This window comes from Marmota monax, unplaced genomic scaffold (assembly GCF_021218885.2).
Source record: "Marmota monax isolate L192 unplaced genomic scaffold, Marmota_monax_Labrador192_F-V1.1 WCK01_AAM20220418_F8-fsc00078, whole genome shotgun sequence".
Lineage (NCBI taxonomy): Eukaryota > Metazoa > Chordata > Mammalia > Rodentia > Sciuridae > Marmota > Marmota monax.
The window spans coordinates 3,441,301-3,666,737 of NW_026694865.1; the positions used below are offsets into that span (position 1 = coordinate 3,441,301).

The 225,437-nt window shown below is 39.3% G+C and overlaps 4 protein-coding genes across 11 annotated transcripts; 2 read left to right on the forward strand and 2 right to left on the reverse strand.

Annotated features, from left to right (window-relative positions):
• Nucleotides 1-5,491: 5,491 nt before the first annotated feature.
• Fem1b (fem-1 homolog B) lies at nt 5,492-25,567 on the reverse strand. Its single transcript, XM_046426617.2, has 2 exons — nt 24,679-25,567; nt 5,492-11,772 (listed from the first exon to the last, which is right to left on the reverse strand). Exons 1-2 carry the CDS (start codon nt 24,924-24,926, stop codon nt 10,137-10,139), a joined length of 1,884 nt encoding a protein of 627 aa, XP_046282573.1. The 5' UTR covers nt 24,927-25,567; the 3' UTR covers nt 5,492-10,136.
• Nucleotides 25,568-58,330: 32,763 nt separating this feature from the next.
• On the forward strand, nt 58,331-72,698 carry Cln6 (CLN6 transmembrane ER protein). Of its 2 annotated transcripts, XM_046426651.2 has the most exons (7): nt 58,333-58,540; nt 64,331-64,445; nt 65,342-65,440; nt 67,092-67,280; nt 67,602-67,657; nt 69,052-69,174; nt 70,846-72,698. In XM_046426651.2, the coding sequence occupies exons 1-7, from the start codon at nt 58,449-58,451 to the stop codon at nt 71,114-71,116; spliced, it is 945 nt and encodes a 314-aa protein (XP_046282607.1). In that variant the 5' UTR covers nt 58,333-58,448; the 3' UTR covers nt 71,117-72,698. The 2 variants fall into 2 exon arrangements, with proteins under 2 accessions (XP_058429300.1, XP_046282607.1); XM_058573317.1 differs by lacking the exon at nt 69,052-69,174 and having other exon boundaries at nt 58,331-58,540.
• A 1,385-nt stretch (nt 72,699-74,083) lies between these two features.
• Nucleotides 74,084-85,629, forward strand: Calml4 (calmodulin like 4). 5 transcript variants are annotated; one of them, XM_046426652.2, is made up of 6 exons: nt 74,087-74,258; nt 75,460-75,749; nt 75,833-75,863; nt 80,362-80,502; nt 82,125-82,313; nt 85,143-85,629. In XM_046426652.2, the coding sequence occupies exons 2-6, from the start codon at nt 75,747-75,749 to the stop codon at nt 85,238-85,240; spliced, it is 462 nt and encodes a 153-aa protein (XP_046282608.1). In that variant the 5' UTR covers nt 74,087-74,258; nt 75,460-75,746; the 3' UTR covers nt 85,241-85,629. The 5 variants fall into 5 exon arrangements, with proteins under 5 accessions (XP_046282614.1, XP_046282608.1, XP_046282611.1 ...); XM_046426655.2 differs by having other exon boundaries at nt 75,672-75,749; XM_046426656.2 differs by having other exon boundaries at nt 74,088-74,245; nt 75,672-75,749.
• Nucleotides 85,630-87,973: 2,344 nt separating this feature from the next.
• On the reverse strand, nt 87,974-218,685 carry Pias1 (protein inhibitor of activated STAT 1). Of its 3 annotated transcripts, XM_058573315.1 has the most exons (15): nt 218,595-218,626; nt 206,984-207,058; nt 185,738-186,182; nt 135,508-135,592; nt 135,213-135,260; nt 128,751-128,841; nt 127,973-128,107; nt 120,616-120,721; nt 108,861-108,934; nt 103,366-103,526; nt 101,640-101,770; nt 100,433-100,613; nt 96,522-96,664; nt 94,921-94,958; nt 87,974-91,904 (listed from the first exon to the last, which is right to left on the reverse strand). In XM_058573315.1, the coding sequence occupies exons 1-15, from the start codon at nt 218,616-218,618 to the stop codon at nt 91,611-91,613; spliced, it is 2,031 nt and encodes a 676-aa protein (XP_058429298.1). In that variant the 5' UTR covers nt 218,619-218,626; the 3' UTR covers nt 87,974-91,610. The 3 variants fall into 3 exon arrangements, with proteins under 3 accessions (XP_058429298.1, XP_046282492.1, XP_058429299.1); XM_046426536.2 differs by lacking the exon at nt 206,984-207,058 and having other exon boundaries at nt 218,595-218,685; XM_058573316.1 differs by lacking the exons at nt 206,984-207,058; nt 218,595-218,626 and adding an exon at nt 202,522-202,583.
• Nucleotides 218,686-225,437: the final 6,752 nt, after the last annotated feature.

Below are 225,437 nucleotides of genomic sequence, written 5' to 3' on the forward strand. Positions count from 1 at the left end.
CCTTACTTCCTCATTACTGAGGACACTCAGAACCAGAGAAGAGACACCCTAGATTCCAGAGCAGAAGCAAGATGGAATCTGGGAGGACTACCTGCCTGGCCACTCACCTTAGCCCAGCCACTCGCCCTAGTCCAGCCTCAGAGGGCCAGATGAGCAACAAGTGGTGAAAATAAAACCTGAATAGCAAACCCCATTTTTCCTTCCAGAATAAAAGAAACATTAAATCATACTCCCTGTCACTCATCACTCTTATGGGGTAACCTGACAAAAAGGAACTGATGAACCCACACTCAAAAGAGCCCCATTTGATTTAGCAGCGGGTCTTCTTTCAAACATCACGTGCGACCACACTGCAGGCCAAACAAAACTACTCTGCAAGTCAGCTGTAGCCCAAAGGCCATCAGAGAGGGAGGCCGGGTCTCTCCCTCCATACTTCCCAGGCCTCACGACAGCCAGATGGCCAAAGGCTGCAGGGCCTGGGAGGCTTGCACCTTGAAGGCCTTTAGCCCCTGCACTGTGGCTCCTTTTTCTCCTTTCTCTTATCAGTTCTCCCTCTCTACACCTATTCGCTCTGACGTAGAAATGTCCAAGGCTGTCCCTGGGAGTGCATGGCAGGGCAGGCAAAAATGTGTAAGAAGGGGCAAGGCCTTGTGCTCTTCCATGGCTGGACACTGCAATTCCCTGGGGTGGGGGGGGGGGCTCTCCAGCCCCTCAGGATTCAGATTTAACTGGCTGGGAGGGGGCCGAAGCATCACGCCTATTTGTTTCAAACTTCAAGTAACTTTGTGCAGAAAGTTGGGCCCAACAGGCAAGTGAACATACAGGCTAGCAAATGAAGAAGTGTGCCGCAGTCTGGCTGGGCACAAATGCCGCAGTCTGGCTGGGCACACAATCACGAGCCACCACACAGCTTGTAGATTCAAACAGCAACTCTTTATTCCCGAACTCACACCAGCCGTCTACAATCACGTTCTGGGGAAATCCACATTCTCTGCCCAAATTCACGTTCTCTGGGCTTCTAACTCCAAAATATACTGTCTGAATCCCATGAGAACTCAAGGGGAACTCAGGCAGCAGGATACGCCCTATTCCCAGCAGGAATAATCTTAAACCTTAAACCTGGAACCTAAACCGGGAACGCCCTAAACACGATTATCTTAAAACCGGGAACACCCTAATCTGCCTTGGTCCTTGAGCAAGGTCACTTACATTCTAATGTCACTGCAACATGGGGTACGCTGGCAAGGAAATTGTCATACCTACTTGGCTAATGGCTCCCAGCAGAAGTGAGAGGTGGAAGCCAGGCGCAGTGGCGCACATCTGTAATTCCGGCAGTTTAGGAGGCTGGGACAGGAGTTCAAAGCCAGCCTCAGCAACGATGAGGTGCTAAGCAACTCTGTGAGAACCTGTCTCTAAATAAAGAATAGGGCTGGGAATATGACTCAGTAATTGAGTGCCCCCGAGTTCAATCTCTCACCACCACTCCTCAAAAAACTGAGAGATTGATGTGCACAAGTGAATTTCTATGTGCAACAAATACTGGGAACCACACTGTCATTGTCAAGGTCCTTCAGGTTAACCTGGCTCTAGTCTGGAATCAGAAAGACCCTCCAGTTACATCAAGTCTCCAGGGTGGGATTTGTTGCAGATTTTACCATTTCCCAATGTCCTTGTAGCCCCAGTGGCTCTGGCAGGATTTGGACACATTTGCTATTGACAAAAGGAGTTGAACAGAAGTCCCTGAAGACAATTTTGGCATTTAGAGGCGAGAAGCCCCAAGTACAACCTCAGAGTACCACTAAAATTCATATTTCAGCTCACAGATGGGTGTTTTCTACCATGTTTTATGTGCTAGTTAATAATTATTTAGAAGGAGCTGCGGGTTAACCCTTGTGCTACCATGAAATATAGCCAAAAGTAGTTCAGTCATGGAAGGGCATTATTGGCCCAACCTGGACACCACTTTGAACAAGCTACTTTGCGCTCCTGTGGCTATAGGACAAGCTAGTTGTAGCAAACTGAAGTGCAAAGAACAAAAAAAAAAAAAAAAAAAAAAATTGGTTTACTCCAGGATTCAGAACTTGTCCCAAGACTTGTAAACCAAATTACCGAGGGGTGGTTTTGGAATTTGGCCCATAGATCATCAGGATTTCCAAGTTCTAGTCTGGTTGTCTGGTAGAAACAGACCTCCAAGTTGGGAAATGAGGTGGGAAAGATGTCCCTGATGATGTCAAGGTAAGACTCTGACCTGGAGCACCTGTAGGACCCTGCCCAGAGACAGCCACATAGACAGGGCCAGTTCTCTGAGAAGACATAGAAACTGAAGGGCAGGCCTTGGTAGATCCAAGAGGCCTCTCCACAGGCTCCAAGGGAAGTGCGTGTCTATTAGGAAATCCCTCAGTTCTGGCCCACTGAGCTGGCGAGGAGAAATGCAGCCAAGTGTTTCTTCTCTGTGGCATTAGGTGGGATGGGCATGCAGGCTGAGGGCTGTCTCAGAAAGCAGATTAGTCAGAGCTGAGCTTCTCCAAGGGTGGCCCCAGAGCCACCTCAATCAGGACCACAGACTAGCATTTCCCCCCAGACCTCACAATTCCCATTTCTGAGGCAAATCTAAGCATGTTAAACTTAAGAGCCAATGATGTAGAGCCATAATATTGTTATCCCTTGTTCTTCAATGTCATTTCTTACATAGCCTATCTCAGCTGATGTTCAGCTGTGCTTGGACCTATCTTGGTGGCATCATAACAGCAAAAATCCAACCAGTGCAAACAGTAGTTTCTTGTGTTTTACTGCTGTTAAAGAAGGTGGCATTTCCTCACAAGGCTGGTACAAGGTAGAAGGGGCAAAATGCTAATAGCATAAAGGTGCAAGGTATCTCACCCTGGGACATGAGAGCTGCTGGGAGATAGTGTGGATCTCTCCTTCCCTAGACCTTTATGGGATAAATGGCTTCCTCCTTTGACATTCAAGAGCAATTAGCCGCCACACTCTCCCAGAATAAAACACAAGACTAGGGTCAAGCCCCTGGCTTCATGCCCCAGGATGCCAAACAATCTGCAACAGAAACAGGGGGCTTAATCACACTCCTTTCTGGCATGATGACTCACTGCACCCAGATTGGAGGTACTCAGGTCTCCCTGCAGGCAGATATGCCTGGGGTGAATTATTACAGCCATTAGCAGTGAAGGATCCTGTTTCATTCCACACACACTTGCCTTGGTCTTTGCTTCAGTTAATGTGGTGCCAGTTCTTTATTTTGCACTGCTTCTTACCATTAAAAAACATCCCCAGGGGCTGGGGCTGTAGCTCAGTGGTGTAACACTTGCCTCACATGTACCAGGCACTGGGTTCGATCCTCAGCACCACATAAAAATAAATAAATAAAGGTATTGTGTACATTTATATCTAAAAATATATTTTAAAAAAAATTCCCAAATTACATCAGCATCTTGTCACGGGGTGGTCAACTCTAGCCAACCACAATATAATCTGCACAGTGCTTCTGTGTCAGGTTATTCTATTAGGTTTGACATCATGCTAAAGTAGGACAGCATGTTCCAAAACAGAAACTGAAACAGGAGCGGAGGAGCTTTGCTGGTATAGTGAAGGTCAGGAGCCATGCACCTGGGCGCTGAAACTTCTCAGTAAGATATGGGATAAACTGTACCTAGCAAACTCATGAGGATCAAAGTAGGGTAGGAGCAGAAAATTATTAGAAAAGGAGGGCACCATTCCTTGACAGACTCATCCATCCTAATCAGTCTCATGTGTTCCTTGCTTTTATCACCCTGGAACGACATCAAAGAACATGTGGCAACTCAATGTGTTCTAAAGGTGGCCCACGCCAGAATAAAATACACTGTAAATTTTTATTTATAAAAATTGAGGAAAAATTGAAAATCAAATTTCAAAAAGGGTCACCTAGCTGACAACAAACCTACATTACATGTATTTAAGTGTAAATAAAGCCACGTTAAAGTGGCTTTGTAAAAACATTAAAATTTCTAAGTATATGTAACAATATAAAAAAACAAACCCAATGGTAATAAATGGAAGGCATTTGTAAGACTTTCATTAAAAATAAAACTTTAAAATTTCTGGACAGAGTGACACATTAAAAAATACTTGACCAAATGGACATATCTTTATTTTTAATGAAAAGACTCAGAACTAGGGCTGGGGATGTGGCTCAAGTGGTAGCACACTTGCCTAGCATGCGTGAGGCACTGGGTTCGATTCTCAGTACCACATAAAAATAAAGATATTGTGTCCACCTAAAACTAAAAAAAAATATTTTAAAAAAAGAAAAAACTCAGAACTATGGAGATGTCCAGTCTCCCTAATCTACTGAGTCCAATCTATTGATTCAATGCTAAACAAAATCATCTCATAATATGATCATATGACACCAATGTTTATCTGGAGAAATAAACATACCCTAGTGGAAAAAAAATTATCCCCACTCAAAAAAAAAAAAAGACAAATGAATACTAGTCCATCTAAGAATACTTAACATTTACTAGACACCTGAATATGGCAAGCACCATATTAAATATTTTAATTACATCCATTTGCTCATCAAAGTCCAAGCTAGATGATATTATCCCAATTGACAAGCAGGATACAAAACTCAGAATCCATAAAACAAATGATAAATTTGACTACATAAAAATATAAATTTCTAATACAAAAACTATCATGTTAAAAAGCAAAACTAAAAACTGTTCAATGACAAAAAATTTTCCTTAAACCTCCAGAGAATTTCTAAAAAAATAGTAAGAAAAAGATCACAATCCAAATATAAGCAAAGGAAATGTAAATGGTCAGTAATTTAAAAAGTGTCCAGCCTCATTAATAATAAAAGAACACAAATCAAAATCACAAAATACTATTTTTGGTAAGTTTCCCTGGCAAAAATAGATAAGCTAATATCTTATGTCAATAAAGGACACGAAGATGGAAGGCAATTTGATAATCTCTTGTCAAGACTTTAAACACTCAGTCATTAAACCAGAAGTTCCAGGGCTAGGAATGAATTTGTTGAATTAATATTACATACAAGGATGTCCACTACAGCATTATTTAAAATACCCAAAACTGAAAACCTAAAAAGTCCATCAGTAAAGATCTGGTTAAATAAATGTTAAGTCCATCCACAGAATTAAATGCAATGAACTTGTTTTTACAAAAAAAAAAAAAAAACATTTATGTTTAGAAATGGAAAAATGCTGGATACATGAAACCAAAAAGAATTTCATCTGCATTTTCAAATGTAAAGAAGTATTACATATATGCACAGAGAAATTCTGGGAAGCTACTCAAAAAATATGATTGCCTCGGTAGAGTCCAAACGGGAACAGGGAAGAGTTGAGAAGGGAACTTTAATATCTGAATTTTTTCCATACACACGTATACCTTCAACAACTTTTTTTTTAATGAACTGCACGAAAAGATCACCTCACATTGAACAATAAAGACACAAACTTCAAGGTAGTTTTTTCAAACATTTACTGAACACAAATACCATTTTTCCTTTTACACAACAAGATTGTTAGTTTCAAATTAGCTGAGCTATTAGGACTGCCAATTGCCATGAAATTAAAAATGATTCTACATGTCACAAACTCAAATAGAAAATGTCATGCAATATATAAATTACTAATAGACTTCTGGTGCAGTCAGCAAGTTTACTATGTTTATTAAAGTCACGTAAGTGTTTTGACAAAAGTGCACAATAGAATGACATCACTGGGTTGTTATAAATCACAGTGAATTACTAGAGTACAACAATGTAGTTCCTCTAGATGGAGGATTGCAGGAAGGGGTGAATATTATGAAGGACAGGGTCTTTTCAATAGGTTCAGCCAGTCAAATTTTTACTCCAAACTATGCACCTCTGAAAAGACTGGATAGGAAAGCTGAGTTGTTTTTCCCCCCTCATCTTTTCTCCTCTACTAAGCAACAACAAAAAAAGCCATGCACAAATTTTACAACACCTGATTAAAAAATAGATACAAAACCTGTGCACTTCATCACTTGACAAAGCTTGCATCTTCGTTCCTTCGTTGTTTTGATTAGGCCATCCATCACATGACTCACCCCTAAATGAAAAGCTGTTAATAATTTAGCAATATTCACCCCTGCACACACATCAAGACACACTCCCCATAACCATCAAATCACTGTCCCTTCCCTGCACATGGACACACAGGTACACACCACAAATCTAGGACTAGAGACCACATTTACTTTACAGCTTTAAAAATGAATATATCACCATTATCAGTGTGGTATTTGTTTCAGAACCCATATCTGGGGAGGGGATACTGTACAAATCAGCCCATCTGAAGGAAGGTTTGGGCAAATCTGCCAGAAATGTCTAAGAAAGCCCTGAAATGTGATACACATATCAAAGAGCTTTCTATTTTCAAAAGATGATACCCAGAACAATGCTGCACATTTTCAGAGTAGGAATGAACACAGCTTAAAACCTTGTGGACTAAAATCTTTTCGTAGAGCAAAAAGGCAGAGTTTTGTTTTCTTTACCCACCTCTCAATGTTACAGGTCAGTGAGAAAATCAAAACACTCATTTGTACATTGATACATATGGTTAGCCTGAAAACGAACATTTCAGGTTTTTCTAGAAATCTACCATAAAAACAAGGACTCTATACTTTCATCCAACTACTCACTAGTTCAACCACTGGCTGCTTCTAAACCAGCAAATCATAATCCCAGATCCAGCAACTCACTCCTCACAATGTCCCATTCCAGAACAAGGAAATTATTCTGCTTGAATCATCCCAAGTAGTCTTATTCAGAGAGTAGCTGCCTCAACTATGGTGAAAACTATTAACAGGGTATCATTCCCTAAAATTTTAATTTTCAAAAACACTTGTCAAATATAGTTGGCATTTAGGGAGCTGCTGACCCCAAATCATATTTTTACTTCAAACAATGTTATCATAACTAAGTCTTCACAATTATCAATTATTAACCAACTATTAAAATAATGAAATAAAACCCTTCTCAGAAACAAACAAGACCAAAGCTTACAGATGGCCCATTTTTTTGATTTGTTTGTTTGTTTGCTTACAGTTCCCACAGCAAAGAACCTTAAAGTAGCTAGGCTGTGGCCTCCCAGAGCAATCCAGGGTGTCAACTGAAAAAAGCCATATTGTCAGATTCAGTTCTTAACGCAAAAATGTGACCCCTTCTTTATCAACTGAGGGGATACATCTGCTGCACATTCCTTGAGTTAAATAGTTAATTTAAATTCAAGAGTTCAATTTCACCAACACAGTTAAAAGCAGAAGACCCACCAAAATTTCACATGATTTGCAAACAAAAGCATCCTCCTGGGCTTCTAGTTCACCCAGATTTATATGAAAATTCACAAGCAGGACAGAGAAATTTTGAGAAAGTCTGTAAAGCTATCAAACAAGAGTTACAATTCAAAGCATAATTCTACCAATAACAAACATCAAATGACAAAGATGGCTGCAAAATGAAGACAGCCTAGAGTTCTCAGTGAGCTGATACAGAACTATTACCTTTCTTACCTATTTATTTTCTTTAAAAAAAAATTAAGTTCACAAAGGATTTGGCTAAACATATATTAAAATAATCCTACCAAAAGCAAATGTAAGAAACAGGCATGTAGTTCACTTGTTTCAAGAAAAGTTTTATACAGGTGGTTCACAATTCATATTGAATTGGTATTACAAGACAGAATTAGATCCTCAGCAAGATAACGCACAATGTACTACTATACTATAGTTTTTAAAAAAGTCTAGTTACCACTAGTACAGTTCATAGTTTATTCCGCTATCTTCAAATTCTTTCTCCAAGTTTGTCAGCATTTCAATGAGCATGATTTACATTATCCAGCATTCAGTCTCCCTTCTTAAAAACTCATTAAATTTTGATGTCTGTCTGAATATGTACATATAATCATTATTCTCATTTTATAAATAAGTAATGTCTAAAATAGTGCTGGTCCTGGGTAGCCAATGGGATGAAATGTTTTTAAAACATGCAATATTATTTGATATTTTAAGTTTTGGTATTAATAATCATATACATTTAAAATGGAACCAAATAAATACTAAGTATCACAGCCATTCCTCAGACTGTCCAATATGCAGGCCTTGTAGACTGAAAAACAAAAGGTCTGATCTGAGCAATGTAAAAGGCATGATTCACTCACCTTGAGGAAGTACATTTTCTCTTTCCGGCCACTGAGAATTGCCAAAAGCAAGGTACAGTATTCCCTCGATTCACACCAGAAGATCAAGGACAGTAATTTCCAAATTAGGGCTTATTTCAATTCCTCCCTTTAAGCCATCCTATAAACCTTCCTTGCAAAATGTCAGGTTAGGAAAATAGAAATCTATTACCATGACAGGATTTACCATCAAAAGATTCCTAACTGAAGCAAGAAGACACACAAAGTAGAAATATAGCAACAGTATCTTACAACTTTGGGGGGGAAAAGCTTTTAAAGTCTCCCCTCCCACCATTCAAAGTATTTCATTTTGTGGGGTATCTCTATTTAAGGCCCTAGGTGCTGATTTTGGCTTGGCCACTGTTTCATACTGATCCAACCGCAATCTCTTTAATAGTTTATAAAACAATATCCACACATAAAATGTTAACTTAAATCTCATAGTTTTTTAAGTTTATATCTGATATTGTGACATCATTATAATGCTTTTCATTAAGGAAAAAAAAAAAAAAGCTGTAGGTCTTCATTTACAGTACCATGCACTATGAGTAGCTAAGGCATTCATTTGGCACTAGAGAGAAAATTACAGATACAGCTAATTTTAATCTCATATCATTTTTAGCATCAATAGAAATAGGTATGTACCTTTTGTTTAATTTCTGTGATGCATAAAAGATAATCACAGAATACTCTTTAGTTTGATAGTTAAAATGCTGCTGATAAATGAAATAAAAAACAAAAGACCTCTGTACAGCCTGTTGGAATAAGTGACATTTTGTGGTGGAAAATTTTGTAGCTCTGACAGAAATACCTTTAAAGTGGTATTGAGAATGATTTCAGCATCAAAAACACTCAATTTCCTACACCACATTAGTGACTTTTCTATTTCTTTAAACAGACTAAGAAAGTGAGATAAATCAAAAATATCCTGGTTCCTTTTCATTTGTCATAAACACCTTACCAGGGAAGCACAAATATATGTCCTCAGGAAAAGTAGCTTCCAAATTTTAAGATACAAGAGGAAAGAAAGAGGGGACAAAAATAGAATGTATAACTACATTGTGACAATTTGTTTCATAAGAAAACAGCATTCATAATTTTTACATGTCTGAGAACTGAATCAAATGCAGATGGCTGCAATTTAGATAAATTACATTAAAACAAAGACTTCAAATAATTCAAGCCTAAAGGCAAAGAGTCCATCAGTATTCTCTGAAAAGTTGGTTTAAGATTATCACTTTGAATATATACTACCCAGCATAATTCAACAATTTCAATGTATTTAATTTTATAAATCTGTAGCTATTATTAGCACTTTTGTTTTCAGATTAATCTGAAGCTATACTTTTTTTAAGTCCTTCTGATGTTAAAATGTGTTGTATCACTTCACATACATTATGGAAGAGTGAAAACTATCTACAGCAGTTTGGCATATGCAGAACACCTGGATCTCCCATTACTTTTAATGTTCCTTTGTAGTTGTTTTTCCTCCATGAAATCCTCGAAACCGCTGCATGGATAACACACTGACATAGGCTAAACAGAAATACTTTTTGTAGGCAGCTGTTTAAAACATTATCAACTTGAAATAATAAATGTCCCTCATTTGTTACACAAACAGAATATTTTATATTCATTCCTTAAAAAAAAAAAAAAAAGACAAATAGTTAAGTGACCAATATCCAAACACCTTAATTATAGTTACACCTAAACAATGTGGCTTTGCTTAAAGTGTTTGAAATCAATTACCATATGAGGCTAGAAGACCAAAGACAGAACTAAGGAAGGGTGGGTTGAAAGGAAAAGTGGTGGAAAGAAAAGTAAAATTTATGAACACATAATTCTATTGTCTGTGATTAAAGTCCTTTACTTTAGCACCACATTAAACGATTTTACATATCCAGTCACTTAATGAAATCCAACAAATTCTTCAAGAGTTCTGGGGATCTGGTCTTGATAGTTAATGTCATTAGCCCGAACTGCTCGGGCAGCCAGGCACTTGAGACTCATCTTCATTTGAGTTTTGAGTAGTATTTCAGATACCCCAGTTGTACTTTTGTCTAGTGGAGTCTTATTCTGCTTATTTGTCATGTCGGTGTGAGCGCCAGCTTCAACCAGGCTAATGATGATAGAGTGTAAGGTCAAAAAATCACTGATGGGCCTGTTGTACTGAACGATAATATGAAGGGCACTGTTTCCCTCATTGTCCACAGCATTCACCTCAGCACCACAGTCCAGCAGGAGCTTTGTGACAAGTGCGTTTGGAAAACTGCAGACATCATTGGTGTGGAAATCATCGACTGGGGTATTCGAGTTGACAGCTAGATGCAGCAGGGTGAAACCTTCACGAGTTCTGGGGTCAAGGTGAATCAGGTTGTAGATCTGCTTGTTAATTTTGCGCTGATCTTCTTCACTGCAATGTGTTTTGGTGGAGATGCACACTAAATACAGAAAGGTATAGAGATTACATTCGTAATTGTCCATAGCATTGTGGACATCAGCATCTGGGATATTTTTTACTCTGTTCATACTTTGTTCTATTTCCAAAACACTACATCTCAAAACACATTCTATGTCTGGGGCCTTCACGGTTTCATTCAAATGTATCATCTGTGAGAAAACTTGGGCAAATCGAAGAAGATCTTTGTGGGTATTCCTGTTTCCTTTCTGTCTGAGGTGGAGCGCATGAAGCCACAGCTTGATACACTGTTCAAATTCCATATTATCTGCATAAACAGCCCCCCTGTAAATGATGGGGTGGGAAACATCAATGTTGTCAGCACCTAAAATCCGTTCCCGAACTATAAGGCCTTCCATGTGAAGAGCATCTCTGTCTTGTCGAATGGATTCCAGTTCCTGAGGGTTTCTACATTCAGTTCTATTCCCATAAGCATGGATTGGTGGCAGAACCTCTTTTTCAAGAATGTTATCACCATCTTGAAACCTCTCCAACATAGCTAAATATAAATAGTGGTATGTCTTCATGATGTCATAGTTCTCACGGTCATTGGCAAAGGAGGCACCCAAGAGTTCCAAAGCTTCGATCCGACTTCTTCGGTCACAATCAGCATGAGACAGCAATAGTTCAACAACATCAGCTTTACAGCTTTCAGCAGCTACTTTCAATGGTGTCATCCCATGGCCATTCACGACTATAGCAGCTCGCCATTTTATCAGCTCTTTCACAATATCTATGTGCCCAGCTTCAGCTGCAAAGTGCAATGCTGTGGCTCCACAATGTGCTTTAGCGTTGGGGTCAGCGCGTTGCTCTAACAGATATCTGACCACATCAGTGTGTCCCTTATATGCTGCGATCATTAGGCAGGTGTTGTCATACTTGTTGGCAATGCTGATGTTGGCATTATTTTCAACCAAATATTTCACAATGTCCAGTCTGCCATCAAAGCATGCTGCCCGCAGCGGGGTTGAGTTGGTTACTGTGGTATGGTTCACGTTGGCTCCATGGCTGACTAGAAGTTTAACGACTTCAAAATGTCCTGCTCCTGCAGCACACCAAAGAGCAGTGGCACCATCAATGACATACCTGAATATAAAAAGAATAAACAATTAGGTAATAGAAATCAGATGCCCTAACATAAGTTTAAAAGATGTATTCATCTGCACTGATAAGGCATCCCTCTCCAGAACAATAATAAAATATTATTTCTGGTGAACACAAAAACAGGCAATTTTGGGCTGGGGTTGTGATTCAGCAGTAGAGTGCTTGCCCAGTATATGCAGGGACCTGGGTTCAATCCTTAGCACCACATAAAAATGAATGAATGGAAAAAAGGTATTGTGTTCAACTTCAACTGAACATATTTAAAAAAAAAAAAAAAAGGAAATTTCAATAAATGTATTACTATCACTGTTATTTTTAAAGCTCCTGTGTGTGTGTGTGTGTATGTGTGTGTGTGTGTGTGTTGCTGAGAACTGAACCCAGGTCCTAATGCATGCAAAGCAAGCACTCTACCACTGACTTACATCCCCAGCCACCTAAAGCATATTTTTTAAAAAATATTTATTTAGAAGTAGTTGGACAATACCTTTATTTTGTTTATTTATTTTTATGTGGTGCTGAGGACTGAACCCAGGGCCTCGCCCATGCTAGATGAGAGCTCTACCACTGAGCCACAATCCCAGCCTGGCTAAAGCATATTTTTAAAATAAACTGAAGAATTGCCCACTTGCTATTAGCAATAAGCAAAATAAATTTCAGAAAAAAACTAAAATTGTAGGAAGGTTTGTAAGATCTTTTCCACCAAGTTGATATTGTAGCTCTTAAAAACACAGCAGTCTCCCTTCATTAGGAAAACCCTACTCCCTACAATAACAATGTATTAGATACTGCTTTCAGGTGTGTGGGGGAAAAGCAGATAATATGTTCACTTTGTGAAATTATTATGTACTTATAATTAACGGGGGTTTTTTTTGTGAATAGTATGCCCCAATTTGAAACATTTTAAATGTCTGTGTGTATAAATGTATATATTATGTTTCTACTTGTGTTCCTCAAACAAACTATTATTGGGGATTTGAAAGGGAGAATACTAACAGCAAAAAACAACTAGTACTTCCAGAGAACCAAACAGGTTACCCTATATGATGGGACTTTGTGACTCCGTATTCACCACCTACTCAACTTACTGAACCTCATACGTGCTAAGGTTGCTACCTAACATATAAAATTAGACTCTTGCCAGAAGTACAATCTTTCCCACTTTTCCACTTTAAATTTTTTCCCAATTTTTGTTTTGTTTTGTTGTTATTGTTTGTTTGGGGGATTAAACCTAATAGCACTTGACCACTGAGCTACATCCCAGTTCCTTTTCATTTATTTTGAGACTGGCCTGGAACTTAAGATTCTCCTGCCTGAACCTCCCAAATCACTGGGATTACAGATGTTTACCATTACACCCAGCTCATTTTCTCAATTTTTAATCCTACTACTGATCATAAGTCCTAAAAAGTAGATATTTTCCAGAGCAATTCAGATCTACTATGCTATAAAACTAATAAGTACACATGCAAGTGTTAAGGAAAAAAGTCAAAGAATTATTCACAAAGGAATTAAGTCTACATAACAAAAATCTCACTAATGAGCTTCCCACTGCACAATCTTATGTTTTAAGGTTTTACGTCAAATTTATTTGCCATGAAGTGAAGAAAGAATAAGCTCCCCTTGGTGCTATGCTTTGAATGTGTCAGTTCGAAAATCCAGGTGTTGCCAATGTGAGGTAGAGCTTTTAAGAGATAAGTAGGTGATTGAGGGCTCCTCCCTTCCCAAATGAATTAAGACAAGTAGAAAAGAGCTTCATGCAGTGGTTGGTTGGTTGGTTGGTGACTGGCCTTCTGCCTTCTACCTTGTAAAGACAATATTTCATTCCTCCTCTCTGAAGAATTCCAGCCCTCACTCACAACCAAACCTACCAGTACCTCAATCTTGACTTTCCAGCTTCCGGAGAAATGAATTTCCATTCTTAATAAATTACCCGACTTGGGTTCTTGTTATAGCAGCATAAAATTGACTAAGATGTATAAAATAGTTTAACCTTGGTTAACACCACCACAAAAAACATCACCCAATATCACTTTTGCTAGAAACAAAACACCCATTCATAATTCAAGCAATTATTTTTTTCAGTTTCAAATTATTACACAAAATGGAGCGGGCATGGTGGTGCACACCTATGATCCCATTGGCTTAGGAGGCTGAGTCAGGAGGATTGCAAGTTCACAGCCAGCCTCAACACTGGTAAGACCCTAAGCAACTCAGTGAGACACTGTCTCTAAATAAAATTTAAAACAGGGCTAAGGATGTGTCTCAGTGGTTGAGTGCCTGCCCCTGAGTTCAATCCCTAGTACCCTCCTCTCAAAAAAAAAAAAAAAAAAAAAAATTATTACACAAAATGTCTATAAGTACAAGTCTTCTCAGCTGGCAATGTTTATCTATAAGGAGGAGAGTAGCACTAACTAGAAAGTCTTGAAGGTGTAAAAAATGTCCTCGTATGTTGATCTGGGTGGTAGCTACCTGGATGAATATTTACAGAAAAATATTCAGCAAACTGGACACTTAAGATATGTGCATTTTACTATATGATAATACTCAAAAATTAGAAGAATTCTGAAATTTCTTTTTAAATTTTTATTTTTAAAAATGTTATTTGGGGACTGGGGATGTGGCTCAGCAGTAGAGTGTTCGCCTCGCACGCGCAAGACCCTGGTTCGATCTTCAGCACCACATAAAAATAAATAAGAGAAATAAAGGTATTGTGCCCAACTACAACTAAAAGATAAATCTTTTTTAAAAAATGTTATTTGGTCTGCACTTGCCTAGCACTTGCAAAGCCCTGGGTTTAAACCCAATCTCTTTTGAAACAAAGAGAGAAAGTCCATCTAATTATTAACTGATTTTTAAGAAATAAAGAATCAGTAAATTAAGATATACCAGTGGTGTGTTTTATTAATAGTTGCCAACTGTACCTACGGCCAAGAGTTCAGTTCAATAAAAACTCATTTACTATAATTATAAATACAAATTTCAATAAAACATTTTCACCGTCAACAAAAAATGCCATTTGCAACATCAAAAATATCAATACCTAGTCATAAACCAAATGAAAAACGTGCAAAACATCTACACTTGAAACTATAAAACACTCCAGAGGCTAACAGAAGAAAACCCAAAATAAATAGAGAAATGATTCATGTTCATGGTACTGAAGACACCATAGTGTTCAGATGTGAATTTTCCACCAAAAAAATCTACACATCTGATAAGATCAAAATCTTAGCAGATGGGCTGGGGATGTGGCTCAAGTCGCACTCACCTGGCATGCGCGGAGCGCTGGGTTTGATCCTCAGCACCACATAAAAATAAAGACGTGTCCACAGAAAAACTGAAAAATAAATATTTAAAAATTCTCTCTCCTCTCTCTCTCTTTAAAAAAAAAAAATCTCAGCAGATTGTGTGTGTGTGTGTGTGTGCATGCATGGGCACATTCACATGTATAGAGAAATAAACAGGCCAATTCTAAAAAGTATACAGAAATGCAACCAAGGCAATCATGAAGAAAAATAAGGTTGGAGGACTAACTACAGTAATTAAGAAAAGCATGTCACTGGCACAAAGACAGAGAAAACATATCAATAGAACAAAAAATTCTAGAAATGGACTCACACGTGTAAGAATCACTTGGTTTATGACAAAGGCTCCAGGGAAATTCAGATAGAAAGTATGACCTTTTTAATAAATAGTTCTGGTGCAACTAAATAACCTCTGTGGCAAAAAAAAAAAAAAAAAAATTAGCCTTGACTTCTATCTCACGCTATATACAAAATAACAGTAATATAAACCTTTAGACAAAATACAGTACCCCTTCATGTTCAAAACACTAGAAAAAACCAGGGACAGTAGGAACATACCTCAACATCACAAAAGCTATATATGCTAAACCCAAAGCAAACATCATTCTAAAATGGAGAAAAATTGAAAGCATTCCCTCTAAAAACTAGAACAAGACAAGGATGCCCTCTTTCACCACTTCTATTCAACATCATCCTTGAAACTCTAGCCACAGCAATTAGACAGGAAAAACAAATTAAAGGAAAATGAATAGAAAAAGAAAAACTCAAAGTATCTCTATCTGCCAATGACATAATTCTACATTTAGAAGAGCCAAAAAATTCCACCAGAAAACTTCTAAAACTCATAAATTAATACAGCAAAGTACAGGATATAAAGTCAACACCCATAAATCAAACATGTTCCTATACATGTTACAAATCTACTTAGAAAAATTAGGAAAACTACCCACTCACAATAGCTTCAAAAAAATAAAATACTTGGGAATCGATGTAACAAAAGGGGTAAAAGACCTCTACAATGAAAACTACGGAACACTAAAGAAAGAAATTAAAGAAGATCTTAAAAGATGGAAAGACCCCCCCCGTCCCCATGCTCCTGGATAAGCAAAAATTAATATTGTCAAAATGGCCATATTACCAAAAGTATTATACAGATTTAATGCAATTCCTATTAAAATCCCAATGATATTCTTCATAGAACTAGAAAAAGCAATTCTGAAATTCATTTGAAAAAAATAAAAAACCCAGAATAGCCAAAGCAATCCTCAGCAAGAAGTGTAAAGCAGGAAGTATCACACTACCAGACCTTAAACTATATACTACAGAACCATACCAAAAACAGCATATTGACACCAAACAGACATATAGACCAATGATATAAAATAGAAGACACATAGACAAACCCACACACACACAAAAAAATACAGCTATCTCATACTAGACAAAGGCACCAAAAACATTCACTGGAGAAAAGACAACCTATTCAATAAATGGTGCTGAGAAAACTAGAAATCCACATGTAACAAAATGAAATTAAACCCCTTTTCTTACCCTGCACAAAACTCAAAGTAGATCCAAGACTTAAGCACTAGATCAGAGACCCTGCCTCTAAGAAAAGAAAAAGTAGGCCCAAATCTTCATCATGTCAGCTTAGGACCTGACTTACTGACTTCCTTACCAAGACTCCTAAAGTATAAGAAGTAAAATCAAGAATCAATAAATTGAACAGATTCAAACTAAAAAGCTTCTTCTCAGCAAACAAATCAATAAGAAGAGAGAGCCTACAGAATGGGAGAAAAATCTTTGTCACATGCACCTGAGACAGAGCATTAATCTCCAGGATATTTAAAGAACTCAAAAAATTTAAAATAACCTAATCAATAAATGGACTAAGGAACTGAACAGACACTTCACAGAAGAAACAATCGATCAACAAATATATGAAAAATTGTTAACATCTTTAGCAATTAGAGAAATACAAATCAAACTACTCTAAGATTTCATCTCACCTCAATCAGAATGGCAATTATAAAGAATACAAACAATAAATGTGGGCAAATATGTTGGGGAAAAGGTACACTCATACGCTGCTGGTGGGAATACAAATTGGTGCAACCATTAGGGAAGGTGGTTTGGAGATTCCTCAGAAAACATGAAACAGAACCACCATTTGACCTAGCTATTCCATTTCTCAGTTTATACCCAAAGGACTTAAAATCTGCACATTACAGTGATGCATCTCAATTCACAATAGCTAAACTATGGAACCAACCTAGGTGCCCTTCAACAGATGAATGGATTAAAAAAATGATACACACACACAATGGATTATTACTCAGCTGTAAAGAAGAATGAAATTATAGCATTTGCAGGTAAATGGATGGATGGAAGGAGCTGGAGAATATGATGATAAGCAAAATAAGCCAATCCCAAAAAAACAAAAGCCAAATGTTTTCTGATTAGTGGATGCTAATTCACAATGGGGTTGCAAGGAAGGGTGCTAGGGAAGAATAAAATTATTTTAGGTAGAGGGGAGTAAAGGGAAGGCAGGGGGTATGAAGTAGCAAAGATAATAGAATAAATCAGACATGATTACCTTATGTACATATGTAACTATACAACTGGTGGAATTCTACATCATGAATAACCAGAAGAATGAAAAATTATCCAATACATATAATGCATCAAAGTGCATTCTACTGTCATGTATAACTAATTAAAACAAATTGTAAAAAAAATTAAAAATATTAAAAAAATATAAACCTTTAATGTGAAAAGCAAACAGTAAGGGCTTTTTTAAAAGAATAGACACTTTGATAGGGACAGCATCACACGCCTATAATTCCAGCTACTTGGGGGGTTGAGGCAGGACAATAGTAAATTTGTGGCTAACCTCAGCAACTTAGCAAGAACGTGTCTCAAAATAAAAAATAAAAAGAAGTGCAGATGTAGGGTAGAGTACCACTAAATTCAATCTCTAGTATCCCCAACCGCATCCCTCTTCACACAAAGAATAGACTTAGTGACCTTGGGAATTGATCATTAATTTCTTAAACAATTCACAAAATTATTATTAATCATAAATGACAAAGTGATTTACTGCACTTCAGTGGGAAAAAAAAGGAATTTCTTTCTTTTTAAATATTTGTTTTTTAGTTGTAGTTGGACACAATACCTTTATTTTTATTTATTTATTTTTATTTGGTGCTGAGGATAGAACCCAGGGCCTCGCACGTCCTAGGCAAGCGCTCTACCGCTGAGCCACAATCCCAGCCCAAAAAAAAGGAATTTCCATTGATCAAAAGACTTTAAAAAGTGAATAAGCAATCCATCCATTGTGAGACGATATCTGCAATAGACATATTTGCCAAATCAATAAGAAAAAGGCAAACAACCTATTTTTTAAAAAAAATGAGATATAGGACTTAACAAGTAGGCTTCACAGAAGATTTCCAAATGACCACTACGAAAAGATACTCAAGATAATTCCTCACCAGAGAAATGCAAACTAAAACTAGTACTGTCCAACACATACCCACCAGAAATGCTAGAATTAACAAGACTGATAGGACAATACTAAGTGTAGACCAGGATGCGGAGCAACTGAAACTCTTGATACTGGCAGAAACTGCTGGTACAAATGTAATTTGGTTCAATCTCTCTGGAAAAACTGGCACTATCCATTAGTTAAACATCTACCTATTTTATGCCCAGCATTTCTTCTTACTTCTCCTTAATATGTACCAAAGAAAAATGAATGCAAATGTCTACCAAAAGACAAATATAAAAATATTCGTAAACGCTTTATTCATAAAAGTGAAATATTGAAAATAACCAAAATATCCATTAAGTAGAAAATGGATAAACTGAAGTATTTTCATGTAGCATTAAAGAAATTAAGTCACATGCTACTGTTACATGGACGCATCTCATAGATACTGTATTAGCACAAAAAGCTAAAAACATAAGAGCATACTGAATGATTTCATTTACAGAAGCTCAAGTACAAACAAAACTAACCTACAATAATAGAAGTCAGAATAATCATTACTTCTGGGAGGGGAAAAGGGAGAAATTGAGAAGGGGCATAAAGGAAATCGTTAGGGTGATTAAAATATTAATTAACATTAATATTAGCTTTAATCAAGAAAGTGATTAAATGCATTTAAGGTTCATGTACTTCGCTAGATGTTATACTTTAATTCGTGTGTGTATGTGTATGTGTATGTGTGTGTGTGTGTGTGTGTGTAAACAGGAGGCACAAATGGCTTTAAATAGTTTCAATGACTACAAATGTTTTATATCAAAGATTTTCAATATACCAAGCACTGTATTAACCACTTAATAATGCAATAGATCTCATTTAATCTTTACAGTTACAATGACCCAATGAGGTAGATACTATCATTATGTCCATTTTACAAATATAACTGACAGGTTTACTTGAGATTGAATATACAAAAGTACTTTGAGTATCATAAAATGCACCCAATGGAAGGAAACATAGTACATGTTACTGTTCAAACACTTGTTTCAATTTAAAAAGCAAATTTTCCAAACTGATTATTAATATAATCTACCAAAAACCAAATACATAGTTATGTATGGTTATATTTAGATGGTTAGTTACAATATTTCCTTGCTCTGGTTTTTAAAATATAAAGTTACTCACATTATATAATATGAATCTAAACTACTTAAAACTCAAAAAAATGTTACATTAAAATAGGCACTCAGGGGCTGGGGTTGTGGCTCAGAGGTAGAATGCTTGCCTAGCATGCATGAGGCACTGAGTTCGATTCTCAGCACCACATAAATATAAAATAAAGATATTGTATCCACCTATAACTAAAAACAAATACTAAAAAAAAAAAAAAGGCACTCACACTGTCTTTAACTCTAGTAAATAAAGTATTACCCTTTTAAAGAGAAAGAGAAAAAGTGATTAGAATATTTTTTACCTCAAACTTCCCAGAATCTATGATAAAGTAAAATACTAAACTACAAGTATGTACTTCCCTTGGTTTTCATAATGGAAACTATTTGGTCAGTTTAATCTTTTTGTTGGAATAGTCTAATCAGTTCCATTTTTTCCTTTTAATTCTATACAGTAATGTCACAGAAACCTCAAAAAAGTTCCAATTAACTTTTTAGCAACATTCACTAAGTTACTATGAAAGAAACCATAGAAAACAATCTTTCCAGTCACAGTCCAAAACTATAGTGCAAATTCTCTATTATGCTTCATCTTATAATAAAAAAACTATAATCTTATATTCACCTTTTCAAACAAAAAGTAAATAAAGTATTTCTTACTTCTTAAGACCACAGAAAGTTTTCACAGTAAGAGATAACTTTTTTTTAATATTTTTAGTTGTCAATGGACCTTTTATTTATTTATATGCAGTGCTGAGAATCGAACTCAGTGCCTCACACATGCTAGGTAAGTGCTCTATCCCAGCCTAAGAGATAACATTTCTAATCACAAGGCTAAGCACACCAATCTCCAGATTCAATGTGAACTACAAATGCCTAGTTCAAGCATTTGAAATGCAAATAAAAATTCATTAAATGTATATGGTCAGCACTTTATTTTAGCTAAAGTCCTTAATATCACTTATTACATCAAACGTAGTTCCTTCAAACATATATTGGCAAGGACTTTCTAAATGTAGTCAGATGATGGTGTGCCACAAGCCTATCCTACACCTGGACATTTATGAATAGTATTAGTACTAACACTGACTTTAAATGTAAGGGCACTCAATAAAAAGCTTCAGCATTCTCACAGGTCCTGTTCTCCCCATCCATGTCAGCAATCCTCCTCAATGACAGGTGGTCCCCACAAATACTGGCAGAGAGCAGTCAGACCTCAGTCCAGCACAATATTCCATGGTCACATGACACTATTCCTTTAATCTGTTCCACACCTACAACATTCTTAGCAGCTTCCCATTCTCCAACTACAGGTTCTTCTTTCATTCTCACTCATGACTTTTCTTCTTGCCCAGTCACTTATGTCAACTTTGGTACTCATGTGTTAAGTCATAAGTAAAATAATATCAAATATTGTTCCTAAGAAAAAGCAAACAAGAACTGAAATTATCAATATGGGGCTTAATACAGGTGGTGTTCCCCTCCCCCCCTTAAGTCTCAATTGAATCCAGTTTGGTTTCCTAAGGTATTACAAAATAAGGTATTATAAAAAAAAGTTTTAGGCAGAATACATACTTTAAAAAAATATATATATATATATGTATATATATATATATATATATATATATATATATATATATACTTTTATACAATAGTTATTTAATTTTGTCCCTCCCTTTCACACACATACATACAAAACACAGCAAACAAACTCATAACTAAAGATACTGTTGCAGGAGCTGGGGTTGTGGCTCAGGGGTAGAGCACTCATCTAGCACATGCAAGGCCCTGTGTTTGATCCTCAGCACCACATAAAAAATAAAGGTATTATGTCCAACTACAACTAAAATAAAATAAAAGGTACTACTGCATGGGCTGAAGCTAAGAAATGAGTCATTCTAAAGACAAATACCAAGTGAATAACAGAAATCATAAAAAAAAAAATATTAAGAGCAGGAGAGATGGTGAATAATTTGGCCAAAACTCGTGCAGATGGTATGCAAATAACTAAAAATTAGAAAGTTATCTATTTCACACATAAAGAGAATATGTTTGTTAGTGTCCATTGTCTATGGGTCTCAACTGCCAAGAGAAGATAAAGTAGAGGAATTGGCAAAGTACTTTCAATAAGCCAGCACTAGGACAGGGGGTTCAGCTCAGAAGTAAAGCCCTTGCCTGGCTTGCACAAGGCCCTGAGTTCCATCCGCAACACACCTCAAAACACAAAACAAAAGCCAGACCCAAAGGACTGAGTGAGCTTCATACTGTTAACACCACTCAGGCTAACATTTTCACAGTATCTGAGAAAGTGCAAAGACAAATTATCACATTTACAAATAATCTTTTCTGGTTCTGAAATGCAAAAATCATTTTGGGATAAACTCCAAAATAATCCCACTAACTGGCATGAGGGCTTGAAAGGTGGCCATAAACTTCGATTCTTCTCTTTTATCAATTAATTGATAAGTTCCTCAAAAGTAGAAACCTTATAATTTCCTCTTTATACTCAAAAGAAAGTGATTCAGGGTTAGGCCTACCACGGCATTTAGTAAATAAAATAAATACTAGACTACTTCAACATAGCAGCTAATAAATTCACAGTTGTAATAATCTATAAGCTAGATTATAGTTTACAGAGTCAAGAAACCTCCGAGAAAATGGCAAATGGTGGAAATGTTTGAAACTGCAGTTTTGCCAGTTTTATTCTTTATATTTTACACAAGGATCATTAAAATCTGGTCCCCACCTCTTTCCAGTCTCCCACAATCTCTTTTGTAATTGCCCCATCTTAAATTTTTTCTTGCAATAGCAATGAAACATTTGTCACTGCCAGTGCACCAAGCAGCTGTCCCTCTTCTACATGTCTACTCTCTTTAAAGCCCAGCTCATAATCACCTCTTCAGTGAAGCCTTCCATGATCCCCACCCCCACTGCAAAGCTGCGCACTCTCCCTGTTTTCCCTCAGTAATCCAAAGATTTCTAAGTCTAAATGGCAAAGCATCTGATATTACTCATTCATATATCTATTTCTCCCCCTATACATACTGTCATCCTCCACAGTGGGAACACTATGTCATTTGTCTCTATATACCAATACCTAGCTACTACAGAGTCTGGCACACAGTAGGTGTCCAATATATGTTTGCTTGCTACACCCCTTAATTTCACTGGCCAGTGCAGAATACTGGACAAGGTAAGCCACTAAACACACTCAATGCTATATTTCTAGTCATTTCAGGTTATTTTAATTGCCTCCTCAAAATAGCTTTGATGATCCAAGAAGATACCAATAAGCAAAGCCTTTCTAACTTCTTTAGAAAACTATTTTCTCTCCTGACTGTTCTCTCTTATCCACATTAGCAAGCTCATTAGCAGTAGTGTTCCCTGTAGCTGTTATTGCAGAGAATCATATCTTAATGGATACATGTGCCTATATAGCTGGAATGATGCTGGAAGTTCATTCTGCTTTACTCCTGCTCTAGGAGTAGGTAAAGCTATGAGAACGCAAGAAGTTACAAAAAAAAAAAAAAAAAAAAAAAAAAACAGAGAAGCTAGTAAGGGGAAGCACGCATGAAACAGGCTGCCATCTTTAGTCAACACCATCTTCTTAATGGTCCCAGAGATAAGCCACCACCCATGGGCTATCATGGGTTAAGATGTTAACACTCTAAAACATTTCCTCTTATCTAAAACAGAATAAAAAGCTTTTATTAATTAAACCTAAAACAGAATCAACCAAGGGCTGGGGTCATAGTTCAGTGATGGTAGGCTTGCCTGGAACATGTGAGGCACTGGGTTGGATCCTCAGCACCACATAAAGATAAATAAATAAAATGAAAGTATTGTGTCCATCTACAATTAAAAAATATTTTTTTAAAAAAGTCAACCAAAATTAACATGTCCTGGTCATCTTGAAAAAGCAATGTTTTTTCAATGGGGTTTTAAGCAGGTAATTTTTTATCACCAAAACTAAGCATGCATCATTTTTTATGCTTAGACGTCATCTACTTCAAAAGAAGAAAATGCTAAAAAAGCCTACCCACTGGTATGAGTCAATAAAAACCAATGCAATCAATGATGCAAAACCTTTATGCAGTTGTAATCTATAAAAAAAATTTTAAATCCTCCAGCACAGAAAAGAGGATAACATAAAACCTGACAATTCTGTTATTATCATATCCCAAAGTATGTTCAATTAAACTCAAAGAACAAATTTTTAACAGTGACAATATAAATTTCTGAACTCCCCACCTCAAATTTCAACAGTAACTAATCAAGCTTCCCCACATCATCACATGTACTTTAACAATGGCACCATCTTCTACATCAGGTCCAGTGCCACTTTTTAGCCAACATATCAATCCCAGCAATGTGGAAGACTCGAAAGTCATGTCTTGAGATGTCTGGCTGCGTGACAATCCCTCAAGAGACTGCAGCTGCTTCTGGTTCTAGAGACTCATTTTGACATAAAAGCCTCAGCAATCTGCTGGGGGCTTTATCGGCCCACTCACATGAAGGGGAGAAACTGGGTGGCCAAATAATCCATTAGAGGTCTTCAGTTTTAATTGCTGACCTCGTTAATTTCTGATCTCCATTACAACGCCAGTACTGATAAAGGTAAAACCTGGAATCGCAGCTACCCCTCCACACCGCTTGTTCACGGACTACCTAGTAGAGAAGACCATTAGATCAAGACTGAGGGTGTGGCTCTCCATCTACAGAGGGAATAGGGTAGAGACAGATGAAGATAGGCAGCAAAATATGGGATGCAGTGTTAACCCTAGGAGATGAATTGGGCACTTAGTAGGACTGGAGGAGGTACAAGAAAGGAGAAGTGAGTACCCACATGAAGGAGGGTGAGGGAGGGCAGGGTCCATGAACTGGGTCCGCGGGCATCAGAGGGGAGGCTGTAGTTTGGTATACCTACCCGTCGAAGCGGACGGTGCCAGTCTGCTGGGTCTGCACACGGTAATGTTCTAACAGCAAGCGCACCACCTTGGCGTGCCCATTGCGGGCTGCGATGATGAGGGGCGTGGATCGCTGCCCTCCCTGCTGGCTGACATAGCCGAGCAGATAGCGGATATCGCTTTCAGACCGGTTGAGAAGCAAGGCGGCCAGAGTCAACACCTTGCCCTCGCTGGCCGCCTTGTATACATAGCCAGCCAGGCCCTCCATGGCCGCCGCCAACTCCAACACCCGTTTGGTCGCCACCGCTGCTGCTGCCTTGCGCCCCCGGAGGCCGCGTTCGCCAGCACTTCAGACCCGGGCCCTCACAGCCCATTCAACAGGGCGCCGTCGCCGCCGCCGCGCCCAGGCAGCAGCGCGGCCCGGGGAGGGCGGAGACGCAGGGGTGGCCGAGTGCCGCAGGGGCACGTCTGCGACCCGGCCCCGGCAGGGAGGAGGGCGGTCAGGGCCGCCCCCAAGGCCCCAGGCGCCGGCCCTGGGCCGAGGAGATCTCCATGGCGGCCGCCGCCCCGGGCCTCAGGCCGGACCCCTCCTTCCTGCGGGATGCGACAGGCGCGTGCCCGAGCTACGGGTCGCCAGCGGAGCCCCGAGAGGGCCGCGCGCGCCCTGGATGGCGAAGGATGGGCGCGCCTCACCCGACCCGGCCCACCCAGCCTAAGGCCGAAAACTGCCTCCGCCTCTGCTCTCCGCCGTCCCTGGCTGGAAGAAACCCGCAAGCGCTCGCCCACCGGAGCTCAGAAGTGCTGGGCACAGTGCAGGGTTTGCTGACCCACGCGTGGGTGGCCCCGGAGAGACGCTGAACGCTTCCGAAGGATCAGCGCCGGAACTTGGGGCGGGAGGCGGGCGAGCCTCCGCAGACAGGGCCGGGAGGGGGGGGGGAGGGAGGAACGGTTAAGTGGGGTGTCTCTTCCAAAGCCGACCGGCCAGCAAACGAGGCCTTGATGAAGAAAGGTTCTGCTACGCGGAGTTGGCGCATCCCGGATTCCGGCGTGTGTGTCCTCATTGCCCTTGAAGCGTGGGGTTTCCTCCTCGCCCCCTCACGAGACTGGGACTTCCTGGCTAGGGAGGGGGTCGGAGTGAAGGCGCTGAACTAGTGGGTTAGGGATTCTACTCCCACTTTATTATAGACATTGCTGGACCCCTCTCTGTCCCTGATCCAGGAGTCTGGGGAGGAGGTAGCAAGCTCCCCGAGGATCCATTTTAGGAAAAGGGCAGCTATCCGAACCCCCAACATGTAGGAGGGCCTGAGAACCGCAACTGCACCAGACTCTGAGAAGGGACAGGAAGTCCAGCATGCCCTCCAAGGAGAGGCAGATTAAGTGGGTGAGGAAGGTGGGGAGAGAAGGGAAACTGCTCCCTGATGAAGAGGGGCAGGTATCCTAAGACGGAAGGCGAGTTCAATGGTCAGATAGAGCAGGTCTCTAATTCTGAGCCTTTAGAAACTCTGCTTTCTCACAGTCTTCACAAGATTGTTGTTAGGAGGTTTATCGAACACTAGAAATCTATATGTGCTAAACTTTGCTTAACATTAAGTATTCAGTGGTAGGCCAGCCCTCTCTCTCTCTCCAGGGTGTTGTTGAGGGTGGGGGACAGACAAGTAACCAAATGATAACAAGACTACTTGAATTAGTGTCAATACCATTTGCTACGAAGCAAATAAGAGGAGTGTGGAGGTTGAGCAGATGACTAGTTTGGGTGGTCAGACAAGACCTTAGTGACAGGTGACAGCTAGGCAGAGGAGTAACTAATACAAAAGCCCTGAGTAGGGAACTGACTTAGTGAAGTCAGGAAGAAAGGTTAGTGTGGCTACAGTAGAGTGGACCAAAGAAAGAATCTTAAGACAGCAAGATGCAAGTCACATTAGGGCCCAGCAACCCATGGCAGAGGGTTTAAGTTCTACTCTGTAATGGGGCATTTGAAGAGTTTTGAACAGGGAAATGACAAGATACTGTTGCTTTTTAAAAAAAAGAAAGAAAGAAAATCCCCCTGGCTTCTGTACTGAAAGTAAACTCAGAAGACAAGAGTAGAAGCAGCAAATCCAGTTAAGAGGAAAAACTCGGATTAGGATGGTAGGAGTGGACGTCATGAAGCACTTGGGGCAGTCATGGAAAGTATTGGCTCAATATGGAGGTGACTTCTTCCCAGGCTCCCTCAAAAGACAGTATCTCCCTATTGAAAGAACACCCACATTTATTTTGCTCCAAGGGACAGGGACAGGCTCAAAAAGTTCATATAAGTTGTTTTATTTCAACCCCACCATTAAAATCCTAGGAGAGGGCTGGGGATGTGGCTCAAGCGGTAGAGTGCTCGCCTGGCATGCGTGCGGCCCGGGTTCGATCCTCAGCTCCACATACAAACAGAGATGTTGTGTCTGCCAAAAACTGAAAAATAAATATTGAAATTCTCTCTAAAAAAAAAAAAAAAAAAAAAAATCCTAGGAGATAAAGACCTCATCTCAGTTGCAGAGCTACTGATGAAGTGTTAGGCCACTTCTCAAATTCTCTCCCGTTTTGTAGCACAACTTTACCTGTTTGCAGATCCCTATGCAAACACTGGGGGTTTCCCCCGCTTACCATATTAAACAAAAACAGTGTTGCAAATAAAGATTAAAGATGAGATTTAGTGATAACTTCTGAAATAACTGGTGGAAAACAGGAGAAGCTGGCTGGTTTCATCCTGGGGCTTCAGCATTGTAAGAAAATCCAGGTTTGGACAGGCTAACACAGCTTTTTGACCTCTGGGGACTTATCAGTGACACCTTCAACTGTGTGAGCCAAGGCTGTCTTCCAACTTCCTTCTGTGGCTCTATAAAGCAGCCAGGCTTCTGGTCTTCCACCTCTCTCTCCTTTCTGCATCTCTGCCTCTCTCCATCCCACCCTCCCACCCCAAAACACACACACACGTTTTGATTACGTAGGCACAAGCTTCCATTCATGGAAGAGTGCTTCCTCTCTATAACCTAGAAAAGAACTCCTCACAGCCTTTTGCTGTGTTTTATCCCCAGATCATTCTTTTCCCACCTGACTTTTTTTGAAGAAGTGGACTTAAAAGCCCAGACACAGGCCCCTTGTTCCAGCTTTGTCTTCCAAAGATGGCATAACTCATCCAGACATTCACTCCTCTTGCCCTCCTTGCCCCATTTGTAGTATAACTGCAGGTTAACCAAGACAAGAGTCTGGACCAAGGGTCATATTTGAGAGGGGCTCAGAACTTGCATTGCATGGCTTTCTTCCCCAGGCAAAAATATGTCTCTGCTCCAGCAGCCCAAGGGTACTGACCTTGGGCTGCTGTTTTCTTCTATATTTATCACAGTTGCTTAGTATAGGGGTCTGGATGCTCTTGATTGCTCAATAACTATTGGCTGACTAGAGCCTATTAGGTTGGCTCTATTTACCTGAGCTTGGTGGGTGACATTTCTGTGGTCAGACTGTGCAAATCTGAGGGAGGATGTGTAAACAGGACAAGACTGCTTTTCCAAAGGCCAGAGTCCAGAAATAGTTCCTTGGACTTCTGACCTATTACCTGGACAGAAAGCTCCTGAGCAAATGACAAATTGTGAAATATAATGACAAGTAGTTCTATCCCGATAAGTTTGCTGATGACAATAAACTGCCGACTTCCACCTGGAAAAAATACAGGAGGGGGCTGGGGTTGTGGCTCAGAGGTAGAGCGCTCACCTATCATGCATGAGGCACTGGGTTTGATCCTCAGCACCATATAAGTAAAATAAACATTGTGTCCACCTATAACTAAAAAATAAATATTAAAAAAAAAAACAGAATGGCCAGCCTTTTCTAACACTTTGCTTCCTGGAGATTATAGTGGCTCTTCAACAGAATTGACTGTACCTTCCAAGGATCATTTCTTCTTCCAGTTTGAGCCAGGCTTACAGTTCTGAGGCGATGGAGATTCTCAGATTTTACAGAAAAGATATGCAAGGGCTGGGGTTGTAGCTCAGTGGTAGAGCACTTGCCTCACATGCATGAGTCCCAGGGTTTAATCCTCAGCACCACATACAAATAAATAAATAAAAATAAAGATATTGTATCCATCTACAACTCAAAAGAGAGAGAAGACATGCAAAATGTCATTTTTCAAGCACCAATAAAGACACCTTGTTTTAGTCCTAGAGTGCTCCCACATACTAAAAAAGTAAGAGAGAGACTAGCATTGAATAGATCCGGGTTAGATCCCCATATCTATAGGCTAGCTGTGCGGCTTTGGGCAAGTTCCTTCACTTGTGTTATGGAGTTAACTATTTTGCGTACAGGGCTGTATGATGGTGATTTAGAAGCTGCTTGGCCAAACCTGGGTCCTATGAAAGAGTCTCCATCAGTGCATACTAGTTTCCCTCTCCCTCACTCCACCAGACAGTTCCCCATCTGTTGTGCCATTAATCTGCGCAACAGAGAACTTCCCACCCCCTCTGCTTTTTCCCTGCAGAAATGTGCCTGCCTCTGAGAATGGAGAGTAATTTCACAATACACAAGAGCTGGGGAGGCTAACGAAGAAGAGTTCAGAAATTTCAGCAAAGCTACAGGGAAGGAAAAGGTCAAAAATCAGGGTGATAACCAAGTAACCACTGATGACTTGTTTTAGAGAATGGGTAGCCTGTTGGCTTCATTCTCTGCCTCCCACTCTCCCACCATTCCCTGAAAAGCAGATCTAGTGACTGGTGAAAACAAAATCAAGAAGGGTGGCAAGGGACAACTGGTTAGGCCCTGCCAGGGTTAGCTTGGTCAGGAAAGCAGATTGAAGCAGCACATCTACTGTGTTCTAACTCATTCTTCCTTGTGATACCACCGGAACAGTGAAGAGTTCGGCTTCCCTGCAGGTTGAAGTTTGAACATGAGAGAAGCACGCCAAGGCAAGCATATGAAGCAGGGTTTATTTAAAAAGAGGAAACATAGACTTCTCCCACGAGGGAGAAGGGGACCACAGCTGGTATCATGGTATCCCAAGAAGCGAGGTGTTCTGCCCTTTTTATATGGCTTAGGCTTCCTTTGTTCTCCTGCTTTACCCCCTTATCTTTCTTCTTCCTGCCTACCTGACTAGGCCCAGGAATGCTCAGTGGGAAGGCCAAAGGTGGGAAACAGGTGGGCTAAAGGGGGAAGGGCTGGATGGAGTAGACAGGACACATTAACAACCTTATTGCTCCCTGTGAGGAGGGAAAATTCCTGGGACAGGTTATCTGGGCCACAGCTTGAAGCAGGGGCAGGTTCTTGATAAGATCCCTCAGGGGACAGTCTGCAACTTCCCGGACTCACTCAAATTGGCCTCCAAGATCCGACCTGACTCGATTTACCTATCTACACTGCCTGTCTAATTCTGGCTTCAATTGGACAGAAGTACCAATAGGGAATCCTGGCATGGGGGGGGGATTTTTTTTTCAGTACTGGGGAGTGCACTTAGGTGTGCTCTACCACTAAACCACATCCCCAACCCTTTTTATTTTTTATTTTAAGGCAGGGTCTCACTAAATTGCCAGGCCTTGAACTTGCCATCCTCCTGCTTCAGCCTCCAGAATCCTTAGGATTACGGGACTATACCACTGCATCTGGCTATCCCAAGATTATAATGAGGGAAATAACAATAGCTAGCTCTTATCGAGTGTTTGACTGTGTCAGGCATTAAAATAGACACTTTAGACTGATTAGCATGTTGAATTTACACCAGCCATTATCATTGCCATCTTTCAGAAGAGGCACAAAGAGTGGCTGAACAGCCTGTCCATGGCCTTATTACCAGAGTGAAAATAATAAGCCAGGCATGGCACACACCTCTAATCCCAAAAGCTCAGGAGGCTAAGGCAGGAGGAGTGCAAGTTCCCAGACCAACTTCAGCAACTTAGTGAGCCCCTGTCTCAGAAAATTTTAAAAGAGCTGAGAAGGCTGGGGATATAGTTTAGTGACATAGTGCTTAGCTAGCATGCATGAGGCCCTGGGCTCATCCTCAGCACTGCAAAAAAGAAAAAGAGCTGAGGATGTGGCTCAGTGGTAGAATACTCCTGGGTTCAGTCCCCAGTGCTGCAATAAACAAGGATAAGCATAATTTATAATAAATATAAATAATAATGATAAATACATTTATAATAATAATAAGAGTGATGGAAATTCAGGATTTGAACTCAAGCTGTCTGACCCCTCCCTGGCTCTGGCTATGTCCTCTTTTTATCATCTCAGTTGCCTGCCCAGCCTGCTCTCTGCAGTTAGGATGCCAGCCTCATGCATCCAAGTCTTCCTGTGATCCTGATCACTTCACCTGGGCCAAGATACCCATTAACTAATTAGCCATCCTGTGCTACCAGGGAAGGGCTGAGGAAATCTCCACCTCCACCCTACCTTCCAACACACACACACTGCACATTCTTCATCCCCACCCCAGGAACACAGGTCCAAATCCAAACAAATGCCATCTCCTCCTGAAGATCTTCCTTGCTTTTTCCCTGAGTTCTATACCACTTTATGCCTTTCTTGGGGTCCGTACCTCTTCCTAATAAAAACTCATGTCTGTATAATACCTTATAGTCTTCAAAACACTTGCCAGGCACAGTGGTGCAGGCCTGTAATCCCAGCAGCTCAGGAGGCTGAGGCAGGAAGATCACAAGTTCAAAGCCAGCTTCAGCAACTTAGCGATGCCCTAAGCAACTCAGCAAGACCCTCTCTCTAAATAAAATATTTTTTAGAAGGGCTGGGGATGTGGCTCAGTGGTTAAGCACCCCTGGGTTCAATCCCTGATACAAAACACACACACACACACACACACACACACACACACTTGCCCATCCACCTAATGGAACCCTTTTTGCCAAGCCTCTTAACCACTTTCCGTGGCTGGGTGGCACAGGGCATGATGGTTCAGCAAAAAGAACTGAGCTCCAGAATCCACTCGGTCATCACCCTAGCTCCACCACTTGGCTCACTGTTTTATCACTGAGAAAGTTACTTATTGGCCGCCTCAGTTTTCCTGTCTGCCCCATGTTGCTGGAGGGTTGAGTGAGGTAAAGAGAAAGTGCTTGCGCTCCCAAACTCAATTAGTGATGGCTAATGTTATCATCATCACACTGAATCTTCCCTCCAGACCCCGTAGGAATAAACAACGTCAGTCAGTTCTTGACATCAGGAAGGATGAGTTTAGACCACACGACCTCTAAGCTCTCTTCCAGCTCCATCAAGCTGTGATTCTATCATGAGTCACTGTTGTTTACGCACACGTCTTAGCTCTTCCTGCTATAGCCCTTAACATAGGGCCTTGTAAACTACTGGCTGTGCTTCCAGATCAATGTTAGCACATAACAATAGCCCCTGCCTCATCCAGGCACTTGGATAAGCAAATTTCTGTATAGCATTTAGCACAGTTCCTGGCATTTTTGTAAGAACCTAATAAATCATGATTACTATTATTATCCCATCTAACAATAAGACTCCCAAATATGATCATTAAAAGGATTGACAAGCCAAGCAACTTGGCCCACACCTGTAATCCCAGCAACTCAGGAGGCTGAGGCAGGAGGATGGAAGGTTTGAAGCCAATCTGGGCAATTTTAGCAAGACCCTGGCTCAAAATAAAAAAATAAAAAGTGCTAGGGATGTAGCTCCGTGGTAGAGTGGCCTTTGGTTAATCCCCAGTATGGGGGGTGGAGTGGTAAGAGTGGAAGGTGTTCTACTGGTAGCACCCTACCTGAGTTCATTCTGGTAGCCACCCTGTGACACCTGGAGCAAATTGATTAACCATCCTATGCCTCTGTCTTCTCATCTGTAAAGTGGACATGATGATCACAGTAACCACCAAATAAGGTTGCTGTGTAGATCAAGTGAATTAATATTTTTAAAAAGGCACGTATAGCTGTGCCTGGCACAAGCTTGATGTATGTGCGGGCTTTGCAGAGGAGGAGACACATCAAGTAAGTGTCCAAGCTGTAGTGGAGTTGGGATCCAAACCTAGGACTGACTGATTCTGGAGTCTCATATTAGGACATGTTTCTGCTCCAAACGATCCATGTCCATTTTCTCAGGAGTTTTCTGCGTCCACTCCTTTCCTCCCTTTTCCCTCACAAAGAAGTCTCTCTAATAGTGGTGATTTGGGAAGGGGAGGAAAGAAATCAACGCAGAGGCTTCTGGTGAGGGCGACACAGGATGCCCTCGGGTCACAGTGAAGGAGAAGGGGTCTTTTGCTCACACTGTCTGGCCACATCTCTTAAGCACTCCAGCAGGGGCGTGGTCCAGAAGCCCAGAAACATGGCAACACCCACGCCTTCCTGCTAGCCTGGAACCTGTAGTGAAACGCTCCTCAGCACATTACTGTCGCCCTAGAAGCTGGGCCCCAGCTCTTCAACAGAGACAGTCCCTGACCTGGGGGCTTGTTCCATTTCTGAAGCATGATTCACCCAGCAGACAAGACCAGACAGACTGGTACCAGAGGAAGGAGGGCTGGGCGCTCCAGGGAAAGAAGAAAACAAATGCGGGTTAGAGGTGGGCGGGACCGCAGCTGCGGGGCTGCAGGGGCGGGGAGCAGCCAGCTGCGGGTGCCCGCAGATCGCGCGCCCCCGACGGAGCCGTCTCCGCAGCCGCTTGTGGATTCAAGGTGAAGCCCACCGCGCTTCCAACGCCCCGGGAAAATGCTGACGGCATTGCACGCTGGTGTCGCCCATTATGATTTTCAAAGCCCTTTCACACAAATAATTTTAATTGGGAGGGTTTTTTAAGATAATTTGCTTCTCTTATTACAAAGCAACACATGCTCATTGAGGACCACTGGGAAATGTTTTCAAATGTAAATTTCGAAATTTCAAGTGTGTATTTAGAATTATACCATGAGCAATAAGGTTTTCAGTCAATTCCCAACTAGTCTTTTTCTAAGCCTCTATACATTAAACAAAATGGGAGCCATCCATCATAAAGGTCTTTCTTTTTCTTCTTCTTCTTTTTTTTTTTTTTTTTTTGGTGGGGGAGGTACCAGAGATTGAACTCAGGGGCACTCGATCACTGAGCCACATCCCCAGCCCATCCCCAGCCGTATTTTGTATTTAGACACAGGGTCTCACTGAGTTGCTTAGCGCCTTGCTTTTGCTAAGGCTGGCTTTGAACTCGTGATCCTCCTGCCTCAGCCTCCACAGCCATTGGGATTACAGAAGTGTGCCACCGCACCCGTCTGGTTTGTTGTTGTTGTTTTGTTTTGTTTTTACTTAACATAAAGTCTTAAGCATTTTCCAATGTTACCAAACATTTTGCTATAACAATTTGTAATGGCTGCATTTATCACCATAGATTTTCTGTAGCCAGGCCTGATTGTTAAATTTTTAATGTTTACAAAAACTTTACTATTATAAATAATACTGCCATGAACATCTTTGTACTTACCTTTTTTTGTCTGTAGACCTTTTTATATCCCAACAATAAATTTCTAGTATAGCAATCCCTAGCGTGAAGGATTTGAACTTTTTTAAGAGACAGGGTCTTAACCATGTTACCCAGTTTGTCCCCAAACTCCTGGATTCAAGAGCTCCGCCTGCCTCAGCCTCCTGAGTAGTTGGGATTGCAGGTGCCTGATACCATGCCAGCTCCAATATTTTTTAATATAGCCCCCCCCTTGCTTATCTGTGGTTTTGCTTTCCGTGATATCAGTTACCCATGGTCAATGGTGGTCTGAGAATATTAATTTGTCTTGACTCTTTTAAGAGAGACTACATTCACATAACTTTTATCATGGTATATCATTATAATTATTCTATTTTTATTAATAGTTACTTTTTGTCTCCTCTTGTCCCTGATTTACAAATTAAACTTTATGGTAGGTATGTAAGTATATGAAAACCTGATTATTTAGGATTCAGTACTCTCTGCAGTTTGGGGCACGCACTGACTAGGGTCTTGAAACACATCCTCTCTGGGAAGGGAGGATTTCTACATTTATAGCTGAATTATCACCCAGACAATATGTTCAGTTTACACACCTGCCAGTACTGTGTGAGAATGTGCCCCTCACTCTCTGTTGTGAGCCCAGGAGCACTGGTTTGTGGCAAGTGTCTCATGCTATATGAGAACTGGGCACAGTGCTAGGCAATCAGCTCAGGCTCACACACACAAGTGAGACCAAACTCTGGCCTCCTGCAGTTGGTGTCAGGACCTTTCCCATTCTGCTTTCCAGACAGAACTCTGAAGAAGTTTTCCTGAGTAACATGATTTTATTAACTTTCTTTTTATGCCAGGCACAGTGGCACACACCTGTAATCCCAGTGGCTTGAAAGGCTGAGGCAGGAGGATTGCGAATTCAAAGCCAGCCTCAGCAATTTAACGAGGCGCTTGGCAATTCAGCAAGACTCTGTCTCTGAATAAAATATAAAAAAGGGCTGGAGATGTGGCTCAGTGGTTAAGCACCCCTGGATTCAATCCCCAGTAACACCCCCCCCCCAAAAATTTATCTTTATGTCAATATCTGTAGGTGAAAAAATACTCTTAATCTTCCATTTCTTGACCTTGTTTTTGCCAGGGACACCTGTGGCAGTCTGAGTAAGCCAATCGACCTCTTCTCAGAATAATGTACTTGTGATTGCATTAATATTTGAGATCAGCCTGGGCAACTCATTTCACCCTATGGTTAGCCAGTGGTATTTTGAGATAGTCATGTGTCATGGATTTGTTCTGAGAAGTGCATAAATAGGCAATTTTGTCACTGTGCAAACATAGAGTACACTTACCTGCACACAAGCTGTCTGAGGCTTCAGCCTCAGGAACATGATATATTACAGCAAACTTTTTGTTTAAGTAGAAGGAGTACACTCTAACAATAAAAAAGATAGCATAATAAATAGATGAACTAGTAACAAGTCATTTGTTGTCGTTATCAAGTGTTAGGTGCTGTACATAATTGTGTGCGCTATTTTTTAATACGAAGGCAGCACAATGTTTGTTTACACTGTCATCACCATAAACATGTGAGCAATGCACTGATGTCACTAGATGAGGTGAAATTTTCAGCTCCCTTTTAATCTTGTGGGACCACTGTCATCCGTACATCCTGTTGTTGCCCTCATATGCAATGACTGTGATTTTTACAGGTGACAGTCATTGTGGTTTGTTGCTTACATTCACAATGAAGTGAAATGGTGAATTTAATTTATGAAATAGTGACTTTTTTTTCTCAATGGGGTCTGTAGAATTTGTAAGAACTCTGTATGGCCATTTCTCCAAAGAACACCAGAAAAACCTGTTGATCAACCTGTTATTTTAGTGCTTACTTTTTTCCCCCATTTTTTTTTTATTGGTGCAATTAGTGCTAGGTGCTTACTATTAAAGTAAGTGGGTGAGGTATAAATCTAGACTAGCCAAGTGAGGTGGTGCATACCTATATAAAACCTGTGTAACTCAGGAAGCTGAAACAGAAGGATCACAACTTCAAGACCAGCCTGGGCAACTTGGCAAGACCCTGTAGGGTCTCAAAATAAAATAAAAAGGGCTGGAAATATAGCTCAGTGGTAGAGTGCCTCTGGGTTCTATTGCCAGTACTGAAATAAATCAATTTACTAGACTAGCTGCAGTGAGAGAGAGATCACCACCTGGGGGGAAAATTGGTAGGGAGAACTTTTATTTCTATGTACTTGCAACAAAATACACAGACAATTGGCTAGGGATGTAGTTTATTGGTAGAGTACGTGCCTAGCACATGTGAAGCCCTGGGTTCAATCCTCAGAATCATACATTCATATATATATAATGATATATGGTTATATATGGTTTTTTATGCTGCTAATATTCTCTCTATATATGTGTGTGTGTATATATAGAGAGAGAATATTAGCAGCATAAAAAAACAAGATTTCTTTTTTTAATTGAACAATACCTTTTTAAATTTTTTTATAAATAACAAGATTTTTACACAGAAAAGTAAATGAGCATTTTGACATTAAATTTATAAGACCTAAGTAAATGCAGGGATACACCACTAGTGTAAAGATGTCACTTCTCCCCTAGTAGTCTTTAAGTTCAATGTAATCCTACTCAGTGTTCCAGTTTTCCTTTTTTGTAGAAATGGAAAGGCTCAGTGGAAATTATGTGAAAATATGGAGGATTTAGGGTAGCAAATATAATCTTGAGGAGGAAGAATAGAGTTAGAGGACATATACTATTGTGTATCAAAATGTATTACAAAGCTACAATAATTAAAGCAGTGTGTATTTGTGCATGGACAGAAATGTAAGCTGATGGAAAAGACTAGAAAGTCCAGAAACAGACCACATATATGGTCCACCGACTGATGACAAAAGGCCCATTGAAATGCAGTGGAGAAAGGATGGTCTTTCAATGGACAGTGCTGAATCGATTGAATAAAATGAACATTGATCCTCTACCTCACATGATACAGAAAAATAAGTTTCACACAGAGCACAGATCAAAAGATGAAATGTAAAAGCATAAAGCTTCCATAACAGAAAATACCTTTATTACCCTGGGGCGGGCAAAGATTTTTTGAAAAGGACACATTTTTTTTAACATACTAGATCTCATTTTAAATTTAAAATGTCTATTCATTAAAAAAAAAAAAAACACTCCTTTAAAACAGCCAAGAGATTAATGTTTCTCAGCCTACCCTAAATTGTGGAACCAACTTAGATGCCCTTCAGTAGATGAATGGATAAAGAAATGGTAGTATATACAGAATGGAATATCATTCAGCATTAAAATATAATAAAATCATGGCATTTGCAGGTAAATGGATGGAGTTGGAGAATATAATGCTAAGTGAAGTTTGCCAATCCCAAACAAAACAAATGCCAAATGTTTTCTCTGATATAAGGAGGCTGATTCACAATGGGGATGAGGGGAGGAGCAAGGGAGGAATGGAAGAACTTTAGATAGGACAAAGGGGAGGGGGGGAGGGAGGGAGCATGGGGGTAGGAAAGACGATAGAATGAGATGACATCATTACCCTAGGTACATGTATGAAATGGAAAGGCTCACGAATGGTGTGACTCTACTTTGTGTACAACCAGAGACATGAAAAATTGTGCTCTATATGTGTACTATGAATTGAATCGCATTCTGCTGTCATATATAACAAATTAGAATAAATAAATTTTTTAAAGAAATAGTTGCACCTTGCTTTGTGGTCTGATATGTGGTCAGTAAGCTCATGGGTTAATACCTACTTTATAGTCATAGATGTCCATTGACTTAAGCATGTCAACTGTGCCCTTCAAATCTATATCCTGATTATTTTTTTGCTAAGCTAAAATGATCAGTTACTGAATGAGATATGTTCACATCTACCACTGCGATGTTTGGTAGATTTATTTATTTTATTGTTTGCATTTCTAATAATTTGAATTCTAATTTTAAGATATATTTACACAAACACAATAGATGGATACATGTTTAAAATTGATCTAGCTTCCAAGTGAGCTGAGTCTTTTATCATTATGTATAAAATGATATTATACTGTTAATGCTATTTGCCTTAAATCTTTTTTATCTAATATTAATGTAGCTACAACAAATTGTTTTAGGGCTTGTGTAGAAAATCTACCCAATAGAAACACCTGTCAACCTCTTTAAAAAAAATAGCCAAGAGAAAGCCCACATAAGGGAAAAAATATTTATATTACATATATCCAATAAAGGATTTAGATCTAAAATCTTCAAAGAACCAGTAAGAAAATGACTCCGGAGGAAGAAATGAAACAAAAACTTGTGAAAGACTTTTCAAAAGGTATTTTCACTTAGGTGCGCTAGTAAATGCATATAATTCCAGTGACTTGGGAGGTTAAGGCAGGCAGATCACAAATTCAAGTCCAGCCTGAGCAACTTAGTGAGACCCTGTCTCAAAATAAGATAAAAAGAACTGGGGATGTGGCTCAGTGGTAGAACATCTCTGGTTCAATCCCCAGCATTGGCAGGGGGAGCAATATTCAATTGATACTATATTCAATGAACATATATTTTTTAAAAGTTCAGTATCATCAGGCATCGGGGAAATACACATTAAAATGATTGTGAAGCTGGGCATGGTGGTGCACGCCTTAATCCCAACTGCTTGGGAGGCTGAGACAGAAGGATGGTAAGTTCAAAGCCAGCCTCAACATCAGTGAGGTGCTAAGCAACTCAGTGAGACCCTCTCTCTAAATAAAATACAAAATAGGGCTGGGGATGTGGATCAGTGGTCCAGTGCCCCTGAGTTCAATCTCCAGTATCCACCCCACCCCTAAAAAAAAGGGTTGAGGATATGGCTCAGTGGTAAAGCATTTCTGAGTTCAATTCCCAGGAGTGAGCCACCATGTTCGGCTAATAGGTGATGCCTGTACTCATTGTTTCCAAATACTCTCCTCTTATTCACTTCTTTTTTTTAAATGAAATTTTTTAATTTCAAAAATTTCACTGGGTGTGGTGGAGCGTGCCTATAACCCCAGCAATTTGGGAGGCTGATACAGGAAGATCACAGGCTGAAGCAGGAGGATCGCAAGTTCAAGGCTAGCCTCAGTAATTTAGCAAAAATATTTTTTATTTGTCTCAAAATAAAAAAAAAAAAGTATTGGGAATGTAGCTCAATGGTAAAGCAGCTCTAGGTTCAATACCAGTACAAAAAAAATCAAACATATACAAAAATAAATCAAATTATATAATATATATTACCCAAATTCAAAAATCATAAACTCGTGGTCAATTGTGATTGATCCATACCCCATCCCACACTCTTTTTTTTTTTTTTGGTTGTTCAAAACATTACAAAGCTCATGATATATCATCTTTCATACATTTGACTCAATTGGGTTATGAACTCCCATTTTTACCCCAAATACAAATTGCAGAATCACATCATTTACACACTCACATTTTTACATAATGGCATATTAGTGACTGTTGTATTCTGCTACCTTTCCTATCCCCTACTATCCCCCCTCCCCTCCCCTCCCATCTTCCCTCTCTACCTCATCTGCTGTTGTTCAATTCTCTCCCTTGTTTCCCCCCCCCATCCCACACTCTTATTACATTGTTTTGAAGCAAATACCAAACATTGCATCATTTCATCAATAATTATTTCAGTTTATAGCTTTCAAAGATATATAAGCAAGGGGTTGGGGATATAGCTCAGTTGGTAGATTGCTTGCCTCCTATGCACAAAGCCCTGGGATCAATCCCCAGCATCACACACACAAAAAAAAAAAAAAAAACCCAAAAGATATATAAGCAAAACACCATCATTGTATCTAAGCAAAATGTCTTTTTTAAGGACTGTGGAATGAGACAGACATTATTACCCTATGTACATGTATGAATACACTACTGGAGTGACTCTGCACCATGTACAGCCAAAGGAATGAGAAGATGTGCTCCATTTGTGTACAATTGCATTCCACTGTAAAATAAATACATTTAATTTTTTTTTAATTTAAAAATGCCTTCCTAATGGCCTAGCCAAAATAACATCATTATATCTTTAAAATTAACAATAACTTATTAATATCATTAAATATCCAATCAGGGCTGGGAATGGTGGCTCATGCCTGTAATCCCAGCAGTTCGGGAGGCTGAGGGAGGGGGATCCCTAGTTCAAAGACAGCCTTAGTAGTGAGGTCCTAAGCAACTCATTGAGACCCTGATGAGTTTTATATTTTATTTATAAAATATTTTTAAAAGTTCTGGGGATATGGCTTGGTAGTTAATCACCCCTGGATTCAATCCCCAGTACCCATCCTCCAAAATCCAAATCCAATCAGGGTTTAAATTTCCCACTTCTCACACATTATAGTTCATGTATTTTATTTGAATCCCAATCTAATTATCATCTATGTATTGCATTTGACTGCTGTGGACCCTAAATTTGTTTTAATTTAGAGATTCCCTCTTCCTTTTCTTCTTCATTTTTTTTTCTTTTAACTTGTTTATTAAAGAAACTAGGTCACTTTTCCAGTAGTTTCCTACAGTCTGGATTTGCTGACGGTGTCCCTGTGGTATGTCGTTTAACCTGTTGTTGGCATCCCTGTGTTTTCTGTATGCTGGTAATTGGTGGCTGGTGATGTGATCAGGTTCGAGTGTTTAGGCAGCTAGAGCAAAAGGTGGCACTGTGTTCTGTTAGCAAGCATAGAGTTGTGGCTTTCTCTTTCTTCCCACCTCTCTTGTAACCATTGATGACTGTGGTCTACACACGCGTGATAACATAAATACTTATTTAAAAGAATGTTGTATTGGTGGTGATATGGAGCCATCTGTATACTGGCAAAGAGCAAAAGAATAAAAACACAAAACAAGAGGTATATTATGCTTCAATGTTTTACAATTATGTAAAAATGTTATTACACATATAAATATATGTCCTAGTAGAGGCATAGAATTTGTTGATACACTTATAGAAGAAATGAGTAACAATGATGCCTTCTGGGGAAATAAATGGGGTGTTGGGAGGCAGGGATGTAAAGAAGACTTAGTTTTCACTCTGTATTCTTGTGTGCCCTTGGGGACTTTTTAAATGATGAAAATATATAATATGAAATTTGCCATTGTAATCATTTTAGATCATATAATTCAGAGGCATTAAGTTCATTCATAATGTGCAACTATCACTACTCTATAGTTCCAAAACTTTTCATCAACCCAAACAGAAACCCTATACCCATAAAGCAGCCACTCCCCTATTCTCACCTGTTGCCAGTCACTGATCTGTTTTATTCTCTAAGGATTTGTCTCTTCTGGATATTGCACATAAAAGGAATCATACTATATGTGGTCCTTTATGTCTAGCTTCTTAGCTTGACAAATAGAAAGAACGGTCAGAGCCTGGAACGTCTGAAATGTAGAAGCTTGAAGTAGGTCTGGCTGTGTAATTCATGAGCCCAGTTAAAATGAAGATGCAGGGCCCCTTGCCCAAAAGGCAAGAAAAAGCATTTTCCTTCCTCCAGCCATTTCTCTCTTGATTTGATGTTGTGCATTTTGTTACTTAATGCCTAAGAAAAAAAATTAAAATTTTAGATTACTAGAATGAATTCACCATTCATCACATCGCACCATGCCAGTTTTATATGCAAACATAGTATTTAATTCACTTGTGGAATCGCCAAAATGACAGTCTGTTGCGGCTTGTCCCCAGAGGGTGTCTTAAACTGACCAGAAAGAAACAAATGGGAGAAAGACTAAGGAAAGTTGGAAGGAGGAAGGCAGGATCCCCAGCCTTGGCGCCCAAGCCTGGGGCCAGCGGCAGGCGCGCTCGCCAGCAGTTCCAGAGGCTGAGTTAGGGGGATCCCTAGTTCAAAGATAGCCTTAGTAGTGAGGTCCTAAGCAACTCATCGAGACCCTGATGAGTTATATATTTTATTTATAAAATAGACCCTCCACAAACCCCCGCCCCAGCCCTCAACGCAGGGTGCGTGCATTCGTGTTCTCGAGCGCACCCTGGCGGCGCAGGGTCTGAAGAAGTCAAGCCAAGTGTCGGCCCACGGGTCTGCAGCCCAAACCCACTACGACAGACAACCCCCAGCGGTACTGCGACCTCCGTGCCCGTGGTGCTCCGTGCCTGGATGGGGTGGGCGAAAGACCCCGCTGCCAGCAGAGGAAAGGGATGGCCACCACCACACCCCAGGCTCTTCTCGTGGCCGCACCCGGGACTCTACTGGAGGCGGAAAATAGCAGTAGTTACCTGGCAGCAGTTGCAAGGTCAGGGACACAAAAGTGCAGGGAAGCCATCCTCTGGAGGCAGCCTGAGGAGGCCGATAGTGCAAGAGCCTGGACTGCAAGCCCTGGCGCATGCTCCATTGTCCTTTGAGAATTCACTATAAAACTCAAATTCAAAGATAAAGAATTTCAAGACAATGACAGCAGAATTAAACCAAGTACTAGAACCCTCTGGACACTGGACCCTGTGTAACCTTGTGCTATGGTGACAGCCTATGAAGCTGACATCACAAGAAAAAATAATGTCTGTCTGCAAAAATGAAAAGTGAGTCAGATATGCGAGCTGCCTATGTGATTTTAAATTGTCTAGTACCCACATTTTTTAAAAAAATGTCTTTATGGATACAATACCTTTATTTTATTTATTTTTATGTGATGCTGAGGATCGAATCCAATGCCTCACACATGCTAAGCAAGTGCTCTACCACTGAGCTGCAACCGCAGGCCCTGGCACACACATTTTTTAAAAGGGGTGTAGGGGGCTGGGGTTGTTGCGCAGTGGTAGAGCACTTGCCTAGAATGCTTAAGGCCCTGGGTTCCATCGACAGCGCCAAAAATAAATTTTAAAAACTAAAAAAGAATATTCAAATAAACAGGTGATATTAATTTTCATAAAATATTTTTAACCCAATGTATAAAAATGTCATTCCAACATGTGATCAATATTAAAAATTATTAAGAGACATTTGACTTTTTTCTTCCACACCAAGTCTTCAAAATCTAGTGTGTATTTTACACTCATTTCAAGTGCTCAGTGGCCACAAGGTGGTTAGAGCTCTGGTGGTGGACAGGTCAGACTTGTAGAATAAAAAATGAAAATGGTTAGCCCTGGTACTCTTTGTATAAATTCTACTTGGTGATCTAATACTGACTGATAAAACAGAAATATTTACCAATATTTGTCAATATCATTTCTATCACATCAATCACATCATGTGAACAAGCTATATGGCACTCCGGAATTTCTGTGAGCAATTTTGATGACTATTGCAATAACTTTCTCTCCCTTTCTTTCCCCCTCAGAACTGGAGATTGAACCCAGGGGGCTGTCTACCACTGAGCTTCATCTCCAGCCATATTTATTTATTTAATTTTTCTTTTTTTTTTTTTTTTTTAATTTTTCTGGTTCCAGGGAATGAACCCAGAGGTACTTAACCACCGAGCCACATCCCATGCCTTTTTTGTATTTTATTTAGAGACAGGGTCTTAGGATCTCGTTAAGGCTAAGGCTGGCTTTAAACTCACAATCCTAGTGCCTCAGCCTCTCTAGCCACTGGGATTAAGGTGTTCACCACCAGGCCTGACTATTTATTTTTAATTTTGAGACAGGATCTTGCTAAGCTGCCAAGGCTGTCCTCAAAATTGTGATCCTCCTGCTTCAGCCTCCTAAGTAGCTGGGATCACAGCCATGTATCACTGCACCTGGCTGCATTTATATATTAATATCATTATTAAATTTAAAATATTTCTTCAAATACTATAATAGTGTCATATAGACAGTCATGAAACAGTGATTCTAATGCTAGTGCTGAAAAACATAACCCCAATTCTATAAACATAAAAAGGGGAAGTTAGATGTTTCAGTTACCATGAGGGAAGCCAAGTAACCACCCTCATGCTCCATGTCATTAATTTAATAGTGAACAGCCTGAGAAACATTGGAAAGTTCTGAGAAATAAAAGTCAACATTTAAGCAGATAGATAACACTTCTAAGTTTAAAAAAAAAAATTGCATAACCAACAAAAAGAAGGAAGAAAAAAAACAAACCCAGCCACATAATCAGATACAAAACTCAAATTGCAGTTATGTACACCTGAGCTGCCTTGGTTGTGAATTTTAGTACTCTAAGAATATAAACATATATGGATATTCATATATATTCATATAAACATATATATGGAAATAGGAAAAACTATTAGACTACTGCTCTCAGGTTCGTTTTCCCCAGCCTTCTCAGGACTTATTTTACTGATGTACTGGCCTGCCACATAGTGGTAAGAAAAAGAAACTACAAGCCCCTTAAAAAAATGTTCAATACATAGTATTTGATATATCCAAAGGAAAAAAATGCAACATAAAATGAACACTTGGAAACCCATCATCCAACTTAAGGACTAGAACATTACCTAATGGTGCATCCACCTGTTTGTCCTTTTCCTGTCTCACCCTATCACCAAAAGTACAATGCCGGATCCAGCAAGTAAAGCCCCTATTGCCCCCTACTGAAAAGACATAAATCATACTCATTGTAAATTTGCCCATTATCACAGTACAGGTGTTGAAAAGTGAATTGCAGCTAAGAGGCACGAATTTGGTTACTGGCACATCAAGTACCTAAGTATTGGATACAGGAAAGTCAAGGTTTATGTAACCCATTGGAGGGAACAGAGGTAGCGCTTCAACTGAATCTTCAGTCTGTAGCAACCATGTGGGTGGATCCCAAGTGCTTCTCCTGTGGCCATACTAATCTCAAGAGCTCCTGGGAAGCTCCCACGCAGAAGCTCAGGCTGCAGGTGATTGATTATTTAGAAGCACACCGGGAAGCTGCAGAGAATGTTCATCTGCCTCCATGTCTGCCTGCTATACTTCTGGAAAAGCATGCCTTATACCTGCACTCCAGACCGCTCACAAGGGCCTCTTGCTTGCAGTCTCTGCAGGTGTTCCACATAGTAGAGGATTCTGAGAGATAGAGTTCCTGGCTTCTCTGCTACAGATGGGACTTCTGAAGGGGTCAGCAATAACAGGACACAATGCTGAGAGAGAGACAGACAGACTAATGTAGAGTCTTGGTCACTGTGGTCACTTGTGGTCACTGGCACTGAGGGAAGCTTCCCATCAGCAGCTGACAGGGGCATTTGACTTCAGGACAGGTCAGACTTTCCTTTGCTCCCAATTTCAGTCTCAGCTTCATGATCTCTTTCTTTTTTCCTTTATGTTTGTGTGATTTTAGCGGTGGGAAGTCTAGGTGATTTCCCTTACTTCCTGCATACCCAACAATGCATTAAAAATATTCTCCCCCCAAATACAGTTGTTTTATAAAGAAGATCTAGGGCTGGGGACATAGCTCAGTCGGTAGAGTGCTTGCCTTGCATGCACAAGGCCCTTGATTCAATCCCCAGCACCACAAAAAAAAAAAAAAAAAAAAAAAAAAGATCTAGGCTTTTCTCCTCCTCCTCCTCCTCCTGCTGCTACTGATGCAGCAGCACAAGCTCTGAAAGTACTCTACCACCAAGCCGCACTCCCAATCCCTAGGATAGTTTTTAAAAGAATGATTCAAACTTGAACACTCCTCTAATCCAGAGGAATAACTTTGATCCCATAGCTTGTAACAAAAAAAAAAAAAAAAAAAACCTGAAGAAATAAATGATTCAAGCTTATGTAGCCTTATCAAGAGGTCCTTCAGGATCTGATGAAAGCTAGGGATTTCAGAAAAAAATGATACAAGGTGAGCGTCCCTAATCCAAAAATCCCAAACCCCAAATGCTCTAAAATCTGACATGATAGCACTAATGGGAAATTCTACATTTGACTTCCATAATGGATTGCAGTCAAAACATAGGTGCAATGAAAAATTTTTGTAAAATAATCTTCAGGCTATAAAGGCATATGAAACAAATAAATTTTGTGTTCAGTCTTGGATCCCATCCTCAAAATATCTCATTATATATTTGTAAACGTTCCAAAATCCCCCCACCTCAAAAAAAAACAAAAACAAAAAAAAACCCTGAAATCCAAAACATTTCTGGTCCCAGGCATTTTAGACAAGGGATATTTGATCTGTATGTCCTGAAAACATGCATGCAATTTTGGGTGGCTCAAAAGTCCCTGATGTCCACCCTAGACCCAACCTATGAAAAATAAAAACCTGATCAAAAAGAAATAAGGAGTCACATGCTAAATCCCAGTCCAACCTTTTTTGTTGTTGTTGTTCTAATTAGTTATACCTGACAGTAGAATGCATTTGGACATATCATATATAAATGGAGTCCAGTCTAGCTTTTATAAACAGGCCAAAATCATCAGAATTTTTCTCCCCATGCTTTTCTAAACATACTTAAAAGCATTGCTGGTTAAATGTTCACTATTCACCACTGTTAGCATGTTAGTTTTAAATTATATTATAGATATAGCAAATTTTCTTGTGTTGCACAAAAACTTTACAGTAGAATGGACCCCTTGTGTAATTAACATCTATAGAGCCTTCATGTCTGTCTCATAAAGACTGATCATAGTTGTACTAACATATTATTACAAGGGTTTCTACTTACAATAACTTTGCTTCTGGGATATTTCATCACTTATATCAAGACTTTAATGAGGAACAAATTCCCAACTTTCACAATGTTCTTATGAAGAAAGCAGTTTTATGCAATGGTCAGTTTTTTCAACTGTTTTCCAGGAATCCTCTGGGCAAAAAATTAGATTGCCCTTTTACTTATGTGTTTTCTGTTCTTCTAGGAAGGAACAACTTTGCAAAAGATGAGGAACCTGGGAGCCTTCTGCTAGGCAGTCTTGGACAGGCTAGTTCACATTTCCAAATTCCCATTTAATCATCTGTTAAGGAATCATGACAATATCCCTGAGCCTCAGGGGAGCACAGTGAGACATATTAGTTCAGTGTGTGCCTAATCTGGTACAGATCAACAAATGCCTGTTGACTGACAGGTAACTGAGAACTGCCTCTGGTTAATTGTCTAGCTGGTGAAAGAGATCCAGCTTTGTCTGCTGGGTCCATTAAGAATTATGACTTGCTCATTGTTCATAGGGGGATCCTGTAGCCAAACAAATGAATAGTTAATTTAAAGATAGACAACTAGGTTTTTTTTTTGCTTTGGTTGGAAATTTAATTCCCAGACAATTCATACATTATGTATAGATTGCCTTGACCTGATTCTGCTTTTGGCACTCAAGATAGGGCCCAGCTCAGAAAGACCAGGAAGGACAAAAAAAAGCATGAGAGATAGAAAGCAGGAGTGAATGGCCCAGTTTAGAACTTCCCTCTGGAATTGCAAGGATGAGGAACCTCTAGGTTAAAGAAGTTGAACTCTCATCTTGATTCACCATCAGGACAGTATTACTATGGTTATCTACTTCTGTAAGCCCAGAACATAACTTTTTTTGATTCCCACTATGAGGCAAAGCATATGAAGTTTTTAAGATGACAGACCACTATCAGGCCTGAAGGCACACAGCTATAATCCCAACTAATCCAGAGACTGAAGTAGGAGAATCACAAGTTCAAGGCCAGACTAGGCAATTTAGCAATATCTTACCTCTAAAAGGGGGAGAGGGTGGCTGGGATGTAACTAAATGGTAGAGCACTTGCCTAGCTTGTGTGAGGCCATTGGTTCAATCCCTAGTACTGAGAAAAAAAATCAGTTAAAATGATACAACCATTTATTTATTTAGTACTGGAGATTGAACCCAGGGGCATTTACCACTGAACCATATCCGCAGCTAAATTGCTGAGACTGGCTTTGAATTTGCAATTCTCCTGCCTCAGCCTCCTGAGTTGCTGAGATTACAGGCAAGCGCCATCACACCTGGCTTAGTACAGCTGTTTTGGAAAACAGTTTGCAGTTTCTTATAAAGTTAAACATACACTTACCATATAACCCCAGCAACCCCATTTCTAGGTGTTTACCCAAGAGACATGAAACATCTGTCCACACAAAGACTTGAGTGTGGTATGTTCCTAGAAACTTTATCATAACAGCCTTGAACTGGAAGCAACCCAAATGTGCTTCCCTGGAGCATGGATTAACAAACTGAGATATCCAAACCACAGACTTCTACAGTAATATAAATAACCAAGCTCTTGGTATAAAACTATATGAGTGAATCTCAAAACCATAATGCCAAGGGGGGAAAAAGCGGTGTGATTCCATGTATATGAAATTCATGAAAAGAGAAAACTGTAAAGACAGAAAGATTGATTGGTGGTGGTGAGAAGCTGGGGGTGGTTGAAGGGAGTGATTGCAGAGAGGCATGAGGGGATATGTTGAGGTGATGGAATTATTCTGCATCATGACTGCAATGGTGATTTTGTGAGATTGTTTTTGTCAAAACTCAAATGGAAGCCAGGCACATTGGTACATGCCTGTAATCCCAGCAGCTCAGGAGGCTGAGGAAGGAGGATCGAGAGTTCAAAGCCAACTCAGCAACTTAGCAAAGCCCTAAGCAACTCAGCAAGACCCTGTCTCTAAATAAACCCCTGGGTTCAACCCCCAATAACCCTCCCCGCAAAAAGAAGTCAAATTGGGGCACACCAATGCACACCTGTAAATCCAGTGACTCAGGAGGTTGAGGTAGGAGGATCACATTTGAGGCCAGTCTCAGCAACTTAGCAAGACCTTGGAAAGAAAGAAAGAAGGAAGGAAGGAAGGAAGGAAGGAAAGAGAGAGAGAGAGGGCGGGCAGGCTGGGATATAGCTCAGGGGCATAGCGTCCCTGGGCTCAGACCTTAGTACCCCAAAAGCAAACAAAATAAAAAACTCTTATTGAGATGGATTTAAAATTAAAGAATTTTTGAAGCCAAACATGGTGGCACACACCTATAATCCCAGCTTCTCAGTAGGCTGAGGCTGGGGGATCCCAAGTTCAAGGCCAGCCTCAGCAATTTAGCAAGAACTTGTCTCAAAATAAAAAGGGCTGGTAGAACTTCCATTGGTTCAATCCCCAATACCATAAAAATCAAATTAAATTCAAGAAGTTTATTCTATGCAAATTATACCTCAATAAAGCATTTTGTTTTGTTTTAATGATGCAACTTGAAGCTCTCCTGTTTATCTCTCAGTAAATCTGAGATCAGCTAAATTCTTGATCTGAGATTCCTGTTCAGGCTGGTCGGTGGTCCTCAAAAGAATTCCCAAGGACCCGCTACTGAGCCTGTGGTAGACAGGGCTGATGTGAGGCTTCTGAGGCCAGAAATTTATGTGCTTTTTGGTTCAGGGGCCCACAGACTCAAAGCCCAGAGGGTTATGCAGGGCCGCTCCTGTGATGTGGAGAGGAATGCTGAGCACATCAGCATGGGGGACAGAGGGGACCCAGGGAGTCTCCTACAGATGCCCCACATTGGTGCTGACTTGGAAGCTTAATGTGGCTTCCAGGATAAGCAGTGATTCCCTAGGGCCTCCCACATTTCTTGCCACCAGAATGAGTCAACAGGTTTCCACCACCCTCTTGGAGCTGTCTGATTATTTTGAAGAGAGCTGTTCTGATCATCCCCATTTTCTAGGCAAAGAAACTAAGACTCAGAGAGTTTGAGTGGCTTTTCCAGGATCACACAGCCTTTAGTTGACTTCCATGGGACCAGAGTCTAAGACTTCTGTCTTCAAAGCCTGGGCTTTCTCCACTTGGCTGGGCCAATCACTAAGTTGGGACTCCAGGCAGTGTGGCTGTGTACCAAAGAATGGCTCTCCAATTTTTAAAGGCCTGGGGCTATGAAGAGGCCTCCTGGAAAAGCCAAGGTTGTCTATAGACCAACAGCTCTGGGGCGTCTGTAATACTGCAACGGATGATTAAATCCCCCAATCTGATCACACAGTGAAACAGTTTTCAAAGTGGATAGTCCTCATTGCTTCCCATGGCCATGGCAGACTGTCCCTGTAACCTTCATACCCTGGCTTTTCAGGCAAGTGGTGGGGTGGTTTTTGGAGAATGCAGAACCCAGAGGCAGGTGGCCCAGATTCACCTAAGCTGTACCAAGACAGTTTCTCTTTGCCTGAGTTTCCTCATCTGTAAGCAAGGACCAAAGTTATTCCTATGAAGATTGAGATAACACACAAAAGCACTGAGACCGGGGCTGAGTACACAGGAAATATGCCATAAATGTTAGTTGCTAAGAAAAGAAAAATAAAAAGGAAAACATTAGCACAGTGTAGACCCTGGGACTCTCTCAACATCTCCCAGCAGCAAATGGGAGTGGGAGGGGCTACTTGAGAGAACTCAGCTCAGGGCTGTCATGGGAAGGCAGGCTTCTGGAAAGGGCCTGAATTTATACCCACATGTAAAAGGCAACGATGTCTTCCATTACAGGGCTGGGAAAGACAACAGAATCTCTTACCTTAGGGCTTGTTCAACTATGCAAGCCCCGGGTGGTGAGCTCTCCTCTTCTCCCCTTGGCTGTCTGGCTAGAAAGGGAGCAGCCATGTTTGTACACCACCTAGTGCAGGGTGAACACAGAATTCAAGCCAGGCCAGTCAGGATCCCATCATGGGATTCAGAATGGTGGTGCAGACCTGAAGGCCCAGCTATCTAGGAGGCTGGGGCAGGAGGATCACTTGATCTCCTGAGTTCAAGGTAAGCCTGGTCGACAGAGTGAAACCCCATCTCAAAAAAAAAAAAAAAAAAAATGGAAAGAGAAGAGAAGGAGTAAGAGGAGGAAGTGAAAAATAATCCTTTCTTAGGAATTTAGAATTGATCCCAGAAGAGTCTGGGCTTATTCTGCTGATCTCTCAGCTCTACGGTTTAGATATGGTTTGCGTGTGTCCCCCGAAAGGGAAGCTTGGTCCTTGATGTGGTGATGTTGGGAGATGGTGGAACCTAGTGGGAGGTCCTTAGCTCATGGGGGAGCTGCCCTCAGAAGAGATTAAGGTAGCTCTTGGGAGACCCCTGTTCTCTCACAAGAGCCTCTTGTTACAAGAATGAGCCTGGCGTTGAATTGCTCTCTGGCTTCCTGTTTGCTCTCCTAGGCACTCCATCTTTAGGTCCTCCCCAGATGCAAAAACCAACCAGGGCCACCTGATATTGAACGTGCAGCTTCTGAAACTGTGAGATAAACAAACACAATCATCCTGTCTTGAGAATCTGATGTGACTCCATTTTTGAGAAACCAGCTTCTACCTCAAGGCCTGTCCTAAGGAAGCGTGCGTGCGTGACCCTTGTCCTGGGAAAAACCCACACCGAGCACTCCTAAGCACATACCCACCCTGCTGAGTTGTTTGTCTGTAAATAACAGGAGAGATCTGCGGTGTCAGGTGTCCCTGACTCAGTCAGGCTAGGTGAAGACCCACAGCAACCCCCTAGCAACCACCAATCAGCACGAGACAGGGAAAATACCTGGGATGCCAGATGGCCCCCAAGTAGTTTATGGTGGTTGATAACATGTTGGGAAAGCATGTAGTTTAGCACATACACCCCTCATGGCCTAAACCAATCAGTTCAAATGAATCCCCCTCTTATACTAACCAATCACCCCTATCCAACTTGTTCCCACCAGTGAATGTGCTAATCAACGTTAAGAGTTGTTTGATTTTCCCGCAGTATGGAATGATTTGCTGTGTGATGTTGTGACGCATAGAGTATCCCCCCAAAACCTATAAAATCTCACTGAACAAAGGACAGGGACTCACTCCCTGGGACCGCTGCATCGGGAACAGTTGTGAGTCCAGGCTCGAGCTTGCAATAAAGACTCTTGTATGATTGCATTGGATTCGGCTCCTGGAGGTCTACTGGGGGTCCCACGGATCTGGCATTACAGTCTCAGGTATTTTATTACAGTCACAAAAAAACAAAACCAATATACTCAGAGATGGGAGAGAAATTAACCTGGGAGTTGCAGGCTGATGCCAATTGTTGCCACATTTCTTAGGAAGCAAGGAAAGTCAGTCTTTAGGGAGATAGGACAAAACAGAAACTAAGTTGGGCAAAGTGCCTTTCTGGGACCCCTGAAGGCTGGGCCCTCGTTATCTATGCCCAGCTGCACCCTCATGCTCAGATCCCTTAAGACTCTTCCATCTCCTTATTCTATAGAATCCCCTTTTGTCATCAACCTATCCTCAGTTTCTGGCAGTCACAACCACAAGAATCTCAAAGGCGAACACCTCCTTCTCCTTTTTTTTTCCTTTTAGTTGTAGATGGACACAATACCTTTATTTTACTTATTTATGTGGTGCTGAGGATCAAACTCAGTGATCCATGCATGCGAGGCAAACACTCTACCACTGAGCCACAACCCCAGTCCTCCTTCTCTTTTTACACAGTATACCTTCTGTTCACCCACACAGCTTTCTTGAGGGGGACTTCAGCCTGAAGAAGGGTATCCTACAGGCAGTTGATACTAGTTGACAGAGTCTCCATCTCCTTCTATGGTTCCTCATTCCTCTTCCAGTGCCCCAACCCCTGGGGTCTGCATAATCCCACCTCCCACATGCAGAGGTTCCCTAAGTCAGGCCCCTCCTGGCTGCCTTCTGCCTGGCATAACTGACCCTCCTCTGACCCATTTCCTTGGTCAGCCTTGTAAGTCCCAGTTTCTGGGATCTGTATGTTGCATCTCTCAGGTGGCAGCTGTAGTCTAACAGGAGTCTTCAAAACCTTCTGTGGCAGGCCATTGTGGGAAGATGTTTGGGAGAAAAAAATTTTCAAAAGATCATAGATAACTGGCCAGAAAGAGCACTGGCAGAGGGACAGAGACTGGATTCTGGCCCTAGCTTTGCTTTTAACTTCCTGTGTGACTTCGGGCTTTTGTTTCTTCAGCTGTAGAATGATAGAACAAGACAAGGTCAAAGACTTTCCAGGGAGCTCTGAGGAGATGCTTGGGACATAGTTTTGGAAACTGCAAAGCAAGAAGAGATGGCACATAGGGATGTTTCTCTTTACTTAAGGTAGCCCCCCTGGGTATGCACTGTCCACTGAGTGCCGCAGTCTGGCTAGGCACAATTCAGGAGCCACTTGTCAAAAGAAACTAACTTTATTTTTAGAACCACACACGCCAAACAAAACAGCCTCTCAGGAAAAACCTTCAGAGCCCAATTGCCACCACCGGCTTCCCACAAGCCTCTCCACCTCCCCCACTCCTCCTGCTCTTGAGGCCGATTGGCTGGGTCTTGTGGGCGGAGCCAAAAAAGTCCCCCAATGAGCAGCTCCGTAGTATGAAAGGGAGGGGAAACAGCCCAATGAGCATCACGCAGAGGAGCCAATCAGCTAGAAGTTGCTGGGGCCGCTGTGAGCCAATCATCAGCTGGAAGTCTGAACGTTTGCTGGGGCCCCTTCGGCTGTGGCTCTCAACAACTGAGCATCTTCAAAACAGCCTCATCTCAGCCTCAGCTCCCTAAGAAGCAGATCTTGAGGCTGCAGCACAGGTTTAATGCTTTAGGAGGGCTGCAGTGGCTGCAAAGCTGAGGGGGCGGGGTGAGATAAAGTATAAAGAGCACAGCCAAGTGTGCACTGCTGATGGCTTCCATCTACTGATGCTAGATCTCGTGGGATCTTATTTAAAGAGGCTGTGTGAAAACTTTGTAAGCACAGGCCAGTCTGTCCAGAAAGTAGAAGGGAGGAGAATTCACCCTCCAGCCCCCACCTCTTAATGATCAAAGGCTTACCCCATGGGCTGTCAAACACTCCTGCACTTCTGCAACTAAAGGTGTGGAGTCACAGGGGGAGGTGATAGAGGGAGCTGCTGACTCCTCCTTGTGAAGTCAGCTGTAGTAGGAGCTGGAAGCAAACAAGGACCAGGGGGCTGGCAATATGGCTCAGTTGGAAGAGTGCTTGCCTCGGATGCACAAGGCCCTGCGTTCAATCCCCAGCACCACAAAACAAAACAAAAAACAAATGGCAAGGATCTAGACAAAAGGCATAGCTGGGAGTATCTTTGATGGTGTATTAAAAAGTACCAGATATATATCTAGAATTGAAAAGAAGTGAGCTGGGTATGGTGTGGTGCACACCTATAATCCCAGTAGTTTGGAAGGCTGAGTTTGAGACCAGTCTTAGCATGTTAGCAAGATACTTAGTGACACTCCGTGATACCCAGTCTCAAAATAAAATAAAAAAAGAGCCAGGGGCAGTAACGCATGCCTGTAATCCCAGTGGCGAGGGAGTCTGAGACAGAGAATTGCAAGTTCAAAGCCAGCCTCAGCAACAGCAAGGTGCTAAGCAACTCAGTGAGACCTTGTCTAAATAAAGTACAAAATAGGACTGGGGATGTGGCTCAGTAGTTGAGTATCCCTGAGTTCAATCCCCTGTACTCTGCCCTCCACCAAAAAAAAGGGCTAGGGAGGGAGCTAAGTGGTAAAGTGTCTCAGTTCAATCCCCAGTAGAAAGAAAGAGAAGAAAAGAAGGAAAGGGAAAGGAAAGAAGAAGAAAGAAGGAAGAGGAGTAAAGGGCTGGGGTGTAGCACCCCAGGTGAGCACCCCTGGGCTCAATCTGCAGTACAATAAATAAATAAGAAAAAGAACTTCTGCTAAACCAAAAGTCAAAACCACTGGGCTGGATAATCCCAAAGGACTTCTCAGGAAAAGGATTACTTATTCATATTACTGAAATTGCCTTTTTTTTTTTTTAGAGAGAGAGAGGGAGAACTTTTAATATTTATTTTTTTAGTTTTCGGCGGACACAACATCTTTGTTTGTATGTGGTGCTGAGGATCGAACCCGGGCCGCACGCATGCCAGGCGAGCGCGCTACCACTTGAGCCACATCCCCAGCCCTGAAATTGCCTTTTTGATGTACAGGAACCATGTCTCCACAGAGTCACAAGCAAGATCCTGAAAATGTGTACACCCCAGTGCCCAAGAATTAGTACCAACTTTACCCTAGGCACTCAAATTTCCATGAAATTTAAGAGATAATAGAGATGGTGCTTTTAAACGAGTCCTGGCTGCTAACCCTATCAGGATGGAGTTCTTTTGTTCTGGAAGGCCTGGGGCCCCTTCTTTTTAGCTTGGACTCCCTTCTACTCAGAGCAGCTGCCAGCACCAGGCAGAGTCAGATTTGTCAGTATTTAAGGGATTGGAGGAGTAAATGGGTCAGAGAGGCTCCCTCCACACAGCCTGGTCCTCCGATGGCTGGAAGCCCACCCCTAAGGATTATTAAATCCATGATCAAATCATGGGTACTTCAAGCCCCTCCTTCTGCAGCCAGCAAAACCCACAGAGAATGAGAGATTGGGGTCAGAACAGGAAGCCTCAATCCTCTGATTTATGCTGCAATCAATCTGTATATTAGACTCACCAGAATTAAACCTGGGACCCAGTTTGAGAGTTGTCATTGGCTGACTTCAGCTCAGAACACTGGCTTTCTCTGCTGCAAAACTGGTTCATCACTTGCTTTTCTTACAACATAGTAAAAACCAAATAAGAGAAAGTAAGCTATGGAGCAAATGTGTCACCCAGTGGCACATGAGTGGGGACTGAAGTATGACCTCTGGGCTCCTGGAGTCCAGAATAGAAAATGACCTTGAGGCAGACAGTTCCAGCCTCCCATGGCCAAGTAGGACATGCAGACCAGACCAAAGTGGAAAGGAAGAAGCTCAATAAAAATATCCCAAGGAAAAAGACAGAAAAGAGAAAAGAATGGAAATAGGCAGAGCTGAAACCCCTTACTGCATGGCGGGAAATGACAGGTGCAGAGAGACTACTATAAATGCCCAGTTCACCAGTGCCAGGCTGCCTGCCAGGTGCCTCACAAGCACTGCAGCATTTAATCATCACAATGCCAATGTGGCAGACAGAGGAGTAAACCGAGGCTGAGAGAAGACAGTTTATTTGTGACACAACTAGTTTACAGTGGCACCAGGACTGAAGTCCAGGCAGCCTGCCCTCAGGTCTGGCTCTGTTCTCTTTTCTCATCGTGACAGGTAGCAGATAGACAGGAGCATAGGAACATGAAGTTCAGGGGCTAACGCCACAGACTGGGCCTACATACTAGCATAGCACTCCACATGTTTGCTCTTAAAAAGCAATTTACCCAAAAAGCAATTTACCTAAGGCCATTCTGGCCCTGTTCTGGCTTAAGTCAATAAGATACATTACATTACTCAGCAAACAGGCCTGTCATCTGTAAAGCTATTCAAAGCTCAATGATCATAAAATCTGAAAAACAAATTTGAATTAGAACCGGTATAATAGTAAAATCCACTCCTCATGGTTTTTGTCTGGGTACCCATGGGTAAGGACTTAAAAACTGGAGGCTATTCTGTTCTGTCAGTCAAGGTAAGAGGTGGTACCTGGGCAGGACTCTAAAAACTTCCCTACAACTCCCAACAAAACTAGGGAATAAAGGGTGCCACTTGGCTCTCCTCTGAGGAGAACTTTCTCTTCTTCTCTAATAAACTTTGCTATATTTCTATGACATTTTCTCCTGTGAGGACACAAAAGCTGAGAGAAACAATGGGACCCTCTGGACCACCTGGTTACAACAGGGATGCTGTCTCCTAGGTTTGGGGTGTCATCTATATTACTATGACTCACCAGTCTGTCTGCCAGGCTCCCAGATATTGCCTGAGGTTCAGATCCACAAGTCCAGCAGCCTCCTGACCCACCTTAAGCTTAGTGTGTCCAAAGATGAATCACATTTATTGCTCCAACCCACTTCTGGGAGGTGACTCCACCACCCATACAGATGTGGAACCTGTCCACCACTAAGCTCCTCCCCTCAGCCCCAGCCATGCACCAGGTCATAGCCATGGTACCACCCACACAACCCTACTTCACCACCTCTCTTCCCACTGTCACTGTTTGCAGTCCAGGACTCTCACTAGTGAACAGGGCCCCTCTTCATGCTTTAATATAACCTTGCTACCACTAGCAGCTTATTTTAAAACTGACATTTGTTCCCCTTCGTCTTTCCCTCCCTAACCATGAGGGAAGCAAGATTATTAATCTTCTTCCTGTTCTAGGCAAAATTATTTGTTCTTCAGCTCACTGACTATGGGAATGGAGGAATCCAGACTTTGGGGCTGGCACCTGTGGATCTAAGAAACCAATGTCTCTCAACTCTACCAATCAATTATGACTGCTGATAGGGCACACCTGGAGTTCAGCTTTTGCATCCCCTTTTTAAATGCCCATGATTCCCCCTGGCAGTCAAAACCGCAGCCTCTGAGACAGAGGCTCTTGTGGGTTCTCCTTTGCTAGCAAAATTTTTTTCTTTTTTCCTCAATACATTGTCCTTGTTCTTGGATGGTGTCAAGGACAAAGACCAAAGTTTCAGCATCATTAGAACATGGTATAGCTTATCCCTGTACTTCCCTGTCTCCAGTTCTGCTTATCATTCACCTGGACACTAGGAAAGCAATGTGCCTAAAACGCAAATACATGTCACTCCCCTGCCCAGTGTCCTTGAGCTGCTTCCCATTGTTCTGAGGATAGACTTCTGGTCCACTCCTGTAGCTCTTCCACCTTGCACCCTGCAGCTCTCACTGAACTTTCCATTCTTCCAAACCCCAGCCACTCTCTGAACACTGGACCCCTGCCTGACTAGTCCCTCTACCTGAAACGCTCTCCCCAACTCCGTGGTTTTGGCCAGTCCTGTTCACATTTCACTATCACCTTGGAAGTCCAAAGCCACAGCTAATATGCCTTCCTCCAAAGCCTCCTCCCACCTCCTCTGTTATTTCTGACCTCAGTACTTTCTTCCTCACGTCATTTACCAATAACCCCAAAAGCAAGCTCCACTAGAGCAGGGTTTATCTGTCCTTCCCTGCACAATGCACAATCACAGTAAGACTTTAACACCTGTCTGAATGAGGTGGAGGGAAAGGGACTGAATTTTCCAAAGCCACAAAGCCCAAGAGTGACAAAGCCATGAATGGACTCTGGAACACTCCCACCCCACCCCAATTTGGAAAGAGTTCCCTGCTCCTAATCCACCGATTATTTAGTTCCTGTCTTCAGGGGCTACAGTGTTTATATTTTAATAAGAAACACCTTTCATTCAAGGAATGAAGGCGTCCAGTATAACTTGGAAGGACACGAAACCCCCAGGCCGTTCCGTCCCCCGAACAAGGGAAATCAGGCCTTGCCTCCTCCCCAGGGGCGCACGTGAGTCGGCCTGGTCTTTTCCCGAGGTCCTCACTCCGTTCCAGCCCAACACTCGGGCCTCAGTCAGCCTCCCGGGAAAACGGAGGATACCCCAGCAAATCCCAGCCCTCACGTGGTCCCCCGCCCTGCGCGCGCGCGACACCACCCCAGCACCGCCACAGCCGCGTGCCCTCCTCCGCGGGCGGAAGCTCGCCCCGCCCCCGCTCCCCCTCCAGCCTCCCTGGCCGCGCTCAACCTCCCGACCCCGCGCTCGCTGCAGTCCTTGCACCGGTTTCGGAGCCGGTTTCTAGCTCCGCAGGCTGGGCCGAGGGGCGCATGGTTATGGAGGCAGCGGCGCGGAAGCGGCAGCACCCGGGAGCGGCGGGCGGCCCGGGCTCGCAGCCCGGCGCCTCCTTCCTGCAGGCCAGGTGGGCGCGCGCTGGCGGTGGAGCGGGCGGGCGGTCTCAGCCCCGGGCCGACCCCGCAACCCGGCCCGAGACCGGGAGCGCGGCGGGCAGGCCTTTCTGTGGGGCGGGCCAGGGCGGAGCGGAGCCCGGCGTGGGCGGAGGCTGCCCTGCCACAGCCCCTTCGCCCCCTGACCCGCGGGACCCGCCGCCGAGGCTGGGCGGCCTCACCCCGCGGTGGCTCGAGTAGGGGCAGCCCCCTCCGAAAGTTTGGGATCCTCCTCCTCTTCACCCTTTCCCCCGTGACTGGGCCGGCATTAGGACAACAGACGGGATGGGATGGCGAGACTCTTAAAGGGCCAAGAAAACTCCGGCGAGAGCGGGGGACCCACAGGACGCCGCCGCACGCACACAGGCGCTCCCAGCTCTTTTGCAAGTTCCGGGTGCTGCCTCCGAGTTCTCAGCGTCTCTCCGCCCTGAATAAGACTTGGATTCTGCTGTTAATCGGGAGACTCACTTTTTGCCCTGGGGAGCCCAAGAAAGTGGGAAGGGACAGCTGAGAAGCGAGGGAGCTCCCAGCGAGAGTATGCAGAGCCCTTCTCCAACCGAAGGGGAGACCCGTTTGGGTGTATCTAATTGGGCGGGGCAGAAGTATGGCACCACCTTTTAATCTTTCCCTCCGTTCTGCCTTCATCCTGTGTTACTGTCAGATACATGCTTTGTGTTCAGCAAGTATACATTAAGCACCTCTGTTATGCCCAGCGCTGCTAGGCACCTAGGGGGTGGACAGGATGAAGCTGGGAGGGTTTTACCGTCCTGTAGGAGCCCGGAAGGTCAGAGTCCAAGTAACCGTGGTAGGTAATGTTGGAAGCTCATGGAGTCCCAGAGGACTCCTCAGGGCACCCAAGGAAGAAGGGCTGTTCCAGCCAGGGAATGAGTATGGAGAAAGGGATGCAGTGGGGCTGGAACTTTCCCTATGTAAAAGGAAGCGAAAGGAGGACTGATATTTGAAGTGCCTTTAATATCAAGGCTGGGACTGGAGTGCAGAATTTGAGGCCCTTCCTGCTCTGGGGCAGGGTACAACCCTGAACCTAGCTAGACTCACAGGTTAAGAATGCAGCCCTATTCCCCAAGCTCTGAGGAGCCATGGAAGGTTTTTGAGCATCATTGTATTTAGTCACTTTGGGGAAGCTTGTGATTTGGGTTGATGGGAGATGTTTGGCATACTGGGCGAGGCCAGGTCTTTCTTTTGCAACTGAGGAATATGTGGACTGAGGAACTGTAGACTGCTTTTTTCGCTTGGAAATAATTTCCTGAAGATATGTTGTCATGTGGCACATACATTTTGGTCAACAACTACATCTATGTTGGCCACCCCGTAAGAGAATATCACTTAGCTGGGCTGGTAGCACATGTCTGTAATCCCAGCAACTCAGGAGACTGAGGCAGGAGGATTAGAGTTCAAAGCCAGCCTCAGCAACATAGCAAGGCTCTAGGCAACTCAGCAAGACCCTGTCTCAAAGTAAAATATAAAAATGGGCTGGGGATGTGGCTCCGTAGTTAAATGCCCCTGGGTTCAATCCCCAGAACAACAACAACAAAAAAGATCATATCATTTAGTGGTATTGTAGCCATCATTGTGTAAATAACACTCACTCTGTGATGTTTACATAAGGGCAAAATCACTGAGGATACATTTCTCAAAACTTAGTCCCATCTTTAAGTGACACTGCCTCCACTTTATGACCCATTTGGCCATCTAAGTCTCACCTCAGCCTATGAACTGCTCATTTTATTGATGAGAAAATAGGCTCCGATGACCAGACCGAGGCTCATACCATTTCAGTGACCAGAAACATTGATTGGGTTCTGCCGACATTCATTAAGCATCTCTGGTGTGCCCAGCATTTGCCAGGCACCAGGGGGTCATAATTATCTTTTACATTTTGTCTGTGGATTGATTGTAAACACTGAAAATCAATATACAGTGTTGACATTATTTAAGCTGTTTAAGCTATTGTTCCCATTGGACCCAAGTAATGGTTAACAATTACATTTGTTTTCTTATATTTTTCCTGAAATTTCTAATTGCTTCCCCCCATTTTTTTGCGTTTGTTTCTTCAATTATTTTTGCACAAACTGTTCATATCTGCTGTCTTACCATTTTTTATATAGAATCAAAATCAGCCTTTCTGTGTCTCCATTCATAGGACCCTACTTGTCCAGGACAAGCCCCTTTCTTTTCTGCCATCCAGCCTTGCAGGTGCTGCTGATGGCCTTGAGTATTCCCACTGTACCGTTCGCGCTCCCCAGCTGTCATGGTGTCAGTTTCTCCATAAAGTAGATCTGGAGAGCTGTGGAGGAAAGCAGAGGCCAAGTTTGTCTCAGGTTATCTGCCACTGTGCTCCCACCATTGTTCTAAGCAGTAGGTACTGGTGATTGAGACCTAGGGCTAGCATGGGCCTGGGCTTGGCATGTGGGGTCTGTGGAGTCAGGAGCTTGGGGCAGCCTTGAGGTTGCCCATCCTCAGGATAGGGCCAGCAGAGGGGATGCCATTGGCCTCCATGAATCTGCCTTCTGTGGTCAGATGTTTAGAGTCCCAACAGAAGAAACCAGTAAGAGGCTTATCAATCTTTATATATATATATATATATATATAGAGAGAGAGAGAGAGAGAGAGCACGCTCATGGACCTTTATTTTATTTACTAATTTATATGCAGTGCTGAGATTCAAACCCAGTGCCTTGCACATGCTAGACAAGTGCTCTACCACTGAGCCACAACTCCAGCCCAGGCCGGTCAATCTTGATGTCCGGGCTGAGAGTCCCTGTGACTACTTTCTCTTTCTTCCCTTCCTGCTAAGCTGGGTTGAACAAATGACAGAAGTTCTGACTCCCCGAGGTGCTTCCCAAGAGAGAGGAGGAAATAGTTCCTGAGCTCCTAGTACGTACAAGGTGGGGATGGGTGCCTTGGTCCAGACAGAAGGCACCCACAACCTCCACAGGCTTTCAAAATTTCTGTCCCCAGTGTCCCACTTTTTGCCCAGTTTGGAGGTTTCAAAGCAAAACACTGAGGGTTCTTACTCTCCTTCATCCTGGCCCTTTGAGCTTGGAGGCCATTACTGGCTACATTTTGAGGTCCTGCCCTGATGGGCACTAAGAAGAAGGAGCAAGGTGGTACCTCTATGCTGGCACTGTCTCAGAGCCCTGAACTGTCCTCCCGATTATTCTCTACCCACTCTGAAGGTTCACTGCCCCTTCTTTCTCTTCCTCTGTCCCCAGTGAGTATCTCAGCTACCTTCAGGGCCATTTCCAGGCCTTTCCTCTTGCTCCCTGCTTTTCTGTCTGGATCAAGGCACCCATCCCCACCTCAAGGCTCCCTTCCTTCCCAAAGGCTTTGCATACCACCCCAGGCCACACTGATCCCTTTCTAATTTGATCTCCTAATATGCCACCTGACTTTTATACTAACCAAAGAGAGAATAGTAACCTGTTAAGAGTACAGGTCTTGAATTCATGGAAACCCAGGTGTGAATTCTGTGTTATTCAGGACTCCTGAGTTGCAAGTAACAGAAAGCCAGGGTGAACTGCAGCGAGAGGGAATGCATTCTCTCAGATAGCCAACCCACTGGCCCGGGGATGCCAAGCCACTGCACATTCTTTGCTCCCCTCCCCATCTTTTCTGTGGGGCTGCTTCATTCACACCTGGCAGCACCTGGAGGGTGGAACCTTGGTTACAAGCAACCTTGAGCTTGCTCATCCTCAGGATAGGGCCAGCAGAGGGGATGCCATGGGCCTCTTGCATCCTTAGGGCCCCAGAACCAGAAAGGGGCATTAAGGGGTCTCTTTTCTGCCCTTCAGTTAGAAATATCCCACTGGGCCAGCCTGGTCGATGGTCATCCCTGTAGCCAAGGAAACACCATTCATCCCAGAGAAAGAAAAGGATGGGAAAAGATGGCAGAAGGAATGGTTGCAGCAGCTCCTTACTTCGTGGGTGACAATGGTTAAGCACATAACCCTTCTAAGCCCCAGCATCTGCACCTGTGAAACAGCAGGGCAACAGCTCCTACCTCCAACTGCTGCTCTGAGGATTAGATTAGGTGGCACAGCTAAAGCTCCTAGCAGAGCACACAGGTGGTGTTCATCAGTAGGGGTGGGCACTGACTAGGAGAGACTGGAAGACTTAGTTGACCTAGGCAGGGTCCACTGCACCTGTCTTGCCTGCTACCAGAGGACAGTGAGATCCCCAAGGGCTTGCCTCCCTGGTCTCTGGTTGCTCCACCAGCCCAGTGTGGATTGTCCTTGGAACTGGCTGAAAAGGATCCTGGAAAATTATGGAAGAAATAGCATTGACAGAGGAAAGTCTTCAAGATGCTTCTAAGCCAACATTTGCAATTAGGGAATGAGTAACTGGTAATTGTGATTGTTTTAAATCAGCCATTGGTTACTGGGCCTGACCCAGGTACTGAGCTGAGAACTCTGGAGAACATGGATCCATGTCACACAGAACCCATTCTGGACACAAATAGGACAGTGATACTTGGATCAGTCATCTTAGGAGGTAGTGGGCTGCTTGTCTCTAGGGGCATGCAAGTAATGGTGGAGATGCCTGAAGGAGGATTTGGACTGATGGGGAGGTGGATGAGTTGAGAACCTCAGAGTTCAGCTCTGTGCTCGAAGGCCCAGGTGGGGAGCACAATTCCAGCCCCATGATGTCAGAGCTGTTCTGAATGAGCAAAAGGTGCTTCCTGTAGAGGCTGGTGGGGTTTTGGGAAAAGCTTCATCAGAGAAACCTCCCCAGAGGCCTTGGAGCTGGCCCTTGAACCTCAGTGCATCTGTGAACCATCTTCTTTGCTAGAGGGATAGGCATCCAAAGATGTGTTGTCAGGTGGTATTCCACTTCTTGCTACATCTCTCACATCAGCTTGACCCTGCCAGTTTCCTTCTAGGTTTCACTGTGGATTGGTGAGAAGAGGAATTCCAGCAGCCCCAGGCTTACCTCCTCCTAGTCCCACAGTCAAGGGGGAGGAGGCCCTTTCCCTCCTGGCACCTGTAAGGCAAATCTCATTGGAGAGCTCTGTTTGGCCCAGCTCAGGTCCTATGTCCATTCCATGAACCAATCACTATGGATACAACTTTGGGCTGGAGACTGAAAGGGTAAACCCTGCAGCGTAATCATTTAGTTTTTAGGGCGCAGTTGTGTGATGATGGTCAAGTTACTTCAACTCTTGGGCCTGTTTTTCACTTGTAAGATGGGGTAACATGCTAACCTCGAAGGGTTTCTATGAGGATTAAAGGAATGAAATGAGGGGCTGGGTTTGTAGCTCAGTGGTAGAGAGCATGCTTAATGTGTGTGACCCCCTGGGTTCAATCCCCAGCACCAAAAAAAAATTTAAAAAAAAGAGATGAGATCACACATGTAAACAGCTCATGATAACAATGCCTGGGGTGAAGTAACTGCCCAATACAGGTTCCTGCTGGTGTTCATCATGGTGTTCCGTGTTCTACAGCCATGTTTGCTTCCTCTACCTCATTTTATTTCCCCACCATTTTACAGGGCAGAGTCAACAGTGGTTACACCGGTTTGACAGCTCCCTTCCTGAATCCCAGGGAGTCTATATTCAGGGCAACTGAAATCTACCTTCCCCTTGAGTATACAACTGGACCCCAATATTTCCATCAAAAGCCTTCCCCTAGACCTCGGTCATGTGTATCTTCCCACCTTTAAATCCCCACACCTCTTTGTGGCTCATCTTGGGGGAATATTCTCACAGGAGGACAAGAGCTGACCTGTCTCGTCTTGTTCCTACCCAGGCACAGCTCCATCAAGGCTGAGGAGGCTGACCACACGGCTCCCTTCCACCTCGACCTCTGGTTCTACTTTACACTGCAAAACTGGATTCTAGATTTTGGCCGCCCCATTGCCATGGTGAGTGTGAAGCTGGGGATGGAGCCCTGCCTAGCATTGAGGAGACTTGAATTTGTGGAATGGCCTGAGATGAGTCGCCTCCCCTACCAGGAAACAGAGGAGCACTTTAGCTCTATGCCTATGGACCACCAGGCAGCTGCAGCAAGTGAGGGGCTCTGAGGAGTCCTTACATGTATTTTCAATTTATTGATCCTATGCATATAGTCCGGACGTTGTGAAATGTTTTGACCATGCATATGGGTTTTCCTCCTGACCCCAACAAGGCCAGGACTTGGGATAGACAAGAGGAGGACAGGGCATTCCAGATGGAGTAGCTGCCCCCTGCCCACCTTCCTCCTTCAGGAATGAAGAAGTGTAGTTCCTTTGTAGAGCACATCTATTTTCTACTTTGTTGCCTGATGTCTACTGTGGTTTGATTTGGAAGCTGTCCGCCGCTAAGTGGATAGAGCAGTTTTCACATGTGGGCCAGCGAGGTCTCTGTCGTCATCACAAGACCTGGACTGCCAGAGCTCTGTGTGTCAAAGTAGACTACTTGGGCCATCTCTCCTGTGTTACAGATGGGAAAGCTGAGGTGCAGAAAGGGGAAGAACTTGCCAGGGTCATTCAGCAAAATGGTGGCATGGCCAAGTCCCAAAGGAGACTCCTGGAATTCAGGGACATTTATTTTGTACTCACTGGGAGAAAGGTCAGATTCAGGCCCTGGGTTTATATCTACTATATGACTAGGAACATGGCCATTTACCTTCTGTGGGACTCAGTTTCCCTGTGTAGAAGTCCTTCCATCCTGAGGTTGCTAAGAGGGCAGTTTGCACAGCAAAGAGACAGCAGAGAATTAAGGGGGGCAGGGAGGCCTTGCAGGCCAGCCTTGTGGGTACATTCCTCCCCTCGTTCCCCAGCTGGTGTTCCCTCTCCAGTGGTTTCCTCTCAACAAGCCCAGCGTGGGGGACTACTTCCACATGGCCTACAATGTGATCACACCCTTCCTCTTGCTCAAGGTAAGTCCTTTGTTCTGCCCTCCCCTCATGCCCAGCAGGGAGCTGGTGCCCGGCCCTGGGTGCTGAATCCAGTTTCCCCAGCCTGCATCAAGGGATGAAGACTGTGACAAAGGAAGAGTCCAGGGCCTGGGCCATCAGAAGTGGGGCTGCTGTTGGCTGCAGGGATGGAGATAGGCCCCTCCCTGGGCTTAGTGTTCCAGCAGATGAAGAGGGAGAAGTGATTGGGCAAAAGGACCTGCAGATAGGCTGGGAGACGAGGCAGAAGAGGTGATTGGGTGTGTTGGGAAAGACTGGGGTCTGTTGCAGAGGCAGGTGTGAACCACGTGGCAGAAGAGGCAGCAACAGAAGCTGAACCCTGCCCCTGCTCTGGAGAGCCCTGGCTTTGAGATGGCAGTGGGAGCACTCGGTAGAGGCTGTGATTTTGCCCTCTGGGAGACAAGGGCTCTTGAACTACTTGTCCCTTAGCCTCCACAGGGAATTGGTTTCAGGAATCCTCTGGATAATAAAATCTGCAGAGGGCTTAAATTCCTTACATAAAATGACATAGTGTTTACTTTTTTTTTTTTCAGTACTAAGGATTGAATCTAGAGTAAGGCACCACTGAGCTATGCCCCCAGCTATTTATTTATTTATTTATGTATTTTAAAAATATTTTTTTAGTTGTAGATGGACACAAAACCTTTATTCTATTTATTTATTTTTATGTGGTGCCAGGGATCCAACCCAGTGCCTCACGCATGCCAGGCAAACATTCTACTGAGCCACAACTCTGGCCTTTATTTTTTATTTTGAAACATGGAATTACTGAGTTGCCCAGGCTGGGCTCAAACTTGTCCTGCCTCAGACTCCCAAATTGTTAGGATTATAGGTGTGTACCACTGTGCCCAGCCTCCAATACACTTTAAATCACCTTTAGATTGCTTATTATGAATAAATAGGGTTGGGAATATAGCTCAGTGGTGGAGTGCTAAAAAAAAAAAAAAAAAAAAAAAGAAAGGCTGTGTCAGTTATCAGTTACACTGTATTATTTAGGCAATAGTGACAAGAAAAAGTGCATGTTCAATACAGACACAGTTTTTTTTTCAAATGTTTTGGTCCTGGGTTTGGTTGGATCTATGGACTCTGGCGCCCCTGGGGGTGGTGGATGTGGAGGGCCAGCCATAGTACCATCACCTACTATGCTTGTCATTTTGTTTAAAAAGTTTTTTTTTCAAATCTCCAAAAGAAGAGGGGCATGATCTGAAAGTGTAGTTTTTTAGTTTCGGAAGACCCAGCCCTGTACCCAACTCCTAATGTTTTCTTCCTGTTTGCTGTGAACCAACCACTTAGAAATCAGGTCCCTTCAGCAGACCAGCCAGCCACCCAGGCACAGCTGGGGCCTTGGAGGGCTGGGCATCAAAGGCCTAGTGTCATCTGTGGCATGCGGCTTGTGTGTGACCATGAGCAGTGAGCTTGTCCCCAAGTGATTCTTCCCTGAAGAAGACGGTGATATTCCACAGCCCCTGCTGGGTTCCTGGGGTCATGTGACAGCCTGGAGCCAGACTGGCCCCCTGAGGGACTCACCCCACCCCTGTTTGAGGGAGAGAGGCAGAGGGTGTCACATGTTGTGACAGAAACGGGGACATGCCGTGGACCTCACTTTGACCCTTAGCTCATCGAGCGGTCTCCTCGCACCCTGCCCCGCTCCATGGTCTACATCAGCATCATCACCTTCATCATGGGTGCCAGCATCCACCTGGTGGGCGACTCTGTCAATCACCGCCTGCTTTTCAGTGGCTACCAGCACCACCTGTCGGTCCGGGAGAACCCCATCATCAAGAATCTCAAGCCTGAGACGCTGGTGAGGCCGCCTGACTCCGTGTGGAAGCCCCCGGGGCAGGCCCTCCTGGGAGGCTCCAGGCCTCAGCCTGGCCTGACCTGTGCTAAATGCATTCAGCACCGTGAGGGCACTGTGACTCTTGCCAAGCCAGGATGAAGTGTCCCATCAATTGGCTCCCAACTGGGCCACCTCTGATAGAGGCCACCTTTGATAGAGGGCTGGACCCTGTGCAGGGAATGGGGGCAGGAAGGGGAGATCCTTGGTGGGAAGCAGGGCCTGGAGGTGCTGCCCACCCTCTGAAGCACTCCCCCCTCTAACTCTGCCATGCCTGCGCCTCCTCAGATCGACTCCTTTGAGCTGCTCTACTACTATGACGAGTACCTGGGCCATTGCATGTGGTAAGTGAAGGGCCAGTCTGTCCATTCCAGGGCCCAGGACGCAGGACTTGGGCCCTGGATCTCCATGTGTTGGGTGGAGCGGCTGGATGATATTCTCTTCCCCTGTGAGGGTGCTGTGAGTGGGACACTGAGTGAGCCTACCAGAGACCCCACCTGCTGCCCTGTGGCCATGGTCCTGCTTCCTTCTTCCTGCCTGCAGTGCCCATGGAGGCCACGAGAGGGCAGCGAGAGGATGTTGTCCAGCTTTGACCCAGCCTGGCTCCCGCGGGTGGGGAGGAAGGAGGTGGCAGCCTTGATAAACAACACCCGCATCCTCAACCATAATGGGGTGGGCTGGAGAAGGGACCCCTACCTGGATCAGGCAGTGCACTTTGAGAATGGGAAGCTGAGAAGCAGCAGGACTAGGTTGTGGGGACGGAGTGGAGGTGGGGGGTACCATTTGTGCCCCAACTCCCAGGGGAACTCCTTTTCCCCATCCCCCCTCACTGCAGTCAGGGGGAAACCTCAAAAATGTGGCTCAGCCTCAGGAGATTCAGGGCTCAAGCTGGGCAGTGCCATCTGCCACCCTGTGCCCTGCAAAAGATAAAAAGGCCAGAGAGAGGAGACCAGCCCTGGGCCTGGGGACTCACACTTGAGCCTCGTGGGCTCACCCAGGCCACGTGTGTTATGGGTCTGTTTTCGGGGCATGAAGTGAACCCTTCTGGCTCAGGGGGCCTTGGGGGTCCCTGGACAGGCCTCTTTCCTGCTTTCCCTGGCCTTGCCTGAAGATCCTTCTCATGGAAGGTTTGGAAAGGGTGGAGGGGCAAAGAAAGAGGCCTAGGGAACCAGCTAGAAATGGGCCATGTCGGGAAGGGGAGAGAAGAAATGGAACAGAAAAAATATGGTGTGTGTGTGTGTGTGTGTGTGTGTGTGTACAGGTGAAGAGTATGAGAGATGAGATTGCGAGCTGGGCGTGAGTGGGTGAAGAGCTTCATAGAGGACCTTGGAGGCCCCAGCAGTGTGTTCTTCATCCTCAGCCTTCCTGAGTACCAGCATTTCCAGGCCAGTGTAGAACTGGGGCTGCTGGTGTCTGGGCATGTGCATAAGACAGACCCACAGGCCCATCCCCTCTCTGCCACAGAGTAGATGAGGTGGCCAGGGCAGCGTGGAGCCTGTGGGCCTCTGACTGGCATGAGCCTCGCCATCTTGTTTCTGTTCCTGCCCCACCCGTGACCCTTGACTCCCAGTGCTGGGAAGGCCGGGTGCAGAGGCGCATCCCTCACCCAAGCCAGGTGTTTTGGAAACCTGGGACAATGCAAGGAACCAGTGAAAGGATGGTGGGGAAGGAGACCTGGATGGAAGCTGGTGGCCAGGGCCACTGGGCAGGCCTCTAAGACACAGCCTCTCTGTCACAGGTACATCCCCTTCTTCCTCATCCTCTTCATGTACTTCAGTGGCTGTTTCACTGCCTCCAAAGCTGGGAACTCCATGCCAGGGCCTGCCCTGCTCCTGGTGGCACCCAGTGGCCTATACTACTGGTGAGTGCTCATTACGATCTGGGGGCAGAGACAGGGCAGGGCCAAGTGAGCCACCACAGTAAAAATCCACACCTGACCACAGACCTGTGGTGGCTCCAGCTGAGAATGGCCCTTTCTGGGTCCCTGCTCCCTTCTAGGTCTAGTAGGGGCTATGGAAGTGCCTTGGTGGCGCCCGCTCCCAGGAAGCCCAGGCCTGAGTATGACAGGTCGGGAGAATGAGTTGCACAATCTCTCTATCCTCTGCCCCTCTCCTCCCCACCTCCCAGAACCTCATGCCAACTTTGAGGCCAGTAGAGCCACCTCAAACCCCAGGCCCTGCAGAGCCCACTGGGCCCCAGTGTCCACCTCTGTGAAATGGAGGTGATACCTGCCTGTCTCCCTCAGAAGATCGTGAGGATGTGGGGAGGGGAGGGAAAGGGGCTTTGCAAACTATGAAGCGCCACAGACATGACAAGGATAGACTAGGAGAAAGACCAGGACCTCAGGATACTTTGCCTGGTTTCCTGTTTCCCTTAAAGAGGACCCAGATCTCAACCAGGCTCTTTTTTTTTTTTAATATTCGTTTATTTTTTAGTTGTTGTTGGACACAATATCTTTACTTATTTGTATGTGGTGCTGAGGATCGAACCCAGGGCCTCACTTGTGCTAGGCAAACACTCTACCGCTGAGCCACAACTCCAGCCCTCAACCAGGCTCTTACCCTCTTGCCCTGGAGACTGGTACCTCTTGCTGCCTGGGCTGTGGTATTGCAAAGGACCCAGGGGCCCCCTCTGATTGAAGCCCATCTAAACATGAAGAGGGTCCCTACCTCTCTGGGCCAGCTCCAGCCACTTCCAGGGCCTACTCAGGTCCCACCAGGGCTGATCTGTATGCTCCCTGAGGCCAGGATTGAAAGAAACAGTGGCATTTACAGCAAGAGGGAAGGAGGCAAGACCCCTGCCTGCTCCTTACCTCTGGTGAGTTGGTGCAGCGGTGGCTGTGGAGGGAGCAGCAGCTGTTTGTTGAACAGTGTGCTCTTCTTGTAAGAGATGCCTGTAGCACTTGAAAACAGAGATGCCAAGGTGTCACATAAATTCCCCGAAGTCAGCAGTGTGACTCTCTCTAGAGAGAATAAGCGGGTAATCTTGCAGAAGCCCTCAACAAGTGCCACTGAGCTGGCCATGGGCTCCATACTGCCATGGGGTGCCGCAGCATCTCTGGGAGATCTGAGACCATGCCCCAGCCTTCAGGGAGACAGTAATGACAGCTGCCACAAATTGCAACTGCATTCCCAAACCCAAGTCCCCAAGAAACTACGCAGGTGATGGACAGGCAGCCAACAGGCCGCAGGTGGGGCTGTAGAGACTGGCAGGGACTGTGACAGAGCGTACAGTCCTCTCTAAAAGGGACAGCTGATTTCTGCTCTAGTCAGTTATTGTCACGTGGAAATATTCTGATGTGACCAGAGAAGCCATTTGTAGATGTTCTCTCATTTAAACATAAGCAATGAACTCAAAGCTTTTATAAGTGGTGAGTACAGGCCAAACCAGCACACCACGGCGGGCTGCAGCCTCTCACCTCATGAGCTGTTCCGACTTCCTGGGAGGGCAGCCTGGCACCAGGGAGGGAGGCCGGGCAGGGTGGGGTTGCCGCAGCACCCGTTCTAACTTAACCCCTGGTCTGTCTCTCCAGGTACCTAGTCACTGAAGGCCAGATCTTCATCCTCTTCATCTTCACCTTCTTTGCCATGCTGGCCCTCGTCCTGCACCAGAAGCGCAGGTGCCTCTTCCTGGACAGCAACGGCCTCTTCCTCTTCTACTCATTCACCCTCACCCTCTCACTGGTGGCGCTCTGGGTCGCTTGGCTGTGGAATGACCCCGTACTCAGGAAGAAGTACCCAGGCGTCATCTATGTCCCTGAGCCCTGGGCCTTCTACACCCTCCACGTCAGCAGTCAGCACTGAATCTGGGGCAAAAGCCATGGCTGTGTCACTGGGAGACATGGGCCGTGGAGGGTAATGCAGCAAGGACGCACCGCTTGCCACCTGCTCGTCCTCAGGCCTGCGCTGACCCTGGACACTAGGTCATGCCAACTTTCTCTATATTGTTGAGCAAAGCACCTCTCATTTGTGCTAGACAGGCCCATGGTCCCAAAGTGACTCAGTGCTCTGGATTTGCTGACCTCTTTATAGTAGCCTTGTCATGGGTGGGTGCTTCCATCCTATCGTCACCCTCTTCCAGCCTGGGAGGGGTGTGTGTACCCCAAATCCTTATCTGACCTCAGTCCCCACATGGTACAGAGCCACCCTCACCCCAGGGAGCCAGAGGCCCAGCCTGAAATTTGGGCCTGGCAATGCAGGCCCACCTGCAGGTCCAGCCTCCCACCCCAGGACAGTCACGGCACCTGCGGGGTACAGCTGGCTATGGGGTTTTGAGCTGCCGTGGAAGGAGATCTGAAACCCTGGCTCTGTTCCCTGAGTCGCATTGTAGGGTCAGGGCTCCTCATGGCTTTCCACACTCAGCCCTGTTTCCGCCCGAGTCACTGGCCTTCTGCCAGTGGCCCTGCTCCCAGAAAAAGGAGGCCTCCTTCCCAGCATGGTGAGCCCTGCCTCAGCCCCCTTCCCCCAGGGCTCCAGGTACCCTCGCAGCACAGAGCACCGAAGCCTCATTTCCCAGCTCCACTGGCCCATGCGGACTGTGGTCTCAGGGGTCTGCCCTGCCTCACCCCAGGCCTGAGATTCTTTTCTCACATTGGGGCCCACACCCCCGACCAAGGGTCCCTCAGACCCTGGGCCAATCCCTACCTGCTGGCAGCCCTGAGAAGAGGATGAATAGAGGCTGGTGTGGTATCCAGCCTGGCTGGTGGCTATTTCTGAGGTGTGAAGTGGGGGAGAGGGGGTTCTAGAGTGTTCTAGAGGTTGGCTGGCCTGGGGCCCAGGCTAGAGCTCACAGTTCCCTCTAGCAGCTGTCCTGGGCTACTCGACCTGGTTTGGTCACTGCCCACCGTTTCTGTACACCACTTGGTAGGCTCCTGGGGTGAGGGGCAAGAAGAGCCTCTTCATCCTGACCAGTCCAGCTCTTTTAGGAGGAATGGGATGGGGCATTTCCTGACCTGCCCCTCTGGGATGGCCCATTGGGCCTCCCAGCTGTGCTGCCTTTTGGGAGATGATGGGAGGCTGGCTTGCTGGAGGTGTCCCTTAGCCTTGGGTAAGTCATTTGACCTCTACAGGCCTCAGCCCTTAATATTCAAAGGTCTCAGCCTCCCATACAGCCACCGTGGGCTGATGTCAGACAGCACTGAAAAGGCCACCAGGCAGGAGATGGCTCCATCCATGTGTCCTGTGTCCCCACCTGTCCAGCACACTCCTTTGCTTCCTTCCCTACCTCGAGGACACTGGACTTCATGGACCTCTCATAAGCAGAGGCGGGCCTCGTGGTGGGGGCCCGTGTAATCTTATTCAAATTGGGAAGCCACTGCTAAGGAAAAAGAAAAGCATGAAAGTGGATGTTCAGAAAGGGAAAGCAATAAATCACTGGAGCCTTGAAGATTTCTGTCCCTCTTGAGATCTCTTGGGCACTTTGCTGGGGATGTTTTCCTGGAAAGATGACTTGATTCGTTGCCTAGAAAAGCCACAGGCCAGTGATTCTCAGAGTACATTAGGACGCACAGGAGAATGCACAGCTTTGCCCACACTGCTGAATCAGAACCGGGAGACAAGGCTGCAAGGTGATTCTGATGTGGGCTTCCGTTGGGGAACTGCCAATCCAGGTCCTGGCTACTCTCAAAGTGTGGTCCCCAGACCTGCAGCCTCCACTTCACCAGAGAACTGGGGAGGAGCAAGGCAGCCTACCCCATGGAGACTTTCTGAGTCTGTCTTGTGGCATCTAAGTGATCCAACCACAGGGTGGAGGGGGCAGGGGCCAGCGTGCCCAGGTGCAAACATGTGGCCTTTGTGAACTTTTTTGTGTGTGGTGGTGGTGCTGGGAATTGAAACCAGGACCTTGTGCATGTAAGGCAAGCACTCTACCAACTGAGCTACGTACAGCCCAGCCCACAAGCTTAATAGCCTCAAAACAGTTTATCCTCAGTTCTGGAGGCTAGAGGTCCAGAATCCAGGTGTTGGCAAGGCTGTCTTCAGCAGGAGGATCCTTCACCTCTTCTGGCTTCTGGTGGGACACAGACAATCCTTGTGTTCCTTGGCTTGTGAAACCACCCAGCTCTGCTTCTGTGGTTCTGCAGCCCTTCCCTGCATGTCTCTGAGATCCCTCCCCTTGGGTTATGATCCACCTTAATCCAGGATGACCTCATCTAAATTCTATTGGCAAAGACTTCCAAATAAGTTCTGTCACAGGTTCCAGGTGGATATGAATTCTGGGACACTGTTCAATCAAGTAGAGGCCTGAAGTTTAGACTTCATGAGCCCTCCACTCTGGGGCACACAGGACAGGGGAAAGCAAAAGCCAGTGGGTCTTTGAGGGCCATCTCTGTCCTTTTCCCAGCAGGTGTGCACAAAGCCTGCCAACACTTGTGTGCCCCGGGTCCCTGGGGCTAGCTACTCTGTTGGCCCCTGGGTGTGGAGTGGGAAGCCCTCATGGGGAGAGCTTGGCTCAGGAACAGTGCAAGATGGAGAGGAGACTCCTGCATTCCTGGGAAGGATAGGAGTGGGGGCTGTGGGCAGGAGCCTAGAGCTTTTTCCAGCGACACCTGTGTTAGACGTTGGGACCCAGGGGTCCTGCTTGGGAACCTCTTGGACAAAGTATCCTGGGCCAGGGGGTGTAGGGAAGAGGAGCTTCCCCTGGCCTGGAACCCTTCCTGTGAGGGTCCAGAGAATGAAGGGCAGGGAGAAGGGACCCAGAGGAAGCCATGGTATGCAGGGGAGGTGCCAGGCTCCCAAGAGGGGCCAAGGTTCAACAATAAAGTGAACAAACTCAGGCCTCAGGTGGTACCGGAGGTGTGTGCTGTTGATTCGACTTGCTGCGTCTTGCACCCGCTGCTCTGGGCAGCTTGAGTTTGTGTGTGGTGAACCCTCTTGAGACCACGGCCCCAAAGCAGGTTCTTCATCATCTGTGAGACCCCTTGGAGACCTACAGGGGTAAGGGGAGTTGGTAAGAATGGCAGGGAGCTCTGGGGCACATAGCTCACCAGAACACACGCCAACCTAAACCCCAGGGAATGGCCCCCTGCTCCCAGCCCCTCCCAAAGGCAGGTGATCTGGGGAGAACATCTCAGCCTGGTTGTCCCAGGCCCCACAGCCCAGGTCTAGCCTGCCTTTCCAAGCCCTGCTGACTTCCCCTCTCGTCCTCCTCCGGAAGCTCCTCTGAGCAGGCCTCTCACCTTCTGTACTCCACCCACCATGGGCCCATCCTAGGCTACAGGGAGGAACCAGAACCTTCTAGCCAAATTCTCTGGGTCCCACAGAGGTTTGAAGAGGTGACTCAGGAGGCAATTTGGGAGAAAGGAGAACTCTTCACATGGAGGTGGTCAGAACAGGAAGGAGGGAGAAGAATGGACCAAAGCCAGGCTCTTGTACAAATTAACAAGAGGTCCCTCTTCTTTGGCACCGGCAGTCCCTCACCCCCCACTGTGTAGGGTACAACCTGATGGCCCTGACAGCATGGGCAAAGCTTGGATTTAGAACCCGCAGCCAACCCAGGGAAAGGGGACAAGACAAGGCTGAGAACCCAGTTCTGCCCAGCACCCAGTGGCTCTAGGGCACCCACCTGCCCCTGTCCTTTGTGGGTGATGGGAGCACTTGGGAGTCAGCAGGCTATGGCAGGTGGCTAGGAAGAGAAGGGGAAGGAAGAGTGGAGGAGCCTTCCCAGCCAGGGGAGGGTCACCTGAGAGGACGCACTGAGTAGGTAGATGCAGGGCTGGACAGCAGCCTGGCCACCCACAGACACTCCCAGGGACCTGAAAGGCGGGAGAGCTGGCAAAGGATGGGAGTCAGCTGGGCGCTGGCTACTTGATTCTCCCAGCAACCCGTAATGCGGCCTGGCAAGGGGGGGACTGAGGCACAGAGAGGCAGTGACTGGGAACTGCAGGCCGGAGGATTGGACCCCAGCCCCAGTGTACTGAGGCCTGTGTTCCTGCAATCCATCCCCCAAGGCTGAGATCCAGACTCTGAGCTGGCCCATCCGGGACAGGCTCCATTCCTCTGCAGGGTTGTGGGTGACAAGTCTTCAGGGAGAGTGTGTGCAGTGCCCGATTCCAAGAGGGAGCTTGTCAGAGGGAGCAAGTTCCCTGAGGCAGGCCCAGACTCAGCCCTACCCCAGGGCCGCCTTTCTGTTCTCTAATGTCCCCTCTCAGAGTCTGGGGATGGTTCACTTGCTGCAGAGCATCAACCTCCAGAGACAGGGGCCCTGAGTCTCACAAGAGCCCTTCTGCGGCCGTTTCCTCAAAATCAACCTGCCTGGGTTGGCCAGACATCTGCCATGCACGGGAAGCTGGAATCTGACCCTGGTGGCGTAGGGCCCGGTCTCCATGGCAGCAGAGGATTTATTACTGTGGCCTCCACCCAGCTTGGCGGACTTTCAACTCAAAGCCAGAGGAAAAGGAAATGAGAAGCTGGTTCTGAGAACAGCGGGAGCCCCACGATGGTAAAGTGGGGACCCATGGCCAGCCGGGTGGGGAGGGCCTCTCACAGAACCCTGCCCTGACTGTCTCCCTCTCTCTGCTGCAGGCCAAGTTTCTTTCCCAGGACCAAATTAATGGTAGGTTGGTTTGCTCTTTAGTTAGCAGCTCCCAGCACAATCTAGACCTCTTTATTTTCTCTACTCCTTTTCTGCTCAAGGGAAGGAGGGCCCCAGCCACACCCACGGCAGGGGTCCAGCCGCTGCAGGGATACCCTTGGTGGTGGTGGGGGGGACCTCAAGTGGTGGTGGTGGGACTGCTGGCTTTATGTTTGTCTGGGTGGTTTACAAGCCAGGTCCTGGAGTTCCCGCCAGAGCCAGATGGTCAGATTTGGGGAGGAAAAGGTCAGGGAGGAAGAGAGAGACCATTAACAGACTGAAAGGCAGGAAAAGAAAGGGGCTTTGTGATTGGCAGAGAGAGAGAGCCCAGGTCTGCGCCCTTGGGTAGGATGGTCTCCTGGGCCTCAGTTTCCCCATCGTAAAACAGGGTCAGCCGGGGCCCTTCTGCCTAGTCTGAGCATGAACACTCTCCTCTCTGGGTCCTTCAGTTTCATGTGGCTGGGTTGTTTCCACAAGGCCAAGAGGAGAGGGTTGAGTTACACAGAACTGGGGCCAGACTTGGGCTGCGGGGGCTGATCCGGAGCACTGGGCAGAAGAGGTCTCCCCACGGCGAATGTAGCAGCTGCTCCTGAGGCCGTGCCCCTGAATCTGCCCCAACAGTGACAGCCCTGGGACTGGTAGTCGGCCCCTGTGCATCCCACCCCCAAATCTCTCTGCCGAACTGTCCCATTGTCAGCTAGACCTTCCTGACCGCTAGAGATAAAACGGCAGGCACCCTGGGCCCATGATGCCCTTGCTTCTGTAGAATCTGGACATGGCTCCATGTTAACTGTGATTCTAGAGTTCTGGGTCCCCGAGCTTGGTCTAGAAGGGACGGGTGGGGTTGTGGGCTCCAGGTGGGTACCTAACCACAGACCCCTGTCTTGACTCCTTACCCCTAAACTAGGCCAAGACCAGAAAGAGCACGCCAGGGGGCTTTTAAAGTGCCAGGCCCAGGGCAGGGCCCCTCCTCCCCAGCTCTATAGGTGACACTGAATGGCAGGTCAGGGCTGGAGTCCAGCTCTCAGCCTGTGTCCTCCACCCACGCGTGGACATGAGGCTCGCTGGCTCCCCCTCCTGGGGCCTCTGGAACTCACCAAGGGAAAGAAGATAATTTCTGTTGGTATCCGAGTCTCTGGCACCAAGAAAGCGACCACTAATGTTTAATGAATGAAAGACTAAACAGGGATAGTGGGAAGAACAGGAGCTTTGGAGGCAGCGGGCCTAGAATCCAACCACCTGAGCTTCAGTTTTCTCACCTGTGAGGTAGGAAGAGGGATGCCGCCTCATCTGGCCTCTGTGTGCTAGGGACAAAGAAGCTTGCCAGCATATGAGAGCTACATATTTAGGAATTTCACAAGCCAGTTGTCAGAGCCAGAGACTGTTAAATAACATAGGCTCAAACAATGTGCCAAGCCCTACAGAGAGCTAAGAAGACAGCCCTGCTGCCCCCGGATTTGAAAGAAGTTTCAGCTTAATGAATATAATTTGTACTAGGGCGAGAATTAGTTTAACAGTAGATCGCTTATCAGATTGAATGACAACACAATTTCAATTCATTGGAAAAAGAATTGCCTTCTTTTGTCATGATTTGACAAGTGAAGCTGGCAGGTAACCTCCCTTGTCAAATCATGGTTGAACCCAAACTGTAGGTTAGCAGTGAACCTGAGTATTGGTGAAACTCACTTGTGATAATCAATCAACTAGACTGACTTTTTTAGAGTTGACTCTTTTGCTGTGTGTAAGTCGTGTGTTTCCCATCCTCTGTCGAGTGCGTAGGAAACACGTACATATATGTCAGAGCTGTTGCTAAACGTTCTCCAGCACGTCACTAGCGTTCTCCTAGGCCTTTTCTGGGACTTTTGCATTTTCCAAGAGAAAACCTAAAGGGGACTTTTAATCCAATTCATCTAACCCTGTTCATTCTTTCATTCAACAAATTTTTGAGTCCTTTCCTGGTGCCAGCCCAGCTCCCTGCATTAGAGATAGAGCAATGAACAATAGAAGACCTCTCCCCTCTCAGGGGCCCCAGGGGAGGACAGAAGGAGAGTGAAGGATGGAGTGTGGGGATGGCTGGACAGTGAGGGGGAACCCCAGGGAGAGGGGAGAGGTGCGGAGGGAGTGCTGGGGCCAGCCCTGCCAGGGCTGCTCTCCAGGTGGCCCTGTTCTCTTGTTCCAGTGTAGGAACTCCAAGTTCAGATCTGGCCTTGCAGGTTTTAAAAGGTATATTTGTTTCAGTAGGAAGACAGAATGCACTCGAGCTATCTGTTTGTTAGGAGGTGGGTCTCCATTTGAGCCCTGCTTGCTGATCACATAGGGGATTCAGTGTGCCCATCTGAAGAGCCAGACGATTGTCCCTGCCTTCCAGCTCTGACCAGTTAGAGACAACAGCCAGGAGAGCCAGGGCACATGAGAAACCCAGACAGAAAAGGAATGCAGGGTACGGTGGTGCATGCTGGTTGAAAGGAAAGTGACCACAACACTCAGAGCAACCAAAAGATCTTTATTGCAGCAGTGCAACAAAGAGAAAGGAAAGAAGGAAAGAGAGAGAAAAGAGAAGAGATGAACAGGGAGAGAGCAAGAGCAAGAGAGAGACAGAGAGCGCGCGTAAGAAAGATAAAGAGCAAGAGGGAGAGAGAGAGCAAGAGAGAAAGAGCAAGAGAGAGGGGGCCTGGCAGGAGGGAGTTTTTATAGCCCAAATCTAATGGGGCCTCTGGGTCTGCAAGCTGCCTTGTTGGCCCAAGGGGGGGTTAAGTGTTCAGCCTTGAGCAGGACTTGACACAAACAGGTGATAAAGGACTAGATAGAGGGGGATTTGAGTGTGTGGGCTATCTTGCAGCCAACATCTGTTCAGCCTGCCCTGCAGACAACACAGTTCAGCCTGCTCTGCACCCAACACTGGTAATTCCTGCAACTTGGGAGGCTGAGGCAGGAGGATAACAAATTCAAGCCTCAGCAACTTAGCTAGACCCTGTCTCAAAATAAAAAATAAAAGGGAGTGTGGGTGGCTCACTAGTAGCACACCCCTGGGTTCAATCCTCAGTACCACACACACACACACACACACACACAAAAGCAGGGTAGCCGTGAGGACACCAGGAACCACACCAGGAAGAGGACTGAGGGTCTTTATTAAGGAACACAAAGCCACCCTAGGCCTGGGCGACGGGGTTGAGGGATGTACTCTGCCTAGTCTCCACCCCACCCTGCTGTCCCGGGTCGGAGGCAGTGTTGCCTGTTGGACAGAGCTCCACTTCAGGGGTCACGCTGCTTAGGTGAGGTTTGAGGCCACTCTAGGATGGCCTCACACCTGCCCAGCAGGAATAGACAGTGCCCGTCAGAGGGTGAGGATTAAACAAGGGCTGGGGTGATGTGCTCAGCAATGGGAACTGCCCTTGTTATTTCTGTTACTAGTTAGCAAGTCCCTAGTCCAGGCCTCTGAGGATCCACCCAGGTGTGAAGGCAGTAGAGGAACAGATCGTGGAGCCCAGGCTGGAAGGCCAGGGCCAGGGTCCCAGAGCACCTCCAGAGGGCAGCCCACCCTCACCAGAGTCAGGATCCCAGTCTGCCAGCCTGGGACCTTTCCCAAGCTCCTGACTGGCTTTCTTCAGCTTCCAGGGCTTGGGAACCACAGGATAGTCTTGTTGGATTGTGGAATACTGTAACTAGCGCAGCCTGAGCTCTGGCAGCTACTTCATCTTGCTAAGTATCAAGAAAGAAAGGGCCGCGGGGCAGAGTCACCAGCCACCTAGGTTCAGAGCCTGGGGCGCCTCCGGGCAGTTCCCCTTGAAGGCTTTGAAACCAGGCCCAGGCTGTGTCAGAGGGCAAACAGCTTCAGGGGCCAGCAGCCTGGAGGCCCAGGGCTGGGCCAGGCACTCAGAAATGCCCTCAGCTGCCGTGGTAGTAGCAGTAGTAATAATAATAATGATAGTAAATCGTTAAACATGAGAGCCACTTGTTGCCAGGCTCCCTGGAGGGATTTCCTCTGAGTCTGGCTGCCCGGCTGTGGGCGCTAGCCCTCCCTGGGAAGCCCGGGAGGTATTTCAGTTAGCTGTGGGAAGGGAGAGAAAGGGACTGAGGAAGGAAAAGGAGGAGTGAGGCAGGGTTGCCACATAAAATGCTGGACACCCTCTTAAATTTGAACTTCAAATAAACACAAATATTTTCTTAGTGTGAGTATATTCCATGCAAAACTTGGGACATACTTACACTAAAAATTCACCATTTCTCTGAATTCAAATTGAACTTGGAAGTTTTGTGTTTTCCTTTGCTGTATCTGGAAACATTAGTTGGGGATAAGTGTGAGGAGGGGGCCAAAGGAAGGGGAAAAGAAGTGTGAAGGAGGGCTGGGGTGCAGCTAGGACCTGGGTTCCATCCCCAGTACTGCAAAAAAAGGGGGCCCTGGGTCCCAGGGAAGAGGGCAGAGGAGGGGTGGGTGGAGAGTGAGTGAACACAGCTGGTCCTCCCTCCTGCTGTGCAGAATACAAGGAATGCTTCTCCCTGTACGACAAGCAGCAGAGGGGCAAGATAAAAGCCACTGATCTCCTGGTGGCCATGAGGTGCCTGGGAGCCAGCCCGACGCCTGGGGAGGTGCAGCGGCACCTGCAGACCCACGGGATAGGTGAGTGGGCTGAGTGGGCTCCAGGAGGGGCGAGCGGGTGGCGCAGAGGGTGGGGTGTGTAGGGCTCACAGGTTAGAGAGGCAGGGGGCAGTGAACCTCCCAGGAGGCAGCTGGCCAAGTGCACTCTGCCTCATCCTCAAGGCAACGGTGACACCCCACCTTGCAGGGGCCCTGGGTCTGGCCATTCCACCAGGTTTATCACAGACCTAGAGAGCAACAGTGCTGCCGGTGATCCCAATGTTGTTTTTATAGAAAAATGTCCCTTTGGTGAACATCTACCAAACGCTTAGCTCAAATCACCCCAAGAGGGTAGCTGTCCTGATTCTACTCTGCAGGCAAAGATCAAGACTCACAGCCATAGGTAACTTGCCCAAGTACTTAAGCCAATGGTAGAATCAGGATTGGAACTCAGTTCTTTTGATTTCAAAGACTTTCCTGAAAACCATGCATGACTGCTAGGAAACTGGAAGAAAACCCTTTTGAAAAGTGGTTCTCTCTGGTGATAGGATTAAGGCTGGTTTTCATTCCTTTTATTGTTCCCTGTATTTTCAACAATGGGAACAGATAGGTCTCTTATCAGAAACAAGTTTTGTGGTTTCTTTTTTTTTTTTTTTAAGTTTTAGTTATCAATGAACCTTTATTTTATTTATTTCTATGCAGTGCTGAGAATCTAACCCAGTGACTCACATGTGCTAGGCAAGTGCTCTACCACTGAGCTACAACCCCAGCCCCTTTGTGATTTCTTTGGGAGATTTGTTTTTAACTTTATTTTTAAAGTCTGGGGTGTCTATTTACATTGGGAGCTGGATGCCCAGGAAGGAGGGACTGGCCTAGAGGAAGAAGTGGCCAGCTTCCAGCATTTAACTGGAGCCCCCAGGTCACCTCTCAGTCTCTGGTTCTCAGCATCTGTTGGGGCACTAGAGGTCACATTAGCACACCTGCAGCAACGAGCCCTGGGAGCCATCCTGGGGCAGGTTTTGGAGGGCCAGAGCCTGGTGATAGGGCACTCAGTGGTCTCATTTTCAGCTCTGAAGGAGTGGTGGTTTTTGTCTCCTCTAAACAGGAAGTTGTGGTCAGGGGAAGTTCTGACTTCCTGCTGTTGTGGCCAAGCCAGTGTGTGGGCGGAGGCTTCCGGACATGCCTGGAGGGGGCTGCAGGGAGGGAAAGGCACGAGAGCAGGTGGGGAAGGACCTGAGGCTTGAGCTGGGGGTGGGGTACTTATCCCTCCTCAGGGACCTGCTCTGGTGGCAGAAGTGTGTGTGTGGGGGACACATGGACCCAGTTCCTTCCAGTTCAGGGGAGGAGGGAAGCACCAGAGGGAAGGGGAGCAGTTGGTGATGACTGTGACTACACACTACAAACTTCTGTCCCCTGAGGGGGCAAAACGAGGGGATGATAACCATGGTCACCAAGGGTCACTGGGTGGATGAAATGAAGACTATCCAGTCCAGGAGCTGGTCCATGGTGGGAACTCAGTAGTGGCGGCTGTGTCTTCTTCACCATGACCACTGTCACCATTGTGAACCAGGTGGAGCTGGCGGTGACAAGGGTGCAAGGAGGTAGGTTGACTTCCCCAAGAGCCTTTCCCTCCCTGCTCACTCTGCTATTTGGGGGTTTCTTAGACAGAAATGGAGAGCTGGATTTCTCCACTTTCCTGACTATTATGCACACGCAAATAAAACAAGAGGATCCAAAGAAAGAAATTCTTCTGGCCATGTTGATGGCAGACAAGGAGAAAAAAGGGTACATCATGGCATCCGAGCTGCGAGCGAAACTCACGAGACTCGGAGAGAAGCTCACCCAGAAGGAAGGTAATTAATTGCCTGACCAGGCTCCCAACGTCAGCAGAGGGTTAGGGAGTTGGGGGAGTTCACCAAAGTACCATCAATGCCACCATGGTTGTACAGGCTTCTGTAGTTGATATACAGCTGCAAAGCCCAAGAGCAGTCACACTAGCCGGGGACTGGTCTGGGCCCAGTGGTCAGGGTGGAGGGTTAGCCTGGGGAAAGCCCAGCTTGGATCCACTTGGGCAGCAGGATAGTGGGACATCTGCCCCGCCTCATGCTGTGCCTAAGCTCACTGGATCTTCATTTAGTGCACAGGACACCTGGGGAACATGAGTGTCCCTTTACCTGATCAAGAAACTGATGAGGCTGGGCGTGACCACATACGCCTCTAATCCCAGCAGTTCAGGAGGCTGAGGCAGGAGGATCGAGAGTTCAAAGCCAGCCTGAGCAAAAGCAAGTTGCCAAGCAACTCAGTGAGACTCAGTGGCTCAGTAGTCGAATGCCCCTGAGTTCAGTCCCCAGTACACCACTCCACCCCCCCAAAAAAGGAGCTGACAGGGGCTGGGATTGTGGCTCAGCGGTCGAGGGCTTGCCTAGCACGTGGGAGGCCCTGGGTTCGATCCTCAGCACCACATAAAAATAAATAAATAAAACAAAGATATTGTGTCCAGTTACAACAACAAAAAATAAATAAATATTAAAAAAAAAGAAGCTGATAAGTGAGTGGTTGTGGGTCAGCGGAGCTGGGAGCTGGATGGAGGTTGAGTGCTGTCCCCATATCACAGCCAGCTGAACAGGGCTGCAGCGTGCTTTCCAAATGGAAATGCTACTTTGCTACTGACTGGAAGATTTAGAGTTCAAGAAGGGGCCTTTGCAGGGTCAGGTGGAGAATAGACCTTGCCTCACACCTCCCAGCGGCCCGTGTGCCTTCCTGCCTTGGAGCAGGACCAGAGGCCTGGGCCTTGGGCCTTCTGGGAAAGCCCTTTGTACATGGTAATGAAAAACCCCATACTGATCCATCTGTGGGTATTCTTCCTGCCTCTCAGCACTAGTTGGTAGTCCCTGGGTCCTGCCTCAGCTGGCATCCCTGGGAGGCCAGGGTTTCTACTTAGGCAGCTCAATTGTCAGCGACCATCTGGATAGGAAGGCTAGGCTTGGCCACAGTGGGTGTAGGAAAAGGGCTTCAGTAACAACCGACCATCAGCCTTTGGCCAAATCCCAACAAACACTGCAGGGGGTTCGGTTCCCCCTCCTCTCTGGGGACCTCCCATAGGTTCCTTACTCCCTGGAAATGAGGTAGTAACCATCCCTCAGGGCCCTCCAAGAGCTCACATTCTATAAACCCTTCTGCTCAGATTTCATCTGCCTTCACAAAGGCACAGAGCAAAGCATTTAAAAATAGCGCTCGGGCAGGCAGATTCCTCTTCCCCCGCATTCTCAGGCTGGCAGCTATCACAGTCTCATCTTTCATTGTGGCTGTTTTCAAGTGAACAGGGGGAATCGTGGGCTGTCCTCAACCTCCCAGGCTCTGAGGACACTGCTGGCCCTCCATGTGCCAGGTGGAGTGTCAGCAGAGAGAGCAGGGGGTCCTGATTCTGTGGTTAATGATCTCTGGTCAAAGCAACACCATGGCCCCCAAACACACATCTCTTATTTGTTTAACCTGCAAAGAACATTTCAAAGAAAGTGGTGGAGACCAATTTCCTTCCCACTTGCTGTGGGAGAAAGGATGATAACAGAAGTAGGAATCCTTTTTTTTTTTAGTTGTAGTTGGATACAATACCTTTATTTTATTTATTTATTTTTATGTGGTGCTGAGGATTAAACCCAGCGCCTCGCACGTGCTTAGGCGAGCGTTCTACCGCTGAGTCACAACCCAGCCCCAAAGAAGTAGGAATCTCTTATCCTTGGTGATTGAAAAAAAATATTCAGTTTTATTGAAGAGAGGCCACAGTGGAAAAGGATAAACTGAATGGCTCTTCTTGCCAGTGCCTGGGACAAGCTACTATTTTATCTCAGAAGTCTAAAGCCAGAGGGGAGAGATGCAAATGAAGTTTTTAATTTTATTTTTTAAGCAAGGCAGAATTAACAGCAGTTTTGCAAGATTTGAGCCTTACACACTGTTAGATTTATTTTCCCAGGCCCAAAATACATATCTTTTCTTTATTGGTGTAAGGCACGTGCTCTACCCATGAGCTGCACCCCTGCCCTACGCTTTTCTTTAGAGGTGGTGGTAGCAGAAGCGCTTATCACTAGGCCCTCCTGGCATGGAGGTATCTTGGGGAGGAACATTGACATGGAGGAGTGGGGAGGTGAGGGGCAGCTGAAGCCTGGGTGGCTCTGTCCAGAAAGGAGCTGCAGAAAATACCTATGGTGGCGGGCAGAGGGGTGGGTGATAGCAGACAAAATGTCTGGGCCAACTCTCTCTCTAAACCAAGGCTCAGAGGTCTGAGATCTTCTTCACAAGAAAACAAGAGGTGGGGGCTGGGGCTGGGACTCAGGAGCAGAGCACTTGCCTGGCATGTGTGAGGCACTGGGTTCGATTCTTAGCACCACATATAAATAAATGAATAAAAATAAAGGTCCATCAACAACTAACGAAAGAATATAAACACGAGGTGGCTTCAGTGACTGGATTTTCGCCAGGATTCCTGCCCAGCCCCTGGCAAAGCCTGAAAACCAAACCAGTGGATTCCCAGATGGGAGTGGGCAGGTTGTCTTATGTTCTGGTTTACTCCCTGATGTACAAGAAGTTCCCTGGACGCTCAGGGAAGACCTTTGGGGAGCCCCAACCTCCAAAGAAGTGTCTTATAACCCCAAATCCAAACAAAAATTTCATGTGATTTATTGCAGTGGAGGATCTTTTCAAGGAAGCAAATATTGAACCAAATGGCAAAGTGAAGTATGACGAGTTTATCCAGAAGATCACCCTTCCTGTGCAGGACTACTGAATGAGCAGAGTACAAGAGAGGATCCCTGGGTCTGAAAACCTGGACTGGTTGATTTTTTAAAAGGAAAATGTTCCTTTAATTCTAGGGTGATGGCAAACACCGTGCAAAGACAACATTAGCAGGGCATAAGCAGCAATAAGTAATTCCAGCCATGGTATCAGCATGTCTTTAATAAAAAAGATTTGTATTACCAGGTTCGGTGGCACACGCCTGTAATCCCAGTGGCTCAGGAGGCTGAGGCAGGAGGATCGAAAGTTCAAAGCCAGCCTCAGCAAAAGCGGGGAGCTAAGCAACTCAGTGAGACCCTGTGTCTAAATAAAATGTGAAATAGGGCTGGAATGGGGCTCAGTGGTCCTGAGTTCAATCCCTAGTGCCTCCTTTCCCACGAAGATTTGTGTTGATTTCAGTAGCTCTCATGAGTCCAGCCCTTCCTGTTGGTTTAGTCAGGCCTACATTCCAGTCCTGGGTCTGCCACTTACCAGCTCTATGATTTCATCCCTGAGGGCCTTAGGGTTCAGACAAAGCCTGGATCTCTAGTCTTACCTCACTGAGCCCATTGAGGAAGGATGGAGATAGATAGGGCCTTGAAAATGCACACAGCCTGAAGGGCATGTGGAATCCGAGTTCCCATTACAGCGTTTCTCCTGAAGAGGGCAGGCTACCCAGAAGCGCGCTCTGTATTTGGGTGCTGGAACCACTTTCCACATTTTCAAGATAGAGCCAGTGCTAGCTGAGAAATGGCAACAAGCAGAGTGAAAACACACACACACACACACACACACACTCTTCTTGAAGCACCATAGACCCACTCAAATTCTCCTCTCCTTTTCGACAGAGTGACATGGTTCAGGACACTCATTTATCAACAGAGAACAGGGTAGCAACACTCTCAGAATGTTGAGCTGTGCACTGGGCTCTGTTTGCAGGCACAGAAGTTCCAGAAAGTAGGATGATGTGCTCAAGTGACCTAAACTGATCATAATCTTAAGCTGGGACTAACATGGAGGATGTCACTAAGAGGTGTCTTCCGGGTCATGGCCATGGTTGGAAAGATGGCTGGAAACAGTTGTGGGGCAACAGTCCTTCTGGGAGCACTTCCAGCTCAAGTAACTTTGAGTTACACAGTCATGAGTGGCAGGCGGGGCTGCCTGGGACTCAGAGATGTCCATGCATTTGTCAAATTGAGGGCCTAGGGATACTGTTGGCACAGTCCTAAAAAGGGCAGGAGTAACACAGCAGCATGGGTGGGGGACAGACCCCCTAGCAGGAATATTTTTATCTATTTGTTAAAATTAGGCTGTGGCTGAAACATCAGAAAACCAGATTATGAAGGGGGAATGTCTTTTGGAAGGTTATATATGACACTGATCTTTTACTAAAGGTGAGGCACAGGTTAAGTGCAACCATCTCATCCATGTTGCATGGCATCAGACCCAACTGAGGTTCTGAGAAAAGAGGCTATCATTTCCCCAATAGTATAATTGCCAAGGGGAGTTGAGCAGAAATGTCCTAGCTGTAAATAAGTGTTTTTAGGGTACCGGGGAGGCAAGAAATGGCCCAAATACCAACTAAATGAATTTGTGATCATCCAGCTGGGGAGTTGGGACCACCCATTCAGGAGCAGATGTAGGTTTTAAGGGATTTGAGGTTTTTATGACTTGGTGGTTGTCTTTAATAAAACAGAAATAGTCAGGTGCAGTGGCACACTCCTATAATCCCAGCAACTTGGGAGGCTGAGACAGGAGGACCAAAAGTTTGAGGCCAGCCTCAGCAAGAACTTCATCAATTTAGCAAGACCCTATCTCAAAATAAAGAGGGCTGGAGAGAGGGAGAGGGGGCCAGAGAAAAAAAGAGAGGGAGGGAGGGAGAAAGAATACAATACACAATTTCTGGAGCAGCACTCAGGACCCTGGAAGAGGTAAGAGCAAGTCAGGGTACTGAACACTTAAAACTTCATTATCTAAACAGTAAATCCACTTGAAGGCACACTGAAACTTGGCCTCCAAGAAAGATCTGCTATATTTCACTGTTAGGCAAGGGTCCCAAACAAACGCTTCTTTTAAACTCTAGTCACCAACATTAGGAAGCAAAACCAATCTGGAATACCAAATCTAGCCAGGTGATAAATACTGATGGAACAGGAAAAGGAAATTCTGAACTATAATAATAAAGCTCTGTTCTATTTATCACTGGCCAGAATATGGTTTTAAAGCAAGTTCTAGGAATCTCCTTTGCCTAACAGAAACATGAAGTATAGCTTGCCAAAAGCACGCGGTGGGCAGGGTGATCATCAGAACCCCTGCCTCATGGTCCTTATCAAGGGTCGGGGTGGCTGGCAGTCAAGTTCCTATGAAATTACCTCAGCCCCAGGAGAGGCTTTTAGCTCCCTCAGTCCTGGGTTTCATGCTCATTCCTGAAATTCCGATTGGCTTACCTGGCACCTGGTGCTTTTAGAAAAACAGTCACAGTGTTCTCAGCAAACTGCAGGTATTAAACAGATTTAAAACTAAAGAAATGCTGTGGTTCATTACAAAGCTTGCCATATTTCAATAAGAAAGGGAAACGGTGGCCATGTATTAATTACTTACCTCAAAGCAGCTGCAAGCCTATTAGGTGCTCATCATGCTTTGAAATCTCGGGATGAAAGGGGCTTTGGAATCACAAAGCACTGTCACTTTTCTCATTGGGACTGTCCCCTGGTCCACCCAGTAATATTATTTTACAGAAGACAAATTAACTGAAGGCTTTTCTTTTATTACGTCTAAAGAGCTCTACATAAACAGGTAACATTCAATAGGTAAACAATTTTTTTCCAATGCATGTAATAAATATTTTCACTTGGTACTTTTATACAAACTGACATTGGTCTACTATACATTTTTAAAAGCCATTTTACTGGTTTGGCATGCGGTATGGAAATCCTAAGAGAGAAAGTCTTAAGGCAATGAATCACAGATTTAAGTTCATGGAATTTATGGTAACTTTTATATCTGTTTATATACATTTTCCCCTTTGTTAATTAAACAACAGCAGCACACTTTGGGACCACCAGCTAGTCTCCCTCCCTCTTTCTGAAATCTAAGTTTTGTGTTTAATTAAAAAACAGAATTCAACATGTACTTACAAAAAGAAATTCTTACTAAAATAAATGCAAACGTGCTTTAAAAAGTCCTGAAGATCCTGAAAGTTTTATGTACTTGAAATTGTTTTAGAAACAATGCCTTTTCCATATTTATTAATTTACAGCTGGGATATATTTTCAATTTCACACACTTGTTTCAAAGGAAAATCTACCCAAGAAATCACATCTTTCAGAAGCATAAATGAATCTTAAGTCAGTAATGATATAGAATTGTGATACTCTAAATCAATAATAGAAAAAATTTAATGCTCAAAACAGTCAACCAAGTGTGGCATGGTTAAGTATCAGACTTTTTTAAAAAAGAGATGTGTCCAACAATGCCCACATAGCAATTAAAAGCCACTTCAACCCTGCCAAACAGCTATTTTCTGTGTGTATAGAGCTCTCTCCAGATGTGTACACACATGCAGCATTGCACAGAAGCAAGGATATGTGCACCTATCATGAAAGACCAAGGCAAAGGGGCTGTAACAACTGGCTTCAAGATTTGAGAAACTCTATTTGTCCACAGACAGCATAGCAATGTTGGCATGGGTTGGGGAGTGAGTGTGGGCTGAGGCAAAGAGAAAAGTGGCTTAACTTCTTTTAAAAAATTAGGAAAAGGGTGTAGTGCATGACTCAATAATTTTTACAAATCATGAAAGTCTGATTGACTTATAACGAACATGAAACCAACAAGTGATAACTATTACTTAATGGAACATCTTAAAAAGTTAACAACTGAAGGAAACGAACTCTTCAGAGTGGAATGAACTATAAAGACAACTGAATTGTTGGTTCTCCTGTGGGGACATGACCAAAGCCACTGGACAGACATCTATTTCTCCCTATTACCTATTCTTCCCCTAGATTGGTATAATAAAGGGCATGGAGGGAAATTAACCCCTTCCAAAATTGGGCCAAGGAAAGCAGAGGTACGGGTTTTCAACTAGATCATTCAAAGAGTTTATAATTCAGCATCGTACACAAAGTTATTGATCGGAATTTTGAGACCACTAACAACAACAAAAAAAGGAGAGAAAACAGAAACAAAACCCCAAAACAGGAATAAAGAAAACGGAATAAAGAAAACTATTCACTTAACCTATGGTAGTTGAATAGAAATGTTTTCTATTCACAACGTAAAATCAGAAACAGTGCTCTACAATTTTAGTAATTTCTACCCTAATCCAAATTTAGACACAAATTATGATACTATCCAAAATTAGTCTAAATTAATATGGTAATGAAAGTTCTTAAAGTGTTCACTCACCACAACTCCAGATTCATTTAAAAACTTAACTATTTCTTGTTTTAACTGACAATAAATTTTTTTTTATTGCAAATTGTTTTGTGACTATAACTCAGCCATTTATGTGTGGAATACACATGCGTAGGGGAAGACTATGTAACTCACTTGTTACTCACACATACTTGTTTATAAATACATATATACACACACACACACATATACATATCAACACCAACTTTTTTTCAAAATTCAAGTCAACAATTTAGTAAGAGAGATGCTGTAAAAACATATCATTTTTAGATGCCACACAGTCATGTGAACCATTAATTTTATCATACAGCCAAAAGACATAGCCATCTTGAATTCTACCTGGATTGAAGTAGGTCAGAGTTACCAATGCAAGGTTGAAATTGACAAGTTTATACACAAAAGTGGTCCTTCATCAACTCTGAGAATATTAACAGCTGTGATATAAAAACCCAGTCTGGAAAACTGGCAATCATTATCTTTTCTGTTAAACCTGTACTCTCAATCAACTGAAATACATTTTCCATATCTGAGAACATAATACCTTCTCTGATGAGGATTTTGGAACACAAGTAAAACCACTTTTCCTTCCCTTCAACATTTACTTATCTCCTGAAAAACAGTTTTCAATATATTTACATGTTCCACTATTTAGAGCAGATCAGATCCATTCATGAATTAAAAAAAAAAAATGACTTTCCTATGTCATGCTTGTCATTAAAAGATGAAGACAAAATAAACTAGGTAGATAGGTTAAGAACATAAGTACACTCACAGAGAATAAAAATGACTAAGGTTCAAATGTATTTTGAACCTTGTTTATCAAGACAGTAGATTTCTATAGATCCACATGTGTGGTGCATTGCATTTTCCAAACAAAATTTACTTTTAGGGTAATTGACTCATCTATCTTCTTTTTGAGGTGATGTAACCCTTCTGTCAGCTGCACAAAATACCCAGCAGGACTTTCTAAGCTATTATCACTTCCTACTTTGGTATGAAGATCTTACATGAAAACTTGTTACCCTGTGGCCAAAAAAGCAGTTATTCACAGACTTGGCTTAAATACACAACACTGGCAGTCCAGATTTAGAATTGAGAACTAGACTAAAGTGTATTATTCACAGGTCTAGTAAGCCTACTCCTTACCCAGACAGCTTTCTCCAGTATTTCTACAGCATATTCTCAGGGGGGTATAGAGCAAGTCAGAATATATGATGGAGAACATGCAACTGGGATAGTCGATAAAGATACTCACACGTGAGTTCAAGACCTTTAAAGCACTTTAAAAGAAGCAGGCAACTAATATATTAACTGAATGCAAACTCCAGAAGAGAGGGAACAGTAATGACAGAAAAATACATACAGACACACACACACTGAACACACACGCCCATGAGCTATGACCTGAAAATACATAGGGAATGAAAGTGTGACAGATGAGATTTATAACTTAAGGCTGGATAAAATATGCGCGCACACACACACACAAACAGAACCCAAGTCTGTCATTTTTAAAAAATGGTAATCAAACTATCCCCCCAAACCCCTCCCCACAACAAAGCCCACAATTTAAAACTTCATACATGCAATTCCTTTTCTGCTTACTGCAAATAAAATAATGCCATTGAAGTAAAATAAAACCAAAACCATAGGACAGATGATGAAAAATCTTCAGAATCCAGAAAAAAAATGAACTAAAGGTGGCTTGTGGTGCTTTTTTCTTTTCTTTCCTTTTTTTTTTTTTTAAACAAGTGTTTTATCAGGCAGTCTTAGATTTATATACAAAAGTAAAACTGAAAATATAGTTTTGTTCTCTGTACATTTCTTTTAATTTTTTCCCTAAAAAAAGGAAAAAAAAAACACGCTGTACTTTTCTAAACAGAATAAGATAAGACAGAGCACAAAGTTCTCTTCTTTCTGCCAAGTTCATTTAATCTAGGATGGGTAGGAGCAGCAGGGGCAAGGGATCAGTCCAATGAGATAATGTCTGGTATGATGCCAAAGATGGACGCTGTGTCCGTGCTGCTCCTGTTTGTGACAGTGTGGCTATGGCTCTCCCTCAGGCTGTTGGAAGACACAAGGCTGCTGTTGCTGCCACTACTGCTTCCATTGGTGGTTGGCAGGGAAGTGCTGCCTCCTGCACTTAACTGATCGAGGAACATCTGTGAGGAGGTATATGGGAAAAATCTCGACGAGTGCAGGAGGTCTTGATCATCTGAGACTGCTGCTGCTGCAGCGGCAAGCAGGGAGGTGCTGTAATGCTAGGGAGGAGACCAAAGACAAAACACGCTCGTTATACTTATAAAGTAGACATCTTCTCTCAGCAAAACAACGAACCATATCCTTAGTATCTGTTTCTGAAACATAACATTTGCAAAATCAAATGGCTTTATGTAAAATAACTGGATCATTGGTCTTGAGAGACATTTTTGTATCTGAAACTGGCAAAGTTACTTGATTGCTTTTGCTTTAATCTGTACTGCAAGAGAGTCTCAAGATTCTATTCCCAATATGTTTAGAAGCAGCAGGAAAGTGGACAGTTTACCCTCTGCTCTTGAGATACAATCATGCATCGCCTAAGGACAGGAATCCATTCTAAGAACCATGACACTAGGTGATTTCATCATTGTGCGAAAAATCATTTGGAGCACACTTACACAAACCTAGTTGCCAGAGCTTAGTACTTGTAGGTAACTGGAACACAATGGTCTTTGTATACTTGTATGTATCTAAACACAGCAAAGGCACAGTAAAAACACAGAAGATGTAAAATGGTACACCTGCATAGGGTATTATGAATGGAGTGTGCAAGACTAGACATTGCTCCAGGTCAGTGAGTGAGTGGCAAGTGGATATGAAGGTCAAGGGCACTATAACTGAAGATTAGAAATATTATAGTTAGGCTACACTAAGTTTATTAAAAAAAAACTTTTTTCTTCAATAATAAATAAACCTTAATGTACTATAACTTTTTTACTTTGTAAGTTTTTACACTTTTGAAAAATATACACCCTTTTCCTTTTTTGGTACTGAAGATTGAACCCAGGGCCTCACACATGCTAGGCAAGTGCTTCAACACAGAGCTTCATTCCCAGCCATTATATTTTGAGACAGGGTCCTGCTAAGGTGCCCAGGCCTCAAACTTGCAGTCTTCCTACCTCACCCTCCCAAGTAATGGGATTACGGGTGCATGCCACTGAACCTGGCTTTTTTTTTTTTTTTTTAAACTGATTCTTTGTAACGATACTTAGCTTAAAACATAAACACACTGAATAGTTATACAAAAATATTTTCTTTCTTTATATCCTTATTCTATAAGCTTTAAAAATTTTTACCTTTTTGCATATTTAATTGTTTTGTTAAAAACCAAGACACAAAAACACACATTAGCTTGGGCTTACATAGGGTCATCATTACCACTGTCTTCTACCTCTACATTCTGTCCCCACTGAAAGGTCTTCAGGGAAAATGACAAGCATAAAGCTGTCATCTTCTGTAACAATATTGTCTTCTGTAGTTTCTTGTGAGCTCTTCCTGAGGAGGTGGCATTGTCCACAATGAATTGCTTTGTTTGTTTTCCTTTTTCATTATAGATTTGTTTATAAGCAGATAATGCACCACAGACATTCCTCTCTCTTAATAAAAACCTTCTGATGTTGGGTTTCATGTTTTCAAAAAATTTAAGGCCCTTGTTAAGGTCTGCAAAATCTTCCATACCCTTTACTTTGAATTTTCTTAGGGATTCTTCTTTTTCTTTTCCCACAATTTCCTTTTCTTTTGCTTCTTCTTCAGCTATGCATTCCTGTTCCAATTTCCACAACTTCTGAATAGTCAATTCCTCAGGAGTCACCTCTAGGAGTTCCTCAGTGTCATCCTCTTCCACACACAACCATCTCCACCACAACCTGTTGATTTTTGCAACTTCCTCATCCTTGGCAAATCCTTTGAAGTCATGGACAAACCTCCTGAGTGTCTTCTTTTAGATGTTATTCATACACTCCTTGGTGACCTCAGCCCAAACCATGTTTTTCATTCATAAATGCAATCCTTCCAGAACTACATCAGCATCTTCTGCATCCTCCTCAGCTGCAGCCCTAGTCTGAGCAGAGGACCTCCTTAGGTAATAGGCCTTGAAAGCCGCTGTAACTCCTTGATCCATTGGTTGGATCAAAGAAGTGGTGTTTGGAGGGAGAAACACCATTCTGATACTAAGATACAGATCATTAATAGAGAGGTATTATAAACAATATAATGTGGAAGTATTATAAACAACAAGCAAAACTTGAAAGGTATGTTATAGTACTTCACTGCACTGGCACAACAATTCAGGAAGGCATCTTGGGAGAGAAGTGACTTCTTATGGCTCCTGTAGAACACTGCAATGGGTGCTTTCAAGTCTTATTGTCTTCAATGAAGCAGATCCTTTAATAGCTTCCCCCTCACTTTGTTCTTGTCTTTCAAGTTCAGAGCTACGGTGGAATGGGACATGCCCGACTGGCAAGCAATAACCATCACTAATGTTCCACAATTATAGTCCTTAATCACTTTGTATGTGTGTATGTGTGGTGTTGAGTATTAATCTTGAACACACTAGACAAGTGTTTTACCACTGAACTATACTCCTAGCTCCCTAATGACTTTTAATTTTGATTCCAGGACATCACTTGATGCCCTCTGACTGGCAACACCAGCAGTGAATTTTGTATGGTTAGGGGCCAGAATGAACAAAGGAACACAAGAGAAAATGATGCAATCAAGAGATGCAGTAAATGAGGCATACGAGGCTGCTGCCATTTATCATGTGTTATCATTATCAAGTATTATGCACTTTACATAATTGTATGTGCTACACTTTTATACCACTAGCAGCAGAGATTTGTCTATACCAGAATCATCACAAACATGAATAATGTGTTGTGCTATGACATAACAATGGCTACAATGTCATGAAGCAATAGGAATTTTTCAGCTCCACTGTAATCTCATAAGATCACTGTCATACATGTAGTTTGTCCTTGATCAAAACATTGCGGTGCATGACTGTATTTGGCCAAGAAATCTATCAGCCAATATGAACTTCCCTGTTTCTTTAACCAACAAACCAACACTGTTCTTATTACCTGCTCAGACAATACTGAAACCAGGAACTTTTATTTAAATTACTAATGCCATAGCAATAATTTATTTTCCAAGATAAATTATTATTTCTCCTGGCTACATTTTATACTTCTGAATATACAATTAAAATAACAGTAATTTCGTTTTCATATAACATACCTGATTGTCTCCTGATAAGAAAGGAAAGAAATCTAATCCTGTGGGAGAAAAAATTATTTTAGTTTTGGAAAAAAAAAAAAAAAACCCAAAATAAAAAGAAAACAAAAAACAAAAACAAAAAACCCTTCCCAAATGCCCCAATACTCCAAAAACAAATAGAAATCTTAATTCTGTCACTTAGAATTTTATCTAAACATGAAGAGTTACGCTGAATGTTTTCTCTCTCCCATCTCTAAATTATGAAGGTTTAAGTCCAAGTCTTAGCAATGATTTGCTTTCCCTGTCACTCCATTTGAGGGACATGGACCATCACTAACTTATTAAATCTAACACTGATCCCTTGCTCTGATTCCCCTTAAATAACCAACCTTTCAATCTACTCTAACTTTCCACAAGTACCTCAGGAGGAATGGGATTATTTTGGCCCTGATTTTATAGATGAGAAGGTTGAAATTTGAAACAGGTCAAGCAAATTGTAACACAGATTTTCCTTCTCTTTCCCAAATTCACTCATTTACTATCACATGTACATTCCAGGACCAACTCTGCAGTGGCATGAGGGGAAAGAAAGACTTGAGAGGGAGTGTGCCTGAGGGCTGGAGTAGTGTACATTCAAGGCCCAGCCCTGATCCCTGATTGTTGGGATTCACTGCAAATTGACCCCATCCATCACATTCTTGCCTACATCGCCCAATGTGTAATGTGAAAAGCAAGTAATTAACACAAATGAAATGCTTCATTATATATAAACTAGTGGAAAAGGTCAACAAGCAGATGTAGATAAAAATATGACAGAAAGTACTCTGGGGATCACTGTCTATACTAGAACAGATTATAATATGGTGATCTACAAAATGTGTAGCACCATGGTTAGTGTCATCTATGTGGTAAAATGGTATGGAAAGATACTTAGCAAGCTGTTAAGAACAGCTATTACTTCTGGAGAGTGGGCTTGGGAGAAGGGTAGAGAGAAAATTTCACTGTATATTTCTATATTGAATTTTGTACAAAGAGCGTATATGGCTTTTTGTAATACAAGAAAAATGTTTTTAATATGTTATTAAATTACAGATACATGAAAACAAGCTGCAATTCTTTGATAATGTAAATGATTATTATGAACTCAAAATACTGTACACAAATAAGTAAACTAACATTTCAAACTGCTTTTGAAAAGAAGGATCAGGTTCAGGAGAACCAAAATTAAGACTTTCAAAATATCTCAATTCAGCACTATCTAAAAGACAATTGCATGGTTACACATAATCCCTACTCATTATGACTAGAATCAGGGAACAAAATGTAATGCCCATCGATATCAAAATACAAAGTCACAAGTTTGAAGTTGTTAAAAAACAACTTGTAAAATATTTTGAAGCTCATAAAACCTAGTCATCATTGCACTAGTTAAACACTGATAGCGAAACACTGGCTACCGATGATGGAACCATCAAGGAAATCCGTCAGTTTTTATAACCACAGTACATTATTTCTCTCAATTCCCTGAGTCCAAGACCCTATTCTCACAATCTTCCAATTCTTCCTTAGACTACATAGATCAAAGACATTCATGTGATAATACAGAAAAACCAGTGACTCACCTTGTAAGTCATAAGGCATGGGTGTCATGTGAAAAGGATGCCTGTAGTCTTGGATGAGGGAGGGGTTAATGTAGCTTGTGTCTACAGCAGGAAGGCTGGGGGTGCGGGATACTGGAGATGCTTGATGTGGAAGACTTAAAATGCTGTAAGAAGGAAATGTTTACATAATTTTCACAAGTCAGTTTAATTTTTAAGTTTTACAAAGAAATGGCTGCAAATCAGTGTGCCCTAGCTTTTATGCTGGAAATAAAACAAGCAAGCAACATATAGATGATCCAAAATTATTAAGAAATAGTTTGTATGGAATAATAGCATTTTGCAGAGGTTATAGGGAGAACCAAGTGGAGCAATGGTATCCAACATTCACAAACCAACACTGTCTTTGGAATATCATCACATTCTCAGAGGGCAGGGAAAAGCACAACTAAGCCACTGAAATAGTACACAAGTGAGAGGTATTTACAACAGAGAAAATCCTGAAACCTTTCAAAATAAGTGCTAGAGGACTGGCTAGTGAGAAGCATAGGTATATTCTAGCAAAGAAAACAAGACTAGGAGAAATCTGAGGAATCTGAACTGTTAGGAACAAACAGCTGGACCCCAAATTTTAAGCCTGATAAGAATGAAAACTGGGTAGTTTATCTTGGCATCCCTAATGCCCAGCAAGTCATCAGCACATTGTTTGCATAAAAGACCTGCTGAAGCCAATGATGGTAGCAACACCAGGCAAGGTCACGCTCTAAAATTAACAGGGCTGGGGATGTGGTTAGGTGGTAGAGTGCTTGCCTAGCATACGTTAGGCCTTTGGGTTCAATGTCCAGAACCACAAAAACGAAATAAACAAACAACCAGAAAGCAGTGGAGAGTTTTTAAAGGGAGAAGAGTAAGACTGAAGAAAGAAAAAAAGGGCTCAAGAAAAAAAAAAAAAAGTGAAATATATTTAAAGAGCTGGAAAATTAAATCATTTTCTTTCTTTACCCAAAATTAAGAAATAGAAGAAAAGAGAGAAAAGGGTGATAAAAAAGGAATATATAGCTGATTTTCAGTCCTGAAAATAAGTAAAATAAATAAATAAATAAAGGTCATATGTTAATCTGTTCTATAAGAAGCTAATAAACATATAAGATGGGAGAAAATAACGAAGAATGAAGGAATAAAACAACTATCTTTCACTTTTGATATTTCATATAAAGTACCTGGGATGAAGGGATGCAATTTTAATGGTACAGAATAATCCAAAAGACACCAAAGCTGGACTTCCCAGGAAAGAGTTCTAGTTATGAAAATATCTACCACATTTTTATGAATGGAATAGGAAGCATAAAACACTTATCTACCTCATGAAAGTGTTCCATCTAATGGAAACTTAAACCTCTTACATCTACAAAAAGTACCATGTTCCATTAGCTGTGTCCTCTGACAATGCCTACAAGAGTACAAGAGAGAAAAAAGCAGTTGAAATGCTAGTCTTTGCAAACATATTGGTATACTAAATTGTATAAGAAATTTCTTCATGAACCAAACAGTTGTTGAAGACAACAAAATATTTTACATTTTAGTGAGGTTTGCCTCTTTCTAATTCCTGAAAGAAAAAGTGCTTTTTCTTTCAATTCTGTGATAATATTTTGAAATACATTTCTACCTTTACATTGCACAGTAACAAATATGCTGTGCTTAGGTTTCTAGTTATGGGCTACCCTTTATTGGAAATGGTATAAGTATCGGCTATGGGGTTATTCTCCTAAAGATATAAATTTTAGATTCTTGTTTTTATCTGGAAATAGAGAAAGGTCTGGTGTTTGCAATACTGTATCTGGGTTCAATTAGTCTCTGGGAAACTCAGGAAGCAGTCAATGCATCTAATGTAATTTCCCAAACATAATAAACAGAGCTATTTTTTTAAAAAAACAGCAAAGTAAATATCCAAAGGAAAAACATTAGATTTCTAAACAATTATGTTTTTCTTAAAGAAACAATGTATAGTCAGAAAGTAAAGCTACTGCATAGTTTACAGGTATACAAAACTTATTAATATTCTAAAGAGTAGAAAATAATGATACAATTAAACAAAAATAATTTATATATTGGAGAGTTTTATAAAATATTTTAATGCTACAATTATGGCATTAAAACAGAAATCATATGTCAATACAGATGTCCCTCCGTATCTAGGGGACTAGTTCTAGGACCTCCTACAGCCTACAGATAAAAAATCCAAGAATGCTTAAGAACCTTATTAAAAAAAAAAAAAAAAAAAAGGTCTTTTTTTTTTTTTTTTTGCATATAACCTAAACATACCCTCCTGAAGATGTTAAATCATCTCTAGATTACTCATAATATCTAACACAATGTAAATAGCTGTTGGGAATGAAAAAGGAAGAAGTTCTGTGTGTTTGGTACAAATACAGCTTTTTCCCCAAAAATTTCAATTTGAGATTGGTGGAATTCATGGACATGGAACCTGAGGATATGGACCAACTACATATTTGGTCAGACTGTGGATTGATATTTTTAAAATATCTTGAGACTCCAATCACAGAAATGCTTGCTGTTTGGTCTGGTGGCAATTTTATAAAATTTTCTTCTTGAACTTTGAAATCTTAACAACGATAACCATTTATGGAAGTTCATTCGCTCTCTTGCATTCTCTCTTCAGGTGCTATTGTTTCTTAGAAAATTTTCTGAAGAGTTCCTATTCAATTACAAAATGCCACATATTTTTCTTGATATACTCCTCTAAAAGGAACGTATTGATTTCAAGATTCACTATTGGTGTGCTTACAATTATGTCTCGGCAACACATGAAATTTTTTTGCCAAGAATCATCTATGTGCTTACGGGACTAACAGCCGTTTAAAAGTACAGCTAGAGTTTGCTACTTGTTTTACTATCCCTTAGAAATGTTACCCTCTTTTTTTTTTTTTAAACAGTCTTCTTCTTCTTTTTAAAAAAATAATTTTAAATACCTTTATTTACTTATCTTTACGTGGTGCTGAGGATTGAACCCAGGGCCTCACACATGCTAGGCGAGTGCTCTACCACGGAGCCACAACCCCAGCCCTAAATGTTACCCTCTTTTAGGTTAGGACTGTACTTACTCATTTTATTATCATCCATGACCAGAAAGAGGGTGTTTTACATAGGTAAATAACAGTGTTTCATGAACTGAACTGAAGTATAACTAAGGTTCATTATTACTAATGTGACTAACGGGAAATATGGCAAACAAGTCTGCAAAACAGAAAATACTGTGTACTCAAACCTAAGTCATCCTTAACTTCTTTCCTTGCTAGCCTCATAAAAACATTCAATTTGGGGTTAATTTTACAGCATATATTTTCTTGTTTTTAGCAAATGTGCACTATCAGAAGAAGCTGGGAACTACAAATATATTTTCTCAGTCCCTACTCCTGACTCAGACATGGGAGCATATTTTGATAAATTCTCAATGATTCTGATGTACACCAATGTTTAGAGCATTTAAATACTAGAAAAATCATCTTTTATTATGATAAATTCTATACTCAAGTGACCCTTTTAACGTTAATCCCTTAAGAATATCACACACCTGGGGAAAATTAAAGCTAAGGGTGTTTTTGGTGTGTGCGGGGAGGGGTAATGAGGATTGAATGAAGGGTATTCTACTACTGAGTTACACCCCCATCTATCTTTTTTTTTTTTTTTTTTAATTACTTTTAACTTCTTGAGACATGGTTTTACTAAGTTGCCAAGGCTGGCCTCAGACTTGTGATCCTCCTGCCTTAGCTTTCTAAATTGCTGGGATTACAAGTATGCAACACTGTGTCTGGTTTCAGCCTCAGTTCTATAATCAAGCATTATCATTGTATTTGGTAGGTCTTTAATCCCTATTAACTTTCACAATGATTGTATTTTAAAGTCTCAGCACTTACCCTTTATTATTTAGTGGTGATGTGGGAGACAGGGAAGGACAGGTCCTCTTGGCAGATGGCTCTTCCTCCTCTTCATCAGAGGAACTGTCTATGGTTAAATCAATCACCTCTACTTTCTTGTTTTTATTGGAGGACTGGTTGTGAGAAGTTACCTGATGTTCCAATGTGGAGCTCAAGCATCCTGCATGGGAATGATGAAATACAAGGCAAAGAAGACCTATGACATCTCATTTCTTTCCTCAGTGTCCCTATGGTTTAATATATCAATATATACTGACTACATTGTTGGGGTCAGAAAGCAGAAAACCAACAGAGGCTCTTGAAGTTTAAAACTACTATTTATTATTTGGGTTTTCTAAAGGATTATTTTGAAAAACCAGTTCTAAAAGAGAAGAAACATTCGAACGATTTATATAAAATATTTTGTGGTACTAGGAACTGAATCCAGGGGCAATTTACCATTGAGCTACATCCCCAGCCCTTTATTATTATTATTTATTAAAAATTTTGAGAGAGGGTCTTGTTAAGTTGCTAAGTCTGGCCTCAAAGTTGGGATTCTCTTGCCTCAGCCTCCTGAGCTGCTGGGATTACAAGTATGTGCCATAGTGCCTAGCTTCAAACTATATGTATTACATGTTTAGCTATATAGTACCTGACATTCTTAGGAAGTATTAACATTAATAACTCATAACCTCCTTCCAGCAAAAACATTAATAGTATATTTTTGTTTCATTTGGGTGTATACATACAGATATATTTGTGTATATATATATATATATATATATATACACACACAAATGAAAAAGGAATGTTTACTACTCTATTAGAAGTCTTAAAAAATTTTAAAGGATTCTATTTCACAAGTTTGACTTTACAAATGGCTTATTAGATTAAATTACTTTAAGGGCTGGGGATATAGCTCAGTTGGTAGAGTGCTTGTCTTGCATGCATAAGGCCCTGGGTTCAATCCCCAGCACCATACATACACACACACACACACACACACAAAGATTACATTACTTTGAAATCTAATATCAGAAAAATTTTAAAGGAATTCATCCACTTCTGAACATTAAATCAATTTAGTAATTATTGAGCTATCCCTAAAATGCTCAGGGTTTTAAAAAATGTATTCATTTTAACATTGAACACCATGGTTTATAGCAGCAAGGAAACTACCCTTCCCTTGTGAATAACTACCACTCACCATCAACTCCATTGTATGAGGCAGAAACTTCCTGTACTTCCTTTTTCGATCTCATTGGTGCCCAAGAGCCATCCTCTTTAAACTGTATTTCATCACAGTCTGTACAGTACTTTAGGATTTCCATAAACAAGCTATAAAAAACAGTTTGTCCTTAGGATAACACATTCAATTGAAGATAGATTTGAAATATTACTGTTCTAATATTCAGAATGTCTATATTTATACAAGTATAAATGAGGAAAAAGAAAATAGAACAGGTAAATTATATTTGTTTTCAAAATATAATGCTGAATAAAAAAATAGCTATCTGAATTGTGGTATATTTATATAAGGATATATCATGTAACCATAAAAAATTACATTGTCAAAGATTATTAATAACATGGATTAAAAAGTGAAAAAAGGCCAAGAAAAAATTTACATTTTATAAACAAAATTCTGTAAAGTAGTATATCTTTTAACACATTCCAAATCGCCTACAATAGGCATGTATTACTTGATAAACCAAAGCAATACATATAAAAATATGTAACTGAATATTGTCCTTAATAATATATGTGGACATTTAAAATGATATTTACAGGGAATGTACAAAATTAATCATGATCAAATTCTTAGGTTACAATGCTAAATTATTAATAGCATATAATCACAATTATGTAAAAACAAACCAGAAAATTATATACCAAAAAAAAGTTTTTGATTTCTTGTGTTTTTCAATTTTTCTTTAAAAGAGAGAGAGAGAGAGAGAGAGAGTGAGTGTGTGTGTGTGTGTGTGTCTCCTTTATTACAAGAAAGGGGAACCTAAAACTATACAACATATAGAGTTGGTAAAATATTACGATTCAACTCATATTTACTAGTTATTGATCATTGCCAATTCTGACAAATTAAACATAAAACATTTATGTTACATATTTTTTCCAATGACTAACACCTTCTAAATTACAACTGCATTGATAAATATATTCCATTTCTATTATCACCTTTAGACTCCTGTGTTTTCTTAAATACTATAAATAAGCTGTTTCAAGTTTTGCTGGAGAGTACAGAAAATATTTGTTTTAAAGGAAGCTGTACAATCATACTAAGATGTCCGATACAACAGACAAAAACAGGAGTGTTAAAGAAAATTATTATTGTGATGCAATAGGTGGACAAGACAAAAAAGAAAACTGAAAGAAGGAAAAGACAAGAACAGAAATACAAATAGAAAAACAAAGGAAGTTGTTATTTGGGGTGTTGATCAGTTGTAGGAGCCTTTACAGCGGGAGAATAGGTATGATGGACCATGATTGAAGTTCGAAGTTCGACCTAATCTCCAGAAACAGGCTTTTGTACTAAAAAGCACAGTTTTCGATGAGCTTGAGTGTGCCAGAATTTCACAATTCTTTCATGCTTTCTCCAATATGGTCTGCATGTTCTGGAGATAGATGAGCTCATGTTAGGAAAAGGTATATGCATTCCCTGCTTAGAACCACAGGTGCTTTAAATGGTAAACATCAGGAGGCACTGACAAGTATGTGTTTTCAAAACAAGCAGACATCAAGTTAAAAATACTTAATTAAAATACTGATCTCTAAAATCATGGGTATTCTACAAACTTATAACTTAGAAAACACTACTTTCAGAATTTTAGATTTTTTTATCCCAAACTGACAAGTAATGAATCTAGGTAACAGATGATTATTTCAAGGTACCAAAAAACCCCTTAAAAGTGACATACCCATCAATGATGAGGTGTTCATATGGAGCCTTCTTATCACAGACAGGACAAACCCAGGTTGGTTTTTTCTCATTCATTTGAATATAAAGAGTTGCATCAAAACATTGCAGATGAGAACATGTAAGGGCTCGACATGGAATTGTTAGCCTCATTTTACCAAGCTTTAAGAGAGAAGAAAAAGTATTAGACAACTGTTGTTCAAAATTTAAGCTCTAATTAAAAAATTTTCTAAAACAAACTGTATTTGTGTTCTGACCTAAAGCATACTGTGTTTATTTTGTTTTTTGTGCCAGGAATTGAACCCAGGGGCACTTAGACACTGAGCCACATCCCCAGCCCCTTTTTATAAATTTTAATTAGTGACAGGGTCTCACTGAGTTGCTTGGGCCCGCACTAAGTTGCTGAGGCTGGCTTTGAACTTGCCACCCTGCTGCCTCAGCCTCCCAAGCCGCTGGCTTTATTTATTTTTTATCGAGGTAAAAGAACATTAATAACCACATTTTCTGTGAAACTTATCTGCAGGTCAAAAAATTACAATTTCTTTGAATACCAAATACAATGACTAAGGAAACTACAACAAATTTTGTTGCTGTTGTATTATTACTGAATTTGTTGGATCTCACTAAATTGCCCAAGCTGGACTCAAATTTGTGAACCTACTGCCTCAGGCTTCTCAGTAGCTGGGATTATGGGATTGGACACCACACACATCTCAAATTCTTAAAGCAATCCCTAATTTAAGAAAAAGTTAACCACATAACTAGGGGTTAGAAAAAGGAAAAAAGAATGTGTTATTAGATACTGCATGTCACCATATGATGTAATTAGATGCAATATTTACTATCAACCTCAACTCTGAATGAGAGTACTTCAAAGGACAAAACTCAAATCAGTATCACCCACTCTCCTCCATGGCAACTCTGAGGAGGAAGTTATGTGTGTATTCTGTATTTCTCCCTTCAGTGAGCATATTACCAGCAATTCAGATGTGTCTCCAGCACCTCCAGCAGGTTAGGAGACTTTTCTTCCTGCCCTGCAACTGTTGCCTGAGTTCATAGGCTGAATCTATGCCATGTACAAAGAAATCTACTTCATCTGTTCCTGAGCTGCTAGCTGTAGAGATGTGGTCCAGAAACCTGTACAGAGAGCTGGCATATCACAACTTTCTTCACTGGAGGCCACCTTGTAGCACTTGGGGTCCACAAAGCCCACAATGACCACACAGTATAGAAGTTATCTTCTTTCACTGATAACATTATTTGCCAAGTAACTAGAAAAGATTTTCCATATATTTGTGAGCTTGAAAATATAAAGGCTTGAGAATAAATGAGGAATATGAGTTATTCCTGGCTTAGAAAAATTTCAGGAAAATGTGCAATTTCCTAGTCTACCAAGGAAATTAACTGTCATTTGGGGCACTAACTATTGTTCTGGTACTAATGATTTACTGGGCCTCTAGGAAAGGCACTTAACCTTTCTGGGCCTCCTCCTCTATCTCTAAAGTAACACTGTTTCCTCCTTACTTCAAATGGATGTAGTGATGAAGGACTAAAAAGGGCCTTTGAACAAGCTATAAACTTATGACACAGGAGTAATACCAGTTACACAGTATTAGGAGTATACAAGTAGCTGTGCTTCCCTGAGAGAACCTCCAATCTAGCTCACAAATGCCTTGCTTCAAAGAAACATAAAATAAGCACTATGTGATAATTCTCATATTCCTGATTTTTTAAAAGTCACTAAACTTTAAATATTTATCTGATAAATAGGCACCTGTTTTCTCAAACTTGATATAAGGGGAGATGCTGAGGTTTGACTACCTTCACCTTGTGATTACAGATTTCCTTTTTCCCTTTATAGAACACCGAATATTTGCATTGTTTGCAAATAAAAAATTTTGTAAACAATTTCCATATGTTTTCTTGTGCCATTTACCTTACTCCCAATAGTGCTACACTACAACTGATGCTATTCCAAGAGAAAACACTCTAGATAAAAGTCCTAACCAGCTTTTCTCAAAAGGAGCCTAGGGCCAGGCTTGGTGGCACACACCTGTAATTCCGGCTACTCAGGTGGTTGAAGCAGGAGGATGTCAAAGCTGAGGCCAGTCTGGGCAGTTTAGTGAGATGGTATCTTTAAAAAAAAAAAAAAAAAAAAAGTGTGTGTGGGGAGAGTCGGCAATGTAGCTCAGTGGTAAAGCACTGGCTCAATCCCCAGTACCGTGCACATATACATGTGCACGTTCACACACAGTCTAGAAATATCAGTATTTTTTTCTTACAATAAGAAAGCTATTAAGGAAAACTTTCCACCTTTTTCGGAATAATAAATACTTCATAAATAAATGTTCAGAGTTTTTGTTTCTTTGTTTTCCTTCTATCAACTGTGTCATTTATATTTGAGATTACAGGTCTGGTTAAGGTCCCCCAAAATAGGTGATTTGTCCAGCTCTATTGCTAATAAATCAGAACCAAAATATTCTCAAAGAGCAAAAACATTTTTATTTATTTTCATTGCCTTTAGTACACCAAAAAGGGAAGCTCATTTATTTGGGGCTCTGCATATCACAACAAGGGCCATTCAAATGAATAGTGAGCCACAGATTTCCATACTTCAAAGGGAACAAATCACCATTTTTATTCTATAAATCTGAATTATAAATGAGTTGTCTTTGCTGTTTTATTTTTGGGTAAAAACATCTAAAACATATGGCCTTACAGTTCTTGAACAACTGTAAAGAGATTATCCCTTTAACTAAATAGAAACTCATGAAAGTATAATAATTACAGACTATATATATAGTTCTTTTTTCTATAATCTGAATTTTTAAAAAACTACTAAAGCTTTTGGAACTAAAGAGAGAAGAGTGGGGGCATATAGGAAGAAAAATTAAAAGCTGGCCCACTAAATTATCATTAACATTCTCTAATAATATGGGAAAAGAACGTGAATTATAAAATTCCCAAGTAATTCCACAAATAAAACTTCCAAGGTTTATACTGGAGTGCTTTATATGAATAAGTGATTTATGTAAGTGTTAAATGTTATAAATATCACATATATTAGCATAACTGTAAATACTTTTAAAGTGAGAATGCAGAAAAACAAGACTTTCTCCAGGGATTTAAATGGAAAATAAAAATTACCTTCTTTTTTAAATTTATCTATTCTCTAAAGCACTCCAGTATAAACCTTGGAAGTTTTATTTGTGGAATTACTTGGGAATTTTTTATAGTTCATGTTCTTTTCCCATATTACTAGAGAATGTTAATGATAATTTAGTGGGCCAGCTTTACAATGCAATGAGGTGGCAAGGAACTATGGAAGCAGGAATGGATGAATCAGGATTTGGAGAAAAGAGAAGAGAATAAATATATAGGTAAAGATGTATATAAAATCTTCAAAACTTTCATTTTCCCATCTCTACTCCTCTCGTCTGTGAATCAATTTTTTACTTTTTCTTTAAATATTTATTTTTAGTTGTAGCCGGACACAATACCTTTCTTTTTATTTACTTACTTATATGTGGTGCTGAGGATCGAACCCAGGGCCTCCCACTTGCTAGGCCAGAGCTCTACTGCTTAGCTACAACCCCAGCCCTCAATTTTCTAAATGTTAAAAAAAATACTAGTTTCCTTTACAACATAGATTGCTACAACATTTATATTGTTATTTAATTATATAATTTTAAACAATAATATTAAAAACTTGGAGGCAATATAGCTTTCCTAAGACTGGTTATTAAGAGGAATAAGAAGAAAAGTTATAGAAAGAAGAATATACTCAAGATGATTGGTGTTTTTTGTTTGTTTACTGAACCAGAGGTGCTACCACTGAGCTACATTCCCAGCCCTTTTTAATTTTGAGACAGGGTCTTGCTAAACTGCTGAGGCTGGCCTTGAACTTGTAGTCCTCCTGTCTTGGCCTCCACTGGGATTACAGGTGTGCACCAAGAATTTGACAGCTTTTACTATCTTCATTGTATTTTTCTTCCTCTGTACTATTATGTGCTAATCACATTTCTGATCTTTAAAAACGATCACAACTTTAAATACACCTATTTTCTCAAACTTGATATCAGGGGAGAGGCTGAGTTTCAAATATCTTCATCTTGTGATTACTAACTTTCCCTTTTTAGAATATGATGGATATTTGCAAATAAACTTACAAAAGTTTATAACAAGGAGGAATTCCCTTAGCAATTTACCCTCCCTCCAAAAGGTTTTTTTTTTTTTTTTAAAAAAAAGCTATGTACAGTATCATAAACTAATTCATGAGCTAATGACTTTTTTATATTGTTTAAGCTTTTATAAATCATAAAAGACTGAGACATAGGACAAATATCATTTAATTTCTCTTTAAGTTCTTTGTTCCTTTAGGAATTCAGTGGACTGGGGATATGGCTCAATTGGTGGGGTGCTTTCCTCGCATGCACAAGACCCAGGTTCAATCCCCAGCACAACAACAACAAAAAGAGTAGAAAGGAAATCAGTAACTTCATCATCTTAAGTTAGCAGGATGTCATTATCAAAAGCTTTCAATATCAGCCCTGCCTGAACAATTCAGGGAATTCAAAAAACATTCAAATGTAGATATGACTAATTTGATTAATTATAGAATAAAAGGTAATCAAAATGTCAAATTAATTTACTATTAATTTTTCAAATATTTTCATATGAAGCCATATTCAACAGTTATCATCTCTACTGTTGGTAGACCTAACAAATTAGTTCAGAAATAAACATCAACAACACATTTTCTTAAGACTTGTCCTCCATGGGTTTAATAGCTTGTTTATATCTTAGGACCATACATTTATTTCATACAAATGATTCATTCTGACCTCATATTCCTAGGTTTTTCTTTTTTTAAATATATAAATAAAACTTCAATTATTTAGGCTGAGTAGAATAGTGAGGCAAAATGGCTAAGTTGGATGCGTGGGTAACCATGGCTAGGTTTTTATTCAGAAGAGTACTATTAAAGTACAAGTTTTAATAAATACCCTAATATAATAAACTTCCTTATTTTGAGATTTTACACGTGAGCTTGAGGGACAGTCATTAATCACAAGCAATATTTAGACAAGTCTTACTAAGGGTAGAGAGAATTTTTTAGACTTGTTTAGATTCCAAATCCTATGCCTTGATAGCTTTCCAGTTTTTATAAACTATAACAAAGGTGGCCAGATTTTAAAAGTAAAAAATTTCTCAGATATAGGAAGCACCTAATTAAAAAGAAGAAATGTGCTAGGCATGGTGATGCATGCCCCAAATCCCAACAACTGGGGAGGCTGAGGCAAGAGAATTCCAAGTTAAAGGCAGACTAAGCAACTTAGAGAAACATTGGCTAAAGATAAAAAATAAAAAAGGCTAGGGATGTAGCTCAGTGGTATAGTGCCCCTGGGTTCAATCCCCAGTACCACCATTTAAAAAAAAAAAGGTACATGTATGTATGTTAAATCTTCCTGAAAACAAGTATCAGTTAACACTTACTGGACATAGAAGAGAAACCCTTAGGCTGGTAGTAGCTATTTCACTGTCTGGATCCGCAGTCAATTTCTCTTTAACTGAAATTCATTGACGAGAAAACAAAGAGAATTAAGTTTATTAAAAATATATTATTGACGTAACATTAAAAAAGAAGAAACTTGAAACAAGAAACTTTTTAAGAAAAAAATAAAAAAATAAAGTCTGCTTAATTATATCCCAGGATTTTTTTTTACATTTTTAATTGGTTCACTTATAATTAATTATATAAAAGAGTGGGATTCGTTATTACATTTGGCACATGCACATGTTACCAATATAATTTGGTCAGTATCATTCCCCAGTACTTTCTCATTCAATTGAATGGAAAAACCTAAAACATTTCTACAATAAGCAAAAAAAGGAAGCCAAAGAATTGTATATCTTTATACTGACTACATTTCCTGTATGACTCATGGAACAAAAACCTGTACTACATTATCATAAAGGAAATTTCTATAGCATGTTGACAAAAATCAACTGATGGCAGACTTATTTTTTTAAAAAAGATTTTTATACTAATTTGTTATATATGACAGCAGAATGCATTACAATTCATATTACACATATAGAGCACAATTTTTCATATCTCTGGTTGTATACAAAGTATATTCACCATTTGTATCTTCATACATGTACCTAGGGTAATGGTGCCCATCTCATTCCACCCTCTTTTCTACCCTCATGCCCCCTCCCTTCCCCTCTGCCCTATCTAGAATTCTTCTAATCCTCCCATGCTCCCACTCCCAACCCACTATGAATCAGCCTCCTTATATCAGAGAAAACATTCAGCATTTGGGTTGAGCTTGGCTAACTTCACTTAGCATTATATTCTCCAACACCATCCATTTACCTGCAAATGCAATGATTTTATTCTCTTTTATTGCTGATTAATATTCTATTGTGTATGTATGCGTGTGTATATATGTATGTGTGTGTGTGTGCGTGCATATACATACACACACACACACACCCACCCCACATTTTCTTTATCCACTCATCTACTGAAGGGCATCTAAGTTGGTTCTACAGTTTAGCTACTGTGAATTGTGCTGCAATAAACATTGATGTGGCTGTGTCCCTGTAGTATGACGTTTCTAAAACCTTTGGATATAGACCAAGGAGTGGGATAGCTGGGTCAAAAGGTGGTTCCATTCCCAGCTATCCAAGCAATCTCCATATTGCTTTCCATACTGGCTGCACCATTTTGCCTTTTTCCCCCACATCCTTGCCAACACTTATTGTTGTTTGTGTTCTTAATCGCTGCCATTCTGACTGGAGTGAGATGAAATCTTAGTTTTGATTTGCATTTCTCTAATGCTAGAGATGTTGAACATGTTTTCATATATTTGTTGAGAAATGTCTGTTCAGTTCCTTGGCCCATATATTGATTAGATTATTGTGTGTGTGTGTGTGTGTGTGTGTTTAGCTTTTTGAGTTCTTTATATACCCTAAAGATTAGTGCTCTATTTGATGTGCAAGGGATAAAAGGCAGACTCCTTTTTAATTCTAAGATATAGCACCAAGATTTTCTTAACTGTGGACCAATATTATTTGGGTTCTTCTATTTTAAAGGAAATTAAGAAACAGCAAAAGATACTTTATTGAAATATCAGATAATACAATATTATAAAACATAAATTCTAAATAATTCAGATTACATGAAAAAACTGCTTTTTAACAATATAATCGTTTGGGCTCTAAATTTATTTACCTATAAATTGGTTGTACTATTTTGGGCAAATCAAATCCTCCTCCATGAACTTAATTTTACTTAGAATACAACTGGAACCAACACTAGATGATAGTTCTAACGTTCATCTTAGTTGAGATCCCCCTAAATTGTCCTTCTTGTCTGAAAGCTTCAGGCATCTGTTATTCAACCAATGACAAATAACATAATAGGTGAGACAGAAAATGCCAAAATATCCAAATAATTTTAAAAATTGTCCCATTACCTTTAAAGTCCTTTGAGGAGGACAGAGGTAGAGTGGTTCTGTATTCAGTGAACCACAGACTTTTAGAGCTATCGTACAACTAAGTTTGACCCAATAACACAGTGAAGAAAATAAAGAGAGGGGAAAGTACTCACATAAGCAAGAATGACTGCACAGCAGATATCTGTTATGCTCATCATTTATGAGAACTAAGAATCCTATCTAATCTTGGTGATCATATAGAGTCAACTTTTTAAGATGGTCCAAAATCTGTTTCTATAAATTAGGGGCTCTCAACTAAGATGAACACAGAGCTATCTTTAGAGCCCTCTGATTTATAACTGCTCATTAAATGAGAACGGGGAAGAGGGACATGAGTGAGTAGTTTTTAAAAAGCTCCAGAGGTGATTTTGATGCTAGGCTAAAAAGTTATTTTGTAGCATGGAAATTCCAAATTTCAAAGTCTTTATGTATTTCATGGACTGATTTTTCACATCCAAAAAGGAATAACATTTCTGATTTTTAATTTGGAAAGTAAGCCACTATAACACTATGTTAATTAATGCCATATATAAATTATAAAAATATGTATTTACCATTATATACCCAATCTTAGTCAACTCTTTCTTATATTTTTAAAGAACAGCAACTTATAAAAGACAACAAATAATTGTCACACAAAATCAACATACAAATGAAACTGAATTCCAAGGTGAAACAAGGCACAGTGGAGTGTGCCTATAATTCCAGTGACTCGGGAGCCTGAGAAAGGAGACTGTTAAAATTTGAGGCTAGCCTTGGTGACCTAGTGAGATCTTGTCTCAAAATAAAAAATAAAAAGGGCTGGGAATGTAGCTTAGTGATACAACACCCCTGGGTTTAATCCTTAGTACCACTTAAAAAAAAAAAAAATTAAAAAAAATGTAATGTGAATACTAACTGTGATGGTTAATTTTAGATGTAAATTTGACCAGATTGAGAAATACCTACTGAGCTAATAAGGCATTATTTATGGGTGTATGTGTGAGGAAGTATCTGGAGAAAACTGCATGTGAGTCCACGGATCAAGCAGTGGTTAGATCTGCCCTCAATATGGGTGGAAACAATCTAATCAGCTGTGCAAAGGGAAGGGTTCAGAATAGGAGCAAAAAGACAGAGGAAAGGCAACTTTCCACCCCCAACCTTCCCTCATCAGAACTCCAGGTTCTCCAGTCTTTGAACTCCAGGGCTTATACCAGCAATGCCCAGGGTTCTCAGGCCTTCAGCCTTGGGTTCTTTGGCCTTAGATTCAGCCATGCTATTGGTTTCCCTAATTCTCCAGCTTGCAGACCCATATTGTGGGGCTTCTTAAACTGCATTATTGTCAGTGCCAATCCCCTTAATAAATCCCTTCTCACTTACCTTTCTCTATATATTGGTTCTCTCTCTAGAGAATCCTAATACACTAACCATCATGCATGCATGTCTTCACCAACTACCTCACCATTACCCTTCTTCCACACATCAGTGGAAACAGTAGCTGACTTTGAGTCTTGCATATCTAAACTTCCACTTAAATGAAATAATATCATAGATTATAACATCAGCTTTATGTGAAACAAAGTGGTCAGTAATTAGAAAAAAAAACTGAAATAGAGAGGCAATAGCCACCCTATGTTAGAATTCAGCCTTAGTTAAGCCATTCAACCTCACATTATTCATAATCTGGCAAATGGGATTAATAGTATCTCACGGCACTGTTTTTAAGATTAAATGAGTTAATACATACAAAATGTTTTTAAACACCTAATATTATACTTAATCTGTATTAACTTTTGTGACTAAAGGTGGGAGAATTTTCTGAAATTATTTTAGAATGTTTGCCAATTTATATTTTAAAACAAAACTTTGCCTTTTTCTTTCCCATTATAGATCCAACTTTAGTCAATCCTTTTTTCTAAAGATACTTTTAAAGATACTACTAGGATCCTGAATGGATTGAATCTACAGATAAATTTAGAGAACTGACATAATAATATTTAGTCTTCTCACCCATTAATATGACATCTTTCGCTATTTATTCAGGTCTTCTTTTAGTATTTCTCAGCAGTGTTCCATAGTTTTCAGCATAAAAATCTTGCACACATTTTATGCAGTGCATGCCTAAATATCTCATAATTCTGGACATTATTCTAAATTCCATTTTTTTTTGAAATCTAATTTCCAATTATTCATCACCATCAGAAACAATTCGTTTTTGTATATCAACCATGTATTCCCCAACCTTACTAAACTCATGTATTAGTTCTAGCAGCTTTTTTGGAGATACTTTTGAAATTATTTTTTTTCTATATAGACAAATAAAGGTGATAATTAGTTGAAACAGGCAATAATTAGCTCATCATTTCTAATCTGTATTTTCTTTTTCTTGCGTCATTGTGCTAGCTGGGATCTCCAAGGCAATGCTGAGAGCTGACATCCTTGCCTTGTTACTCATCTTAGGGGTGAAGCACTCATGTTTTTCACCATTACTATTATCTGTAAGCTTTTGTAAATACTCTTACACCATTCTGCTGAGTTTTACCATGAATGGATGTTGAGTTTAGCCAACTAGCTTCTCTACAGAGGTGACTACATGATTTTTCTTTTTTAATTTATTGAGAAGGTAATGTATATTGATAGACTTTCAAATGCTGATTAATATAGTACTCCTGAAATAAACTGCATCTGATCACTGTTTATGATCATTTTACATATTAAGACTTACAGTAGTCAAAACATTTATGAAAAAGATCAAGTTGGAGGACTTTACCTGATTTCAAGGCTTAACATTATGCTACAGGAACTAAGATTATGGTTTGCCATAAGGATAGACACACAGGTCAATGGAAAAGAGGAGACTGAAAATAGATTCATATATTTGTGGTCAGTTTTTGACAAATGTGTCAAAGTAATTAAATGAGGGGAACACTAATATGGCATTATGTAAAAATGTGAATGTGTAACCGATGTGATTCTGCAATTTGTATTTGGGGTAAAAATGGGAGTTCATAACCCACTTGAATCAAATGTATGAAAGATGATATGTCATGAGCTTTGTAATGTTTTTGAACAACCAATTAAAAAAAAAAAGAATAATTCCTTTGGTATGGCACATTTTGAGTGAAAACCTGTTTTAATTCATTTGAAAGAGCTTTATAAACTTTAAGCTATATTTGAGAGAAATGTGATAGAAACGAAAACAATTTAACATTGACTATAAAAAGACCAAATACTATTTTCCATATTGACATTGTCCTGCATTTCTACGCTGCATTTCAAGGGGAAGATGGACAGCCCGCCATGCTCACAACCCATGATGCCCAGGGTTGCCTCAGCTATTGATCCAAACAGATGGAGAAGAATTAATGGGATTCTCCAAGCTGGGGTCACAACTATAGGTGTCACCAGGAAATTCTGTGCTGCTGCCTAAAGACAGGGACAAAGATGATAAAATAGGAGGAGATAAACAGTCAATCCTCTAAGGTCGCCTCCAGGGACCAGAGAACCTAACGGGAATGGACACTGTAAATTACATCCCCTAGGTAGCACAGCTGAATTGGGGGTTGGGTAACAAGGATGTTAAAATGGAAGCCTTCCCCCAACCTTAAGTTTGATAACAATAAAAAATAGTGTCTGTGAAAAAAAAAATAAATAAATAAATGGGGGGGGGGCTGGGGATGTGGCTCAAGCGGTAGCGCGCTTGCCTGGCATGCGTGCGGCCCGGGTTCGATCCTCAGCACCACATACAAACAAAGATGTTGTGTCCGCCGATAAATAAAAAATAAATATTAAAAATTCTCTCTCTCTCCCTCTCTCTTTAAAAAATAAAAAAAAAATAAATGGGGGGAAAATAGTCTTTTCAATAAATATTGTTGGAACAACTGGATACATATATATTATTGGAATAACTGGATATGTATGGGGAAGGGGGAATGACCTTACCTTGCACAATATACAAAAATTAACTCAAATGAATCATGGGAAATCAAAACATGGGAAACCATTTGGGAGTTAAGGTTTTGTTATGTTATGCTTTGCAGTGATAATGGTGTTTTATTATGTGACCTATAATAAAGCTATACCTTAGCTATATTTAAAAGTAATCTTGTTTTTAATCCCTGTTGTTACGAGCTACCAGAATTATCATATGAGACTGTATTTAAATTTATACTAAATAATTTTTTGAGAGAGAGAGAGAGAATTTTTTAAAAAATATTTATTGCTTAGTTTTCGGTGAACACAACATCTCTATTTTATTTGTATGTGATGCTGAGGATTGAACCCAGCGCCGCACGCATGACATGGCAAGCGCACTATTGCTTGAGCCACATCCCCAGCCCCTAAATAATTTTAAATACAATTTAAAATTCAGTTCCTCACTTGTACCAGTCACATTTTAGGTGCTTAATAGTCACATATTACTGGTGATTACCATACAGAATGGTACAGATGTGGAACATTTCCATCACCACAGATTTTTCTATTAAATAGTACTACTGATATTAGATATCTATTAGATGGAGTCATTATAGTTTAAAAATAATTTCTATCCTTCATTAATATCTGAGTATTTTAATTCAGACTTTCAGAATTTTAAGGTTGTAATCAACCAAACATATTAAGCTCAATACTCATTTTATGGACAAGGAAAGAGATACCTGGACCTGGTTTTTACTCTAGCTCTAGTTTCACTAGTTAATGTCAACAAAAATTTGAAAATCTACTATGTGCCAGGTACTGTGCTAAGCAACAGAAATTAAAACAACAATGATAATAATATGGTGATGATGATTAAATTCCTGCCCAAATGAACTCATAGCAGAGTATGAAGGAACTGATAATTTAGATTCAAAGTGAGATCATCTTTAATATGCTCTAATGGAAGCTGTTCAGGAAGCTAACTGAAAGTTAGCTCTCTAGAGGTTTCTTCTAGGATGCCTCCTGGAAAAAGCGAAACATGAAAGATAACGGTAGCTAGACAAAGGGGGTAGTCGGGACACAAACCTTCGAATTTTTCAAAAATGTCAATTTATATTTCTATCATTACTACCTTAGTTCAAAACTAAAGCACTGGGGGGGGGGGGGAAGAATTACATATTTGGAATGTAAAGTATGAGAAGGATGCACACAGATGACAATTCGAGTGCCAGATCATGGAAAACTGAATGTTATGCTATGAAGTTGGAGTTTTTATTCTGTTGGTGTTAACAAGCCATGGAATGGAAGAGAATGGTAAGATCAGATCTATTTAAATCAAGTTAGGCTGCTACCAGGGGAGAGCTATGAAGAGTCAAGAAAAGAGAAGGACATATTATTTAAGAATAGTTTTTTAAAAAATAGAGGCAGTATTTAAGGGATTATTAAATTATGGCAATTATAAGATTACACAGATTTGAGAAATATTTCAGGTGTCAGTTTGACAGGATTAGGTGAAGGCAGTTAGCTATACAAATAAGATATTCAAAGCAAAGGTCTGAGATGAAAATTCGTTATTTGGGAGCTAGTGCCAGTTTAAGCAATGTGATTGTCTATAGAAATGTTCACAGAAAAGTGGGCCAAAGATGGATCTCAGGGAACACTAACATTTAGGACACCACTCTTAAAAGAATCAACTAAAGGCAAGTGATTAAAAAGAAATGGTCAGAGAAGGACAAGGAGAGAATCCCAAGGAGAAAATGGCTAGTACCAAATGCAACAGAAACATCCAAGATAAAAATCACACTTGGCAATCAGACTAGCACTTGTAACATCTCCAAGATCAGTTTCAGTGGAATCATGCAGGTTAGAAGACCTTAATAAGTTGCAGAAAGGAGGTACAAAGACCAAGTGCAGTCTACCTTTTGAAGAAATTAGGATGAGAACAACAGGAGGAACACAGAGCTCTAACTAGAGAGGAGCTTGTTTTCCTATATTTAAAAGATGAAAGAGACTTGACAGTGTGGAGTGTCAGGAAGAGACTACAGAGAGGGAGAACTGGAAACAGGGCAAAGGGCAGATAAGTGAGAAAGCCAGGTCTTATAATTTCTATCCTTCAATACTTCTCAAAACTGTCAACTTGTATTTCCATCATTACTACCATAATTCGAGGTATCGTCATCACTATGTATACTAATTGCTATAGGTTACTAACTGACCTCACGACATCAGCTTTGCCTCCCATTGATTCAGCTCTCAAAGTAAGGATCAAATTCTTCAAATCTGAACATGTTTCTGTTTAAAATTATTCCTCTGTTTAGAAAACTTTTCATCGTGGCTAGGCATGTAGGTCAGTAGTTAGAGCACTTGCCTGGCACACATAAGGTCCTAGGTTTGAGCCTCAGTACAACAAAAAAGAAAATCCTTCAATGGTTTTCTATTATCTATCTTTTATCATCTAAATTAATTAACACTTGTCCATTTCTCTGGCCATTCCCCTCTTTTTCTCTATTTCAGCTCCACTGGCCTTTTCTCTTGGCATCTACCTTTTTCATCTCCGTCCTAACTCTCCCTCATCCATACAGTTTTGTTTTAAGCATCACAACACCAGAGAGAAGACTACATTCCCCTGTTGTACCTTTACCTTCTTCCAAGGCACATGTCACAACTGTAATTCATTAATGACATGTGTAATCATTTAATGTCTTTCTCACTAGACTGTAAACTTCTAGAGGATACAGATGGTGTTCATCTTGTTTAATGGTATATTATACTGTGCTTGGAACATAGTGGACCATTGCGTTATTTCCTTTTCTTTCTTTCTTTATTTTTTAACATGGTGGTCTCACCATGTTGCCCAGGCTGGCCCTGAACTCACAATCATTCTGCCTCAACCTTCCAGAGAGCTGGAATTACAGGCACGTACACTGTGCCTGCTTCTTATAATTTCTGAATTGAGAAGAATAAATGAATAAAAGATTAACTTAGGCAGGAAAAGGGACATTTCCTCCTGACACTGAAGAATAAAGTGAGAATGGGTACAAATGTAGATAACTTAAAAAGTAATTATGGTGGCACTAAGATTAAGGAGAAAGGAGCAATTTAGAGAATTAGAATTCACTTCTTTCAGCCCCAATGTTCTTACATTGACAATGTGCTTGGAGAGGGACAATAGTGTTTGAGCAGAATATAGGTAGTGCTTGAAGTAACTGCTAAAGGTGGAGGGGAAGAGAGAGGAACTTGACCAAGAGCTAGTAAAAAGCTGGCTTTGTGATAGGTGGGAAGGAGGCTACATAAAAGTAGAAACCAGAAGACAAAAACTTATTAAACGAAATGAACCCTAAAATGGATTTCTCTGTGAAAATTCTAAATACTATCATGTTCATTTTTTTTAAATACATAATAGCTCCTGACTTAACAAATAAAACTGTTTCCAGTAGAATTTTTTTAAATATTTTAGTTGTAGATGGATACAATACTTTTATTTTTAATGTGGTACTGAGGATCAAACCCAATGCCTCACATGTACTAGGCAAGCATTCTACCACTGAGCCACAGCTCCAGGCCCCAGTAGAATTTATTTATAAGGTATAGTGAACTTATCTATAAATAATCTGATTCTTCAAAAATATCTGAGATACCTGAAAATATTTTCTTTTTTGGGTGGGATAACTGGTAATTGAACCCAGGGGTGCTTTACCACTGAGCTACATACCTGGAACTTTTCTGATTTTTAAATTTTGAGACAGGGTCTCACAAAGTTGCTGAGGCTAGCCTCAAACTTGCAATCCTCCTACCTTAGCCTCCTGAGTTGCAACCACGCCCAGCCTGATATTTTCTTTCTTTCTTCTTCTTTTTTTTTGATACCAGGGATTAAACCCAAAGGTGCTTAACCACTGAGCCACATTTCCAGCCATTTTTATGTTTTGAGACAGGGTCTTGCTGAGGCTGGCTTTGAACTCTCAAGCCTCCTATATTAGCCTCCTGAGCTGCTGGGATTACAGGGATGTTCCACTGTGCCCTGCTCCAGCCCGACATTTTTATCTGTCAAATTGCTTTAAGCAATATTTTAAGTACATAATTAATTTGTTGGGAAAGTTATTTCTTCAATTTGTTGTCAATTACAATGAATTTTTTACTGTTGGGATATAAATTAATGTTCCATGTCTTCCCCTGGCCAGTATATAAGATAATATGTAAACAGTCACAAAAAGCTCACTGAATGTGCGAATACTTTCCACATCCAGCAGCATATTCGAGTTGAAAATACAGTTTTTGAATTAAGCAGGTTTTGCTGCTTAATAGTGCTAACAGTGGTTCCTTGCAGAAAATAAAATCCCAGGCTCACCTTATCACTCTCCCTCCAGGTGGTGCTATAGCTACAAGTGGAGAAGGGTTAACAGTCTGTGCAAAGACACTTGCCTTATTTTTATTATTATTATTATTAAATACAACAGTTTTATCTGTCATCTTTCTAGGAATTCTCTTTTCCCCACAGGCTCACAGAATTCCATAATGTTTTTCACTAGTTGACAATCTAGCACTGTGAGGCAAGTATGAAGATTGTCAGTGGAATGACCAGTAATAACTTCAGTAAGATTGGGGGTTAGGGAATTCCTCTCTCGCACTTTCCTTCAGCAGAGATATCTATCCCTTTTCTACTTTCAGGATCCCTACTATCTCCTTGTCTCTGCCAAAGGACATCCCCCAGATTCCAAAACAGCACTATTATTCTAGATCTCCATCATCTGCCAATAAATATTCCCCTTTGACTCGGGATTATGTCTGACAAGGTCTCACTACAAAACTCCTAGGCTCAAGTGATCCTCTTGCCTCAGCATCCCAAGTAGCTGTGGCTACAGGTGCCAGCATACCTGGATAACTGCATTTTTAAAAGGGCCCTTTCAAAATAGAAAAATTCTTCAGCAAACTAAAGGGTATATTGTTATTCAGGGGTAGTGCAATCATTTACTCTGGTATTAAAAAAAGGTTAGAGAAAAAAATAAAAGTTATTGTACAAAAGGAGAGGAATGTGGCCTTACCACATTAAGGTAAGTTGTTCTTAAGTACCAAACTGATAGTGAGCTCCATTACTCAACTCACATCAAGAATCCTTAGATGACAGTTATCTAACCCTACCTGTAAGCACTGAGTCTTCACTCCTAAATTCATCCATGAAGAACCTACTTCACAGAGACTAAAGGAAGAACTTAGTTCACCTCATTGGAAAGGCCATCACCTCAAAAATTAAAGCCAGTAAATCCATTCACAGACCTTGCTTACATTCCAAAATTAACATGTCAAAATGATCCATCCAGTAACATACACCTATGAGCCCAGAGTTTGGAAAGGTTTTAAAATATTACAAACCTCTTGTTACACATGAGGAACAAGAAACTCAAGAACAGAGTGACTTGTCCAAAGCCACATAATTGATTACTAGCAGAACCCACTTCACTATTATTGCCATCACCTCACTGTTTCCTTTTACTTCAGTAATACAGGCATACAGTCTTCGTATAACTCTGTATATATTTCCTAAACCTAAAATAATTTTATTGAAACTTATGCAGAGATTGTCTTCCCATCTCCTAAAATTCTTTAAACATTTATTTTATGAAGTTGTAGTAAAATATAGATTATAAAATATAATTTGTGATACAAACATTAAAACTACTCTTAGGTCTGGTTTTATAAGCTCACAAAAAAGGTTCTCAAGTGTTTTTAATCCTTTTCAATAGGCTCTAGTAAAGGAATAAGTGTTAATATTTCTTAACTTGAGAAAACACTACTCTAACCTTTAACAAAATAGTTTGACTGCATAAATGAAATAAGTTTATCATACGTACTTAAAGCTCTAGAATGATCCGGATTCCTTATTCCCTTTGCTCGTAACCTCTGAAGAAGAACTGTTGAGGACAACTGTTTTACAAGATATACTGCCATGGAATAGGTCTGGAAAAAAAAAAAGATGTAGAAAACAACATATAAGTTAAATAATACATCTATTTTAATCCCACAGCAAAAGGGAAAGAAAACTAACACTTCTTAAAATACCTACTATGTGTCAAGCACTGTCTTAGGTGTTTTCAGGAGTAATGATTCATTTAATCCTGATCCAGAAAGCTCAGAGGTGGTCATAAACCTTTCCTTATGGATAAGGAAACTAAAGTATGGAGAAGTAAAGAATCTGCTCTAATTTTATAACTGTCAAGTAACAAACTATAAATTCTAAGTAACAAACCTAGAATTCAAACCCAAGATCTGTCACGCTTCTATATTACCTGAATACCTATACTCAAAGCCAATGACAGAACACTATTAAGGCTAAACACAAACTAAGGCCATTAAAATGTCCAAGATATCATAAATCCCATGTAGTAGGTAATAGGCATATCTAAAATAGTAGCTATTAAAAATTATAAATGAGATTGGCTTTCTATTCTATACTTTTTAACCTCTCTCTATGCCTTCAACTAGCTCTTGAAAAGATTCCACTTGGGCCAAAAAGCACAGAGACTAAAGAAGGTTTGCAAATAGGAGCTGCTGGTATGGTAAATTACCACCAGAGATGGTAGCTGGAGAAGGGGACAAAGAATACAGAAGAGCCAAGGCTGAATGAAGGGCACATGGTTAGATAAGAGGAAGAAAAAGAGGACAGAGACTTATGGAATGGAGGAGAGAGATCTAAATAAGAACGATCATATTCCATTTGGTGCTAGGATTAAGAGGAAGATCAAGAGACTTGAAATGAAGCAAAAGAGAATAATAACTGCTACCATCTCTATTTTATAGCTATACAGTTTTCAAAGCATCTTAACATATACCATGTACTTAATTTAAACTGTGCAGAAGGCTATGAGAAATAGGTAGGATAGGGACTATTCTGGTAAAGGGTTGATGAAACTGCTGAGGCACAAAAAGATTATATAATCTGCTTATGATCATGTAACAGCTTGGTGACAGAGCAGGTACTTGAAACAGAAGAAAAGTTAGGGACCAAACAAGAGACTTAATGATCAAGGGAAATGTCATTCTCTTAATTCTTGGTTTCATACATCCTACTTGCTTTCAACCTCCTAAACTAGTCCAATACATATGCTAGCTTTCATCTCTTAGAAACTAGAGAAAATATTCTATAGTATCCTCTGGAAGGTCAATATTTTATTTAGAATTCAGAAACCTATCTGAGTTCACATACTGCATATTTCCTGGGATGGGGGGGAAATCAAGTGTAAAAAAGCAAATTTGCTTTCATTAGTAAATTTCACAGTATTAATATTGTGAGGAACAAGTAACCTTAAAACTTCTCTAATTTCACAGCATGTAACATACCAATCTAATACAGTACAGATAAGCTTCCTTTTTAGCAAAAACCCTTTATTCAGCACTGCGATTTATTTGCTTAATGCTTCAAATACAATAGAAACTGAAAAAATGCTAATTAACACTGTGAAATTCTGTACTGACAGCTTGAATCTTCAGAACTTGGAATTACCCTAAGGCTTCATATAAATATTTAAGAAGAGATCAAATAAAAACCACAATAAGAAGTTCAGTGAAAAGGTATGTTCACTCTAGTTGAAACATGTAACCAAATGGAGAAGAATTAGAAAGAAAAGCTGAAAAAATAATGTTAGTTGTTAGGAAATGTCACTTGTACTGACAGTAGGGAATTAAATTTTATATCATATAAAGAGGTTCAGAAGCAACCCCCCCCCCCCGAACTTAACAGTAGCACAGTACCTCTTCTAAGTAGATATTGTACTGGCCTGTCAACTCCTCCAAGTACTACCTAATTCCAACTATTGATATATAACTGCATTACTCTATTGTTTATCCATTGCTTTTTCAAGTTTCTGAAATTGTACAAATTCAAAAGATATTTACTCTATAATTAAAACATAATCTATTCATTACATGCCTATCAGCATATAAGTAATTTCTCTACAAATAATGAAAATTTAATAAACGTTACAGGCAGTGGTTACTCTGAGGTAGATTAACAAGTTACAATATAGTTCACTTATTTCCTTCAGGCATCATGCTAGTTCTCCCACTTACTTTCTTTGGAAAGACCTATTTATAACATTTCTCAATGGCAACCAATCAAGACAAAATTATCTGCAAAACGGTGTCTACATGAACTGTTAAGAGTTATCTTTACAGGTTATTAAAATAGGGATCTAAAAACAATCTAGTCGGTTATCTTCTAGGTTATAGAAAAGATTTAATTTTTCTCGATATTTTATTTCAAAAGAAAGGTTTCAAACTTGTAGACCTCCCAGGCTCTGAGGTTCCAGAGCATTCCATGGCCAGGTAAAGCATCTTCCCCTCTCTAGTGCTGTACCTCAGCAACCATAGTCTCTCGTCTCCTAAAGTTTCAGACCTCTTTAGAGTTCACTACAAGCACCCCCTTTCTTCCTCTATGGGCTATATTTTTCACACAAAACAACATTTTCAACACTCTCTTCAAAAAGGGACAGGGAAGCAACTCTTTTAAGATACACTAAAAATAGAACATTTATAAGGATTTAAACACCTATTGGTGACATGTAAATTAATCAATGGAAATAATATTACCCTGATGTCAAAAAGATTTTTATAAAATTCAAGATCTATTTCTAACAAAGAAATTCAGTCAAAGAGGAATACAGAAATATATTATTGATAATAAATAAGTTCCATCAAACCCTAATAGCCATTATGATACTTAATTTTGTAATGGTAGTTAATATTCCTATTAACATAAGGAACAAGTCAAATATGTTCACTATCACCTGTGTTATTTATTTGTTTATTCATTATTTATTTGTTTGTTCAGTACTGGGGACTGAACTCAGGAACATTCAACCACTGAGCCACATCCTCAGACCTATTTTGCATTTTATTTAGAGACAGGGTCTCACTGAGTTGCACAGTGCCTCGCCATTGTTGAGGCTGACTTTGAACTTGAGATCCTCCTGCCTTATCCTCCCAAGCTGCTGGGATTACAGGTGTGTGCCACCATGCCTGGCTCACCTGTGTTATTTAATACTGTTCAAAAAGTTCTAGCCAGTAGAACAAGAAATAATGGTGTTGTATTAGGATTACCACTACTTATGTAATGGTATATCTCAAATTCAAAACTGTCTACCTGGAAATACTAAGAAAGCATCTAAAAATCTAATGGAACTAATATATGAATTTAGGTATAAGTAAATATTAAAAAATAACTAGCTTTAAAAACAAACAAACAAATAGCCAGGGACACTGGCACATCCCTGTAATCCCCGCAACTTGGAAGGTTATGATAGGAGAAAGTTTGAGGTCAGCTGAGCAACTTAGTGAGATCTGTTTGAAAACGAAAAATAACAGCAACCAGGGAGATTGCTCAGTGGTACAGTACCCCCAGGTTCAATCCCAGTATCATAAAACAAACAAACAAACAAACAAACAATGAATACTTTAGAAAATGTGATAGGAAAAAAGATCTGTTGACAATAGCAGTAGTAATAACGACTAACAAAGGAATTAACAAAAATATGCAAGACTTATTAACTGAGGAACATAAAAGAGGATTTGAGTAAATGGAAAATAACACAGTTCCTAGAGTGACTATATTACTCACTGTTGTAAATAAAAATTCTCCCTAATTTGATCCATAACTTTAAAGAAATCTCACTCAAATTCTCAGAAAGATTGAGGTTGAGGTGGAGAAGAGGAAATGTGATAAAAATAATTCACAGTTCATGAGGGGGGGAAAAATGTGGGGAAAAAAGAGAGTAACACACGGGAACTTGTCTCATTATCTCTAATAACCTTTCCCACCTTTTCACTCTCTTTAAAGCCCTTATTTTTCTTATTTCAGCTAACTCACACGCACACTTCCTGTCTTACATATATAAGGGAAGTCATCAATCAGAACTCACCTCTCCTACACTCTACCTGATCTTCCCATTGCCATTAAAGAAGCTCTTTCCAAGCTATTAAGAGCTTTTCCAGTCAAGCAATTCAGTATTGACTATCCCTGTTTCCTCTTGTACACCAAATGTCTTCTCAGAAGAAGTTCCCTACCATCATCTTCTAAACACATTAAAGACTCTCCCATTAAGACAAATAACGCAACCTTACACTTCCCTCCATCTTACCTTCATTTCTTTCCAAAAATCACACTTCTCCACTGCCTCACCTCCAGCTTATCACAATCTGATTTATAGCTCACACTAAGGTTATCTTCACATTCCTAATTCAGAGTATTTTTTTTTCACTTCAATATATTTGACCTCTTCACACTTTCTCAGAAATATCAACCATCTCCTTTGTTTCTGGAACTCTTTTGACTTCTCATACCTACCCTCTACCCTGCACCATTCTCTGTCACTGTTTCCCCACATCCTCTGTAGGCTCATTCTCTTTACTCAGTATTAAATGTTATAGTTCCTCAAGGATAGGTCTTAGGCACTCCTCTCTTCCTTCTTGATATATTCATTTAAGCAATATCAATTATCTGTGTACCTCTAATAACCACTAATATGCAGATGAGTCACATATTTTTTCCCTCTCTAGCCCAAACTTATGCCCTTAGTGTATCTGCTCAATTGCCTATTTAGGATATCTTAAAGGCAACTCAAATTCAAAAGCTTCAAAACTGAACTCATTGTTTTCTCTATCTAGTCCTCCAATGCTCCCTCTCCCAAAGCAAAACAAAACAAAATATACCTAAACTCAGTCCTTCTCCTGTGTTTCCTCTTCCTCAATGTGTTATCATTCACCTAGTTACCCAAGCCAATAACCAAGAAGTCATCTGCCCTTTCTCTTCACCCATATTTCCAATCTATCACATAGTCCTGCAGATTCTGAAGAAACTTTTCTAGACAGAAATATGGTCATATAAACATTCTGATTAAAAAGAAAATCCTTGGGTGGGGGTTGTAGCTCAGTGGCAGAGTTCTTGCCTAGCTTGAAGTGAAGATTGGCTTTGATCCTTAGCACCACATAAAAATAAACAAAATAAAGGCATGTTGTCCATCTACAGCTACAAAAGAAAACAACAAAAACAAATTATATCTTAAAAAAGAGAGAAAATCCTTAACTTTAACATTACCTATAAGGTCCTGCATAGTTTAGCCCTCTTCCGGCTCCAGAACCATCTATTATATTGCTCTTTCCTATTCTCTCTGCTTTAGTCACAGTGGATCCTCTTGAGCTTCTTAGAAAAAAATAGGTTCACCCCTGCTACTGGGCTGTTGTAAGGGTGGTTTCCTCTGAACCTTTCACCTAACCGATTGCTACCTTTTTCTTAGCTCTTAGTTTGGTCACCACTTCTTCAGAGAAGCCCTCTCTGACCTCTCTCTGGTTTTTGTTTGTTTGTTTGTTTGGTGGGGCTAGGGATTGAACCCAGGGCCTTGTGCATGCGAGGCAAGAACTCTACCATCTGAACTATATCCCCAGCCCTGACCTCTCTCTAGTTCTAAGAACCCTGAAATAAACCATAAAATAACCAGAGTTAACATTTGATAAATTTTAAATAGAACTGATTTAATGTTATGAATTTTAATACAATAATTTAAAAACTGCAATTTTCTGAATTGTCCCAGAAAATGAATGCTAGACTAAGAAATAATATACACGTTGTTCAGAAACATACCCAGGATATATAAAAAATTAAATATACAACAATGGTGACTTTAGAATCTGCATTTATTTAGTGTTAGAACTGGAAAACTAAAAAATAAAAATTTTTATCACATGGCATATGAATTTAAGATGGATTAAATATTTAAAGGCAAAACATGAAAGCTTAGGAGTCTAGAAGTTTAGCTTGTTTACATGAGCTTAGAAAAGGCACACAGACTAAGCATCATGGGGAGGGGAAAAGACCACAAAGAGAAAAACTGGTTAAGATTTAGTTTTATGATAATGTCAATCTCCTACACATTAAATAACTATATAAATTAAAACATAAGGCTAAGAAACTGGAAACAAATATTTGCAAGATGAAAAAAAAAAACAGGTTAATTTGAAATTATATTTTAAATGATATTGTAAAATTTGAAATTTTACAATATCATTTATAAGTAATCTCAGGCACACTGAATCACTGAGCCACATCCCCAGCCCTATTTTATATTTTATTTAGAAACAGGGTCTCACTGAGTTGTTCAGAGTCTTAGTCTTTGCTGAGGCTGGCTTTGAACTCGTGACCCTCCTGTCTCAGCCTCCCAAGTTGCTGGGATTACAGGTGTGTATCACAGCGCCCACCAGGCAGGTTAATTCTTAATATATGTAAAACTCACAAAACAGTAAGAAAAAGAATATTAGAGAAACAGGCATGGATACAATTTTAAATGTAAATAGTTACAAACTTAAAACGTGTTCAATCTCAATAATAAAGGAGGATTATCAGGTATACTGCACACCTAAAATCCCAGGGACATGGGAGGCTAAGGTGAGAGGATTTCAAATTTGAGGGCAGTCTCAGCCACTTGGTGGCTCCAAATGAGAAAAAAAGGACTGAAGATATAGTTTAGTGGTAAAGAGACCCTGGGTTCAATTCCTATTGCCTCCAGGAAAAAAAAGAAAAAAGGAAACTAATTAGAATGGTAATGATGGTAAAGATTTTTTAAAAGATAATAAGTGTTGACAGGTACGCAAATAAATACTAATGGAGAGTAAATTTACATATTTTTGGACAATCTGTCAATGTACACAAAATTTTCTAAAAATTCTGCATGCTGACTTACCAATTTCACTTCTGATAATTTACTATAAGAAAACTGTCACGTGTTTGCATGTGATAATTATGAAGTAGCTATTATAGATACACTAGATAATAGCTATAGATACTAGGATGGTCTTCGAAATGTTTTTTTTTTTTACTTGACAGACAATGAATAAATCAATGAATGAAGTGTTCAATAATAGAAACTATGCTAAATAATGGCATATTATACTGAAATAAGATGTAGAAATTTAAAATACAAAAGAAAATGTAATTATACAGGAAAACAATTTTGATAAATTGCTGAATGAAAGATCAGGTGATAAAACATTTGGTTCTGCAGGATCCCACTTTTCAAATGGGAATACATTGAAAATTCATTGTTAGACAAAAATCTTTTTGCAACTCATTTTACAATATCATTTATAAGTAATCTCAGGGAGCCATGGTGATCTACACTTTCTTAAAATACAAAAATCTGGTAAAAACAATTATTCACTTACTCTTCCAATTTCTGCAGTCCATGAAACAACAATGGTGTTTGGTACTGTTGTGGACAATCGGACAAGTGAGGTAATATTAATTGGTCGGCTGGGTCGCTTTGGTTCTACACCATTTTTAGTAGGTGGAAGGTAACCCTAAGAAAGAAATATAGTTTATTTATACTTATTATTCCCACAACCATTTCAACTTTCATTTCTTAAAAACAAAAAGCAAATACCACCAACCAAAAAAAAATCCTACAAATCATATACTCGAAAATATGAATGTTTTCATTACAAACAGTGAACGTTTTTATGAGTTTATTACTATTTCTCTAAACCACCTCAGTTAGCCTAAGAAAAACATTAGTGATAAAAATTCAAAATTTCTCAAATTTACGAATCAGCTTATATCAGTATATAATGAGTATTTTCAAGTGACCAAACAGTTCCCATCCTCCTCCCCTAAGTAAGGAACAGCATTGTTCAAATCTCCATTCTACCACAGATTTACAGTTTAACATAAACATTGTTGAGATTTTATTGAAACAAATTCTCCCTGTCCTCCAACATAACACCAAAGGTACCATGTCCAACTTCAAATCCTAAACTTTATCTCCATAGCTGTCATAGCTGCTAAGTGTACATAATTGGTACAAGTGTTGCAGCCAGTTGTAAAAATAAATATACAAAATAAAAATATTTTCCTAATGAAAAACTAATTAACAGCTGTCATTACTTATTTGATAGTTATATTGATAATGTATATTAAAAATAACATTAAGGTTTTAGGACTTACTGGAAGGCTGCATGGTTTTGTATTCACTTTCACACAAAGATTGGGCGGGAAGTGATCTTCTTGTGGACAACTGGTTTCAGATAAACAAAACCTAAACAATAAAGGTTAAGTTTAACTTCCTTTATTAAGGGATAACCTAACTAATATTTTTGTTCAAGTCCTAACTTAAAAGATGATCAACTTAAAAACAACAAAAAGGGGAAAACTAAAAACTGGACATTTCACACAATGAAAAAGCACATTTGAACAGCATTAGAATACAGTTGGTGCTAGAACAACAAGACTGAACTGCAGGGGTCTACTTATAAGCAGATTCTTATTTTTTTACTTTTGTTGTTGTTGGAGATTTTTGACAATTTGAACAAACTCAAAAACTAAGCAGCCTGAAAATGTAAAAATAAATAAATAAATAAATAGTTAGGCATAAGGTATACATGGATAGCTGAGTATGGTGGCACACTTCTGTAATCCCAGCTATTTGGGAGGCTGAGGCAGAAGATTGCAAGTACAAAGCCAGCCTCAGCAATTTAGAGAGGTCCTAAGCAACTCAGTGAGACCCTGTCCCCGCCCCCCCCAAAAAAGGGCTGGGGATATGGCTCAGAGGTTAAGTGCCCCTGGTTCAATCCCTGTCCCCCGCCCCCCCCCCCCCAATTAAAGGGGCCATTTAAATAATTACATGTAAATATTTCATTCTGGGAAACATAGCAAGAGCCTATCTTAAAATAAAATGAAATAATAAGGGCTGGAGATATAGCTCAATGGCAGTGTGCTTATACAGCATGTGCAAGGCCCTCCTGGTTCAATCCTCAGTACTATCCCAAAATTTAAAAGTTAAAAAAAAAAAATGTAGGTAATTATCTATTTTATCATTTACTACAATGAAATACAAAGTTAAAATTTATGCACATAAACAGACTTTATACATGGTACCACACTTAGTCAAAGGATAAACACACATGAAGATGCTTAACTACAAATTAACTCTAGTACATTCTATACTACTGTAATAATTTTGTAGGCACTTCCTGTTGCTACTGCAGTGAGCTTAAGTATCTGTTTAAAAGGCACTGTGATTAAAAAAAAAAAAAAAAAAAAAAAAAAGGCCCTGCAATGCTAATCTCTGTCCCTGGAGTAAATTATCTATGATAGTAAAAGGTGTTAATTGACTGTTTGAGGTTATCAGTAAGGCCCATCACTAATGTCAACAATTATTAAGTAGTTCAGTTTTCAGGGAGTCAAGTTATATAATTTTTTTTTTTGGTATTGGGGATGGAATCCAGAGGTGCTAAACTACTGACTGATCCACACCAAAGCCCTTTTTTATGTTTTATTTAGAGACATGGCCTCACTAAGTTGCTGAGGCTGGCTCTGAACTTACAATCTTCCTGTCTCAGCCTCCCAAGCTGCTGGGAGGCTTACATGTGTGCACCACCACGCTCAGCTATACAAAGATTCTTGATGTGGGGGCGAGGGAAGGCTGGAAGATTGGCTCCATTAGGCTCCCAACCCTAATTATTTATGAGTTAATTAAAAATAATTGTCAACTATCAGATTGAGCAATCACAACTATCACGCTGTAGCTGTCTTCATGATAACTGTTGTTTATTTAAGTATGTTCTACGAGTGCTAGCTGTTCAGGTATTAACAGATGTTAAAAAGAAAAAAGTTCTGTACTCAAATAAAACTAAGAAATTCTGATTCAAAACAATTAAAATTATGTAATATGGAACTTCTTGGTTTTAAATAGGCTCATGTACATTATGGATCTCTAAGAAGATGACAGAAAACATAGTATTTCTGAAATCTGTCCATGAAATGCTTTTTGGTTCTCAGCTGAAAACACTAAAAACGTTGTACCTAGGACCAAGGTCTTATCCTTAGCAATAAGTTCTGTCTACCAAGCCAAAGTATTCCTTTATTTTTTGAGAACTGAAGAAGTTGAATAATAACGTCATTTATGTTATAGCTACATGAATTTAGAATAATATTTCAGGAACTTACTAAAATATTTATATCTAAATTAAATGCATAAGATTTTGGGGAAACCAAGGATAGCTATATAATTTATAAATCCCCACTCTATTCATTCATAGATATAAAAATAAATTATTTCTTTGCTATTAAAGACATCTATTAATTATTAATTCCTATTCCCAACATACACCTGAGACTCATTCCACTTTTATACAATGCTCACAGCACCTTTGATATATGGTAGGGGGAATCCTATCTCTGAAGTCTGAAATATTCATCATTTGCAAACATATTCTATAAATACCTTTGGTATAAATACCTTTGGTATAAAACCTGCCAATCATGGAATCTGGGTGTGGGGATGGTTCAAAAAATTGGAGAAAGTTTTCTATGTAAAATTTTATGAGCACGTATATATGTTCATTTTTAGGGAAGACAATCCATAGCTTCTAACAGATTCTCAAAGTCATTACAGAGCATAAAAAAAGTGAAGAATTACTGATATCTACATGATTTTTTAGAAATATACTTAGCAAACAGACATCAAAGCTCACAGAACCATCTCTAACTCTAGCAGGACCTTCCATTACAGGCTAAATTTTTATACTTCAACAGTAAGAGGATGTTAGAGTTTCCAATTACTTCAAAGCATGGTCAATTTAAAACATGAACACTGGCTGTCTGAAGCTATAGGAAAAGAATAATTTATATGAGAACTTGACTCCTATTCCATGAGGTAAAAAGTGAAATCTAAACCACTTCAACAATCTGAAAGGGAAAAAGATAAAAAGGGAATAATAACAGAAAGTTTCAGCTGGGTGTGGGGTATACGCCTGTAATCCCAGTGAACTGGGAGGCTGAAGCAAGAGGATTATAAATTCAAGGGGAGGCTCTGTAACTTAATGAGAGCCTGTCTCAAAAAACAAAAAATAGCCAGGAGCAGTGGTGTATGCCTGAAATCCCAGCAGCTTGGGAAGCTGAGGCAGGAAGATTTCAAGTTCAAAGCCATCCTCAGCAACTTAGGGGGGGCCCTAAGCAACTTGGCGAGACCCTGTCTCTAAATACAAAATAGGGCGGGGAATGTGGCTCAGTGAGTGCCCCAGAGTTCAATCCCCAGTACTCAACCCCCAAAATAAATAAATAAAATTGTAAGAGGCTGGGCATGAGGCTTAGTGGTTTGGTACCCCTGGGTTCAATCCTTGGTATGCCCCACCCCAAAAAATATACAAATTAAAATAGACTAGGTGTCTAATAGAGAAAATGTTGACCTTAATTCTGATAAAATTATTTATGTTTTAGACAAACATTTATAATGAGAACAAATAACTTAAATAATACACTGGGGTTACTGGCCTAGCCATAGAGGGAGGGGATGAGATGAAGACTATTTTATTAAAACACAACGAATCAAACATACACACACACACACACACACACACACACGGCTGGGTTTGTGGCTCAGTAGTAGTGCAACTGTCTAGCATGTGTGAGGCACTGAGTTCAAGTCTTAGCACCCCATATAAGCAAATAAATAAATAAAGATCCATCAATAGCTAATAAAAATATTTTAAAAACACACACAAAATCACATAACAGATACCAAATAAAACAAAAAAAAATTTATCAAGTTCTGGAGATAAATCTGAATTATCCATTTTTAACTAACATGATTCCCTTGGAGAGGACGTGGAGAAAAGGGAACATTTCTACACCGTTGATGGGATTAATTAAGACAACCACTTTGGAAATCAGTATAGAAAAAAAAAAAAAAAGGAAATCAGTATAGAGGTTCCTCAAAAGATTAGGAATGGAACCACTATATGACCATTAAATCACTCCTCAGTATTTGTCCTAAAGAATTGAAGTCATCATGCCACAGTCATATATGCATACCCATATTTATAGCAGCACAACGCACAACAGCCAAACTATAGAACCAGCCTAGGTAACCATCAACAAATGTATGAATAAAGAAAATGTGGTGGTGGTGGTAGTGGTGATGGTGTGTGTGTGTGTGTGTGTGTGTATAGGCAATGGAGTTTTGTTCGGCCATAAAGAAAAATGAAATTATGCCATTTGCAGAAAAATGGATGAAACCTAAGAAAATTATGTTAAGCAAACTAAGTCAAGTTCAGAAGGTCAAGGGTCATGCGTTTTCTCTCATACATGGAAGTTAGAGAGGAAAAAGGAAAAGAAAGGTGAAGGTGGAGCTCATGAAAATCAAAGATGAGTAGGAAAAAGAAACCAAAGAGTGGGTGGCAGGGAGGGAGAAGGAAGTGCTGGGGGGTGATATTGGCCAAATTATACTGCTATATTATGAGTATGTAACAACAAATACCATTAAAATCAGCAACTATACAATGCACCCAAAAATGTGGAAAGAAATAAAATAATAATAGGGGAAAAAAGATTCCCTTGGACTCTGAATTTGACTGCTGATCTATTTTAGAAAGATGACAGTGTTTCAAAACATGAACATATGTTGCTGCTTTAAAGAAGGCATGCATATTAATGTAAAATAAGAACTAGGTCTTTTATTCTAGAACTATAGTTTTCAAGGTTTACTTTGGTCTTAGAAGGCTTTCTTCAGGAGAAAGGGAACCCACACTTCAATTATGCAAACATAAAAGAAAGAAAAGGTAGCACTACTTGGTTCCAAGTATGTATGTATTTGGAGTAGTAGGTAGTAAAAGGGAAGGGATAATGGCAGTCAGAGTGTGGGACCCAAAGGGTGGCTCCATGCAACAATTTGAGAACTACTTTTTTAAAGGATAATGCCACATAACATTATGTCCGAACTGCAAAGTTAATGGCTGAGACAGATAATATAGAAGATTGCAGCAATTCCTAATTTATTATGAAGACATGAGAATTTTGTACTTTATTCAGTCTTTATCATAGTCTTTCTTGAGAGAGGATACAGTATACCTTTTATATAGAATAATTTTTGAAAGTGCCTTCTAAAACTAAGATTATCCACTAGTTTACTTGGGTAAGGTTCTGTTGTATATTACTTTTATTTTCACATACCCTCTACCCCATACTGCAGATTGAATCAAGGCAAGCAGCACTCCACCAGGGAACTACACCACCAGACCTTCCTAAAAACTTTGAGACAGGATCTTGCTAAGTTGCTCAGATTGGCCTTGAATTTGTGATCCTCCTGCCTCAGCCTCCCAGCAGTTGGGATTATAGGCCTGTAACCACCACACCCAGCTGTCAAATTGTTTTATAACATAAATTTTTAAATTTTTTTTAAATTTAAAGCTAATAACCATAGTCATATCCCTTTTAGAATCTTCAACTCAAATCTCTGTTTTTCACTCACCATTTTAAAGACTAGATCAGATCAGACATAGTGGGGCGAGGGGATAGAGAAGACTGAAAGAACACTGGTTTGTGTAGAGGGGAGTGAGGGAAGGGAGGGGCTATGGGGATGGGAAGGAAGGTAGAATAAGACAGACATTATTACCCTATATACATGTATAATTACACTATAGGAGTGACTCTGCACCATGTACAACCAGAGGAATGAGAAGTTGTGCTCCATTTGTGTACAATATGTCAAAATGCATTCTACTGTTGAGAGAGAGAGAGAGAGAGAGACAGAGAGACAGACAGACAGACAGACAGACTAGATCAGAGGTTTTCACAGTGCTCCATGAGATACAGAACAGGAATTTAGATCTCTTTCCTAACTTACTACTAAATTAATAATTTGTACATTTGATTTAGCATCTGATTATTGAGACTAAGCTGTTTATTTTCCCCATGATATAGGGTAAATAACTTACTGAGGAAAATAAACTATTTCCTCTCTACCTCCTATTTCAGTAAGAACAATGTAGAATAGCTGGGTTTGTACACTGAATAATCAGAGCAGCATAAAATTGGTTTATATAAGTAAGAGAGATTATTATAAAAGTTTCTTGTTAATTCTAGAACGAAATGATTGGGCTATTAAAAAAAAGAAACTAAATAAGGAGCAACTGTGAACTCAATGGTGGAAAATTTTCTGATCGCCACTGAAAACTTTCAAGAGATTTAAATGTTTGATTTAAAATATATAGTACAAAGCAAATTAGAATACTTGGTGTTTGTAAGTCCATGGGATACTACAAACTTAAGTACTAGTTCCTTATCTACAATTTTGCCTCTTATGCAGTAAGATCCTTCCTCTTAAGACTGAATATTTCTAAGAGCTGACCACTATGATATTTTAAAATATCATTAGCTAGAACTTCTTAACCAACTGAAGGCAACCAAGGTGGAGAAATGTAGTTAAATATGCAACACACTACTTGTTAAACTAAATCTAAAATTAGATAAACATTAGGACATCTCTTAACAGGAGAATGTTTTCCTTACCCAAATACCTATGCCCAATATTTCTAATATATTTATTTAAAAAACGGGTAATTTTTAAAATAAATCTTTAGGGAATATTATCTTTTAAACTCTGAATGTGTACTATAGTCAACACTGTACCTTAATTGGACCTGCACTGTGAAGTCACATTTGGTCCCAGAAATATCCCTAAAATAGAATAAGAATTACAGTTATTTTCAAAATATGTACGTGGAAGCTGATTCAAAGATACATTCTAGAGAAGTTTTTCAAATTATCAGAGATGTAACTATTCTTAAAGTAAGTAACAGACTATAATAATATTTTCAACACTATTATTAGTATGACAACTAACATTAACTTACTCAACACATTGTTTTTAAAAAAATCACTTTATCAAAGGCCAAACTGCAAATTATATCTGAGGACAACTTACATGGAACTACTGATTTGTTGCACTTGTTGTGGTGTCAATGCAAATGCAAAACAGGTTTCTCGAAAGCGCTGACTGTTGTCTGATGCTAAAGAAGACAAGAATTATAATTTTAATTGTTAGGTATCAATACAGAAGACAATAGCAAAAAGCACAGGTCTTTAATTCACTGAAGCATATTCTAGAATTTAGATACCAAGATAATTAAAGCACTGAAAAACAAGAAGTATGCTATTATAATATAATAAACACAAAGATACAAAATGACTAACATCAAAAATTAGTGCATTGATTAGAATTCAGAAAATAAGATGAATTAATAAAAAATGATCACATAATGTATGCACACATTAAGAACATGTATAAAAACATATTGATGTTTAATTTTATTTAAAATAGAAGAAACTTATTTAAAGATTCATGGTTTATGAGTTCGTAACAATATCTGCCTTGAGACCTACCATGACAAGATGGCATTCAATATTAAAGGCAAATGAAGAGTTTCATCGTCTCCTATTTAACTATTATCATACAAGTTTTATACAATAAATATCATATATAGCTTCTCTTATTCTTTGATGACTTCACTTCAATGTTTGCTTGTTATTATCTCGAAGAAGGAAAGAATTATAAGAAGGGAAGGAAAGAGAGAGAGAGGAAGTGATGGAAGGGCATAGCAAAGGGAAAGATAAAAAAACATCAAGTGAACACAGGCTGGAGCAGGGACTCTTAAGCTATGCTGGCTCTTTCTGTACTGCGGATGGAAGGAAGGGGTGATCTATCCCTGAGCTACATCCAGATTCATTTATTTATTTACTTATTTATTCATTCATTCATCCCTTTATGGGTATGAGGATGACTGAACCCAGGGATGCTTAAACTCTGAGTCATATCCCCAGCCCCCTTTTTCTTTTTAATTTTTATTTTGAGATCAGTTCTCATTAAGTTGCTGAGGGTGACTGAATTCTGGCTCATCCTGCCTCAGCCTCCCAAACTGCTGGGATGACAGGAATGTACCACCATGCAGGGCTAATCTTTTTATTTGGGAACAGGGTATTGCTTTGATCACCCCAAGCTGACCTTGAACTTTATGCTGGTTCTTTCTATGATATGAGAACATAAGGAGAAGGTGTCAGTTTGAGGCCAAGAAGAGGCCTCTCCCCAGACATCCTGATCTTGGACTTCCAGCCTCTAGATCCTGAGAAACAAATTTCTGTTTATAAGCAAAAAATAAAATAAACCATGCTGTGTGATCAACAATAGTTCTACTGGCTTTCCCTGTATATACATGTGTGCATCTATACAGGTGCACATGTATGTATATATTTATATACACACGTGTATATATATGTATAAATGTACAAACACAAATGTACAGAATATAACCTCAGTTCTTGGCACAAAGAAGCATTGGAGGACTATTATTTGAGTAAAGGAATACAAAATCTAAGAAATATCAGATTAAACTACTTAAACAGTCCTTTTCCAGGGCAATTTCCTAGAATAAAGGCACCACTGAGAATAAAGGGCCAAGGAGTTCCTGGCCTGTGAGTCCCTTAAGACATGCTAGAAAAGCAAATGAGGTTGGCTACTTCAGTCTCTTGCTTAAACTGGGTTTGATACTATTTGCAAAGCAGAACTTCCTTTACAACTGCCACCCAAATTATAGTATGTCATATCTAAAAATCTGTACAAACTGGGCATGGTGGCGCATGCTTGTAATCCTAGTGGCTCAAGAGGCTGAAGCATGAGAATGGTGAGTTCAAAGACGGCCTCAGCAACTTAATAAGACCTTGTCTCTAAATAAATATAAAAAGGCCTAGTGATGTAGCTCAGTGGTTAAGTATCCTTAGGCTCAATCCCTAGTACCAAACAAACCCTGTATAAAATATATCACTTATAAAACAAATGAAAAGGTGCCCTGATATAAAATTTCATCTCAATGTGTGTGTGTGTTTGTTTGCTTTCCCCTTGATACTGAGGTGTGAACCCAGGGGTTCTCTACCACTGAGGTACAGCTCCAGCTCTTTTAAATCTTTCTATTTTAGATAGGGTCTCATTAAATTACTGAAGCTGTCCTTGAACTTGTAGTCCTCCTGCCTCAGCCTGCTTAGTTGTTGTTAGGATTATAGGTGTGTACTTCCTGCACCCCGTTACCAGTATCTCTTAAAGGTCATATTTGTGTTTCTGCTTTATGTGCTATGAGAAGGCTTTTTCCTGAAAGAATCTATCACCAAGATCAGCTGCTAATCAGAAAAGGTTATCTTAATTGTGAAGTGTCAATCTGGCAATGGCCAATAACTAAGGGCCACAATGTAGAAAAGCAAACATTTCCCTGACAGCAATGTGACTAGCTCCTTTGCTTTTCTGAGAATATAGCCCCATAAAGATTCTAGTCCAATAAGCTTAGACTAATTTAAATCTTTGGCTCCATTATAAAACAGTGCTAAAGTAATTTCCCATGTACAAAAATTTACATTCTCTATAGAGGCAAAATTTCAGATTCATTTTAGAATATATAACTATAGTGTTTGTTACAAACTGATTTAGAAAGAGATTATGGCTAAAATAATGAGAATAGTTTTCGTGCCGCACATAGAAATCAGGTTTATTACTTAATAATGTCTTATTTCTCTTTATATAGAGATTGTAATGCTCATGGGCTTGCAATTATGTATTTGGAAAACTGCTTCTCACACTGTGGTTTTCAGGCTTAATTCTACTATGAATGACAGTGAGGACTTCATAGTTTTGGTTTAAGATAGTTATCTAGGAATCTTTCAGGGACTAGCAAAAAGCTAGTAGCTCAGTGGTACAGTGCTTACATAGCATGAATGAGACCCTGGGATCAATTCCCAAGCACTGCAAAAATAAAATTAAATGCTTTTCTAAAGTGAGTTAAGCTACCACTAACCCTTCCAGAAAAATTCACACCAAAAAAAAAAAAAAAAAAAATCACATCATCCAAAACAACCAACAATATTTGTGGCATGCGTTTCAGAAGGTACAAGAGACAATTCATAGGGATACAGGGAAAATATCTGTAAAATATTGAAACATAAATATGTAAATGTTAGATTTTTACATAGATCTAATTTATAAAAAATTTAAAATTTTATGCAAAACCTTACTTACCCTTTTTAAACTTCTATTTTTTCTGTTTTTAACATACATGATATTAGTGCAATGGTAACTCCTATGAACCTCAATTTTGTCATCTGAAAATCAGGCTAATGTCTTTTCATATATGGCATATGCCCAAGAATTTTGCTGAGGGGTACATCTGATCAGTAAGTTTGCAGATGACTGATTTGGAGTCCAACCTTCCCTTCAACATTTCTATTTATTTTTCATTAGAGATGATAGAGGAGGAGGAGCCATTACTTTGTCAGGAAGAAGATGGCTGGTGATGATTAATAGTAAGAAAGCTTACAGCCAAATAGAGAATAGCAAAATATATTAGAAAGAAGAGACTACATAAACCTGGTTTTCCACTTATTGGCCATGTAACCTTAAGTACTTACATACTGTGAATCTATTTCCTCTGATATTTTAACACCCCCATGGGGTTATTTTGAAGATAATAAGTAATATATTTAAAACAACCAACAATTTCCTGTCTGCTCATTTTTCTACTTATGTCCCTGATTAAATCAAAATATATAGTGTTGTACATTGTACAATGGGTACATTGATGCGGTACAGAACTGGCCTAAACTCACTATCCAGTAATACCCATTCTTCAAATATCTGAAGACAGCATTAATGTGCCCCTTCCTTTCTATCCCCTCTTCCTACTACATTTCAGATGATCACTAGCCTGATCTTCTCTAGAAATACCCCTGGTTGTCACATGATTTTTAAAGTGATAGCTAAAACTGAACATACTTTGTTAAAACCTGTATTATTTATTCAAAATATAGGCTGTCCTTCTATATTGGTCCACCCCCACACCTCCAGTGCAACTAACATCTTCCTTCCATTCAATGAAATATGAGTGGAAGCGTACAACTTGCAGCAGACAAAGCTTTAAGAGCCATCCTGTGTTTTGTCTTACTTTTCCTTCTTCCTTGATCCCAGAGGAAAGAACACAGCAAAGTCATAGTGCAACTGTAAGTAATATATAAGTGAGAAATGAACTTTAGTTGCAAGCCACTGAGATTTCCAGCTGCTTGAAAGTGACTGATAAATTATTCCAGGTGTGATATGCATATTAACTGTTATCATCTGGTATTGCTAATCTATCCAACAATCATAAAGAAAAGATGTAAGTCCCCTTTTGAGATGATGAGGTTCAGACTCAAGTACTAACAGGTCAGCTGGGTGTGGTGGGGTATGCCTGAAATCCCAGCAGCTCAGGAGGCTGAGGCAGGAGGATCGAGAGTTCAAAGCCACTCTCAGCAAAAGTGAGGTGCTAAGCAACTCAGTGAGAGATCCTGTCTCTAAATAAAATACAAAATAGGGCTGGAGATGTGGCTCAGTGTTCAAGTGCCCAAGTTCAATCCCTTATACCAAAAATAAAAATAAAAATAAACAAGTACTAACAGGTCAACGTTATACACTTGTAAGTATAAGAACTAAAACTAGAATTCATATCTACATGCCTCCCATTTCCAAAGCCCATGCTTTCTTTACAAAAAGTCTATTAGCACCAGGCACATTGGCACAAGCCTGTAACCCCAGAGGCTCGGGAGGCTGAAGCAGGAGGATCTTGAGTTCAAAGTCAGCCTCAGCAAAAGCAAGGCACTAAACAACTCAGTGAGAGACCCTGTCTCTAAATTAAATACAAAATAGGAATGGGCTGTGGCTCAGTAGTAAAGTGCAATCTTTATTATTATGTTTGAAATACTGTATTGTATTCTAACAGGGACACGTGAAATTTTCAATTAATTCCCTGATTAATCATTTAGGCTGATCCTAAATTTTCACCATTTGAAACAACTCTGTGAACATCTTTGGGTTCATGGGTTTGTTTTTAGAAAACTGGGGGGATAGTTCTTTTCTTTTGGTCAATTCTTAGTTACCAAGATTTTAAGATCAAAAAGTACGGTTATTTTTATGAAATCTCCTATATCACATTTCTGGTTTTTGTTTTGTATTTGCAGTACTGAAACTAAACTCAGGGCCTTCAGCATACTAGGCAAGATCTTTACCAATAAATTACATCCTCAGCCCACAAATGTGCTTTTCAAATGGTTGTTTTAGATATAAGATCATTAGCAATTTATGCATCTAATAATTGCACTAAGTCTGTCCAGTATGGGAGTGGTCACTAATTTAATGATTGATCAAGATCCTGGTAGAAGTTCAATTTGCATGTAAACATTTTCCATTTATTTTTGTTGAACGTCCTATTTAATTATCCAATCTTGTTCTGTATCTGTATATATGCTTCCATAGGGTATCATATATAAGAATATTAAAACCCTTGGAAATTTGCAACAAATACTTCTCCCAGACTACTTTTAAAATTTTTCATTTTGGCTATGTTTATGGATGACCAAAAGTTAAATTTTTATATAGTCTATGCACTCTGTTGACCATCTTCTTTTAAAATTCTTTCTACGAGGGCTGGGGATGTGGCTCAAGCGGTAGCGCACTCGCCTGGCATGCAAGCGGCCCAGGTTCGATCCTCAGCACCACATACAAAAACAAAGATGTTGTGTCCGCCGAAAACTAAAAAATAAATATTAAAAAGTTCTCTCTCTCTTAAAAAAATAAATTAAAAATAAATAAAAATAAGTAAAAAAAATAAAATAAAATTCTTTCTACTAATTCTAAGCTTATTTGATTCTTTTCTTATATTCAATCAGCACACAATTAAATAACCCTCCCTTCCCTATAGAAATGTTTACTTCTTTGATCATATATTAGATCTTTATTCCCAACGTGTTTCATTTCTGGGTTATCTTCCCATTGATCTTTTTTTTCATAGTGTTAGTATGGCTGTTATAAATCCATTAGGTTTTAATCTCTTATCATTATGTTTCACAATATTAATTTTTTTCAGAACTTTTAGATGGAGTTGAGACATATAATCATTTAGATAAATTTTCAAATATATTTTGATTTTTAAAGCCCAATGGAATTTTAAGTAGAAATACAATAAACCTATGAATTATTGTCAGAACTGATATCTTCACAACATTAATCTTTCTTGTCTTGGAATACTGTACCTGTGTCCATTTATTGATATCCTTAAGGATTTATTAACATTACATAAATTAGTTACATAGTTTCCATTAATATCATTCTTAGCAAAAAAAAAAAAAAAAGAAAACCAGGAAAAATAATTCATATAATGGAATACTCTGCAATCAAAAAAGAATCAAGATGATTTCTATGTATTATATAGGAATGACTTCTTCAAAACACACATTAAAGTGGCAAAGACAAGATTTTTTGTCTTTGTGTGAGAGAAAAGACAAAAATATATAAAGCCATTGGCATTTGAGAAAAATGAAAGGATAAATAAAAAATTAATTAAAAATGGTAACCTATGGGAGTCAGGGAATGGGACAGGGAACAGGGAGAAAAATGAGACTTTTGCATATACTCCCCCATCCACCCAGTACTGGGGATTGAACCCAGGACCTTATGATGCTGGGTTGGCACTGTACCACTGAGCTATATCCCCAGTCCTTGAACTCCAAATTTTAAAATGGTTTTATAGTTTTACTTTCAAATCAAGTTCAAAAGATAAAATTAAGGTAAAATGAGTATTTAAAATGTTTTAAACATTTATGATGTTTTTAAATAGAATTCATTTTGGTTGTTATTCAAAGTGCTTTATTATATAATACTGACTTGTTTTTCTAAGTTCTATTCTCCACTCAAATTGAACTTAAAATGACTCTTTTAAGTTTTATATAGCTAATTCCTTAGGATTTGTAGATAGGCCAGCCTTCCCTTAACTACAAGGTAGGAAAACTTCTCTAACATTTACACTTTTCTTATTCATGTCTTAATCACATAGGCTAGAACTTCAAAAAGAATGTTTATAGGTGTAGTGCTCTAGACATACTTGTTTTGCCCTAAAATTTGACATACCTTTAAATACTGTAGTTCTTAAAAAAATCACCTGATTTTTAAATTTAAAATTTACACACCTGCGAATTTATTCCCAGTAAGAATGTTTCTAAAGCACATCCACTACTAAGACCATGCCTAGGGCTGGGGATGGAGCTCAGTGGTGGAATGCATGTTTCCATTTAAACCCCCAAAAGCCAATGCATTCTCAAAGAGTGAGACTTCAGGGTTCTCACCTCAGTTCCGTAATTTAATAATTGTGTGACCTCAGGAGATATGTTAGACCTCTCCACTCCTCAGTTTATTTATCTATGTCACCCTAGAATCACCTGATTATTTCTTCGATGATAAAACAGTAACATGTAGAACAGTGCATACCCAATAATAAGCACTCAATAAATGTTAGCTCTTAATAAATCTAGTGAATTAATATATTTCCTAATATTGAACCACTTAGAAATTCTGAGAATAAACTTGTTCCTTCAATATTCTGATAAATTCTATTTGTTAATATTTTAAAGAACAGAACTGTCTTCAAAAGTGAAACTGAAAACTGAATGATAGGGAGGGACTAGGAGAGAGAGAGGGAGGGGGGGAGGGGGGGAAGAGAGGAAGAGAGCCTCATGCACATATGTATAAAATGTTGCATTTCTTTGTTTTTGTTTTTGGCTTGTTTGCTTACTTCCTTTATAATTGAGAACACTTTGTAGTTTACAGAAATTACCTGCTCCTGAAAAAATTTTTCAATAATTTACCAACAAATATATCAAACCAGAGTAGTTCTTTACTAACAGTCTCAAGCTATTTACCAGTATATTCAGTTTTTTATTATGCTTACATAATATCCCATGTAGAAAAAAAGCCTGGAATTTGGAAACTTCATGAGGATTCTGAAATATATTAGCACAAAATTGTGCTAATATTTCTTCCCTAATGTTTGTATATATATTTCCCTTTTATGTGATTTATATCCATTTTTTTGGTGGTTATCTAAGGTTGGGGATTGGAGGGGAAGACTGAGAGAGATTGATCAATGAGTACTGAGTTACTAAAGTAAGATCGGAGTAAAAAATTCTGGTGTACTACTGCAATGAATTGACTGTAGATAACAATATTGTACTGTATATTTCAAAAAGCCAGAGGATGAAGCAGGAGAATCACAAATTCAAAGCCAGAGTTAAAAACTTAGCAAGACCCTGTTTCAAGGTGGGGGGAGGGGATATGTGGCTCAGTGGTAAAGCACACCTGGGTTCAATCCAGGCACCAAAAATAGGAACGATTTGGGCGAGGGAGGGTGCAGGTAACCAGGGTTTAAACCCAGGGCCACTTTATCACTGAGCCACATCCCCAGCCCTTTTTATTTTGAGACAGGGTCTCACTAAGATGCTTAGGACCTCACTAATTTACTAATGCTAGCTTTGAATTTGTGGTCCTCCTGCTTTAGTCACTAGGATTATACAAATATGCCACCAAACCCTGCTTGAATGTTTTCATCATGAGATGAAATGAAAAAAGATATGTTAAGCCTGATTTTACCATTATACAACATATACATGTATCAAAATATCATCTGCATTCTGTAAATATGTATAATTTTATGTTTTATGTATCAATTAAAAATATTTGGGGGGGGGGAGGGTGCTGGGGATTGAATCCAGGCCTTGTGCATGGGAGGCAAGCATTCTACCAACTGAGCTATAACCCTGGCCCTAAATTTTTTTAAAAGATTAAATTTTGAGAATATCTTTTCAGGGGCTGGAGTTGTGGCTCAGTGGTAGAGCACTTGCCTGGCATGTGTGAGGCCCTGGGTTTGAACCTCAGCACCGTATAAAAATGAATTAAAAAATCCATTGACAACTAAAAAATATTTTAAAAAAGAGAGAACATTTTTTCATTTCAACACACACAAATTCTCTAATCTACCTCTATGACTACAAAGTGTCCATTATATATACACAACTTTAAATTTTTTTTACTTTTATGATTATATTCTTCCTATTTCTATTTTTATTAAATTTAAAACTAAATTCTTGGTTCTTCACCTTTTGAAATGAAAATGCATATAGTACACTTCTTCCTTTTCATGTAGTGCCTTGTTTTTATAATCCAGCTTTTTAACTTCATGTTTTAACTCTTTTAACACACTCAGCAATAACTTCAAATTTGTGCTGTTTTGAACTAGATATTATCTTTATAGTTAAGTGCATATAGTTCTATCACAATATTTCAGACAACTAGGTTTAATCATATTCTCTAAATATTTATAAGATATAAAACTCAGCAAATATATGTTATATATTCAAAGGTTTTAGTCTGTTTTCACCATTGGTTAATGTTATTTATTCTTGCGTTTAGTTTTCTGTGAGGAAAAAAAAATCTGTATTTAAGATTTTCTTATATAAATTTTTTTCTTATCTAACTATACCTATCATACATTTTCTGGGACTATTTCTAAAGTTTGTCCTCTACACCAATGATTTTCTACATTATCTATTTTCCACGTTCAAAAGAGATTTAATTTTGGCTACTATGTTCCTTTTCTTTTTTTATTAGACTCCTAAAGGGCAAGACATAAAATCAAGAATCAATAAATGGGATGGATTCGAACTAAAAAGCTTCTTTTCAGTAAAAGAAACAATCACTAAGATGAAGAGAGAGCCTAGAGTATGGGAGCAAATTTTTACCACACACATATCAGAGCATTTATCTCCAGGATATATAAAGAACTCAAAAAACTTATTACCAAAAAAAAAAAACCCCAAACAACTCAATCAATAAATGGGCTAATGAACTGAACAAACACTTCTCAGAAGACACACATGTGATCAACAAATATATAAAAAATGTTCAACATCTTTAGTAATTAGAGAAATGCAGATCAAAACTACTCTTATGATTTAATCTCACCCCAGTCAGAATGGCAGTTATCAAGAATACAAACAATAATAAATACTGGAGAGAATGTGCTGGTGGGCTTGCAAATTGGTGCAACCACTTTGGAAAGCTGTGTGGAGATTCCTCAGAAAAGTTGGAATGGAACCACCATTTGACCCAGCTATCCCACTCCTCCGTTTATACCCAAAGGACTTAAAATCAGCATAGTATAGTGACATGACCACACCAATGTTGATAGCAGCTGAATTCACAATAGCTAAACTGTGGAACCAACCTAGATGCCCATCAATAGATGAGTGGATAAAGAAACTGTGGTATATATTCACAATGGATTATTACTCCACATTAAGAGAGAATAAAATTGTGGCATTTGCAGGTAAATGGATGGAGTTGGAGAATATTATGCTAAGCAAAGTTAGCCAATCCCCAAAATCTAAGGGCAGAATGTTTTCTAACTGGCGGGTGCTGATCTATGATGGGGTGGGGGTGTCCCATGGGAAGAATGGAGGATCTTTGAATTTGGGCAAAGGGGAGGGTGGGGAGGGGTTATGAGGGTAGGAAAGACGGTGAAATGAGATGGACATCATTACTCTAGGTGTATATATGATCGCATGAATGGTGTGTCTCTACACCACATACAGAGAATTGAAATGTTGTACTCTATTTGTGTACAATGAATTGAAATGCATTCTATCATGTACAACTAAGTAGAATAAAAATATAATAAATTTTTTAAAATTTTTTTTCTTCTATTCTACTGATCTCCCTTCTACTTTCATGAGATCTACCATCCCTACACACACACCTTTTTCTTTCTTTTCTCTCTAGCTTCCACACACGAGAGATAATATATGACTTTCTGAGTTTGGCTTATTTTGCTTAACATAATGCTCTCAAGTTCCATCCATTTCCTGCATATGATAAATTCATTATTCTTTATGGCTGAATAAAACATCATTATATATATATAGCACATTTTCTTTATCCAATCATCTGTTGATGAACACCCAGGCTGGTTCCATAATTTGACTATTGTAAAATGTACTGCTATAAACATGGGTATGTATGTATGACTACAGTGTGCTTACTTTTTTTTTTCTTTTTAAATTCCAGGGATTGATCCCCAGGGTGCTTAAACACTTGAGCCACATCCCCAGACCTTTTTTTAAAAGATTTTATTTAGAGACAGGGTCTCTCTAAGTTGCTTAGGGCTTTGCTAAATTGCTGAGGCTGGCTTTGAGCTTGTGATCCTCTTGCCTCAGCCTCCTGGGCCACTAGGATTATAGGCGTGCACCACTGCACCCAGCCTGACCTTTAATTCTTTAGGATACAAACCAAAGAGTGGTATACCTAGGTGTTAAGATGGTTCCATTCCTAGTATTTTGAGGAACCTCCATAATGATTTCAATAGTACCTGTACTAATTTACAACCCCACCAAAAATGTAAATGTGTTTACTTTCCCCGACATCTGTTCCAATATTTTATTATTATTTGTATTCTTGACAGCTTTGGCTACTAAGTTCTTGTATACTGGGATACAAGAAGGATCAGATACCCCAAGAAAAATTCCTTCTCAATTCCTAATAATCTTAAATATGGAATATTTTAATGGATGAAAATATTACTTTTTAAATCTCCAACCTTTTCTCAGTTGTTCTACAAGTTTTTTCCAGGTCAGGATTCTCAAATCTAGGTACATACTAGAATAACCTGAAGAACAAAAGGAAACAAACAAAAACCAGACTATACCCTAAAATACAACCAAAACCACTAATTACAAGATTCAGGTCCTTCTTAAAAACTTTCCAAGTGATTCTAAATGTACAATGATAGTTGAAAAATCTCATCCGAAACTGATGAATTGAATTGCCTAACAAAAGATCTAAAAGGAGTGAGGTAGGGATCAGTTCTGGTTAAAATGCTGGTGTAGTAAATATATCTATTTATGCTTTCTCCTAAAATTCCAGTAAAAGATTAGTAAAGGGTTTTGTTTGCTAGTTTTGACTTTGTTTCAAAAGAAAAACCCAATCAGGATAGGGCAAACTAGACAAGAGAGCAACAAAAATTTAGAAAGTGGACAGGAGGTACGTGGATGGTAAAAAAAAGTGATCATGATCAAAGAAAAACTCACTCTGAACCATTAATGAAGCTGAGTGAAATAGGTAAACCAACCAATATACAACCCAAAATACCTCTAGAAGTCGGACTAAAAGGCAGATGGCTAAAGTAAGAATTCTTTAATCTATGAAGTAACCAGATCCCCAGGTCCCTTTCAAGCAGCTGGAAAACTGCCTCCCTTCATCCCGCAAGTCTGATAGAAATACACAAAAAAGGAAACTCAAAACTAAAACTCAAAACTAGGTCCATGGAGGGAGGGAGGAAGGAACGCCGCTCAGAGGATAAATGCTTGCCCTCAATCCATTTCCCAGCCCGACAAAAAAAAAACACATCAAAAAAAAAAAAAAAATGCCCCCTGGACTGGGTGGTGCATGCCTGAAATCCCAGCAGCTTGGGAGGCTGAGGCAGGAGGATCAAGCCAGCCTCAGCAACAGGGAGGCACTAAGCAACTCAGTGAGACCCTGTCTCTAAATAAAATACACAATAAGGCTCCGGATGTGGCTCAATGGTCAAGTACCCCTGAGTTCAATCCCTGGTAAAAGGCTGGAAAATACATTTGAGGAACTTTCTCACAAAGTAAAGCAAAAAGACACGGAGCAAGAAAATACATAAAATTAGAGGTTTATTCTGAGAACAAAAACTCCGAGGAGAAAGAAAAAGTAAAATACTTAAAAAAAAAAATTCTGAACCATAAAGAAGAACAAGTTTCCAGATTATCATTATATTCCCAGTACAATGTCTAAAATGGACCTCACCAACAAAAAACTTCAGAATATTCAGAATTTTAAAAATCCCACGTTTCTGGACAGACGTGAGAAAGAACAAAAATCAGAAATTAGTAACTCTTCAAACTTTTCAATAGCAACATTACAAATAGAAGGCAATGGGGCTGAGGGTTGAAGCTCAGCGGTAGAACACTTGCCTAGTATGTACGAAGCCCTGGATTCGCTCCTCAGCACCACATAAAAATAAATAAGCAAAATAAAGGTATTGTGTCCAACTACAACTAAAGAATAAATATTAAAAAAATAAATAAACAAGGGCTAGAGTTGAGGCTCAGTGGTAGAGCTCTAACCTAGCACATGTGAGGCACTGGGTTCAATCCTCAGCACAACATAGAAATAAATAAAATGAAGCTATTGTGTCCATCTACAACTAAAGAAAAATATCTGAATAAATAAATAAATGGCAATGGAAAAAAATCACTGCCTTCTAAGTTCTAAAGAAAAAATTATTTCATCCTGAATTCTACACCCTACCAAACTATCAAATATGAAAACAGAATAAGACTTTCTCAGACATGCAAAGTCTCAAAAAATTTATCTTCCATGCAGCCTTTCTCTGAGAGATACTAGTGGATATATTACATCAAAGGGAGGGAGAAAACAAAGAACAAGATAAAAGCATAGGGAATAGGAAATTAACCTAGATAAGTGACAAATGAATATTTAAGATGACAGTGAAAGAAGGTAGGCAGATGCATGCCCATAGTCCCAACATTCAGGAGGCTGAGGTAGGAGGATCCTTTGAATGCAGGCCTTTGAGACCAGCCTGAGCAACACGGTGAAATTCTGTCTCAACACACACACACACACACACACACACACACACACACAGCAGACAATGAAAAGAAAACCTTAGAATGCTGCTTCCTTCAACAGCACATATACTAAAATTGGAATCATACAAATATTACCATGGCTCTTATGGAAGGATGACATGGAAATCTGTAAAGTCTTTCAAGAGGGAGGCAGAATGGGCGTGGGCAGGGAGGAGAGAGAAAGCCTGAGAATTACAGCTATGAAACAGATTTAGCAAAAATATCAATTCAGAAGGGCAAGGGAGAGAATTCTTATAGAAGATGAAACTGATACATATAGAAATTAAACCCTACACAGATGAATTTAGACATCTGTCTTGTGAGCAAGTTACACAGATGACAAAGTCTGGAAATGAAAGAAAAATGAGTACATGGAAGAGGGTAAGAATATTACCAAAAAAAAAGGAAAATGAAAGGTATTCAAAAAGAAAAAAATAGCAGTAAACTACAGATAATTTACATATGTAGTCATAGAAAATAATGAAATGACAAACAAAATAACCAAGAGAAGAAGACAGAAATGGTTTATATGGCAGGGGAGAAATATGAATTAAATCCTTATATTCCATGCAGGGAAATCAATATTTAATGCCTTAAAAGCACAAGAATTTGTAATGCAAGCATATTATTTCTAGATTAAAAAAAAAAAAAAAGCCAAAAGAGGTCAAAATGGCTGCCCCTAGAAAAAGGGAAATAAGAAAACATAAGGTTTTTTTTTTTTTTTTAATACTGGGGATTGAATCCAAGGGTGTTCAACCACTGAACCACATCCCAGGCTATTTTTAATTTTTTTTTTAATTATTTTGAAATAGGGTCCTGTTAAGGCTGGCTTTGAACTTGTGATCCCCCTCTCTCAGCTTCCTAAGCCAATGGGATTACAGGTGTGTGCCACGGCACCCAGCTATTTTCTTTTTTTTTTTTTTAAATTCTATTTGAGGGGCTGAGGTTGTGGCTCAGCGGTAAAGCGCTCGCCTCACACCTGCGAGACCCTGGGCTTGATCCTCAGCACCACATTAAAAATAAATAAATTTAAAAAAAGGTATTGTGTCCAACAACTAAAAAATAAATATATATTAAAAAAATGAAGACATTGTGTCCAACTAGAACTAAAAAATACATTTAAAAAATCTATTTGACCCCTTAAGTTATATTCATTTATAACTCTGAACAGCACCACCACCCTAAGAAATAGCAAAAGTTATAACTCTGGACATGGACCAAAAAAAATCAAAAAGAGTCCGGGCATGTACACAAGACAAAGATGGGCTCCTTCTAACTTTGGGCATGCCTTTAAGGGAAATGTTTCACTTCTTTAAAAATAAATAAATAAATAAATATTATAAATATTATATTTATTTTTAATTGTAGTTGAACACAATACCTTTATTTTATTTATTTTTATGTGGTGCTGAGGATCGAACCCAGGGCCCATGTGCTAGGCAAGTGCTCTACCGCTGAGCCACAACCCCAGCCCCTTGCAATTTTTTTAATATTTATTTTTTAGTTGAGTTGGACACAATATCTTTTATTTTCATGTGGTGCTAGGGATCAAACCCAGGGCCTCGCATGTGCTAGGTGAATGCTCCACCACTGAGCCATAATCCCAACAGCTGCAATTTTATCACCAAAAATCTCCCCCATAAAACTAATAGCAATGTTTTTATAGAATTAGAATACTACATATGTGAAAATTTTACATGTTCAAAAGCATGTTAGAAATGCATTTTTCTCCCAGTACTGAATTGAACCCAGGAATGAGTTACCACTAAGCTACGTTCCCAGTTGGTACCAGGGCTTGAACCACTAAGCAACATTCCCAACCCTTTTTATTTTATTTTTGAGACAGGGTCTCATGATAGGTTGCTTAGGACCTTGCTAAATTGCAGGGGCTGGCTTTGAACTTATGATCATCCTGCCTCAGGTTCCTTATCCTATGGGATTACAGGTGTGTTCTACCATGCCCAGCTCCTTTTTATTTTGAATTCTGTGACAGGATCTTATTAAGTAGCCCAGGCTGGCCTTGAACTTGTGGTCCTTCAGCCTCAGCCTCCCAAGTCCTGGGACTACAGGTGTGCATCACTGCTCCCAGCTAGAAATGCAATTTTTAAAATATATCATTTAACTTTAAAAATATAAAAAAAAACTTTAAATACATCATTAAACTTTCAAATTATAAAAAAAGTTTTTGGAGCTGTAGCTCAGTGGGAGAGCACTTGCCTACACATGTGAGACACTGAGTTTGATCCTCAACACCACATGAAAATAAACATATTGTGTCCATCTACAACTTAAAAAAAATTTTTTAATTAAAAAAAAAAGGTTTTTGCTTTTCCATCCTCAAAGATTCTTCCCAAGAATGAAAATAAAATTATATTTTCTTAGGATACCTTTAGTTGGGTGAGAAACTAAATAAAAGAGAACCAGTAGAGATAGCATATTGCTGGGTTCTTAAAAAATAGTGACTATTACTTTTCCAAGAGTATTTTTGGTATAATAAGCACAGTACTAATTATACCACTCCTGCCTCAAAGATTTTCATTTGGTGTGGCATTCAAATTAAAACTAGTGGCATTATCATTTTAGAAAATTTTAATTATAATTTTTAATTTAATTTTTATAGAAAACCAACCAATATAATTAAAAAATTAAAAGCAGCAGGACTTATAAAATGAAAGTGAAAGGATGTTTTTTTCTTTCATTCTTAGCAGCAGTTCACTGGCCTCTAAGATTGAGTTTCCCTGCAGAGTTCAGGTAAATCACAATAATCATTTAACTTAGCACAGTTCTACTCTATATACTAGTTGCCATTTGGGACTCCCTTATCCTCATTCCTCTTTTCTGCCTCACAAGTCATTTCTGTACTGTCCACATCTTTTGGGGGTTAGTTTTTCTTGGTAGTGCATCAAAGAACTGATAGTTATTTTGCTTATGAGCGCAAGATATAAGGGTTTTGTTTTGTTTACTTGTCTGGTAAACCTATAGTGAAGTCAACAACCATACCATTTGGCCATTTTCCCCTTTGATCCTTTCCCTAAGAATCCTCTTTTCTACCAAGTTTCCTGTGTACTTGAGTTTATCTTTTGCTTGTACAGTTCTTTCAGCAGCTGTCTTCCAGAACTGTCAGTACATTAGAGCTTCTTTTCACTTACTCAGGGAGCGACAGCTATAAGGAAACACAAATCTGGAACTTAGTAAGAGGTCTGAGCAGATATAACCAATCAGGAAATCTCATGTAGACAGCAAAGTTACTGGACTAGAGAGAACACTTGACAATTTTCCATGAGTCAAAAAACAGCAGAATTTCTGGTAACATCAACATTTAAGGGTTAACTAAAATAAGAATGACCAGAAATACAAAATAAAAAACAGAAGAAGCCTGTTTTCAGGTCTAACTAAGTTGCTTAGGGGCCTTACTTGCTGAGGCTAGCCTAAACGTTTGTTCCTCCTGCCTCAGCCTCCTGAGTTGCCAGGATTACAGGTTTGTGCCACCGCAACTCAACTGTGAATTCTTAACTCCACAAAATATCTTATACCAACAAAGGCAAGATAAAAGGTGTCTGAGAAATACAAAGGTATAAGAACTCACCAGTCATCTTCACATTTAAAGAAATAGCAAAGAAAGTCATTTAAATAAAAGGAAAATGATACCAGATTGAAATCTGCATGCACACAAAGAAATGAGGAACATCAGAAACGGAAACAACACAGATAAATATGATAAACTGTTTTGTTACTTAAGTATCTGTAGAAGATAATTAATTGTTTAAAGCAAAAACAATACATACTATTAACTTTAAAACTTAAATACAAGTAAAATGTTTGACAAGAAAAGCACAAAGGCCAGGAGAGCAAAAATTGAAATTTGCTGGGGCAGGGGTTGTGGCTTAGTGGTAGAGCACTTGTCTACCACGCGCAAAGCACTGGGTTCAATCCTCAATTCCACACAAAAATAAATAAAGGTCCAACTACAACTTAAAAAAAAAAAGGAATTAAAAAATTGAAATATACTATTTTAAGTATATATGTGAAGTGGTAAAATGTCACTTGAAGGTAGACTGTGATGAATTAGAGACATATACTACAAATGTGAAGGCATCTTCTCAAATAACACAACCATTAACCAATAAAGGAAATACTAATAGAATCACAAAAAAATAATCCAAGAGGGGGCACATGAATAAAAGGGAAACAGATATGAAGAAAAGACTCAAGAGGATGAGGCAAAATGATCACAAGTTCAAGGTCAGTCTCAGCAGATTAGTGAGACCCAGTCTAAAAATTTTTATCCATGAGTGTAGATCAGTAGTAAAGTCCCCTCGCCCCCTAAAAAATAACAGAAATAAATAAATGCCAAGATGGTGGATTTAAAACCAACCACATTAATAACAACATTAAATAACATAATTAAAAGGCTAATGTCATTAGATTGAAAGATATTATAAAATCAGGTTATAACCTCTTTATAGGAAACTCACTTTAGATATAAAAACACAAGTAAGTTAAAAGTAAAGGATGGGGGGGCTAGGGTTGTGGCTCAGTAATAGAGCGCTCACCTAGCACATGAGAAGCCCTGGGTTTGATCCTCAGCACCACATAAAAATAAATAAATAAGAGGCTGAGGATATAGCTCAGTTGGTAGAGGGCTTCCCTCGCATGCACAAGGCCCTGGGTTCAATCCCCAACATCAAAGTAAGTAAGTAAGTAAGTAATAAATACAAATAAAGGTGTTGTGTCCATCTACAACTAAAAAAATATTTTTTAAAAAATTCACCCAAATTTTACATTTTATGTGCAGTGTACAGTGTATCAAGAACATTTTGCTAAAGTTATTTTAATAAAAACAGTGGTTGCCAGGCATGGTGGTGTATGACTATAATTCCAGCAACTTGGGAGGTTGAGACAGTAGAATCTCAAATTCAAGGCCAGCATCTGCAACTTAGTGAGGCCCTAAGCAACTCAGTGAGATCTTATCTCAGAAAAAAAGAAAAGGTGAAGGAAGATATAGCTCATAAAGCACCCCTGGGTTAAATCCCCAGTACCCACCCCCCCCCAAAAAAAAACAGTGGCTAAGGGCCAGGGGTATAACACTCAGTAAAGTCCTTGCTTGGCATGTACTAAGTCCCAGTACTTCAAAAAAATATACGTGTATATATATACATGTGTATATATACATGGCTAAGGCCAAGTGGCAAAAAGGAACATGTGCAAAGGAGCAGGCAACAAAATCCTGAGGAACTAGTACCAATAATTAAGCTAACTAATATCAACGAAATAATAGCCAGAAATACAAAAGGAAAAGCATGGGGAAATGGGGTCCTTGATACCAAGGGAGGAGATGATTTTAAAGCAGGTTGCAGAGGTCAGTTAGGATAAGAATTGCATTTAATAATGAATGAGTCCTAAGTTCCTTTATCTTGGCTGGAGGAAGAAATAAAACAAAAAAAAAAAAAGAACAGTTCTTGAGATAATGGGATGGTAGATTCAGAAGCCAGACTGCAACAGGTTTGGTATGAATTATTAAGCCACTGATTTTAACAAAAATATCAAATCTTTGTTTTCATAACTGAAATAGGAAATTATATTACCATCTCAGGTTTATAAATTAATAACCACAGTGTTCTGAATAAAGATTCTAAAGATCTTTAAAGTCCTATAATACTCAGTACTTTGAAATTTTTGCTAAGACAGAAGTTTCATCAGTAACTCTAATTAAGGATGAAAACAAGAGTCACTGAAATATCCTGTGTATTTTCAGGGAAAGATGAAATGATCTTTTGGTGTTCATAATTAAGGTATTTACAATGAATGCAGGGATATTCTTTGTGAATATTAAGGGTCTATTACAGTTTTGGGGAGCAAGTGTTAAATCTCCCCCCAGTATAAATCACCCAAGTTTCACCTTTAAGAAAGAAAAACACTGCCCAAAATATCCAAAAAATAAAATTCAAATACATAAAATATACAAATAAAAAGTTAAGATTTTAGAAATTTCATCTTATTTCTTCTTCACCCTATTGTTCCAGAGGTGAATTAGACCAAAAAGAAAAAGGAGGAATCATGTTGCAATTTATACAAATTCAAAACATTGGAAGGTAAAACCTAAGTACATAAAATAAACAAGGTTACTGAGAGTCTGATGATAGAAACATTGAGCTAATCTAAGTAGCTGTACTTTCAACTGCTCTAAAAATATTCGCTATTCCACCTCACCAGCAGAAAGAAAAGCTAAAAATAGTCATCTTTCTGTTATAAAATATTTCTTGCTGTCTTAGGGCATGTGAAACTACAAATGCCAGCCTTAAAACTCTCTGGTTTACTCAAACAAAAACCTGACAACTATGTAATTTTAAAAAATGTAGCTAGACGATCTATAGTCGGTGGGGTCGGGCTCCAAATTCCTCAATAGGACACCCATAGCACAAAAGTTAATAACTAGAATCAACAAATGGGACTTACTCAAACTAAAAAGTTTTTTCTCAGCAAAAGAAACAATAAGAGAGGTAAATAGGGAGCCTACACCCTGGGAACAAATCTTTACTCCTCACACTTCAGATAGAGCCCTAATATCCAGAGTATACAAAGAACTCAAAAAATTAGACAATAAGAGAATAAACAACCCAATCAACAAATGGGCCAAGGACCTGAACAGACACTTCTCAGAGGAGGACATACAGTCAATCAACAAGTACATGAAAAAATGCTCAACATCTCTAGCTGTCAGAGAAATGCAAATCAAAACCACCCTAAGATACCATCTCACTCCAGTAAGATTGGCAGCCATTAGGAAGTCAAACAACAACAAGTGCTGGCGAGGATGTGGGGAAAAGGGTACACTTGTACATTGCTGGTGGGACTGCAGATTGGTGCAGCCAATTTGGAAAGCAGTATGGAGATTTCTTGGAAAGCTGGGAATGGAGCCACCATTTGACCCAGCTATTCCCCTTCTTGGTCTATTCCCTAAAGACCTAAAAAGAGCATGCTACAGGGACACTGCTACATCGATGTTCATAGCAGCACAGTTCACAATAGCAAGACTGTGGAACCAACCTAGATGCCCTTCAATAGACGAATGGATAAAAAAAATGTGGCATTTATACACAATGGAGTATTACTCTGCATTAAAAAATGACAAAATCATAGAATTTACAGGGAAATGGATGGCATTAGAGCAGATTATGCTAAGTGAAGCTAGCCAATCCCTAAAAAACAAATGCCAAATGTCTTCTTTGATATAAGGAGAGTAACTAAGAACAGAGTAGGGACGAAGAGCAGGAGAAGAAGATTAACATTTAACAGGGATGAGAGGTGGGAGGGAAAGGGAGAGAGAAGGGAAATTGCATGGTAATGGAAGGAGACCCTCAGGGTTATACAGTGGAGGAGGTAGAGAGAGAGGAGGGGAGGGGAGGGGAGAGGTGGGGAGGGGGGAGGGGGAGGATGGGAAAGGCAGCGGAGCACAACAGACACTAGTATGGCAATTTGTAAATCAATGGATGTGTAACTGATGTGATTCTGCAATCTGTGTATGGGGTGAAGGTGGGAGTTCATAACCACTTGAATCAAAGTGTGGAATATGATATGTCAAGAAATTTGTAATGTTTTGAACAACCCACAATAAAAAATTAAAAAAAAAAATGTAGCTAGCTGGAATAATACAGTTTTATCATTAAGTTCCCAAATACATTTAAAACATGAGTACAGAAAATTTGTTTCCTTCAATTAAATACATTAAATCATTAATAAATTCACTCTGCCTTGACCAAGTACTTTCTTAAAAATAGGAATTTTTCTAGGAAGAATATTTAATGACAAGAACACAGTTAAAATATTCAATGAGCTGGGCGAGGTGGCACACGCCTGTAATCCCAGTGGCTCTGGAGGCTGAGGGAGGAGGATTGAGAGTTTAAAGCCAGCCTCAACAATATCGAGGCACTAAGCAACTCAGTGAGATCCTGTCTCTAAATAAAAATACAAAATAGGGCTGGCATGTGGCTCAGTGGTTGAGTGCCCCTGAGTTCAATCCTCAGTACCAAAAAAAAAAAAAAAAAATCAGTGAAAAAAGGAAAGATAAAAACTTGAAATGTAAATCGTAAGCCAATTTACATATTATGCATTGAAAAATCAAAGAATTAAAAATCAATTTCTTTGTAATTTCTATTTCTAAAATTCTTCACAATGAGTATTGTTTTTATAATAATTTTAATCACTTCTTGTACAAAACCAATGTAATACTATATATGTATATGTGATTGTTATCTACCTACCTATCTAGACATATAAAAACACATAACCCTGAAATCTAATTACTAAATTTTTGAATTTTCATGATGGTAAATATTTTATAATAAAACCTGGTTAATTCTTTGGGGTACAACCAAAATTACACATAAAATTTTCCACTCATACAAAACAGGTATCACTAAGAAACAGGACACAACTGCAATATGAAATACTATTTGACTTTAGTAAGCAAGAGAGAGGACTCTAATGCACAAGGATAGGACCTGGCCTTCAGAGTTCACCCACAGTCCCATAAGAAAACATATATAGCATTATGAGCAGAGGTGAAAATAACATATATATGTGATGGGAGCCTTTAGAAGTTATTTTCTAATTCACTCCATTTTCTTAGTGAGGAAGAAATAAAAAAAAGAAATAACAGTTCTTGGGAGGCTGTGGTTAGAGAATAGAATAATATATAAAATGTCACCTGGGAAAACAGGAAAATATAAAAACTAAAGTAATATCATATGGTGGCTGGGTGGGATTAAGCACATCGATCCATACAGGTTATTTCCAATAACTTTTCATATGTTTATAATATGTAATATGGTTATACATTGCAAAAAAGTTGCCCTTAGTTTATCATTTTTTATAATAATTTTTTAGTTCCCTGAATTAAAATATTAATGATTTATCTGTGATTTTACCTAGGGAAAATTCTTTCCTCATTCCAATATTTTTTAATTATTATGTATGAATTTATTTAAACTCAATCTATATTTTTCCAACATTTAATTTCATTGTTTAGCTTTCAAATCTTTAAAAAACTTCAATATGGGGCTGGTGTTGTGGCTCAGTAGTAGAGTGCACACCTCACATGTGTGAGGCACTGGGTTCAATTCTCAGCACCATATATAGAAAAATGAATAGAATAAAGGGTCCATCAACAACAACAAAAATTTTAAAAACTTCAATATTTGGTTAAATTGCAAAGTAAGTATGTTAATTTTTTTTAAAGGTATGGGATTGAACCCAGGGGTACTCCATCACTGAGCTATATTTCCAGCCCTTTTTATATTGAGACAGGTTCTCACTAAGTTGCCCAGGCTGGCCTCAAACCTGCAAACTTGGAATTCTCCTGCCTCAGCCACCAGGTAGCTAAGATTACAGGTACTGCCACTTCTGGCTAGGAATTTTGAATGATCAATTAGATACTCTTGAACAATTTCTAATTCATGCCACTAGTTAGAAGTTTAACTTTTTATAAAATTATATTTCTACTTTATTTACTATTTATGCAGGTACTAGTTCCACATTTTCAATTCCTATACCTCTGCCATATATTGTACATGTAAGGCCCACATCTCTTTTTTCAGAATTCCTTCTTTTTCCCCTTCTCTTGATTACACTGGACATTTTAGTCATGGTGCCCAATACACCCAGCTTCCTCTTCTGGTGAATATTCCTAGTCTTCACCACCTACCACAGAAGTACCTCTAACCCATTATATCCTCTGCATTTAGTATCCACTGATAGGACCAGGAAGTTTAACTTTCCAAGGGGTGGCTCAACTTTTGAATAAGCAATAAAATGACAAAGCCTGAAAGGATCCATCCATCAGATAAATAAAACAAAATTTAATGAAAATCAGCTTCTCTCAGGAATTAAAAAAAAAGACTATAGAACATGGAGGGTCTCTGAGAGCTGGTAATGAGAAGAAAACAGATGCTTACAAAGATACAGAGGAAGAGAAAGCACATAACTAGACAAAGAACATAATAATATTTTTTTCTGGTTTTAACCCCTACATATCTCACAATAAATTTTTCTTACGTAACCTGATGTAGTATTCTTTCTTGCAACTAAAAAAGCACACCTGTAATCCCAGTGATTTGGGAGGGTGAGGCAGGATGATTGAAAAATTTGAGGCCAGCTAGCCAACTGAGCAAGAACTTCTCTCAAAATAAAAAAAGGGCTGGGGATGTGGCTTAGTGGTAGAGTGCCCCTGGGTTCAATCATCAAAACTGTCCCTCCCCAAAGTTGTAGATGGTATCTGACAGGTAATAAGAGGGTACACTCATAAAAACTTTGGATTTCACTGAGTCTGATGGGAAGACAATGGAGAGTTATCAACAGAGGAGTAACATTAGTTTATATCTAAAAGTCACTGTGAGCAGGGTCCAGTGGTACACACCTATAATCCCAGCTATTCTGGAGGCTAAGGCAGGAGCTTACAAAATTGAAGCCAGCAATAACAATTCAGTAAGACTCTGTCTCAAAATAAAAACTAAAACTATGGCCAGGCCAAGCAGTGCACATCTGTAATCCCAGTGGTTTGGGAGGCTGAGATAGGAGGATTCTAAGTTTGAGACCAGCCTCGGGAACTTGGTGAGATTTTAAGCAACTTAGCGAGACCGGATCTCTAAATGAATGAATGAATGAATGAATGAATGAATGAATAAGATCTGGGGGTGTGGCTCAGTGACAATGTGCCTCTGGGATCAATCTCTAGCACCAATAATAATAATAAATAAATAAATAAATAAACAAACAAACAAATAAATAAATAAACGTAAGGGGCTAGGTTTGTGGCTCAGTGGTAGAGTGCTTGTCTAACGTGTGAAGCACTGGGTTTGGTCATCAGCACCACATAAAAATAAATGTAAATAAAATTAAAATAAAGGTATTGTATCCATCTGCAACTAAAAATATATATATTTAAAAAAATAACAATGAACTTAAAATATGGTTGGGGACTAAGTGTAGTGTTACACACCTGTAATCCCAGTGACCTAGGAGGATGAGGCCAGCCTGAGCAACTTGGTGAGGCTCTAAGCAACTTTTCGAGACTAAATAAATAAATAGGGCTGAGAATATAGCTCAAAGGTTAAGTGCTCCTGAGTTAAATTCAAAACTATCCCCCCAACCCCCCCAAAAGTGTAGGGATGTAGCTCAGAAGTAGGGTGCTTATGTAACACCTCTCTCTCTCTCTCACACACACATATATACACACACACACACACACACACACACACACAAAATCACTCTGGATGCAAAGTTGATAACAGTATAAAGTGAGTAAAGATATAAGTAGAGATCAATTTAATAACCAGGTAAGAGATGATGTTGGCTCACACAGGGTTGTACCAATAAAGGTCATGAGTCTGATTCTGCGTATGTTTCAAAGATAAAGCCAAGAAGATTTTCTAACTAATTAGATTTAGGACATAACCAAAGAGAATAGTTAAGAATAACATTAAAATTTTTGACCTGGGCAATAAAAAGGATGAAGATAGGTGCTGGGGAATAGCTCAGAGGTAGAATGTTTGTCTAGCATGAGTAAAGCCCTAGATTTGATTAAAGGAAGGAAGTGAGAGAAGAGAAGAAAAGGAGAGAATGCCTTTAATCCAGAGGGTAAAGACCTGGAGGTAGAAAAGTCTTGGCTAGACTTATAAATTTAGAGTCATCAGTGCTTTTTTATTTCATTTTTATTTTTGGTTTTTGTTTTATTTATTTATTTATTTATTTACTTACTTATTTATTTTTTGCAGCACTGGGGGCGCACTTCCACTGAACTAGACCTTTCTATTTTTTATTTTGAGAAAGGGTCTCACTAAACTGCTAAGGCTGGCCTCTAACTCCTATCTCATTCTCCTGAGTAGATGAGATTACAGTTCTACCACACCTGGCTTCAATGTTGATTTTCCAGTAGTTTTTTTGTGCAACAATTCTTGTATAAGTGTATCGTAGTTGGTAGTTTCTACCTATACTACAATTCTAGATTAGAGAGAAAAGTTGTTCAAAATAATATTTCACTACCTTCTTGGCAATACAGATGGAAACAAATTGAATTTTCTTTTCCTTAAATGTGTATTGTCTCTAGGATACATTTTTATCATAAGGATACATTTTTATCATCACCTTTTTCCCTGTTCATAAATGTTGGCCACCTTTATCTTTCATGATAAATTATTATCAGTTGTACAACTGTGTTTAGGTATAGTTTAATAGCCATTTTCAAATACATTCTACCCTTTCTTAAATGAAATATAAGGGTAAAAGTATTAAAAATTATGTAGCACCCAAAATTTATGAACCCAGGAAAGACTCCAAAGACTAAAAATTATAAATATCTAGTATTGATGTTAGATATCTAACATTTGCCCAGAACTGATTTTATATTTACAAGAGATGAACCAGAAATCCCAGACATTTGGATAAATATTGATTTATACTCCTGAAAGAGAACTTAATCTTATAAACTATAAGGTTAACTCCCCTCCAGGAAGAAAAAGAATTTTCTTCGGATAAGGATTAAGAAAATTCCTTTAAGGGCTGGGGATATAGTTCAATTGGTAGAGTGCTTCCCTCATATGCACAAGGCCCTGGGTTCAAGCCCCAGCATTACAAAAAAAAAAAAAAAAAGAAAATTCCTTAAAGTGGAGGCCCCCATATCCAAGTACACTTGCTATGAACAATGATCAGAGGGAAAACAACTAAAAATTAGTGGATAACCCATGACAAACACCTAAATTTCAAATCAGTAAATAACTAATACTATCCTGAACTCTCACCCCAAGTAGAAAATCTGCAAGTTCAGAAGTAGAAACACAAACGAAAGCATTAGTTTACTATAGCTGATCTATAAAAATGTGTAGGCAAGTGTGGTTCTTAGGTTTAGCTACTTGTCCAAAACTATCTTTCCAGTGTGGCACCAAACAACCCAAAGTAATATCAGCCATCTTGCATGACCAAGAAAAGCAGCATGGAAAAGAAAGTATGGATCCCCCATCACTTTTTTTGTCTATACTTCTCATGGTAAGATCATCTCATTATGCTGAATAATGATAGTCTTAAACATCCAGTAATGATATTCCACATGTGGACCTGAAATGTAAACCAACTTCATTTGTGTTTAACAAAAGAAACAGCAATCTGACCTGAATCTGGAGGAAAGTTTACTGTGTGGTATCTATTTAAATAAGGTACACAATTTTAACTGATGGAAAATTTCAGGAATTTTATAGAGATAAATAAGATAACTCTAGGGACTGAAGTATGTAGCTCATTGGTAGAATGCTTACACAAAGCCCTGGGTTTGGTCCCCAGCACACACACACAAAAATAATAATAATAATTACAAAATCTGTATAGAAAGGCAAAGGCATTACAAGAATATTTAAACATAAAGAGAAAATGCCCTATCAATTTTATAATTACATAGCTATAGGAATCAAGCATGCGACAGTGAAACATACAGCAAAAAATCAGAGGACCCAGAATCAGAGGACCCAGAAAAAGATGCACATACGTATGAATAATTGTTTTCATATAAAGGTGTGAAAGCAATACAATGTAGGAAAGACAGTCTTTTTAAGAAATGGTATTAGAGCAGATAGATCTCCATAAATCAACCTCAACGTAAATTTCATACCTTATGAAAAAAATTAACAACAAATGGATCACAGATTTAAGCATAAAATATAAAAATACAAACTTTCTTTTTAAAGCATAAGAGAAAATATCTGATATCTAGAGTTAGGCAAAGAGTTCCCAGACTTGACATGAAAAATACTGCTATAAAAGAAAAAAAGGTCATTAAAGTAGACTTCATTAATGAGCCCGGCACAGTGGTATACACCTGTAGTCCCAGCCACTTAGGAGGCTGATGCAGGAAAATTGCTTCAGCCCAGGAGTTCAAGGCAGCCTGAGCAACACAGCTGAGATCCTATGTCAAACATAAACACTTTGCTTTGCACAAGACCCTATTTAAGAAGATAAAAAGACTAGCTACAGAATGGAGGAAATTTTGCAAGTCATAAACCTGACAAATGACCAGAATCTAGAAAATAGAGCTGGGCATAGTGGCATATGCCAGTGATCTCAGCAACTCAGGAGACTGAGGCAAGTGGGTCACAAATTCAAGAACAACTCTGGCAACATAGCAAGACCCTGTCTCAAAAGAAAAAGGGCTGGAATTATACTCTAGGTTCAATCCCCTATACCACAATGAATAGAAAAGAACAGAGCAAAAATAGAAATAATAGATTCAAAATTCAAAAGCAGGGCTCTAGAGCTAGGATTGTGGCTCAAGGCCCTGGGATAGATCCTCAGCACAACATAATAAATAAATAAAATAAAGGTATTGTGTCCAACTACAAATAAAAAATTAAAAAATAATAATTAAAAAAAAGAGAGAGCAGGGCTCCAAGTATTGCTCAGTGGTAGAGTCCCTGCCTGGCAGGTGTGAGACAATGGTAGAAAAGAAACCAAACCAAACCAAACTCAACCCTCCAATTAGAAAATGGACAAAAGCTGGTAATATGACTCGATGGCAGAGCACTTTTCTAACATGTGCAAGGCCCTGGGTTGACACCCAGTGGAAGGAAGAAAGGAAAGGAGGACGAGAGGGAGGAAGGAAGGAGGAAAATAAATGAAATTAGACTAAGACATGAAGAAAATTCACTAAAAAATATTCAGGTAGCAAATAAAAAGATATTCAACATGGATAGCTATTAGGCAAATGCATATTGAAACCATTCACTAACACATAACACTACACACCTATATGAAAGGCCAAAAAAAAATAGTGATGACACCAAATGCTGGGAGAATGCAGAGAAACACTCATACGTGGCGGGTAGGAATATAAAATATCATCTGGAAGAAAATTTTGCAGCTCCTTTTAAAACTAGAACTTACCATATGGCCCAACAATTAGTAATTCTTGGGCATTTATCCCAGAAATAAAAAGAACTTATTTCCACATAGAAACCTGCATATGAATATTCATAGCAACTTTATCTAATTAACAGACAAACAGAAAACTATCCAAATGTATTTCAGTGTATAATAAATGGTGGTACATCATATAATGGAATACTTCTCAGCAATAAAAAAGAACAAATTACTGATATGCACGACATTTTAGATGAACCAAGGAGTTTAAGAATGGAGAAGGAAAGTGGGTAGGATATCAAAAGGCCAAAAGGGGAAAGGGTTGTGGTATTAGTACAGATAAAGACCTTGATTGTGGTAAAAACTACACAGAGCTACACATACACAAATGAGTGCATATGTAGCACAAGCTGTGAATTGTACCCTAGTTGATTTCCTAGTTTTGACACTGAATTATACACTATACATAGGAAAGAAGTTAATGGAGGTTTGGTAAAAAATACACAGGGTGTTCCTATAAACTTCTCTGCAAATTCCTGTGGATCTATAATTATATCAAAATCAAAGTTTAAAAAAGTTAGAGCCAGATGTAGTGATGCATGCCTATAATCCCAGCTACTCAAGAGGCTGAGGCAGGAGGTTTGCAAGTTCAAAGCCGGCCTATGCAACAAGGTGAGACCCTATGGCCAAAATAAAAAAGTTAAAAAATATAAAGAAAAACAAGCTACAGACTGAAAGAAAATACTTGCAAACTACATATTTTACTAAGGACTAGTATCTACAATTTCTAAAAGAACTCTTGAAACAAATAATCCAATTAAAAAATGTGAAAGGCATCCCTACCACTGGGGGGAAAAAAATGAACCCCAAACAAAACAAAGTGTGAGACATGCATAGACATTTCACCCAAGTATATACAGATGGAAAAGAAGCAGAAGGAGTGATACGCAACGCCATTATCCATTAGAGAAACACAAATTAAGACCAAATGAGGTATCACTACATATCCATTGAAACACCTAAAATTTAAAAATTAGTGACAATAACAAATATACTGGTAAGGATACAGAAAAACTAAATTTCTCATACATTGCCAGTAGAAATGGAAAATGATCAAATCACTCTGGAAAATGGTTTGGTATTTTCTCAAGAAATGAGCATATTTATACATGTGACCCAGCAATTCCACTTCTGAGCACGTATTTAGAGAAAACATATATCCATGTAAATACCTGTGCATAAATGCTCATGACAACTTTACTTGTAATAGCCCAAAACTGCAAACAATCAAAATGCTCTTAGAAAAACTGTGAGCCATCCAAACCATTAAATATTTCTTAGATAAATTAAACAAACTAAAAGCAAATCTGAGTCACTCATCATAAAATCAAAAGACAATGACAAACCAAAGTAGCTGTAGGGACTAGGGCTCAGTGGTAGAGCACTCACCTAGCATGTGTGAGGCACTGGATCTGATCCTCCGTACCACATAAAAATAAAATAAAAGTACTGTGTCCATCTATAACTTAAAAAAAAAAAAAAGAAAGAAAGAAAGTGTAGTTCCAATCTGTCTACCACCAAATACTAAATTTCGGGGTTTTATTCTTTAGTTGTAGGTGGACACAATATCTTTATTTAATTTTTATGTGGTGCTGAGGATCAAACTCAGTGCCTTACACATGCTAGGCAAGCACTTTTCCTCTGAGCCACAACCCCAGCCCCTAAATTTCTTGATTTTATAGAGGAAAAATTCCAATAGCCCAAATCAAAACTACACAAATTTCAAAAGAAAAAGAAATACAATCATTTTAATCATACAAGAAAAAACAAACAAACAAAAAACCACTTAACCCTCACCTTTAAGAGATATTCAAGTTAAAAAAGTACAAGTTAGCCAGGTGCAGTGGCACATACCAGTAACCCCAGCTACCTGGAAGGCCAAGGAATGAGAATCCCAAATTTGAGGCAGGCCTGGGCAATTTAGCAAGACCCTGCTTAAAACAACAGAGAAGAGAGTGCAATGTTGGGGATATAGCTCAGAGGTAGAAGTCCTGAGTACAGTCCCCAAAAACAAAAAAAGACAAATATGTTTGGAAAAGAGACATTATAAGGTTAACAGAACTTTCTTTTAATTATAAACTCTTATGTCCCTTCTGATTTTAATACCTATTTTTTAAAAAATAGTTTTCTCCTAGTTCTGGGGATCAAACCCAAAGCCTTGTACACAACAGGCAAGTGTTCTACATTGAGCTACATCCCCAGCCCAAAAACTTATGTTTAAATACCAGGGACTAATTTCAGGCACTCAATCACTGAGCTACATCGCCAGCCCTTTTTATCTTTTATTTTGCTAAGTTACTTAGGATCTCACTTGGGATCCTCCTGCCTCAGCCTCCAGAGTCACTGGGATTATAGGCATGCATCACCACGCTCAGTTACTTTAAATAATGATGATATTAATAATAATTCAATAAATCTGTTAGTGGATAAGCATACAAATAGATCAGTAGAACAGAATGAAATCTAGAAAAGTATTAATTCAAACAATAGTTTTGGCAGAAATAAAATCAAAGACTTAGGTATATATGTTTAAAAAAAAAAAGTGAAGTTCAGAATTGATCAAAAAACCCATGACTATCAGAACTGAAAGATATTTTAATGTTTTCATCTAGAAAACAGGACAGATTATCTAAAATCAGACAAAATCCAAAAGCTACTGGTTTAATATATGAAAAATGACCAATGTAATAGAGCATATTAATAACATTATGAACAAAAATATCAACAGATGCAGAAAAAGTATTTAATAAATTCGAACTTTCATGACCAAAAATTCAACCAAAAAAAGAGCATCTATTAAAAAAAATCCACAGCTATACTTAATGATGGAAGGACAAGGTGCTTTCTATGAGGAATAAAACAAGAATATCTTCTCTCCAAATTCAACAGGAAATGAAATATACCACGACTAGTGATCCCCCCCCCCCCCGGCGGGTATATAAGGAAAGTTCAAGACAGAATTGGGGTGGGAGGAGAAAAGGGAGGGAAGGAGGAAGATGATTAGGTGGAGGATTCAAGATTGGGAGGAGGAAGAAGAATACCACATACACAAGCTAAATGATACAAAAAAGGTATTTGCGGGCTGGGGATGTGGCTCAGTGGTAAACTTGTCTATCATGTGTAAGGCCCGGAGTACAATCCCCAACACAACCGCCCCCCACACACACACACAAAAAAAAAAGCTATTTGACAAAATTCAACACTCTATTATAATAAAAGACAAACTAGGAATGAAAAAGAAACTCCCTCATTATAATAAAGGCCATATGAAAAACGTGACAGCTGAAGGATAGTGGTAGGTAATAAAATCAAAGTATTTTATCTGTGGGTATGAATATGCCACAATGAAATCCAATATTCTGTACAATTAAAATACACTCATGCTGGGCGAGATGGCACATACTTGTAATCCCAACAGCTCGGGAGGTTGAGACAGGATTGCGAGTTCAAAGCCAGCCTCAGCAATGGAGAGAGGCTAAGCAACTCAGTGAGACCCTATCTCCAAATAAAATACAAAATAGGGTTGGGGATGTAGCTCCATGGTTGAGTGCCCCTGAGTTCAATCCCTGGTACTCCCTTCTCCCCCCTCAAAAAAAAGGGCAGAAGAGCAGCCCTGTGAGGCGGTTCAATCTTCAGCACCACATTAATAAAAAAGATATTGTGCCCATCTACAATTAAAAATAATTTTTTTAATGCACTCATAAAAAGAAAAGAAAAGAGGGCTGGGACTATAGCTCAGTGGCAGAGGGCTTGCCTCGCACGTGTGAGGCAATAGATTCAATCCTCAGCACCACATAAAAATAAATAAAGGTATTGTGTCCAACTACAACTAAAAAATAAATATTAAAAGAAAGAAAATAGACTCTTTATCTTATACTGTAAAGAAAAAGTTAACTAAAAACAGAATAAAGACCTAAATGTAATACCTAAAACTATGAAACTCCCAAAAGAAAACAGGTAAAACTTTAGGTCAATGGTTTTGGCAATTTCTTGGATATGACACCAAAAGCATAAGCAGCATAAAACAAAAGCAGGCAGCTCAGTAATAGAGCTCATGCTTATCAAACACAGTCCTGAGTTTGACTCCCCAGCACCACAAAAACAAAAACAAAAAAGGCAGACGGGACTACATTAAAGACTTCTACACAAAGAAAACAATGAACAAAGTGAAAAAGCAACCAATGGAATGGGAGAAAAAAAATCAGCAAATCTTTTTCTGATAAAGGGTTGTATTTGGAATTAAAAAATCCCTATAACTTGGTAACAAAAAAACAATCAAATTTAAAAATGGGCAAAGGACTTAACCAGATAATTTTCCAAAGAAGAAATACAAATATGAGGTTCCAAAATATGTGAAATTATAAAAAAAAGATTAACATTCCTTGTCATCTTTTAAAAATATCCTATACTCTTCAGATTCAGTAAGAATCTGTATATTTTAATAGGTAAATCTTTAAGTCTGTTTCCTTCTAATTCTGTGTCATACATTGCTTTTGTAGAAATAAATTGCATTTTTTCATTATTTTGGGGATGTCCTTATTGACACTTATATAGTATCCTCTTGGTGTCATTTTCAGCTTTTATAACTAGATATTGAACATGATTAGAATGTTTTTCAAGGTTTCATCACTTTTATTTGCCTTAGACAATTATTTTGAATTCTCAGAGGCAGATCTTTACAGGTTTGAGGGGGAATAGTTCTAAAAATCATTTACTATTTTCTAATCTTCCTTGTTTTAATCTAAGCATTGTCCCATTTCTCATTTTAAACCATATAGTTGGCAGATAACTTAAACAGTATGATTTGGTTGTCATTTTCCTGATTATGGGAGCATCATTCTTTTGTCTTCATGGTTACTTGAGTGATAACAGCATATACAATCTGTTAAAATAATGACTTCTTTCTAGGGGAGGGAGGTAGAAGCATCTTCTAAACTCAGATTTTGAATTTGCGGTCTTTTGGTGTTGGCTCTAAATGAAACATGCGATATGTGTTTTCAAGAATTTTTGTTTAAGGACATGTTGTATGAAAGTTTACAAAATGAAGTTCATCTAGACTCGAATATACAAAGCAAGACAGCATATAAGTGTACCAAGTGATTATTAACTTTGTTGTTTTATAAATTTGTATGAACTTGAGAATCTGTTGCCCATTTCTATACATGTGCAAATAAATGTGGCTTAGACTTGTGTGACTCCTTAAGACCAAAAAAAAAAAAAAAAAAAAAGAGGAAGAAAGAAAGAAATGGCCAAGGAGCATAGGACGTTGAACACCACTTTTCACTAGAAAAATGCAAACCAAAATTATTAAATACTGCCTTACACCCATTAGAATGGCCAATAAATAGTAAATATTGGCAAGGATATAGAAAACTCTGAACCCTTGTACCATACTGGGAGGAATGCAAAATGATGCCGCTGCTATGGAAAATGAGGCCAGTTCCTCAAAAAATTAAAAATAACTATCATTTGATCCAAAAATCTCCCTTCTGAGTAAATATCCAAAAAAGAAGAAAGGAGGATCTTGAAAATTTGCACACCCATGTTCATAACAACATTACTCACAATAACCTAAGAATGAAAGCAACTCAAATGTCCATCTACAGATGAATGGATAAACATAGTGGGGTGAGTGTGAGAGTGAGTTTTGGAGGTCTGTTGCAAAACACTCACACACAATATTAATCAACCTCAAAAAGGAAAGACACGGGGCTGGGGATGTGGCTCAAGCAGTAGCGCGCTCGCCTGGCGTGCGTGCGGCCGGGTTCGATCCTCAGCACCACATACAAACAAAGATGTTGTGTCCGCCAATAACTAAAAGAAATAAATATTTAAAAAAAAAAAAAAAAAAAAAAGGAAAGACATCCTGTCACATGCTACAACATGCTAAGCAAAATAAGCAATCACACCAAACACTGCATGATTCCAACTACATGAGTTATTTTTAAAAATTACAGAAATTGAAAGTAAAAGCCAGCAACTGTAGTTTATGCAGTGATTACAGATACTCAGGAGTCTAAGGCAGTAGGATCTAAAGTTCTAGTCCAGCCCTGGCAATTGAGCCAGAACCCTCTCAAGATAAAATTTTAAAAGGGATGGGGACATAGTTCAGTGATAGAGCACCAATTGTTTCAATTTCTAGTACCACAGGAAAAAAAAAAAAGAAAGAAAAGAAAGAAACCAGAATTGTGGTTACCAAGGGATGGGGGTAGGGGGAATTGGGGAGTTGTTTAATGAGTATAGTTTCAGTTTTACAAGATGAAAAAGTTTTAGAAGTCTGCTGCAAAATATGGTGAAGAGACTTAACACTGCTGAACTATAAAGCAGTTTAGATGATAAAATTTGGTGTTTTTTAAACCATCATTTTTTAAAGGAATTAAGACATATTCCATTAAAAATCATAGTAAAAAAACAGTAATAAAGAATTGGTGGCATAGCACATCATGGACAAACTTTGAAAACATGCTAAATGAAAGTATCTAGTCACAAATAATCATGTATAATATGAAATGTTTGGAATAGGCAAACCCATAAAGACAGAAAAATTTAGTGAATTTTAGTGGCTGGAAAATAAGTTAATAGTGTATATTAATATATAAAAGTATAAAACAGAAAAGGAAAACGAAGAAAGAACTTATAGTAATCCACCATCTACAAATGGCTAATATTCATAAAAGTGTTCAACTTCAGCAGTGGGCAAAGTATACAAATTAAAACAAGATGTTTTCACTTTATCAGTGGATAAAAATTTTTAAATCGGGGTTAATAAGCACTCTCATGCATGTTAATGAAGCCCTGTGCCTGGAACATACATACTTGTAACTCAGGAACCGAAGGCAGGAGGATTCTGAATTCAAGGCCAGTCTCAGCAACTTAGGGAAACCCTGTTTCAAAATAAAAACTAAACAGGACTGGGATAAAGTGCCCTTGGATTCAATCCCTAGTACCAAAAAATAAAATAAAGTGGTCTACATGGGAATCAGTACATAATACACTATGATGTTAAATTTAATTCAGAAAATTGGGAGTGTAGAAAAGCTCCATTTTAACAAGCACTCCATGTGATTCTGATTCAACTACTCTGTAATGGTGCTCTACCTTATGCTTTGAATATAGCTCTTGCTACTCTGCCATTGGGACTTTTTTTCTTTTAATGGATATTTCTTTCTCTTCCTCTCTTCCTGCTCCTCCTTAATCTCCCCACTCTCTCTAATTTCAGGGGAAACAAGATTACTTTTCTTCCCCATCCTAGGCACATACTCACAGAAGCCTTTGAGTCACCTCTTTAAAAATCCTGTTCCCACTGTTGGGCAGAATCACCGCCCCTGGGACAGGAGTGCCCAGTGTTTCTCCTTTGCTAGAAAACTTCTTTTTCTTAAAACTGTGTCCTTCTTATTGGATTGACATGTGGGACAAGGACTAACCTTTCAGTAACAACTCCACAGGACAAAAATGTTAAATTCATGTTGCCCAATAAATACAATCCCCTCCCTTAATTTTCATCACAATTCCTTTCAGTTTACTTTGTCCTAAAATGAACTTATACATGAACTTATTTCTAGAATGGTACTTGGCACAAGAATGCATCAGTAAATGTCAGCTGAATAAATTTTTTTTTTTTTTTTATACTGGGGACTGAACCCAGGAGTGCTTTATCCTACTCCTTTTTATTCTTTGTTTTGAGACAAGGTCTCCCTTATAGTTGCTGAGGTTCTCCCAAAGTTGCTGGGACTGGCCTGGAACTTGTGATTTTTCTGCCTCAGTTTCTCAAGGCACTAGAATTACAGAGGTGTACCACTGCACCCAGTTTGAATGAATTTTTTAAATAAAAATAGTTCAATAATTAAATACTTTAAGAGTCACAAATCTCTTGGGAATAAGAGGTAAACAAGATTCTCCCTTCCCTGAATGTATTTACATAAAAAGCAAAATGTGGCACAAGCCTATAATCCTAGCGGCTCCGAAGGCTGAGACAGGAAGATCCTGAGTTCAAAGCCAGCCTCAGCAACATAGCACCTTAGCAAGGTGCTAAGCAATTCAGGGAGACCATTTCTCTAAATAAAATACAAAACAGGGTTGGGAATGTGGCTCAGTGGTTAAGTGCCTCTGAGTTCAATCCCTGGTACTCCCGCCCCAAATCAAAACATGAGCCATGTGTGGTAGTCCACATGTGTAATCCCAGCTATTTGGGAGGATGGGAAGGAGTGAAAATCTGAGGCTAGCCTCCACAATTTAGAAAGACTTGTCTCAAAATAAAAAGAGATAGGTTGGGGGCGGGGTTGTAGTTCAGTGGCAGAGTGCTTGCTTAGCATGAGTGAGACACTGGGTTCAATCCTTAGCACCACATAACAAATAAAATAAAAACATTCTGTGTATCTACAACTACAAAAAGGGCGGGGGGCTGGGGATGTAGCTCAGTGATAGAGCTCCCCAGGTTCAACCCCCAGTATAAACATTTCCTTTATAGTATATACTGGTTAAAATTATCATGTAAAGCCAAGCATGGTGGCGTATGCCTTTAATACCTGAGGCTTGGGAGGCTGAGGCAGGTGCATCCTGAGTTCAAAGTTAGTGAGGCCCCAACCAACTCAAGGTCTCTAAATAAAATATGAAAAAGGGCTGGGGCTGTGGGTCAGTGGTTAAGAGCCTTTTGGTTCAAACCCCAGTACCCCCCCCCCCCAAAAGAAATTATCATGTAAAATTAAAACCATAGATCTTTTACAATACATTCAGTAGCTCAACATACCTCATACTGACCCCAATTTTTCCAGTGATTTTTTTTATTTTGGGGGGGGGGGGTATAGGGATTAAACCCAGCAACACTTTACCATTGAGTTATATCCCAAGCCCTTTGTATTCTTTATTTCAAGGGAGGGTCTCGCTAAATTGACAAGGCTGGTCTCAAACTTGCAATCCCAATCCTACTGCTTCAGACTCCCTAGTTGTGGGGATTACAGTTGTGCACCACTACATCCAGCTTCTCAGTGACTTCTATCAAAAAAAAAAAAAAAAAAAAAAAAATTCAGGGGGATTTTTCTAAATAAGAGTAAGGATGTAAAAACGTGGATGTGTAATGGATGTGATTCTGCAATCTGTATATGGGGTAAAAATGGGAGTTCATAACCCACTTGAATCAAATGTATGAAATATGATATGTCAAGAGCTTTGTAATGTTTTGAACAACCAATAAAAAAAAGAGTAAGGATGTTACAAAATTACTAATTATTCTAAAGAACAATTTCTAAATATTTTTATTTACTTTTAATACTTAAGGTTGATATTAGGATATACACTAGCTTTGAAATTAAACAAATATGCATTTGAATTGTGACCCCTCACTTAAGCTTTCTTTGGGTCTCAGCTATTTCTTTCACAAAACTCACAAAATAATTTATTCTGAGGCTTAAATGAGAATAAAGCACCCAGCTTAGTCCTTGGCAGAATTAAGTGCCCAATAATTTTTAGGACTGAATTCTGTTTCTCCAACTCACATACAGTATTAAAGACCTCATGGTGTTGGACGTTGTGGGGCAAGTCTGTAAGTCTGACTCAGGAGGCTGAAGGAGGAGGATTACAATCTCAAAAGCTTCAGCAACTTAGTGAGGCCCTGTCTCAAAAAATAAAAAAGGCTGGAGATAAAACTCAATGGTAAAGCACCACTGGGTTCAATCCCCAGTTCAAAAAAAAAAAAAAAAAAGATTAATTGAAGCAGGGTACAGAGGCACAGTATGTAGTTCCAACTACTTAGGAGGCTAATGTAGGGAGATCACAAGTTTGAGGCCAACCTGGGCAACTTTTCTAGACCTTGTCTCAAAATAAAATTTAAAAAGTTATACAGATGTTACTCAGCAGTCAAGTGGATAAGGAGTCCCTAGATTCAATACCCAGTACTGAGAAAAAAAAATTGTATTTATATATCTTTGAAATACATACATCTTTCTTTTCTTGGAAATACATACATCTATGAAATAAACATTAAAATAGAATTCTGTAAATTGCAGACTATCCTGAAAGGATGCATAGGGATAATAAATGTGTTTTGTTTTATCAATTCAGTCTTTTTTAAAAGCCTAAAGTGGTTAAATTCTAATACTGCATTCAACATATCCAGTTTCTTTGGCACATCTAAAGCTTATTTACATTCCAGTTTTAACAAATTTAGCCAGAAGGACGTGGTGGCACATGCCTGTAATCCCAACAGCTCGGGAGTCTGAGGTAGGAGGACGGCAAGTTCAAAGCCAGCCTCAGCAATTTAAGTGAGGCATTAAGCAATTCAGTGAGACCCTGTTTCTAAATATAATATAAAAAAGGACTAGAGATGGGCCTCAGTGGTTAAGTGCTCCTGGGTTCAATCCCTGGTACCATAAGTAAATAAATAAGTTAGCTAGGACTAATGCTGAACAATTAGAAATGACTAATCTCTGCCCAAACGACAGGGTCACATGCAAGCACTGTGAAAACTGAAAGTATGGCTGAAGAAAGGGAATGGCTTAAAATTACCCTCCAATCACTCAGAATTTATAAATAAAATGCCTTTGAAAAAGACATGAAGGGACCAGGCATAGTGTCACATGCCTGTAATCCCAACAGCTTAGGAGACTGAGACAGGATAGAAAGTTCAAAGCCAAGGAATTTAATGAGACCTGTCTCAAAATTAAAAAATAATAATAATAATAAAAAGGACTAGGGATGTGGTGAGTGTGCGTGCACGCGCGTGCACACATACACAACATAAAGGAAACATATTACCAAAATTAGGCTCTCCCTTTTGTTGTACCATCCTATCTGAACTGTGATTACCACAACAAAATCCTCCTTTGCCTGCTCTGCAATTCTTCGTTTATTTATTTATTTTTTTAAGAGAGAGAGAATTTTTTAATATTTATTTTTTAGTTTTCGGCAGACACAACATCTTTATTTTTATGTGATGCTGAGGATCGAACCCAGTGTCGCACGCATGCCAGACAAGTGTGCTACAGCTTGAGCCACATCCCCAGCCCCCTCTGCAACTCTTTCAACAACCCAATCTGTGCTCAGGACACTGGGCCAAAGGAGTCTGCAGAACCCTTTGACAAATACTGTAATGCTGCATTTCAAACACTATATTCTAGATATTTAATCTTTACATTCTACTCTAGTAAGTAGAATTTGTTAAATTCAAATCACTTAGGATTCTAAATGTTTGATTCATCAATATCTCAATTTAAATTTATTTCATATTTGTAATTATATAGAGAAGCGCTTTTATTAATTCTTACTGTCAACCAAAAAGAGTCTCATTCTTAGTTTCCAAGATTGACATGCAAGTATACAGTTATCCATAGATCAAAAACACACAGGATGCCTTAGAGCTTTTAGGGTTCTGGACAGCCATATAAACACTAATAAAAAATATTATATTAAAATCTCCAGATAAAGACAGATTATCTACAAAGGAATATAAGCATTAGAAATTAAATCTTAGATTTTGTTTTGAAGGTCAGAAACCAGTGCTGCCAAATTAGGAATAAAACTTTCTAGAGAAGAAACCCGCCTACAGAAAAATCAGCGCCTTTGATTTTCCAAAATTCAAGTAAAGAAGAACACAGCTTGTGCTGAATTGTTAGAAGGCAACTTTTCTAAAAGTAGAATAGAGTGAATCATAAAACCTTTGAACGACCTTTCCAATACTTATCAGAGCCTGCATGCTTGAATTTATATCATCTCATCTCTAGACACTGGCTATTAGGCATGTGGAAGAAAGAAACTCAAATTATTAAAAAAAAAAAAAGAAGAAGAAGAAGAAGAAGAAGAAGAAGAGGAGAGACAGAGAGAATACTGTGAAATATAATCCAATGCCAGAAGAGCCCTTGATAGAAAACACCAGTAACCAATGTTATTAAGACATAGAAGAAACCTTACCCACACTGCACAAAACAAGATGATCATTTTAACTATTTAGGAGCGCTGAAGCATCTGCTAGCTTTTTTTTCAAAGGCAAAACCCAACCTGTGTGTGTGTGTGTGTGTGTGTGTGTGTGTATATATATATATATATATATATATATATATATATATATATACATGTACATATACACACATATTTTAATTGAAATTTATTAAATAAATTATTTATACATCTTCCCAAAAATTGTTGTAAATGTCTATATAGAAATAGTCTATTTAAAAAGAAAAAGGCTATAATCTAGCTTTCTAAAAATACTGAAATTAGAAATTCAATACACCTAGGTTGCTGCTATCATCTAGAAGTATCAGTACACTGTCCCACATAAAATGAGAACTATTTTCAACAGAGCTCAGGAAACTTCAAAACATATATAACCCAGAGAAAAGGTATTCTTGGTGTTAAAAGAAGAAAACTATTTCATAAACAATAAAATGTAAATAGAAATCACCTTCCAAACCCTAAAAAGCAGAAGGATAAAACACAATATTGGCTTTTTTAAATACAAACTGAAAAATGATTTCCATGTGTTCAATTAAAACTTTTCCCAAGCTGGTTGTGGTAGTAGCATGCGCCTGTAATCCCTGAGACTCAAGAGGCTAAGGCTGGAGGATTGCAAATCAGCCTCAGCAATTTGGCAAGGCCCTAAACAACTTAGGAAGACCCTGTCTCAAAATAAAAACTAAAAAGTGTTGAGATGTGCTTCAGTCAATTCCCTGTACAGTGGGGCAGGGTGGGGGTGTTTCCCAATATTTCAGATTCTTCAGTCTGTAGCATCCGAATAGTTTCCAAACAATATTAGGCCTCTTTTAGAATTTTAGAAGAACTGAAAAAGGAGATCATCTTCACATATAATTCACCCCCCCCCCCAGGGGATAGGGGTGGATACGAGGGACTGAACCTAGGGGTGTTTAACCACTGAACCACATCCCCAGCCCTTTTTTGATGTTTTATTTTGAAACAGGGTCTCAATAAATTGCTGAGCCTGGCTTTGAACTTGTCATCCACCTACCTCAGTCTACTGAGCCAGAGATTTCTAGCTCTTTAATGGCAATTTTTGGTAAAAAGCCAGAAATTAAGTATCAAAATATAATAATAATAGTAAAGGAAAAAAATATAAACATGAAACTCTTTGATTACTTCCCTACTTCTCTCAATCCCCCCCATGATTACCTCTTTAAAGAGGTAAAAGGGAAATAAAAATAGATTTCTAAGAAACCCTCAACCATAATAATGACCCATGTTGCTACCTACAAAAGAAATCACTATTCTCCAGTAAGAAACAACAACAAATTTCTAATTTCACTGATTTCAGAATTAACTAAGGATGATGTAAAAAGAAATTCAGTAGATGCTCTCTTAACTTACATTCCAAATATTAACTTATGCTCTCCATTCCTCTTTAAAATATCATGACTGATTTCCTAGTAAGCTGACTTGTGGCCCAAGACACCTATCCAAAGCTTCTGTATACTTCTGCTCATACCACTGTGTGCTCATCAAGAAGCAAAGGTGTTTATTTTCAGACCTGTTTATGCTAGTTTCACTTGGAATCCTAATTACAAAAGTTAACTAAACATTACAGAAACCAATGAAATAGAAGTGAAAAAGAAAGATTTACTATTTTATGAAAAGGAAGTTGAATGTTTTGCAAAAACCTGATAAAGACAATTTGATTAAAAAAAAAAAAAAAAAGCTATGGAACTAGGTGAGGTAACTATAAAACACTTTCTGCTGGGCGCAGGGGAACACATCTGTAATCCCAGCAGTTCTGGCGGCTGAAGCAAGAGATCTTGAGATCAAAGCCTGCCTCAGCAAAAGCAAAACACTATGCAACTCAATCAGACCCTAAATAAAATACAAAAATTAAATAAATAAAATACAAATAATAAATAAAATACAAAAAACAGGGCTGAGGATGTGGCTCAGTGGTCAAGTGTCCCTGAGTTCAATCCCTGGCACCCCCCCCCTCCCCCCCCCCCCTCCAAAAAAAAAAAAAAAACCACTTTCCCACAATTTTAACAGATTCTGCATTCAAACTACTTTACAAAAGTCTTTAAATTCTCTTCCTACCCATGAGGAATCTCAAACTGGGAAATCATAAGTCTCAAAGTTAAGGCCTTGGCCTACATCAAAAGATTGGCAAGTGGTTTACATTAAAGTAAAATGTTTAAAGTGCTCTGCTAGCTCAGTCAGTAAAGCATGAGATAACTGTTTATTATGTACCATTTTTACTGTTCATCACCTTTATCAATTAATTACTGAGAGCTGGGTGCAGTGATATACACCTGTAATCCCAGTAGCAAGGGAGGCTAAGCTAGGAAGATTTCAAGCCCAGCCTTAGCAACTTAGTGAGGCCCTAATCAACCTAGCAAGACCCTGTACCTAAATAAAATACAAAAGGCGGGGGGGGCTAAAGATGTGGCTCAATGGTTAAGTGCCCCTGGGTTCAATCCCAGATACCAAAAAGTAAAAACAATTAACTACTGGTACTAGTTGGATTGGCTAACAGGGGTGCCTCAGTCCATTTAGACTGCTATAACAAGGACTGGGTATATAGCTCAGTTGGTGGAGTGCTTGCCTCACATGCACAAGGTCCTGGGTTCAATTCCCAATACCACCAGAAAAAAGATGTTCAGTTAGACTGCTATAACAAGACACCTCAGATTCGATAATTTATAAACGAGAAGTTTATGGCTTATAGCTCTGGAGGGTGGGAAGACCAAGATCATGACAACACCAGATCTGGTGTCTGGTAAAGGCCTATTTCTCATAGAGAGCACCTTCTCATCATGTCTTCACATGGAAGAGGCAAAAACCCTCCAATGGGCCTCAAGAGTATTAATTAAATTCATGAGGGCTCTGCCTCATGAATCACCTCCTAAAAGTCCATCTCTGAATACTACTGCATTGGGGATTAGTTTCAAACATTTGAGTTTTGAGGAGACAGAAACATACAGATCCTAGCAAGTAGATATAATGTCCTTCAGTAACCATCTATAAGAATGCTGAATTAGAACAGTGGAAATAACACTCAAAGTCAACAATTTTGTCTCATACCAATCAACAAATGTCTAATCCATAAAAACACATGATTAATAGTTCAAAATCTTTTAAACACCAAAAGAGAAGACATCCTTTGAGAAACATTGTTTTAAATTTGATGTAAAGCAAATAAGACGAGCCAAACTTTTATGACAGCTCCAAATTAATGTGAAGCTGTCCTCTACATCTTAGTCTCTGAAATAATTTGAACTACTAAAAAATTTAAAATCATGTTAAAAATGTATTTTCTACATGAAAATTTACCTGAGCCAAGAAAGACATAAATAGCTAAATTAGTAACAAATACAAAACTAAGTAATCATTAATTGGTTTATTCAAGTCTAAATCAAATACTACAAACTTATTCTCCCAGTAACCATGAAAAATATTTTGTCTTTGCTATGCTCTATCATGGACCAATTTAAACAATAATATTATAAACTACTGAGAATTATATCTAGGTATGTAACAACAACATTAAAGAATTGAGGGAAAACATCAAGTAATCATCTTGTCTCTGAATGGATATAATAAGGTACTTTTAAATCAAAGTTTTCCTTTTGGCTTTCATAATTATATAAATTCCATAGCTCATCAACACCAACAGCGGCATGCAATGCAAAGAAAACATTTCAAACAAGGTACCCTCTAACACATGGTATTCAATATACTATGAAGATTTAACAATTTTAGTGTCCCATTATTTACATGGATTAATAATATGTGTGTCTTGGCTCCTATTAAGTCAGCTAGTACTTGAGGTTCTCTCCAGCAAAACAAAAGCAGAAATACACAGACACAAACAGACAACTAATTGGAACATGCAAGATATATTTACAAAATTTTCATCCAAAGTAAGCAAGTAATTTATATGGGTTCTACATTAAACATGATTATTTTTGTAATCAGGTGAAAATTTTAAATACATTAAATTTCAAAGGCATCAATTAACCACAAAGATTAAAATGAGGGTGTGGCAATAGGAGGAAGGATATCTTTTTTCCCTATTTCCAATCCTTATTACTGTCACTGTTTATGATGGGAAAGTATGGTATACCTTAGCTGTGTTTATATGGCAAAATGGCTAAAATGACACTGAATTAACTGAAATAGAAGATTTCTCACTTGTTATATTAAAATGATTTGTAGAGCTAATAAATGTTTAGTGAGCCACTGCCACATAACATGTTCCTATCTAGTTAGGGAAATATGCAGATACATACTGAAGAGGCCTTATTTTGAGGAACAACAAAAACACCTAATAAAAGATAAGAGAACGGGTAGGAAATAAAAGCTAATTGTGGGTAGGGAAGGAATAGACAGAGTAAAGGGAGGAAATCTTAAAAGATTTAATGGAAAAGGAGTTTAAAAAAAAAAAAAGCGCTGGAATGAGACCTCAGAATAAGTTTTTGATACTGATAAGCAAAAGTATATACTAAAGCAATCATTTAATTTACCTTTATTTCATTTTTCAATTCTAGTTAACTATGAACAATGGGAACAATACTTTCACATGTTTACAAACTAAAGATGTTAAAATTATTCAGTTTTAAACAAAAAATAATGCTGGAGGTTTACAGCTCACTGGTACTGTATGCTTAGTAGATGTGAAGGTCCTGGGATCAATCCCTAATCTGGGGAGATAGAGACAGAAGAAATAACAACAAAATGATTCCAATAAAGCATTAAAAATTATTCAAATGGGGGCTATCAGAACTTTTGTTTTAGGTTTAGTTCAAAACACAAACCATACATAAAACATTCAATTTACACGTGAACACCTTAAAATGTGTTTAAATCTAGTGCTATAGCCAACAACGGAAGGGAAAAGATGAGAAATTAAATTTACCCATTCACGTTCTGGACTCAAGAACTAGTTGTGATCAGCAAACCAGCTATAGACCAAAAGTAAGATTTCTCCCCCGCACCCCGACCCCATCACTGGGAATAAGCCAGGGGAACTGTATCACTGAGCTACAATTCTTTTTACTTTGAGACAGGGTCCCACTACGTTGTCCAGACTGGTCTCAAATGTGTGATTACCCTGCCTCAGCTTCCAGAGTAGCTGGGATTACACTCTGAACCACTATGCTCAGCTCAGAAATCTTTTTAATAACATGAAGGAATCTATAAAAACAGAACTTTAAATATAATCATTCTAAATTCTTCAGATTACTCAGAATCTTTTTTCAATAGTTATTTTTCAGATTTACCAAGCATTCCCCTGCAACAAATATTCACTGAGTCAATAAAGTTCCACAAATTATTTTTTAGTGAAATCTTTCTATGAGTAATCAAAATGTTTGCTTTTGAGGCTGGGGTTGTAGCTCAGTGGTAGAGCACTTGCGTCGCATGCATGAGGCACTGGGTTTGATCCTCAGCACCACATAAAAATAAATAAATAAAATTTTAAAAACTTATTTTAAAAAAAGTTTGCTTTTATTTTAGTTTTATGATAAGGAGAAACTAACTTTATTTACATACCACCAAGCAATTCTATGTCACCTATTTTGTAATTTTTGTGTGAATATATATCCAAACAATGGAGTTATTCGTGAAAATTGGTTTTCAAATCAAATTGTACTTTACCTGTACTGAATCATTGTTATATGCAGCAACTGTGTTTTATAAAAAGTCATCCAAGTATTAAATTAGTGAATACTGAACACTGTTCCTAGGGGAAACACAGGATTAGGTTCCTGTGAGCCTCTGGTCATAACAGTTTTCACTTAAGGATGAATACGTAACCTTGTTTAATGTATGTTTCAGTTTAGACACTTTATTTAATAAATACTATTATTCATTAACATTGAATTCATGATCAAATTACCATTAACTCATGCCTGAGCAAATGTTACCTGTATATTCTGTATAAGGTACATCATAGCCGTCTTGGGCTCAGAATGCTAGATAACATTTCATCACCACACTTAGGGGCCACTGTAAACAGCAAAATCACCAAAAAAGAAAAAAAAAGCACAAAAATGCCCCCGCCCCCAAAGTAGTACTAGATAGAAAACAAAGAGGACAGTTGTTTATAGTACAAGGATTAAATCTAAAAAGGCAGAGTGCCACCTTACTTATCAGGCAACTCAAATTTTTCACCATTCTGCAAACATCCATGAATGACAGTGATCTATTTAATTATTAATTTTTGACTCACAAATTAATTTCAGCAAGCAGGCAAATTTATAATTCAGAATCTACAAATAATGAGGACTGACTATACAAGAAAAATCTAATTAAATAAATTTCATGGGAAATATCTTAATACTTCAATCAATCTAGCATATTTTAAAAATGTGAGGACTTATACACTGGTGTTCATCAGGAATGGACAAAATTTTATGATGTTGTTTCTTAAATCATCACCCAAAAAAACCCATTTAAGTGTTCTTATGAAGTTTACAGATAAAGAATAAAGATGGAAAAATCATTTAAAATTTACTGTCCATCCTTTAAAGAGTTAATAAGGGAAAATAATATAGAAAGGCATCATACACTGTTTGTAATTTTAACACATAACTTCTTTCTTTTTCTTTTTTTTTTGGGGGGGGGGAGGAGGGGTTGCATTCGGAGGATCAAACCCAGAGTCCTGCATATGCTAAGCATGCACTTTACCACCAAACTACACCTCCATCCTGAATAACATAATGTATGTAAGATCTCCTTGAGGGGGTAGGGGAAATCAGATGTTTACCTATCAATATTATGCATTTTTAAAAATTCCTAAGAAAGTCAGTAACAGTGATACACACTTATAATCCCAGCTTACTTGCAAGGCTGAGGCAGGATATTCACAAATTTGAGAGGTTATCCTGAGCAACTTAGTGAGATCCTGTCTCAGAATTATAAAGACTAAAATAACTTTAATTAAAAAAATTTCAAGCTGGGGGTGTAACCCAGGGATACAGTGCATGCCTAGCATGTTCAAGGCCTTGGGTTCAATTTCTAGTACCAATCCCCAAAAAATTAAATATTACTCAGCGTAATCATGTGTATCCAGTTTGCATTTATACTCTCCGTAACAAAATTCATATATATATTAAACATTATCTAATCACACTGACACTTGAAATTTATCAGTGAAAATGAAAACATAATACATTAACTATTAAGACCATAGGAAAATTTGGAAGCTGGGAATCAAATAAAATAAAAGTCACCAATATGTTTTCTTTTCCAAATTCAGATGACATTAATTGTAGCACGTTTTTAATAGTGAAAAACTAGAAAATTTTGTCATTAATAACAAATAATGGAATAGTATACAGTCTTTAATAAGAAATGAGCTAGACTATATATATATATATATATATACATACACACACACACACACACACATACATATGTACACACAATACAGACTTTATATAGATGTAGGTATGGCTTTAATTTAAAATAAGAGATCAAACAAGAAAAGATATTTATACTAATGAGGGGAAAAAATACAAGGCAAATCACACAATACTAGGTACATGATTCCTTCTGTTACCAGCCAGGCACAGCGGTACATACGTGTAATCCCAGCAAGTTGGGAACATGAGGCAGAAGAATTACAAATTTAAGGTCAGCTTCAGCAATATAGTGAGACCCTTAGCAACTGAGTGTGACCCTGTCTCAACATAAAAAATGAAAAAAGGACTGGCAATATAGGTCAGTAGTAAATTATCCTTGGATTCAATCAGGAAGAGAGGAAAAGCAGGGAGGGCAAGCAAGAAGAAAAAAATTGCTTTTATTTGTATGGGTATACACACTAAATTGCTAACAAGGAAGGGGATTTAGCAACTGGGGGTACACTGGGGATTGAAACCAGGGATGCACTACCACTAAGTTATATCAGCAGCCCTTTATATTTTTTATTTTGAGACAGGTCTCTTACTAAGTGGTTGAGCCTGGCCTTGAACTTACAATTTTCCTACTTCAGCCTCCTGAGTATCTGGGATAAGAGGCATGCCACTGTGCCTGGAGATAATTTTTATTTTTCACAATGAACTTATGTAAATCTTATAAGCATCAGGTAGGTTCTCAACAAATATTCTCTTTTGTTATGGCCAGTTAAATAAAATATGAATAAAATTCATGTTATTTGAAAATTACTCCTGTCATCTTGACTCCAGTAAATTCTATGAAATATAAGTAAAAACCACCACTTTCCAGTTCAAAGATGGATTTCAGTAAATGTTCTTAAAAAATATTCAACACTCACCAATCCCCAAAACTGAAATGCTTAATGATTTATGACAGGAATCAACAAATTTTTTCTATTAAGAGCCAGAGAGTTGGCTCAGGAGGCCAAGGCAAGAGAACTGTAAGTTCAAAGCCAGCTTCAGCAACTTAGTGAGGCCTTAAACAATTTAGCAAGACCTTGTCTCTAAATAAAATATATAAAAGGGCCAGAGATGTGGCTCAATAGTTAAGCACCCAGATAGTTAATATTTTAGACTTTGCAGGCACACATGGTCTCTGTTACATATTCTTTGATTCGTGTTTTGTTTTTACAACTCTACAAATATTGTTAAAAAAATTCTTGGCCAAACCCACACATGCTAGGATAAACTTGCCAGCCATAGTTTTGCCCACCACTGATTTATAATGTACCAGCATCTAGAGTCTACTATTTTTTAAATACTTATTTAATTGTAGATGAACATACAGTATCTTTCTTTATTTTTATGTGGTGCTGAGGATCGAACCCAGTGCCTCACACATACAAGGCAAGCATTTTACCACTGAGCTACAGCCCCAGCCCCTAGAAGTCTAATATTTTATTATTTTTTTTTAATATTTATTTTTTAGTTATCGGCGGACACAACATCTTTGTTTGTATGTGGTGCTGAGGATCGAACCTGGGCCGCACGCACACCAGGCAAGGGCGCTATCGCTTGAGCCACATCCCCAGCCCAAAGTCTAATATTTTAAATGTTACACCAAGGATGTTAAAGGTCACAGGGGTCAGTTTTATTCTACATTAAATGACATTATAGCACTTAAAATTACAAGCTGATTAATACATTTAATTCTACATGTTAGACAAACTAATAAAACAGTGAAAGAACACAGTAAATAAAATTTCAAGTATTCATATTATATAATCATGATCATGTGTGTGCCTATAAAGCACACATATCCATTTGGAAAAAAAAAAATCAGCTGAATTTAAATGCTATACATCAAAGATCAAGTCTCCTTTTATGATACTTAAAATCATTCACACATTCAAGTAATCAAAATTAGTTAGTCTTTACTGAAAATTAAGAACTGGATTCAGAGACCGGTAGTGATTTATTTGGCTTTAATTTTTTTAATTTATAAGGATTATTATAAAATATTAACCAACAACATCAAATATTACTCTGAAGTCCATATTCTTGCTTGATGTGGTGGCATAAGCCTATCATCCCAGCAACTCCAGAGGCTGAGGCAGGACCACAAATTCAAGGCCAGCCTACACAATTTAGCAAGACCTTGTCTCAAAAACTAAAAAGGGATAGGGATATATCTCAGTACTACACCACGCCAGGTTTAATTCCCAATATCAAAAAAATTTTTCATTATGAATAATAAACTGAGTCTAATTAAAAGTCTCAAATGAAAAATTTATCCTGCAAAAGAAACCAAGTACTCTTTTATAATAATCTTACCTAGACTGGTGGGTTTTATCAGTTCATCCAATAAGTCATAAAATGGTAGTTTTTGAAGTTTTATATCCGGATGGACTGGATGAAGAGCTGATGTAAGATGTGGGAGTTCCAGTTCATGTTTAGGTCCCAGGAGAGAAACAGGGAGTAACGGTGATGATGCCGGGTGACCATCATAAGTGAGCTGTGGAATGGTGGATGGAGACAAAGTTGCTGGCATAGGACTTGAATGTACATTAGGGATGGACAAGTCCGCAGGCGTCATGATTTTCTGGGGGAACCGCCGCCTATAGAGTTCTTTAATTTTCATTTGTACAGCAGGACTACAGCCAGCCTTTAGCAAATGCAGGGCTTTTGTGAGAAGTTCGTGTTTGCGTCCGTGCTTGTTTCTCCCAGCGTAGCCCAACAGTACTTGTAGTTCAGAAACTCTAAGGCTCATAACCATTTGCTTAGAGAAAAAATAAAATATAAAATGTTAGTATCCAATAAAATAATCTATAATATTAACAATATATTACTATAACCCCTCCCTTCCTTATGATTTGCTTAAAGGACAAATCATTGACAATTCTAATGATTTTAAACTTAAAAGTTAATCACTTAAATAACCAAATAAATTTAAAATTAATGTTCACAGATTCATTGACTTCCCCCCAGGATTAAGAAACATGTAAGATAAAGTATACACCAGGTACACATCCACTGTTAATGATGAAATTGTCAGGTATTCATCAAACGCTGAGTCTCCAGGAGAGTGCGCTATATAGATAGCAAAGGTGATAACGTGCCTTCAAGAACATTTCTGGTTTTGTGGGGGGAAAATTATAAGTATATTTGAAACAAACAGTCCACCTCAAACACTAGATGTAGGAAGAATATCAGTAACATTATCAAGTATTACATTCTGTAGTAACTCTGGAATGTATAGGACTTAAACTATACCTTTTTTGGTCCCTTATATACCAGATCCTAAGTTTGATATTTTCATATGGGCTGCCATTTTTTTTTTCTTTTTACAACTCCACAGGTGTCATCCTTTCTGCTTTATATACGAGAAGACCAGTTCAGAAAGTTTAAATAACTTACTATGGCCACATAACCTAAGTAGCAGATGAAAGTCAAACCCAAATCTATGGGTTTCTAAAAATTCAGGCTCTTTTCACTAAACTATTAGGAAAAGAACAGAGCTAGACGTATATTACTTTTACTCCACTGGGAAGGCCAGGCTGAAAGTCCAAAAATTTGATTTCATGCCACAACATACATGAAAACAGTGGATTCCATTTTCCAATAGTTCAGTTTTTAAACTATTTTTACTGGATATTTTTCATGTCTTTGTTTTAGCACTTATCCTGCTATACTGTTATTTTCTGCTTATATAAGTGATTCTATTACTAGTCTAAAGTTCTCTAAGGCACATGTCCTTAGCATCCTTAGTCCTTAGCATCCAGGACTAAGGCCGACAATAGTAGAAACTTAAAAATGTCTAGAGAGTAAATGAATAAACAAGAATGGTATATCAGATGAAATGGATGGAGGTGAAGCTATAGTGAAAAGTTATCCAAATGAATACCTAAACACATGTGCTCTATAGAGGCATACAAAAAGACATAACAAAACTTTGAAAATAAATTCTAGGGGCTAGGGCTCAGCGGCAGCACATTTACCTAGCATGTGTGAGACACTGGGTTTGATCCTCAGCACCATATATAAATAAAAAATATAAAGTTCTATCAAAAACTAAAAATAAAAATTTTAATAAATAAATAAATTCTCCCCCAAATCCCATATTATCAAAGGTTGTAAAATCACTAACTATAATGTCAAAAAGATACCATTTTCCCTCTACTCAACAAAATGTCCCAAACAGCACAAAATAGGCTTAAAAATTTTATTATTTATTTTCAAGGGAATAAGGAATTCAGGGTGTGACTGCACACACCTGCAATCCCAGCAACTGAGGCAGGAGAATCGCCAAGTTCTACCCTCAGCAAATCAGCAAGGCCCTAAGCAACTTAGTAAGACCCTGTCTCAAAAAGTAAAGTAAACCAATCTGCAAGATAGAACCAGGTGGGGGGCATAGGGAATTCAAACTGAAATGCACTATTAGTAAGTGTGCTCTGTTTTTAAAAGAAACAACATGAAATTTCAAGGGGTTAAGGTTAAAAATAAGTTTAAATTGGCATTGGACATATATACTTCATTTTATAAGGGAAAAGAAGTACAAAATTTAAGGAGAACTATCTTTCCATTTCAAGTTAACTCCATTTTTCCTAAGTAAAAAATAAAATCAGCAATACAGTAATTACCATGAACTTTTTTTTTAATATTTATTTATTTTTTTTTTTAGTTTTCAGCAGACACAACATCTTTTATTTGTATGTGGTGCTGAGGATCGAACCCAGCACCACATGCATGCCAGGTGAGCACGTTACCGCTTGAGCCACATCGCCAGCCCCTACCATGAACTCTTCACACGACAGTACAAGTATTTAAACATAGCACAGAGAGCCAGAGAGGTGGCATATGCCTGTAATCCCAGCTAACTGGGAGGCCAACACAGAAGAATCATTTGAGCCTAGAAGTTCAAGACAGCCTGGGCAACAATTTGAGACACAGTCTTAAAATAAATAGGTAAAAAAAAAGCACAGACTTATAATTGTTCTATTTTTATGGAAAAACACATTGACAAGTTAAAATCTCTTGCTGCTAGGTCCAAAGAAAAAGTTAGTGATACAACAATAAACCTAACTGCTCTTAGTTATATTTTTTGACCGCCTCTGAAAGGCAAAGCAAGCAAAAGCAACAGCTAAAATAATACCTAGTACACAGTATGTACTCTAATGTAGCTGCTGTTAACAAGCCATGACTTCTAACTTTTTTTTTTAACATCAATCATCACAATTATGAGGCAGATATAGTCCCCGTTTTTTACATGGGAAATAGTAAAGCTAAGAAAGTTGTTGACCAAAGCTAAGAAAGTTGTTGACCTGGTTAGGGGAAAGGGGAAGAAATAGAGCAATGGATTAATCAATAAGAACTTTGTAGCTCCAGTCAGGTGTGCAGTGATACATGCCTGTAATCCCAGTGGCTCCAGAGGCAAAAACAGGAGGACTGCAAGTTCAAAGCCAGCCTTAGCAATGGCGAGGGACTAAATAACTCAGTGAGACCCTGTCTCTAAAAAAACACAAATTGGGCTGGGTATATGGCTCAGTGGTTGAGTGCCCCTGAGTTCAATCTCCAGTACCTCCCCTCTCCAAAAAGGAACTTTGTAGCCAGGAGCACTGACACATGCCTGTAATCCCAGCAGCTTGAGAGGCTAAGGCAGGAGGAGTTCAAAGCCAGCTTCAGCAACTTAGTGAGGCCCTAAGCAACTCATAAGACCCGGTCTTTAAATAAAATGTAAAAAAGGCTGGGGATATGGCTCAATGGTTAAGCACCCCCGAGTTCAATCCTCAGTACTAAAAAAAAGTTATAGTTTGTACTTGAGTAGTTTCAGCAGTTTAAAAAACATAATAAAGGACTGGCTTTGAGGGTATTTAAAATAAAGTAGGAAGGAATGAGAAACAGGGAAGAGGAAAATGCTTGGGAGTGATATTGGCCAAATTATATTGTCATATTGCATGTACAAATATGTAACAACAAATTCTACTAATATATACCACTATAATGCCACCAATAAAAATTGTGGGGAAAAAATATAAAATGAACTGGGAATGTAGATCAATGATGAAGTCCCTGCCCCTGGGTTCAATCCCCATTTCAGGGGTGTGGGGGAGGTGAGAAGAAAAACATAACAACTTTCAATCTTTAAAAAAAAAAAAAAGAAAGAAAAGAAAAAGAAAAAAAAACAAACCACCAATTACTAAATGGGCAAATGAATTAACAGATACTTCTCAAAAGAAAAAAATAAAAATGACCAAGAAATTATGAAAAAAATGTTCAACATCATTAGTAATTAGACAAATGCAAATCATAGTAATGTAGCCACATCAATGTTCATAGCAGCTCAATTCACAATAGCTAAGCTGTGGAAGCAACCTTCAATAGATAAATGAATAAAGAAACTGTGGTATATATACACAATGGGATATCACTCCGTATTAAGAGAGAATAAAATAATGGCATTTGCAGGTAAATGGATGGAGTTGGAGAATATCATGCTAAGCGAAGTAAGCCAATCCCCAAAAAACAAAGGCCAAATGTTCTCTCTGATAAGTGCTTGGTGATCCACATAGGGGCACGGAAAAAATGGTGGAACTTTGGGCAAAGGGGAGGGTTAGGAGCATGCACGGGGGCAGGAAAGATGGTGGAATGAGATGGACATCATTACCTTAGGTACGTGTATGACTACATATATGGTGTGACGCTACATTGTGTACAACCAGAGAAATGAAAAATTGTGTTGCAATTGTGTACAATGAATCAAAATGCACTCTGCTGTCATATACACTTAATTAAAATTAATTAATTTTTAAAAACTACACTGAGATTTCAAATCCCACCAGTCAGAATGACAGTCATCAGGAATACAAATAATAATAAATGCTGAACAGGATGTGGAGAAAAAAAACAACACTTTTCTATTGTTGGTGGGAGTATAAATTATTACAATCACAATGAAAATCACTATGGAATTTCCTCAAAAGACTAGGAATGGAACCACCATATGACCCAGCTGTACCACTCCTCAATATCTATCCTAAGAATTAAACTCAGCAAACTGTAGTGATACATGCATACCCATGTTTATAGCAGCACAATTCACAATAGCCAAATTATGGAACCCACCTACGTGTCATCAATGGATGAATGAAGAAAATGTAGTGTGTGTGTGTGTGTATGGTTTTATTCAGTCATAAAGAAGCAAGTAAGAATGTCATTTGCAAGAAAATGGATGGAACTTATAATTATGTTAAGTGAAAAAAGTCAAACTCAGAAGGTCAAGGGTCATATGTTCTCTCATATAAAGCTAAAGAGGAAAATGAAAAAGGGTGGGGGGAGGTGATCTCATGAAAATCAAAGGGAGATCAGCAGAGGAAAAGGACCAGTGGGAGGAGGAGAAGTGGGAAAGTGCTGGGGAGTGATATTGGCCAAATTATAGTCATATTGTGTGCATCTACAAATATGTATAACAACAAATCCCACCACTCTGTACTAACTACAATGCACCAATAAAATAATGTGGGAAAAATACAGTTTGAAGACCCCCCCCCAAAAAAAATAAATAAAATAAAATGAAGTAGGGCCATAAAAAGGAGCCATTACAAGCTGGGTTGGGTCTGGAGTCAGGTAAGTGAGCACCTTAAATTCTGCACCCTAGTGCTTCACTCACCTCATCCTAGTCCCAGATCTACCAAGCACTTTGTCTAGTTTGATAGCAGACTCTTAAGTATGTTTAAAAAGAGAGGGGAAAGCAAGTAAAAAGGAAGAGTAAAGATCCTGGAAACAAAGGCAACAGGTCTCTGAGTAACAGCTTCAGGGATTAGAAAATGAACAAATACAGAAGGATCAAATGAGACAGAGAGAGATGTCCACCCTGGAGAGATACTTTGGAGACACACAGCGATGGGAAGGAGGAGGCAGAAAAAAGAAAAGAAATTTTATATAGAAATGTGGAGAAGCAACTCAAAGATATTCCATTTGACAAATCTCCTTTTGTATTATATTCAACCATCCTCATATCTATAATAACATAAACTCTGAAGATATTGAGTAAATGTAAATAAATGAAGGAAGAAATGAATGGATAGATGGAATAGAATGGTAGATAAATACATGTGTACTTTAGTTTAAAAAAAATTTAAAAACTTGCTGAATGTCACACAACAAATTCCACATCAAAAGTACTTCCACATTTTAACATACTGTTTAAACAAATTGCATGCCTTTTAATTAGGAAACAGAAAAATATCTACTAGAAGATAAATTTAACAGCTGGCGTGGTGGTGCACGCCAGTAATCCCAGGGGCTGGGGAGGCTTAGGCAGGAGGATTGCAAGTTCAAAACCAGCCTCAGCAAAAGCAAAGCACTAAGCAACTCAGTGAGACCCTATCTCTAAATAAAATACAAAAGAGGGCTGGGGATGTGAGTTCAATCCCCAGTACAAAAAAAAGTAGGTGGTTAAAGTAAGAAAGTATAAAAAAGATTTTAAATATTTTTCATTTTTTTAAAAAATAAAGTATATGGATTTATATCAACCACTGAACAGTATAATCACATGCAAAGAAAGATCAGGTGGTACCTATTGCTATTATTGTACCAACTGCTGCATATTCTCCTACCCTCCCCCAGGAGTACTCTACCACTGAGCTAACATCCCAAGACTCCCCTTCTCCCCTTTTTTACTTTCTTTAATTTTGAGATAAGAGTCTCCCTAAATTGCCCAAGCTGGCCTTGAACTTTCAATCCTCCTGCCTCACTCTCCCAAGTAGCTAGGATTATAGGCATGTGACACCACAGCTGGCTGTGGTATTCTCAAGGACTGCAGGAGCACGCAGTTAAAAAAAAAAAAAAAAAAAAAAAAAACCAAAGGGGGTAGAAAACACTGCAACATCTAAAGCACCACTTAATCAAAAAGCTGCAAGAATCGTGAAGCAGTCGATTCGCAATGTACAATGCTGACAACAGAGGAAAACTAGGCACTTAAATATATCTGAGATGTTGAAATTTTTTAATCTGCCATGTGTTTAAAAATCTCCAAGGGCTGGAGTTGTGGCTCAGTGGTAGAGCACTTGCCTAGCATGCATGAGTTCAATCCCCGGGACCACATAAAAATAAACAAAATAAAGGTATTGTGTCCAATCTACAACTAAAAAAAAAAAATCTTTCCATTTGTTAGTTCTACAACAAAATGAATACTTACAACTAAGGGTAACATCAACCACTACTACTATAGAAATTATCACCTCCTTGGCAATTTCATAGCTTTCTTCCTCAAATGATATAGTTCTTAGAATTGTAGAAGATTAAAAATGCCAGAGAAGTGTATATATTCTGTACAGAAGAGCATTCCGTGAGTAGCGTCTTCTTAAAATTTTTAAAGAGATGTGCACATAATTTTATTTTATTTTTTTAAAGAGAGAGGGAGAGATAGAGAGAGAGAGAGAGAGAGAGAGAGAGAATTTTAATATATATATATATATATATTTTAGTTTTCGGCGAACACAACATCTTTGTATGTGGTGCTGAGGATCGAACCCAGGCCGCACGCATGCCAGGCGAGCGCGCTACCGCTTGAGCCACATCCCCAGCCCTGAGCACATAATTTTAAAAGCCAAATCATTTTAACAAGAAAAAACAGCAGCTACGTACCCCACCCGCAATTTTCAAATCCCTACGGCAACCATTTTGACTTTTTAGCTATTTCTTCTAGGATTTTTCATTATGATCTATTCTTAATTTTTCATTTTAGGTATTTATTGACTTCCCATGGTAACAAAATGTTTAGCTCTGTCACATCTCTCTTCCCACCTCATCATCATAATTTGTGATAGAATCAACTGTCAATACTATTTTCAGCCATTATAGTAATATAACAGCTAAACCATTATTAGAGTTAATAACTGCACCATTTCCCCACCTGCTTAGTTATCTTAAGTATTGACTGCCTATTCATCTGCAAATTGCTACAAAGTCTAACTTTCCTCTTCATATATTCAAATATATCAGGTAATTCTGTTTTAATTTCTTTCTTAAAGACTTACTTCCTGTGGGCCTGGTGCCACACACCTGTAATCCCAGAGGCTCAGAAGGCTATGGCAGGAGGATCACAAGTTCGTTCAAGATCAGCCTCAAAAACTAAGCAAGGCCCTAAGCATCTTGGAGAGATCCTGTCTCAAAATTAAAGCAAATAAAAATAAAAAGGGCTGGGGAATGTGACTCAGTGGCTAAGCAACCCTGGGTTTAATCTTTAGTACCAAAATAACAACAACAACCAAAAAAAAAAAAAAAATCTTACTTCCTAAAGCTCTCCATCATGTTCCAATCTAGACTGGTTAAATATCTAAGCCTGATGTACAATTATGATCACGGAATTTTCCATTAACTTATCCTGGGAATTCTTTTTTATACTGGATCTCCTGTTTCCTAATCTCATTTCTACTTCTTTCTTGGTTTTGTCTTTTAGTGGGGTATTTTCCAGTAGCTTTCAGAGAAGGGGAGCATGGGAAGGTTTTGTTTTATTCACTACATTATGTCTTTAAAAATCTTCATTTACCTGTACTTAACTGAATGGCTCAGTGCAGAATTCTAGAGAGGAAATCATGTTTTGTAAGCATTCTGAATGTCTTTCCTCATTGTCTTCTGGTTCCCAGTGTTGGTATTAAGAAGACTGGCACCATTCAAATCTTTAATCTTCATAGTCAACTGTGTATCCCCCTCTGGAAGCCTTATTCCTCTTTATGTGTTCTGAAATTTAACAATGTTGTATCTTTGGGTTGGTTTTGTTTGTTCGAATGAACTGATAATTGCTGACCCTTTAAGATAAACTGGGCATGGTAGTGCACGCCTGTGATCCCAGCAGCTTGGGAGGCTGAGGCAGGAGGATTATGAGTTCAAAGCCAGCTTCAGCAACTTAACCAGGCTCTAAGCAACTCAAGGAGACTCTGTTTCTAAATAAAATGTAAAAAAGAGCTGGGGATGTGTGCTCAATGGCTAAGCATCCCTGGGTTTAATTCCTGGTACCAACAAAAATAATAATAATAAATAAATAAAATTTACAGATACATGTCCTTCAGTTCAGTTCTGGGAAATTTTATGCCAATAATCTTCTTTCAGTTTTGTTTTTTTTTTGTTGTTGTTGTTGTTCTTTTTCTTATATGCCTATCTGAATACTGGCCTTCCAAAATGAATTCTCTAAGTATTCTCAGGGAAGAGTAGGGAGGAATGGGAGAGTAGACATGTATGCCCCCACCATTCAATAAGAAGGCATTTCTCAGGCTGGGGTTGTAGCTCAGTGGTAAATCACTTGCCTAATATGTGAGACACTGGGTTAGATTCTCATCACTGCATTTATTAAAGATCCATCAGAGAAGGTATTTTTAAAAAGAAGGCATTTCCTTCAATTGTCTTTTTAGGACATAAAACTTTTTATAAAAATAGACACATGTAGGTGAACACTATCTCAAGTACACAAAGGCAGGGTCCATATTCTGAAAAAGACAGACAATATTTAAGTAACAGCAATAAGAAGGGTGCTTTTTGCAATTAAATAGAAAGTGCCAGTTTTATTGTCTCATTAGCTATGACCATATACTATTAAAGGTCATATCTAAATTGTGAATAAGAATTAGATGCTACTAGTGAACAACATAATTATTCTCATTCAAACATCCCACTGCAATGGTTTATAGGATTAGTCATAAGGCAGACCCTATGAGTCTGTATCTGGTAACACTTTATAACTAATTATAGGCCAGAATGAATTCTAAAGATAGCCAAACTAGGCATTTAATAATGTCATAATATTTCATTTATACTTTTGCTTTCTATCCACAAACCAAAGGAATAATCAAAAGGTCTATAATAGCAAACACTAAAGCATGCACAGTACAACAAAAATACTTCATTCATTATTTTCTGGTCAGATTCATTCAACGGGACTGAATTTTGGATTATTTCTAATCCTTCCCATTAGAAATAGTTAATAAGTAGATGGTAGGTTAGCAATCTGTCGACAATGCCTAGTTCAACCAGAAAACCTAGTTAGACAGTTTCTACTCAAAGCAGTAAATCAGGTTGGTGACATACTTCTCCATAATCTTTCTTCCACCCAATGTCTCATCTTTTATTTATTTATTTATTAAGCTAACTGGAAAATTACATGTTGTACCTATCCATCCCAGCTGATATTCTTTATCCTCTCCTGATCTCTATTCTTCATATTGATTGCACTGAGCTCCCACAAAATATTATAATTATACATAAATGGAGATTCCATTCTCCTTTAAGCAAAGTATAAACTTAACACTATTGAAATGATGTATGAGCTTCAATTTTTTTTTTTAATATTTATTTTTCAAGTATCGGCGGACACAACATCTTTGTTTGTATGTGGTGCGTGAGGATCGAACCTGGGCCGCACATATGCCAAGCAAGCGCGCTACCACTTGAGCCACATCCCCAGCCCCCTGAGCTTCAATTTTTGACAGGCAATTTAAATGTGATCCTCATTTATGTACTAAATTTACTGAAACTATTTTACGTACTTCAAAAGCTCCTTCTTGATAACTTGAATCCAAAAGTAACAAATCTAAGTCAGAATGTTTTTAAAATCTGAATATAATATTTTTCACAATAAAAAATATAGCTTAAGCCAAACATGGTGGCACACACCTGTAATCCCAACAGTTCAGGAGACTGAGGCAGAAGGATCGAAAATTCAAAGCCAGCCTCAGCAACTTGGCAAGACCCTGTCTCAAAATAAAAAATAAAAAAAAGCAAGGAATGTGGCTCAGTGGTTAAGAGGCCCTGGGCTCAATTCCAGGTACAAAAAAAACAACAACAAATATATATATATATAATTTTTAAATATAATTTAAAATTGTAGGATTTAAAACACATTGACCAACTCCTTATGCAGAAGTGCAGAGCCAAAAAAAAATATGGTTCCTCTTTCAGGGGAAAAAATGCTCTGCACAGATATACAATAAAATGCCTTTTAAAATCAGGCCTGATAGCACACACCTGTAATCCTAGTAACTCGGGTGCTGAGGCAGGGGGATCACAAATTCAAGGCCAGCCTCAGCAACTTAATAAGACTGTAAACAACTTAGTGAGACCCTATCTCAAAAGTAAAAAGGGCTGGGGATATAGCACAGTGATAAAGCACCCCTAGGTTAAATCCCTAGTACAAAAAAAAAAAAAAAAAAGAATTTATGGAAGTAACACCAATAGGATGAGTGAGGCAAGAAGAGACAAATAGGTCTGGGGTTGTAGCTCAGTGGCACTCGACTAGCACGTGCGAGGCCCTGAGTTCGAGCCTCAGCACCACATAAAAATAAATAAGTGAAATAAAGGTATTGTGTCCAACTACAACTAAAAAATAAATTAAAAAAAAAGAAGAGACAAATAACTTCTAACAAGCTAGGTACAGTGAAATATGCTTATAATCCCAGCCACTTGGGAGACCAAGGTGGGAGGGTTCCAAGTTCAAGTTCAAGGCCAGCTCAGGAAACCCTGTGAGATCCTATCTCAAAATTTAAAAAGGGGTAGGGATGTGGCTCAGTGGTACAGTATTTGCCTAGCATGTGCAAAGCCCTGGATTCCATCTCCAATACCACACACACTAAAAAAATCTATTCTCTATGGGGCTGGGGCTCAGCGGTAGTGCACTTGCCTGGCATGTGTGAGGCACTGGGTTAGAGTCTCAGCACCACATATAAATAAATAAAAAGATCTAGCGACAATTTAAAAAAAAAAAAAAAAACCTCCTCTCTAAAGGTTACAGCAACAAACAGGAAATATTTATCTACATATATGGTAAAAAAGGAACTGTGACAATGGAAATAAAGAAGACAAGGCCAGGAAATTCTGCAAGTAAAAACTGAAGGTTATGGTCAATATTGTGGCTTATGGTGGGTCTTTGAAAAATTAGTACTATACTTGATCATGAGGACCATCATCATTTACTTTCAAAATAAAATCTAAAAAATAATAACCAGGCTGGGCATCTGACCCATGCCTATAATTTCAGACTCCAGGGGCTGAGGCTGAGGCAGCAGGACTGCAAGTTTGAGGTCAGCCTGAGCAACTTAGTGAGACTATGTTTCAAAATAAAAGGGCTGAGGTATGGTTCAGTGATAGAACACCTCTGGGTTCAGCCTCCAGCACTACCAAAAAAAGGAAGAAAAGATAAGAGGTGGACCTGGTGGTACACGCCTATAATTCCAGCCACCCAGGAGGCTGAGGCAGGAGGATTGCAAGTTCAAAGCCAGCATCAGCAACTTAAAACCCTAAGCAACTTAGTGAAAGCCCGTCTCAAAATAAAAAAATAAAAAAGGCTGGGGATATGGCTCAGTGGTTAAGTGCCCCTGGGTTCAATCCCTGGTGAAAGGAAAAGGAAAGGGGAAGGGGAAGGAAAGGAAGAAAAGAAAGGACTTTTAAGAAATTTTAAGTCTATCAAACTCTAAAATATCAAATATTCTTTTCTAACCTGTTATTTTGCTGCAGCCGGACTGCGGCATTAACCCTCCTCCAACCAAAAACAAACATAACACAGCATTTGCAACAGAAATACCACCCCATTTAATTCAAGTTTCACACAGGAAGCAATGAAAGAAACAGTATACCCTATCTGAAAGTTGAGATGCGTAATGAAGAAAGATGTATTTACAAAACAAAAAGTGAGAAAAAGAATGCTTTCTATAAGTAAACAAAGCTTTTAAATTACAGCCTTTAATTTAGGTTCCAGAACAGAAATCAAGGAAAAGCCTTAAAGGGATGTATTAGAAGAACTATTTCAGAGTAGCAGGTGTAATTAGTTTACAGAGCTAGCAAGAAAATGAAGTTAGACTCAAAGTCAGATCCAAAGTCCACACAATGCTGCAAGAAAACTATTAGATAATTTTAAAATGCTTTTGGGAACAATATAAACACAGGATCAGAACATAAAACAGAACTAAGATCTCCCTGCCTAATCCTACATTTAATACACTGGTTTTCCATACTTTGTGACTAACTGATGGTCTCTCAACCTGTGGAGAGACCATCACTTCTAATAGTTCATGACCTTTAAAAAAAAATTAGTTAAAAGCTGTATGAATCCAATTTCCTTTAAACTTCCACCTACTGTCCATTATTCTTAAAATGTGTTAAGGTTTTTTCCCAAATATACCCTTTGACCATTGTTCTGGGTGTCCTACAGTCCATAGTACTGGGGAATGAATGAAATATTCTAGATATGGTCTGACAAGGCTTGAATACAGTAGTATTTCTATTCCTATCATTATGATCCCTATTATGATGTTTCTACCAATTTAACCTAATAAAACATTTACATTTTAGATTGTTTATATATATATATATATATATATATATATATATATATTTTTTTTTTTTTAGTTTTCGGTGGACACAACATCTTTATTTTATTTTTATGTGGTGCTAAGGATCGAACCCAGTGCCCCCCGCATGCTAGGCGAGCGAACTACCGTTTGAGCCACATCCCCAGCCCTTAGATTGGTTTTATTTGAAAAAGGGGAGAGTGGGCTGGGTTTGTGGCTCCGTGGTAGAGAGCTTACCTCACATGTATGAGGCACTGGGTTCAATTCTCAGCACCACATATAAATAAATGAATAAAATAAAGGTCCATCAACAACTTAAAAAAATTTTTTTTTAAAGAGGGGGGGAAGGTATGGTATGTGTTATACTTTTGTTTTAGTGGGGATTGGTAGAGTGCATCCCCATCATCTTGTTGCTTATATTAAGACAGAAGCTAACAAAAATCTTCATTCAACATCTTTCACATGAACTATTACAAAGTCAAAGAACCCTATCCTCTAACACAATTTTCCTGTTGATTGTTTGGTTTTTGTGGTGCTGAGGAATAGAACCCAAAATCTCCCACGTGTTAGATAAGTACTATACCCACTGAGCTACAAGCTCCAAACCCACTAAGCTACATTCCCAGCCCACAATTAATTTAAAGGCAAAAACTTTTATTTAATGCTGTTAAACTGCATTTTCTTCAGCTTATAATTCTAAACTCTCAAAACTCTTGAAAAACTATACCTGTTTATTGTGCAACTTATCATACAGTGTATAAATCACTGATTTTCTAGTCTGTGTCTTCTGGTAGACTTGGCATTTTTCAAGGACAATCATATCCAAGTCCCTGGTGCTAAAAATAGTTCATGACACCTTATAAGTAAGTGCCTAGGGGATGATGAACTAATTCCTCTTGATTCTGTCATCTAACACATCCTCAGTTTTGTGTCCTCTACAAAATCTAACTGTTGCCTCTTAAATATTCACCTAGGTCAACTTCAAAACTTGATATAACAGGGTCAAGACTAGAGAGCCCTGTGGCACATCACAAGAGATTACCCTCTAATGGCACATCACAGGAGATTACCCTCTAAGTAACAATAAAGTTTAAGGTTACAAGTAAAATTATTCAACTACTTGATATTCAGATGACTATTTCCTAAGTTTAATTATTCAATGAACATTGTCCAGAAAGCTCAAGAAAAATTATTAAAGTAGTATTTCAGTCCCAATTTATAAATTTCAGAGAAAAACTGATTTAAAAAAAGAAATGTTCTGACAAGTTCTGGGGATAATTTCTCATAAACTACACAGAAATGTGTAAAAGAAAAAAAATGGCTTACAGGAAAAGTTTGTTTTGCAATGACAGCTTGCCTGAGTGTATTTTAAAATCCCATCAGAAACCTACTCATGAATGATAACACTCTTCCTTTTCTACATGGAAGGAAACACATCCATTTGATTACTAGTTACAGATAAGAGAAACAATTTCACAACAACAAGCATCCTTTGTCTACATAAAGTAAAATTGCTAACCTACTGTAAAACTTAAATTATTATCTTCAGAACAGATCATTATGATCAATATTTTGGTGGAGGGGGAGACCAGGGAGTTAATCCAGGGGCACTTTACCACAGAGCCACATTCCCAGCCCTTTATTATTTTGAAACAAATTTTTGCCAAGTTGCTTAGGGCCTCACTGAGTTGCTGAGTCTGGCTTTGAACTTGTGATTCTCCTGCCTCAGCCTCCCCAGTGTCTGGGATTACAGGTGTGCACCACTGATCAAAATTTACATGCAAAATTACTACAGTAGTAAAATAAATTTTAAGAAAATGTTAGACTTAGCTGGGTGTGGTGACACCACCTTAAAATCAGGGACTCAAATTCAAGGCCAGCCTTAGCCTTTATTTTGAAGCCCTGTCTAAAAAAAAAAAAAAAGAATCAAAAGGGCTAAAGATGGTGGAAAAGATGAACATCATTACCCTAAGTACATGTATGAATACACGAATGGCGTAAATATACTTTGTATACAATCATAAACATGAAAAATTGTGCTCTATATGTGTAATATGAATTGTAATGCATTCTGCTGTCATATAACAAATTAGAATAAAAAAAATTTTTAAAAAAGGGCTGAAGATATAGCTCAGTGGCAAAGTTCCCCTGGGTTTAATCCCTAGTACCAAAAAAAAAAAAAAAGAAAGAAAAGAAAAGTGTTCACATTCTTTTTACAGAAATTCCATTAATGTAGATAAAAACACGTAAGGTAGGGCCAAGGAAAACACGTTACACAGTATTCCTGAAATTTATGGAAGAGAAGGTAGATGGACTATTCACAATACTTTGAGGCCAAAACAATTAACAGACTATTCCTTCTAGCATCCATGTTAACATATCCAGAACATCAACCAAAACAAAATAAAACCCAGGCTGTGGTGTTACATGCCTTCAATCCCAGCTACAGGAGGATTGTAAATTCAAGGACAACCCTAGCAACTTAATGAGCACCTATCTCAAAATGAGATACTGAAAACGGTTGTGGATGTAGCTCATAGGTAGAGCACTATTGAATGTAATCCCCCAGTACGAGAGAGAGAGAAAACAATGCTAAAGAGAAAGGAAGGAGTAATTTTTAAAAATATATAGCACAAATACAGAAAAAATGCTTAACTGAGTACAATTCATAAATTAGCCAAAAAAGAAAAAAAAACTCTAGTTAAGATAAAAAATACTTAATCTTTTATTGTCATTGAAATAAAATGAGTTCATTATAATCAATTAAAAAAAGAACAATTAAAGAAAATTCATTTCCCCCCCTTTCGTGGTACCAGGGATTGAATTTAGGGTCTTGTAAATGACCATGGAGCAACATCCCAGCCTCCCACCTCCACCCCCATCCAGCTTTTTGAATTTGAGTCCTGATCTAGTTTATTTGCCCAAGCTGACCTCAAACTTTCCATCCTCCTGCCTCAGGCTCTGTCCGAAGTAGCTAAAATTACAGGTATGTGCCACCGTGCCTGGGTGAAAACTTATTTTCAATGCCATTTCTTAAACACATAACTAATCAAATTCCAGAGCTAAATACAGCCAATGTTCTTAAAAGTAAGTTTGTTTGTTTCATTTCTAAACCTAGAAAGCATAATTTAGTTGGGTATGGAGCCACACTTCTCTAACCCCAGCTAACAAGGAACGAAAGTTTGAGGTCAGCCTGGAACTGTATCAAAACCCTGACCCCCCAAAAAAAACTTGGTGCGAGAAGAGTACTGGGGAATTGAATCCAGGGGTGCTTTACCACTGAGTTACACCCCCAATCTTTTTTTAATTTTCTTTTTTTAAATTTTGAGACAGGGTCTAAATTGCTTAAAGCCTCACTAAACTGCTAAAGCTGGCCTCAAATTTGTAATCCTCCTGCTTCAGCCTTCCCATTTGCTGGGATTATAGGTATGCAATACCAAGTCTGACCCAAAATTAAAAAAAAATATTTTCAAAACAGGACTGAAGATGTTAACTCAGTGATAAAGTGGTTCCCTAGCATGTGTGAGGCCCTGGGTTCAATTCCCAGTACTAGGGGGTAGGGGGAAGGAATATTTCCCATCTGAAGACCAACAAATAAATTCTAGCAGAGGAAATGATGCCTACATTAATTAAATACCTATCACTAAATCCTAAGACAAATGATAAAAACAAAAACAAAAATATATATATATAAGTATATTGCCTAGTTTGGAAGAATACTGGAAAGCCTTTTAAAATTCTGTTAAGGGCTGGGGGGTTGTAGCTCAGTGGTAGTGCACTTGCCTGGGACGTGAGGCACTGGGTTCAATCCTCAACATGATCGATCGATGGATAGATATAAAACAAAGGTGTTGTGTCCATCTACAACTAAAAAAAAAATTTAGCTAAATAAAATAAAATTCTGAATAGTGGGGTGCAGTGATGCAAACCTGTAATCACAGCGACTCGGGAGACTAAGACAGGAGAATTGCAAGATCAAGGCTATCCTGGGCAACTTAATAAGGCAATTTATCAAGACCCTATCTTAAAAAAAGGGGCAGGTGAAATATAGCTCAGTGATAAAGCACTCCTGGGTTAAAGCTCTAGTATCAATAAATTTATATTGAGGAAAATGTAACTGAAATTACTTTTTGGCTTTTTTCCCCTTTTATTTATGTGGGGGTGACCTCCCACTCTACCACTGAGATATTAGATGCTTCAGCCCAAGGTTAAAATTTTTTAAGATATTATTTTAGTTGTAGATGGATATAATATCTTTATTTATTATTTTTGTAGTACCGAGGATTGAACCCAGTGCCTCACCATGTGCTAGGCAAGCACTCTACCACTGAATCATAACCCCAACCCCTTCAAAATATACTTACTTATTGTAATACAGTTAGTTACCTAGATGGAATCAAACAGAAATCTCAAAATAAAATTAATAGGCTGGGGCTGGAGCTCAATTGTAGAGCATCTGTGTACCATGTGTAAAGCCCTGGGTTCAATCCCTAACATCACAAAAAAACAAAACTAAAATACAATCTGACTGGGCTTTAAATTTAAGAACTACAATTTAAAGTAACTGATAAATCAGGCACAGTGGCACATACCATGTAATCCCAGCGGCTCAGAAAGCTGAGGCAGGACTTAGCAAGGCCCTAAGCAATTTAGTAAGACCTCATCTCTAACTAAAATATAAAAAGGGCTCGGGATGTGGCTCAGTGATTAAGTACCCCTGAGTTCAATCCTTGGTACCATAAAAAAAAAAAAAAAAAACTTAAAATGAAAATAAAAGTAACTGATAAGATACTTTAGATCAGCATTTTTCAGGTTCATAGTGATAACAGGTATTCAGAAAAATACAGTTCTGGGGCAAGACAAGTTCAGAAAATTAATATTCTATAATTCTTTACCATGCCTTCCCTTTTCAAATTATATTAACACATTAAAGATTCCAAGAAATCCAGCAGAAAGGTTTTGTTAACCTAATTCTGTACAAATTTACTTTGACATTAGTTTGTAACACTGTCACAAAACTCTTCTTTATTATCATCTTATTTCTTAGTACTTCATAGAAGAATTCTCAAAAAACTAAGAGGGAATCATTTTTTCCAGGAGTTCCATACCATGCCTGTTGTTCTAGCTAAATTTTGAAAGTATCTCCTTCCACTCTCAAGTACCCGTTTAGATGATAAATTAGTCATCTTAGAGAAAATGTGGTGACAAAACATATAAAATATTTGAACTACCATTACTAAATACCAAGTTAGCATGTCCATATTACTGCACTCGGTTAAAATGTTATATAGATGATGATTTACCTTGATGCCTTTTCTCAAATTTCTTAAAAATTCTCCATTAGCAATCTTACAGGTATTTTCAAAATACTCTAGAGTATTGAATTCTTATTACCTGAACCAAACAGATAGTGAAAATATGGTAAGTAAGGAATTCATTTTATCCAATAGTAAGGAAAGGAACTCTTGAAAACACTTTTGCAGCACACAGATGTAAAGTTTTTCCTTTCTTTTTTTTTTTTTTAGTTGTAGGTAGACACAATATCTTTATTTTTGTGTGGTGCTGAGGATTGAACCCAGTGCCTCATGCATGTTAGGCAAGTGCTCTACCATCTGAGCTACAACCCCAGCCCAGATGTAAAGTTTTTAAAAGATCTGATGTTGTTTTGCAGTACTAGGAACTAAACCCAGTGCCTTGGACATGCTGGGTAAGCACTCTTACCATTAAGCTACATGCCCAGCCTTTTAAATTTTTGAGACAGTTTTTGAGACAATTTGCTAAATTGTCCAGGCTGGCCTCTAATTTGTAATCTTCCTGCCTCAGTCTCCTAAATGCCCAAGTTCACCACACTCAGCTAAAAGGTTTTATTTATTGTTTTTATTTTTTGGAACTGGGGATTAAACCAAAGGGCACTACTAAGCTGTATCCCCAGCCCTTTTTATTTTTACATTTTATTTTAAGACAGGGTATCACTAAGTTGCTTAGGACCTTGCTAAATTGCTGAAGCTGGCTGTGAACTTGCATCCTCCTGCCTCAGCCTCCTGAGCCAATGGGTTTACTGGCATGCACCACCATGCCTGGCTAAAAGCTTTTTTAAATTAATTACTGCAGGTTCCATCTATGACCCCCTTCCTCATGCTGGCGATTGAACCCAGAGTGTTGGCACATGCTGGGCAAGCTCTCTACCACTAAACTACATTCCCAGTCACCCCACCTTTTTTTTTTTTTTTTGGTAGGCAGGCTCTTGCTAAATTCTCTAGGCTGCCCTTGAATTTATGATCATTCTGCAACAAATACCCCACTAGCTGGGATTATAGGTATGTATCTCTGTACCTGGCTTTCTCAGAATTCATGAGCTCCTTTTCACTTAGCCCAGTATTCCTGTGTGACCTCATTCACCTCATAACTTCAAATTTCCATCTCCTTTTGTATGGAGGCAGGGATTAAACACAGGGATGCTGTACCATTAAGCTACATCCCCAGCCCTTTATATTTTATTTTTTAAATTTTGATATAGGGTCTCCCTTAGTCACCCAGGCTAAACTTTCAATTCTCCTACCTCAGCCTCCAGAGTTGCTGGAATTATAGGCATAAGCCACTGTGCTCAGCTCCTATTACCATTTTCATTTATACTACAATGATCTCTTCCCTAGATGTCTGTAAAATGCTCTTTAGGGATTTTTCTGCCCCAACAATGTCCTTTTCAAGTCACACTCATGCTGCTACCATTAAGTTCCAAGTTTTTAATTCTGCAAATATTTTAACAAAATTGACACAAGTGCATTAAAATAGGTTGGAAATCATAATCTAGAACTTATATTACATTTAATTAATATAATTATGTTATAATTATATTCTTCTTATCCTATAATTGTATATTACACACTATATTTACATTTTTATAGGTGTTCCACATATGGGACGATGGGACAAAATGGATTAAACTTTTCAGTGACTATTGCACTCAGTATAAAGATCGTACTTCCTAACATGGCCTAAGATATACTTCATAATCCAGTCTCAGCCACAGTCATCAATCCCTTAATCAGCTTTCCATCCTCTTAGACTTTCACATACATGCTGTTCTCTCCCTTCTGGCATCCTAACCTTTCTCTAGGTAACTCCAACTCATTCTATTTTCAATTTGTATGTCATCACATTTGGAATACATTCCTTAGGACACCTGTAATATTAGTAAATTGACCCTCCCATGTGGCTTCTCTGTTTAACTCATTACAGTTCTTATGCCATATGTAGAAGGACTCTGTTTTCTACCAAACTACATGCTTTATATATATACTGAGACTGTGTCTTGTTCATCAATAAATAATAATATAACATCTATCTTAATTTATTTTGAACCATACTGATATTGCAATCCCGCTACAAATTATACATGTTAAATCCCACAAATAAAATCATTATATAAATGTATCCAATGCCTACTCAGTATACTGACATCCAAACTCAGTAACTATAGTGTTCAAACAATAAATTTTCTTAGTTTGGAGGGCTAAATTAAAGTTTGTACTCAATCATGTAAAGAATGAGAAGTTATAAAAACATTATAAATTGTAAAAAATATAGGAATAGGTAAGAAACTGCTTATAATTAAAATTAAATATAAATCTGAGCTGGGCATGGTAGCACAAGCCTGTAAGCCCAGCAACTTGGGAGGTTGAGGCAAGAGGCTCACACAAGTTCAAGGCCAGACTCAGAAACTTAGTGAGGCAACTTAGGGAGACCCTGTCTCAAAATTAGAAATAAAAGTTCAATCCCCAGCACCAAAAATAAATAGCCCATTACTTCTTAACATTATCATGCTAAGTGAAATAAGCCAGTTCCAAAAAACAAAGGCCAAATGTTATGATATGTAGATGCTAACACACAATAAAGTGGGAGAGGGGAGAATAGATATTCATTGGATTAGACAAAAGGAATGAAAGGAAAGGAAGGTGATAGAAATAGGAAAGACAGTAGAATGAACTGGACATAACTTTCCTATGTTCATAGATGAACACACAACTAACGAAACTCCACATCATGTACAACCACAAGAATATAATCCTACTGTTATACTCCATGTGTGTATAATATGTCAAAATACACTCTACTGTCATGTATATCTAAAAAAACAATTTTCAATGGTACAATGCTATGCCTAGTATGCCTGAGGCTCTGGGTTAGATCCCCAACACCACACACACAAAAAAGACTATTTTCAGCCAGGTGCAGTGACACATACCTGTAATCCAGCAAATTGGGAAGATGAGGCAAGATGATTGCAAGTCCAAAGCCAGCCTTTCAATTTACTGAGACCCTGTCTCAAAACAAAAAATAAAAAGGGCTGGGGATACAGATCAGTGGTAGAGCACAGCAGTCCTGGATTCAATCCCCAGGATCCCCCTCCAAATGAATTCAAATTTTAAAAATTTTAAATCTATTTTCAAAAAATTAGGGAGAAGATTGTTTTATATTTTTGCAAAGCTCTCTGATGTCTAGCTTAATAAAAACAGTCTGATTTTCATATCCATTTCCACAATCTACTGTATTAAGTTGTTTAATATGAAGAAACCTCAGCCTCAAAGTTCCATAGTTAGGAGCAAAATGTTGTATTTTTATTAAAATACTCTATTTTTATTGATTAAATTCACTGATACTAAGGATTGAACCCAGGGGTACTTTACAACTGAGCTATGTCCCCAGCCCTTTTTATTTTTATTTTGAGCCAGGGTCTATCTAACTAAGTTACTTAGGACCTTGCTAAATTCCTGAGGCTGGACTTGCAATCCTCCTGCCTCAGCCTCCACAGTCACTGGGATTACAGGCATGGCTCATTATACTTCTTTAACATAACACATTCATTACTATCACAATGATCTTATCAAAAAGTCAAATATTGGAAACTGTCAAGCTCACAGTGTCAAATACAAGTTTTTCAAAATTCTATTTTTACTTGAAAGCTTAAATTGTATCATTAGCAACAAATATTGTCAGATGTTCTCCCCTGTCATTACAGTCCCTTGTAATGACAGGACTTTTTTTTTTTTTTTTTTTTGAGAAAATGTATGCCAAATCCAAGTCTATATAACTATACTTTGCCAGCAATTATTTCAAGTAAAAATGTATTCCATTAAAAAAGCAGCTAGTTTAGCTTGCAAGTCAAACAACTGCACAAGTCTTTTCCCTGAGCAAACCATCAGATTTGGTATTCAATAAAAGTGCTTTACAGGGTACTTCTGATGTCATCATATAGAATACAATTTAAAACTTACTCAAGAATTCAGATACAACAAAATCAATGTTTCACTGCCTCATCAAGGACATTAAATGTAAAAGGCATTTATTTTTTAATTCCAAGTATCTGCTAATAGAGAACACAACTATTAGTACAATTCAATACCCCTACCTTACTTCATGCTAAGTAACCAGTTGTTTTGCCCACTATTGATTTTGCAAATGTCAATATAGCAAATAATGCCTTACTATTAGTATTAAAATAGTTTTGACCTCAAGGACCCCCAGAGTCTGGTGAACCACTAGAGATTTGAGAAACAAACCTTGAGATACCACTCTAACAACTGATGCATTACTTATATCACCTTTTAAAAGACAATTTTTAATAAATATTCCATTACAAGTGTTTCAATAACTATCCATACCTGTGTGGCAATATACTTCAAACCACCAACAGCTTAGCACCTCATACATAACAGGCACTCAAAAATATAAATGAATGACATAATTGTGACAGAAACTTCTTAATAATCAATTATCAAATACATACTATAAGCCATGTTCTGAGCTAGGCACCTTTCTTTGGGTAACTTATAAAAGCTTATACACCAGAATGATAATTTTAAAATATGAGGGAAAGGTTTACCCCACATTTACACTTATTGTGTCAATGAAGAGAAAAATTATAAATATCTCAAAAATGAAAAATTACTCTTCAAAGGGATATTTTGAATTTTTTTAAAAGGAAAATAGTGAATACATACATACTCTGAAATTTTCCTCATCTTTAAAGTTAGACCTGCATGTCTTATTTTTAAGAAAAGGCTTTAAAATTCACCATAAAGCACAAGGTAGCATGTTAAATTCTGTTTTAAGCTCTACTCCATGAAACTAAAAACAGGCTTGCTCACATTCAGAAACCCAAACTGCTTTGGTGGTGCACTCCAGAATCCCATAAAGAACCTACAATTTCATTTCTCCTCAAGCCAAACAATCCTTACCTCTTATGTTTTTCATATATATTTTTAAGTGAATCTCCAACATTAATACTGTACAGGTTACATTAAATGTGGTAGAGAGGGGTTATAGCTCAGTGGTAAAGCACGTGCTTAGTATAGATAATGCCTTGGGTTTAATCCCCAGCATCGAAAAAATAAAAAAAATAAAAATCAAGGGCTGGGATGTAGCTCAGTGGGGCCCTGCACAAGGCCCCTGGGATCAATCCCCAGTACTGGAGGGAAAAAAAATTGTTTTTTGTTTTTTTAAATCAGTATAGCAGCCCAGCACGGTTGTACTCCCCTGTAATCCTAGCTGCTGGGGAGGCTAAGGCAGGAGGATCAAGAGTTCAAAGCCACCTTCAGCAATTTAGCAAGGCCCTAAGCAACATAGCTTTTTAATTTAGACTTTGTCTCTAAATAAAAAATATAAAAAGGGCTGCACATGTGACTCAGGGTTAAGTGCCCCTGGTTCAATCCCTGGAACCAAAAAAAAAAAAAGAAAATCAGTATAGAAAAACCATTAAATGAGTTCTTAAAAAAACTTTTTTTTGGGGGGGGGGGGGGCATACTGCTGGACATTGAGACCAGAGCCTCCCACATGATAGGCAAGTGCTCCACCGATGAGCTACAACCCCACTCCATCAAGAACTGTCAATCATATATATTGACATTTCAGTAAATAAATCTGTATAACCATACATATAAAATATTCTGCAGTGTTAAAAAGAATAAAACCAGCTGGGCACAGTGACAAACACCTGTAATCCCAGTGACTCAAGGTTGAGGCAGGAGGATTGCAAGTTCAAAGCCAGCCTCAGCAATTTAGCAAGGTCCTAAGCAACTCAGTGAGACCCTGTCTCTAAATAAAATACAAAAAAGGGCTGGGGATGTGACTCAGCGGCCAAGTACCCCTGAGTTTAATCCCCAGTACCCAGGAAAAAAAATAAAATAAAACCATCTCATTTTTTGGACATGTCATGGAAAGATCTTCAACATTCACTATAGAGTAAAAAAAGTAAACTGTAGGAATAAATTGTATAGTATGATCCCATTTATGTTTTTAGAAGATATTTATGTGGCATGTACAAATAAGAGTTCCTTCAATGATCCCAGTTTTATTCTGATGTTATACAATAAATTATAAATATTATAAAAATATACACATTTAAATGCCCATGCAGAGGAAAAAAATAGAAGGCCAAACACAAAAAGCCACATATTATATGATTTCATTTGTAGAAAAATATAAAAGCAGAAAAATCTATTGAGACAAAACAACAGCTTAGCAGATGCCTAGGGTTGGGGGTGAAGGAAGATGGGGAAACAGAAGAAACAGGGGGAGAAGCGGGAGTGAAGGGGGAGTGAATCCAGGGCCGCTTAACCACTGAGAACATCTCCAGCCCTTTTTCATATTTTATTTAGAGACGGGGTCTTGCTGAGTTGCTTAAGGTCTAAGTTGCTGAAGCTGGCTTTGAACTCACAATCCTCCTGCCTTACTTTTTGAAATAAGAAAAAAGTCTGAAACTGATTATGATAATGGCTGTACAACTTTGTGAGTATATCAAAACTCATTTAAGTGTACACTTTTAAATGTGAACTGTATGGCAACAAGAATATACCCCAATAAAGCTGTTTATTATGCTTCCCCATCCACCTAAAGAGGAATAGACAAATACATACCAATGTGGTTGCCTCTAAGGGGAATGAAGATGATAAAGTCTTTCAAATTTTACTCTATTTACTGCTATACCATTACAATGAGAAATATATTCACTTATTATCTACAAAACATAAAGGAATGTAAAAGGTAAATCTAAAATATCCTTCAAAAGTCCTTCATAAACTATCCTGAATTTAATGTTATTCAAATTAACTAAGAAACAGCCTGAAAAAAGAGTGAAGATATGACTCTAGGAATATTTCACATAGATAAGAGCATTAGCCCCATTCCTGACAAATAAATCTTGAACATAATTTATTTATTTGATATTAGACACCTACTACGTCCAGAGGGTAGAGATGGAAAAGAATAGATTGGTGTCAAACCATAACACTATAGCCAACAGAAAGAAGCAAAGTTTTAAGTTAAGGACTTCTGCTACACAGCTGAGGAGACGATATACACAAAGTGGACTGGGGTCAGACAGTAGAAAATCTTGAATACCAGGCTGAGAACTAAGACTTTCCTTTTTTTTTTTTTTTTTGATGGAAAGCCACTGAAAGTTTTTACAGACAGGCATAACAAACAAAAGAAGGGTAAAACTAACATAGCAACCAAAGGGCAGAAACTGAAAGCAAAGAATAGCAGGAAAGGTAAGGAAGTGATGAAGTTTTCAAAAACAGGAACACTTACAAACAGTACTGTGAGATTATGGTGTTTCAATTACTAATTCATGTTCAAAAGGGTTGTTTGTTTTGTTTGCTTCATCTAAGAACAGAAAAGGAAAAAAGATAGTTTATTCATTTTGATGAATTTTAGAAATTCATGATAAAGAATAAAGAAGGCTTGCCAGAAAATTCAGAGGGCAAGTTTCTAGGCCATTATCTTTTGTGACACCACTGAAACCTAGAGAGAATCAGAGGAAAAAAAAGAGCAGAGGGAATCAAAACCAACAGGAGTTCCTCAGTTTTTTCTTTTATCATACTAGGAATTGAACCCAAGGGCACTTACCCACTGAGCCACATCCCTAGCCCTTTCTATGTTTTATTAGACAGGGTCTCATTAAGTTGGTTAGGACCTCGCTAAACTGCTGAGGTTGGCTTTTAACTCAGGATCCTCCTGCCTCAGCCTCCCAGCCGCTGGGATTATAGGGCTGGAAATATGGGCATGCACCACAAGAATAGCAAAAGGTACAATGGTAATTAAAACAACAGATACTCCTTGACTTACAGTGGAGTTACCTCCTGATAAACCTAACATACGGTGAAAATGTCTTTTTTTTTTTTTTTAGGGGGAGGGGTATCAGGGATTGAAACAAGAAGCACTTAATTAACCACTGAACCACATCCACAGCCCTTTTTTATTTAGCTTTATTTTGAGATAGGATCTCCTTAAATCGAGGTGGAAATATCTTAAATCAAAACTACATTTATTACACCTAACTTGCCAAACATCATAGTTTGGCAACACAGTATACTCTAGGATATTGGATTCACCCTTAACCACTTATACAGGTGGGCTGACTAGGAGCTGTGGTTCGCTGCCTCTCCCCATATCACATACTGTTAGCCCAGAAAAAGATCAAAATTCAAAATATGAAGTATAGTTTCTATTAGCTGTGTATCACTTTCCCACCATCTGGAAGTCAAAAAATTGTATATTGGGTAAAAAAACTGTATATTGTACTTCTGAATTAATGGTAAAATACAACTAAGTACTTTAAAACTTCTCTACTGAAGTTTTTTTTTTTTTAATCTTAATGGTAAAATTGGTTAAATAAATGCAGATTTAACTGAATACCAAATTCTGACAATTTGAATTTAGAGAATGGGCATTTTCACATCCTTAATTTCATCAACCATCCTTCCACAATACCATTTTCATTGCCTATATAACCTTTCTATAACATCTCCTCAAAACAATGCTACCTACCAATTTAATACCATGGCAACACTGCTATGAGATTAAAAAAATATGAGTAGAGCAAATTCTCATTGCCACTTTCTCTAATGTTCAGTAGTTTTTAAATGCCAGTTAAAAACTGATAAGCATCTAAACAAGGCACCAAAACTTGCCATATTTGATTATTGTTATTATTTCCAAAAACATACTTGAAATAAAATTATACACATTACTTTATGATCTATTTCATATTTTATCAAATGTTCTGATTCAGAAGAAATGTTTGCTAACATTTTGTAAAACATCTCTGCCAACTTTTAATCTTATCTGATATACTATCGAAAAGAAACAATAAATCAGGCGTGATGGCACACACCTGTAGTCTGAGCGACTAGGGAGGCTAAGGAAGGAGGATTCAAAATTCCAGGCCAGCCTGAGCAACATAGTGAAACCCTACCTCAAAATAAAAAATAAAAAGCACTGGGAATGTAACTCAGTGGTAAAGCACCCCTGGTTCAATCTCCAATACAAAAAAATAAATAAATAAAATAAGAAGAAAAAAAGAATAAAGGTAAAACAATTAATGAACTAAGAATTATTAGTTTACTTCACTTACAACACTTGAATCAGAAAACCATTTGTATTGCTCTCCAGAAGCAAAAAAAAAGTCTGTCATATAAATATAAAACATGTGCAAAGTTTTGTACAAGGCCATTTGTCAAGACATTGTTCAAAATAGCAAACAAAGGTTTGGGGGTGTAGCTCAGTGGTACAGCATGTGCTTAATACGTAAGATGCCCCCGAGTTCATTCCCTAGCATTCCTCCCAAAATAGCAAAAATATATAAATAATCTGTCTCATGATAGAGACTAATTGAGTATAATATAATGTAACCTTTCAAATGATTATACAGACTAATACTAACCTGGAAAGGCAGCCATGAAAATAACAGATTACAAATAAAAAATATTGTGATCTCTTTCTGTGATGAATATATATACACTTACAGTCATAGAAAGTGTAAATGAATAGATACTCAGATGTTAACCATAATATTTCTGAGTGCTGAAATTACAGGTGTTATTTTTCTGCTTACTTTTCAGTATTCTCTGAAATTTTCCCCAGCAAAACAGTATTTGCAAAAATTAACATGCTGGACTGGGGTTTGTACCTCAGTGGTAGAGGTAGATATTTCTTCCCAGTTCCCACTACAACCATGAGCCTAGCTCGTGATAGGCACTGGGTTCAATCCTCAGCACCACATAAAAATAAAGGTATTATGATATTCTGCAATAAATTTTTTTGAAAATACATATGGGCTGGGGTTGTATCTCAGCAGTAGAGCGCTTGCCTAGCACGTGTGAGGCTGTGGGTTCGATCCTCAACACTACATAAAATAATAAAGTATTGTGTCCTCTTACAGCTAAAAAAAAATATATTAAAAAAAATTAACACATAGGGCTGGGGATGTGGCTCAATGGTAATGCGCTCGCCTGGCATGCCCGGGGCGCTGGGTTCGATCCTCAGCACCACATAAAAATAAAAAATAAAGATGTTTTGTCCACCGAAAACTAAAAAATAAATATTTTAAAAAATTAATACATATGATTTCAACTAACAAACTCCAAACTTTTTACAAGAAAGCTGCCAAAGCCTAAGGAATAGCCAAAAATACTGTGACATAAGAGCAAAAGGGAAAACATTAACAATACCATAACTAGAATTCTTTATGAACTAGGTATTCTAGAGGACTCCAGGACAGTCTTGCCACCTTTAAGGAGGCCTACAAAAGAGTTCTGAAACTACAAAACCTAGGTTCAAATCTCTGTCACTTTTATCAGTATGACCTTGCATTAGTCACTTACCCTTTTTAGACCCACTTTATCTATAAAAAGAAGTTATTACTTGCCTTTCCTATCTAAAAGAACTGTTGGAAAGATCAGAGATAATGTGACACATTATGAACTAAAAAGTACCATTTAAGTAAGATATTATTCAAACATTTAAAAAAAAGATGCTTAATGGCAGAGCCAAAAACTTCAGAAAACACAACAATCAATTTCATGAAGTAATAAACCAGGGTTTTTTTGTTGCTGTTGTTTTTAAAGGCTACATCTCATCATAAACATTAAGTTTTTCTAAGACTTAGGTATTTCTTCCCAGTTCCCACTACGACCATGAGCCATTTATTTTCTTATCCCTAGTTACCAGCAAGAAAGAGTACAAATTACACTGAACTCAAAAGCCTCAGCAAGAAGCCTGGAGCAGCATGTTGATGGAGTTCACCAGGAGAAACCCAAGGTTAATCAGCTATGGACTCGACACTAAGCACCACTACAATCAACAGGGATTACAAGACACTCTTTGAAGAGAAAGACAATGCAATCACCCAGGAGAAAACCACAGAGGAAAAGAAAGCAGTATTTCAAACAATTACATGAAATACTTAAAAACTAAAGTGCTTTATAAACTGCTTTTAAATACTGTTCACAAAATTAGTGACATAAAACAAAAGTCATCTAAATGTGGCACTTGTCAAAAGCAAGTTATGGAGATTAAAATGAAATCTACGAATAAATTGTCTGATCTACTTGCCTCTATTTGTAAAAAAAAAAAAAAAAAAAAAAAAGCAGACAAATTACACCACAAAGATCAAAACTAAGTGGTTATTTCTTGAAAACAAAGAGGCAAAACATGACAACAGAATCTAATTACATGCTTATAAAGTAAATACTTTTAAAAGTATGGTTTTTCTTCCCATTGAATTTCATTATTTACTCCACTAAAATGATGATTAACATCTTCCCTCCTACAGTTCCTCTGTGTTAAAATAGCAGTAAAACTTGGTTTAAGTTTTAATTCAGAAAACAGTTGTTAAAAAAAAGTACTTTTAAGAGGAGCTACAAGAAGCTGTCAGATTATTAACTATCAACATCACCTGGCTATCACACCCTCCCACTTTTAAGTTGGTAAAGACAATAAAATATTCACTCTCCGTATTCTCACAAAAGTCTTTTATGGGTAGATCCTTAATGAAAAATTAAACTTTTCATAAACAAATGTGCACAGAGTACTCATTTTGATATGTATGACTCACAATATAATTTTTATTGGCAGTACCTTGAAGTGTTGCAGCTTGCACTATTCCTACAGGGGATACAGATCTGTTTTTCCCATCTAGATCTTTGCAGATTCCTTATAGATTTGAAAGGATTCACTAAAAGGGCCATGTGGAAAATAATTATAAACACAATCCACAGCAAAATTAAATGAGGACTGTGAACTAGGATAACAAAAAAGTCACTGTATTTATCAAAAGCCTCTCAGTTGAAAGTACTGTATTTCCATTTAGATTTTTTCTAATCTAGGTTTTTCTTTTTTCTTTTTTTTTAGTTATAGATGGACACAATACCTTTGTTTGTTTATGTGGTGCTGGGGATCGAACCCAGTGCCTCACCTATGCTAGGCAAGTGCTCTACCACTGAGCCACAACCCACGCCCTGTTTTTCTTAATTCTTACTTTGATTTTTTTCTACTTTTTTAGGGTGCATGTTATTTACCTGCAAAAATCACAAACAAAAAACCCTGCAAATATATTTCCAAAAGGAGTATCTTCCAAACTTGACTACACAAAAAATTATATGTGCACATTCTTAAATAACTATAGTTGGCTCCTGAGATTACCTCCCCCACTCCCAAAAAAAGAACAGTAAATTTAACCATAATGAAGCATTAGCAAAATTTTTAACACAGCTTATCACCAGTTAAGTAATTCATCACAGCTCCTCAAGGTCTCAGGCACACACAATGACATACAAACATGTCAAAACAGTTATTATAATTTATAAAATTATAAAACAGGAACATAAAAGTTGAAAACTCCTCTGGAAAAACTCAAGATGATTTTGGAGACAGCAAAAAAAGGACACCAATTTTAGATAAATAACATTTCCCCAAGTATTTAGTGTTCATCTGATATGGACTCATTTTTGTAAAGAGAAAACTTTACCTAACAAGACTCACACCAGGGATCTCATCTATCCTCAAAGGCACTTTCTTAAAATGAGAAAGAACAAAGAAGTAAATCTCCCAGCATGTGCCTTCCATACTAGTTTCTTCGGACATCATCAAGAGTCACAATATAGCCCCCACAAGCTTTTCAGTTTTACTCTATGGTCCATGTATAATAGAACTGATAAGCTATTTCAAAAGGACTGCTAACAAAATAAATATTAGAAGGCAAGGATCACAGCAACATAGTGACTATTTTGGGAAACTATAGAAAACGCATATCTTGAAGTTGTGTACTTTTTCATTTCAAGGGTTAATTATCTCCAAATAGTCAAATTCCTGAGGCTTTATCCTTTCAAGTCAAAACTGAAAGGAAAAAGAAATCATCCATTCCAGTTCTTCTCTGCCTTAAAAGTGTAATTAGAAGTAAATTTTAAAAGAATGGCACTCAAAGCCAATATACAAATATACAAATCTCACAATGTTAATGCTCCCAAGTTATTAGGGAAAACGATCTTTCAATGAGGCTTTTCCACAGAAAAACTCTCCAGAAACGAACCAGGTGTTTGGTGTTTTACAAGTTGTTTCATCACAACGGAGAAAAAAATAAGTGATTTTTATTAACTATAAAAAGAATTTACAAATATCCCCAAGGATTTACAATCGTATATCCCAATCTCCACTCTGACCGAGATGTCAATTCTCTGGGCTGTGATATAACCAGCTGCTCGGTTCACACACAGGAAGCCACAGAGAAGGGAATATCGCGTTCAGAGCCTCGAAATAATACGCGTTAGTTAAGAACTGCCTGCTACTAAACCAAAATTATTCAAGCGGAGCCCCATTTGTCACAATCCAATCATAAGGGTTCCACCCCCTCCCCCAACTGCTTGTGTAGTGGTATATCTGCTTCGGTAAAGAAGCCATCATCAGGTAAAGATTGGGGTGGGAGAAAAAGCGGGGGAAAGGGGGCACCCTTTCATCTAATTTCGCGAGGCGTGAGTAATTGGTACAGTTGAGAGGAACGGAGGAACGTTCTATTTATTGGGGGTTGAAGTAGGATGAGGGGGGGAGAATTTCGTTCAAATCAACATGGCCAGCAAGATGTCCCTACAAACAAAAGGCAACGGGGGGATATAAACACGAACCATTCACCTCCATCAGCTATAGCATCGCCATCATGGTGTGTGCAGAGACCCCCAAAGGCTCCTCTCACCCTCCACGCCAGTCAAAGCAAGAAAAGGGAGAGAGGAGCTGCATCCCACCACCCACTACTCCTTTCAAATACACACTCATCGAGGGGGTTTCTCCCCACTCCCCGGTGGTCCGGAATCAAAGAGAAAGAGTAACGTCCCACCCAGGCAGACTCCCCCGCCACCCCTCAGCCGAACCCCAACGCAGGCCCGAGGTTCGCTAAACTTTACCGGAGCTTCTCCCCCACCTCCCCACCCCGTGGCCCCAGGACCGCGCTTCCCACTAGCGGGGCAACCCAGCGCCTCCTGACAGGCGGGCAGCCGGGAGAGGCAAGTCCGGGGCGGGGGCGCCAGGGAATCCACGGAGGGGCGGGGCAGCCGGAGCCAAGTTCCCGGGGGTCTAAGAAGAGCGCCTGACAGGAGCCCGGGACTGCAAAGGAGGAAGAGGAAGCGGCGGCGGGGAGCTTTCCCAATCCCCCCCTACGAGAACACCCTGCCCCCAGCCCCCCATGGGGGGCGGGGAGGCGGGCTGCAAGGTGAGAAGCCCGAGCCGAGGAGACAGTCGCAGCCCCTACCTCCCGACCCGCTCTCTCTTCCCCCGCCACCCCCGCCAGAGGCGCCCACAACAATAACACGCCGGGGACGACCCGTCAGCGCCCCCGAGGCACCCGGGGCCCGCGGCCCGCCGCAGCCAGGCCCCCTCTGCTGGGGCCGGGCGAGCCTCTCCTCCCTACAACTCCAGACCCTGGTGGAGCCAGGCCCGAGCGGCCCCCCAGGGTCGGACCCATCCCCCCCAGCACCAGCGGCGCCGTCTCCGCGGCCGAATATTAGAAGTGAATTCGAGCTGCGCTTTACCTTTAGTTCCGCACTGTCCGCCATCTTGCGTCTGTCAGCGCAAGCGCAGTGAGCCTCTCCGGGGGCCGCCGCTAGACCCTCCCCTCTGGCCGGCCTGGCCCCGCCCCGACCCGCCCCTCTGCCTCCCCGACCCGCCCCCGGCCTCCGCCCCGCGCCGGGCGCTCAGAGCCCCGCCCCAGGCACGTACCGCAGCGAGACAAGCACGTACTATTTAAATAATGGCGCCAAGCGGCGAGGTTTGACAGTTACTCTCTCCTCGGCCTCCCCGCCCCCATTCTCGCTCTGCAGGGGCCTCCAGGGAAGAGACCGAGCTAGAGGGACGCTGGCCTGAGCCCCGCCCCTCGGGATCGGCGGAACCCTTTGGCCAAGCTTCCATGCCTACTGTCGTAGAAACAATAATGACCCCTCCCCCAACCAGCAAGGCATTTTCAGCACCTGCTACCTGCGAGGTTATGCGTGGGCCAAAAGTAACACTCCGTTAAGTTTAAGGAGCACTTGAAGCATTTCTGGACTTGTTGGCTCAGATCCTCCTCATAACGCGGTGAGATAAGCAAAGAAGAGATTGTTCTTCCATGGTAAATATTCCGAAATGAAAACTCAGGAAAAGTGACTTGCCCAAACAAGTACTGCTTAACAGGGGTGGCCTAAGACAAAATTCCGAAGATGTCCATTCATTAACTCTTTGTTTTCAACAAGTATTTATTTAGCGACTATCTGCTGGTCCTCTGCAGTGGGAAATTAGACAAGATCCCTGCCCTCCTATCATTCTCTAATGGGGGAACAGACAAGTTAACTAATAAAGATACAGTAGCAAAGGGTGATGAATGGCAGAAAGGAGCAAAAAGTCCAGTAAGAGGAAGAAAAAAGGTGTAAGAGGAGGTGTGCTTAATCCTCTGCTACACTGCTATTCCAAAGACAATGAAAGATTTCATACCTTTTCTTTTCTACTAAAAGCGTCCTATACTTCCTATCCAACCCCTATTTTCTATTGGCCAACTTTACCTCATATCTCATGGGAAAAAATGAAAGATAAGAGACATGAATTCCCTTATCGTCAAAACTACTCTTATCTGCATAGTATCATTTGTATTACTATAGAATGTCCCTGCATCAAGAAGACCAGGCCTTCCACCAGTGACCTGGATTCCTTTCACTCCCACATTCCTAAAGATTTTACTCCTACAATTACTTTGCCCTTCAGTATCATTAGTTTTTTCTTTTTTTTTCTCCCAATTGGATCACTCTCATCAGCATATAAACATACTGAAATTCCTAAAATAAACCTTCCTTGACTATAAAATTGCCTCCAGCAGCTTCTCCATTTCACTCTTCAGTGTATGACTTCTCAAAAAAAGTTTTTAATCTCTCTACAGTACTTGTTCTCACTTCACTTTCATCTTTCAACCTAGTCTGATCCAGCTTTGGCTCCCATCATCATGATCACTTACAAGATTACTAATCATCTCCACGTTTCCAAAGTCAATTATCAATTATTTAGTCTTATCTAAACTGACCTCAGGGAACTGCTAAGAGTTGATATGCTTCCTTTCTCTTGAAACAGTTTTTCCCCTGAACTTTCCTCCATATCCCACTGTCCTGATATTCCTATCCCCTCACTAGGCTCAATATCCTTTGCTGATTTTTTTCCTTCTTAGATAAAATTCTTTTCTTTCACTCTGTTTGTTGTTGTTGTTCAGTACTAGGAATTGAAACCAGAGTCATGTACATGCTAGCTAGTGTTCTACCCCTTAGCTACGTCCCCAGTTTTTTGGGGTTTGTTTGTTTTTTAATTTTGAGACAGGTTCTCACTAAAGTGCTCAGCCTGGCCTTGAATTTGTGCTGCTCCTGTCTCAGCCTCCTTAGTCACTGGGATTTCAAAACCGTATTACTACTATGCCCTGGTTGGCTAAATCTTTTTTTTTTTTTAATTTGTTTTAATTAGTTACACATGACAGTACAATGATCTTGACATATCATACATTTGAATCAGATGGGATATAATTTCTCATTTTTGGCTAAATCTTGAAACACTAGAGTGTCCTGAGTTCAAGCCTTAGTCCTCTATATTATGTTATCACCACTGATATCATTCAACTCCTTGATTTTAAGTCTATAAGATAATAACTTTCAAATGTCTCTCTCCTGCTTAGGCTTTCCCACCAAAACCTAGATTCACAAATGTACTTGAGAGGCTTGGGAAGTAGTTCAATGGTAGAGCACTTGCCTAGCAAGCACAAAGAATGGGTTCCATTATCAGCCAAAAAAAAAAAAAAAGTAAGTGGCTACTTAATATCTATACTTCCTATCTCATAGTCACCTCAAACTTATTAGAGAGATTTTTATCCCTCATCTTACTACCTTTCCCAGTAGTCTCACAAATTGGCACCATTATCCATTTAGTTGTTCAAGCCAAAAATCTGGAAAATATTCTTTTTTTTTTTTTTCTTTGTCCCAGGGATTGAACCTAGGGGCACTTAACCACTGAACCATATCCCCAGAGACAGGGTCTCAATAAGTTGCTTAGGGCCTCACTAAATTGCTAAGGCTGGCTTTGAACTCATGATCCTCTATCTCAGCCTCCTGAGCTGCTGCAATTACAGGCATGTGTCACCGCATCCACCTTGGAAAGCATTCCTGATTCCTCTTTTACCTCCCATATCCATCCATCCAATTCAGCCAGTCCAGCTGAATTGTTCTCTAAAACATATCCCAAGCCAGCTAGTTCATTTTACTGCATTTTCACTACCATCACCCTATTTCAAGATGTCATAATCTTACACATTGAAACTAAAAAGTCTGTCCAACCAACAGGACCACATAATTACTTTTTTTTTTTCCAGTACTGGGGATTGAATTTAGGGCCCCGTGCGCTAGGTGAGTGATCTATCACTAAACTACATCCCCACCCTATACATTGGCTTTTGTAACCCTCCACACTTTTGCTGCCTTGGCCCATGCGGTAGAGTAAAAATATATTTGATTTTTTTTTTTTTAAGAGAGAGTGAGAGAGGGGGAGGGGGAGGAAGAGAGAGAGAGAGAGAATTTTTTTAATATTTATTTTTTAGTTATCGGCGGTCACAACATCTTTGTTTGTATGTGGTGCTGAGGATCGAACCCGGGCCGCACGCATGCCAGGCGAGCGCGCTACCGCTTAAGCCACATCCCCAGCCCCAATATATTTGATCTTGTCCCTGGTTCCCAGCTCAGGAAATACTTGTAATTCTCCCATATTAGTGTCTGTTATTCATAAGAAGACCCTTTCAATCACACTTAAGTTTATGGTAATGGGATGATTCAGGGTCACCTCATTGAGCCCCTAGAAAACTTCTGGATGGTAAATGGTCACCACAAAAATTAGAGGGTCAGGGTGGGCACCCTGTTACACATCTATAATCCCAGCTACTTGGGAGGCTGAGGTAGGAGGATCACAAATTTGAGGACAGCCTAGACTTTACTATCCTTGATGGGGAAAACAATAGCTAGGGACATAAATCAGTGATAAAGTACTTTCAAAGCACGTGCAAGGCCCTGGGTTCAATCCCAGTACTGCAAAAAGAAATAAGATTAGAGGTTAGGTGGGCCAGTGGGACACGTTTTATAATCCCAGCAGCTCAGAAGGTTGAGACAGGAGGATCAATCCCCAGTCGTGTCCCCCCCATCACCCCGTCACCCCCCTCCTGCACCTCCATCCCCCCTGTCCGCTGCCCCCCCCACCCCCGCCAAAAAAAAAATTAGAGGTTAGGAACCTTCAGACTCATCTACTCCCCACCTCCAGGAAGAGAAGGAAACTGAAAATACAGGTTATAAACCACCACCAGGGATTGAACTCAGGGGCACTTGACCACTGAGCCACATTCCAAGCAACTATTTTTGTATTTTATTTAGAGACAGGGTCTCACTGAGTTGTTTAGGGCCTCACTTTTGCTGAGGCTGGCTTTGAACTAGTGCAAGCCAGTCTTGAACTTGCAACCCTCCTGCTTCATTCAACCTTTATAGTTGCCATTATGGGTATGCACCACCAAGCCCTGCCTGTTTTGTATCTTTTATAATAAAACTATATACACAAGTATTTCCTGAGATTTGTGAATTGTTCTAGAGTTGTTCTAGTGGATCATTAAACCTGAGGAGAAAATTGTAGGAACCCTTGAGTCTCAGTATCTGTTTCTCTTTTCTTTTTCTTTAAGCAATATTTGGGATCGAACCCAGGGCCTTATGCATGCTGGGCAAGTACTCTACCACTCCAGCCCAGAAACCCTTGAATTTATCACTGATCAGTCAGAAGTATGGGTTGGACTGCAACTGGTGAGTAGTCTAGTAGGACCAAGCTCTGAGACTCATCTCTGTATGAACCCCTGAATTTAGGTCACCAATTTTGTGTCAGAGAAATAGAGAATTGTATTTGATGTCAGAAAGTACATCAGAGGCACCTTCTTCCATTAAAAATTATGTTTTACAACCATGTTGGGATAAAGACAGATGTAATGCAAGCTAATTATATATCATTTTTCCTCTGATTTTCCAAGATTTAAAACACTTTTGTGAGCCAGAGCAGTGGCACATATTTGTAATCTCAGCAACTGAGGAGGCTGAGGTAGGAAGATGTCAAGTTTGAACCCAGCCTGGGCAATTTAGCAAGACCCTCTCTCAAAAAAAAAAAAATGTTGGAATATATCTCAGTTTGGTAGTTCAATCTCCAGTACCACCAAAACATGAAGAAGAAGGAAGAGAAGGAGAAGAGGAGAACATTTAGAAGTAAATCTCTGTGATTTTTAGTTCTTAGTTAGTTTTTAGTTATGCCTTCTTGAAAATGAATCTCACATATATTGTTTATAGGGATGATACAGCCACTCTGGAAAATAGTTTGGCAGTTATCTTGAAAAATGAAAATGTACTTAACCATAAGACTCAGTAGCGATTGCACCCTTGAGCATTTATCCCAGAGAATGAAGACTTATTTTCACATAGGCGGTTATACAGGAATGTCCATAGCAACTTTATTTATTAAAATCCTGTGTTAGCATCCATCACTATGACAAAATACCTGAGATAAACAATTTAAAAGGGGGAAAGCTGAGCATGGTGGCACACACCTGAAATCCCAGAGACTCAGGAGAATGAGGCAAGAGATCATAAATTCAAGGCCAGCCTGGGCAAGTTAGCAAGACCCCATCTCAATATTTAAAAAGATTGAGGGTGGGTATAACTCTGGTAGAAGGCCTCTGGGTTCAATCCCCAGTATAAAAAATAAAATGAAGAAAGATTTATTTTGACTCAAGGTTTCAGAGGTGTCAGTCCATGGTCACTTGGCCCTGTTGCCTTAAAGACCATAGCCAAGTAGTACACTGTGGTAGAGGGCACACAGCAGAGGAATCTACTCATGTCTTGGAGGCCAGGAAGCAAAGAGAGAACCAGAAGGGGTAAAGGACAAAGCACAGCCTCTAAAGCTACACACCCTCTAAAAGCACACACCCTTCAAAGGCATGCCCCCAGTGACCTACTTCCTCCAACTAGGCCCCCACCCCTAAAATTTCCACAACTTCCCAATAGTGCCACTAGCTGAAACTAAGCCTTCAAAACATGAGCTTTTAAGAGCAAATCATGCCAGGTGCTGTGGCGCACGCCTTTAATCCCAGCGGCTCAGGAGGCAGAGGCAAGAAGATCATGAGTTCAAAGCCAGCCTCAGCAAAAGCAAGGTGCTAAGTAACTCAGTGAGATCCTGTCTCTAAATAAAATACAAAATAGGGCTGGGGATGGGGCTCAGTGGTCACTTGCCCCTGAATTCAATCCATGGTACCCTCCCCCCAAAAAAAAATCAAAAGAAATTCCAAAGGAAAAACTATCCAAATCCTTGATGGGAAAATGGTTAAAATTATGATAAATCTATACCATGGACTAGTACTCATCAATAAAAATGAACTCACCTAACAACTTAAATAAAACTCAATGAAATTATGCTGAGTGGCCAGACATGATGTCACATGCCTATAATCCCAGCAACTCAAGAGGCTGAGCAGGAGGATCACAAATTCGATGGCAGCCTGAGCAATTTTAGCATGATCCTCAGCAACTGGGAATGTAGCTCCATTATGCACTCCTAGATTTGGTTCCCAATACTGCAAAACAAATAAACAAAAATCAGTTCAAGTTTCTTTTTCACATTTTTTTCATTCAATAAAGTAGGTAATCATAATTTTAAGTATATCCATTGTTTTATTGAACTAAGTAACTGCTCTATCACTGAACTATACCTCCAGCCCCAACCATCCTTATTTTGAATAAAAACCAAAACACAAAATTTTATTTTAATAAAATCAAATTACTTTGAAGATTTTTTGAATTGTCCTTCTTGCAAAACACATTATTAATCCCTAGTTTGGGTCTTTAATAGAAGTACATAATGGAAGAAGAAAGGAAACTAGAATAAGGAAATTCTCATTATTACTTTTATTTTTAACAAGTATAGCTTAGTGGGAGGAACTTGTTCTCAAGGATTAAGTATTTTTATTCAGTTTTAAGGCAAAATTAAATTTCATTTGAAAGTGGGATCAGAATATGAGGGATGGCCCATCCTCAGGACCATAAAAATAGAGTAGCAGAAGCACTACTTGGAGTTAAAAGTGGACCCAGGGATGTGGATAATGAAAGGTTGTTTGTTGTTGTTGTAAAAAAATCACAAAAATTCCTGATATGCAGTGAGTTTGTTCACAAATACCCAGCTTCTCCTTTCTGTAAATCTGGTAGGATGACACTTTCCCATCTCTTTTGAAGTTGGGATAATGGTGTGATTTGCTTTAACAAGAAGTGTGAGCAGAGGGAAGGTGAGTCACCTCTAGGTAGAGCCAT

What these genes read in the sequence shown, in the direction of transcription:
- Fem1b (XM_046426617.2), bottom strand. Translation starts at nt 24,926, where the DNA reads ATGGAGGGCCTGGCTGGCTATGTATACAAGGCGGCCAGCGAGGGCAAG. An exon ending in GGCACCGTCCGCTTCGACGG is followed by an intron (nt 11,773 to 24,678) that starts GTAGGTATACCA and finishes TTTTATATTCAG; the next exon opens with GTATGTCATTGATGGTGCCA.
- Cln6 (XM_046426651.2), top strand. Translation starts at nt 58,449, where the DNA reads ATGGTTATGGAGGCAGCGGCGCGGAAGCGGCAGCACCCGGGAGCGGCG. An exon ending in GCCTCCTTCCTGCAGGCCAG is followed by an intron (nt 58,541 to 64,330) that starts GTGGGCGCGCGC and finishes GTTCCTACCCAG; the next exon opens with GCACAGCTCCATCAAGGCTG. An exon ending in CACCCTTCCTCTTGCTCAAG is followed by an intron (nt 65,441 to 67,091) that starts GTAAGTCCTTTG and finishes TTTGACCCTTAG; the next exon opens with CTCATCGAGCGGTCTCCTCG.
- Calml4 (XM_046426652.2), top strand. An exon ending in TTCCCAGGACCAAATTAATG is followed by an intron (nt 75,864 to 80,361) that starts GTAGGTTGGTTT and finishes CCTGCTGTGCAG; the next exon opens with AATACAAGGAATGCTTCTCC. An exon ending in GAAGCTCACCCAGAAGGAAG is followed by an intron (nt 82,314 to 85,142) that starts GTAATTAATTGC and finishes GATTTATTGCAG; the next exon opens with TGGAGGATCTTTTCAAGGAA.
- Pias1 (XM_058573315.1), bottom strand. Translation starts at nt 218,618, where the DNA reads ATGGCGGACAGTGCGGAACTAAAG. An exon ending in GATAAAACCCACCAGTCTAG is followed by an intron (nt 135,593 to 185,737) that starts GTAAGATTATTA and finishes TGTCTTCTTTAG; the next exon opens with CATCAGACAACAGTCAGCGC. An exon ending in GGATCATTCTAGAGCTTTAA is followed by an intron (nt 108,935 to 120,615) that starts GTACGTATGATA and finishes AATGAATTTCAG; the next exon opens with TTAAAGAGAAATTGACTGCG.